The sequence below is a fragment of the Dermacentor silvarum genome, chromosome 11 (genome assembly GCF_013339745.2).
Source record: "Dermacentor silvarum isolate Dsil-2018 chromosome 11, BIME_Dsil_1.4, whole genome shotgun sequence".
NCBI classification, from domain to species: Eukaryota; Metazoa; Arthropoda; class Arachnida; order Ixodida; family Ixodidae; genus Dermacentor; species Dermacentor silvarum.
In genome coordinates, this window is record NC_051164.1 from 80,105,555 (window position 1) to 80,312,756 (window position 207,202).

Genomic DNA, 207,202 nt, shown 5'->3' on the forward strand with positions numbered 1-207,202 from the left:
GTGCTTATACATACTGATTATACATGTGATTATATAAACATCCCCTGAAGCACAAACACAGTTTTGCTAGATGTACTACTGGTTGTTCTTCCTGGGCTTAAAGTAATACACCTCAATACTCTACCGTTCGACAGGATATCTATCACACCTTTATGCATTTTAGCTGCAAAAGAAGATTCGCGACATTTATGTTTTAACCCTTTAAATTCCAGGTTCTTTCTTTCAATACTGTACACATTTTACTTTTTTTTTTTTTTAGTGACGGCATATTATTGCACATTATATCTAGATTAAAAAAGTACAATACATGTGCGATATACCCCTTATATATTGACCTGAAGAAACAAATGAAAGATATTTACTTTGAAAAGGTTACTTTCCCTCATCACATGTGTAAGGTTCGAGCGTAGTTATTTCAACATTAGACAATGAAGGCAACCAAGAACATAAAGGATATGTTCAAGTGCTTAAATTTGAATACAAGAGATGAACCTGGTTGACGAGTGCAGCACGTTTCCAGCAAGCAAAGCAGAACTGTGGCCGGGACAAATACAGCTTGCCTTTAGCAATATTGATACACACAGCTACAACAGTACAGTTCCTAAGTGCAGCAAAGTAAAGTGCCTTGTCATGAAGCTACAGTGAACTGCAGCAGGAGAGCTGTAATGAGAGTTGTGACGGCTAAATGTTCAAAACAAGTTCATTACTGCAGTGCATTGCTTTATACCAGCAATTGATCCACGTCCTTTTTTTTTTAAATGATTTAAGCATGGTTGTGTGCAGTCATTTACATTGGATACACACGGGGTTCTTCACAAACACCCTCCCCACAATTCTAGGGACTGCATTCGGGGGTTATATATGTGAAAAATGTGCTGCGATTTTTTTGCTTCAGCACAACGTAACATATGCCTGCGAGGTTGGCAAAATCAGAGTATGGGGAGCAGTTTAGGCAGAGAGCTCTCACTTTGGCAAGTTTCTGGCCTTTCTCCTCGTCAACGCCAATGCTGGTCGTGCAAAAGATTGGGACGACAACTTTGTCCAACGACTGCTTCAACCCATCAGCGTTCTTCCGCACGCTGCAAAAGAGGTCCAGGAGCATGACATTTTTCCTGCACATGCCACGGCACAACCGAAAAAAAGAAGAGTTCTTTTAAAAGGTTCAGGCAAAAGAAAGAGCAAGACGGTAGGGTTCGCGAATAACGAAACGAAAGGGGAATCCAGAGAACTGGCTAATTTACCAGTGGTGCAAGACATCATTGATCAAGTACACAATGTGTAGTTTCATGTCAAAAGGAGCGCCCGGCACGGTGACCCTGAGGGAAAGAGATGACACAACATTTAGAACATTGAGGTCATCGTAAATTGCAGAGAATGCAGCTAGCTTCTTTAAGCGGTAATATGCTAACATGCGGTGCACACGACAAAAGCAAAGTGCGCAACTCCTGGCATTTAAACACAATTTGCTCAGTGTGAAGTCATCAAGCAAGCTAGTAGTAACAGCAAGTAAACAGGCTACGACAACACAGAGACATAAATCCCTGAATGACGCCGCAGGAAAGTGCGGCACAGCCAAGGAAACAGAATGCAAGGTGGTCTTATCTTTGCTTACTTCTTGAGGAGATACTGGCATATTAGCTCATTACGTTGGGGGGTGGTTGAGTGAGAAAAAATCCAGCCCTTTCCTGCCTGTAAAATGAAGGACTCGTACTTTTGAGACAAAACATTACAAGAGAAATATTTTTTCAAGAGAACACACACAAAACATTTCCACAACTACAGAACAATCGGGTCGTTTCTTTACAAATCAGTATTTATCAATTTCTAAGTGCAGGTACATGTAGCGGTGATAAATTATGCAGTCGACTCGCGTTAATTCAGACTTCTAGAGGAATAAAGATTTCCGTTCAAAATAACAGAAGTTTCTAATTGTCCAAAGCTGAATATGCTCCAAAGCAGGAATCATCCATGAAAAGATACATGACCCAATGCCAGCAACCCGACCAATTGAATGACGTCATCTTGTGGTGGCACCTAACATGGCCGATGTGAGGCTCCTTAATGGCTTCCATCAAGATTCAGAAGTCTGAGAGTCAAACATGGGTACGTTTTTTGACTATTTGCCTTTTTCAAACATCTCCAGACCAGGCAAGCCAAAGACTTTGAACTCTATGAAAGCCTTGTCTGAATAAGGCACCATAAACATACATTGAAGACAATGAAGACTGACGAAAGTTTCAAGGTTGGCCAGAATTCCAATGTATTCAAGAGTGAATTGTCGCGAGTTGACTGTAGCACATGACTGCAGGGCAAGTGACCAGAGATTAAATATTAATATGTTTCCTCTTGTTTAAAGGAAGATAAACCTTTTAGATAGCTTGTCATCACTGCTTTTTTACTTCTTTAGAGAAAGGCACTGACTAGCCTTTCCATTATACAACTGTCAAATGGGCAATTGTGAACTCTTTTTAGATAAGGCGGTATGAGACTTCCTAAATGGGTTCTGACCCAAAGGAGTTGCGATCATGTGTTATAGTCTCTAAGAAGCTTTTAACAGGAGCTACTGAGGAGCCATCAGGTGCTTGTCAGGTTATTCAAAGCATAATAGGTTATGTATCATAAAATGATGGCTCAAAACAATAAAATGAAAGCAGAAATTCTAGAGCAAATTGGTAAAGTTTCACTAAAAGCTGCTGGCTAAAGAGCAAGGTCTTTGCCCATGTAGCATGGAACAGCAAAGCAACACCCTTCAAAAGCAACACCCTTCGAACACGTTGGTAAACTGGCTACAGCAACAAGCATACTTCCATTGCTTTACATTTTTGACAGCAGTGTGCAACTTGCACTTAACAGTTATAGAGAACAGGGTGTCCATTGACAACACTGCTGGCAAGGAGTACATTAAAATGTTAAATGTGGGAGAAGTGACCAAAGAAAAAAAAAGCCGGACCTTCACTCAAGATTATGCACAAGCCAGTAGAACTACTAAGAAAATGTTAGCACTGAAGCATTGCAAGCCCTCCTTACAAATTTCTACATCCCTATGCTAGGAACGTCCAGAAGACACATGCTCACCGAAATGGCATCCTTGGTGCAAGACTCAATGATAGGCTGAAGGATCTTATCCAATTCTGCAATCTCTATGTCGCAGCTCTTTGCCTGAGCCATCAGCTTGTCATCTTGGGCCTTTCGTATGGCCTCGTCTAACTGCACCTGAAAGACCAAACAATATCAGACATCAGATATCAGAAGTGTCAAAAGGACACTGCAACAATAATGAAAATTTTCCAGACGACAAAATATCGGAGAGCTTCAGCACAGTGAAGATGCACTGGCATAGATGAAAATAAAATGCTGGGGTTTAACGTCCCCTAATTGTGCAGTGGATTATGGGGGATGTCATAGTGGGCAGCTTCAGATTAATTTCCAACAACCGGGAGTCGAAGCCAAGACATCATGCTTAGCAGCGCAATGCCATCCATAGCCACTAATACACCAGTCACACGGAGTACTTTAGATCACAATTGTGCCAAACCAGAATCAAAATGCTTGACTGCAATTTGCTCCTTTCCACAGCTTGCATAAAGAAGCCAATTGCGATTGAGCTTGATCGCAATCGTAAGTGCCCCATGTGAGCGGAATATAAGCCACCATGGTGGGTTGTACTCTAATAGATCTACATTTAGTGTACTTCAGGAAGGTGTAGAAATGGGAAGGTGTAGAAAATGACAAGTCAAGCCCCTTGGATACCCTTAGTCTTCTGGCTCAAAGAGAAATGTATTAATGTTCCCGATGTGTAGTCACTGATCACAAGAACAAGGTTCACAGGAAGTGCGACTTCAAATGAACAACAGTGGCTAACAAGAAAGCCTCAGCCTGAAGCCAACTTTTCGACAGGGCTACTTGTCTTTGTCACTTGTCCTTGCGACGATGTCCCCTTGTTAAAACGTTGTCTCCGGGCGTCATTTCAATGTGACCCCCCAGCTTACCTTACATACATGATGCAGTGGCAATACAGTGTATCGCAACATTACTTGAGCGCTACTCGTATTAACGTCGACAGCCATCCCGAGATATTCTGCTGGAATTTATAGCTTCAGCATGTACCAACCGGCCCAAGTTATCACTCTCCTGCTCACCTGTTGCTGTTGCAAAAGGACCTGGTGTTGCGCGGCCAAGTTGACCTCGCTCTGTCGTATTTGCTCCTGGATCTCCTGCACCTGCTGCTGCAGCTGGGCAAGTGCCACATTGGATGTCGCCTGCCATGGCATGGGACCCGGCGGAGCACCCGCTGCCGTCGGTGGCACTTCCTCTTTCGGCTTCAACGCTTCAGCACGAGACACAGAACAGCAAAGGAGTTTGTTAAAAACATTCTGGGGCTTTGTGTGCCAAAACCACGATCTGATTATCACCCTATGAAGCCAATAGATAACGAAGCCAAGGAAAGCAAGGCTAAATTATTCGTAGTTTTAAATGAAGTGTAGAAATGATAAGCTAAAAGGAGACGAAAGTGGGCGAAAGAACAGCTTGCCGCCGATGGGAGACAGACCACCAAACCCCACATTATGCATGCATTGCACTACTAATTGTGCTACAGCACAGTCATTTCCACGTCCACATTCTTGGGTATTTATGTATGCGTACAAGATCTAACCTGGGGAGTGTTAGCCAGCGCCACCCAAGGCCCTGGTGGTGGATGTGCAACACTTTTTTGAACGAATGCTTTCCTTGGCTTCATTATCTGTTGACTTTATATGGCCGCGACTAACAAATATCAGTGCCCTCCCTTCCCCTTCTTCTCGATCTGATTATGAGGTACACTGCAGTGGGGGGGTCTCCGGATTAATTTTGACCACCCGGGGTTCTTTACCATACACCCAATGCACAGTAGATGAGCAGTTTTGCATTGCGCCTCCATCTGAGTGTGGGTGTCGTGGTCGAGGTCGAACCTGCGACCTTGAGCTCAGCAGCGCAACACTATAGCCATTGGGCTACCTACCACAGTGGGTGAAAATAGTTTGTCACCAGCTCTGACTATGCAGAAAACGATCACCCAAACACCTTAGACAAATGTTTTAGAAGTTGTATAAACTCTTCTGCATGCTTTCCCAGACCTGAAAAGACAACACTTGGAAAGTACGGAGGTCGGGAAACACATATGCCGGACGCGTTGACATCAACAATGTTATAACATTATGACACGGAGCAAAAACTTAGTGATGCTGTGCAGCTGTAAGACTAGGCATGACGGCGTTGCTCATTAAAAAAGTGTTTGACCTGGCGGCACTCACATTTGGAAGTCACAGCGGTCACCGTGATGGAGTGGAGATTATTTGAACCTACATTTAACGCAAGAAATGACAAGCGAAAAATGTCATGTGAGCACTCGTTTAAACTGGGGCAAGGGAGATAATGCTGCCTTTTGCATGACCTGTGAGGGAACTGAGAAATCTCTATAGACGCTGCTTGGTTCCAGGCATATCTCGCCAAGCACAGTTTACTTCTGCAAGTGAATCCTGGGAAAATGGCACCGTGCATTCCTCTGCTGTTGCTCAAGGACAGGCTCTTGCGCCACACTTCGTTGTGCCTATGTCTCACTTGAAGCTTTTCCTCAGGGGACGGAAAAGCCGTGGCAGGAACACTGAACAGGCTACCCTGGGAAGCATGACTGCAATCCTGAGCCCCGGCAGAGTGTAACAGTAGGGTTGAAGATTACTGTGCAGAAGACAAAGCTAACATTCAATAGCCTGGCGAGAGAATAAAAATTTGTTACTGGCAGTGAGCCTCTAGAATCCGTGCTAAAGTATGTTTATCTAGGCCAATCACTCCCAGGGGACCCTGAACACGAGAAGTAAGTCTATGGAAGAATAAAAATGGATTGGAGCTCATAAGGCGGACTTTACCAAGTCTGCCTTACCTAGTATGATCAGTAGCTTACTGATATCCTTGAAAAGAAAAGTGTCTAATAATTGCATTCTATCAGTACTCGCATATGCAGCAGAGACTTGGAGGTTAATAAAAAAGCTTGAGAAGTTAAAGGGAGATGCTACTCAGAAAAACCTTTTTTTTAAATATTTGTGACAGCTCAATGAACCTTTCATCATTTATACAGTTTGAGCTCCTCTTTTCAAATCTGCTTTTAGTTTTTTGACAGCTCATTTGGTTACATTTTTGCACACCATGCATTGGTAAGAACAATGCATTTTTGTGCAAGCTTAGGCGATAACAGTGAGCACAAAAAAAAAAAAAAACACTAAAAAATTGCTCGTTTCTCCAAATGAATAGTAGAATTCAATAAAGCAAAAAAAAAAAATATAGTGGAACATTTGTGTTTTGGTCTAGAAAAAAATTCCAACACTGAGTTTCAGTTTTACCATTCTCAACGAAGAAAGTTTTGAAATTATCTTACTGAATATGTTTCTGGAATGCCCTGAAAGTTGTTTCTTTGAATTGAGGACATGTTAAAGCATAAACATGCCAAATTTCATCATGATCAGACTAGATAAAGTGCACAAAAGTTTAGTGCACAAAAAAAATGCTCTAAAAATGCTACAAAATCAAGAACTGAGAAAAACCCGTTCAAAAGTTTAAAGGGCCAGTCACGACGCTAGACTTTGGCGGGAAAACCCCCCAATTACTTTTTCGTATTTTCAGCAAGAATGCGGCACTGCCGAAGTGGGTTCTGGGAGAAGAGGGTTAGGCCTACATACCCGCAAAAATTCAAGAGTAGGCAATGCCGCAGAGCAAAATACCACTTACATGAAACTCGGGTAAATTCGTACTTTGATGAACCACTGCGAGTGCTTTTTGCATTTTTTTACTAACTTCAAGTTGATTCTCAGCTTTGATTTTTTGATGACGATGATGTACAGTGTTTACTGGCGCAAGGGCCAGGTATGACCATATTGACTGGCAAAATTCCTGGTCCACGAACTCAAAATTTTATAAGTGTTATCTAAGATAACACAGCAGATACTTAGACAGGTATCACTAATGACAAAAAGCAAGAAATAAAACTATCAATTCATACAGGCTTTACAAGACAAAATTGCTCTTAGATCTGTCTCCAACATATTCTGGCGCTAGCACATATCTTATTAGAAAACATTATGCCCACTGAAAACTGAGAAGAAATAAAAAAAAAAAAGGCTACCACAAAATTAACCCCACAAAGCCCAAACACCATTCCGCATCAAAGACAATTAAAACAGCGTGTTCACATTTATTTCTGGCCATGAAGATATGTTTATTGGTACAAGGAAAACAATGAAATGTTATTGAGTAAAGATTAATTAGTACGGCAATTACTTAATTTGTAATTTATTTGCTGTACTATCACGACTGTAAACTTCCTCCAGCACATCAAAAACCCTAGTATTGGCTCTAGTTTAGGTCATTAGCACATAAATTTGAATTTTTAGGCATCAAATTCAGCGTATCAAAAATGATGTGTTGGGCTTTGTGGGGTTAAATTACAGAAGCCATATTTTCTGTAACCATTGCTTACCCTTTGTAGCCAAAAATATCACAACAGAAAATCAATTAAAATAAGAAATATTGCAAAAAAAAGTATGTTACAAAACTAAAGCCACATGTCAATTTTAGACTGGCAAACAAGATGGCTGAATGACTGGGGCTACAGGGTCACTGCTCACAGTTCCTACCTGCTCCTCAAACATGAAGAATGTTGGGTGAAAAATATCTCAAAGATGCTTACATGTCACCCGAGACATCAACCAGATGAGGGAGATCGGCAAACAACAATGATGACAACAAAATGTTGGAAGAACTTCAATGGCAACAAACACATCCACAAAAGCAAGAGAACTGGCACTTCTTCCTCTTCTTCACCCTATGTGTTCTAACAACTTCTTCTTCTTCTTTGTTCTCTGCATAGCAGATTGCAATTGCAAACCTTCATGTAGTGCCTTGTAAACCGTTCAACCTTTTAAGGACCCAAAGAAAAATGAAGAAAAAAAAAATCTTGCAAGAAATACAATAATGTTTATAAATTTGCGCAAACGGTTCAGATAACTTTATTCAAAAACTCATGTGAAAGATTTGCTTGGAAAAGGTCTCGTCCATTATAAATATATCCTTTACAAAGTAAGAAAAGGCAAATTCACTGCTTATATGCTACAGCCAGAGCATCTAGACTGTAGGACAACTATGTTTTTATGAATCCATAAATTAGCTTTTTTTTTTTATAAACAAATCTACGAACTACCTTGTCCGATATAACCAGCAACTTTTGAAGTACAGCATATTATGTGCAACAACCATAATAAGAAGAAAGCCTGTTGTTCATTTAATCGCTTTCTGCAGCTTTTTTTTGCCACGTGTCATTATTTTCATCAGGCGCTGAGCACTGGAGGAGCCCAAGATGTCTTCGAAGTTAGTCATTAAGCTGAACTACTTTTGATGAGCTGCACTCATCTTTTGTACATTAGGCAAGTAAGTATTCGATGAGCCAAGATAGTGTTCCCCACGAAAAGGGTTAAAATGCCATTTTTGCCAACTAAACAATCACAGTGACGGAAGGGGCACTTGGTCTTTTGAAACAGCTTTCAGAGCAGAATGACACAGTTTGGAGCAGAAAAATGTGCTGTTTAGAGCACGGAAACAATTCTTTGGAGAAGTAACTTTGGAGTAGTAACTCATCCGGTTTTCAAATTTGAATAACCGGTGACTCGAACAACTGGGATAACCATTTTCTTCTGCAAAACCGGTTTGATGTTGCTGCACTAGTGCAATCCACTGTTAAATGGAACAGGAATGTAATGCATATGTGAGTTTTCTCTCTTGCAAGTGTGCAAAGTCGTCCGGCTTTGAAGCAGACGACATGTGCTTGATAGAGCTGGCACCTTTTTGCACATATATGCAGTGCACAGACATAGCTTTAGCTGGCACTTGCAGCTCAAGCGCCAGCAAAGCAAAAGCCAATATTAGAATGTTCCCTCTAACAGTCGATCATACTGCAAATGCACAAACAACACAATAGCTTTCTCCCAGCAAGAAAACACATTACTGTGGTTATGTTCATTTGAATTCTGACAACTCAGCAAGTCAAGACAGCAGCTGCATCAGTGAAGTGATGCCCAACACATTAATTTTGACAAGCTAAAGCAGTGAGCTTGTGTGTGCAAAGCAGTACCTAAAGCAATGCCTGGTATTTAAGCAATGTGCATCTGTATGAAGACTCTTCGAAGTTCCTGGCAGGTCTTAGTGCAGTAAAGAAAAATCGTAAAAGTAACGCAAGGCACGCAAGCAAGAAAACTTGAAGGCCACACATTGCGCCTTGCTAGTATAGAAATAATAAAATACCAACTGGCTGTGTGAAATGAACCTAAAGAACTGCAGGTTCTTTTACTCACAGCTCTGTTGCGTGGCGACCTGGTGCTTGTAGTAGGCGTAGTACTCGCCGCCGAAGAGGAAGGAGAACTTGGGGTTGTCTTTCTGTTTCTGTTTCGTCATTTGCTCAAACTCAGGGCCATTTCGTGCGACAAACTGGGCCAGTTTGTCAATTATGTTGCGCAGCTCCTGGTCTGCAAACGAAACATGATGTGTTAGCGAGGATGTGCTAGGCACGATCCTCGGAGCTGAATGGAATCGGTTTATGGAGTCCGTTAATCGGCACCGTGTCAAACACCAGTACGCGGAAAGACTGCGCACTAACTACATGGCGTGAGTCCCCTGCTTTCTACTGTATTTACAACGCTAAGAACGAAGACAAACAGCAGCTGAAACGAACAAAACCGCAATGCCGACTGACCGTCGCGCAATTCTCGGCGGTCGTTAACGGTAAGTTTGCATGGCGCCCTGTAGCGGTTTCACGCCGGTAATTGTGGCGGTGAACTCGATAGCGCTGATATAAGACACAAGGCAACTACCGTTTCATAAGCGTCAGCGTGCGAAGAACACGTAGGGTCAAAACCGCACGGTGAGAGGGTTGTTACTCCAGTGCGAGCTACAACTGCGCGCGAAGCGGCCGCCACAGCCTGCAGCAGTCTTCTGCTACCGAACGCCACCGGACTAGCCCGCGCGTTTCTCAGGGCGCATCGAGATCGCACTGTGTAGTTAGCGAGTAACGAAGAGCACCGGTAGATGACCACAGCACAGACTTCAGAAATACTCTTGATGCGGCTTCTTCAACGAGAGGGATATCAACGATCGGCACATCGTGGGATGAAACGTGCAAGCCGTGCAAGCAGTACACGGCAAACAAGCAGGAACCGCTTCACGTTGCATCCGCTCAGAGTGCACGGTACGGGCAAAAGGCGTACTCGATTGCTTACCTGGAGGGGCAATGGGCATGTCCATCATGATTGGCATTAAAGGGCACTACGCGAATATTTACAGCTTTCACCGATCACATCGCACAAAAACACTCAACAACACGCAAACGCTGTGCTGCTATCTGGTGGCCATGCTTCGTAGTCGATTTAGCCAGCTTTAGCGGCAGAGGCGGCGAGAGCCGAGTTTTATTCAGGCATCAATTTAAACGTTAATGTGAACAAAATAAAATTGCTACCGGTTTTGCAGAAAGTTGCAACAAAGGCTTCCGCCACAAATGTCAACAGCAGTCAACAGCATCGATCGTCATCAGCAGTCGCCAACTCACTGATGATGACTGTAGTTTCGAGTTCGACGGTTGTACTCTTTTTGGGCTTCATTTTGGAGTGTAGTGCATGTAGTACAGTCAAATCCTGGCACGACACACTGAAAGTGGATAAATTTTATCAATTAACAATTTTTCTTTTTGTTCGTTTGAGGTTGCTATGTTTTGGCAGAGCAAATAATATTTTGCATATCTGTATACATGTTCTCTAGGCGAACGTCTCTTAAATAGGCCGACTCAATTGTGATGGCGGATTGTAGCTACAGTCAGGTTCGTACTGAATTAATTCAATGTACGTACGTGCGGTAGATGAGAATATGCATGGGCACGCATGCATTCCATCTACAGAACTGAAAACATCACTTTTGATTTTTATGGTGCCCTTACAATCTATAGAAGGGTGCCCATCGCAGGAAACTTTCATAGCACTCACCATCACGTACAGTAGGATCTCGTTATAACGAAGTCACATCCGACATAAAATAGCTTCGTTATATCCGACATTCGCTATAAGCATATTTTGTTACATGCTAATAAAATCTTCATTATAAAGACTAGCACACGGGGGCCCAAGTGGGGATAGACATTAATATCGAGCCCTGCTACACAAGACAACTAACGCAGGCTGTAATCTGAATTGAATTCTGGGATTTTACATGCCAAAACCACGATTTGATTATGAAGCACGCAGTAGCTGTGAACTCCGGATTAATTTTGACCCCCTGGGGTTCTGTATCATTCCCCCAATGCACAGTACAAGGTCGCTTTTGCATTTCGCCCCCATCTAAATGCGGCCGCCGCGGCCGGTATTTGATTTCGCGATCTCGTACTTAGCAGTGCAACACTATATAGGCGCTAAGCCACCACGGCGGGTACAGGCAATAATCTGATTACAATGATAATAATAAGGATAATACATTCAAACCTCGATATAACAAATTATTGGATATAACAAACTAAATTTGGAACATTTATTTGGAACAATATAAATGTAGTTCATTATATCGAATAATTTAATATATTGAGGTTTGAATGTATTATTCAGATGTATTTATTATTATTGATGTCCTAGTCATCAACATCATCATCATCAGATTACTGCCTGTATTAGTTGGCTGTGCAGGGATATTTATCCCTTTCCCTGCGTAGGCCCGTGGTGCCAGCCTTTATAATAAATATTCTCTCTCATTCACTAGCGCTCTCACAGATGATAATAAAGCAATTAATGTCTGTTCTGTTGCTGCCCAATCATCCATGTTGTATCTGATGCCATAAGCCTAGCACCGTCAGTTACCTGCGTTTTTCCCCTAAAAAACTTTTTTCATGATTTCATGCTTACCTCAATCAGCTTCGAATTTTCTCGAATTTTGCAACAAGGTGACGTATTACAGTCCAGATTGTTAAATATAACGCTCTGCACTAGCTGTTACTTGCCTGGTTTATGAATAATGAAAAAGAATTTACCTTTGTCTGTGCCTATTTTGATGCCCTCATCGCATTCCAAGCGATTAATGGAAACTAATCTCGAAAGTGCGCTCATTGCTGTTCTGCAGATGCTGGATGTGATGAGATAATGTCACAGACGCCATGTTTTGAACATTACTCACTGCGAGGGGCGCTGACGAAGGCAACTTTTTATCTTTTACTTGACAGACCAGGCAATTAACAGTGCCAATTAAGTACTATACTGAACAATGTGGACCATAAAATGCGATCTTGCTACGCAGCTATAGAGAAAGAACAAAGTAGCAGTAAGCTCAAACTCATTTTTCAAAATTTTTAAGGGCAAAACAATAGTCATGTCTGTATGGCCAGCATAGTGACAATGAAAGAGATCTGAATAAGCTTTCTATAGGATTAGTCCACCCAGGCATTTGACGTATTCCTGGTGTGTTAATTGAATGTGATCTTTGCTTGTCACGGGAAGAGAGAACGCACTCACTCAGTGACCTGTTCATCAATGGCTGAGCAACCTCCCAAACAAATTAATATCTTGCTATTTCTGACAATCTGACCGGAATAAAATATGAATGTTCTATAGTTTAGTCACTATGGGTGCGTTTAGGGACCAACTTATGTAGAAAGTGATTGAAATTAAAAAATCTAGGTCAAAAATCATTTAATGAAGTCGCATCCAACATGAAAATACCTTTGTTATATATATATGATATTCGTTGTAAACACACATTCATTGTGCACTGATATTAGAAAAATTTAGGGTGTAACGCACGAGTTTGGCTAGTTCATTTCTTCAAGATTTAATGTAGAGCCAAACTGAACGAAAGACAGAAGAAAAAAAACTGGACATGCAACGGATGAGTGCTTGCTCACTACACAACACCACACCCCCGTCGGTGTGCCACTGGCTGAGGCAGATATATAGAGACAACCGAGTACAAGTTGTATGGGAAGGTCGAAAAGGTAATGAAATGGTGGGAATTCACCAAGGATTGAAGCAAGAATGTCCTCTGTCTCCATTTTGCTTACGCTTTACGTTAAGGGAATAGAAAAACGACTGGAAAACAGCAAATTAGGGTTTGATTTATCGTACATGCGTCATGGACAAATGGTGCAACAGAAGGTCTCTGGACTGATGCATGCAGATGACATTGCACTGCTAGCTGACAATAAAAAAGATTTACAGATACTTGCAAATATCAACGCAGTGATAAATCTAAATTAGATATCTAATAAATAGCAACGCAGTGACAAATCTAGGCCTTAAGTTTAGCACAGAGAAATCGGGAATCATGATCTTTAATGAAGAGATGAGTAATTACGTGGTGTCAATTCAACAGCAAGTCATACCCATAGTCAAGCAATATAAGTACCTCGGCGTACACATAAAAGAAGGAAAGAATTACTCAAGCAACCACCAAGATAATCTGAAAATAAAGGGGAAGCGGAATGTGGCAATAATGAAACACAGAGCACTGTGGGGCCACAATAAGTATGAGGTGGTGCGTGGAATATGGAAAGGAGTAATGGTGCCTGCACTAACGTTCGCAAATGTCATTCTAATCTTAATATCGGATATCTTGTCGGGGATGGAAGTTAACCAAAGATCTTTAGGCCAGTTGGATTTGGGGGTCCACGGTAGAACCACAAATGAGGCAGTACAGGGTGACACGGGTTGAGCCTCTTTTTGAAATCGGAGAGGTACAAAGCAAAATTAATTTTGAAGAAAGACTCGGGAACATGGAAGAAAATAAATGGCCAGCTAAATTGCGCAAGTATCTGTGCCTGAAAAGCATGGACACAGAATGGAGGATGAGGTCAAGAAATTTGGCAACAAAGTACAGGGTAACTGAAAGTGTAAATAGTCAACCAGGAGTAACCAGAAAGAAAGTGAGAGAAACAGAAACAGTGAATTGAAACAAAAAAAGACCATTGAGATTTACAAGAATGACAAGAAAGAAATTAGAAAGAAAAATCTATACGATAACATATGAAGGAAAGTGCCTAGCTATTTGAGGCTCAAGCCGGTTGCCTAAGGACAAAAACATACCGGAGAAAATATTCAGCAAAAACCTGGAGACCACTCAGCACATCCTAATGGAATGCGAAGGAATTCACCCAGTGAGACCCACAGGTAACTTACACTTTCCAGAAGAGCTTGGATTTAAAATGGACGGAAGCATCAACCAGTCAGCAGTTGAGATAAGCAAGCAACATTTAGAGAATTGGTGGAAAAAAAGCAGGGAAGAGATTGATACAACAGGACTCGTTACAGCCATAGGTAGCGGTACAAGGTAGATATGAAGTTTTGAGGAAGAAGGAAAAGAAAGGAGATTAAGGAGATGTATACAAAAATGCTATAACATGTATAGTATACCCAATTAAATCAAGCAGACTAGGTGACTATTTGTCACCGCCCCGTTTCAAAGGGGTGCCACTAAATAATCCTCATCATCATCAGATAAGGACTCCAAGTTATCTAGGGACCTCAGTGGCAGTAGTCTTACACCATTTCCTCCTGAAACTTTTTTTCGTCTCAGGGTCATGCCATGTCATGTGCATTTGCCCCAGTTGATTTAACACTTTCTCTAGCACTAGAATTTATACCAATACAGCTAATGAGCTGCGAGCTATTGTTCCTCATGACAACGATAGTTGTCAATAGGATTCGTGAGGAAGAAAAACTCGCTGTATGAACTGATGACGAGTGGTCCTGTGTGTGTCTCCGTCTTTTCGTGCTGTTTAAACTTGCAATGTATCCAGTAGCTTGATTCTAGTTGCCCTTTTTAACACTAGGTGGCGGCACTTGTCAATGTTAGTGGCCTGAACATGTTAGTGCCCTTGGATATGCTACCACCTTATTATGGTGGCTAACTATATACTAACTCCCAAAGGCACTAATGTACGAGACGTTCAATTTCGGGTTTGCCAGACGTTCGTGTGCGTGAAAGAGGACAACCAGTTGCGAGAGAGAAAATGGGGGCTTTTGCTCCTTGAATATTTGCCAAGGCACTACTGAAGACAATGTTCTTTGCTCGTTTTGTATGCGTTTCTCCCTAGGCGACGCCTCGTGTGCGTTGATGGTGCCATCCGCAAATTTTGATCTTGTTGCTCCTTGGATGTTGCTGGCGTAGTGGAATGGTGTGGGCGGTTGTCATTTGCTCCGTGGTCTCCGGCGGAGGCAAATATGATATCGTGTTCCCCTCACTAATGTTAAGTCATAGATGGCTCTGATGTTATTGTGAGCAAGTTTTCTGTTGGCTGCCTGTGCCCCACATTTCTGGAAAAATCAATACCATTTTCACCTTTTCCTGCAGTACAAAAATAGTTAAAGGGCCACTAACATGAAACAGTAAGACTAGTAAAGCCTTCTTTCAAGACTATCCATAGAGCATAAAATAAAAGCCAGTTTGTCCACCATGTGTCCAAACTGCAGTGCAACGTCCGTATGTTCGATGTTTTTTCATGCATCTGCGCGGTGTTTGTGCAACAAACATTCTCAAAACTCATTAGGTTTGGTCAACGGTTTCTTGAGAATGCAATGAGATTGTTGGGACAAAATTGGATTGTTAAATTTTTCAAAGAAAATGCCATCAAATCCAGAAGTACATTAATCTTACGACAATGCACTGCCAGCCGTTCATCTGTGCAATTATTTTTTTCTCGCTTATCAAGCCACTGCTCATGTTAACACAACCTTTCAGTATTCGAATGTTATAATTTATCAATATACTTTGACTAATCTCATTTAGTCTATATTAGGCCTGACACAAATTTAATGTTTGTGGTATTGAAGGCAGAGAGACATCAAATTTTAATACCAGTACAGATGACTACTATGATTAGACAAGACAGCATCTACACTGGTCTTTTAATCTACTGATAGTGCATCACATCAGTTGCCAATTTTCTGAAAAATCACAAATTATTGAAGCTATCTGTAACGGTTTAAAGCAGAAATTTGGGCTAGTTGGTTGCAGCTGAACTTAGACATCATAACAAGCGCTGAAGGACGGGAACACAAAGAAGAGACAAGTAGACTGGACGGGCGCTAGACATCAACTGATGGTTTAATGACACTAATTAGCAGCATATATACCACCGCAGAAACATACAAAAAAACAAAAATCGGGCAGAATTATCAGCGAAAGGAAATCATGTTTTGTTGTAAATAAGTTTTTTCTTTTGCCTGCAAGGCCAGTGAAGGTGCGCTGACACATTTATTAGCTTCGGTACTGATACATAAGGCTTCAAAGATCTCCCTTGCTTGCGGTGTCGAAAAGCTGCACAGGAAACGTGTGCCCTCAAAGTCAGGCTTGCACGAGGCGGCAGTGCACCGCCGACAGTGATCTGCCAAATGTCCGCCCCCCACCAATGAGTTAACAGATGTTAATGTCATTAAACTTTCAGTTGATTTCTAGCACCCGTCCAGTCTACTCGTCCCTTCTTTGTGTTCCTGTCCTTCAGCGCTTGTTATGATGTCCAAGTTCAGTTATCTGTAACGAAACACTAAATTGGTGTTCCCTTTATAACAGACCATAGTGTACATTGTTTATGGAACTGTACATGGTACGGGCACACTGCAAATACTTAGTACGTCATTTCTATGCAGATCAATGGTTTTTACATTCACCTAATTTCCAATGGAGATCACTCTAGAAACACGTGAAGACAGAGGCGGACGATGTGCAGTTATTTAAACACTACGCCAAGGAAGTAACACAAATGAAGTTGCGTTCTTTGGGAATCCTAAAAGGCTCATTCACACTAGGCCGACAGGACACCGATTTTTGTCTGCGGACTGTCGGCGAGAGCAGTTCACAGGACGGAATTTCCAACAGTTGCCAACAGTCGGCAGACCAAAATCAATGTCGTGTTGGCCTAGTGTGAATAAGCCTTAATGACTCGCTGCTGTGCACAGACAAATAAAGACACAAGGCACATTTTATTTCGCGTTGGTCGAAATATTTTTTTTATTTTTCACAATTCTTCGTCTTTATCCTTATTTCAACACAAAGAGAAGCCAAACAAACAATAAACTTTGTACTTTTTTTTTCATTCCCACATGGGATGTGTGTACGTTCTGTAGAGTTGCGACAGTAGAACAATTTTGATCCGGAAGCACAGAAATTTTTTTCTCCCACAACGTACGAAACAAAGAAAAAAGAAAAACGGAGCTGACGACGAAGAAAAAAAAAATGCACAACACCACGTTTCCCCATCAATGTGACAGGACCGCAGTTTTCAATGACAATAGTACAGTGTACAGCGTGTGTGTATATATATATGATTGGAAACTTGTGTGTACATGCAGCAATGTTTACAACATTTTGTAAAACTGTGCAAGCAAGATCCGTCTTATTATCTTGTGTGTATATGTGTGTGTGCTTGTTGAACATCTCACAATCTATAAGAAGAAAGAAAAAACTAAGGTAATCAGTCACACACGCGCACAATCCTAGTGACACATGCAACGAAAACCTCGGTTTGACCACGCTTCAAATTTTGGCACTACAGCAGCATTCATCGCAATCAAAGGAACGAAGAACATTTTCTTCGAAAGAAAAACAAAACATTTTTAAGCTTATCACAGATACATGGACGACAATTTCCAGTAGTAACAGCGGTAGTCGGCACAGACTGGACAAGGTTTCGGGGTAAAGGGGAGGACAAGGAACAATGTTCCAAGTTCCCTCTAAAAAAACTGGAGGGAACTTGTGCGGATGCCAACGAAAGATGGAATCACATTAAAAATAAAAAAAAAGATTCAAGAGAGAGGGAACGGGCACACTAGAAATGGCATCAGGTTTGAGGAGAATAAAGCTCATTAAGGCATAAATCACGACAGCTTTCCAGGCATAAGTTCCGTTGAGAACAACAGCTGGATGAACCCGTTGAGGAAAAAAAGATTCCCAACACGAAGGCACCGCTTCTATAAACCTGGTAAGACTTGCAAAGCAAGGTAGGCAACGACTTTGGAAGGGGCATTCTAACGAAATCATTACCACGAGGGGGAAAAAAAAAACGAAAAGAATTTTGCTCCCCCCTTCACAACTATTATGTATATCTTTACAAAAATAATAAAAGTGGGAAAAAGAATAGAAAACCGGCGATTGAGAATGGTTTGCGATGACTCGAAGACTACCCGTCCTCGAAACAAAAATGAAACTGCAAGGGGAAAAAAAAAAAAAAAAAGGTGACGATGAGCAATGGAACATTCTGGTGACGCACATTCACATGACCTTCCTTGAGCGATGGGCGTAATGTGTTAATCTTTAGCCTTTTTCCTTCCCATTTTATTCTGCAAGAAATAAAAGAGATACTGCATAAATAAACAAAAAGTCCAAAGAGAGACATTCAAACAAAAGAAAAAGTCTGGGAAGTAGCAGTTATTGGTTTTCAGCTTACACGCGCGACTTGCACGCACCACCACTTACTTGTATAGACTAACGCACGTCAAAGAAGCGTGTAGACCAAAGAAATCAGGCACTGGAATTAGTTGGGTACACCGCGGTTTTACACAGGTACAACAGAATGACAGAACAATCACCGAGCAGAATAAAAAAAAAAGGGCCCCCGAAAGGGCAAGTAGATAGAATACCGTAGCGAAAAATGAACGATGCCTTTCAAACCCACAGTTAGGCTACGAGATAAAGGAAGAAAAACGCAGCCCAAGAGAGACTGCGTCGAGGCACACTATAGCATTACATATCACTTCTGACATCAAAGAAAATAAACTCTTTTTTTTGTTGTTTTTCTCTCAGAACAGCACTCGCAGGTTCCATAAAAACAGGGAGGTTGTGACGATGCAACAGCGAACCCCGTTCAAACTGTCCTGTGCACTGTTTTTTTTTTTTTAAAGAACAGCCAACGCCAAAGAAGGAGCCCTTCATCTGACGAGACAGTAGGTGGTTATACACACATGGCCTTTTTTTTTGTTTTTGTTTTTCTGAAGAACTCAAGAAGATCACTTGTTAAGTACACAGAGAAGCCTGCAAGTTTGCTGCATTGTCGCGCACAACCTTCCCCACCTTCACTCCTTATTTCTTAACGCCAGTATGCCAGAGACTCGAGAGACGGGTCCGTCTTGCGGTGGGCGGCAAAAGGTGGCGACGAGAATTGGGGGGAGGGAAAAGAGCCGGAAGGAACTCTAGAAACACCATGCACAACCTTTCTCCCGAGATTTCACTGCGGAACGGGCCACCAACAAGGCAGAGCTATTTGAACCTACACCTCGGATTCAAATGTTTTTTTCTGGTTTTTTTTTGTATTTTTTTTTCAGGTGACATTTTCACGAGGCGCATCGGAAAACTAAATCAACCAACACCACTTTTTCCAGGAGCCTTCCGCACTGCAGCTGAAGTTCCGAGCGCCATTAAGCACCTTTGCTCACGAGCATGAGAAGGGAGCAGGCCTGCCCAAAGCTTCCTGGAGATTTCCACAAGAGTGTGTTGAGGAAATGACGAAGACTTGATGTGAGACAGTACATAACTAGACAAGTTCTGGTCTTGAGGAAACAAAAAAGCTTGGTTCAAGCCTGTTACACTTCTTGCCGAGGAGCAACAACACTCCCCCATCACAACCGAGCCAGTTCACGGATCAATGTCCACACACAATCCCACGAGTGTTCTCATTACATAGCTTTAGCACTCAAACGTCAACCGCAGTCCAAACAAACCCTGGAAGGAGGTGCAGCTTCACACCGGCTCTTCTTCAAAGAGGTTGAGGTAGGGAAGGAACAGGGACACGGAGTTCTTGTTGACTGCTTCAGAGTCCAGGCCTTGGGAGAGGTGCTGGAGCCGGAGCGGTGAACAAGATAGACGGGAGAAAAAATAGGAGCTCACGGGAAGAAGGAAAACAGAAAAAGAAAAGGGGGGGGGAAGAGCGGAGGAAAGCAAAAGTCAGCCGGAAAGAGAGATGGACTCGACCGAGCTGCGCAGGCTCAAGGAACGGCCAGCACGACGGCGTTGGGCAAGCTTCGACTCCCCGGGAGGAGAGAGTCCAAAGCCGCCGGTTGGTGGAGATGGATCGGGGTGTCCAGTGAACGTGGCGGGCCGCAGCGTAGTTCCATGCTCCAAGCCATCTGGTGCTGAACCAGTCGCTTGACTGCGTTGGCGCTCTCGGCAAATGCGGCGAGGTCGCGGGCACTATTGTTCCTGCAAACCACAAATAATTTTAAAATATTAATGAACATACATGGCTGCACAAATCTTAAAAATTTGAGAGAGCAGGCAGGTATATGCAGTGCACTGCAATTACGACGCTCGCTCAAAGTGTCTCCAAGATTGCCCGCCCTGATTGGGTTATAGTGCACTGCAATTACGACGCTCGCTCAAAGTGTCTCCAAGATTGCCCGTCTGATTGGGTTATAAGACAAGTTGCCAACAATGCGAGAGAAGCCAAACTGCCAACCCTGAAGTCTGTTCCTCACCTGCGAATGATGGAAGGTGTGTGCAGGGCAGTGCTCGGCCCGCCGTGTGCCACCCAGGGGTGGGCCAGGACTTCCTCAGCCGTGTAACGCTGGCTGGCATCCTTGACAAGGAGATGGGAAATGATGTCCTTGGCCTCGTCCGAAATGCCGGCCCAGTCACGGTCGGGAAAGTCGTACCAGCCCTCCTGGATCGAAGTGAACAGCTGGTCCTGACAAGCCTGGCAGAACTCTCCACGCTCCCAGCCGCAGCTGCTGCCACAGCGTCCGTAAAACGGCGGGTAGCCGCACAGCAGGATGTAGACGATGACCCCCAGGCTCCAGAGGTCGCAGCGCTTGTCGTAAGTGTGCGCCTCTCCCACAAATGCCCCCACCACCTCGGGCGCCATGAACTCGGCCGAGCCCACGGGCGTCTGCAGCTCGGGCGTCGTGGGCGGTGTTGCCTCATTGCCTGGCAGCAACACCACACCAGAACCCAAGTCGAGGTCGCAGATCTTCACGGGCCAGATCTGGACAGTTAGAAGAGGCGAGAAGACCCGCTCGTCAAGATTTCAAAGCCATGGCACTCTACTCGTCAACCAGAAGGAGCTGAATTTTTTAACAATCAATTACAGTGACAGTTTCACTTTAGTCTAACGTAATAGCGAGCATGCGGCTTTGCAATAGCAAGACACGTACCATGTATATCACTACACATGACAACCACTGGCCACGAGGATGAAACTGAAGCGAAATCCACCAGCTTCATTATCTAACTATGGTATACCACACATCACAGCTAAAAACATTATTTTCGAGAATGTGACTATTGCATCCTTCACGGTAGTTCCGCCAAATAGAACACTACCATCAGAGCTATGGTAGTTCGTACCTTTACCTAACACAGCAACGGCCAAATTTCTACCCCTTTGTTCATGCTTTCTTTGTCATGATGCAGCCCGCGAATCTGCATCTCCTCTGCGGCACGGCACCCCTCACAAGTCAGAAAGTGTTCTCACCTGATCTGTGTCGAAGCACAGAATGTTCTCCGGCTTGAGGTCCCTGTGCGCAATGCCCTTGGAGTGCAGAAAGCGCAGAGCTTCGGCGATATCCCGCACCACGCGGCTCGCCTCATGCTCGGTGAACTGCACCCGCTGCTCGATGTGCCGCAGCAGGGGACCCCCGCGCATCTTCTCAAAAACAAGGTAGAACCTGAAATTTGGCAAGCGCTCAGCTTTAGCCGCAGTGTCCTTCGTGCGTCACAGGCATTGGGTATTAATCTTTACACTTCAGCTTGACAAGTTGCTCTAAATTAGTTGAACAAACAGTGTGTTCAAAGCCATTTAGTTTCATCCAAAAATGACTAGAGGGAAACTCGGTGCTAGTACTGACAGACAAACCTCGATATAAGCACACACTATTTGTTAAGTGCCGATATTGACCCTTACTAGATTTCATATTTAGTTCGTTATATCCGAAAATGCGAAATATCTGAACTCGTTATATCGAGGTTTAACTCTAGCTGCATGGCAATGATGGGCAGCACATCGTTTTTAACACAACATTGCATTACATGTGCAACAATTTTCAATGATTATGTACTTGCACAGGGACTTACTGCTTTTATGTGTTTAGAAAAGTAGGACTGATTGGAACTTCGAAAGATGACGCGTTTATATCGAATATTCATTACAATGGTACATCCCTTACACGCTAGTAATCTGCAATGGACACTTAAGATTTGTCACATCCGATAATTACGTTAGAATGGTGTTAGTTGCACCAAGATTACACTGCAATAGTATTAGCATTAATTCCATGCTCAAAACCAGTAAACAAATGCTTACAACATATAGGCACTGCCTGGTCTCTGCATTAGCTTGCATGCATTACCAACCATCAACCATGCATGGATACTGAATGAATACTTTTAGTAGACAGTGAAGGCAGTCACGTAACCAAGAAATATGCAGACCAGAACTTTGCTTAAAAGAGGAAGCTTTAAGTCGAGGGCTCCTATCTAAGTACACAGGAACAGAGAAATAGCCTTTCTTGGCAACCGCTGCACGAAACAACAGGTAGTGACTGCTGCACGTGAATTTTCGATTTAGGCCGTCAATTTCTATCGAATTTTTAATTGAAATTGTGGCAAATTGAATTTTCAGAAAATAAAGCTATCCAGTTTCTAACTGTGTAGCTCAGCAATAAAAAAAGAATATCACAATTCTGTAAACTGCACCTAATATTACATCTAAAGCGAACAAAATTGATGCATTATCCATGGCTCTCAAATATGACAATAATATGCGAGTAGGACTTTTACAAAACCCGTGTAAACATTGTAACAAATTGCAAGATATAAATTGATGCATCAAATTTGTCCGCTTTAGATGCTCGAATGGGCGCAGTTTACATAATTAATATTTGTTCTTGGTGCAGAGCTACGGATTTGTAAACTTCGTGCTTTCTTTTTAAACATCAATTTCTGCGACAAAAACATTAAATTCTGCTCTCTACAGTCACTAAAATTTAACTTCGATTAAATGCCGCAAATTTGATTCACCTAGTTCCAGAGGTTACCTCACAAGAGAATTTATATGTTTTACATGTATTTGAATAGGCAGCGTCGGAGTTGGCCCCGAGTTAACACCTACCGATTCTCATCTTCGAGGAACTCAATCAGCTGGACGATGTTCTTGTGGCCTGAACAGTGATGGAATGTCTCCACTTCCCTGAATACACGGGCCCGGCTGTGGCCAGGACCTTTCTCAATGATCTGGAAAAAAACAATAAGGGCGGTGCAATCAGTGAAAAGCACTCAAGCAGACCTCCACAGCAAACTGTCTGCAAACTGCCCATTCTCACGCGACAATGCACCTGCCTTGTATGGAGACCGGGTATCTATAAGTAACAACCCTGTCCCACGGGACAATGAAATTGTCCTTGTCAAGATTAAAGAACCACCCAAGGTATCGTATGCAAGTGGCAGAGCAGGTGTCATTTATAGTAGTGGCTCACTGCAAATCTAGGAGCAACTGCTTATCAGTGCATTCACAAATCTTTGTGGCGTACAACCGCATTATTGAATGCTACTTTTCACTCTGCTTCTGCAACAAGTATAGTGCAGCCTCAGTAGGCACAGTGCACATGTTTTTGCACACATGCGTGATCATAACAAATTTTGCACTTATAGCATGTTTTTGTAACAAAGCCATTTAAACCCAGAAGAATGAGGTTTATAACGTCAGCACTGGCCGATACACAGAGTGGCAGAGATGGAGGTCACGTGGGGATTACATCAACCAGACCGTTTTGGCCTGGGCGGTTCAAATTAAGGAGCAGCAGCGGGGACAAGTTTCCACGCAACAGTCACATACTGGCGCATGGAAAACAATGATAGACAAGTAGCACCGGCCAAACAGACATGGACTATCATCGCCCAGCGCTTGCCCCATTGCATTGTAGTCAGTGTCTCTGTTAGCACTGTGTGCGTTCCAAGATACTGAAGGTAAAGGGAAGGGCGTACGCACCTTGACGGCGTGCTCCTTGCCGGTGTACAGGCAGATGCAGGTCTGAACCGAGGCATAGGCACCCTCGCCAAGCACTTCCCCAGTGAGGGAGTACAAGTCGGAGAAGTTGCTGGCCGCCAGGCTCGAGCCCGTACGCTTCTTCTTCTTGCGCCGGCGCTGCTGTTGCCGCTGCTGTTGCTGCTGCTGCTGCTCGGCGCAGAGAGTATCCTCCTCCACCGAGAGGATGCTTGGCAGATCTTCTGCACATCAGAGGAAAAAAAACAGAGACGCGCAGTGGCTTAGACGACGACTGCTGCACTGACTGGCTTTAGCTCTACTCCAAGCATCTCTGAACTTTCCCACCTAAGGGGAACACGAAGCAATTTCACGCATGCCCTAGGGCAGGCCCTCCGAGGTGTGAATGCTGGTTTACCACACATCAAAACAACTACGCTAAGAAACAGTTCTACAATGTTTGCGAACAACCACAAATCAGGCTAGTGCAAGACTAGAATCCACTTTCCCATCTAGGCAGGAGAGCACATTATAGCTGATGTTGCTCAATTTTTCCATAAACAATGAGACAGTAGTGGCTTGATCATAGGCAATATTAAATGACAATGAAGGGCTGCTATATCGAAATTTACAATGCCAAGTGAGAGAGAAGGCAGAGGAGGGGGGGGGGGGGGGCACTATTGACATTGGACCCCTGTGAAGCACAAAACTGCCACTGGCTAAACAGACTCAAGGAAAGAAAAATAAGCAAAATGGCAGGCTTCATGAAACTATGCAGGCAACTGTTTCCAACTTCCAACTGTTTCCTGACCCAAGTCCACTATATGCATGCAACATTTTGGATGGTTTGCATTAATTCAAAGTGGTTTAACTGCACTGCATATGCTATGCAAGCTGGGCGAGTTTAATTAACGGTGCTCTGCAATACCTATCAGTGATCGAGGCACTGCATGCAGCTAGTGCTGTATCAATAGAGAAATATGCAAAAGATAGACCCAGAAAAGAAAAAAAAAAAAAGCGCCAAGAAACCCGATGCATCTTTTTTTTTTTTTTCACATTAAACATTTCACATTTTTTTCACATCACATTAAAGGTTAATGTTTGTACACCCCAGGTGTCCGACGTCCGTAAACACTACGACGACAAATAACCGCGCACGAAAGGGCGCGATGCAATGATTTCAGCGTTTGCAGCCAAAGCCCAACAGGCCCAGCAACGTGTCGGGTTTCGGATTCAGGTCAACGCTCCGAAAATAGTTCGCATGACGCAAGCCCTCGGAAAATTTTATCAGAGCGCGAAAGCAAACAGAACAATACACCGATGAAAATTACAAGCGCACACAGCTCGCGCCTGCAAGCTAATACAAACAGTAACAAAACGCACGACTGGCCCGTTGCTGGCACAATTGGCCAGCAATCTCACACAAAGCGACTGGCAAGCGTGTGCGTGCGTGTGCGCGCTCCGAGAACACGAACGCGACTTTCGTTACACCCTTCGCAGGCCCGTCTGGTTCGCTTCGAGAGAACAAAATCGCTGCGCAAGCAGTACAATCACGGCTACACACAACCGCCACTCACTTATTTGAACCATGTCGGGAGATCTTTTGTGCGTATGACTAGGATGATGTCGAGCAGGCTCGGCGGTGCGCTGGCCTCCTCGGGCGGTGGAGTTGGCAGCGGTGGCGGTGTGAGGCGACTAGTAGGAAGAGGTTGTCGAGAAGACCCGCTCGCTCGGGTAGTGGCGCGACGGCACGGAGACTCCGACGACGAAACCGAACGGCAACGGTGAGGGGGACGGTGGATGGAACGGCGACAGCGCTCAGTGGTCGCGACAGTTCGTGGTGGCCGTAGCAGCTACGGCTGCGAGTCGTGGTCGTGGCAGCAGCGCACCGAGCTGGAGGAGGAGAACCCACAGCCGCCGAAGAAGGCCCGCCGCAGCCACCGCTCCGGACGACGCGCCAGTGCTTCCCGGTGGTGCTCACACGACGCTCCGCGCTACTCATTCCAAAGACTGAGCCCCGAGCCCAGACTGCGTGCCAGCTAAATAGCCGGCAGTCAGCTGCCGCGCCACCGCCGGAAGCAGACGACGAAGACAACAACGAGGCAGCGGTGGAGAGCGCCGCCGCCGCAAGCACTCAGTTTCCTGCTGTGGGCCACGCCACGCGCCGAAGGACGCACGGGAGCAGACGACAAGACCACGCGACTCGCCGCCATTTTCTAGGTGCGGAATCGCACGACCGGCGCGCGTTCGCGGCATCCCATTGGTTGCGAATGGAGGAGAGAAACGCTGACGTCACCAAAAGACGCGCTTTTCCCCCTCTCCGCGCCTGTTGCGCGCCGTCGGCCGGCCGTAGGCCATTTGGAGGGCACGCACAAACCGGCCGGCCGCTCCTTCTTCCCGCATCACGTATATGCAGCTGCGAATGACTCACTCCACTGTTGTGATACGGCGCTAAAGGGAAGAAAAAAAGAAGGAAAGCGCGCGCGTGATCTGTGTACGAGTGCACGCAGGTATAACGAACATTTGCGGAGAGAGAAAAAAGAAGAAAAGACGATGAAAAGAAAGTTTGCCCGTCTCGTGACTCGGCGCAGGGGCTTGAGAGAGAAGAGAGATGGCGTGGCAAAAAAACTACAAGGGCATTGCGTCAACTCGTTCATTTCTCTCTTTTCGCCGCTCGCCCTATGCGTGCAACATACACATTCAGACTCTTTACAAATGAGTGTCCCGGACTGAGCTGCCTCAAATGCAGTAGATTCCAAGAAAGAGAAGGAAGGGGCAGAACGAGAAAAATGCCGTTCCTGATGGCATGATCGGAAAACGAAACGACGAGCGGTCACAAGATAGGCGAGCTCTGAATATTCCCTTTTGCGACCGGCGAAGGCAACCTACAAAAAACGATTGCCGTCTCGAAGGTTATGTTGCAATTCGTATCTCCTGGAAAACGTCCCTGGGGCGCACAGGTTTCGCTCTGATCTCGCTCCAGTAAATCCGCACGATATCGCGTGTTGAACCAATACGCCGAATCCCGCGCACACTGCATACTCAGGGGGAGGGGGGGAATCCATACGGGAAAGCCAATCGTGCTTTTGACTGCGAGCTTACTCTGGCGTTGGACGAAAGCACATGCGCACCGCGGCTAGCGATTGAGTAACAAAAACAACCGTTCGAAGTGAACAGTCTGGACCTCGAAATTTGCGCGAGATTGTTGCAAAACTGTGCAGTCGACGAGAGGGCCTCTTTAAATGCTTGGTTATGCTGCTCAGAACTCAGCGATTAAAAAAAAAAAATACGGGTTGGCGAATATACGAATCTAATATTACTAACTATTCGTATTCGAAAATTAACTATTCGATATTTTTCGAACATCGAAACTAACCAAATGTTTCGTAACAACCGACTAGTAAAGCAAGATTACTCTTTTGTTCCTCGTCTGCCAAGCAAATCATCGCAAAGTATTGCAAGTGAAACAACGACAGAAGTTTTCAAAGCAATGCAGAAACAAAATGGATACCCCATTGGAATGCTGTTGGGAATCCAACCCACGACTTCTTGCTCCGGTGGTGAACAACGCAATGCTGCTAACCTTGGCATCGCTTGCGTCTGTGGAGCTGCGCCTCATCTAGCACTAACACTAAGTGCTTCCAATTCTCTTTCCTACTGAACACTTCGAAACTTACGACACATATTCCACCATATTGTCGAAGTCTGCAATGACGGCGTTATGAGCCAATCGGAGAGGCCGTATAGCTCCCCTGCGGGCCAATCAGGGCTGAGAAGATGGCGAATTCGACAATATGGCGGAATTTGACAATGTCCACAACTCCTGCTGCTCACAGCACGACGCGTATACGACTGCTTATCATCTCTAATTTCGCCGTCGTCGTAAGCGACATTGCGGAGCGAACTCGCGCGCCAACGGTTCCTAAGAACTCTAGACAACGGAAACGCTGGAATGGCAGCTTTCAACAGACCCAAACGTGAAGGAGCGGGCACACCCCAAGCGTCTGGTTGTCGAGGTCTATTAAGAAAACAGTAGGAATTCCAGGAAACCTGCTGGAACTGTTTTTCCGTACAGCGCGCTGACGGTCCACAATTTCTTATCGAGCCCGATTAAAAGCGTCGGTCGCCGAATGCCGCAAAGCGTATGGTCGTATATATGGTCGACCCTTATCGTATGGTTGATTCGATTATCGTCGCGAAAGGGCCGCTCGTCTAGGAACACGCAATCATTTCGGCTTCACGTGCCTTTTATAACAGTGCATGTACACGTGACAAACGAATCGGTGACGCCAGTTCAGGGAGGCGATAAGGAAGGCGACTGTTGTTACGATGTCCTCCCGCTCTCTTTGCCGTGGCCTTTCTAATGACCATCGTTGCGCCAGCTTACATGTTTGCGTATACTGTATCGCAAACAGAGGAAGCGACATTAAAACATAGGCGTCGTGGCTTGGCACACGTTGGACATTTTCTTTCTTTCTCTAGTTTCGATTCTGGTCGGAACTAAGGCTTGGACTAAGCCCAGGACTTGGAACTGTTTCCTGCGCGAGTTTCCATTTTGTGTCCTCGCATAAAAGTCGACACCACATACAGAAGGCCGGTCGACACGGTTTCGGGCCCGTGCACTTACGGTGGCCTTCTGCATTGAAAGTACCGAATCTGAAGCAAAAACGGGTGGCCTTGAGAAGTCGCCAGAGTATTAAAGGTTTCTCGACAGTACGCCTGCTTTCTGGTGGACTTGGCTGTGCGTGCCAATGCAGCATAACTTGACGATCCTGTTTAGAGTAGCTTTAAAATGGCCGCCGCGGCTCGCTATGGTCAAAACAAAAGAGCCGCCCTTCAATCTCACAGGGATCGACGGGAAGGGGGGGGGGGGGGGGGGGAAGCCGTATCACCTTGCTCGGGGGAGCACGAGACATCGCTGACGCAACGGCGGCAGCGACGTCGAGACCGCGTGGAACACATTTTTTTCTGGCACCCCTCGCACTTCCTTTCTTTTTATCTTTCTTTCTTTTTTCCACTAGACGCGCCGTCGCCAACTCGACAAGAGTCAGCTGACCCGCGCGCTTCGGAAGCCTCTGCCGCCCCGCGGCGCGCCAGCAGAAAGGGCGAAGGGACGAGTGAACAGAAAGCCGTAGCGACTGTGGAAAGAGCCTCAGCCAGCCCCCCCGCCCGCCACACACACACACGCACGCACGCAAGACCAGAGAGTTTTGGCAACGCCCGTTTCCTGGAATTTCCCCTCTCTCGACAAAGAGGGACGAGTTGGGTACAACGCGGCCTGCCAGTTGGCCGCCGAGGCAACAGCAGGGTTGGTTGTGTTCGGCGTGTAATAGTGGAATTCAGGTCAGACCCTCGCTGGACAAACAGCTCACTCCCTTTATGACGTTTGAGCTGGACAGATTGCTCACTGCATAAAAGTTCGGCACTATCGACGTACGAAATAATAAAACTGCGTACGGACTTGAAAAGTGCTAACGCAGATAGCATTTACAGCGCACTACCGGCCTTCGTTGTTGGCGTCGACGCAAGGGATCTCGGGAAGTAGTGCGGTAACGCAGCAAGTTGGACTAATTTCATTATGACCTGGAAGTGCAATCCAACGCGGTGGTGCATCGATCGTAATTAATGCTATCAGATTGCAGCAGCTCATAGGGACCGTTACTAAAATGTTTTAACGCGACAGCGTTAAGGGCCCCGTGTCGCAGAAAATCCGGTGTCGGCGTCCTGTAAGCGATAATTGCCGCATGTCAAACCCGCACATATCGAATCTGAAAGGTATTCGATATATAAAATCAAAATATTATACAGAAAATTTCAAGGGGATTTTGCAGCTGTTCCACATACAAATAATTCTTTATATGTGGGTTCGATTGTATTTTATACGGCACTGAAGTTCTTATATTACGATTCTTATACATATAGGCCACTAAAGTTCTTATATATCCATCGAAATGCGGCCGCCGTGTCCGGGATTTGATTCCGCGACCTCGTGCTAAGCAGCCCAACACCATAGCCACTAAGCAACCACGTATAGGGTACCGGTAACGTCGACGATACTTCAGCTCTTCTCTTCAGTCACGGCCAATTACAAGTTAGCATTATGCACACACTCGAACGTACACGAGAATACAGAGACGCCGCGGAGATAGGTTTTGGTGCAGCATATGCCGCAAGGATCGTGCTCCTTGATGCAGTGTCATATGGAACAAGCTCAGGACCAAGGAGATGGCAGCAGACGGGTATAGATACGCTCCGAAAACTACGATCTCGCTGATGCTTATCACTGCGCTTTTGCCAACGTTGAGAAGAATGTTACTGGTGTAATTTCCCATTCACTCTACGTGGTTCGTTCAGATTAAAGCAAAGGAGCAGGAGTCCACTCGTGTTTCTAGAACCTGGAGGGCATATACTTATATAAAGCAACGAACTCAAGAGTTGGCGCACGTGAGACAGGCCTTCGTCCTGAACATAAACATGGACAGATTATAGGCCGCGACCGGGTGCAGCTGATTGATACGGTAGATGAGATTACGAGGAACAGGTGAAGCTGGGGCAGGTCGTGGAACGCTACAGATAACCGGTGATCTATTAAGAGTAACCGGACCGGTGCCAAGTGGAGGGAGGCGCGTAGAGGAGGGCAAAACAGTTAGGTGATGTGACGAGGTTAGTGAATTTTTGAGGCACAGGATGTATATAATTAGTTGATGCAAGACGGCGGTAATTGGAGATCGCTGTGTCCTATATAGTGGACATGCAATACGATTATGACGATGATCCATCCTGCCGAGCCAAAACAGAGTATACGGGTTATATATTGCGCATGCGCAGTATCGCTGAAGCTATACATTGCTGGACTTGCATGCGCTATTTCTCTCTCTCTACCCGATATATATATATATATATATATATATATATATTGTTACAGTGCGTCAAAGGTACTGGAGCGGCAGCATCAGCAGCAACAGCATTAGGAGAGCAGCGAGGAAGGACGACGTGTAGTATCGGCACCAACTTGCCCTACGGCTCTCTGCAATAAACGCCTTCTACACACCCCGTAAGGGCCGTAACAATATATAACTCACTGACGACTCAACGCCGAACAGTTGAAAAAAAAAAAAAAAAACTATATACGCTAAATCGGATACATGAATGAAGGCTCTTTATGAACACCTTGAACGAGGCCTCGTATGCGCTGGAACGACTTGGATGCAGTTCGGCTCCTACAGGCCTCGAACGAGACAGCTACAGCGCCGCTTTTCGCGCGCATTCGCACAAGAAGTGGCCGTATAATTTCGCGCGCAAATTATTACGCGTCCTCTATCCGTGCTGCTGCTGTTGATTCCTTGTGCAACGCGCACAATTAAACCCATTAATTATGCAACGCGCTATATATCCTGTGCGGGGAGGAAGAATGGGCACGACTTCTACGGATATTGACGCGTATATAGTATAGGCACTTGATTTTCCTTTCAGCGTATATGTATACCGGGAGAAAGCTATAACTTCATGTGACAGCCGACGTTAGTATCGGCACCGTGACAGTATTTTGTAACGACCCATTCCAATTACCCGTCCCTTTTCTTATCCGTCGCGTCGAGCCCAACGTTTATACATCTATAGTGGGGTACTACTTTAGAAGGCGGCGGCCTTTGCCCCCCAAATGCGGATTCACACGAGCCTCCACCAATGGGCGCGCACTCTAGACTGACGTCATGAGCCGGACGGACGGTGACCCCGCCGACAGAGAACATGGCAGCCCGCGCTTCGAACTGGTAGCCGAGTCGCGTCAGCGGGACTATTTCTTTAGTCGCGGAGCCAATGAGCTGCTGCGCTTCGGTCATTTGGGCGGGGCCTCTCCTGACTTCTTACGTTGTACCAGACTTTTTTTTTATATATATGTACACTAAATAAACGCTGGTTGCCCAGAAAGCCACACGAGCCCTTGTGTATACAGTACCCGAAAGTGACAAACTTGAGTGCCCGATGGACACGTTCCGCTTTGTCTACATTGCGTGTGACTGATCTAAACTCCAGTTTTCTTTCTATCTCTTTCCCTTGCACATCCCCCTAGCCACGCGCAGAGGGTATTGTGAAGTGGACAAAGTGCGTAGTTAACCTCATAAATACGAGAAGAGAAGCACGAAGTGTAGGACGGAAACAAGGAAGTCGATAGGATGATCGAGTGCTCACTACTTCGTGCCAAACTGTGCTTTAGTTACTTACTTTAATGGCTAGTTAATAATACAGGTAATAATGCGGTATAGTCTGCTTTGTACCAACACTCCATCCTACAGGACCGAAACATGCGCTTTCCCGTATACGATATAACGGGATGGACCGTTTCGCTACTCTTCATACTCCCTTCCTACCTCCTTAAATACAATCCCCCCCCCCCTCTCGGACAGGGTAGCAAACCGGAAAGAGAGAGAGAAGTCATAAGGGAAAGGCAGGGAGGTTAAACAGGCTGAGCCCGGTATAGGCTACCCTGCACTGGGGAAGGGGGATTGAAAGAGGAGAAGGAAGAGAGAAGTTCACACCATGCACAGTTTTACTACAGTCAAGCGTTCATCGCTGAGTTAGTCACAGGCGGTCATACAGACCGGTAGCCAAGCGGACTTTTCTTTCCTGGTTATAATCATCCTGCCTTTCGCCTGTTTCTAAGACTCTCGCTAGAACTCGCCGATGGAAAAATGACGAAAAGAGGGGAGAAATGAAATGGATCGTTGCAAAATTTGGCTCGCTATATGCGAAGCGTGGCGACCCGTCAGCTGCCCGCATTCCGTATTAAAAATAAAAATAAAAAAGGGTGGGCAGTAGTGATACGTGGCACTCCACGCTGCCAACATCGCTACTTCCCGGACTAAGTGACGTCACGCAAAGCGCCAGAGACCAGCAAAAAAGAATGACGTGTACGGCCCTGTTGACCAACGGGGCCGAGATGTGGCGGGGGAGCACGCGCCCGTGATTGTTACGCAACCTCAAAAGCGCGTGGTCGCTACGGGGCTTCTTGCGCCCGGGAGATCGATCGCTGGAATAAAAGAAGGGCGCTCGACGCATAAAGGCAAAGAAAGAGGCACGTGACGTTGATTGCCCCAGGAATATACACAACGCGAGAGACATCTGAAAAGGAGGAGGAAATGTACTCATTGTGACACGCGAGACAAATATGAAGAAAAAAAAAATCGATGCGGCTTATTGTGTCTGCGCCGCATGTGTAACAAAACGGGCCTGGCTGTAGAGGGCATACACTCGAATGACATCGCGACCTCCGTTGGCCCAGATTTGCAATATGCATGGAAACACAGAGCAGGCTGATCGCCGAAGCGAACGTGCACGTCTTTTCTTTTTTTTTTTTTTTTGAAAACTACAATGTAACGAAAAAGGAAAAGGTGGAACAAAGAGACGAGCGACTATTGCAACGCCACAAGCAAAGACATGTTGGTCAGCGCTCCTGGAAGGAGTGCAGCCGTTCAAGACTGTGACAAAGACAGATCAGCCACGTTAACGCCAGACGGTGTGTGGTCAGCGCAACGTAACTTCTCCGACGGGGGGTGATAAAAGTAGGACGCGCCACTCGAGTTCGGAATAACAGTTCTCCGAATTGGGAGAGCCCTGACTCACGCTACATACGCCTGTCAGAAGAAGAAGAAACAGAAAAGGACTCAAGGTGTGTCCCGTGACTCCAAGCGACGCAAACTCTTATCTACACTGTGGATCACGTAGTCACGATTACTTGCCTCCATTACTGACTGCATTCTAGCCACTAATGACTGCAATTGTGCGACTAGATTGGACAATTCTAGTTGAGCCGGTCTACTCGAGGAGGCGGACATTGCTTACAAAAAAAAAATGCATAATCGACGAATTAACAAACATTCACTAATTGAGTTTTGTAACTAATTACATTATGGTCCACATTACAATTTACTAATTCTAGCCGTGGAGTTCGCAAGGCGGATCCACTTGGAACGAATTCTCAGGATTACACCAGTTCAGAGATGTTAATTCCCGAACTTTGCGGAGAGATGCGCATTGGCGTTCCAGTTAGTACTTTTGTGCTTCAATGCACAAAACGGCGTTTTGTTAAGTAACTGGAACGCCAATGCATTTCTCCGCAAAGTTCGGCCTTGCGAACTCCACGGCTAGAGTTTGTAAATTGCAATATGGGCCATAAGGTAATTCATAAAAACTTTATTAGTGAATTCTTGTCAATCAGTCAATTACGCATGTCGTTTCTTTTTGCAAGTAATGTCCGCCTCTTCGAGTAGATCGGCTCATGAACTATAACTGTGCTATTTGCCACAGGCAAACTTTAAAATTTTTTTAAGTGTTCCATCCTTGCGTCTGCAGCGCGGATAATCGCTGATTTGGGCGTGCCTTGAGAAAGTCCTTGAAAAAAAAAAAAAAAAAAAAAAAACAGTACTCGGAGGTGTGAAGTTGAGAAGTGACCAACCTGACGCCTATATATGAACGAGGGCTCAGGAAAACACACTTTATAAGTCGAGTCATTTGCAGCATCTGCGTGAAACTGGTCTCAATATGCTAGTACGTAATTTCATTCCGACACTATGCCGCGTGGAAAGTGAACGAAAAGAAGACTGTGGTCAGTCTATAGAAAACGTGGCTTGAATAGCCGACACCGAGGCTTTAAGAAACTAAGTCTACAAAAGAACGACAAAAAAAAAAAAAAAAAGCGATCGGGCCGTCAAGCTCGGCTTCGCGTTTCCTACGTGGGACCAGCCGGGTGACGCGGGGCCTCCCCTGCGTCTTCTCTGGACCGAAATAACTTTATTTCACTCACTCGCTCGGCAGGTTTTACACTCCTGTAACACAAGAAGGCCAAAGCCTGCTGCGCATTTGGTAATACATGAAGTTACACAATAAGGGCTACACTTCTTGCAAGACGTAACGAGCGGCAACGGGAAGTACACGTGTGGCACCAAGGCGACCTCCTGAACGCCACATATGGGCACTTAACGTAGTACCCGAACTGTAGCATGCTAGTGCACGCACTAGGCCACACCTTCACTCAGCGAGATGGCTGCGACGTGACGTGTGCAATCACGCACGCACTAGGTACACCTTTAAGTAAGCCGGAACCGTGAAACATATTTCTTTTCAAAGCCATTGAATTACTTTGTTTAAAGGACCCTCCCCGAGAAATGTGACGTCAATCCGAGCCCCCCCCCCCCTTTTTTTTTTTTGCGGCCGGCAAGTAGGCTTCATATAGTGACGGCGCTGTTACAGAGGCCAAAGCAGAGCAGGGTCAGCAAGTGTCGTTCGAACTTTATTGGATCGCGCTCAAGAACTATTATTGGATCACTCGACGACGACAGGGATAAGAATAGGATACATATCGGAAGCCACTCGTACCTACAGCCAAAATTCTGGGATTTTGACGCGACAAAACCACGATACGATTACGAGGCACGCCGTATAGTCTACTATGCAAACAACGTTGGTAAAGAGTTATCGTTCTAAGTTCATCGAGCGATTCGCGCCAGCGTTCCTCCAATCTGCGCGCGAGCCTTTGCATCGGGACACTCTAGCGCTTGCATAACAAACTTGAGATAGCGCTCCGACAAGCCACTCCGATGTAAAGCACAAAAAAAATAATAATAATGATAAGCCAAACCGCCGAAAGAGGAGAACCGTGTCGTGGCAACGCCAGCCGAAGACCTCCCTTTCCCCTTCAAGCTATCCCCACACTCCACGACTGGACAATGGAACACAAAGCGACAGCAGAGAGGAGGGAACAGAGTGAGGGAGAGAGGGGTGGAGGGAAAGGGCTTCGGAAATCGGAGCGAGGCACGCAAGAGACGACAGGGTGCACGTGCTGAGACGCGCACGCGCACAAACAAGAATCGTACGATCCGTTCGGGGGAGGAGGGGGAGAGCAAACCGTCGACACAATAGCGCGCATGCGCGATAAATAGCTAACAGAAAGCGAGAGAGAGAGAGAGAGAGAAATGGAGAGTGAGCGGTGGAAGAGGTAACACCGACGACGGCTGCCCCCCGCGGTCCCGAAAATAGAGGTGGCCTGCCCGGCCCACGGGGCGAAACGCCACGACAGGAACCGACCGACCGACCCGACCCTCGACCTCGTCTCCCTCTCTCTCTCTACTTCACTTACCCTCGCTCACTTCACCTCGGAGGTGTTCCTACCGGGGCACACAAGAGAGAGATAGGGGGGGGGGGGGGGGGGTGTAGCACACACGCGCAACACCACCAGGCCCGGCAATTTTCCGGGTCCCGGCCGCGCGCAAACACACTGGGCCCGGGACAAACACCGCGCAACAATGGCCACAACCAAATAACACCTTTTCTACGAAGGGCTAAGCGTGTGTTTTTAGAGGGAGAGAAAGAGAGAGAGCGGTTCGGAAAAGCGGGCCAGTAAACAGATACGCGCCGCGCAATAGCCGTGGTACTTGTATAAAGAAGCGCCGTCACTCTACCACCGCGGGCGATAAAAGAATGGAGGAGGACGAAAGCGCGAGGAGATAACACCTGCGAGAGGAGGACGATAAGAAAGACAAGTTGACAGAGAGAGAGAATTGATGGGGGAGGGGGCGGTGAAGTGTGCCGCCCACGCCATCAACAGGCAGGAAGAAATTACAAGGAGCCCACCTTCGCCGCCCATCATATATATATATATACTACCCCCTATACTCCGAACCCTCTCATCTCTTCAGTCACGTGATGGCCGACCGCGCCTTCGTATCAGGCGAGCCTATACAGCCTACGTGAGGACAACACATCCGAGGAGAAAAGGACGGGTTTATCGCGCGCATATAACCATAGGGGGGCACCCTTGATAGCCGTCGAGTCCCTCTTCTTTGTTCGGTCGGGCGATAAAGAAAGAGAACCACAGAAAACAGCGCCCTTCCGAGCGATCCCGCTGCTATCTGAACCGGCGGCCCCTGAGGAGCTCGAGCGGATAATCCGGACAGGCGAAGGCGGCATAAATCGAACACAATATTTACGAGCCATATCACGTTCGCTCCATGCACTCTTAACTCCGAAAGACTTCATTGCCCGAACAATCAATATATTCTATCCCCCGGCCACTATTCGCACTACGTACGAGCGAACGCCTCCAATGTCTTCCTGAACAGTTGGCAGACAATTAAGGTGACAGGAGGAGGCCGAAATGTAACTCATGCAAACCGTATGTCCTCGCGGGCCGCTAAGCATTGTTTTTCTTCATTTTATATCCCCCCCCCCCCCCCTGCTTATCACAGATATACGAGAAAGGAACGGCTTAAGAAAGTGTATCCCCAGAAAAAGATGTACCAGCGCCAGAAAAATAAATACAAGGACCGATCGCGTCATCTGCGAATGTCACACACCCCCGACCTTCCTCCGAGGCCAATGAGCGGTTATCAGACGCCATCGTAGTTCTTCCCCCAGTCAGCGATTCAGAACGAACAATTCACAAGCGCAAACAGCAGTCACACGCATACGGTGCGAAGTGCCAGCATTTCATGACGTGGCCATTGGACTTCTCAGGTTCATTTTAGACGTTTCATACGTAAGTATATAAAATGTATGCAATACACAGGCGCCTCTGGAGGAAACGAACGTCAAAGACACGTCGCGATTTCCAGTGCAATCGTCATCATCGCCGATACAGTCTCGCCGAGCGAGACGATCGAGCGGCCGGGAAGAAGCTTGGCAGCATGGGCTCATTGGAAAAACACGCATCGACGTCATACACCTGTTCTCAAAAAACCTATTTTTTTTTTTTTCGATCAAGCTTCAAGGACGGGGTTCTCCCGAACCAACGTGCACCACATACCTCGGGCACTGCTGCTTGTTAATTTTCCCACTCGCCTTCTTCACGATCTCATTTCTCTTTCTAACTCTCTCTCCCCTTTTTCACTTATCCTTTTCTTTCTCTCCTTTTTCACTTTTCGTACAGCGCGGCTGTAAAGCGCGTTAGCGTACGTGCCCTGAACGCCGATGCCACCTGCAGCCTCACGTTTTAATACCGTGCAGCGCTGGTAAAAGCTATGTAAAGGCTCGTGTCCAACAGAACTCGCGTTACGAGCGCGTTTCGTTCTACGAACGTTCTACTTACTGCATGCCCGCCTATATAACGCATCGCAGTTTGGAAAACGACGCGGGAGAATTTCCCGAAGTGCGGCCGAATGCTTCTGTCATGAGCACGACATAACTGCGTTCTTGTCGCCGTATAACAAAGACGACACACTTATACGACCGTATAGTCGCTACCGGGGAAGCAAGAATCGCCAGGTTGTGTACAAAGCGAATTCCTGGCTACTATATATACAGGGTGTCCCAGCTATCACGCAGCGCGATTTAAAAAAAAAAGAAGAACGGCGTTACGCGAAGCAAACCTAGTGCGTATTGTTTCCAGTACAGCGGAGTAGCCGTCCGTAATTTTTTCGTTACTGAGATTTAATTAGCTAATTGTAATTAATTATCCAACTCGAGAAGCACAGTCCCAATTATCAAAGTATCAATGAGAAAATTGACATGAAAAACTCCCGATACAGCTTTCTGTTGCTCCAGTACGTGCTACATAAAAGTGTTTTCCAGAGCGTGAAAGAAGCCCGCGAATACACGCAAAGTGCCTCGAGCGACCAGTCGCGCCCCCACTCAGCTCACCGGCCTCCCCCCCAAAAGTGGTGTTGCCTCCGGGTTAACCACTTTCCTGCTACCTGCTGGTGGGGTAGCACTGGTGCACCTTAGAAGAGAGAGGAAAAAAAAAATAAGAGGAATAAACCAGGCGACGGAACTTTCACAACTTCATCGATCGGGATATACCGTCGACGATTGCATACATTTTGAGCGCGCTCTGCCACTGGCCTTTTAGCACCATGGTTCGATCACACAGCAACAGACGCCAACATCTGCAAATGCCGCGCACTGCATAGTATATACCGGCTGCCTGTTGCCAAGGCAGTATCTATATCTGCGGGGCAAAACATCACAGCGCTCGCCTCGGAAGCAGCAGCCTTGAACCATTGGAAGCAAAATGGTGGTGTAAACAGGCGCATACGTACGCGGCAGCGTATTAGAGAGAGAGAGATAGCAAAGGGAGGAAAGGCAGGGAGGTAAACCAGACGAACGTTCGGTTTGCTACCCTACATTGGGGGTAAGGGAAATGGAGGGAATAGAAAAAGAGGGAGAGAGTGAGCGCGTATTAGAGACGCGGGGATGAGGCAAGGAGCCGTTTTGTCAACGTTTTTCTCCCTTTTCTTCTTTTTTTTTTTGTTCTTTCTTTCTGATATCCAGATAGGCACGCATAGGGGCCTCGGCGGAGAGAGAGGAAATGTAAGGGCAGCTGTTTACCAACACCCGGGAAGCATGGGACGGTCAGACGCTGCTTCGTCGTCCTGCGAGGTCGGGGCCTCCGGGCAAACGCATTATTCATCGACCGCTTACGTGCTTACGTGAGGTGGGGGGGGGGGGGGGGGGGGATAACGACCCGCGTGTGTGTGTGTGTGTGTGTGTATGTTTGTGTGCCGTTTCTCTCATTTACGCGACCACCCTTTTATTTTTTATTTTTTTCTTCCCCCCACGAAGTCGATCACGGCGCCTCGAGTCACACTTAAAAGGCGTGCGTCCTTGGTGGATGCACGTCTGAGAAGAAACGCTGAACGGATAGTGGTACGAAGTTTAAGAAAAAAAGATTAGGAAAAGCGGAGAGGTGTCAAGGGGGGGGCAAACCTAATCACCGACGATGAAACAATACGCATAGAGCCTGCAGGCAGCGTTTTTTTTTTTTTTTTTTTCCTGCCACAAGAAGAGACGACAACGACAGGAGGTGCTTAGAGAGGCCAAAGGGGGTTTAAAAATATGCGAAATTGCGTTTACCAAAGTTAAAGACGCGCATGACCATGCTGGGTAAAGGAAAAAAAAAAAAAAAAAAAAAACAGCGCGGCCTCACTTTTAAAAGTGAAGGTTGACAACGAGGTTGACAGTTCAGTGGTCCCGCGTCGTTTACCATCGTTTACGCTCCGTGGATTCTTACGCCACGCGTCGCCGAAACTTAACGGCCGCGCAAAGGTTGAGTATATTCTGTCGCCCATCGGTGAGCTCCATCGCTTTAGAAAAGCAATGAAATTTATTCCAGTTGCCACACATTCGTTCTTGGCTTCGAATCACCGATAAAGTGAAACAATGAACAGGTAGAGAAGCGCATTTGTTTGTCTGAAGTCTTTTTGCACCATGAAACTTACGAGGATAATTCGATACAAAAAAAAAAAAAAAAGAAAACTTGAGGTAGGGTGTCAAGTTCGACGCTCGACCGAGCACGGAGCTTATACACAAAGTCCCGTTTCCCGCGTCGTATATAAACAGCGAATCAGCCCGCGCGCGTCACGCGTATACTTTCACCGCCATCATGACTCCCTTGACGACTTGATTTTCCAACCGCTCGTACGATAGCTATAGAGACAAACATCGCAGAATCCACAAGTACAGCCGCTGCGCGATTGGTTTACCCGATTTTCCGTATCTGCCTTCATTGCATTGTATCGCTTTCGCTCGGCGTCCTGCCTCCGCGGCAGGACGCCGGGCGAACAGAGGGTGAAAAAAATAAAATAAATCGAGGACGCTTAAGCTACAGCGGAACGCGATAGCATTCAAAGATCCCTGGCTGCTTATCAGGCTTTCGTTCTCGTATATTCAAATTACAGTCCCACGCTGTCACGTCTGTATATAGGTTGTGGTTAAGTCGTACTTTACGATTTTTCTGACGGATTTTACTTTGAGAAATTCAATTTCTGTTCACTAACGCCTAGCGCCACGTGGAGGGCCTGCCCGGTTGGGTTGGTACGGGTATAGTGCTTAGAATATACTTACGTATATTCTAGGCACTATAGTACGGGATGGTGTGGTTCGGCAGGATTATTTCCGCCAACGACGCCGGCACTTACGCCGACGCCGGATTTACTGCGACACGGGGCCCTTAACGCTATCGCGTTAAAAAAATGCGCTCGACCCCTTCCGTATAGCGCCGTCTTCCGAAAGCCGATTAACGCCCGCCAAGCACGAGCCCACTTAGAAACAAAAAAACCGCGAAAGAAAGAACCGACAATGCGTTCGGCCGTCCGAGAGACACCACCTGACATGCGTCCCATCCAGGCGCCCACGTACCAAACCCGCAATAGGCGCGGCCAATACGAATAATACGAAATAATACGGCCAATACGAAACCACACGGACACGTCACAAGCACGCCACTGTCGACAACACCGCGCGCACACACCCACCAGGAAAGCGCAACGGCAAGCGGATGTTGTGGAGAGGAAACGCAATGTGTGTCAACGGCTACGCGGTAAGATTATACCACGTCCGAGTCGCACACACGCCCCCTCCCCTCTCGCCGTCGTACGCGTAGTCCACCACCATGCATCGGCAGCGAAACACTTGCTGCGGTGCGCTCGCCAAGGCTTTTCGTATCCCCCTTCCCCTTCATCACCCCCTCAACCCCCTTCCACTTTTTCTGAAGCACCGGGCCGCAGCCGAGCCCAGCCAAGCGGAGACCGGCGCCAGTCACCTGCCTGCCTGCCCGCCGCGGAAGAAGTGACAAGCGCGCGAACCAGTTTTCTATCTCGCGAAGCCGTTCTCTGGCCTTTTCGCTTCTCTCCGTTGGCTCTCGCCTCTTGGCTCGGACAGACAGTTGAGAGGCCGCGCCAGTCGAAGTGAACGCGAAGTAGCGAAGTAAACATTGTGACCGCGCTGCAGCCATAGAGAAAGGAATTCTGCAGCATGCAGTGAGAGCCATTCGAGTTGTCGAATAAACCAATCCTTTCACTTTTTCGTTTTTTTCTCTTTCGGGAGGCAGGCTTAGCCCAGAGCCTCGCCTTCCAAGCATCACTAAATGTGTGTACGTGTGTGTGTGTGTGTGGGGGGGGGGGGGGGGGGAAGCAGCTCGCCGCCTCCCCGCTATCGGATCACAAGCGATACGGACGACAAAGATATTCTCGCGGGGTTCCGAGAACCTGCGAGAGAGTGGAGAAGAGGGCGAGGTTCACTTATATATAAGGTACGGTACGGCTCCACGAGGGGCACGCCCGTCCGCTCACACATCTGCCACGGTGGGATGCATACACAACGAAGCCACTACGCAGCAGGATCCGCTATAACGAATGAGCGACCCCATTAGAGAATCCAGTCGATATGAATGCAGAGGACCACTGTATACCACTGCGGCTGAGAACCAGATTCCGATCGCTCGATTCCCGGATACAAGTGAAAACGGCCGCGTACTTCGAAATTCGTTTCGCATACTTGTCGCCAGAAGTGATCCGATGACATTCAATGCTGCGCCATATCCTTATCGATCAATGAGGCGCCCGGGAATGCCTGTCGAGTAGAAAAAGCAGAGCCCTGCGACCACCGAGTATGAAAAAGCCTGTGCGGGCGATGGTTCAAAACGATTATGCATCTATCTGCGTTTATCGCCTTCAGCACGCGCCGGTTTCCTAAGCGATAGCGGAAGCGAACGCGACGAAAAAGATTTGCAGGCGGGAGAGCTTCCCGTCGAATTCGAACCCCTTGTTGCGCCGTCACCGGCAGGGCTGACAAGAGAGCAGATATATGTGTAACGTCGTGTCCCAGACAAATATACCCGCGTACACGCAAAGAAATGAAAAATGATATTGCCTTCTGCACCGCTTGACTACTCTGTGGATGTATACCTTCGACACAGCCCCCCCCCCCCCCCCCCCCCCCCTCGGTTAGTCTACAACTTCAGACATTCGCAAGCGAAAGCGGGTTAGTTTCACTTGGTTCACCACACAGCAGGGACCGTCGTGACACCAAGCAGGGACCTTCGCTTTGGCGAGGAGTGGCCACGAAACGTACGATACGCAAGAGATATCAAGAAGGGACAAGTTCAACGCCTGGGAGGAGCTACTGTATTCAAATTTAACGGGACACTAACGTGCAAGGTACAGGCCCCGGAAAACCCGTCGACGTGGTACAAATAACGGCATGGGAGCCCCTGCATGCTTATGGGACATTTATATCTGTTCTCAGGAAGCGGTCAAAAGTGCGAAGAATTTTTATTGTATTATTATTATTATTATTATTATTATTATTATTATTATTATTATTATTATTTTTAGTGGGCAGACGGTCGCGGGAGGAACTTCTATCGGATCAACAACGGCGGATCAATTATCACGCGCGGAACCTGCGCGAATTGCCTTATCGGTATCATGCAACGGTATCAGAAACAAAGATGAAAAGAGCAACAGCACAGCCAGATACACGTGACACAGGCTTACAGCTGAACGATCTGAATTAGTGCGTAAACACAGAATGTAAACATTTTTACCTTCGTCTCGGCGTGGGAATGACGTTGCTTATCTGATGAAAGGGAAGGGCAACTGATAAGATTGCATGTAAGCGTGCGAAAGAGCCCGGACAGGAAACAACATCGACTCGGTCACCGATGTTTTACTCAAAATTCCTTCTCGTTTCAGTCAGTGACCGGATGTTTTGAATCGTTGTTTTCCCGAACACGCGATGTATTCTTCCATGCGTCACGCGGAAGAAGACCCGAACTTTACAACAAAGTTTATTTTGCTTCCGTGTTTACGTTGCAAACTTGTGCCCGTTGCTAGCTGCCCGATATGGCTACGGGTACAAACCACTACGTGGTCCAAACTGTGTCGCTGTTATGCATCGCAACTTATTATCATAAGGCATGACGAAGCTAAATGAGCCTTAAATATTACTTTAATGTTACCTTTAATGGCTTCGCTAGCCTCTACATTGGGTCTACTGGCTAAATGCAAGGTTTCACCTGCTGTGCCTCTACTTTCCGGCTTCTGGAAATCGTTCGAACGCGACCTCAGAGATCGGAAAACACGCGCGGAGGCTCATTGCACGTCGCCAGATCTCAGAGGCCGCGTTCTAAAAAAAAAAAAAAAAATCATCCGGGCGACGAGTGAACAGCACAGATGAGGCAGAGCGCCGCCGCAAAAATGAATACTTCGACGCTGCATGTTTTAGGCGCTATTTAAGTAGCTTCCAAACGTACGCTTGAAGAAAGCAATATGCGGATGGATGCGGCGAAATACCGTAAAGCAGGCTTTCCCACAAGCACCTAGTCTGACCTAACCACGACGGCGGACCTCGGGTTAGAAAGAATCGTTAATTCAAGGTGCCAACATGCGGGCTGTGCTGGCACCATTCCCTGCTGCCTACTCTTCCCCTCGCACCATCCCAAGCTTCGGAAACGCGCGTCTCGGGAGGTTTAACAGGGCTTACTGGCTGGAACGCGGCCGAGTTAGCTGCGTGCGAAAGCCTGGGAATTTCGCGTATCCTCTATTTGCGCCGGCAAACCGACTCGGACGGAGCATCCCTCCGGCGGCGTTGCGCGGGGCGATGGCCACGAGGCGCCTCGCAGGAGCAGCAAGCGCGCGGAGAAGGCGTCCTTGACACCTTTTCTCTCTCTCCTCTTCTCTCTCTCTCTCAATTGCGCGCGCACACACACTACAAAAAAAAAAAAAAAAAAAAAAAAAAAAAAGATAAACAGATGACAAGAGACGGAAGGACAGAAGAGAGCAGAAACACTATCGAGGAGGATGCAAAGGACGAAGGGGAAGAGGACCTCTCCAACACCTCTCGCCTCTTTCGTCAAGTATGCACATAGTATGCACGCGCGATGCACATGATCCGCTGCGCATGTGCGCATGCGCCCTCGGAGAGGGCTAAAAGGGACGTGCTGCGAAGCTCTGCCTGCTAGAAAGAAACCCACACGATGTCAGGCTGAGGCGCTCAAGTGTAGAGAGTGAGAGACAAGGGTAGAGGATGAAGTGAGACGCGGTGAAGAGCTCTTGGTCGTCGACGACTGGCTAATACGTAGAGACAGAGAGCCTCTCTCCTTTTGTTTTCATGCACGCCTCGCTCCTCCGTCCCGTCGACGCGTGGATTTAATTGCACCGCGAGAAAAGGAACCGCGCGGCCGAGGCGACGGTTCGCCCGGAACAATGCGAACGAGGCCATTTTTAGACCGTGTATAGCGCGATTCGCTCGCGCGCGCGTGTTTTTCTATAACCACTGTAAACAATGCGCGCGTCGTGGGACGGACAATGGTTTCGCCGCGCTGGTCCTGCCTTAAAGATGCTTAATTCTGGTCCGTTCTTTCTTACCATGGGCTTGCGGTAGAGAAGCAGTTGAAGAAAAGATGAAGAGCAATTGGAGACAAAGATATGTAGGCTCGCATGCTCACACACATGTTCAGCAAGACTTCTTCATAGAGGTCCTGTGGCTTTATAAGAACACAAGAACAGCCTCGTGACACGCAACGCACGGTGTTCGGTTGTCAGAACGCTGACAACCGAACACCCTAGGTCTTATAATTGTATATTGCACCTCGTTATTTAAATTGCCTGGGACACGCGGTGTGACGACGTTAACATCGCGTGGTGGATTGGATGTTCATGATATATGTACTGGATTTTCGTGCCGTGTCGCGGTATTGGAAACGCACTCCCAAACGGTTTGCATGTCCTCGTTTGCGGCGACACAGCCGTCTAGATAAAATCGGTGTCAATTTTCTCGAACCGTTCGCTGAAATAGTGTTACATAAACCACTTCCATACAGTTTCGTGCATCTGGCTTCGTATAAGAGATGAATATATTTTACGTAATTGTTTCGAATTTCGAAAAAAAAAACCTGATCGAAGTCGATGTGCAATATAAATTACATAATGCACAAAGAGTCTCAGGAAGACACAGAAGAGCTGACATTTTCAGCTTCCATGAAACTAGATATATGTATGCATCAGGAGACACTCGCTAACAATATAGACAGCTTTTCGGTAAACGGGTTCGTGAAAGCCAGCAGCGCACTGAGATGAACAAAAGCGAACAGCAAAGGAGAGATGAATTACAAAACGTGCGAGTTGGTACGTGTTTATGCTGAAATTGCAGCGCGGGAACGTATATTATATATATATATATATATATAGAGAGAGAGAGAGAGAGAGAAGTACAGACATTGGCGAATTCCATGGCAAGAGCGCCGTGTCACGTGGCACATAATTTCTGTCCTCGTCTATACTTTTCGCGATGAGATCACCACAGCGGAGGAGAGCGAACGCAAGAAAACCACGGGATTAGCACGCATTTATCGCGGTTCGAAGAAGCCCCCCCCCCCCCCCCAAAAAAAAAAAAAAAAAAAAAGTGTATAGAAAGCCAAGCCAGTTCTCGTTCTTGCGCATGCAGTCAGGAAATTTGCTACGCAAGCTCGGGACTTCACAGACAGTGCGCGTCAAGACGGAGAGAGTCGCATGCACGCAGCAATGCATACGAATACGCTTGCAGAGCACGCACTCCATGTTAGCGGCAGCGTTATCAAAGCTGCATGCAGCGCGGAAGGACATGCACTCCCCTCCCCTCCTTTTCACCCCCTCTCCGCTATAGTGTACTTTCCGCCGTCTCGCTGAAACGAAGGATGCTCGCTACGCATACTGCCGCATTTTCCCGAACTTAAGAGGTGCACTCCCCGGTGACCTATAACCAGTAAGCGACCACCTGTTCTCAGGAAAAAAAAAAAAAAAAAAGAGCACCACTCCGACTCCAAAAGTTCGGCGCTCCACGCTCCCACACCACGTGACCAAGTCATATAAGCGTTAGCCTATAGAACTTGGCTAACGCCAAGTCCTATAGTCTTCGTCCACTGCAGGACGAAGACCTCTCCTTCAGCGATCTCTAGTATAGGCCGTGTGCAAATCCACGCGCCCTAGTGAAGCGGCTTCTACCCGATCGAGTAACAGGAACAGATCTCGAAGGTTATGCTCTCGCCGGCTCCGTGCGCCGAGAGCAATCGCAGGAGCCGGAAACACGTCATAGGCGCCATGTTGTGGACGTCACCCATTACACACTGTCTTGCTCCATCGTACGTGCCTGCAGGTTTTTCTCGTCTCATCGCACCACCTAAATTTTCTGCCATCCTCGACAGTGTTGACGGCGCGCGTTCCGTTACTATCAACAGAAAACGGGAAATTTCCACTACGCATTGCATATGAGCCGCTCCAATTTCACCTTGTTATAAACTAGGACATCAGCTACACCCTCTAATCCCTGTCTAATTGGCGCCACTGTGCTCTTGTATCGTAACGTGACACCCATATTTTCCCGTTTCATCGCTCGGTGCGCGGTCCTTCTCTAGCTTCATCGTCACCCTCAAAGTCTCAGCCCCGTAAGTTAACGCTGACAGAATGAGGTCAGATTGCGCACTGTTCAACGATATCGGTAATCTGCTGTTCATGACGAGAATACAACATCATACGCTCCAAGCAACTTTTTTTTCCCGCTGCTTATTTTATTACTCCTAAATACGAGCAGAACCACACACCGCTTCGACATATACAGGTACAGTGAAATCTCGATATAACGAACCTCGATTTAACGAAATCCGCGTTGTAACGAACTATCTTTATTTCCCGATCTTATAGTTCCGTCGAAGTAACGAAGTTTTTCGCTGCAAACACAACTTCGTTATATCGATGTTCGACTGCATAGCTATATAGTTCCCAGAAAATCACGGTACACATCCGTCGGTTCTCGCGCGAAACCGACAATATCGTTCGCGAAGGTTTTCCCTCGTTGCAAAAAACACGCGAGGAGGATGAGAGAGTGAGTGAGGGGCACACCGGTGAAAGGACGCACCCCAAATGCCGAAAAAAAAGAAGGGGGGGGGGAGGAGAAATGCCCGCTCGCATGCGCACTTTATCAGCGAGCGAGATACGAGAGTCGCGGCGACCACTGGTGACCTCAGAGATCCGCACACGAAGGTCAACGGCAATGAACGCCGGCCTCCGTACAGCGGTGAGGCCACGGCGCGCTGGTCGTCTTCCCGAGCACGCTCGAGATCCAAGCGACGGCGGTGCCGAGGCCAACGGGGGGGCCCGCTAGCTGCTTCCAAACGCCGGGGGCGGAAGTGCGAAACAAAACGCCCGTTATTTACAGCCTCGAAGGGCGTGTATAATAAGCCCCCGTTTTGCAAGTATACAGTATAACGTACGCAGCGGAGGCGCGTAAGGGTGTGAAAAAAGACGGTCGAAAGCATGTGCACCGCAAAGACACAAACAACAAAGGAAGCTATACAGAGACAGTGGAATAAGTGTTTCCGAAACAGGGATCACGGGGCACCTACCGCCGTCGCAATAAACAAGCCGGAAAAGAATCCAGAGAAGCCGAAATACAATTCCAAACCAACTGCGCGGCAGCATCTCATATAGGTCACTCAGCATCTCCATCATCCGTCCGTCGTCCGTCTATCTATCTATCTATCTATCTATCTATCTATCTATCTATCTATCTATCTATCTATCTATCTATCTATCTATCTATCTATCTATCTATCTATCTATCTATCTATAGATACGACGGGAAGCAAGTCGAACCCGGAGGAGGCGTGAGCACCAGCGCCGGCGACGCAACGTACGACATGCAAATTAACACGTCGTCGTCGCCTGGGTCGACGGCCCCCGCCGGTTTCAGCCGGTTCGCCTCACTCTCCATCTCTCACACGCTTTCTCGCGAACAAGCAGCAGCAGCAGCTATAGGTGAAAACCGCCACTCGTATCAGCGAGGCACATATATAGTTTATACAGTCTTTGCATACGTACGCGCGGGCATACATAATGCCACAAGCCCGCAAGGGAACACGAAGCAGTTCGCGTATGTATACATGTATATAAGGACACCGCGCGACTAAGCAAGGCGGTCCCGCATGGCGCGCGACAGGGGTGTGGACAGGGAGACGACGTTATCTGCGCACGCACGCTCGAGAACACACACACACACATGCGCGCACGCCTCTGGGCCACGGAAAACAGACAGAGAAGGAGAGAGGTGGTGTAGGAGGAGGAGCAGGGCTACACTTTTTTTTTTTTTTTTTTTTTTTTTGCTTGATCGCTTTCGAGTGCCATCGGAGAGGTGGGTGGAATAAGCGGTGCCTTTCGCGCGGGACAAAAGGACAAGGCGACGCGTAAACAGCGAAAGTTCTATTAATAGGACACGTGGACCACAGACGGCGGCGCTGGCTGCGTTCGAGAAAGCTGCTCGCATTACGCGAATTTCGAATGCGACACGGCTATATAGCGCCACCCCCCCCCCCCCCCCTCCCCCAAATCGGACTGATGTCCCTTTCTCGAGTGTCGTCGTTTTGACCATTGCCAAGTCGACGTCAGTCAGAAGGCTGCGACGGTGAAGAGAGCTTGGCGGAGGAGCGGAGGTCAGATCTATACTATAAACTCCTCGGGAAAGTACAAACGCGAAGAACGCGCAGTACTATATATAAGCAACCCCGAAGTGTTCGGTGCATAGATATAGGCACGAGGTCGCGGGTTCGAATCCCGGCCACGGCCGCCGCATTTTGGTGTGGGCGAAATGCGAGAACACCCGTGTACTTAGATTTAGGTGAACGTTAAAGAACCCCAGGTGTTCCAAATTACTTCGGAGTCCCATCACTACGGCATGCCTCGTAATCAGATCGTGGTTTTGGTACGCAAAACCCCATACTTTTTTTTCTGTATTTTTTATTTTTTTTTTTAAACACTGGCGCGATGCCAAATCTGAAAGCCCCACTTCTCGGCATGCCCATGCATACACCGGCAACGCCGCACCATCTTTTTTTTTTTTTTTTTTGGGTGGGGGGGGGGGGGGGGTGGTCTAGGTAATGAAATTTTGTGTATATGTTAAAGAACTATGAAATGTCAACGAGGGTCAACGTCGCTAGAACCTACATCGCGTGTTACGCAAGAGCGGCGCATAGCGACGGAGGCCGCGATAAGCGGGTTCATTTCACCCCGCATATCGCTTCAGGCGCCATATCATATACGGAGATGAAGCAGAAAAAAAAGAAGAAGAAAACGAGAAAACAAAAGAAAATGTATTTTGCCGCTCATCCAACCGGTCGGTCCGATAGCCGAAGTAGTAAATGAGTACACTGCACGTAGGCAAGGCTACAGGGTTTTCAAGCAACAGAGAGGTATACACGTATACAGGATTATGAAGTGATGAGTTGGTCGAACAAGGGATGCATCCATGCTTACAAGTTCCCTTGTAAGAGCGATTGCGCCAGCGACATTGGACATGTTCGAATACTGTTGACCACAAGGATATACATACAGTTTGAGTAAAGTTGTGACAGAAAAGTGGGAAGCGTGAAACAATTGAGGTCACGCTTCGGTGCACTGATTTGGCGCTGAGCCGTGCTCCCTCAAGGGCTACCCTCAAGGGATACCGCCCATGTATAGGGCTTCAAGTGGGCACCAATTAGATTTCAGCTCAAGGATGCCTTCGCATGTCAAGCCCCCTTTCTGCCGGGAATGTCGCCTAGATTACACACACACACACACACACACACACACACACACACACACACACACACACACACACACACACACACACACACACACACACACACACACACACACACACACACACCACACACACACACACACACACACACACACACACACACACACACACCTGCTAGATGTGAAATGCGGCCGCTTGTACGCTCACATTTCGAGTGAAACTCTCGGGAAAAGAAAAAAAAAAAAAACCTAGCAGGCGCGAACAGCCAGTTGCGATCGATATACGCGGAGTCACGCGTGCTGCCGCTAAATGCGACGCCAGTGAAATTTTATAAAATGCTTTAGATTCCTCGGAGCAGGTTTGGAAACCGGAGTGTATACGCTGAATAGATACCTCATTTCTGCAAGAGATGTAACTGATAGGCAACTTTTTTTTTTTCTTTCTCTCACTGCCGCCTGTTCGAACGTGAATGCCTTCCGTCAGAAACTCCGTGTTGCACGTCCACCTCATACGCGTTTAACGCAGTAACTCAGTTTTTTTTTTTTTTTTTTTTTTGAATTCGATTCAATCGACGCAAATAGTGACCGCTTCAAAAGCAGCGCACACGCAGTTTTTCTCTCCGAAGTTAAGTGCAGCAGCAACTTCCACACACGACCGGGCACCTCTCCTCGGAGTATTCGTCATAACGAGTACCGCGCGGCAATAACAACTCGGCGCAAACGCTCTTCTATCTCCGTCTCAACTACAAAGTCTCTTTCGAGAATCGCTCAGGGGCGTGAATTAATCACGCTTCGGAAAGGGAACCTTTCGCTCGCGCCTCGCGCGCGACTGGTCAGAAGGGCGCTTTTGGTGACGAAAGCACGATTCGGACCAATCACGCGAGGACAAGCGAACGGTTCGCTTTCCCGAACCGTGATAAATAAGATCATACCCCAGCTTGCAAAGATTCATGCTCTTCAAGCCCCGTTCCTTGTGTCAGGTCGCAGCGTGAACTTTTCAAAAGAAATACACGCGTATACGTCACGTCTGGCTGCGCGACAGCGACCCGCCCTAACGGCTTACAAGAGAGAGAGCGCCTTTAAAGAGCCGTTTTCACTACTCAATTTTTTAAAATTAAGTTCGCATTGCTGCATATTGAAAACGTTCGGAAGTTTCTGTCATTACACTGCACATTATGAAGCAGCGTTTATTAGAAGCACGAACGATCCACGATATAGGAACAAATAAGCCATTTGGTTCGCATACTCTGGACTCCTCAGTGAGTGCGATTGATAGTTCTCTTTTGTGTGTACGCAGGTGCACTTGGACATCTGTCTATCATGAAGACCAACCGACTATGTCCGACTCGCCATCTCGTCGAATGAGAGTGGTTTAACCGGAAAAGTCTGGCTTTACCAGCAATTTATATTGCGCGCTCCATCCAAGACGTGACTTATCGTTTTCTTGTCTACTATAAAGCTGTTACCACTGGGGTGAACTTTATCGCAATTTTGCCCCCAATATTAAGTTTTTGGCCGCGGAAAGCTGACGATTTGAAATGTTATACTAAAAAAAAAAAATCTCGTTTACGAATAACGACAATCCGATTCGAAGGCCTTGATCGAATCGGACGATATTCGATTCGTTATTCGAAAGTTTCGAATATTCGCACACCCTTACGAAAATGTTGTCGGGACCTTACGGCGACGCCGCTTTGTGTAGTACATAAGTGCACGCCGGTGTAAGCGGGACTGGCGAGACGGCGAGGAAGGTTCGAGAACGCGCGAACTTTCCACAGACGGCCAGAGAGAGGATGATGGCGGTGCAGCGAGAAGGTGAGAGAGAGAGGGGTCGATACCCTCTCCCACTACCCTCTGCCTCTCGCCGTGCCGTTGCAGTTGGCGCGCTTGCCAGGGAACTTTCGCGAACATTCGATCGAAAAACTACATAGGTTCGCGTTCTCTCCTAACATGATGCAGGGGAGAAGGGACGCCATACGAAGGAAACGAAAGCCTAAAGGAAGGCCCGATATACGGTTAAAAAAAATAAAAAAATGTGTGAGCGTTTTAAATCCTCGCTTTCCGGCGAGCTCTGTGCGCGCAGCGAAATACATGAGGTGAAAGAGGAGGCACTTGCGGAGCAAAACAAACGTGTCCGGTCGTTGAACTTTATATTCGGTTGCTCGTTTTTTCGTCGTTTCTTTGTCTTTGTGCGACGTTTCGTTGATGCTGCTATGCGTATACTACGGGGCCAATGGAGAGCACGCCCGCGTGACACTATAGACTTGTGATTGATTCTAGAGTGTGTCAGCGCTAATAAAATGCTCGGCTTCGTTTGTTTGTTTGTTTTTCCCCTTAAATGTCCTCGTTTCTCGTACCTCACGTATACGTCGTTCCCACCAGCCCAATGTTGTGTCATTTTTTTTTGTTATATTGATCATTCCAAGCTGTTTTATTACCGATGTTCACTTCGTGATATACGTCCCCTTCGCGCTGCTCAGAGCACGAGGTCGCGGGTAGGATTCCCAACCACATGCGGACTCATTCCGATGGCGAGGGGGGGGGGGGGGGATGCAAAAAAAAAAATACAATAAACGCTTGCGTACCATGGCTTGGGTGTAAAAGAGCCCCGGGTGGTCAAAATTAATCATCTCGCCCCCCCCCCCCCCCTACCCCTACAGCGTCTATCCCTTCTGCAATGGGAAAGCCACTGGGGGTAAAATAAATAAATAAATAAATAAATAAATAAATAAATAAATAAATAAATAATAAATAAATAAATAAATAAATAAATAAATACGACATTCAGATGCCGCGGAAAAGCTGGCGACAAATACTTCCAACATTTCCAATACCACACGAAATCAATCAGCATCAATCAGCATTTCAGCAACACGTTTCGAGGCCAATCGGATTTACAGAGTTACGGCCCGGGAGCGTTTTCGCTTAAAAGACCTGGCTCAAAGAAAGAAAGAAAGAAAGAAAGAAAGAAAGAAAGAAAGAAAGAAAGAAAGAAAGAAAGAAAGAAAGAAAGAAAAAATTCAGGGAAGCAAATAAATCAGCACCTGCCGGTGAAGCAAGGAAGGCTTTATGCGTGCTGAATGGCGTCCGGTCACCGAACCTTCGCGAACGCTCGACTTCCCGGCTCCCCGACAGCAAGAACGAAAATGATTGGGGAGAGGGAGGTTCAGTTCGATCGAAAATTTTTCAGCGTTAGGCCTACAGGTCGCGCACGAAGTATATAGGGCAAGAAACGCGTTCTGTAACACAAAAAGGGCCCGAATTTTCGCCAAGCGAGCCTCAGATGCTGAACCCTTTATATCGGTGTTCACAGCAGCGGAGAAAAAAAATATCGGGGGTAAACAGGAAAGCGAGTGAGAAAGAGAGATGTCGGACGTGTAAACACGCTCGAAATTTTGCCAAGTCAGCCCGGCCAACTCTAGATCGGTTTCCCTGACGCCTATACCCCTCCATATCTATCCATTTATTAAATTTATTTCTTGCTGCCCCTGCCCCAAAGGGATGGCTTGATATATTATACAATATATCTTAGCATTTACCGCCTGCCGAGAATGCGCAGTTGGTTGGTAGGGATACCGATAAAGGCAAAACGGTAACGCTATGCTAAAATACTACTGCACTATCTTCGACTGACGTTGACTTCTCCATATTCTTATTCATCTGTTTACAAAACAGCCAGTCTCCTTTCGTGTTTGCGATAACTTAGCAGGAAGGCAGTTGCAGATGCGATGGCGTCACAAGTAAACGATGCGATACGTGTTACGAAAGCCTATATAAGAATGTCCAAAGTTTGTAAACATACAGGAAGCACAAAAGTATTAAAGTAATAAACAATTGAAGCAATACATTTTGAAACTTTGAAAGTGCACTGGCACATAGTAATTAGAGAGACATTCGTCTAAAAGAACAGATCAAAATAACACTTAAGATTGGGAGGCTAAATTATAGGAACAGGTCATTATGTGACAAATCAAAGTGACTCATCGGTCAAATAGGAACTTCGAATACAATGGGCCGCTTGTATCGCGACCTTCATTATTGTCTGTGGCGATGAATAACACGCCAGGCCAGGCCATTAACAAACACGCCTACACCAATGTTTTCGCAGTATAACCCCCCCCCCCCCCCCCTAAAAACAAACAAGCAACATAGGAAGCCGAGCTGACGGCATTAGAATAATTTTTAAAGAAGTTGTGTGTATGTACACACACACACACACACACACACACACACACACACACACACACACACACACACCACACACACACACACACACACACACACACACACACACACATATATATATATATATATATATATATATATATGCGGAGTGCGTATAACACAAAAAAAGCATGGCTGAAAATTCCATGCTCCCCGAAGAGTATACATGCATAACTTTTGAGAACGGCGCATAAAGTACGTCCTTTACTGTCGTGCAATGTCACAGCCCTGTTATACATGCTACAATTGAGGCTACTAATATGACAATGCCAAGAACGCCGATGATTCACTGAAATCACGCGAGGAAGCGCCTCTGCAAAAATAATAACGATAAAGACTGCGATATTTTATACCCGCTTTGCACAAACGTCGCACGTATAGACGAGTTCTCGGAAACCGTAAGCTCGACCCTGCAGGTTTTTCTTTCCTTTTTTTTTTCGGTCGCTTCTGCCTCCGCCCCTTCACACAATACGGTCACCTATTTGAAAAGCATCACGTGCTATGTACTTCCACATCGCGCCACTTCGGGGACGCCTGCCGAGCGTACGCCGTGTGAGTCACCCCGAAATACCGCACGCCAGCTGCAGCCGAGTGGGGCGAACGCGCACAGCTGCGGACTTGCTGCTGCGCAAACGAGAGAGCACGGGAACCTGGGAGAGAGGGCACGAAAGGGCCCGGGGGAGGGGGACAGTATATATCACAGGAAACACTAGATATGCGTCAGTTTATAGTTTACTGCTTTTTGAAACGGCTCTGTATGTATGGGATAATTATGGCGATATAGCGTGGCGATCAAAACAGCGTATAGAGGTATGGACGACAAACTCCGCGGGTCGAAAAATCCAGCCGGTGGCATAGTTTTTCAGAGCCACACTTGGGGACAATTTCGCCGCGGAGCTTACACACGCACTCGCCGTTGAAACAAAACTGTCGCTCAGTCGGGCGTTCTATATTAGGTCAAATTTCAGTCTACAGGTGACGCTAAAGCCCGAGTGTGGCTGGAGTTAGGGTATAACCGTATATAAGCCCCGTACAGTAACTCTATACGCGGTTATATAGAGATCACTACAAAGTCGAACCTACACACTGGCGGAATTTTGGGGGGTTCTGACTTCTGACGCCCACAGAAATAACCGCTACGGCGATATACCGTTTAGCACAGCTTAAGTTGTATGTATATATATATACATACAAGCTTCAACACGCCACGCCAATGATGAATCAATCAGAGTCGACATTCACTGCCAAAGGAAATGAACTCCAAAACTGTAGTCCAAGCAACGAATCGTTTCATATATGGCTGTCATTATTGTAAAGGAGGTCGCCCTTCGGTTTCCAGCTGACCATGGGACCTCCTTAGCTGTACATGTGTGTTTATGAAGAATATTTTGCTCTTACTGACGAACAAAATATAACTCTTAGAAAAAAGAAACAATGCTAGCGAGTCGGTGAAGAGAAGGAACAAGGCACCCGAGAGATGAGCGCACACTATCAGGAAAATGACAAACAGGAACGCATAACGTACCACGCACGTACAGGCGAACGCCAAATCGTTATGCTAATATAAAAAAGGATTGCAGCCGTATACGCTAATCTCGATCGTCAAGCGATTTTACGTGTTTACGCGTTACGGATGGAGAGCGATGTACGATACAGTTAGGTTAAAAAGATTTAAATAAAGAAAAGGGCGGGGGGGGGGGGGGGGGGGGGAATGCCGGACAGCCTTGGCATACGTACACTGCACGTGGTGATCGAAGGTCACCCGACTCAGCCGAAGCGCGCAACCTGTACTGTAACTACGCGCTTACTTCGACACGGCTGCGGCAAAAACAGAGGAATCCATCAGCGTCAGGAAAAAAAGAACAAGGCAACCTTATAACGCGCGCTGCGCAGAACGGGAGGCATAGCTATAGCTTCGCTCAAAAAGCGCACGCAAACGTCAACGACTTTCATCCCGGACGGCTTCACGCTCTACAAGACCGGAAAAGAACAGAGAGAGAGAGAGAGAGAGAGAGAACGCTCACCTCTCGGAATTATTGTCATCGTAGACACGAGTATAAGCTGCCGCGACAGAGGCTTCTGCCAAAGATTTTTCGCACAGCTGCGCCAACTGCACCAAAACTGAACCCGCCCTACTTTTTTTTTCTTTCTTTTTTTATATTCTCTCTCTTCACTGTCTTTGCAACTCCTATTTCCCCCACGCCAGTGCGGGGTAGCAAACCGGAAGGCCTCATTTTGGTTTCTGTTTATTTCTTTTTTGCCCTCTTCCAAGTCCCACGGAGACCGGAAGGTGAAAATTTGTAGTGATCAGTCTTTTTCGTCTTTGTCTACCCCCCCCCCCCCCCCCCCCCCCCCCACTTTTTCCTTCTTAATCTTCAGGTGTCAGCGAATGCATAGCTAAACAGTTTTACAGTTCCGTTATCCATCACTTTCTTATACTCTTCCTTCTGGAGCTTTACGTGCCAAAACCAGTTCTGAATATGAGGCACGCCGTATTGGAGGGCTCCGAATTAATTTTGACCACCTGGGTTTCTTTAACGATCACTACAACGCAAGCACACGGGCGTTATTGCATTTCGCCTCCATCGAAATGCGGCCGCCGCGGCCGGGATTCGATCCCGCGATCCTTTCTTATACTCTACCCACAATAGGCCAACGGTTACATACCTGCCCGACTCTGCCTTTTTAATCTCAACTATATATAGAGCGTCACTTAGCCTCTGATTCATAATGCCCCATTTGTGTAAATGTTCCGCCAATAGTCCTATTTTCCGTTTCTCCTTGGCTGCGCCTGCTGGAATACAATCGCTGTAATCGTTCTCCGGAGCATATGCCGCGAGGATCAATTACGGCGGCAGTCGCAAGAGCCACTTCATCCTACTTCTCTGTACAGTGCTGGAATTATTGCCACTTTCTCGTTAACCTACAATAGCTACAATAGCTATTGCCTTAACCAATAGCCTTAACTACAATAGCTAATTCTATTTATCCACGCGCCTTAAACAACGTAAATAGTGCCTGTTTACGTCTGTGTGTGTGTATATACACACACAGAAACGACACAGAAACAACAATGGTGAGATAAGACGCCTACAGATCTGCACGTAGATTAAGTTGCTCGCACAGCGACGCACTGCACTGTATACACTCGAACCTCGAAACGGGATATAACGAAATAATGGATATAACGAAGTAAATGACATTCCCCTTGAAATCGCCATAGAGACTCATGCATTTAAAACCTCGTTTTAACGGAGTGAAATTGTTATACCAATGGATATAACGAACTAAATTCATCTCCGAAACCAAATATATTTCTGGGGTTTTACGTGCCAAAACCAATTCTGATTATGAGGCACGCCGTAGTGGAAGGCTCCGGATTAATTTTGACTACCTGGGGTTCTTTAACGTAAATTAAATTAAATTATGGGGTTTTACGTGCCAAAACCAGTTCTGATTATGAGGCACGCCGTAGTGGGGGACTCCGGAAATTTGGACCACCTGGGTTCTTTAACGTGCACCTAAATCTAAGTACACGGGTGTTTTCGCATTTCGCCCCCATCGAAATGCGGCCGCCGTGGCCGGGATTCGATCCCGCGACCTCGTGCTCAGCAGCTCAACACCATAGCCACTGAGCAACCACGGCGGGTTTCTTTAACGTCCGAAACCCAAAATGAACACTGCGTGCAATAAACATCCTGAAATGGGAACAAAGCAAAATAACTGACTAGGGCATCACTGATTGCGCGCTCGCAAGCGCACGTGGCATTTGGCGCGACTCGGGCTGTTCCAGCGACTGCCGATGCAGCGTTGCTTAACACAAGACCGACTTAACATTTCAGTCACAATTCTCGTATTGATTGACGTCGCAATGCATCGAAACCAATAGGGAAGTCTCTGACTCGGCATTCGTCACGACAGTTGCGAATACAGACTGTTGCGAATACAGACTGCGCACAGCCCAAGTTTAACAGGCCTTCGTCGAGAGAGTTGCGACTGCGAGTATGTACGCCACGCGAACTGACGAACACGGTCCAACGCCTAACGGGAGCTGGTGTTCTCGTTAGCTTTGTCGCGGTCAGTACATAATACGCGCGCCCAGAATGTCTCGATACTCCTCCAGTCTTGTCGTTGATATTCACGACAGCTGCTACGCATCTCTCATGACCCGTATATACTCGCACATACTCGTACGCGCTTCGGCGCGCCGACACGTGCGCAATGACGTCAACGAGCACGCGCAGTGCGCTCCACTGCTCGCGTTCTACAGAGCCACGGGCGCGCAGAACAAAAGGCGGCGAGGTCCGCGTGCTGCGTGAAGCTGGAAGACGCGGGCGTCAATCCACGCTCCATCGGCCACGAGCCTCATCCCGCCACGAACATTCCTCGCACGACAAGCGTGCATAAACCTCGCAACGGCTGCACGGCAAGACAAAATAAAGCGTCGCCAAGCGGAGAACCGGTACTACTACTATACTACTGCCGGTGCTGCTGCTGCTGTTGTTGCCATACAACTGCAGTGCGAGAGGAGGGGGGGGGGGGGGGGGGGGGCAGGAAATAGAAAGGCACGCGAGCTATGGCCGCGGCGGGCGTTGTGATCGGGAACACGTACGCCGGAATGGCAGCAGGAAATGTTGAAACGGCAAAGAAAAATAAAATTTCACTGGCGGCGCGGCGCGGCTGTGGAGCGAGTGAACCATGAGCGCGCGCCTTTCCGAACGCGCGACATTTGTCACAACTGCCAAAGCGCGCTGACTCCCCGCCGTTTTCCTTTTATGCATTCATTTCTCTCTCTCTTTCTTTCGTTTCCTGACCCCGTATAAGGTCGCTTTTTTTTTTTTTCGAGACCTCCTCGCTGAATCTCATTTTCACCGAATTAAGCATGCAATTAACGATGCCGTCAGGACTTGGAGCAGAAAAGAAGAAGAGAAATCTGCAAAGAAAGCAGCACAGGGGACCCAGGACTCGGCAGTAAGCTGAGAAAGTGCGCCGTTATAGCGAAATAACGGTTAAACAGAACGAGAAGCCACCTCACCATCACCGAAGGCCGTCCGAGCTATCTGAGCAATTCCGAAAGCTACGCACGAAACGTCCCTATACACCCACTCATTTCGTCGCATTCAAATGGCGCTTCGTTCTGTCTCCGTGCATAAAAAGATGACGACGCATTCAACTATCCGCGTATACGTATCGCATCGTAAAAACTTTTTTTTTTTTCGAGCGTTCCTGGCGAATCAACCCACATGCGTTGACCCGAGTATACGCATGACTGATAACTGCACCTCATTTTGCTTCTTTCCTACGGGTTTCCGCGCGTTAACAGGCCGCGTCGAGATGCACACTGCGAGCGGTTATATGCCTGCTGCGATAAGCGAGCTCTAAATGCAAGCAGCGCTGTTGCCAAGCGTAAGTTGTCGCTCGTTCTATATACTCAACGTTCCACGTTGTCAGCGCAGTGCTTGGCCCTGCCAGGGGCAAAAGTCAATGCTTGAGTACACACCGAAAGCCCTGTCGCCACTGCGAATAGGTCTATAAAGACCACTAGTCGACAGGTTAAACCCAACGCGAGACTTCCTTAATCCCGTAACTCAGTGCACTGTCCTCATTTTGTCATCCCCTTTGTCGCATCACACACACACACACACACACACACACACACACACACACACACACACACACACACACACACACACACACACACACACACACACACACACACACCTCCAGGAAGCACACCTGTACGTTGTTTGCGTACTAACTCCTGGCCCTTGCGCCACTAAACAATACACATACATTCATTTGTGTACTAACTGACCAGACCCTACGCTTTGAGACTTCAAAGGCAGTTTCACCTCGCGCACCATATGGAAACAATGCCACAACCTCCTGCATACGTTTCTCGTTCGAGCCTGCAAAAACAAGTCAGTGCGCCCCCCATTGGGCCTGACGCTTCCGCTGTAGGCTCGCGTTCACCCAGGGGCAAGCGAACCACAAATCGCTCAGCTGTTGCCAGCGACAATGTCACGGGCCCCCAGAAGGATGCGTTGACCAGCCAAGGGGCTTCAGTGCGTGGACGGCAGTAAAAAAAATTACGCGGGCGTTGTTCGCGCTTTTCGTGCTGACACTTGTTTCGACATGCACCCCAACTCCCAGTGAGCAACGACCGGTCGAAGAAGCCGGGCGAACTAGAGAGGGGTTTCTCGAAAGCAACGGGCAGGAGGTGCTGCTCCCCTCACGAAGGTGCACCGTGGTCATAATACAGGGTTCAACGCAAAGCGCATTGACGCTCGCTCCTTTAACGCGACAGCGTTAGGCGCCCCGTGTAAGCCCCGTGAAACCCCGGCGTAAGCGCCGGCGCCGTTGGCGGAAATAATCATGCCGAATCACATCATGACGAACCACCCCGACCGGGGAGGGCCTTCGCGTGGCGCAAGGCGATAGTGAACAAATATGCTATTGCGTTCCACTCTTAAAGGCGAAGCTTAAGCGTCCTCCATACTTTTTCATACTTTTATTGGTGCGCGCATAGCAACAACCGGGTAGCAACCCCCCCCCCCCCCCCCATCCCCCCGCGAGGAGGCCTGGCTCCCCGCAATCCAAAGCTTTGCGAGAAAATGCGTAGTTGGCCGCGACGCTGCAGGCCCTGCCTACAGAGGATGCTCTAGGCGCGGAAAAAAAAAAAAAAAAGAGTACCGCGTTCCAAAAAAACAGCGGCGTGCCCGGTCGTAGAGCGAGAAAAACAGAACGCACTAACGAAGGGGGGAGACAGAGAAAACGGAACGACGGCAGCGCGGGATCTACCGCGAACAAAACAGCATCGCGCCTTGTCCTCCTCCAGTCTCCCAACGATCTTTTAGTTGTCTTAGCGGGCCGTCGCTCGGGGAAACGGCGGAAAAACAGGCGAAAAACGCAAGCAGCTGAGGCGCGCACCGCTGTGTTGTATGTACCGAAGAAGCCTCGGAAGAGCGCGTGCGCGCGCGCGCACACACACACACACACACACACGCGAGAGCGAAACGGGCGACTGCGTTGGCACGGACAAATAAGTCGGTAGCCACGATGTTTTTTTTTTTTTCTTCCTTTTTTTTTTCCAAGGCAGCCGCATACAGCGCAGAATGAAGTCGCGCACGTGACAAAACAAACGGGCATATGTGCCCCGCACCGGCCAGAGGGCGCTGCGACTTGTTTATCTCACTAGCGATAAACAAATCATGGTGTAAAAAAAAAAAGATTTAAGAAAACACGGACGAAATTGATACGACCGGATCCGTTACAGGCACAGCTAGCGGTACAACGTAAATAGATAGGCTGTGAGAAAGAGAAAACAAAATGTAAGTCGAAACCGGATATATCGAATCTGAAGGGATCACACTAAGTTCGATATATAGGTAATCCGATATATAAAATAAAAATTTAGTACAAAAGTTTTCAAGGGGGTTTTACTGCTGTTCGTTATACACAATAATTCGTTATATCCAAGTTCGATTGTGTACAAAAGTGCCAGAATGAAAAGCATGTAGAGCATACCTGATTAACTCAATCAGGCTAGGTGACTATTTGTCGCCGCCCCGTTTCAAAGGGAATGCCAATAAATCATCATCATCGTCATCAGCACACCAGTGTCGCCGACACCAGCCGCTAGGGCTGCGATGGAAAAATGAAACGACATCCCGAACGCCGAAGAGGCGCCCCCGCGTTTCGTCCCGATACGGGCACTTTCGATCGCGATCGAGCCCGATTCGCGATCGCATTTCGTGATCGCGCGATTGGCTCCCTTCCTCATCAGTCTGCGCAAAGAAGCTAATCGCGGTCGAGAAAGTCGATCGCGATCGAGCAATTCGATACCGATCGGCGGCCCATTGCGCAAGCTGCGGAAGGGAGACAATCGCGGTCCGGAAAGTCGAGCCCGATCGGGATCGATCGCGATCGAAAGTGCCCCTGTGACAACGCGGTATTAATAATGCGCGCCGATCGTATACATAGTTTAACATATTTGTCGATCGTCGGCCACTCTTGCCTCACGATAAGCGTTCCGAAGTTCCATCGCAAACGCGAGTCGCGATTTTCCCAATTCCAACGCACGCAGATACGGATGGTCGGTCGCAAATTATAGGTGCCGCAGGACGTGAAAGGAGCGTTGCATGTGCAGGCATATATCTCAAGTAATGTTTAAATGCATTAATTTATTTTAATTTAATTATATTATAGGATTTTACGTGCCAAAACCACCATCTGAATATGAGGCACGCCGTAGTGGGGGAACTCCGGATTAATTTGGACCACCTGGGGTTCTTTAGCGTACACCTAAATCTAAGTATACAGGTGTCTTTGTAAAGTAATGTTTGCTTCGCGCCGTTCTTGCTCGTGTCGTGGAAACAAACAAAAAAGAAATCTTAAAAAGTTGGAAGGGAATTTAACCTCTAGTTGAAGTCGATCAAAGGCAACGTCTTCCTGCAGAGAGATTTGGGGGTGATAATGGGGTATAGGGTCAACCTTCGCGTGAGGGTATAAGAAGAGCGTCGGAGCGCTCAATTTTTCTTGACTGCACTACTTTCGTGATCGGCGCACATTATCAGACCACACTATCTTCGGGATCGGCCCACATTTTTAGACTTCACTATATCTTCAAGATCGGCCAGCGAAAAAGGGTCCTGTATACCTGATACGGAAAAGTGGGGGGACTCGCTAAGGAAGCAATTGTCTCCGAAAGGTATACTCCCCTGAGCAAGAGTACGTAGGCGTACGGACCATGAGACTCGGCGATAAAGCCGATCCTCTCCGCCCACTCGAAATCGACTGCAGTCTAAACTTGGCCCTGCGAACTTTCCAGTGCACTCATCAATTGCGGCTTGTGCATCAGAGTTTCTTTTTTTTTTATTATCATGTTTCTTTGTCGGCGAGCCTGCGGTCCGTGAACTTTCCCTCGAGCCTGTATCGCTGATATTCGAGACTCTATGAAGTGCTGAGATCGGGGCTTCTTCGCGTAGTTACTGCGCGGCGCAGAGTAAGTCTGGCGAGGAACCGCGCAACACAGTCAACGAAGCAGTCGAAAATCGCAGTAGACCTTCAAAGGCCTGGCTGGCACCGCGATTCCGCCCGCAGCTATGTAGAGAAACTACAAAGTAATTTACGCAAGCGACAATGCGCTTATATCGAAGCCTGCAGCCGCATCGCGATGTAAAAAAACAGGCTACTTAACTCTCCCTACCTCCGCATCCCCCCCTCTCTCACCATCGTAAATTCTGCCCCGCTTTCGATTACGTAACACGAACAGCGCGCTTACGCAATTGTGGCGGCACGCGATAGGGCAGGAAAGGATGCGTGCTTGCAAACATGAAAGCGACATCCGTTGACAATAACACCTACCTCGCCACACACACACACACACACACACACACACACACACACACACACACACACACACACACACACACACACACACACACACACACACACCTTCTAGAGGAACGCAAGCACAGCAGAATGGAGGACACGGCCTCGAAAAATACCCCCGCGCCTGCTTGCTTGTTTACAACGTGGACCAGACTCGAAGTATATACGCGAAGGTGAGCATAAACGAATCGATATAGTACACGCCATGCAGAGACGAAACGAAAAAAAAAAAAAAAACTAAGAGAACGAAGAAATTCGGGAATAGGGAGCAGCGACGGGCAACGGACTGCAAGCGGCGATCGATGTTCTGGAGAGAAGGATGTGCTGGGCGAAGAGGAGGGACGGTGATGGCAAGCGATCAATCTGGTCACACGGCCAACCCATCGATCCGTGACGCACATGAGCGAACAAGGAGGCAGGCAGAAAAAAGGAAAAAAAAAAGAAACAAAAGAAGGCGATGAGCAGCGAAAGAAAAAAAAAGAAAGAAAGAAAGAAAGAAAGAGAGATAGAAAGAAAGAAGAAGAAAGAAAGAAAGGGATAAAGCGAAGAAAGCAAGGAAAGTTGACCGCCGGGAGGCACCACGCTTTCGCAATTCGGGAGACGTTGAAAGAAAGGGTCGCACGCGCTGCTGACGGTGAACGTATACGGATGAGCTTCCGCGAGAAAATAGAAACAGCGATTCCAATCAGACAACGCGCTCTGTCGCAGTTGGGCGGAATGCGCGGTGTGTGTCAATCAGTCGAACGGCGGCGCGGGCTTAATTGAGTGGCACGTTGATTGGCAAGCCACGTTGCGTGGCACACTGCAGTCACCCCGGAGCTCAAGGCGTTACGTGTGTTCTATGCCGGAAATAGCCGGCGTGCTCTCGTTCAGGGTGTTATACCAACGGGACCGCCAGAGCCTTTACGACGGTTTTCAATTATTTGATTCGATGGGGATGGCCGGCCCGGTTTTCTGTCCCGCTTAAACCGTATACGTTCTATATAGCATTGACTGAAACCCGACTAGAACACAATGCACGTCAATCGCCCTTCCTCCCAAAATTCTTTTTCCCTTTTCAGATTAAAAAGAAAATCGAGAAACTACGCGAGATACAATATACGCGAAACACCGACTAAGGAAAATTCGAAGAAAATAAATTCCAGGAGCGGTATGTGCGGGGCACTCGTTGTAGACCTGCGATTACGGCTCCGTGGTATCGGCATTGTATTAGGTGTCCCCTGCAGACAGTCACGCAAGCAACAGTTCTCGCCGACGGAACGGAATTTTGGATTTCTCCACTGGGCCCACCAGTATATTCACCGGCGGCGCGCTTTTGCGCGTCCACGTTGTATATACGCGGCGTTATTTCTTGCCCCTGCTATAGTACATATAACAACCGGGACGCACGAACAACTATCCGGCACGTAAAACATATAACACACACCACTATACAGTCACCCTCGGCGCCGCGCGCGCCTTCTGCGAGCAACACCAATGGAGGCCACTCAAGAGGGCGCCGCCGTCGTCGTAACCGTCTATACGTAAGTTCACGGCCGGTTCCTCATCGCCTCGAGCGAGGGCGTGTGTCTTTAATGACGACTACGGAGCCGAGACACCGGGAAAGAAATAGCCAAGGTCTAGTGCGGCTACCCCACCGAGCAGGTGGTAGAAAAAAAAAAAAAAAAAAAAAAAAAAAAAGGCCTGCAACGAGCCAGGAAACGATAGCAAGTATAAGGGGGCAGGGAGAGGCTGTAGCGGATGACCCTGCTACGATCCAGATTTACCAGGAAGATTGGTCGATTACCCCCCCCCCCCCCCTCGCGTGAGAAATAACCCGATGGCCTGCAGGGGGGGGGGGGGGGGGGGTAATAAGCGCGATTATCGGCGCGCGCTAAGTTAGCCGAAGGGGGACGGGGGGTTGCCCTACGCGAGCGAACGCAGCGGTAGAGGGGGAGCTGCGGATCCGACCTGCTCCTCAGGCGCGGCAGGCGGTGCGAGCTAACGAAACTTGAAGACCCCCGCAAGTATGCGGTATAACGTGAGCGTCGAGAAGAAAGACACAAACGCCGCTAGGTATAACAACCACGAGATGTCGATATAGAAACAGCCGGGAGGGCAGAGACGGGCACGGGTCGGCTTATGTATAGAAACGTATACAGTATTCGTCGAAAGTTTTAAAGTCGCGGTGCGTGTGATCATGATTTCTATTGGCGTCCCCTTCGAAACGGGTCACTTGTAGCGTGCTTGAGCAAATAAGCTTGAGCACGCTTGAGCTATCCGTATATATAGTACTGTGTACAGTTGGACTCCGTAACGACTGTATACAGTTCGACCTGTAACAACTCCGGCTCCATCAGTATCTTCCCTGCTTTTTTTTTTTCCCCACATATACTTAGAACGCCTCTTGCTTATCTACACTGGTTACCAGTTAAGGCTTCGACCCGTTTCGAATCCAAGCGCTTCTGGAAGTAGGACGTTCCCTACCGTTCTTGCTGGGTGAATATCTTGGCATGATGATGATGATGATTTATTGGCATCCCCTTTGAAACGGGGGAGGTGACAAATAGTCACCTAGCCTGCTTGATTTAATCAGGTATGCTATCCATGTTTTTATGTGGCATTTTTGTATACATCTGCCTAATCTCCCCCCCCCCCCCGTCAGGATTGGACCTGCCCTGGCGCCGCCTACCGGGCCCACCGCGAACCTTTTATTCCAAGCGTAACAGGCTATAAGAGTATAATGACGTTCGTGACTCGATCTTCAGCGCAACGTACAGCAACAGTGCCTGACGACTGAAAAAATTAAAGCCCGCGCTGATACGGCTTCGAAACGGTTGGCAGAGCACGCGCACTTAGTACAGCCGACGGCAAAAATTTCGGGAACAAGGAGATCGCCAGAAAGTTACATTTCCTCGCGACTTCCGTTCTCACCCAGAGAACATGTATACGGCTGTCCGTAGAAAATCTGAAATTTGTACGAACTGCCGAGCTTTCAATGATGATGCAGTGTTACATTTCTTTTAGATTTTATTTTTTCGACGCGGTGTCATTCCTTTTATATAGTTTTTTTATTCTTTTAACCGGATTTCACGATCCGGAAACGTTAGTAGTTCTATGTACCAAAGGGCAGGCTATATATAGCTACCGCTCTCGGGTATTGAATTAACGGCAGTATCATGTGTCACGAAGCACGCCGCACACAGAAGCCGTAATTCTCGATCGATAATTATCCCGGGAATGTTTCGATTTCGCCCGACGAAACACGCATTGCGGCGTTTCTAATTTGAGCATCCGAGATACGCGACGTGAAGAAGAAAAAAAAAAAAAGAAACAAAGAAAAAGAAAATGAAACCGCGTACATGGGAGGAGGCGAAGTTCCGTTCTTCTCGCTTTCATCGTTTTCGCTAGCTTAGACAAAACACGCACGTACTGTGTTATAATGCCACATTCCCGACCGCGATCGACGAAGGGATTGGGGCCCCGGTTTAATTACTCGCCAAAACGCCACGGGCTATATATACGCCCTCGATGTCTCAAAACACACCAAAGCTTCACCGTAGAGCAACGGCATTTCACCGCTTAACTTCGGTAAGCCTTACCCCGACATAACGAACCGATACACTCGATAGAGGTTGCTGCTGGCGGGCGATTTCCCAAGGCTCTCTCAAGGAAGGCCGTGCCGCGTTTGCGACATCGCGACACCCGCTTCTAAGATCGGAGCGACTGTCACACAAGCAGGGCTCTTAAAGGGACTGACAACTGATATTTATGGACCCAGTTTTTTTTATGGCACAACGAGAAGCTCACCCTCGGTAGTGTTTACACCTGCAGCGGTTATTTACAAAAGTGCGTGGATTTGTTGTAAGCAGAAATTTTCGGTCTGAGCAGCCTCTAAAAAAATAAGGGTCCCTCCTCCAGCAACGCTGAGAAATGATAGCGTTGACGATAGCCCGCCTCGCAAATTGTGAAAGCCGCCCATCGTCCTGCTTTCACTGGAGGAAGTGCAACTATAGAGGCTAGCAGGGTTCTGTAGTGCAACTGTGGTTAACCACCTATATTGTCACCTTTCCAGCCACTTGTAAAGGTAAATAGACTGGTACAATAAGTCTGCGTTGCTGTGCAGACCTTTCTTATAGCTGCACCGCGTTTTTTACCAAGTACATGCCCACGTCATGGCTGGCCGGCCCCCGTCGTCGTGATTCAGTCGATAGACGAGCCAAGCCAAGTCATCAAAAACAAAGGCGATGGCAGCGCCACTTTTCTACTCACTACAAACGAAGGCTTATCTGCACATTGTAAGTTAGAAAAAAACTTACAGTAGAAAGAATGTTACTGCATTTCAATATTGATAAAAAGACCAGGAACAGCATACACTGTAGAAGGTCACGTGGTAGACCTCTTAAATATGTTCATGTTTTTGCCGCATGGGGCGCCAAAGGTCATTTTTCACGACTTTTAGTGAAGAATTAAAAATATAAATCCACGTTTAATGAGAAAACAGGACCCGTTCTAGCCAATACGATAGACGATATTTCCATCCGCGGGGTTATCTCAATTCATGTTCTGAGCGGTTGTCTGTCCCTTAAAAGAGGACGCGCGCGAACACTCAGAAGTCGAATCGTTTCCGAAAAAAAAAAAAACGCGCGAGCGAGTCAGTGGCACACATTTATTTTCCAGCTACAAAAAAAAAAAAAAAAAGTACAACCTAGGCAAACACATGCACACCAAAGAAGAGAGTTAGTTGCGTGGGTTGTAAGAAAGTTTTGTTTCCACGAGGCGCCAGAGAGACAAGTCTGACTGCTCCTGGAAATATCCGAACATAAACACGATCGCGCCAGAAAAGTAAGCCTGCGGTTGACGAAAAAAAAAATGTTAAAAAATGCTCAAAACAAAACATCAGCCACGCTCTCTGAAGCCACGTAAAGAAAAAAAGATAATAACAATCATAAACAAAAAGAAAGCCAGACCAGCCGGAGAGGATCGCCGTGTGAGACGAACCCAGCCGCTCCGCCTCCTTCTCACCCAAGGACGCCCGAGCCTGCTCCCCCCCTGTTTACAGACGCAACGCGACCACGTGACCCACCACGGCGCCAAGGTGACCTTCGGAGCCGCCGCCGCCACCGCCGCCGCACACGTGACGTCACGCGGCCCGCCGGCCGGCTTTTCAAGTGCGACGGGCCAATCGGACGGCGAGTAGCGATCGCGTGGTGGTGCCTCTCTCGCCGCCAGAGCATACGCGTTCCCGAGCCGGCAGCCTCGTCAGGCAACAGCGTTGACAACGAAGTGACAACAGTGGCTTTGTTTCGGCAGATATGCAAAACGAGACGCATTGCTCAGCTGAGGGCGCGCATGCGTGTCTGCGCGCGAGCGCTCTCAAAGCGGAACGCAATTGACGATGGCGCTTGTCTCTTTAGTATTATTTTTTTTTCGGGCTATTTCGGGCGGCGATTACGATCTCGGGTCCATTTGGCAAACAGCCGATGGAAAATCGATAGCCGCTCCCACCTTTTCTGTGATGAGGAGAAAAGAATGGGCCCGCCCGAATGGGAGCCCCGCTTGATGAAGGGAGCTGCTTAGTTTAGAAAGTCGATCCCGACGCGTGGCTGGGTGCATGCCATCTCGCTCGATCGCCCCTTCACGCCCGAAAGTAGTTTATTTATTTGTTTCTTTTGCTTCTTCCCAAAAGCTTGTGTATTCGTGCACGTAATATGAAAGAGAGTACAATAAACATACAAAAAGAAGAATAATAAAAATTCCCGACATTTAACGTAAGCGTCAAGACTTCTTGTCTGGCTACTTTTTGGTCTTTCTGGACATTCGTGGGAACTTCAACAGACACTTATCGCAAAAAAAAAAAAAAAAAAAACGCATGCCAGATCGTAATCCTATCCTGCACAGCCTTCTCCGTTCGCGTTTTAACAGCGAACACGTATTCGTTGCGTCACGAAACGACTAGAAGCCCAACTGCAGTGCTCCGCAGCGTTATATGAAGCCGCTGCAAACAATGAAAGACCGAATGAGTGAAAGAATGTTCGCGCCCTCGTTTCGTACGATGGGTGTCCCTAAACGCGTCGATCCTATAGGAACAATCGAGGCGAGACGACCTCCAGACACGTCAGCGGTCGACAGCGCGCGCGAAAGCACCACGCTATACGCCGTAAGATCACGTCGCATAATACGACTGCTCTTATAATACGAGGGGCAATTTCCGGGCGGCGAAATTTCCGAATCGCGTAATCTCAATTTTAGTCCAAATAGATGAAACTTCGTAAACATTAACTAGAAATGAAGATATGAAGTAGAAATAGAAAACTTTTATCCGTATGTAACAAAAGTGAAAAAAAGTCGTGACCACAAGGTTTTAGCTCATATAGGACAAAAATACAAATATATTTCTATGCACAAACTCCCCAGTACTGTGGGAATCGGAATATGACACGAGACGCAAACTTTGGATGCCGAAACCCCCGGGCAAGAGAATGGATGAAGATGACATGTTATAAGCGGGGTTACACGGTACTCCCCTCCTCTGCACAACACAGCGCCGGCGATCCTGATCAGCCAGGAACGCGCGACTTCCTCCGCCGCCGTTTCCTTTATTGTTTTCACCCCCCCCCCCCACCCCATATCCACCCCACCACCCCTTGTCACGCGCTGAAACCCTCGTCACAGTCGGCTGACAACAGGAACCGTTGGTGCATGCGCCTCAATGATGCGGAGAGTGGCCGGTAGGGGGCGGCAGCAGGAGGGGGGGGGGGCATCAAAGTTCCGTTATTACGCCTTTGTTTCGCCTCGTATACTTTAGTTTTTTTCTTCTCCCGCGCGATGTTTCAGACCGACACGCGCCACTGCAGCGGTGGCGGTTACCGCGTCGCCCGAGCGGAACCAATAGCTGGTCCCTTCGATAACCCTCCACACCGCACTACGTGCTTTCTGTTGTCGTTTTACTCTTTATCTCTTTTTTCTTTTTTTCGCAGCAAGAGGACCGGTGGTGCATAGTATAAGGCGTGTACTGCATTCTTCATTGTCGCAAGGAAATCAGCGCGTCCGCCAAGGACGCAACGCATGCCGAAAAAAAAAACAAACAAACAAACAAACACACAAGAATAGCCGCGCACAGTGCTCCAAAGTCAGGTGACACTCCCCTTGAAACGAAACAAAAGAAACGGCGCTTCGATTACCGGATGCCACCCGCCACGCAGTGCGCAATTAACAGTGATGCCGCCCGAGTCCAAGGACTTCGAGCCGACACCTGAGGCTACTAAAAGCAAAGTGTCGGCTCTTTAAATAAAGTATTTCTTCTGCTTCTTCCCTGGGCCGTCTTGTAATCCCACATTCCCCAATTATACGCCGGTAAATCAGAAAATAGGCTCACGGCCACCTGCTATATACGAGTGTAAACAGCGCAAGCCATCGACAAAAACGATGTATAACTCAACGCAAAGGCAGGCTCAAAAACCCCCAGAGCACATGCACACGCACGCGTGTGTCAGTGCGTTAGCGAGTGACGAGTGAGTCGTGCTCAGCGCACTCAAAAATGCGCATATATATACAAACGCGTCTTTATATATTTATAGATATAATCATAAGGCAAAAAAAAAAAAAGGAGGGGCGGGGTGATGCTACACATACGAGAGGATCACCAAGACCATCGCATGGTTAATGCGATTGCGCGCCAAACGAGTCTGAAAGCGCTGCGTAAGAGAGATATATGCCTGCAGCAAGCTGCATATATTCGATCAAGTTCGGTTTGGTACGCGCTCCATAACCGCCGTCTCTTTGTATGGAATAAAATCAAGCGCGTGAGAGAGAGAGAGAGAAAAAAAAACATTTAAGTATAACAGCATACATACACTTCCTCGAGCCTAGTCCTTCCACACTAGCGCACATCGGCGTTGAAAGCCATCACAGACATATGTGTCAACGTCCCCGCGCAAAAAAAAAAAAAAAAAAAAATAAATAAATAAATAAAAATAAAGAGAGAGAGAGAGAGAGAGAGAGAGAGAGAGAGAGAGAGAGAGAGAGAGAGAGAGAGACGGACCGAAGGAAAGTGCCTTTGTCGAGATCCTTATCATACCAAACGCCAGCGTGAACGAAAGACGTGACGAAAAAACGAAGTATACACGCCAACGCGATTCCGTCGTCTCCCGACAATGCCAACTTGGCCGGGAGGCGTTCTAGATGATACTGCGCTCCGCACGCTGTAGTCAACTTTTTTTTTTTTTTTTTCATCGCCATGTCGGTGCACTGTGTGTACTCGGCAGTTTTATTTCGTTTAGCCCATGTTGGAGAAACGCGTCGCACTGCAGGACTGCGCCGCTGTGTTTTTTGCGCGCGCCGTGTGTAGTGCCGTATAGGTCCTTTACATTACAAAGAATGCCGCGCCGCTTCCTTTGTCCGAGAGAGCACGGCACAATAAAAGGCGCAATGCGCGCCATCGACCTTGCTGTTCTGCTTTGTCGACGCGGGCTCAGTGCCCTGTCCTCATTTACCACCCACTTTGTCGCGTCTCTCTCTCTCTCTCTCACACACACACACACACACACACACACACACACACACACACACACACACACACACACACACACACACACACACACACACACACACACACACACACACACACACACACTTCCCGCGAGGCGCTATTCTGCAGTGTCTCGGGACACAACCGAATGACGAACAAAACATGCAGAGCTGCGTCTGGGAAAACGCAGCGTGCTCTTACACAACCCGCCGCGTTTGTTTCCTTTCTTGTCTTGTCGGGCCTTTGACCGAGACTAAACGCTCCGATTGACAATTTTCGAATCGATTCGGAGCGCGCTGCGCCGAGAACGGACAAGCAAGGAGGACGCAGCCACGCGAGCAAGTACAGAGGCGCACAAGCAAGACATATACAGAGGAGTTTGGAGTCGATGTTCCCGCCGACTGCGAACGAGAGCACGAAGCAAGCGAAATGAGGACAAGAAGAAGAAGAGAGAGAGAGAGAGAAATCTAGCAGAGAACTCGCTTCGCCATCTGACAGACAAGAGGCATCAAATACAAACACTCGGTGCGAACGGCCATGGAGCACTCGCCCGACAATGTACACGAAAACGAAGAAAGAACTAAAAAAAAAAAAAAAATGCACAGAGAAAAGAATGTGGACTGTGGGGTTGGGGAGGAGCTAAGCAGCCGTAGCGCAGTTATACTTCGAAAGAGCTTCAACAACCTTGGAAGGAACGTCGGGAATAAAACGCACCGTCTCGGAAGGCATTGCAACGTGATCAACACTGCATGCCTTAGAAAGCACTATATTTACTGCTGTATGCATACAGACCTGGACGATTTCTGAAGCAAGCGTATACCACTCAGAAACAGTGTTTGGTAGAGACGTGTGGATGCGAAAAGTGCCGCGATGCGATGAAAGGTTGCGGATGTATGAATTCCGATAGTAGCAATTCCGCTAAATAATAAATCATAACTAGTGAAGATACAGCAACCCCGCCGCGGTAGATTACTGGTTGTGACGTTGCGCTGCTGATTATGCGAGTTCTGCGGATTCGATCCTCGCCGCATTAATGCCGATGGGGGCGCGGCACGTAAAGACGCCCGTGTGTACCGCGCATTATGCGTACGTTAACTAACTCCAGGTGGTCAAAATTAGTCGCGACCCCCCCCCCCCCCCCCCCCACACACACACACACACACACTATAAGGCGTGCCTCCTAATAAGATCATGGTGTCGGTCGGCACGCAAGACCCCAGAATTAGGGATACGAGAGACGCCGATCGACAACCCGACACGCCACTGAATCGACAGACACCGATGCGACGGGAAATGATCATAAAGATTGTGATGGCTTTTTGTACACTACAGACGACTCTTGTGCCGCGCAGGATCCACGGAAAAGTACGGACTGCGGAAGAAACACAGCTGCAGCTCGGTTACAGCATTCGTCGGGATTCCACGTGGCGCGCACACAGATCGTACTCGTACTCGCCCACATAGCTATTTACGTGTTCTGTAATCTCGCTGAATGCACACCACGAGACCGCGGCAGAACATAAACGCTCCTCTCCTCTGACGAGATGACACGCCCTGTACATATATGTACGCACCATCGCACGCATAAGTAATGATAATAAAAATAAATGCGCTAACTGCAGTACAAATAGGCGCCGGTACGAGTGCAGCCACGTTCGGCATCACATGGATCGAGACCTCAACACACGCGGCTAGCGTGTGTTGAGCATACCTGCATAACAAACCAAGCATCAAATGCTCAGGCAAAGTCAGTCGATGCGTCTACGCGCGGCTAGCGAGGAAAGGGCTGCAGAGAGAGAGAGAGGGAAGGATATACGCTGACGCAGCGGGAGACGCGCGACCGAAAAGAAAGAAAGAGACGCGACACAGTGGTCCCACCTTCCCCTCGTGTCTCTCGCTTCTTTGCTTTTGTTTTCTATTCAATGCCGGCCTTGCGAACAGCGCCCTGTTGCCAAGGGAAGCTCGGCGTACAGGGGCAGCCCCGCACATACACAGTGCACACGCCTCAACGCGTGGCCGCGGGGCTGTGCAATATGGGCAAGAGATGCTCCGAGGCTGGCTGGAAAGTGAGCGCAGCTCCCGACACTGCAACACGGGGAACTGTAGCGAAAGACAACTGTATGGAGAAAGAAAGAAAGAAAGAAAGAAAGAAAGAAAGAAAGAAAGAAAGAAAGAAAGACACCATCGGTTGGCTGCTTCGGAGAGGTACACTTCGTTTTAAAAATCCCAACCAGCACTGCTGTCTGTACCTGCTCTACACTATACTGCAAGGCGCGTCACTGCAGTATACACAGACAGACAGACAAAGAAAGAAAGAAAGAAAGAAAGAAAGAAAGAAAGAAAGAAAGAAAGGAGGACCCGTCTGTTACTACTTTTGTTCCGGAGGGGAACACTGTTTTAAAACTTCCAACAAACCAGCACTGCTGTTTCTAACGGCTACTGCAAGGCGCGTCGCAGCGCGCAGTACACCTACCGCAATATTTCGTTCACGGCACGCGGTTTCCGCCGTGCATCCTCTTCCTTCGCCACTCCGTCTTAGCAGGAGCAGACAGAACAGTGCCTGTTTTTTTTCTTTCTTTTTTTCTTTTCTTTTTTTTTTTTTAAGAAGCGCTTCCCCGTCCGCTTCTTGGCCTTGCTTCCGAAAATTCGCAGACTCGTAAAGCCAAGTAACAAAATACGGAACGGTGCGCGCCGTGGGGGGTGTGCGCGCTGTGCAAAGCAAGAAGAAGCAGCGCGAAGAGAGGAACGGGTTGCAAACGCGGACGCAACACCTCGCAAACGGACCCGCGGCACTGCAAGACGGGCCCGTGCGCGGGCTTCATTCTTGGAAACGCAGTGACGAAAAAGAACGCACTGTCGAACTGGCTCCTTTCAACATACCCTCGCCAGCTAGCCGACCTCCTCGCGTCCTCAGCGCAGAGGAAGAAGAGCGTCATGCAGTCTCATCGCAGTGAAACACCCGTCTCGTGCCTCGAGTTCTGGCGCGCCGCGAGCGAAAATGTCGCCGAGCCCGGCGCTGTCATCGACGTCATTAAGGTGTGCGTACGTGATCTACGACTGAAAACGTGGCGGCAATGTCTCGGCGTTGCCGGCGGGGGTTATTCCGGCATTCCCGGCCGCCACTGCCCTGGAGGGCGGCAGTTATATTAACGATTCATTTCAAGAATGCATTCTTCTCGCTGACAACAACGGAAGCGCACGCGGTGACGCTTATAATCTTTCCGTCCAGCACGAATACCGAAGCATCAGGACCTGTGTCTCTGCGTTTATAGTTTCCGTTATAGACGGGTGGCGTTGGAAGCTCCTTACAGCTAGGGTCGCACAATGACTGCACCGCGCAAGGAATACGAGTAGCGTTCCTCTGCTTAGACCGTTTGCACGCCTTCTCATCCAATATGGCAAATTCGACGTGTCGTAAATACACTTCCTTACTTTGCTTTCGACTGCTTTCAAACTCGGCTTGATGATCGCCAGAATAATAATAATAATAATAATAATAATAATAATAATAATAATAATAATAATAATAATAATAATAATAATAATAATAATAATAAAACCCTCCATACCGGAAACTCCACCAAACGAAACGACGTTTATTACGATAAGCGGCGGAACCAAGCGCCGCGCAGTCCTATATCTGGCGCGAGTTCGAGGAAGCCAGAAACGCCGAGACTTAACTGGGTCTTCATTTCTACACTTCAGGGCTTTCTTCGTCATTTAACGACGAACAGTTCTAGTACGAATGCCCACCATTCAATATTTAAAGTTTGAAAGATAAGTCTGGAAGCTGTATCGGACCAGGTAATCCAAGTTGGCAGCACAGCGACAGCTATAGATACGAGCTATACAGAAGCTTGCTCTTGTGCAGACATCGAACGGGAAACTGCAGAAAGCGCGCACAACCCGACGCAAGACAGGCACGCACCACTTGTTTGAATTAAGCAGGGCGCGGCTTTATAGAGGTATAGTTCTGATCCCAATTAAAGCCTGTGACGTCATCCGTGACGTCTGCGTCTGTGACGTCACAGAGAAACTGGGGGGAAAGCTTCGAGGCGTCAACGTGGCGCCGGACGACGAAGTCCGGAAGAAAACTGGACCTGCTCGAGCAAAGCTCAAAAAAAAAAAAAAAAAAAACACGAAACGAAAACGCGCCTGTTTCGACTATAGAATGCATGAAATATGCCGTCCTCTCGCAGTGTTTCCCCATTTAGAAGAGACGACCAGACAGTTTTTTTGTTCGTCTTTGCCTTAACCTGCACCACGAACCAGACTAACACTCCCCCCCCCCCCCCCCCCAAAAAAAAAAAAAAAAAAAGGAAAGCTATACCTTCGCCACCGTAAATATATACGCATCACTCAAACGCACGTGCTCCACAATCCTGTTTGGTCTTTCTCTCTTTTTTTTTTTTTTTAATCCTCCGGTGTATTTCGTTCGCGCCGTTTCCCAACTCCTAGCCAGCACCCGTTATGACTCTTTTTTTTTTTTTTTTTTTTTTTACTCACGCCACTAACTCATTCCGGACACGCCCCGCGCTCCTCTTTCTACCGTGTTTTTCTTGGCCAGGAATAAAAGAGCGAGCTAGCGTGCGCGACGAAAAAAAAAAAAAAACGCGGAAAAAGAAAACCGAAGAACGCAGTCGCAGTATGGGTTCTTCCCGTATAGACCAGATTATTTTAGCCTCGAACGCAGACTGCGGGCGCGCTCCTATACTCTCGACACCAAGCGCCACCACTCGGCGTGGACTGCGGGAATCGACGGACTAGCGTGTGTTTTTCTCTGTGCGTGGCGCTTGTTTGTGTCGTTGCTTGTTTGTGTTGTAGCTACTCACGGTTTGAGTGAGTAGCAACGATGTACAAAAGCTACTCGTCAGGGCGGCATTGTGCAGTCGTCGGCTGCACGAACAATCAACGCAAGCGCAAGCTTCTGATGAATGAAATCTGCGCCGACCATCAGTGCAACCGAGGTACGTGTGGGTGCGGTGTGTACTCATTGCACAGATTTCCGGCTGCACCTGAAAAGTGTCGGGAATGGGAAATTGCCCTCAACCGCAAGGACTTCAAGCCAAGCAAGCTTGCACGTGTAAGTGTTGTCCTACTTGTAACTATGGGCACAAAGCTAATATCCACCGCGCCACTTATGCCGTTCCGTTGCGCGTTTCATCGTTTATTACAGGTCTGTTCCGTTCACTTTGTTGACGGCAAACCTACTGCCCTAAATCCGTGCCCAATGCTTGGCCTCGGCTACGCAAAAAAGGTGAGCGCGTCTTGCAAACTTGCTTTCTTGAGGTGGAAGTGGTTGTTCAGAAATCGTAAGGAATCCGAATTGCATTTGTGTGAGATACCTGTTTGGGCTCGCGCTTACCCGTGAATGTTCTTGGTGTGCATAAAAACGCCTCGTACGAAGTGCTGGAAGACGTAGCCGCACATAGCGAGGAATTGTTAACCGTTGGCGCAAAGCTGTCTTGCCATTTTGCCATTCCCATTGGTGTACCATTACATGCATGATCATTAGGGAGTCAGAACGCGGCGGTAAACGGCGTCAGACGCGAATATTGGGTACGCCGTGAACTCGCTGTTAACGCCGGTGGTCAGCAAGAGGTGGGCGCGTCAAGCATTCATATTTACGCATTCGAGCTCCATGCATATCACTTTGCCCCAAAAGCAAGTTTAAGTGAGTGTGACACCGCTTGCGCTACGACGTACGCGCGCATACACACTTTGCACAGATTGTTCTAGTGCGCTATATTTGTAAAATAGTTACAGACGTGCTGTTGTTCAAAATGTGTGGTTAAAATTAACACGCCGCAACTTTCTTGAAGAAATAATGCAGAGATGGGATACTCAGTAAATGTCAAAGGCGCGGGCTCGTTCCTATGTTTTCGATCTACGCAGTTCACGTGAACTGTCCGCATGCGTGTACGCAGGTGACACGTGGAAGGAGGCCAATCCTGAGAACCCTCCAGCCAACTTCAGTGGCTGCGTCAGTGCAGCTTATGGACAGTCAGGTAATATGTTCCCGATTTGTCTTCATCCAAATAGTCGAACTGTCCCTGTGAAAGATCATTCAACTACGCTAAATGTGGTGTAAATAGCAATTTTCATGGCATGATAGAAAATGCGTTGTTTAGTACAGGCTTGAGAGCATTAACACATTATATCTCTTCTGACATTGCATTTTGTACTTTGTCTTTGTTACACGCAGGCCACACACCGTGATGTCCCAGCAGTGATAGTCGCACCAGCTCCATCTCCGCTGAGTTCAACGGGGTACACAGGAGAACAGATGCAGCAAAATTCAGCACACCCAGACGAATGCGAGATCAGTGTCCTTGACCTCAGCTGCCGTGGCAATGCTTCGATTCAGGAAGAACGAGACTATGAAAAGTGTCACAAGAGTTGCCAAGCAGAAACACAGGTTTGCAGTGTGGGAGTTCAGTGGGAAGACCCGTATTCCATCACACAGGTTGAACATTCATATGCAGCTACAGAAACTAATTTTCAATGCTCAGGAACACAAACCATACCAAGACCAGTTTTTGAGGGCCTTTCTGAGGCAACTTGTAACTTTTATACAGGGCTTGGACTAGATGGCTTTTGGAAATTAGTGACAACAGTGGCTCAATGTGGTCAGGTTTGCGGAAGCATGACCATTGGTGACCAGCTCCTGTTAACACTCATGCGACTTCGCTTAGGACTTTTGTATTTTGACTTGGCCCTGAGATTTGGTACATCTGTGGCACGAACAGGGCAAATATTTCGCAAAATGATCGGCATTTTGGACGGCATTATGAGAAATGTTGTTGCATGGCTGCCAATTGAAACAATTTTGGCAACAATGCCAAGACAGTTTGCAGAAAGTCAGTATGCTGACACTACCTGTATCATTGACTGCACTGAGGTGCACATGCAGCGGCCTAAGAAACTTTATCCTAGAGGGCAGACATACAGCGCCTACAAGGGCTGCAACACTGCTAAGTTCCTCGTCGCGGTTGCGCCAAGTGGATTCATAATGTTTGTATCAAACGCATATGGTGGACGGGCTTCAGATAAGTTCATTATTGAAGAGTCTGGATTCGTAGACAACTTGTCTGAAGGCCATGTAATCATGGCTGACAGGGGCTTTAGTCTAAGCAATTCTATGAAGGAAAAGGGGGTGAAGCTCAACATGCCAGCCTTCTCAAGAGGCAAGCTTCAGTTTACCGAAGGAGAAGCAACAGCATCAAGAAGGATCTCGCACTTGAGAATCCACGTTGAACGTGCAATCAATCGAATTAAAGTGTACCGAATTCTCAAGTATTCATTGCCTATACATCACAAGAAGTTGATGAACAGCATTATTCTTGTGTGTGCGGGCTTGTGCAACCTGAAAGGGCCACTTATAGCAGACCCAAAAGTTGAAAAAGACGAGGAAGCGGAAAGTGAGAATGAACTAGACCACACCTAGAGCAATATTACAGTGTGACGTGCAAAAGGGCAAGCATGTAGACACTTCCGGTGCCGTGAAACGAGACTGGATGGACTGGTCCAATATTCTACCCATTTTGTTGCATTGCACTGTCATATGTTAAACATTGCACACATTTGGTGATTGAGATGCATAACAAAACCTCTGGAACTTTCTTTCTGCAGCCTCAAGCGTACTCCCATGAATGCTTGAGGTAACATTTGTATGCTTTCAGACATAGTAGTTATGCATCCCTTGCTGCAGTGATATTTGCTTACATCAACAAATTTGTTTAAACCAGGATGTGATTACAGTGTATGCTTTATTGAAAAAACATTGCCAAAATAAAATTATTTCAATTTTTCACAGCGCATATTTTCAGTTTATTTCGCGAGTACAGCATCCTTGTATTCAGATATGTCTAAGCTGTTGCTGTGAACAGCATTAACAAGCCTTGGCAAATACTGCCTGAAGTAGAATTCTGACAGCCTTGAAATGTGAAGGCAAACAAAGTCTGCATCAAAGGGCACTTCAACTAAGACAGAATTCATGGCTGACCAGACATAAAAATAGCAGTGTGTACGCTCTGTGCAAAACATAATGAACTGCACCTGGTAGTAGTAGCCATTTTTTCCTTTTTTATCCAGGTAGTAAGCTCCGTTCGAGTCTTTTTTGAGATCATATTTGTTGGAGTCTACAAGCTGCAGGCAATCATCTACGATTGGGCACTTAATTTCTAATATGCTCTGTGTCCCAACTAAGCCATCTGGGCTTGCCGAAAGAAATGGGTGTGTGGCGCTAACAACTGTGCCACAACGTTCAACATGGACACCGTTTTGATTTTCAAACATCCGTCTGGCAACAGGCTCAAACCTTTGCCCATGACTTGTTGCCTTGTTGCCCCTAAACTGACTGAAAAGGCATGACTTGACGAAATTATCTGGCGGAGTGTCTTTTTTCCTTGGAACTTTCGACACATTGGAAGCGGTGAGACGCAACTTACGGCTAGCTTCCCAAAGCTTTCCAGTCTGCTGGCGTGTGAGCTCCATGAGTCTTAACCTAACGGGTTCTTTAATGTTTACCCATTTGCTGTAGAAGTCTGAGCATGTCTCGCACACCAACAGGTCGTCTTCGTCCTCATGTGAACCATGAGTGAGCTTGGGCACGGTTTCCGTAAGATTATTTTTAGCATGCACACTAGTGGAGATTTTTGCAGTTACAGCCTGGTGGAGGAGACTCCCTTTTATGTCAAGAAGGGGTGCTATTGTGGACTGCTGCATCTCTCCCACATATTGCTCGTGAGTCTCATATCGCTTTGTAGTAAGCTTCTTCCCTTCATGCTGCAGGTCGTTGAATTCCTTTCGTAGCCTAAAGTCCATGGCATCTATCTGTGCTGGTGTAACATTCCTCTTCGTGCCCTGGTTCCACTTTGCACTCCTGTCAGTGCAGCTCTCCCCGGTCAGACCTTTTCGGCTGGCGAATTCGATCTTCCATAGTACTGCCCCTTGTCGTACGAGAAAAGAGGGGGAAAAAACAAGTTGTCAATTAAAAGCAACCTGTGGCGACGATGAATACACTACTCCATGTGCAAATAAGTCTGTATTGGTGGGGCCCAGGACAGAGAACACACACTATGCTGACTGGTGGCGTGGTGGTATAGAACTAGTTATTGAATGTCAACGTTGATACTCATAACTTTAAATCATGTGATACTCAATAAACAATTATGACATCTACATACATGAGAAGACAAAACAATCCTTGAAACAGAACTCAAGACCTACGATACTTTCGCACTCATTTCTGCACAATCTTCTTTTCGTTTCTCAATGTATTAGACAAAGATATATGATATATCCAGCATAACACATCAGGTTTAGCAATGACGTTGCATGCCGCATATGCAGATTATAAACGATATAAATAAATAACTATAAAATAAATATAAGTATAATAATTAAAATAAATCTGCAGCTAGCATAGGTCATATTACTCTCAATGGTGGCTACGATGCAAGAAAAACTAATTGTTAACAATAAGCTGCAGCTGTGTGGCAAGCGTTTAAGTAATTTTAAGGAACAGCGGTCAGTGCAAGTAAAACTAATGACTGCACTTACCTACGTGGCTGCACACGGTCGTCAATCCGACCTTGCAGGAGCACGACCCGGTCCAGATACGGCAATCATTTCCTATGCAAACCCATGTTTCATATGGCCGGTCAGAGTCAGCTTGCGAAGGAGAGACTTTCCCTTTTATGAAGCATGTCCCTTTGTCAGCCTGGCAAACGAGGAGCTGACCCACTTTACCGCTTATTACGTAGTTATATGAGTCTAAGCTCTTGATGGCTTGGACGTCCTCCAGGTCGCAGGCTTTTGTTTTCAGCAGATAATACGTAATGTGGTTTTCCTGCAGGGAGGGCCAGAGTTTCATATCGTCTTTCCATTCGTTGGCCGCGAGGGAAAGAGGATGCGGCAGAACACGGTCGCCTACGGTGAGGAAGCAAAAAATAAATAAATAAATAAAACGTTAATTGCAATATCGTCATACATGAAAGCACACAGAACAAAGCTCTGGCGGCAAACTTCATTGGGTGAGTTTGTGCCTCTAAATCAATTAACAGGATGACATTGATAGCAGACAGAGCAATGCATGGTCATTGGGTGAAGAATGGCTTCCCTATCGGCCGCACTCATCTTAGCAGCGAACTTTTGCGATAAGGCTCTTAAAGTACCGTAACGCATCTCCAACATCCTACACGCTAAATAAATATCTAGTATTTGAAGAGTTATTATGCCACACAACAAAAGTCGTAATTTATCTCGCGTGCTTTCCTTGCGTTATATCGCCCCGTGCCTGGTACTTCCAAGTCACGAGTGGCATGGGCTCTATCGGCGCGTTTAGCATTTTGGATAGGAATGTGGCGAGCGCCGAGCTTTAAAAATTCCGCTCGGCGTTACACTCCTTTACACATCGGATTATACATTACCAAATGAGAGGCTTTCGCTACATGTAAAACCCCATATGGCGCATACCCGCATATCCCGGACTTCGATATGGAGGTATGCGCCACACGTGATCGGGTATATGCATTTCCATGAAGCCAGGTGACATTTTTGCCATCCGCAGCGACGGCGGGTTTTCGAAAAAGCCATTGTCAACACTTTAAAGGACACCTCCGCATAAGACACATAAAAGTTTCGTCTTAAAACTGCTGGGGATTTACGTGCCAGAACAACGATGTGATTATGATGCACGCCGTAGTGGACGGTTCCGAAAATTTCGACCACCTGTGGTTCCTTAACGTGCACTGACATCGCACAGTACACGGGCTTCTATCATTTCGCCTCCATTTAAATGCGACTGCCGCGGCCGGGATAGAATCCGCGTATTTCGCGTCAGCAGCCGAACACCGTAACCACGGCTCCAACGCGGCGGCGCCGAGCAATGAGTTTTCAAGAAATGAAACGCTAGGAAACCAGATCATGATTATTGTTACGGTAGATGGGCTCCCCAAGTATTTTTTTTTTCAAGCAAGCGTGCTTTGGTCACGTATCGCGTAGCCAACGAGGCTATTAGAGGAGCTTTCAGAGGCGGTTCAAAAGAAAACAAACAGTGCTTCGCGGCAATATTGTTAGCTTCATCGCATCCATCACTCTGTAACTTTACACGAGGTGTGAAACGCATTTCTAAAACCGCTACCCTGTTTGGATAAGTTTGTCGAGGTAGGAATGAAATCTAGTCTTACACCTTGTGAGTTTTACTTTTGTAAACAACTAAAGCTTCGCCACAACACCGTGTCATGTCACTGCAAAGGCTCTGACAGCGCACAGCGACGTTACATGCAGCTGTAGCATGCTTATTGGCCCTAATTATCTAGCACCATGGCTGCCACTTGCCAGAACACTCAATCTAACCAAATATATCGTTTTACGACGCGCGAAAACCAATGCATACGTCTTCCGCAAACGAAAATGCGTCGCCCTCATTGCGACAGTGATACCGCGAAACTTTACAAAAGTCAAGCGTGTCCTCCATCCGACGCGTGTTCTACTACGTTCGTCATGCGTACAAAATGCAGAAGTGAAATGAGCATGCACTTACCAATTTTAAGCGTCAACGGTCCGCTTGAAGAGGAATTCATTGCCACCGCTCCTGCTTCCGCCAGTGCAGCGATTCGCGTTGCCCGCAGTCCACAGCCAGAGCTCGCATCGCGGCGCCACCGTCGCGAGAAAATGGCGGCGCCCTAGAACGGCTGCGAATTCAAGTCTATAGCCTATAATATGTGCCAGTGTGGCGCAACACGACGGTAACATTTTCGCGCTCGTCGACAGCCTGCGCACATTTCTCGAGACACCGGCGTGTAGCAGTAATACCGTGTATAGATTCGCGTATATAGCCGTGCCATTTCCAACGCAGAAACAAGCACGTTGCCTGGCGTATCTAACAGAACTTGCGCCACCAATGCAACACACCGGCGCGTAGCAGTAATACCGTATAGATTCGCGAATAGCCGCGCCATTTCCAACGGAGGAAAAAAAAAAAAAAATAAGCACGTTGCCTGGGGTACCTAACCCAACTTCCGCCGCCAATGCAACACTGTTGAATCGTTGATGTAATATGAGACTGCAGCAGCGCGAACTAAAACATATACGCAGAGAAAGAGAAACAAGGTGACAATCGCTATAAGCTTTTGTGTCCGTGTGTCTCTTTCTTTGTGTATATGTTTTAGTTCGCGCCACTATATAACATCATGATGCAAAACCAACTGGTCCAATCTTTCACCTTACTAAGTTGAGCAACGAAGATTGGGGCTTTTCTTCTTTTCTTTTTATTCCCGCGTGCCGATTTCCAACAGCCCTAACTGCCCCCTTTCCCAATCGCCAGAGGCGACAGCGTCACGTGACATAGCGATGACGTCAGTACAAGGCAGACTCCTGAAGACCCCAGGCCCGCTAAAAACCATGCAAAACCCACAGAAGCACAACACAGGAAAAAGATATGTAAGTACAATGTAGAAATATGGCTCTAACAATGTAACTTAGCCACTATACACTGGCCCTACAATGGCCCTATATGCATGGATCTACAGTGCACTACAACGGGATTTTGCGCTCCCGTGATGCTGACCCAGCTTGAAAGGGAATCTTTGAAGGGCTGCCAACTTCCTGCGAAAAAAAAAAAAAAAAAAAGCTTCTAAAGCCCCCAATGGCATGCTTGAATAGCATGTGGTGCTTCTTTAGAATGACCCCATTAGAATTACAGCGAGAAGTCCTCATAACCCACTGACCGACTGACCGCTTGGCTATAGTGTATGCGCGCGAAAATATTCTCGCTCTGGAATCGCACCACCCGATTGTTCGTTTCCTTAAGATTTGGGGCGCAATTGGAAACAAGGATTCTGGGGGCGTCTGATTACGCGGATAAGAAAGACTTGAAAAAAAAAAAAGGCAGTACTTTTCCAGAAATTACTTATGTAATGATCTTGGGCGCGGTTATTACACGCATGCGGCTATTACAAGAGTCGATACGGTATACAGCGAAGCTGCGAACGCCAGCAATTGCCATTCCGACGACTACATATACTCCCTAGGCTTGCTTTCTCGTGTGTCAGCGGCTTTCGGTCGGCGAGGAATGCATAAGCGAGCAAGCGATCGAGAGCGAGCCCTTTAATTTTTTTTTTCCCACGCCACGTTCTTCGATATATGCAGGTGATGCGTAGACGCCACGTTTATTATTATTTCTTAATACCAACTACGTATTTCGCGTTCACGTGCACCGAAAAGAAGAACATTTTCGCGAAGTGCGTGTGGCGAGCAATATATACACCGCGAAGCATAAACGAAGGGTTCCCATATACATCACAATACCCGGTTTACGGACAATGACGAAGTCCAGAATCTTGCCTTCCACGCTCGAATAACGGAAGCACATGCGTCGATATACGACATCTGCGCAGAAACCGCATCCACGCGGTGGGTTACGCAGTTCTTGTTGCCGAGGTGACACCCAAGCGGTTTGCGTACGCACAAACCCCAAACACTGCTTGGGTCTTTCGCTGCGGGACCAGATCGGTACGCCAGCTGACCGCAGTCAGCAGGTTTTCGGATTAACACGACGACAGTGTCCTTTCGTAAGCCGTCTTGAATAAATATTACGTATATACTGTCACGTTGTACTGACCGGAACGTAATGGAACTTGAATAAGGGGGAGATATATATCCTTTGTGCCGGCGATTGTATGCCGCATGAAAGAGAGACTGCGAATGGGCGCTGTTAGGCAACATCCGTATACATGAGTACACACTATATCGTGTTGCTATCTTCAGACACAAACAAACAAATAAAGAATTGCTACGGAGCTCTGCCATCCAGAGCTCAGAACTGTCACGACAAACTTGGGCTGTCCAGAGAGCCCACGATGCGGCGGTTAGGCTCGGCCTACCCGTCCCCACGTGGGAGCGGCCCGCAGCTCTGCCCTAGGGCAGGGCTTCTCAGGACCTATTTAATAAAGTTCTTTGTCTGTCTGTCTGTCTACGGATCACTTGAAAGAACCACGCCGTATAAACCTCAACGAAGGAATTATAAGTCACCTGACGGTCGTGAAATCACCGCTTCCGATTGGGAAACGGAACGAGCTAATAGACACACGGCAACTTAAAAATACACCACCGCGCCATGTCCCCGGCAAGGTCAATAACGAAAACTTGCGTATACGAAAACATCGAGGCCACTATTAAGGCATGTGACATTATATTATACACACGCGTCCTATCGCACGCCGCGAGCACAAATGACGCAAAGAAAACACTCGCGCTATATACACGGAGCGAGTAATACTCTCAGAATTCCCGAAGAGAGCATACAACGAAACCGTATTACAACGAGCGCGCCGCATTTTGCGGCCGACTGCGAGCGTGTAAACGTACAGAAAAAAAATTAAAAGAAAATAAAACGCGGCCAACTCGTGCCTGCAGAGCCCGGCTAGCGCAACGGTATGCGTGCACGCATAATATACGGACCGCGTTTACACTTACACCATCAAGACCATCGCACACGTATACACGCACACTGACGCAACTTCGGGCGCCGGAAACTGCAGCTGCCGCCGCCGCGCAAGCTTATATTTCGACATACCGAAAACGCGGCCGCTCGTTAGAGAAAGAAGAGGAAAAGATAAAATAAGAAATGCGATACTAACGAGGAGCTTCGCGCAGCATGGCAGAAGATTCCGCGGCTACTTCCCCCTGCGCAATAAGAAAGCGCGCACATAAAGAAAAAAAAAAAAAAGAAAAAAAAAAGAAAGAAGAGTACAAGACATCCTTTCTCCCTTTATTGCGTTTTGCAACACATTGAGCCGCTGATATTGAGCAATCAGTGTAGCGTCGCGTTTCTGAAGGGAAATAATGAAGACGTTTACCAACACAGACCTGCAGCGCTGACGGAAGCCGTCACAGCAAGCCCTGACCACACTTCCACATCAAAGGAAACCAACTTGTTCTCGTTTGCTTCTGGACATGGGGAGCATAGATTGGCACGAAGAAAACGGTGAAATGATAACTGAGTAAAAAATTTGTATGGTAATCAATTATTAATTGGCTTCCCGAACTATATATCTGCAACTGAAAACTCCATCCACCTTATCGAAAACGATAGTTCGGGCTCTATATTAGCGCCTAAAACGGAACTGTTATGTATCAAGGTGGGCGTATCAAAAAGTGAAACCTTGGGGGCTTTAGCTCCGTTCGGTTTTGTCAGTAGGCGGCGATAACAACTACTATAGAGGCGAAATTCGCGAGAAGACTGCATCGACGCATGGCTTCGTTTTGCAAAACATTGACACTGCACTCTTAAAAATAAACTTAGTAAATAGCTAGTAAATGCACGTTTTTACTAGGTTACTGTGTATTTTACTACCTTCTGACTAGTTCTGTACAAGCCCGTGGTTAGTAAAGCTAGTAAGTGCTGCCTTTACTAACCAGAAATGCTTCTTAGTAGTTTTTACTAAGTAACTACTAAGCAACTACTAACTTGTCTGGCCTTGGCCTATTTTGCTGTGATTGTAACAGTCTTATGCGAAATTGAGATTAACTGTAGTGTTGTTCGTTATGTTGGATTAACAGTTATATGCGACGTCATATCACACATATGTACAGACAGTAGGCTTTAGACATTTGAGCACATAGCTTTGATTATTTAACCAAATACATAGGTGCTCACCGGTGCCACATGTGCTCCCTCAAACTAGGCCTATAAATACTGGTGAAGTTGCTCATTTAGTAAGTGTTGCGTAGCACCTTGGTCGTTCTCTATATGTTTTCCTGCTATTCGTTGCTTGTTGGACATATGTAGTTTATTCTTACCCGGAGGCGGTGCGGCTTCATGTCCTTGGCAAATTTACATTACGTATATGTATGTGCCACCAATTAATGCCTTAATATATAGCAATAGGACGCGGTTCCTTTCATGTATATTTATTATTTTACTTTTTTATGCTTTTACAATACCATCGACTTCATAGGACAATGCAAGCGGCACTTATAAATCGAATAGGTCCCATTGTATTGTTGGTAATTATATTTCAATTGTGTTAGTAACTACACTACCGAGGTAGTATTTAGTTACTACTAAGTTAGTGCTTTTTACTAACTTCAGCAGGTAGTGAAAAGTACTAACCATCATTTTACTACCTGCACTTACTAAGAAGGTAGTGCTTTTTGGGACTAGTAACGTGTTAGTATTTACAGTGAATATGACGACCTTTTTTTTTAAGAGTGTGTAGTAATCACTACCTTTACAACAGTTACTAGTATACACTCTGTTATTAAATTAAAACGTGCTGTTTAGAGTCCTGGAACCGCACAGATGGTTATCAGGGACGCCTTTTTACTCCGGATTAATGTTTGAGCACCACGCGCGCACCCAAAGCAGGTTACATGGAGCGTTTCTGCATTCCGCACCCATCGAAATGCAATTGTTAACACGACAGTGACTACAATCGCCACCGTCGTTCGTATATTGGATCGCGCGATTTGCTTGGGTACTGACGTCACGCGGTGCACCTTCATCACACTCTTCACTCTTTCGAGCCAAGGTTTTTCCGGCGCCGACAGTAACCTTCCGCGTCCGCACTTCAGTGCAACAAGATGAAGACATTAGTGACGTCACTAGAGGTCCTTAACCCCCGCATCAAAGCGTGCACTTCTTCAAGGCCGCTGCCGCCCCTCTCCTTTTTCTTTCTTTCACGCAATGACGTCAAGCGCTCATCATCGCAAGAATAAAGTAGGGCGGCGCCACCCTCGCAACGCGCACGGTTATAACCGGCGCGCCCTCTTTCGCAAGCGAGTGAAACGCTCGAGAAGTTCGCAACGAAGACAGATCGTCGCCGTATATATACGTTCGTCCCCTTCGTCTTCTTTGACGTAGTTTCCCCGACTCCGCCAGCCGCAGTCCGTGCCCGATGCTTTGCCGAGATACGATTAGAAGAAGCGACAAAGGAACTCCCTATCTGGCCCCATCTTATACTGTGTCCTCGATGGTGCGGGATCATTAAGCGCGGGATTATCCACGAATAAGTCGTGTTTTCAGCTAACTTTATTACCATCGGGGGCCCCGCAGGAACGTGAGCTCTTGTTACGTAGTTTTTCGTGTTCGATCCGTGTTCTATACGAGCCCGGTAAGTTTCGACTGAAATGTGGGACCAATTTCTCACCTGCGCGTTTGTTTCTACGTATGCCTTTCTCTCACTGCCATAACATAACTATTCTAACCATTCACCGACCAACGCGGGAGACATCTCGGGCGAGACCGGTGAAAGACAAAAGGAGCCGTCGAAACCAAACCCGGCAGCGACGCCACTCTTCCTACCTATAACCGCGCAAAATTAGTCCAATCTCTCACCCGGGCTGTCACCTCAGATTTCACGCAAAGCGAAACTTCGAAGCCGTAACGTGACGCCACGTTATGTAAAACCGCACCAAATGTTAGACAGCGAAACACCAAGCTCGCCGTATCGCGCCCATAGTTTCGCGTTGTCTTCGAACGAACGAACATCAATCGATGCGCCACCGTCGGAATACACGAAAGAGTACGGGTAACCGAATGAAAGAAGTGAAAGAATAGAGAGCGAGGAGGGTGGTAGAGCTAAAGGAACACTATCGACGTGCTCCGCCTACACACCCGTACACATAGAAGAAAAAGAAAGAAAGAAAGAAAGAAAGAAAGAAAGAAAGGAAGAAAGAAAGAAAGAAAGAAAGAAAGCATCAAGTGATCGGCATAGCGAATTCCCTCCCTAACCCCACCTCGACTGTCTTACGCAACAAGCGCTGTCGCCACGCGCCCGTGATACCGCTACACACCGGCCGGTCTTGGAACGCTGAGTGCCGCAGTTCCCCAGAGGGGGGCGCTTCGATCGCTCCTTTGCTAAACCCTGCACAGGCCTTCCCCTTCTCTCTCTCTCTCTCCTTTCCCGTCCTTCTGCTATTCCTCCTCTCTCCCTACAGTGCACACGCATGGCAACAAATGCCAGGCATCCGAAACGTGGCGTCCTAACCATATTCTCTCTCTCTCTATCTCTCTCCTTTCCCGTCCTTCTGCTATTCCTCCTCTCTCCCTACAGTGCACACGCATGGCAACAAACGCCAGGCATCCGAAACGTGGCGTTCTAACCATATTTATAATTACACTCTGCCCTCTCTTTCGATCTCACCCTCTTTACTCCGTTCAACTTGTCTCGTGTTATGCTGAGAGGTGCGACAGTTTTCGAAAATTTTGATTACTGACACAAATACCTCCATTCGAAAAGTTTTCGAATACTCCGCATTGACGCGACGGTGACCGAGCAGCGCATCTGAAACGAAGAACCTCGAACAGTGGACCCGAAAAAAAAAAGAAAAAAAAAAAAGCCAGCCTGTTTAATCGTTTGCATCACAGTCTACAAGAAACGCTTGAAAAAGAAACGCAGAAACTACTGCAATCACTATGCGATTCCGTTCTGCGATTGCTCGATTCGTATAACGCTTCGATGCCGCCCATTATTCAATTGTACGACAAGTAAAAAAAGAAAAAAAAAAATGAAATCGCTATTCGCACACCCAACGAAGCTTCGCACAAATCCCTGCCCTTCTCCGACGTGTTTCCCCAAACACGGCGGTGTCTCACTCTCGACCTCTCTCTCTTTCTCTCGTTGCCTCTCTCCAAACTAGACTCATGCTCCCAGAGGCAACGGAAGCCTGGCGATGTGGCGCAACGACCAGACCGGGCTCGGCCGCTCAAGCGCATGATGAAGGGGCGGCGGCAAGCGGCTATTCCAGCGCAAGTAAAACAAGAAGAGGAAGAAATCTAAAGGTTGAAAAAAAAATTAACAAAGAAATACGCGTTAGCGGCGGGAGCACGCGTGATCGTTCGATACACTGTTTCCATGCGCTCTCAGCCAAGACCCACGTCGAAGAGGGCGAGGCAGTAGAGGGGGAAGACGAATGAGGAGGAGGAGGACCGAGCGCAAAGTGTGTCGCAATTCCAACGACGGCCGGATTCGCAGGCTTTCCTAGCCGGCACCGGTGCATTGCGGCGAAACTGCAGGGCCCACCGCGTGGGCTGTGCGCTCGGGTTGCGCAACCGACTGTGTGTGTGTGTGTGCTCCGCCCTCCATTGTAAACGAGGAAAGGCTACTTTTGTAGCCATGCCCTTGTCACTCGCCCCCTGTATCCAAACCCGACCCGAGGCCTAAAGCGAAGTTACTGCAGAAGTTGCGAAACGGCGGAAACGCCGCAATGATAAACGAGTGGACGATGGCGTGACGTTCATTTCTTTCTTTTCTTTTTTGTAAGCTTTCATCGCGTGTCGCTAAATCATTCCGGGGTGTGTGTGTGCGTGTGGGGGAGGAGGGGGGGGGGGCAGGGGGCGATAAAAAGAAATGATGAGCGGGCGCGTTTCTTTTCTGTGTTCGGTAGCGGCGACATCAAGCGAAATTGGGAAACGCGCCCTCATTAAACGAGGGACGCGTATGCGGATAATGTCAAGGTGACCCCCAACGACAGTGCAAGCGTTCAATGTGCGACTGGTGTGTGTATACACTATTGAGCGTTTTTTTTTAATTTTTCTTTCCGTGCGCTGCACTTAAACCATCGCAATAGTGCCGCAGGCCAGCGGGGAACATTTGCCGCTTAAAGCAGCGTACGATACATGCAGGGGAGGTAACGCCATGGTGCCAGCCGTGACGACGACAATCCAGGGGTGTAGCCCAGCGTGAGCGTTCGGCACCGAAGACCTCAACGTCGGCTGGAATAAATTTGATCCGCAAAGACCGCCGGGCAACAGGTTCAACGAACTATGTCGCGTTTCGATTACTCCACAGCGCCTGCACGTCGACGCAAGGCCACCCCGGTATGAACATGACGCTTATTATGAAACCTTTGCCGCACACGGATAATGCGGAAAATTCTTCGCATCCCGGAAATTGCTGGCAGAAAAAAGAGAAGCATATACAAAAGAAGGCCATCAAGGAGCAGCAGAACATCCGGCAGGCAATCTCGCCTCCCAAGGTAACGCTAACGCGGCCAGTAACGTCGAGCACGCCGTCCAATAAATGTCACGCCTACGAGCGACAGGCTTTATTAAACAATTCCAGCCACAAGCTGACGAGAACCGTCAGCTTGTGGCAGAAGCCAACTGACAGATTGGAATAGCAGGCGGTTTCCTGGGTGCCGTCTTCCCTGTAGATCAAAGCGGCGACGCAGTGAAGCCCCTCCACACGACCGGTCTGGTATGCGAACGGCGCCGTGTTCAACGCTGATATCCTCCCTGTGGACAAACTATATCTATAGAGAAGCATAACAGGTATTAGAATACTTCGGGCTAGATTTATCGCCTAACCAAACCACCTGCCAGCTTGGATCGCACCGGCTAATACCGGCGGAGCATGCACTTGTCATGGATTAGCTATGGAGTGTGCGGGTAGTTGGCAGACAGGAGGCCAGCTGCTAGCGATAGCGGTAAGCTGCAGCGGTATGCTAAACCTCTCTAATGATCAGATTAAGCACAGGTCATGTGTATCTATCCAGGCGTGAATGACATAAGACCGTATACAAGCTTTCTGACAGGAACGACACTTTCTGGACCAGTGTCAAGCAAGTTGAAACTATCAAGTTAGAGAGCAAGAGAGAGAAAGAGTAAACAAGACTGGCAGATGAAAAAAAAAATGAAATGAAAGAATGTTAGACAAACCCGTTCATTGTGGCGAAGAAACTGAGGAACGTGAAATGCATCTATCATGTATCGGCGCAGTTCAAGCTGCATTGATGCTGTGCACCGTCGAGTCGCCGCATTAACTATGCTATATAACAATTGTGTGCATTCCCTTTAATTAACGCAGTCTGCTCGGTAGATTACGGTCAGGAACGTTATGGAGCGCCCGTGAAGCACTCAAAACTAAGTGCGACTGCAGGGAACGACGAAAGCACGTGAAAGATAACGTCGTCCGTCAGGCAAACATTATCGCTCGGCACTCGACCAAACCTTTCGGGAACGCTCAACGCTTCTGTAAAAAAATAGCTTTACGGAATCCGAAACTATAGCATTTCCAAACGGCGATGCTATCTGCAACACGCAGATCCGTCGTCGAGGGCAGGTTATCTATAAACCGAGGCGCGCGTAAGAAGACCGCATGCAAAGGTACGCCCGGCGGAAATGCAAATTTAAAGACGTGGCACGATTCCTAAACCTTGAGCGTTCCGCCACATATATATACTATAATGCATGTCTGCCTTTCTCATCCACTACTACACACTTCTCCAACAGAAACACAGTTCTCCAATCACATTTACAGGCTCCTTGAATCACACTGCTTCGAAACACACCCTTCGCAACGCAACAGCCGCTACCACGCCCGTGATTACAGCGTGCTTATCGTCTACGCATAACCCTTAAAAGGCCCGTAACCCGTTACCCGTAACCCATAAAAAAGGAAATAAAATAAACCGCGAAGTGCGTTTTTAATCTGCCAGGTGGCACTGCGCATGGTGTGAGCGGCGCTTAGCGCAGACGCATTCCAAAATTTGCATCCGCCCACACTGAAAAGAAAAAAATAATACAGCGGCGCCTGGCGGCGTGTCATGTCCTCGCCGCGAACCAAACGCCTTTAAGGTAGATGCATCGCGTGCAGCGCATAACTTGGCAAGGAGGCGTAATTTAGTCGTCGCGGCCAAGTCCTTCGCTACCCGTGGACTACAAAAAACGCGGTGGCAACGACAGAGCAACAATAACGGGACTGCAAAGGCCTTAAACGCAGTCGTCTCTCCTACGCAGAATGTACCTGGCAGTCGAAAACGGTAGACTTATGCATGGTTTAAACAGATTTCTACGCATTACAACATTCTTTGTTTCGGCAAGTTTCGGTACGCTCAGAAATACTGCGAGGGTCTAGCTCAGACCGTTTCAACACTGGTGGCAGTGGTGGATTCAAATACACGACTTTATCGCACAGATCCTAGAGCGAAGGTAAAGCCTTTGACACTGAGCTGTTTTTTTTTTTTGAGCCGGGAGTATTGTTAATACGTAACCGTAGTGTTTCTTATTCTACGTCGTCTTGTCTCTGCTCGGGACCTTTTCGATGATCGACCTAAATCAACTCTTGGCCGTGGGCTAGCGCTACAGCTCCGGGGCTCAGCAACCTCTTCCAGGAAAGCTATCTATTTTGCTGCTATCAAGATATGTCCCATATACCGGGGATTTAGGCCCTCAGCCCTTTCGTTCATATTCTTGTTCGCATGGCGGCTAATAAACAACTTTTACAGTCACGTCACATCACTGAACACCCTTCATGTAATAACATGAAATCACTTTTAACAAACATTGCGATGACGCTATTTGGCCACACCTGGCCCTTGCGGGAATAAATAACATAAACCAATAAATTAAACTTTAGGGCATTTCCGCTTTTGATGAAACACCGCTAACCAACGACGTCCAATTCCTGTTTCGATGCATTCGTTATAACAAGGCTTTGTTGTATCTCTCTGGCCGATGTTCATTCAATGTCAGCGCATATTCGCAGCAGCAACGGCGGCCTTAAAATGCTGCTGTGGGGCGGGGGGCACAGAGACATCTAGGAAGTCTATTTTTCTTTTTCCTTTCCATAGCCTCGGCAAGACTTGACACCGTATTCTCTGCTGCTGGTTTTTAATATATTGTACCTGCTATTACAAGCAAATATATCGAACCTGCTAATTTGACACCTATTAAGAAGGGAAAGCATGAGTAATAAACACTCGAGACACTGCGAGAATTCAGACGAGTATGTGTCAATTACGCATGCGCTTCTTTCTCCGAGTCTAATTCGGTATAATCTTCTTCTTTCAGGGGCTTTACGTGCCAAAACCAGTTCTGATTATGAGGCACGCCGTAGTGGAGGGCTCCGGATTAATTCTCACCACCTGGGGTTCTTTAACGTGCACTAAAACGCAAGCACACGGGCGTTTTTGCATTTCGCCTCCATCAAAATGCGGCCGGCAGTTCGGTATAAAGCAATATGTATTACACCCTGCAAACCCGGTGAAGTCGGTTACAATCGCGAGGTACAGAGTCAGTGCCGAGGATCTTCCACCAAGCGGCGGAGTGTCCTTTAACGGAAAAGCGGCCGCTGCTGCCAAAAATCGAAACCACGAATTCGCGCGGAGCAGGCCACCGAATAGCGCCCCGAATAGCGCGCGCAGTGTAAACAAACAATTCTGTGCAATATACAGAGACTGTGCGGCGGACCTTCCCGTACACAGGACGTGGACGCCATCATGTGAAAGCGCTCAAAAACCGGATGTGAACAAGAGTGAAGGAGCCAGGTATATAGACGCGCGTTCCTTTCAAAATATTTTCCATCCATTCAATGTGTTCTCGCTGCGCTGGGGCAAGCGGGCATAATGATTCATTCTTGTCAGGCGATGCGCGCGGTATTTCGAGCACGCATCGAAAGCACCGGCGGCGGAGAATGCGTGCTCGTATACACGCCGGCGCAGTCAAATAAATGGCCCGTGACCTCGAGACTCCGTTGTTTGTACGCGCACGCTGGCTCGAGGCCCTGTAAAACATTTTTCTTAGCTTTTTTTAATTCTTTTTTTTTTTTCGAACAGGAAGAACATTGCGCGCGCGGACCGATAGCCGCGTCTAAATCGGCGCGCAATATTCCTACAGACACCGCCTTCAGATTTTCTCTCTGATGAATTCAAATCCACGTGGTTGCAAATTCTCCCTCTCTCCCCTTTTTCTCTCTCTCTCTCTCTCTCGTTCAAAAGTAATCAACGCAATACGACCCAGGTGAGCGAGCACATCGCGTGCTGGGTTACGCTATCGCCGCAGTTTTGCGCAATTGTAGGCTGTTAGGCGTTTAATTGTACACTGCACTCGCAATCTTCATGACCTGCAATATATCCGACAGCAAACCTCGCTTGCTAGCGCAGTTCTGGACAAAGGTCACGCTGGGACTGGCTCTGAAACTTTACATGGGTGTCATCAGGTGCTATATACGGTGGTATATGGGACTGGCTCTGACACAGACTGGCTCCGCTATGGTGGTATACGGGTACTGCAACGCGCTGATCGAGGGGCCGACCTTCGATGTGTGATATAGGTGACGCCAAAGAGATGGCGGCCATGACGCGTTTCATGTTCTCGAAATATTGCCTACACTGCACCTTCAGTATATCCCCATAAGACCCTTTGTACAATACACTGCACTTTGCTTTCAACCTTTTTTTTTTTTTTCTAAATTCACTCGGAAGCGATTACGCAAAATATTCACTCTGGGTATGAAGTACTGTTCATATCTAACTGTTAAGAAGTGGTTTACTCCCATTCTTGTCACCCGTTTACGAGAAATTTAACACTGAATTGAGCTATACCTTTTTGTCGTCCGAGACGGCCGAAAGCCACCCATGCCGTGGTATACCTATATGTATATAAGCTCAAAACGAACTCCGAGATTCGCGCCGCACTACCCGTCGTCGCGAGTCCCAGAGGTCATGCGAGGAGGCAACTGCCCCCTTTTGTCTCGAGGGCACGGCGTGTCGCTGCCCCCTCTGCTATACACTTAACGGCATCGCGGAGCGCGTTCCATCACGTAGGCGGGCGAGCCAGCCCGCTTGCCAACCAGCCCGACAGGCGCCTCGGCACCCGTTTAAAGGAGCGGATGACCTCGGCGCGTAAAGGCCGCGCATTTTCAAAGCAGGCGGCGCGCGCAGCCGCAAAACGATGTACGGCCGCAAACGAAACGCACCTCCCGCGCCTTTCCGATTCCGCTCCCAGCACCTGCCGCTGCCAAAACCACAGATGGCCTCCTCGCTCAAACCCACTCGCGTCCAGCTGATTTTTCTCTTCCCCGCAAACAGGCAGCGTCCTTCTGTCACCTCGTCGCACTCCGCGGGGATGCCAGACTGTTGTTGTCTCGCGCGCACAAAAGGAACGCCCGCGTTTCGTTATAAGAGCTCGGGGACAGCGGCGAAGCGTGATAGCAGGGACTTCCGCGTTAGGCCTAACGAGCGGCTACTACACAGGGTGTCAACTGTTTAACTGCGCTGGCGTTTCTGTTGAGTACCTCCGTGCCCACTTTTCGGAACATGGCCATTCGGCCTAGAACCTGCATCAATGTAGCAGACCCTGCATGCTGTACACTGATACGAAACCAACGCATGTATTTCGCGGGCACTATAGTAAGCACAATGCAACTGCATGGAAAGATATCGAACGCGGTAGTTAAATCCGACAGCGTGTCCTTGCGCCGAAACCTTTTACCAAGTTTCCTGATTTTGGTCATCTGGCCTCGATGCTGTACCAACGTAACGAGCCGACCCTTCGTCAGTGGAGTTCACTTATATACGTAGCCATTTTTACTATGGACCTCTATAGTATAGGCCGAATGCAATAGTTTAGAAAAACGGTAAATGCGATGATTAAATGCGACAACATTTCTTTTTGCATACCCCCACCCACATTACCCCGCCATTCTATAGCTATATCTGACGTCGATGCAGTGCCACTACACCTAACGTAAGCAGTGGCTGTCATGTTGAGTGACGATGGCACACTCATTGTGTTCCGAGTGGCACGAGGGGAACACGTTCGTATGACGTGATCGTTGTACGTCATCAAATGCGCTATAGAAACTAGGAAGTATACGCAATTGTTTCAAATGCCAGGGAGAACACCGATGCTGTTACGATACAGTATAGACGCTAAAGAGACAGGCCACCGCACACTTCCACCTTGGTCTCTCGCGGTTATGCTGACAGTCGAACCTCGATATAACGAACACGGATATGATGAATCATCGGATACAACTAAGTAAATCTAAACTGTTTCTCGGCGATATCATCATGCAACGAATACATCTTCATATATTGCGACCATCGGATATAACGAAGGTATTTTCGTGCCGGATGAGACTTAATTCGTTATGACGATGTTTAGTTTCTTCTGCCCTTGTTTCTTTCCACACAATTATCCAACCTAGAAAACAAATGGTTCACCCATTTCAGGAAGGCCTCTTGTCGACACAGACCAAACAGCAACGACTAGAGTTGTAACTGATTCCGTATTCGCGAAAGTCGTGCATAGTGATTGGGAAGATGCGTATCGTACAATAGCGTGTACCATCTCCCATACGCAATCATGGGCAGCGAAGTTGAGATACTATGTATAAAAGGCGAGACACTACTGCGTTTCTTGTCAACTCAGGTCTAATCACACTTTATTTATTCCAAAGTACAGTGTGGAAATAGATGCCAAAGCAAGAAGCAGCTTGACTAGGCGCTATAGCAGCCGTGATGAGGCAGTTCCCCCAACATATCGTCATCAACATACAAAGGAATCTATAGAGCAAAGGCTCAGTATAAACGATAACAAAGGGTACGGTATTTAACAAAGTCTTGCGTTGATTGTACAATATTCACCACACGCAATGATTTTATTAAAGGAAACAATTCGACGACATATATTATATATATATATATATATATATATATATATATATATATACCAACAAACTCGGGGTGCTCGGAACAAATATCAGCAATATGGAAACACATCAAAGATTGGTCAAAAAAAAAAAAAGAATTGGGACACGAGCAAGGCGCTGCCGTTATTGACTCAACTTGCAACGATCTGCGTCGACAGATAAACCGCGACGCGGCGTATATTGAACGCGTCGGCGCGAATCTCACAGCCACCGCATCGATTTTCGGCGCAGGGCGGGCATCCTCCGTTCAGGCGGCATCCCGCGGACAACGACTTCGGAAGCATGGCAAGCGACGTCGAACCCCGCCAGCCTGAGCGCCGCGTATACACCAAAGAGGAGCCAGAAAGCACGAAGACTCCCACAAAGTAAAGATGGCCGCGAACACCGACAGACGGAGGAGACCGCCAAGGCAGCTAGACGTCAAGCGAAGGCAGAGGTGGGAAGAGACACGGAAAAAATATATATACATACAAATACAGGAAGAAGGAAGGACAGGGGCGACAGCCTTTGGCGTCCTTCAGGAGCGAGGCACCCAACGGCAGGCCGCTGGCACGCCAACAACGCAGCAATCACGCCTTGGCCGTACAGCCAACGGCGCAGATGACGACGGCCAGCCAGGGTCCCTTCCAAGTATACTTCCAACTAGGCGAGGAGGTACACCCCATTCCCATGTATATGGCCATATATAGGTCGCCGTCAATGTTTCACTAATGGTTCGCGAATCGTGGCTTTTCAATCTATAGCCGTACCTCACCTCCCATAAGCGCCGAAAGCTGCGTGTCGCGTCGACCAACCGAGGGGGAAAAAAAGAGAGAGAGAGAGAGAGACAACCATAACTGGAAACTGACCGTCTCTGGTCTTACTCTATTCGCTCCCCGCACGACACCAACTGAATAAAAGCTTCGTTGAAGGATTAGATAGAGCACAATGGGCGAGCCCTTGCACTCCATTTCCTGGAACAGTCAGCCAGCGCTCGTTGCCGATTGGCCGACACAAGCGCCGTATAGCCTTCGCTATGCTCCACTGCACGGAATTAGTGAGACGCAGCAAACGGTTGGTTAATACTAATCAAAAATAATATAGTTTCCAAACGCGATGATAATCCTTCCCGTTGGCTTTAGTTATGCTATCGATCGTTAGCTGGCGTTTATGTATTTTTTTTGGTCCACTGTCGGTTCGAGATTCGGCATGGAGGTATATAGTTAGTGCTTACTTTGTTTCAAACCCGCCCGCCAATCGTATCTGCGTCGGAGTGGAATACTTGGAAAAGCCAAAGACGTATATGGAAGAAGCCCGGACTCCGCTTCAGTTTCAACTAACGCTTAAAAAAGAAGTGCACGCAGAAACTCCTCTGGGAATTTTCTAAGTATGGGCAAGCACTGTGCCACTTGCTCATCTCCACGCAGCCCGGTGTCATTATCAATATTACGAAACTTGATCCGACCAGTAATAAACCATCATCAAACCTTTTCGGTCGGTGCAACCGGAATCGATTCGATTCTTATCATCCCTTATCTGTCCTTATCAACCTCATCAGACATGATCCGACCCTTATAAACTCTTATCTGTCCTTATCAACTCTTATCGGACTTGATCCGACCCTTATCAACCCTTATCGGTGCTTATTAGGCTTATCAGAATTGCTCCGGCCATTAGAAGCCCTTATCACTCTTCAGCTACTTATCCATCCGCGTCGAATCATTATCAAAAGTGATGAGACCTACACAACCCCTCATCACTCTTTACCCTTATCAACTCACTGACTGCTTATCTGCGTTGCGCGACGTCAAGCGCATGAGCCCTCGGAGATCGGTGGCATTTCGGTCGGTGAAGGAACGCCCCAACGGAAGGCGAATGCCGCGACCACCGCAACGCATCGGGAATGTGGCGTGTTTGGCACGCAACACCGTTTTTTTTACAGCTATACAATATATTTATATTGTTATACCCGTATATATGCCACCGATCTCCGAGGGCTCATGCGCTTGATGTCGCGCAACGCAGATAAGCAGTCAGTGAGTTGATAAGGGTAAAGAGTGACGAGGGGTTGTGTAGGTCTCATCACTTTTGATAATGGTTCGACGCGGATGGATAAGCAGCTGAAGAGTGATACGGGCTTCCTCCCGTATATGTATATTGACATGATAAATATTTATAAAAATGTTTGTTAATTCTCAACTCGAAATTTCGAGTACCAACGCACGGTGTCGAATCAAAGTGCATGTTTCGAAAATTCGGTATTCGTTTTCTTCGAATATTAGACGGCAACGCAATATATACTTTAGGACTTTTGTATAGTATATGCATGTCATGGAAAGAGGCAAGGCCCACGTGTTTACCAAATGGCGAGCGTTGGTTCCTGTATTTAAGCTCGCATTTTTCGAATATATACAGTGCGACTCAAATACCGCGTCACGCCGCCTAGCTGATGTAGGTGAACAACGATGAGGGACTGGGGGCTTCTTCACCATGCATCTTGTCTCGAGCTGCTCGCAGCTTCTTCACCACGTGCAGAAAAAGACATTCAGTTGCCAGACAGCGGCCGCGTCGTCATTTTACATTGTCCGCCATCTTCTGCGCCGTTTCCAGTGTCTACTAAATTTTTTTATACATTATTTCTCTTTTCGAAGAGCTCCGCAAGGTATTGGTCCAAATTTGGAGGAGGCCTCGTCTTTGGACATCTCACGCTATACTGGTACCGTTACACAGGGCGCTGCGTTCGCTGGCCATCTGTCTCTGCGCAAGGGCCAGCGAACGCAGCGCCCTCTGCACGCCTCCGCGGCGCACTTCTCGAAGCGGCGGCGGCGGGCGCTATTTTCGGGGCCACTTCGTTTCGAAGAGTCGCGCCACCCGCCCGCGCTGTCTCTGCTGTCACTCCCCCCCCGCCCCTCCGCTTCGGGTATCTGTCAGCCGTCCCCTTTCTGCTGCTGTTGCTGCTCCAACCACGCCCATACACACGCGGAGGGGGATTTTCCAGAAGCCACTTTTCCGCGACGCGAGCGAACAATGGCGTAGTACGTATTAAACACTCGTGATACGAAGTAATCGAAACGAAAAATAACTTCGTTATAAAGAGTATTTCGTTATAAAAAGTTACTCGTCAACAGCCCCTCCGGCTGTTGACGAGTAACGCGGGGTTACAACAGCGCATGAACTCGTAAAACGTATAACGAAACAAAGCCACAGCCAATAGCGGCGACACGACAGGGGGCGGGGTATTGCTCATGCTCGGTGTCTGTCGGTTATTATCACGTGACGCAGTTAGTAGGAAGTGCTTAGCAATCTGCCTGAGGTGGAGCGCTGCGAAGATCGCTCCACCACGTGTTGGCAGCACCTTGGGACTAAGAGGTGTCCGGTGAGAGCTACTGCACATCGAATAAAGCGATTTCGTTATATCGAGATATTGTTGCATATAATCGCTGCATATTATCGCTGACGTGCGCTTTGAGCAACAGCACAGCAAGTCGTCGTAACTGGTGCAGGGGCAACGTTGGGCAAGCAACGCTTTCCTGTTATACGGGTATCATGATAACGCGTACGACAAAACTCTTTCCAGATAATTCGCACATTGATTGCTGTGCAACAACCATCCACTTGGTCGCTTTTGTCTTGGCATTACCTCTTTCTCAATGGTCGGAATCGCAATGATGATAATGACAGTGATCTATAGGAGGAAATTACGTTTAATTCTGCAACCCTTGCACAGCGACGCGTCCAATGAAGTGACGCTGAAATGCTTAATAATTTGGGTTTATTACTTTTTTTCGTATTCAAGACAGACTGGACATAAAGTTTATTCGTGCGTCCAAAAAAAAAAAAAGTCCCACGAACACGAAACATGCGTCTTGGAAGTCAAGGCAAGTGTATTGCTCACACACAAACATACTCCACTATAGCGAATGCCAGGTGTGTATATTTGCCTATAGCTTCCTTCGTTGTCTCCCAAACTTCCCTGAGGGCGTTTGCCCAAATATGTATTTCGGAACCGTTACAAGCGCAAGTGCCTACAGCATTGGTAAAACATTTTTCCGTCGGCGTAAACCTTTTAAACTATTCTACCACTAACTCAAAGAGACTAAAAAAAATATATAAAAAAAAGATCAGTTACGAGCTGTGGTCAGGCATGGAACACGTTCGTATACACAAAGTATGACACGGGTTAACTTGCGACAAAGGAAATCTAAAAGCCTACGAACGCAATTAGCTTGCCTCGTACCCGAGCCAAATGTTTTCACGTCATCTTCCGACACTGCCAGCAGAAATCAGCTGCGTTCGTAAAACACGTCCACGCTCTCGTCGTGACGACGCTGCACAGACGGAGATATAGAATGTTGGCAACCCCTGTGTTGTTTCCAGCTAGGTACCTAGACTAATTGTTCCGCTCCTTAATGGGTAAAGCAGTATATAGCTTTGTCGTATATATAGCTTTGCGGTGTTCAGGGGTCCCTCTCGGAATGATCCAGTCGTTTAGTGTAACGACTTAGCTTTTCCACGACAAGAACAGCTCCCGTTCTTAGCCTAGCAAGGCAGATTCTTCGCAGTGAGGATAGGCCAGGACCTATGTCCATTGCAGATGGTATGCTGTGGCTGGCAATGCACCTGTGTCGCAACAGTTACACAGGTAGCTAGGGTCCAGCTTTGCAGAGACGAAAGCGAAATAAACGACGTTTAACTACGTGCTCTGACGCTAATATACGACTGAAAAAAAAAAGAAAAAAAAAGGCGGAATAACAGGGCCGCTACTTCGGCAGAGAGGGCTGCTGCGCAAATACAGTGCGAAGAGCAGGAACCATGGTACCCCGATGATGAACCGGAATAGGTCACGCCGAAGGAGCCTGCTTGCTGCTGCTGCTGTTTCCGCTCCGGGCGTCGGACCGACAAGAGCGAACGGCGCATAAATATCCGACAACTGCGACGACGTGCCTTGGCAAGGCGCCAAGCATAACTCGTATAAAGCTATGTATATACGCGGCATGGCTCCGTGCCCCGCGCACCGATAGATTCGCTCGACAATAAACTATAGAGCAGTGCGGAAAGCTATAGCCTTGCAGCGCGTGTGTGTTTTTTCGTCTCTGAACATCAATTACTTCAACAAGCTATCATAGAAAGGAAAGAAAGAAGTGAACTCTAGCAGAACAATAAACGTCGCCGTTATGAATCACGAACAATACAACCCCTCTGATTGGCCGCACCAAAGTCAGCTGATTCCCGAGTCGAGTCTCCTAGGGAAGACGAAGGGATTAAAAGCGGAGACCGTGGTGCAGTGCAGGTGGTGCTGACGTGACCTGATAAGTCTCAGACGTTGAATATGCTCCTGATGGAGTGGGCTTCCGCACCAGGGGCCAGTGTACATGATGTAAAGTAAACCTTTTCCTTCATTTCCTACTATCGGATGTATATTCATCGATGGGCTTGGTGGATTCGTGGCCCAAATGCCACCTCGAGCCATTGCGAAATCACACTCGGGTAGCAATAAATTAACTGCGCACATTGCGGCATCCAGGGTGCTTCCGTAAAATACATCTTCATCGAATGCCAGCTATCTGACCGACATCGGGAGACACTTCGGGATCGTCTTGACGTCTTTGATATCATACAGGGGCCACATATCGCTAAGGAAACGCCTCGGACCCTGGGGTTCTGACCCTTTTAACATAGAGAGAAGCTGTAAAAACGTTGCGCTATTTTCTCGCGGACAGTGTACCTCATTAATTCATTGTGAATAGTGCTAATGCGTGACGTAATTGTATTACGCATTCACGTCATGACGACTTTTTCGTGTCATTAACATTTTTCGTGTGCGCATTAGTGTGACGCTCTGCTCTTTTCCATCTCAATTTAGTGTCAACGTTTAGGCGTTAGAGTCTATTTATACGCTTCGCTGTGAACAGAACTATTTCAGCATGAGTATAGACTCGCGCTTGTCGCGGGATATGCGCTGACTCTGCATTACGCACGATTTGTATAGATTTGCAACTTTATGTAACGTTCTTAGTATGTCTAGTGCGTTTCTTTTACTCTAAGCCCTTTCTTCTTTCCCTTTCTTTCTCTTTCTTCTCTCTCTCTCTCTTTACTCTAAGCGATTGTGGAAGCTTTCGAATACAGTCGATCGAACCCGCGGATATATAGAATTTGGAGGGGATCACAAAAGAGTTCGATATATAGGTAGATATTTCTATATATAAAATAAAAATTGTATGCAAACATTTTCAAGGGGGTTTTGCTGCTGTTCGTTTACACAATAACTCGTTATATGTGGTTTCGATATATCCGGGTTTGACTGTATTTATATTTTTCTGTACGTATTCGTTCGTTTGGTGGTGTTTTTTTTTTTTTTTTCTGCGCTACTGTTTTGGTATAGCGGGCTCATCGGTAGTCAAACGTCACATGATGACGCAGTTAACAAAACAAAATAGTCGCTTAATCACACTCAGAAACCCGTAAGGTGTGTTAAAAATAGGTTTTTTTTTTTTTTTCTCATGGCACACGTCTTATACCGAATCCATGCGCACTGATTGAAGATAAACAAGCTACAGTTTACACGTAAGTAAGTGACGCGCGTACGAAGCGAACGCAAATAGACAGTGCGAAATGTCAAAACATTTTCCGCCTACGCTTCCTGTTCTTCGAAATAAACATCTTTTACGTCTGACTTCCAAGAATCGGCTAGTCACCGAGGAATGTAAACAGTGCGACGCAGTCTGCAACTGCTGCCACCAAAAGCGTCAGTTTAACCTTACAATCTTAGCATCAGATTAGGCACAACATCTTTAGAAAGCAAAGGCGAACGCGTCTGAACTATATGGGACACGGCGGTTTGGCCAACGATGCAAAATTCGCACGCTAAACCTGGTCAAAATCGAATTCGAGAGCTCTCAACGCTATGGTGGCGTGATCAAACCTTCCGAGAAAGTCCTAATGCAGAACAGAGCTTGGCGATAGCTAACAGAGGTGCGCAAATAGCAATTTTTGAGACCGAATCGAAAAGTGCCAAAAGCGAATCGAATATCGAATACATTTGGAACGAGTTCCCGAATGAGTACAGCCGATTTCAACATTAATATAAAACGATGCTCACATTCTAGTACATTCACAACGTTAGCAAGCTTCTGTCATTACAACCCACACCATTAAAGGGAAAATGAGATCTACCCAATCGATTGCTACGATTGGGTGGATGTCTCATTTTCCCTTTAATTACTTCTGTCCGCCTAGCGGGTTTCCGTTCAACTATTACGTCAAACCCCCATCATGATACGTTGTTTACTGGAGCACAAATAAAGCATTATGTATGAACAAATAAGCAGTTTGTTGGTGCACAATGTCTATGCGTGTACTCATCGGTAGGTGCGATTGAGCGGGTTAGCCGGAAATGTTTACGGCGCGCTCCACTATTACATACAACTGCTCGTGTTTTATGCATATACCATGGCCGCCGGGATTCAATTTATCGTGCTTTGGCGCCGATTCCACGTTTGATCACGCAGAAAGAAATCAGAAAAAAAAATCACGCTTGGCGATTTAACATGTTCGAAAACTATTCGATTAATATCAGGTGTTTACGAAGAGCGACTATTCAATTCGATGACCGCATCAAATTGGACAATACTCGATTCGTTAGTCGAGAAAGCTCGGAATATTCGCACAACCCTTCGGCGCTCCAGCTCACAAGTCGGTTGCAGCGCTGCCTAAGGCGCGAGGCGTACACAGGCAAGTACCCTTGCGCAGCGGGATATAGTTCCGGGGGTATAACTCCGATTATTGGGCGGGATTTGAAAGGTTCTTTTTTTTTTTGCTTGATACACGATACGTTACAGCGATACGTGGCACGGTAAAACCTTTGTGCGTGCGCGTGGTATAACCCCGAATTAGTGCGGCAGTGACCAGACGACGCGGCGCGGATGAACACATCTCAAGGGCGCGTTCGGCCTTACTATTGGCTAAGCAGTCCTCCAGCTCCCACAGTATACTGCAAACGACTTGTGAGATGGAGACATCTAGTAGTTGAACTCGCGGCGGGCGCTGCAACTGACGTATGGGAGCGCCCAAGAACGGGACGTCGTGTCTGAGGGCCATGGAAGCGAGTGAGCGCGAGAGGCGACGAATTTAGCAGCGCTGTAAGCGCACTCCGCAGTTTCTCCCCTGCAAGGTCACAAACGTGTGTGGAAAAATAGGAAGGCCCATGCCTGCGCGGCGGTCCGGAATAGCCGGCCAATCCGCGCGGTTCTCCCTCTTGCATTAAAAATATACAAGAACGAAGTTGAGAAGATGCTTCGAAACAAGCTGAGCCGCGAGCGACGGTGAAGTGAACGATGACGGGCGTAAAGTTAAGCAGCAGAATGATTGATCGACGAAAGGTTCAGCGTCTCAGACGTACACCGGGGGGACGCAGCGTATATTGGTGAACACTTGCGACTATACGTGCGGTGCCTCCATTTTAAACGCACTGTACACAGAAACCCCACGTCACATTGAATTGATAACGCTTTCCTTTTCGTTAATTTCACAATCACAGGTTTGTTGTTCCAGAAGAGAAATTGAAGGCTAAATAAACTTCCGTTTTTTGAATTTCGCGCTGAAACCTCAGCTTCATTCAGTACGTCAGTGTGACGCCATGATTTCAAAGCACCTTCTCGTATTTGTGCCATTGCGGTGCTGTAAATGTCTTCGAAACTCTCCAACTTAAGTATCCGGCTGCAATGTAGACCGTCTTTACCTATAAACAATTCACTATACCCTAGCAGACGCTGTCAAAAACCAATGACGTCACGGCGCTCTAGTGCGGGAACTTCAAAGCAGCGGCGCCACCAGTCTCGTTTTCGAGTCATTCCTCACTTGCCCAGCGTCCAAGAGCAGCGGTAAGCGCATTTTCCCCTTGTGGTTTTAAGGGGGTAAAAAACACCGGTATCTGTAGTTTGAGACACCGAGAGCAAAAGAAGTTCACCTTCGCCGCGACGTCACAGAAACGCAATTGGCTGGCGCTCTTATACTAATTTCGAGCTAGACAGCGGTGCATCTGACACTGCATTCTCAGGTTTACCTTCGACTAGAGTTTTAGCTGCGTCACACTATGGTACGTTGCCGCCTACGCCGCTGTTAGCTTCTGCTGCATCGCCGGTGCCGCTTACCGGATGGCTGGATGCTATGAGCGTCCATTCTGAAACGGGGTGTTGGGTTGCGCCACCAAGCTCTTGTTCTTACTTTGACTAATGCCCTACCCATATTTTAGGGAAAAAATAACACACACACACACACAAACAAAATTCCGAGCATCAAACTTCCTGAACCACTACTGGGAGGAACTTTTGTCTTCGTACGCCTCCGTTTGTTTGTGGTCGCCCTACTTTTCAGCCACCAAACCTCCAATCATCTCTCACTAATCTCTACTACGGACATGTTTACTTCCCCCCCCCCCCCCCCCCATGCTATTCCTGAACCTATAGTGTACTAGACAATGTATTCTCGTACACTCTACCTGAACCCAAGGGCTTCAAAGGAGGCCAGAGGAGAACACTAAAGCCCCCTGAGGGTCCTTAGAGAACCCTAGAGTTACTGCATAGAGTTCGCTCCCTCGGGAGCGAACCCAGATGGCGCGCGCCATCTATGAGCCGCCAGCGCCGAGACGAATTTCGAGCCACTCGCCTCCCCTCAACCTTCCCTCTCTCTTCCGACCGTCACGCGGTCAAAGACCTCTTCGCTCCTGCGGCGTCGCGTCGTGAGCGAGCGAGCCCAACGATGCCGGCCGACGCAACGAGCGCACGAAACCGACGCCAGCGCCAACGACGAGGACAGCGAAGAGAAGCCGGGAAGGAGAGGGGGGGAGGCACTAGGAAACGGAACGCAGCCACACAAAAGGCGGCGCGCCACACAAGGGAAGCTCTGCGAACGAAACCCCCGCAACAACGAAAAAGAAGCGAAACGGACCAACACACACGGCGAGCGATCGCCCGCGCTCACGAACGAAGCACACGCAAACGGCGAAGCCGCGCTGCGCAACCTGCATCAGCGAGGCCCGCGGGTGAAAGAGAAAGCGCAAAGTAGCGCGCACAGCGCTTACGCAATCGACATCATTGCCGCTGCTGCTGTTGTACGCGGAGGCCAAGAGGGGCACAGCAGATCTCGGAGATGAAAAGAGGCACGCGCCCAATGCTGCAGTAGTCGCAACGCAGTGTTTGGCAAACTGGGTTACACAGGTGGCGCGAAGACATTTCTCGAATCGACGTGAATGTTACGACGCATCTCTTGATACTTCGTTGGTGCTCTCGCTTACAGAGAACTCCGCTGTCTGCCAGGCGCTGCCAGTCGAGCCCTCTGCGGCTTTGGAAGGGGGTTACTTCTGTATGTTTGTCTCTTCGAAAGGTAATAAAGGCGTCTTTAACTAGGACAACCGAGGAGAGGACACACACACCCGGTAACTCGGTTCGTATGTGTGTGTGTGTGTGTGTGTTGTGCGTTTGCCGGCCTCTGCTGCCCTCGATACCTCACCGTGTTGCAAGGAATGAACTATGCTATAGTCAGTGTTCCAACGAGAAAGCCAAGGGTGGAGGGGGAGGAGGAGGCAAGCCCTCGGCGGTGAAGAACACCGAGAAAGAAGGTAAAGGAGACTGGGCTAAGAGAAAAAAAAAAAAAAAAAAAATACCGCACCCCAACGATGACGGTGCAGGAAACGCGGGGTGCGCGCTCGACCCAAGAGCTTCCCGGGAGCAGCAAGAGGTGTGGTACAGGGGTGCGAGAGGCATATAAACTTCGCGAAAAGCAGCAAAGAACACAAGGGTTCGGCAAGACGAGAGCACCACTAAATCCAAGAAAAATCAAGACAGGAACAGAGAGAGAGGGGCCGGGGAACCGCCCACGGGAAAAAGTGTGTCGCGACAGGTTTGTGTGGCGGGGCGGCGGCGGCTGGGGAGAGGGCGGTGAGTGAGAGGGGGAGGGGGTAACATGGCAGCAACGCTGGTGGACGGCCCGCCGCCGGATGGGAGGGGGGGAGGGGGGGGGGGTCACGGGGGCTGCAACATTAAAAAAAAAAAAAAAAAAAAAGAATTACCGCAACGGTCGGGCGACCGAGAATAAGAACGTCACGTCCAGGCGTCCTCCGGCCTCGAGGACATGGGTCGGGAGACAAAGAGCTCGCTGTAGACAGCTATATTGTTAAAGAGCTCGCTGTAGACAGCTATATTGTTTTTTTTAATTAAATGCTTCCTCCTCGCTGCCGTTGCATCCTGCAGACAACGCAATGGCGAACGCATGAACCACAACACAAGGAGAGCGGCAGCTGTTTCTCTATGAAGCTTGGGGAACTGTCGGAAAAGCGTCGACGGAAATCTTACAGATTGCTGGTCTGGAGCTCCACAGAATCGCTGCATCTAACTCGGGCAACTGGGACCGAGTCTATCGCTGTTCGCGGTCGCATACGATGCTTCCGTACGCAACAGCACGCTTCGCGGCGAGAAGTTCGCTTGCTCCCAATTAGTAAGTAACTGCCGAAGCTGGAAGAACGCTGATCGCCCTTCCATAATAGCGTTTCGTCCCTCGTCCCAGCGGCCGGACACTCGACGAAGCCATCCAGTAGAGAGAGCCAGTACTGTAGACGACCTAGGGCGCCTCGATGCCAGCGCCGCTGGCCATCGAGGCACCCTAAGACGACACTCTAATGCTAGTGTCGCTTTCATGGCCATAGGTCGTCATTTGGGACGCTGGCTGCAATGCGAAACAGAACAAGTGGACAGGCGGGGCCGACGTAGATCGTGTCACAAGACAACAGAGTCTTTGATAGCGTGTTAAGAACGAGCTCTGCCGTAGCGAACAGCCTCTTCGAAAGTGTACGGGTTAATTTGCGTGCAGCATTACGTAAGCCAGGAGTGCGGAGAGAGACGGAGAGAGACGCTCGCTTTTTACCTGTGGGTAGAACAGGATTGCCTTAAACTAAGAGTCGCGCTACGACGACTAGTCTTCCATCCATAACGTCGTCGTCGCTAACTGCGGCATGCCAAACTGAGACTGCTACAAGCCACGCTCAATTCTCCGTGAGCGTGTGTGTTGTGCGTCGCCCTAACCTAGCGAATAGACTGCACACAGCAGGCGGCATTGTATCCAAACCGTCAAACCGTCAGAGTCCGTTCCTGTAGCGAACATTCTCGTGTCAACTTTATTGATATTTCCTTTTTTTTTTTTTTTTTGTCTCGCACGTTCTTGCAAAGGTCACGTGACGTCGCGGATCTCGAGTCGGGGGCCGCCTCATTCGCCGGCTCCGGTTGACCGCAAGGCTGAACTTGACAGCAGGACGTTGACACAGTACCACCTACCACACGCTATCACACCAAACATCAGCACAGATATCGTTCGCAGCAGGTTAAGCTACGGTTGTTCGATTCCTTCTTCCTGCACACAATTTCAAAATGAAAGCATGTATTTCTTTCGTTAGTTCCCTTTCGTGAACCTCCTCCCACGTTGCTGCGGGGTTTCGCAGAACTGATCTGCCACATTCAATGCCCGTGTGCTTCGAGTCGTCTATTAATTCGGCCTCGCTCTGCGATCTGCTAGCCGCCTGATTAACTAAGATTTGTAGAGCGACCACCCCGTGAAGTGCAGCGGTTGGTGCGTTCGACCGTCGGACCCAGGACAAATCTTCCTTCAACTACAAAGCATTATTTCTGAGAAACCCCTATGGGTTCATTTTTGAATAGCTTTTTGCAGCGACCGTGTGGATGACATTTTCTTTTCTTTTTTCAAATTTTTCGCTTTAGGAAACGAACCCCCGCGATAAGGAATGACACGGCCTCTCGGCAGTTGACTCGGAACGAAGCGAAGGTCCTCGAAAAGGAAGAGAAAAATAAAAGAGACAAGAAGAAGTAGAAGAAGAGAATGCTCAGGCCGCTTCGGCACCTGGCGAGGTTCGGGAATCCTGCCGCCCTTGGCACTTCGAAGCCGCAGGGCTGTCGAAGGCTGCCGCACGGCGCGGCGTGGCAGCAGTGTCCACGCTCGCCCGTGCCGACTCTCACTGCGAAGGCAAGCCCGTCGCCCGAGAGAGCAATGTACACCACTACGAGAGAGTGCACGGATCAAAGCGAGCGAAACAATTAAGAGGTGAGTACGACACAAGACAACTGCGACGCATGCGGGTCGGATACGTCTAAGCTTTTGTGAGGAGTAGCGGTGATTCCTAGGAGAACCGCTGATTCCTAGGCGACCAATCTCACTGGCCACGCAAGCGCCCACAGCAGCCTAATTAAAGCAACACTACCGAGGAACAATTGATCAGTTGACACCGACAACGCGTATCCTTTGAAAAATCTACTTACATTACTTTGGCTGAAGAAAGCTTATTAAAAAAAAAAAAAAAGGAGGAGAACGTCTTTTTTTACTTATAATTGCCCAAAACACGCGGTGCCTATGACGTCAGCTTGGCGTCGCAGATTACAATGCACATTCCCGAATTGCGATCCTCTTGTGTTGGGTAAAGGTCTCGAAAGTTGTCAGATTGAGTATTGTAAGTGCTCTCAAATACAATGAAATTTTTACATACTGAATAAACTGTTTCTAGGTTGTACTGTGCCAGACGCTGTTACAAAACTGACATCACGGGAAGCCGGTGTGTGAATTTCAGTAATCCTACGCCGGCATTAATAGCGACATATTGGCCCTTTCATGTGTCTAATCTAAATATTGCTATCTGGTGAGTTCATATGTTTAATGCCACACACTTTCACGTTTGCGTGGTATCTGCGTTCGGCCCTCATGTCGACACTTTTTTTTGTTTTTCCCCTCGAAAAGTAGACAGAACATTTAAGTTACAAGCCCTCGACCGGTGCGAGCGATTCTGTGCGCGACTGCGTCGAGCGACGAAACGATCCATCGCGCGAACAGGTCGCTCGTTTCTGTTGCTTGCTCGCTCGCTCGGTTCTGGAAATCTAGAATTCGTCTCTCGTCGCCCGGAAGTGCTATTAGCGACTAGCCAATAGCGCGAAGCCGGCACAGGATGTACTATCACGCTCAATATGAGTTGCAACACGTGAGTCCGTTTTTTCTTTTCTTTTATTTTTTGTGCGCGCGCACACACACGCCCCCCCCCCCCCCCCACACACACACACACACACACACAAATAATAAATAAAGAAGAAAAAAAAACTCCTACACAAAAAAGTTGCTGAACCACGTTCCGATTACTGGTAGGCCCCTGTTTACAAGAAAAATGACACTTCTCACCTTTATTAGTGAAAGAACCGACGGGTGTATGCCGTATAACGAATTCGTAATAAAAAGCTGGAGATCACACTATAGGGACAATACAAAATTCGGTATATCGAATTCGTAACACCGCCGTTGGTATGCACCATAACTAAAATTATTCAGCATTTACCGAGGTAGTGTTATGTCCTACAGTGCATTCTTCCTTTAGGATAATTTATATTTACCCACTTCTATGGACATACGTAGTGTCGTAGGGTGTGTATGAGGGGTGGCTGCGTATACCCCCTCACTCTTGCCAAAGACACGATGCTCAGCTCAGCTTCGCAGTAAGCAAAGAACAAAGACTAGGTGCGTTTCGCCTTTTTAAGAGTTAAGGTGCCAACAATCATTTCCAAGACGCCAAACACATTAAGACAGCAGCTGACACATTAGCGATTACGAGAAACTAACCTCCCACTCGCAAAACAGAGCCAGCTGAAGCAGATGTGAAACAGACGTGCGGCGCAGCACCACCTAAAGTGCACGGCCGCTTAACCTGACGTAAACAGATCAACGTCAACCACGAGCGGTTTATTTCTCGACACCGGCGCCGCACAAGTTTCACACAAGGCAGGAACCCAAGAATTCTGATCGTCGGACAGCACGAACCGCAATTCACACTTGACACTGCCGGCACGGTTGCCGAGAAAACGCCCCACAGGCCGAACAAAGGAAACCAAACTCCGCCGACAGAAACAGCGCCGTGCGAACGGGGCGGAAGGGGGGAAGCATGTTGTATACAACCTCCGAAATCACAGCTGACTCCTTTCTAACCACACGGCCACCGGCACAAAGATGCCGTACTGTTACCAGAGGCACCCAGAGCGCGCCGCTTTTTAACGATCGTCTTTGTTGCTAGGAGCCCCACCTCCGCGGGCCGCCAGACGGGAGCGTCCCTCCTCCTCTCCCAACAAACCAAAACAAACCGGCGCGGCGGCGTAGGCAGGGCTGCACGCGGGGTCCGCTGACTTCGTTACACTGTCGTCGTGGCATACATACACACACGCACACACGCACGCACACGCAGATCGCTTGTGTTTCGGCCTTGTCAGTCTGTTGTACAGCTGACCAAATCGCACACACACACGCACGCACGCACTCACTCCAGATCCTGCAAGAAGCGGCGGCACACGAGACAGCAGGCCGCTCCAGCAAAACCAATCGATGCACTACGTCGTCGTCTTCGTCGACTGGCCCAATTTTCGGGGGGCGGGCAGGCAGGTGCGACGCGCGTCGTTTCATCGCGCGCGCGCGCGAACTTTCTCGGCACTGCGGATTGGCAATCTAAAAAGGAACCGCGACGGCGTGGCATGCGTGCACTCACCGATCGCCAGGAAGTCGGAGCACGGCGTGCCGACGGGGGTGTCGTCAAGGATCAACACGTCGGTCGGCGCTGCAGCGTCTCCGCCGCCGCTGCTGCTGGCGTTGCGGCGACGGCCCGCGGCGACGGTCCGGCCGCTGTCGTCGCCCAGGGCCTGACCCGCGGCGTCGCCCGAAGCGTCGACCGCCATGGCACACTCGAGGAAGACCTCCTGTTTCATGGTGCGGCAACAACGGCAGCGACGGCGTCGTCAACGTGCGAGCGAAGAGCGGACGGCGACTCGGCTTGGCGCTACTAAGCCTAACCGCGGAGGCTGCTGCTGCCTCGTCGTTGTTGACGTTACGGCTGTTAAACCCGAATTGTGACGTTTCGCTCATCAAAGCACCCAGACCCTTCCCTTCCCGAAAAAAGCCAGATCCGGAGGCCAAATTTGTGGAAAATTTTGGAGTGCGGGGCAAAAAGGGACAGATTGTGAGAAACGAAGAAGAATGAGAAGAAGAAGGCAGCTTAAAAACCAAGCCCTCCTGAGGCCGTTAAAGCGAGCCCCGGCGAGCACAGCTCGAAGCTGTAGCCCCACGAAAAAAACGCAACCCCTCGGAACCTTACACCCCTTACATTGGCAACGCACTCGCGGACCGCCGGCGGACCCGCTTATATACCCCGGGCGGCCTGGCCAATCGCGGCGGACCGCCGCAGTCACGTGGCAACGCGCCGACACAATACGCGGCTCGTTCCCGTTATCCGAAGACCCCCCCGCTCACGGAGCGCGGCGCGTCGGGTACTACGGACGGCGGCGGCGAACGGCAGTGCCTTCTTTCTATGCGGGTTTGTCGCTCCCGTTTGTTTGTTATTTGCATTCTTTATCGGCCCGCGCGCGCTTTCAAGAGAGGCCCGTCGGGCACGGCCGGCAGCGCACACAAAAAGAGCCTCCGGGAAATGAAACAATGGCCCGGCCACCGAACGAGATTAAGCTAGGCATGCGCGGGTTTGGGAAGGCTTCGCTCGCTCGCTCCTCTTTATTTTTTCGTTGCCCCCAGTTCTTTATGTACTCCTTTTTTTGCGCATGTCAAAGACACAGACCGGCAAAAGTCTCGCTGTGAATGGGAAGCAGCGGCGGATGGCGCCAGCCTGTGTGGTACGTGCCACCGAAACAATGATAGTACGAAAAAAAAAAAAATAGAGAGAAGCCTCGAACGCTCGAATTCCCGACCGTTGCTTCGAGCACCGACCGAGACGACGTTTAAATGACAATGGGACGGCCGATGTTTCTTACAGGCAGGGGCGTCAGCGTCCCCAAACGGGCGGGCATAATTCAATTCGCACGGGGGGTAAGCGTCAAAACATCGCGATCAATCGGGACCTTCCTTCGACGCAGTCAAACGCGCGCGAAAGCAAACCGAAGACACGCCGGATCCCACGAGGACCAGACAAAAATTACTTCACTGAAGACGTCGGGGGAATGTCCCGCCGCGCGTCCGCTGCTGGCTGACGAATTATTTTAGGTGCGCAGGCTATATACAATTCTACACACGGCCGTTAAAGGTTCCAGCCTCAACTGCAGCGAGTTCGCTACAGCTGTGCTATAGAGCGCAATCGTAAATATCAGCTAAGAGACGACTGGATCACAGAGTCCGGCATAGCCATGCATCTGGAACGATACTCTCGATAATTATGCTGGAAGATGAAAATGGACGAGAGAATGAGAGAGAGAAAAAGTAATGATAACTTAGATAATTAAGAAGTAAAAGATAAACTCGAAAGTGATAATGCTTCCCACAATTGACGGTAATTGCGCGATAGCAATGTGCGTCTTATCATTCAATATCGACATCTGCATAACTTCCATTACATGATCATGTACGAGTTATGTCATTGTTTCAGTTTATTCAGACATACATTGCCTGGGTTGAAAGGACGAAAGGCAGATGAACTCTGCCTGACTTAGGTCCCTCCACCTATACATTTGCTCAGAAGCAGTGAGAATAATAATAATTAAAAAAAACAAAGGCTTTTTACATTAGAACATAACAAAAATAGTTCAAAAGCAGAAGTAACATCGCGAACAGGTATCTTAAATTGTGTCACAGAATCACACAATAATGCCACAGCAATAACCTTTAACAAGACCAAAAAGATGCATAAAAACGAATATATATATATATATATATATATATATATATATATATATATAACAGGCAACATATTAAAAAGTACAAGATGACGCAAGCGCTATACAGAATGTAACAACTATTTGTAGCAATGTATAACCTCTAGAGCATATAGCAAAGTACAAAGATAACATAACAACAAAAAGTATTTAAATCAAAAGCTTATATAGGGCACAGTACCAGAGACTAAGTATACATTTAAAATTTTTCCTTTTATCTGAGTACAGAACTACATTGTTCAATAAGTTCGTGGATATAACTACTGTCGTGGGGAATGCTAGGTATTAGGTATAAACAACGTTTGGTTTCCGGGCCGTAAATGTTTCCGAATAACGGTATTCTAAATCGCTCGTCTCGGAGATCATAGGGAGCTTTAGTAGGGTAGCAATGGGTCATATAACTGCCCACGTCATTTCCGAATATGCTAGCGAATATATAAGGCGAGTAAAGAGTCGAGCAATGAGCTGATCCCGAAATCACTGCAAGGAGACAGAAATATGGAATTCGTACTGACAGAGCATATACTCGTATATTTATTTCTCTGCATCTAGTTGAGTGCTGGAAGATGATTATGCGCCTGAAGATAAAAAGCCGGCAGATCCCACGCCCTGTGGGAATCGAAGCTATGCAAAGCAGTGTGCGGGGAGCTTACCAAGTTAACGAAACGACCATGAGAGCACCAAGACGTAGGCGGCTGCTTCATGACCTTCATGACACGCGTGTCATGAATATTCACGTCACGACCTATCATTTATGTCCCAACCCATTTCAGTGGTTTCTGAGTGTTAATCTCCTTGCGCTGAGTCATTGTCATTTTTGCTGAGTCATGCTCATGACTATGACTTATACTATCATCCTTTAGTGTTTTTCACTTAGTACCCACATCAGCCAGAACACATTTCAGTGATTTTATTGCGATAGCAATTATATGGACACTCCAAAGCGGATTTCTGCCGTTGGCGTGCCGTCGCCGTGAGGTTCCGCATGACGTCAACGGCGATGAAATCGTCGCCGCGCTCCGGACGCTGTATGTGCGAGTGAAAGGGCGCAAGGGGCGCGCGCTTTCACGAGGAGCGAACGCACGTCGGAGAGCAAACGCGCGTTCTGCGCCGTGCTCCCTGAAGGGCTGCTGAATTAAGCGTCTCTTTCCTCCTTTACAATCACCATATATAGAGAGCAAACGCGACTTCTTCCGTAGCGCGAAAGGCCGTGGGGGGACGGGAGTGAGGGAGTCAACTCCCCAGATTTTCGGCTCCAAAAATACCTAGGGACTTTAGGAGGGAGGGGAGGCGACGTTTACCTGCGGCACCAAATGCGTATTTATATAAAAACGTTGCGAGGCGAGAAGGTGGGTAAGATTTCCGACGGTGCTCGACGAGTGTCCCATTCTGATCTCGTCGAAAGCCTCCGAGCCGCCCCCAGAGGCACCGACAAGTCACCAACGCCGCGCGCGTTCGGTGCGAACGCGGGCAAAACGCCGACTGCGTCGACAACCGTTTTGCGCGTTGCTGGTGCAGCGGCATGTCCAAGTTTACACAGCTGATAAAACTACTATCCTTACTCCGTATAGCTCTCTACTAATTTGCTATCGCAATTGATGCTTCGCCTTTCGGGTCAAACTGCGACAAATTTTTGGGGTGTTAATCGTTTTTTTTTTCCGAGTGGAGCCTTGGACTAGGGGCCCCAACCACGGGACCTCATATTTTGCTTTATATTAGACTTAATTAATGAATTAATTAACTCCTCAAATATTATAATTAGGTAAGAAGTGTCAATGAGAAAATTGTAGAGCAGCATGAAAAATTCCCGATATAGCTTTTTGTTGCTCAATACGTGCTACCTAAAAGTGTTTTTCCGAGCGTGAAAGAAGCCCGCGAATACACGCAAAGTGCCTCGAGCGGCCACTCGCGAGGCAATTTTGCGTCTATTCGCAGGCTTCTTTCACGCTCGGAAAAACACTTACATGCAGCACGTATTGAGCAACAGAAAGCTGTACCGAGAGTTTTTCATGCTGCTCTACAATTTTCTCATTGACACTTTTCCCCTAATTATATTATGGTAAGTAGAATAATCAATGAAGACTAATTAATTAATTAGGCGGAATGCAAAAAATAATCCTAGTATCTCCAAGCGACGACAATCAACACTACCTTGGTTCTGTCCAGCTACGTGGCATTTGCACAATTTAAATCGATGATAGTTGGGACACACTGTATATTAACGACCTACCTTCTTCGTTGACGTCTCACATTCACTTGTTCGCCGGTGACTAGTGCAATATAGCTTTAAATAACTATTTTAACGACGACGCTAGTGATCTTCAACATAACTTGGACAATGCGATTCTTTGGTGCAACACATGGCTAAGGGAACTCAATATTAATATATGTAAATTTATGCGGGTAAACAGGAACATCGATGCACTAATTCCTAATTACTATCATCATCATCCGCCTATAATTATGTCCACTGCAGGACGAAGGCCTCTTCCTGCGATCTCCAATTACCCCTGTCTTGCGCTAGCTCATTCCAACTTGCGCCTGCGAATTTCCTAACTTCATCATCCACCTGGTTTTCTGCCGTCCTCGACTGCGCTTCCCTTCTCTTGGTATCCATTCTGTAACCCTAATGGTCCACCGGTTATCCATCCTACGCATTACATGGCCTGCCCAGCTCCACTTTTGCCGCTTAATGTCAACTAGAATATCGGCTACCTCCGTTTTTTTCTCTGATCCACACCGCTCTCTTTCTGTATCTTAACGTTAGGCCTAACATTTTTCGTTCCATCGCTCTTTGTACGGTCCTTAACTTGTTCTCGAGCTCCTTTGTTAACCTCCAAGTTTCTGCCCTATATGTTAGCACCGGGAGAATGCAATGATTGTACACTTTTCTTTTCGACGACATTGGTAATATCCCAGTCAGGATTTGGTAATGCCTGCAATATGCACTCCCCCAGCCCAATTATATTCTTCTATAAATTTCTTTCTCATGATCAGGGTCACCTCTGAGTAATTGACCTAGATAAACGTACTCCTTTACATACTCTAGAGGCTGACTGGCGATCCTGAATTCTTGTTCCCTTGCCAGGCTATTGAACATTATCTTTGTCTTCTGCATATTCATCTTCAACCCAATTCTTACACTTTCTCGATTAAGGTCGTCAATCATTTGTTGTAATTCGTCTCCATTGTTGCTGAATAGGACAATGTCATCTGCAAACCGAAGGTTGCTGAGATATTCGCCGTTGATCCTCACTCCTAAGCCTTCCCAGTCTAAGAGCTTGCGTAATACTTCTAAGCATGCAGTGAATAGCATTAGAGAGATTGTGTCTCCTTGCCTGCCCCTTTCTTGATAGGCAACTTTCTACTTTTCTTGTGTAGAACCAATGTTGCTGTGCAATCCTTGTAGATATTTGTCAAGATATTCACGTATGCCTCCTGTACTCCTTGATTACGCAATGCCTCTGTGACTGCTAGTATCTCTACTGAATCAAATGTTTTTCCATAATCTATGAAAGCCATCTAGAGATGTTAATTGTACTCCGCAGATTTCTCAATTACCTGATTTATGACATAGATATGGTCCATCGTAGAATATCCCTTCCTGAAGCCAGCCTGTTCTCTTGGTTGATTGAAGTGTTGCCCTGATTCCATTGGAAATTATCTTGTTGAATATTTTATACAGTACAGAAAGCAAGCTAATGCCCCGGGCCTACAATTTTTCAATTCTCCATTTACTTCTTATGGATTAGTGTAATGTTGGCATTCTTCCAGCTCTCTGGTACACTTGAAGTTGTGAGGCATGGCGTATAAAGAACCGCAAGCTTTTCAAGCATGATATCTCCTCCATCTTTGATTAAATCGACTGTTATTCCGTCATCTCCAGCAGCTTTTCCCTGGTCATGTCTTGCAAGGCCCTTCTAACTTCATCGCTAGTTACAGAATGAGCCTCTGTATCCTGTTCATCACTACTTCGAATAAAAGTAGCTTGGCTGTTCTGGGAATTGTACAGGTTAGTATAGAATTCTTCCACTGCTTTTACTATGTCATCGAAATTGCCGATGATATTACCCTGCTTGTCTTTCAGTGCATACATTTTGCTTTGTCCTACGCTTGTTTTCTTCTCATTGATTTCATGCTGCGTCCATATTTTACTGCTTCTTCAATCTTTTCCACGTTATAATTTTGGATATCCCTTACTTTCTTCTTGTTGATGAGTTTCGACAGTTCAGCGAATTCTATCTGATCTTTCGAGTTTACACTTCATGTCTGCCAGTATATATAGCCACGATAATGTGGGCCTCGAAACGGCCAAGCGAGCAGCTGTAGTGTTTTCAGAATTACGACTCACAGGCTCGCACATATGAGATCGGCCTCTCTGAAAGGAACATGAAACCTAAATCCACACGAAACTGTTAACTTAGAATATTGAAAAAACAACGTTCATGGCATAATTTTTCAAAATTAGAATACCATTCCATGAGCGCTGAAGCGACTTCGCACACTGCCGGCGTCCGCGGCCAAAAAGTAGTGCGTTAGTTACAGTACGCAAGAAAAATGTACGTGCGCGTGCTTCATGACAAAATTAGCTTCGTGCGAAAGAATTGTGGCGGGACAACAATTTATTACATGTGAGCATGACCCGTAGCAGCATACGTAACACCGAAAATTGCGTAGTCATACATTTTTTCGACCGCACTACTTGCTCCGCGTCCAAGCAATGTCTCTCGGCTGTGAAACGGAGCCATATCGCTGATCTGGCAAACGAATCCTCACGCTCGGAGCCAGCAATATGCTCCTAAATCAGTATGTTGGATGGAGCATGATGTTAATGCAATATCCGAAGCAACGACGTGATCAAAACAGAACTGCGCGATAACAATTCAATTCACATCGCTCAGTAAGAAGCTTTATCACAGTACGTACTTACGTCCTACCGTATTTCTTGGACAAGGATATCCGTACACAGATTCATAAAAGAGTTGCTTGCACCACAGTCTAACTTAGTGGCAGCACAGCACCGTGACGAAGTCGGAATATGGCATTCATGTGCGGCTATCACGGACGTTGTCGCTCGCGTCACTTTACACATTGCGTTCCATATTTACTGCTCCTCAACCTTTTCCACGTTATAATTCGGATATCCCTTACTTTCTTCTTGTTGATCAGTTTTCGACAGTCAGCAAATTCTATCTGATCTTTCGAGTTTTACGCTTTCATTGTTTTGCCGTTTCTTTACTAGGTCCTTTGTTACTTGGGAGAGCTTACCTACTGGTTGCCTTGGTGCCTTACCTACCGCTTGAATCGCTGCTTTTGAGATCAACCCAGTTACGGTTTTATTCATTACCTCTATGTTGTCTTTATCTTCATGTTCTAAAGCTGCATATTTGTTTGCGGGCACCAGCCTGAATTGGTCTGTTTTTACCCTTACTGCGTCTAGGTTGGCCTGTTTCTTCATGGCTAACTTTATTCTTTCTCTCTTCAAATTGAGAGAAATCCTAGACCTCACTAGCCTATGGCCACTGCACTTTACCCTATCTAACACTTCTACATCCTGCACTATGCTGGGATCGGCAGAGAGTACGAAATCTATTTCATTCCTTGTTTTTCCATTAGGGCTTTTCAGGTTCACTTCCTGTTGCTGCGCTTCCTGAAGAAGGTATTCCTATTCGGAACCTATTCCTTTCCGCGAATTCTACCAACATCTCTAGCGTTCCTAGAATCGATGCCGTAGTTGCCATTGCTTGCTTGCCAGCCTGCTTTTTCCCAACATTTGCATTGAAGTCGCCCATGACTACAGTGTACTAGTTTGCACCTTTCTCATTCCTAATTCAACATCTTCGTAAAACTGTTCTATTTCATCATCGTGACTGAAGGTTGGGCGTATGCCTGTACAACCTTCATTCTATACCTCCTATTCAGCTTTATTAAGACGACTGCTACTATATCTCCTTAATGCTGTAGAATTCATCAATGTTGCCCGCTATGTCCTTATGTACTAGAAATCCCACTCCGAATCCTCTCCCATCTGGAAGACCTGTGTAGCAGAGGACGTGGCCTGGAAGACCTGTGTAGCAGAGGACGTCAGCACTGTATAAGCCTCACCAGTTCTTCTGACCTCACTAAGGCCAATAATATCCCAGGCAATACCTGATAATTCTTCAAATAGCCCTGCTAAGCTAGCCTGACTCGATAGGGTGCGCGTGTTCAACGTTGCCACGTTCAGCTTCCAGTGGCGGCCTGTCCGGACCCAGAGATTCTTAGCACCCTCTGCCGCGTCGCAGGTCTGACCGCCGCCTTGGTCAGGTGCTCCGCAGCCGCTGGGGACTGAGGGCCATGGGTAAATTGCAGGAGTGAGTAGGGAGGTAGCGGCCGAATACTGCACCAGGGAGGCCAATTCCTGTTCTGGTGAGGGAGTGACACTGTTGAAGCTTAGTGGGCCTTCCTAATTTGGTTGCACCTTGACTAGTATATAGCCCCACTAGCTCCCGGCGATATATTTCTTTTTTGCCGGTGTCAGGCGCCACTCCATGCCTGAAATCAGTTTAGTGGTTCTCTAATAAGAGCCTTTATGCATTTCACATGTACTTTAGTAGCTGACAACGGCGTAAAGCCTGTTTTTATTGATCACATTCAGAACACTGCAAGAAGAATATTTTTGTAATCGCAGCGGGTTCCCTATGTTACGTGACTAATGTCTTTACGGTGCACACTACAGATAGATAGATAGATAGATAGATAGATAGATAGATAGATAGATAGATAGATAGATAGAGCGAGAGAGAGAGAGAGAGATAGTAACAGTCAAATTAAGCTCTGTCGTATCGTTGAATATCTTTGGTATTATAATTGTAAAGCTAGCTTTCCTGCGAGGCAGCTTGCCCAACTAAAGGCAGCATACTTATTTATGCAAACAGTGTGTACAAGCACAGTTAACTTGTGTACTGACAGAAAAATGTAGACGCGGCTCTGGTGCAGTAATCATGTGAAAGAGACAAGCCCCAGCATGTGCAGCTAGCACTCGGTCTTCATTTGAACAATGACCATTATACTTGAGCACATTTGCAGTGCAGAGAAGTACGTTTGCGAATTGCGAAATGGGCTTATTGTCTGAGAAGAAAAAAGTACGCAAGGACACATTGACAGTTGACATGCGTGTTTTTTTTTTCCAGACAATTACGCTACCAAACATGCATCATTAGTCTACCAAGACGTTCTTGTGATAATTTTGGTTCTAGTGCAGAATGATCAGGAGCAGAGTGTCATGGCCACAAACCGAACTCCACCTGGACACTGGCCCTTGTGAAAATGAACAGCGAAAGCTGCAAGAATCCCAAGCTATAGAACTAGAAGCTAGTCCTAGCTCCCTCTGGAACCTGTTCTAAATTCTAGTTCTAAGTGCTAGTTCTAAATTCCTCTGGAACCTGTTATCTCGCACAAATACATAAGTGGTCACGTAACTGCGAATCCAATCTGGACAGTTCACATTGAGTAGATAATCATAAAGCTAATAGCATGCTTGGTTACTGACGTTACAATTTTTTCAAAGCGCTGTAACATGTACTAGTTTACAAGTGATTAGTGCGGTGAAAGTTGGAATGCGCCGCAGCTTGTGCGTGACTAATACCATGAAAACTACTTTGTCGTTCGAGCTTGTTCAAAATAATTCAGTCCGATTCATATTTTCAAATTATTACCGTGCCGCTATAGCATCACATCAACGAAGGATAAACTATCCCTTCCGTCTCGTAGAACAATAGCACGTTTGACCCTGTTTCACCATCCTTCTTGGTAATTGTATTACCATCCTTCTTTCTCTTCGCAGTGACTTCAATTTCTCAGCCTCATGTCGCGCGGCATCGATCATATATCCATAAAGCCGGAATTCAAACAGGCAACACTTTCAGTCAGTCTTTCCCCTCCCCCACAAGATCATCGCAGCAATGGAACCGCCTTCCCACGGTGACATTGCCGCCATTGTGGATAGCAAACTCTTTCGCAAGGTATCGTATAATTAGTAATTATCGACATGTTATTTCATTTATTTACCATGCTTGCGCACTATTGAAGAAGACATAGCTAACGTAAATTGTAATTTTAACATCTTATTAGAGCTATATATAGAGCTATATATAGAGCTAGTTGGTACTGATTCACGGCTAAAGAACAAAAACGCGCAAAATAAAACCAGAACAAGAAAGACGACACAGCACGAACGTTTACTGCCAAGAAAATGCATTTATTCTGCGTGTACAAATATATGTATTCCCAAGAAACCGGGAGGGAGGAAGAGGGAGGGAGGGGGGAAGCCCCTCATCTTCTTAATTACTCGTAAACGGTACCTGCAAACTTAACATTTTGCAAGTACCGCGTACTCGCAAACCGTACAAGCAAGACATTACCTAACATTGTAAAATTAGGAATTAGTAACATATTACACTGTTTACTTCTCGTATTTCATTGTCATGCTTCCCACTTTACCTAAACTCCCCTCTGTGATGCCCTCGGGCCTTGTGGGTAATAAATAAATAAATAAATAAATAAATAAATAAATAAATAAATAAATAAATAAATAAATAAATAAATAAATAGCTCTACCGGGCAAGGTATATGTGCTCGAACAACTTCGCTCGTTTATTGCAACGTACACATTTACCGTCTTCGTTGCAACGCGCTTGCAAGGGCGGCATGCAGTCGCCGATCGCCGTCGCTGCACCAGTCGTCTTTCAAACGAGATCGAGCGCGCGCCAAGCGCGGCCGGCGGCGCGGTGGAAGACGCTAAATGCGACGCTATCACGTGTTGCGCCGGGTGCGCTGGCGTCAATATTGTTACGTAATGCGTGCTCTGCAGGCGGCGGCGCGTGCGACGCCCGTCCCTGTTGGCGGCGGCGCCAGTTCCTCCGAGAAGGGCGCGCGGACGACGACTAATTCCGTTTGAATTATCAGCTGTTATCAGCGCGATATAGTACTCTGCAGACACGGTCGCGTTATCTATACGCACCACACTTTTCTGTTTGCACTATACGCAAGAGCATATAGTGAGGCATCCTGGCTCTCTCGCTATCACGAACATCATTTACTTAGGACGCAATGTAGTCCTTGTTTATACCCGTAAACAGTTGACCGCAGACTCGAGTACACGTTGTCAAAATACCTGACGTCACGGAGAGATGGCGCGGAAACATCGTGGAGGCGTGGCCAGGTGTCCCAATTTGGCGCCTTTTCTCCGCCACGTTCAGAATGTCCGTCTTGCTATATGCAGAACACTTACTGTATAGTCAATTTCTAGTGTTCATTTAATCATTAATGTAATTCCAATGTTTGCATACATGTGCACGAGCGTTTTTGCATATATAGCCTCTATCGGAACGCGGTTAGCGCAGCCGCGCGAATCGAACCCGCGTCTTCGGGCACAGCATGCAGTTGAGCCACTGCGAGCACAGCCAGTGGGCAGCCGCGGCAGTTGCAACCGATGAAGCAATATCAGCAGTAATTTCAAAAACAGAGGCAGGGCGGGCGCCAATACCTTGTATTTTGTTGCCTTCAGTTTTTTTTTTCAAGGGGATTTGCCAAAGATCGATGGTACACAAACTGTATACCATTGCAAAATTGTTCGTTAACCAACGGCTGTAGTCTTCTGGCACAGTCGGCGCGTCAGAAGTTCACTGTGCGCTGGTTCCACGCAAACGTTGAAATTCCAAACTCTATGTGTCTGCACCAGGTAAAACTGTATAGCAACACAATGTTGGCCGTACAGGCTGGAAATCCCGATACCAGGCTGTATGCTCAGGCTGCGGAAATATTCTTTGTTCTCAGATCAAGCGCCCCGTGAACCTTTGACGTTAAACTTGAGCTTGGCCTCCTTCCACGAGCATTTTGTGCCTTACAGTCAAGTCTCGAAGAAACGTTTCCTCGTGGGGCTGCCACCTCTGACATCCACCCAAGTATTTATCGCGCACCTAAATGGGTTCTTTAAGGTGCACCTAAATTTAAGTACACGAGCATTTTGCATTATGTCCCCACCGAAATGCGGCCGCCGGCAGGTACCGAACCTGCGACCGCGTGTTCAGCCGCAGAACGGCATAGCTATTGCACCACCATGGCGGGCTGTTGGTGAGGTCTAGCTGCGATTATATAAGAGCTCTCTATGTGACTAATAAATATGCTCACTTATTAAAACTGTCTCCTTAATGCTGCGGACTATACACGTACACATCATGGAGATCGGTCCGCGAGTCGATGTTCCATTCGGAACCACTGTTCCCTCCGTATAAAGGACTGATAGCTGCTACCTTCCAAAGGGCGGGAAATGACCCCTCGACTGGAAGTCGTTAAAAAAGATGAGTGACAACAGGACCAGTGTTTTCAGCCCGTACTTTGAGGAATGCTGGGTGGACACCATGAACCTAGCCCGCGAGTCTCTCGAATGGGGTGTAGATTCTGAAAATACCCTCATGCAGAAGTCTTTAGCAAGAGATACCTGCACCGCCTCTAGTACAGGTGGTGCCGCAGCTGTGGCACCAGTCTCGTTCTGATCGACACACTCTGGTTGAAGAGCACAGTGTTCAGTGGGGAGTGGACTCGGCAAATGAGGCCCTAAAAATGGTTGGGAAATAGGTTGTGCAGCTATGTCAAACACTGCAGTAGGAAGAGCCTTAATGTGGGAATATGAGGGCCCATGTTTCCGAAGGCGACAATAGCGGGCCCAGAATAGTTTTGGTTATTTGAAACCTCGCCTGCAAGGCCGTGCAATAGTTGCTGCGGGAGATACAAAAAAGGTATTCCAGGCCTTTCGCGCCAGGAAGATGCGGCGTGCTTTGTTGAAAAGTCGTTCTTCCGAGTTTGATTAGGTTTACTACAGTTTCTTTGTCATCCAAGGGGGTCTGCGACGTTTATACTTCCTTTACGGGAACACACTCCATGCTACATAGCAAGCGTCATGTCGAGCCACGGATCGTAGGCTGCATCAGGTGTGTGGACCAAGTAAAGAGCTAAGTGGACGACATGGTTTAGGTGAGTGAAGTCGATTTGTACGAAAAGGTGGGAGAGTTCTGGCTCGATAGACTCGTTTGTTTACGAATCAACGGGTGGAACTGGTGACAGCACAGTGGTCACAGTCGGATAGGCTGGGAGCAATAATGTAAGCTTGGACACGAATGGCAATGCTGGTGAGAACCAGTTCAAGGGACTACGTGGTAACATTTCAAGAGCTGTAGGAGGGCATAGCACAGAGCCAGACAAAAAAAAAAGTTTCACATGACGTCACGGACGCAGCTTCTCAGCGTGATGGTTCTCCAATATGGCTCCTCGGATGGCGTTAGTGTATCATGTTCACTGCAGCGGGTAACCTAGCTGCTTCACTGGAAGAAGGAAAACTTAGGAGAGGCCTCTTCCCTATAGAGGCTGTGTTGGAGTACGTTGCAGCCGCGCGAGACGCCAACGAACGCAGCTGCTCACCTAGGATGACGTCAGTGCAAGAATAAGAAGTGGTTTCCAAATCCACGTCTCACAGGGTGGCGTCCTCTTGATTTAAAATGCGCATCTTAAAGGAAATACTTTTGCTGGCCGAATGCGGCGGAAGCGACACACACACACACACACACACACACACACACACACACACACACACACACACACACACACACACACACACACATATATATATATATATATATATATATATATATATATATATATGCTCTAGGTAGCTGAAGTAGGCAAATAATGCTAACAACGTTAAAACCACTCGTAACAGTCTACGCTCGTATCGGTCCCTGCCTCGAGACTAAACGAATATTCGAAAATTTCGAATAATGATCGAAATACAGAGTACAATTCGAATCGAATTACAGCGAGGCCTATTCGATTCGCATTCGGAATTTCGAAAAACGACAACACCCCCACTTGTTTACATCAGTGGTAGACTCGGATAGAGCAGGCTCATCAGGCTGGGACCAGCTCACGTGGCTGTTGAAATCGACAAAGAAGACCACAGAGAACTTGCTGCAGCCTAGTTCTGGAGACATTTTGCAAGAACCGGCACGGGTAATTCCGGCGTGCAGGTGGGCAGCGTAGACGTAGCATAAGGGAAGTTTACCGAGTCTGAAGAACACGTCGACAATATACTTCCAGCTCTTTACGAACGGATCAAAATCTTTCTTTCAAGAGACAACAGTTGGCTGGAGTCGATGCAGTTGATTTGGCTCTAGATGGGGAAGCGGTCAACCACCATGCGACGCGCAAACTCAAGGCTGGATTCGGGACTACGGCCCTACCTAGCTCCTCGTGCACTACTGCTGGTGGCGAAGTTTAATTCACTGCTACGAAAGCTTGCTTGGAGAGCCCTAAAAATCGCAGTTCCGCCCGAAAGGCGAAGCAACAATTGCGAAAGCAAATTTACTAGTAGAGAGCTATACGGAGTAAGGATAGTAGTTTTATCGGCTGCATAAACTTGGACACATTTACTTACTACCTAAATTAACAAGCATGGTGTCAGCGCGCACAAGCTAGCATGAATAGATCACACTCGATGACCGCAGACTACTGTCAAAAAGCTGGCGTGAGCAAGCGCGGCGGCAGAAGCGACCGAAGGTTCGTGCAGTCTATCGCTTCAACGGAAACTTAGCGGCGAATGCACAGCGCATACAACGTTAAGTGCCGTGTGGAAATCGCTTTCAAGATACGGTGTGCGCGACAGCCCTCAGCCGCGCAAAGTACAAGTACACAGTTGCTTTCAGAGTAGAAGCCGCGCCCCCTCCTTCTCGCGCTGCCTTCCCGCTTTCCTCCTTTCGCGTGGGAGATTGAGTCGCCAGTTCCCCTTGCGCCCGATCGCAAGATACGCATTTGGTGCTGCAGCTAAACGTCGCCTCCTCTTCCTCCCTCCATCCCCTAGGGCCTTTCGCACGACAGAACACGTCGCGTTTGCTCCGCAGTGCGTTAGCTCTCCTTAAAGCGCGCGTCCCTCGCGCGCTTTCATTCGCACATACAGCATACAGCATTTTATCGCCGTTGGACTTTGTACGGAACCTCACGGCGACGACGACGGCAGAAATGCGCTTGGTGTGTCCATATAATTGCTATTGCAATAAAACGTAGCAGACGAAAACCACGCCTCCAGGCGTTACTGCACATGCGCAGGTTTCCTTAAATGCGCGGCAACACACTCGCGTGTTTAGTTATTAGTTCACCTACATTCACTCAGAGGGCAATACAGTAAGGGGGTAGTTGAGCATTTATACGCCAGTATATTGCGCGTGAAAGAATATCAAAAGTACTACAAGGCAATGGCTATACAGAAATCCTCATAAGAGACATTTACAGACACACATACAAACGAACAGCCAAGTACAGACACGAATACGAAAGACGAAGACTGACAAATACAAAAGAACAGTCAAGTATACGCATGAAGTGAACAATGAGAATATTGCTACTACTCGCACAAGGTTTCTTCTTTTCTGACGTTTTACATGCCAAAGTCAGTTCTGATTATGAGGCACGCCGTAGTGGAGGGCTCCGGATTAATTTTGACCACCTGGGGTGCTTTAACGTGCACTACAACGCAAGCGCACGGGCGTTTTTGCATTTCGCCTCCATCGAAATGTGGGCGCGCCGGAGCCGGGATTCGAATACGCGACCTCGTGCTTAGCAGCGGAATCATACAAGGTTTTGCAGATCTGTGAATACTTCATCGTCACAGGCGAACGTTTATACCCAAAAATGTTAGAAGTAATATTGCATGCGTGATAGAATATGTAATATAAAAAAGTACAAGGCACTAGCCGTACAGAAATCCTTATATAACACAAATTTACAAGCACAAATACAATTACAGATATGAACACAAAAGACACAAAGACAGAGACAAATACAAATAACAGACAAGTACACATATGAACGAAACAATGAGCACATTGCTATACAACTGATACACGGTTTCGCGAAAAATTCGTCGCCACAGGCAACTTAAATTTGACACCACGGGGGAGTGCAAGTGTCTTGAATGTAAGCATACGAGATGGAATGTCTTCTTACCTTAAGCACATATGATCAAATCGGCTTGAGGTATACGTGGACGACTTAACGTAAGCGCCTTTATCCAGTACAGTGCGATCGAGGCACACGCCTCTTGAAAAAGTCGCAGTTCTGTCCAAAAGGCGGAGCATCGACTGCGATGGCAAATTAGCAGACAGCTATACGAAGTCAGGATATTAGTTTTATCGGCCGCATAAACTTCAAACCGTCTGCTTACTAACAAAATTAACAAGCACGGTGTCACGCGCTGACAGGTAAACATGGACACTCCTCACTCGATGACCGTGGAAACTCGCTGTCAAAACGCTGGAGTGAGGAAGCTGCGTCCAGTAAGTCGCTTACTCCTGTGGACCGTCACGAAACATTCAGCTTCGACCATTCGTGTGCTGTCGGTGTAGTCGCTGTCACCCATGCTTTGGCGCATTGATTCAAGTGTGCGCCCATTCACATATTCTTAATACGTTGGCGATAGAGAGGGCGTAATATTGCGTGCGAGTTGAGGTAGATGTGTGTGTAGACAACGTGCGCTAAACTTGCTTTGCCAAGAATTACGCGGCGCTACTGCCATTGTTTAACGAGCGGTACTCACTCTTGCCGACGTTCCGGGGTTGAAGTCTTTTATTTGGAGATCAGCGATACAACGCTGGTGGATGAGTGAATTTTTATCAACGAGTAAAGTCGTGTATCGAGAAGGGCCGGCAAAAACCCAGTTGCAAAAACCCAGTTGCAAAAACCCAGTTGCAAAAACCCAGTTGCATTTCCGACATCTGATCGCACAGAAACAGAGCAGAAGCGATAATGGTTTCGCTGAGGCATCGTGCGGCGCGCCACCGAAAGCGCCATCTCGTTTCTCGAGAACAAACTGCTCCGCGAAAAGGTTCAACACGGAACATCACGCCGGCGTCGATGGCGGAAGTGCGCCTGGAGTGTCCGTATAATTGCGATCGCAATAAAAACGAGTCTCACGCCTTAAAAACTACTCCGGCTTATTGGATTAGATTTAACTGTACAACATTCACTATCCTTGGGCGCCTAGATCTACTCTTGGGCACAGCGACGGGAACGTTAGCGCTGCCATTCAAGAGTTTCGTTTAGGATAAATGAGATTTTAAACTAGAAATTTAAAATTTTAAGCTTCTTTTTCTTGCAACCAAATTTAATCTGAAATGTTTTATTTTTATGGTTCTGATGTAATTATTATACTCCATGAAATCAGTCTCTTCGATCTCTATGTTTCTATTCCGATTTACCTATTATAAAATTTTGTCTCTACTCACGGACTACTTTCTGTGGCAATGAAGGGAAAGCTATACGGAGGCGGAGCTTCTGCACGTGTGTTACTGCGCCAAGTAGTCCGGCAGCGTTTGACAGCGCTTTTAGTTCCTTGGAACAGATACTGAATCAGCGCAGCTTCCACGGGCGAAAAAGTAGAAAAATTAGTCAAATTTGGTGGCAGCCTAATAATGGAAGTTTCGAATACCAATAGAATATTTGGCAGTAACTATTCGTATTCGAAGAGTAACTATTCGGTACTTTCTAATATTAAGAAATTACCAAATATTTGGCAACGACTGACTGGTAAAGTCGTTATTGTTCTCTGTTGTCTAAATAAAGCATCGCAAATCCTAAGAGAAACAACGACCAAAGTTTCTGAATCGATGCGGCGGAAGCGTTGGTGACAACCTGTGATTAACGTTTGTATTCTGGCATTTAGTGTTTTTGGCACTCTATGATGTACCAACTTTATATTTTACGCTACAATCTGCGTTGCTTTGCTTTCAACGGGCCCTTTTAGATGTGTATAAGGCACAAAAGTCCAAGTCTTTTTAGGTCCGAAGTAAAGTCCCTAGATTTTCTGCCCAAAGAAAGCAAAAAAAAAAAAAAAATTACACCATCTTCCCGTAGGGGAACCCTGAGTAGTATGCGAAGCAGCCATGGGGTCGACTCAAGGTAGTTTTATCAGCTGTATAAACTTGGACATGCAGCAGCACCAGCAACGCGCGGAACTGTTGTCGACGCCGCCGGCGTTTTGCCCGCGTTCTCACCGAACGCGCGCGGCGTTGGTGACTGTTGCCGGTGCCTCTGGGGCGCCTACCGTCGCGCCTCTAACCTAAGCTGCTTCGCATTATCGCGCGCGGAGCCTCAGGTGTTGCCATTCATTGCGAAATCCGGAGATGAGCGTCGGAGAGAAGGAATGCCGAGAGGAAATGAGACAAGGAGAGGAGGGGAAGGAGGATGCGCATGCGCAGTAGGGGTGTGGACGCCGCACGGCGTATGGATGGAGGGAGGGAGGCAGGGAGGGAGTGACATAGCCCCGACCATAAGCTGCTTCGCATCTAATATCTAGGGACTTTAGTCCGAAGCATCTTATGCGCCCGGGCTGTCGGAGTCTCTAAAGTCCCTAGACATTTTTTGGAGGAAATCTAAGGACATTAGGCGTCTCCTGTTGCAGTAACGGTAAGCAAGCGGCCCGTGCTCGCCCTCGGCACGCTCTCGTGCCACTGCTCCCGCGTTCGTCGTTGTCTTTCACAGCTGCCTCTATACCGCTATAGTGCCTAGAATATACTGGCCAGTATATTTTAGGCACTATAATACCACCGCGAATCTGGTTGTCGTAGCCATCTTTGTTTATTTAGACAGTGTTGCCAGCACAAGTAGCGGATTCTGGAGTTGCTAATGAAGGATGCTGCAGGCCGTTATTCTGGCTATGCCGCGGTGACATACACCAGTGACTCGCGTGCAAACCCTTATCACGCGGGACTAATCGTCGTGAGGGCTGATGTTGCAGCACACTGTAAAAACAGTTGCGCCCTTTTGGGCGTATTTTTGCCACAGAACAATGATCGTCATCTGACTTGCGTGGCTTTCCTTTCTTTAACGCTGTGCATCCGGCACTTCTAGGTCACGAACGACAAGAGCGTTATCAGCGTGACACAGCGTTCTCGACAGGAAAGTAGGAAGTGCAGAGTTTTCAACATAGGAAACGCAAGCAAGACAGATGACGATTATCGTTGTGTGGCAAAAATGCACCCCAAAGGGTGCAGCTGTTCTTAGAGTGCATAGCGGACGACTGGGCGATCGTGCGTCAAAACGTCGCACTATCCTGCTCTCACTTGACCACATACTGTGTCGTGATGTCACGACAAAGTATCTTCCTGGGAAACGAAACCGAAACTGGCTATAGAAAATCAGTTATACTAAATTATTCACCGCACTTTGAGCTTGTCACTATTTTTTAATATGATTTATAGGTCTAGGACTCTCATTTAACGCAAAAAATGAGTATTCGGAAATATTATGTCAGAAGCCTAGTGTTGGTCACCACCGTCTACGCGACCGTTATTTTTTTGCAAAGTGAAAAAAAAAAAAAAAAAGTGTAAAAAAGAACAGTGTAAGCTCTCGCATACTGCTTTATGCGCTACGTCTGAAATCGGCAAAGTACCACTATCTGCGAACAAACTTTCTCTGCAGACTATATGTAAACGTTTTCGGTTTTTCGGAATGAGCTGATACTTGTTTTCGTTCTGCACGTAGAAAAGCTGGAAATGCTCTTTAGAATCAGTAAATTTTTACCTAGTAGCTATTCTTGTACGCCGACACAAATTTTGTGAGGCTTGTGCGCAGTTTGAAACAAAACAGCGCTCGGAGCCGGCGTCGACAGCTTTCGCTCGGCGCAACGGGGCGCAACCGCATGGCACGCAACCTGTGGGAGAAACGCCGCTTCGTTGTACCTGTACACCAGCTCCCAGGAAAGTTGTGCGCAGTTTGCTAAACGACGTCGCGAGCGGTAGTTTCAACAACGACGAAGGCAGCAAATACCTTGATATGAAATAAAAACACGTATTCAAGACCTAACGTGTGTAAACACGATAGGCTACAGTGCTGCCAGTTGACAGCGGCTTGGGAGTTTCCGCAATGTTACAAATAACGCTAGAAGAAAAAGTGCATGCAACGTTAACCGCTTGCATATCGCTTATAATGACAAGCACCGAGCTAATGGGGCAAGGAGATCGCAATAACCTTGTTTGCGCCGTTTACGCCCCAAGAAGTGGGGTGCTGACCATAGGATGCGGAACGCCGAGTAGTGCTCAGGAAAGGGCTTATTTCAAGGAAAATGAATGATTCTAAAGCTAAGCGATCATGCACTTCAACTAATTTTGCGTTAAATATTAATATGCAGTACACGTCATAGAGTGACAAGCCGCAAATACTTTCACGTACCTCATCTAAATCACCGCAATCCATGCTTCCCGTGCCGACCGACCGGCAACATTCCGAAAGTCCTCGCTGCCGAAGATAGACCACCTGGCGAGCACTCGTAACAGCACATAGTGTGCCTCTCTACGAGCTCACCAGGTGACAGCAGCTTATGGGCTGTGAACGCTAAAATACAATGCCTCTACATAAATATCACGTCCCAAAGCCACAAAAACTATATTAACTGAACATAAACTAAAAAAAATGCAGGTTGTGCAATAAAAATGAAGAAAAACTTGTATGCTTGGCGGCCAATCAACTTATATATTTTTTTGTACGGCTATGCGGCCTTGAGACCGCATGGCGCGAAAGTCGCCGTTATTCGCGCGAAAACGACCTGTCCTGCTGGCACTCATACGGCTCGTACTCTCGTGAACCGGCGGGCGCAGGCGGCGTCAATGGAGACGTGATAATCGTCTTATGCGTCCTGGACCCGAGGTATGTTCTGTTGGCAGTGGACAGGTTCACTACATCACGCGACGCCAGTCACTAATAAGAATATGATAATTTCTTGCAACCGCGGGACAGGCGTAGCAGTACTCGTGACGCGGGGCACATAGTTTCGGAACCGCAGGACCACTTTGTGTGCGCACGTCGCGCCCGTGAAGTCACTTTCTGGGTGTTCATAATGACCTCATGTCTCAGGAAATGTTGCTGCAGACTTATAGTCGCTACCTGCTGCCGCTGCCCTACACGCCTTATTGCACGTGCAGCCTAGTACCGCGTTTGAGGCTGCGGACTCAACGCCGGCGTTCTTTACGTTCTGGATATGATACGGTGCTCAAATCGACGCGCGCGGCTTATACGTATAAAACAGCGCTTGAACGCGCACCGTTTTGAAAAGAAAGGCGATAACGAACAGGTAATGCGCTGGCGGCAGCTGCCAGATACGAGGTTGTTCACACAATAGCGCGCGTCTCGGAAGGAAAAGTTGAGTAGCGGTAGTGGAGCAACACCACCTAGAACGCTGGAGGCGGACGGGCGGGGGAGATTATCAAATAGCTGAGGTTACGGCCACATGACATGATCAGTGAACTCGAACTTGCAGGGTTTCAGCTAAAATTCAAGGTTTATATTTGAGCGTGTCACAGGAAGGCCAGTTTTATGTTCGCGAGTAGAGTGAGCTACTGCTCACAAGTAAATAGATATGAAGTTTTCAACACTTACGACTCAGGGTGTTGTAAGCGAGCCAGGTATTTGGTTTTGAAGCATCATAACTCTAAACATTAAAACATTATTAACTAAAACATTATTGTAACCAAAGTTCGCTTTCAATACCGCCAGATCAGTGAAAGCATGATAGGCTTTGTGAATGTATCGATGGAAGTCTGTATGACGTTTAAAGAGCAGTGAAAATTTAACTAATGTATTGATATGACTGTCTTGCAGAACCACGATAATACATTTATGATATTGAACAGCACCTACAACTGCTTGTAATGTCAGCCTTTGATATTTGTGTTTTATTTCTAAGCATTGACAACATGGGAAGCCCTGTACAGATTTTGCTAGAAGTCTGCTTTTCTAAGAACACTACGACATACACTTTGAACCTTTGCGCAGACTACCGGCATAGCTGTGATGTAGCATCTATATCTGTCTCTTGACAGCACTCTTGATTTGATTGTACTTCACAAGTGCAGCCGTACAAACTGCATACCTACCAACACTCACTAGTTCTCCGAGAAGTTGATGAATTTAGGCTTGTTCTACGATATTGTGAGTCTTGCTTTATGAAAGATTCTGTTCGTGAAAAAAGTATCGCTTGTCAGACTACGGCCACACCCTTGGTAGTCTTCTAATGATGGACACCAGAGGTGTGCTTGCTCCAAGTGAGTTCATCTAGACATGTTAGAGCAGGCAAAATTGGCAACAGTTAAATTGCTGAAAAAGCTGCTACAATCTAAAAACAATGTATTGCTTGTTAGTCTTTACTGAAACATGTTCGCTGCTGCTTGTGTGCTTAGTTCTAAAGGTATAAATAATGAAGTGTGTATGTATTGCACAGAAAGTGCATGCGCTGGGCAAAAAAAAAAAAGAATAATAATAAAAAAAATATATATGTTATGTGCTGCAATGCAAGGGAGTAGATAAAATACACCAAATATCCACGATGTGAATGAGTGGGCGAAGCACTGGGGGATCATTCGGGTAACCGTGAAACCCCTGTACATTGCCCACTCGAACATGCAAATGAGTGACAACACATGTGTACAGTATATACAGTGTTGTTTTATTGGTCGTATATGGTATTGAGGTGCAGACTTCGTTTTCCCTTCATTAAGACTGCCTTGTGATCAGTGCAGCAGCACGGCGACGCCGGCAAGCGGACCCAGAGGCGGCGAGAGCGTGGGAAGCGGCGGCAAAACAACGGAAGCGTTCTCTACCTGAGGTTGGTGGTGCTGATTCTCGGATCAAGCGCGAACCCTCAGCTCCAAGTCCGCTTGCCGGTGTTGCCGTACTGCTGCAGCTGTGTGAGCCCTCAGCACGGCGACGCCGGCAAGCGGGCCCAGAGGCGGCGTGAGCGTGGGAAGCGGCAGCAAAACGCTGGAAGTGTTCTCTAGGTTGGTAGCGCCGATGCTCGGATCAAGCGCGAGCTGCGCGAGCCCTCACCTCCGGGTCCACTTGCCGGCGTTGCCGTACTGCTGTAGCTTTGCGAGCCCTCAGCTCTGGGTCCGCTTGCCGGCGTTGCCGTTTTGCTGCAGCTTCCCTTGCCCTATACTTCGGGTCCGCTTGTTGTCTGCATCGCCTTGCTGCAGCAGCTTTGCGAGCCTTCGACTCCGCTTGCAGTTGAGCCGCCACTCTCGCCTTTTCATCCATAGCGGGCGTGCCGTTATCAGAAGGGACCATTATCATCTATGGCTGAAGAGAGAAAGCGCGCGTCGGGAACGAGCGCTTATATAGCCCTTGTGCACCGCAGCGCCCCTAGCGGACGCCATGCAAACCAGAGCTACGGACGACGAGGGAAGGACAAGGCTCGGCCTTAAGGTTCTTCGCTCCTAAAACTGTGAAGAAAGAAAAAGCTGAAGAAGAGGTCGCAGTGAAGCAGCATAGCAGTTAGCCAAGCACCACTGTTAAGTGAACAAAGAATAAGAGTATTATAAGCAATAGTAGTAATTAGTTGCTTCTTTATATCATTAAGTGAAAAGGAGGATTAGTAAATTCCTGCTGATTGCACTGCAACTCTGCCATTATAACTTGCATGTATTGAATGGGGGCCAGTAAAGTGAGACGGGCGGTTATGGACAGGGAGTGAAGATAGGATACTGGATATATATTAGACAGCGATAGCACACTATACACCTGTGTACAGTTGACAACTAATACTCCTCTCACATGTGAAAACTTAATGTAATTAGTAGATAATGCCATTCGATACATAAATCAAGGCTGCAATATTGTAGCAATGTCTTTTCCAATGGTGTTTCTTTTCCTGATTTTTGCTCTTGATCAGTGTTCAGAGCAACACTCCGCCCACATTATCAACAGGATCAGCTGGCCTCGAAGGTTAGATGGTAAAGAGTAGCATAGAATCAAATGGAAGGTATCGCTACAAAACCGTGGCCCAGATTCTAGCAGTGCTACACGGCAAAAAGATAACATCATTCAATAAGGTTGCAGTGACGCTCTGTGTAAAAGAACAAAATGCAAAAAAATGTTATGGGTATTCGTGAAACTTTCCGGAGTCTTTTCATTAAAATTAATTTTACAGGCTTATGGGAATAATCTTAAATGCCTGGTCACGTTTATCTAAGTAATCAAGCTGGTATTTATCCAGACGAAGTCAAGGCAAGGGTAGATTAGATACGAATTCTCTAAAGGGCCCTCACGAGGCCACATAGCAAATTTTGTGGTTATATGCTAGAAGTTATTACCTGCGCTGTAGGGAGCGTTCTACCGTAAGAATTTTTCAAATTGGTTCGTTTATAGCCGAGATATATATATTTCAGTGCCGTGGACCCACGATTTCAGGAGGCGAGTGCCATTGCCAACATAAGACACTATCTCCACTTGTCCCGTCTAGCCTCCACAACCGAAATTCTTTCCCTGCGTTCTCCCTTCAAGTGTTGTGCTTGAAGATCGCACGATGCTTGCGTTACGGGCCCCGCATTCTTTTTTTTTTTTTCTTACTTTTTTTGCTAGGTGCCGCACTTCCGCTGACGGTCTGTTGCACGAGCTGTTGCGTTTGTCTCGCTTTGCATAGCGCATTATTTTGTGTGCTGTGCGTGAGAACACGTAACTAGGGGTATAAGTTAGTGCTGCACGAACACTGAGGCAGACGCAAGCGGATCACAGAGCATGATCATGCGCTGGAACACTGTAGAAAATGACAGTTGTCAGCGCACGGTGACTGCACGACATGGGAACAAGCAGATGAAACGAAAGTACATCTCTTTTGCTAGGTTGCGAAGTAAAACAAGAACGCGCAGACATTCGCGTTTTATTATTTCTCTAAACTTAAGTTGTATACTGAAGCAGCCGATAAACAAATAACTGATGTTGCCTTGAATAATTCTCGAAGTCCTTTGTCACTGAGAGGGACGTCACAGCACGGCGATGTACGTAGCGCACGTGCGATAGAGAAATCACTCTCTGGCTAGGAGCGCGGCACCCTTGAGGAGATGGGCAAACAATGTTTGGTTTGAAATTTGAGCTCTTTCCGTGGTGTGTAGCGATGTAATAATTGGCAGATGTGCTAGCGCGCATTGTATGCACTACGCTTGTCAGCTCAAAATTGCCAGACCTGGTGAGGGGCCCTTTAAGTAGTAAACAGCAACATGGCTGCCGCACTGGAACCAGCGTGAACATGTGGACACTCTCTCTCATTTGACAGAGGTCGGCAGAAAAAGAGGATACTTGCTCATATCCTCTCATCAGCACTCACTCGTATACATCCCTCACACTTGCTGTTAGTCACTCGTGTTCATAGGTGTCCACTGACTTTCGTTTGTACTCGTTCCTGTTCATACTGACATCCGTTCAAACTCACCGGTGCCCACTCACATTCGTACTCACTTCCATTCACAACTTTCACACTCACTAAGACTATCTCATGCTTGTGCAATTGGCGTGGAGTAAGAGTCAGCGAAATCGTGAGTATGGCGCGCCTATGGTTTCTGATAGGTTAAAACTCATGGTAGATCTTGTTTGTATTGAAAGATAATGCACACCTGTTTGGCAATTAAGCAAATTTAATTTGATGTTGTGCTATTTTTGTTGCTCTACCCTTTCGTCCCATTGTACTTTTTGGAGGAAGGAGAGTGCGCATGAAATTCTAAAACACATCGAATGAGTTGAACTCATTCGATCTCAAACATTGCTTTAGTTGAATGAGTATAAATATTCCCATTATATTCTAAGTATATTCCTGGATAAGTGTTTCTTCGTGTATCAAGTCACTTCATATGTGAGCTGCATTTTGTCCTTTTTTCTCCACTTTTGTTTTATTTTCTTCTTACAAATTGTATAGTCTACCTTTTTTCAGCTTGCAGAGAAATCTGTTAAGCATTAGTGTGTGCAATCACATTGTTGCTTCTGTTGTGCTGCATGTTTTTTTTGTGTGTTATATACGTTTTCTGACACGTTTTAAGGAGCCTTTAATGGCTCATACTGGCGGCATCCGATTGTCCGTCCGTCCGTGCCCTGGAACGGTGCCAGCTGTGGCCTCTCCCCCTCACACTCTCTCAGCAATCACGTGATGGCACAGTAGCGCACAGCAACAGTTGTGCCGCCACAGCTGTGGCCTCTCCTTACACTCTCTCAGCAATCCATTCCACTGAGAGTGTCATGCTTAGAAAAAAAAAGACATGGGGCATAGTCAGTCCAATGGCCACAGCCTTTCGCCGAACACACTTTGGAATTTACAAAGTGCCCTTCAATTTTTCCTTTTAGCTATGTGCTCTGGGACCTCCTCCTGTATATTCTTGTATGCATGTGTTCCTTGCGATTCAAGTGAACTGAAATGTTCAACAGGAACCCGTGGGTTCTGAGAGATGCCATGGCGGAGGGTTTCGGATTTATTTTTGACAACCTGAGGTTCTTTCATCCTTTGACTGCCACTCCAGAGTATACCAGTTTTGTCTTTTCAGTGCATTCTCTGCTTCTCAAGAGGCAACTCACGCAAAAATTAATGTTGCATGCCTGTTGTACCATCTACAGAGGGGTTGTAAAAACACCTAAAATATTCTGAATTATCTGGAAATTAATTTCAAGTGGATACGCTTGACAAGCTCACCGGCTACAGTTCGTAAATTGCAATATGCGTTGTAAAGTAATTAACTAAGAAGTTAATTAGTGATTGTTTGTTAATTAGTAGAATTTGTGTTTCAATTTCTTGTGCTACTAATGTCTGCGTCATCGAATGACCCAGCTCAATGATAAGAATTATGCTACCTGCCACAGGCGATTTCTAAAAATTTTGTAAAACTTAAATATGAACACCCTGTGGTGTGTGTGTGTGTGTGCGTGCGTGCGTGTGCGCACGCACTTACATGTGCACACACAACAGGTTTTGTGTGTGCTGTATCAAGTGCCAACAAATGGGCTGGTACAAACACTGTATGCTGACAGTCAAAGTAGTTTGGGTAAGTGTACCTCTGTTCTGCATAATAAAACAAAATTAATTTCTGCATAAACCTTTAACTTATGTATGCTCATAGGTATCTCTAAAGCATGGCAATCATTTAATGGAATAGTGTTTTATATTCAGCGGATACTTTGAATGACTTGATTGTCTGTGATTTAGCCATTCAGTATATATACCCATACTTGGCTAATCCCCTAGGGTGGGTATGTGCCGCTGCAAGTCAAGTACGGAGTCTTTAAATGTAGCTAGATATTGGTCGTACTGTCATGCACCTGTCATCGCGGTATTTCCCTCTACAAGCATCATCTTTGTCCCCATGACATCACTGCGTAGACGTCTGACAATGTGCATGCACATGACTTGGTGTGTTGAATTTTGCCAGGGCTTGCGAGTGGTGTGGTGCATAAACACAAAAAATTGCATGAGATTAAAGTTGAGACCTGTGGAGTTGACAAGCATAAATATTGCTTGAGCTTACGCATTGCATAGGATGAAATTTAACACAATTGTGCGCATTGCTGTTCGTTGTATAGGATTTAATACAGCTTGACTATAGATTCACTTCACATACATTCCAACCTGTGCATTGGACCTGCATAATTTTTTTTAATTATTCCTTCTGGGTCATAGGCATTATTCGAAGTGTTAATTTCACGTGCACTCCGGCATTGGCTAAAGACAATGCAGAGACTGGTATGTGCACACCTCGGGAATGCAGAGAACAGGCGTTCAGGCAAGTGTGTTGGGTTTTAGCTGAAGTCTATTGCAAGTGCAGCAGGCATTTCCTCCTCCTCGATGTGGCTGAGTAACACTGAAAAGAAAAAGGGCATCATAATGGTAACCAGAACTGCTAACGATGCAGCGGCTTTGTTACTACAGTGAACTCTCACTTGAGGGAACTTCAAGGGACCCATGGAATAGCTCACTAAACTGAATATTCACTAGAATATGGAACTGCATAGGACTTGGTAGACATCGAGTCAAAAGTGTGAAGTGCAATTTATGGTGTTGTGGTTTATGTAGCGTAACAGTTACGTTGCTGCACATCATTAAAAAAAATTTTTTTTTCATTTTCACTGGCACTTTTAAAGGGCAAGAAGTAACAAATCTGTCCAGAGAGTCTATTTTTGTGCACTTCCTCAGGCACAGCTTGTTGCTGAGACAAGAGTTTGAGTCTTGAAACTTTCCAAGGCATCCTACTGTCTCAGCTGGACTTGAATCTGCCTCGTTGCACTCTCCTTCTTCGGGACGAACATTGGAAAGAATTTCCAGATCTGATAGTTCAGCACAGGTAACGAACTCACTGTCACACGTAGTCTTCAAACGAAGTGTTGCACGGCATGGCAGGAAAGGGACACCTTTAATATAGCTCTGCAGCGCTGCAGAGTGCAAAATTTCGTTGAACCGGTTGAAACAATAAGCTCGGGTCCACTGATCAAGTTCGTTCAACTGAAACATTCGCTGTTCAGGAATTCCTTTAACTGAAAGATTTTTGCATAGAATGCATAGGAAAACTGCCGGGGATTTTCTAAAAGTTTGTTATTCTGAAACATTCGTTAAATCGACGTTCGTACAACTGAGAGTTTACTATAATTGGTCCTGAAGTCTGTACAGTCTCCATGCAATCTTTTAGTTTGGTCTTCTGCAAGGAAGGCATAGAGGCTCAACTACGCTCATAACAGTAAATAATGATTTAAGCTTCATTAAAATTCTTAGATTAGTTGTATTTGAGCTGAAAGGTGACTTTAGAGTCATGCTTAAAGGTTGAAAATAACCACCCTATGCTTGTCTCGCCAATTCTACGCAGTGTAGTGAAAGCTGAGGAATGCATGGTTGCGCTAACAGGAAAACAAGGACTTAGAAAGAAAAGTAGGAAACGATAGGTCGCAGACCATCTGAAACAAAGCTGCAGACCATGTCGGCCAGCCAGAATAGTCAACCAGAAGATAACATAAACCAACTCAACTTATCTCACTTTGTCATAAAAAATTTGCTGATGTGAAACTCTGATCCAAGTCCTGCTTTGTAGAATGGTCTCTGCCACAATGCAAGGGTGTGTTGCTAACACCAGTGCCTCAATTGTATTGTGCAGGTTGCGATGTCTGATGGACCATGTCGACTGTCAGTGACCTGCCTTAGCAGGGGCTGCAATCCCTCGACTCCTTTGCTTCGGCGCCTATTTGACCTGCCCACCACGGTCCTCAAAGATGACATCCTGGGCTCAATTGACGATGGTGTCTATTACGAGGATGCCACATCCAGCTACCACGTGGAGGTCACACCTTCGAGAAGTGTTGCTTCCACGCTAGAAGACATCATAAACCACTGGAAAGACCCCAAAGAGATCAAGCTCTTGTGTGGTACAGTTCCTGGATGGTGGCTGTCATGGCCCCAGCTAGTCGACTCAACCACGAATGAACATGACGACCTGAAATTTGCAAGCTTCTCTCTCGGCTCTTTTGTGGGCATGGGAACGTATGTTGAACACTACTGTTCATCGCCAAGGGAGCTTAAGGAACCAGTAAAAGCAAGGACCAAACTAGCTAACCAGCATCCGGCATCTTCGTCTTCCAACAAGAAACAGCCGTATCGCATAACACAGTGCATGGCCCACTTTGCCCACTATCGCCAAAGGCTGTACATCTACTTTGTTGATGTCAAGGAGCCACTGGTCAAGCAGGAGCAGAATGGTGAGACACATGCTCGCCACCGCTTCATAATTGAGTACTCTTCCGTGAGGCACGTAGTTGTGTGCAAGAACCCTGATGGTGGAAGCAACGACTTGCTGGTGTACTTGCACCTTGTCCACCCGCCCCTTCTCTACAGGGTTCACGAGACCCACCGGCCAGAAAACCAGGACCATGACGACGAGTGCGACCCGCGCAAGCCAAAATACGTGGAGCAGCACTGCATTAGTGAACGAACGAGGTGGGTCCGCACGGTGGACTTTGGCAAGCACAAGACAAAGTGTGACAGTAAGACATTAGGCTTCTGTCGTGTCATGGCTCTCTCATTTTCATCATCATGTCACCGCGTCCTGGAAGCGCTGTCCTGCCTGGGTACACTGAGCACAACTACGAGTCTATATTACGGTGCGGTAGATCTAAAGGCGAGGAACAGCAAGGGGATTGGGGAAGCAGACAAGGAGCTGCATGTCGAGGACCTGTCATTTGGCTGCGGATTTGCTCTGGCTGCCGTTTGGAGATCGTCAGCCCAGGTAGGAACAACCGTTATTGGCCATGGCGGCGAGTAAGGCTGTATAAAAACCATTCCCTGGTGCTGGCTTGTGGGAATGGTAGAAACTGTTGTACTGTTTCTATGTCAGTTCTATCAACTACAGCATTTTTAACCCTTTGCGGTCCGAAACCTTTACCCACTTTCCGGCGTTTCCGGTCCGAAACTATTTTGCCAGTTTGTGGCGCCGCTAACAAAACCACCAACTGTGGAAGAAAAACTCACAGGATATTTATTTTTTCTCTTGCATTCTGCAGGCAACTCCTCTAACGATATTTGAGCAGCGTGTGATACCGCTCGAAGCATTCTCCTGGGTGCAGGCCTGTGTTGTTACTGCAGGTTTTGCAGAAAAACAGTTTCTCTCCTGCCTCCGTTTGTTTTTCGATCGCTACAAGTGGCACAGTGCTTGCTGCTTCGGCCTGGGAGCCTGTAGATGAAATGGCTCCTTCCATCTAGCGTTTCCTCGCACTCCTTCCGCGCAGACGGGCCTCGCTTTTTGGCTCTAGCCCTCACGTCACCCACCAGCTGTAGGATCAGGTTGTGGCTGTACTGCAGGTGTCGCTGTTCTTTCTCACCGTGATTCTGCAGTTGTGTGCACCTCAAAATAAAGCTATTGACAATGTAAACCCCTAGAAGCTTTCACTAAATGCACCACCGTAAAACGCACGCGGTGAAATTGTGGTCATGCTTCTCAGCGAACTGCGCGAACGTGCGGTTGCGCGCGCAAGTGAGAACGCTCTGGTATCCAGAAGCCGTGCTGCACCCTAGTGCAAAAAGAAGTAAACTTCAACAAAGTTTATTTATCCCTCACGAGATGGCATAACATGTATACAAAGAATGCGCACGAATAGCAGTGAGAAAAACCGCGAAATTTAACCTCCGAATACCCTTGTCGGGCGGTGCCCGACAGCGGATCGCTACGGCTGTGTTCCGTTGTCGGGCCCTGCCCGACAACGGACCGCAAGGGGTTAAGTTATTGGTGCTTAGGCCTGTCACTGTATTGAGTAGCCTCCTCTTTTATGTCAATTTATATTCTATCTACTCTGGCATGTCTAAATTGTCACCCGAGAGTGTCGCGAGAAGTTGTGAGTGCATCTGATCCGGATTTATCACACTGTATTGAGTACACTCCCTTTTTTTATGGTAGTTGCATTTCTGGAACTCTGACACTTCTAAATTGTCTCACCTGTAAATTTTGCAAAAAGTGCATCGGCCTTGGACTTGTCACGCTCTGTTGAGCTGCCTCCGCTTTTTGTGAAAAATTTACCTGCCATGCAAGCCCTGTGCCTGGGAAGAAAGATGATTGTGTGTTCCAACAAATGCTTGCACTGGCATAATATAAATTGTAAAGGCATTGATGCTGTGCTCTGGGCAGGTGTCACAGAGGCCTTCGTAACTTAACTGAGGTCACTTCTAGGATTATGCATGTTGTGATGACTGTGCAGGTGGCTGATGAGTTGCTGATAAGTGGGTCCAAGACACAGGTTACAGAAGCATTAAAACGGATGGACCTGGAGGACCCTGCAGCCTTGGAAGAGGCACTGTATGCATTGCAGCAGTCGCTTGACAAGGGCCGATTTGTCTCCTTCCAGGTCAGATGACAATGTACATACTACATGGTGTAACACCTTGATTTAATGAACCAGCCCGGATCAGGCAAAATTAGGAGCTTTACTGTTAAAAGGCATTCCAACAAACGTAACATGTTAAAACTGTGAAGTATTCTGTGCTGTTCAAATCAAAATGTGTTTTTTGCAGCCAGCTGAATCCTGGGTTGGGATAATACGATTCTTTTGCATTGTCATTCCTTGTTGCACTTAGTGGTCAGAGCGGTGCTCCGCCCATGTAATGAACAGGATGAGCTAGTCGTGAATGGTGAATAGGAGTGGCAAACATTTAGTGGAAGGAATTACTGTATTATAATTAACTAGTAGCAAATAATTAACATGTGGGCTAATGCTGGTCAGTTAAAAACTTTCTCCCACCTTCGGCGGCTGTGATGGAAGCCATGTTGCCAAATCACTGAGTACAAGCAGGTTTGTTATCTCTTGGTTTGTTAAGCAGGTTTGTTATCTCTTGCTTTTTTAAGCGCTCTTTCTTGTCACTTCTCTTACTTCCCATGTAGATTGTTGTGCTACTAACCAAATATGAAACTAATTACTGCATGCTATGTGAAGAGGCTTGTCTTGATTTAAATTAGAGATACACAAATTTAGGTCCCCCCCCCCCCCCCCTTTCTTTTTGTATTTAGAAGCAGAGCAACATTGTTTTACAGCAAGCAAATACTTTCAGGAACAACGCTTGTCAATTTCAAGTGTTCGAAATGGCCTAAGACGTGTCCAGCAGTTGGCAGCAGTCCATTTGTTGCAGAGTGCTCCGAAATGTGTATTTTGGTGCTCCAAACTGCTCCAAAATTACCATTTTGCTGCTCCAAAAATTGCTCCAAATCTCGGTTCTTACCCCTACAAATGAAGCCTCTGCTGTGGGGATGGTAACTCACCTTCTCATAGTTTTGCCTCTCAACTTTTCATTTGCTTTGTTCTTCACTGTTACTTCACGTTTTTTTTTTATCTTCATTGTTAATTTTTGATAACTACAGCAATAACTTTTTTTGATAACTTCCCCCCCCCCCCCCCCCGTCCCCCCTGCTCCACGTCATGAAACCAACGGGGGGGTCATGTCACCAAGGTAAACGTTGACGATCAGTTCACATTAAGAAAGTTTATTTTCTGAAGTGGCAAGGCCCCTACAACTGCTTGCCAGCAGTGGTGAAGCCCTGCGACAACTGGAGTCTGCTTACAGCTCAAATGCTCTTAATGTATTTGTTAATCCAATTGGAAAATGAAAGCCAGTTTCTGGCTAGAATGGTTACTTATGGCTGAGTATTGATACCATAATCTTTCATGAATTTGTCAAGACTTTCAGGTTTTATTCTAAAACCAGTGGCATAAAGATACAGGTGAAACAGGGCGTCAAATAAGAAAAGAGCGCCAATGTGGCGTTAAGTACTGACGTGGTGTCCACATGTCTTCTCTCTAGGAAGTATGCAGCGAGAAGGGGAGAGCACCATTGGGGGGGGGGGGGTTAGCGAAAGCGAGAAACCACTCTTGCTTTCGACCTCAGAGTACAAGGGTGATGCAGAAAGCAATGCATCCAAGGTGACACCTTTGTGTTTGACAAATAGCACCGATACAAGTATCGGTGGAAACCTTGCAGTGTCAGCTACAAATAGTGGCATCATTTTTCAACATAACTGCCATTACGAGCAACACTTGCGCCAACGCAAAACAAGGTTTTTCATGCCGTCAGAATTGTGGTGGCTGCTGGCGACACCATTGCCGAACTACTGCTTCTGCCTTCGCGTTACAACTGTAGCGTTGGTCCTTACGGTGATCCTTAAGTTTGGGGAAGGGCCAAAAGTCGCAGGGCGCATGATCCGGACTATAGGCAGGACGAGGCAGGATGGCCGTGAACCTCGGGCGCTGCAGTGCTTCCCGAGTTTTGTGGCTTAGGTGCGGACGAGCATTGTCGTGGTGCAGAATTGCCTGTTTATCTTTGCAAGTGCGTTGCAATCTCCGCAGTCGCTTTAGGGTGTCGAGGTAGCAGTCAGAGTTTATTGTCTGACTGTTTTGCAGAAATTCAGTATGCATGACACCACCCCAATCCCAGAAGAGGGTCAACAACAGTTTGCCAGCAGATGGGACGACTTAGAATTTTTTCGTCGGAGGAGAGGACGTGTGGCAGTACCCCATCAACTGACGCTTCGTTTCCATATTTTAATAGTGTGTCCATGACTCGTTGCCAGTAACAATTCTGCGAAGAATCACTTTCCTCGGTTACCATAGTACCCAATGAGCGCAAATCTTCATGTAACGCAGGAGGTCCTTAATGATGTGGTTCACTGAACCAATGGAAATAGCGAGTGTTGTTGCGATCTCTTGTTGCTTGATCCTGACTGCCCCGAATCAACTTGTCCGCCTGATGTTGATGATCCTTATCAGAGGCCGTTGCGGGCCGTCCACTTCGGTGCTGATCCTGGAGAGTTGATGCAGCTGGATTTTGGTCTTTCACAGTACTTGCTGACCTCCGTACAGTGCTGATGTCAACACAGGCATCCCCGTAAACTGCAGTCAGATGGCAATTAATGTTGATGGGCGTACAACCTTCCACAGTCAGAAATTCAATGACAGCCTGCTTTTGCAACCGGATGTCACCACTTGAAGCCATGGATTGCTCGTTTACTCTAGAACAAGAAGAGATAGGAAGGGGAGGCACCTGACATTCTATAGCTCAATCAGTGCATTAATGATGAAGAGTTCGAAATGTTTGCAGTACTATTGGCAAAGTAGTGGGCTTGGAGGCATTACTTTCTGAATCGCCCTCGTAGTTTAGGGTGGTCCTCTAAAAGCCAACGCCGCCTCCTGCTTTGACGCCACACAGCAGTGCTACTCTGAAAGCACGCTGCTGTGGCATCTAAGAATGGTGACCATGCCAAGCATGGCTGAATGCTGCAATATAGAGCTGCCACCACTTTATCAAATGTTTATAAACAGTTGAATCTGACCAGTAGCTTGAAGTCTATACACAGTTAGGCTAAGCTGTTTGGCTCATCCATGTGTTACAGTGGAATCTTGTTGGTACGATTCTGCTTAATACGTTTTTCGGGATAATACATTTCTTTTTTTCTTTTCCCGATAATACGATTTGGTTTGATGATACGCTTTATTTTTTTTGGTTCCTGTGAAGATCGCATCGCCGAGATTCCACTGTATACCAATCTCGCATCTTCTACTACCTTTTTTCAAACATGTGTCGCCTGAGTTTTCTTGCGACAGTTGCAATGAGTAGTCTAAATTATCTTGCATACTTGAAATCAGCGGAGTAGACAAGAGCAGCAGGAAGAGAAGGACACAGGACGAGCGATGTTTAATTAAACTTCAGTTAGACGGCGCTAGTCCTGTGTCCTTCTCCAGCTTCACTTGCTGGCCAGGGCTCATCTTGTGTCCATCTCTTCATGTTGCCATCGTCTTCTGTATGCATCCATTTGAACTAGCCCAACCTCCTACTACCTTACCGAGATTATCTTAACCGCCTCTGCCCTGGTTGCCATTTGCTGCCGCTTGCAGGTGGGCCTGGAGGCAATGTACGAACGGTACAAGTTGATGCGCCAGCGGTCCGGCGAACTGACCGGTGGTGTACTGGGGCAGGAGCTCCCAGAGCATGTGTGCCTGGTGCGGCGAGCGGTGCTGACGCCCACGCGTCTTCTGCCATTGCCTCCGCAACCAATCAGCACAAGTCGCATCCTCCAACACTTCGAGCCCGAGCACGCACTTCGCTTGCTGATACGTGATGAGGACGGCTCCAAGATGTCATTCTCACTGGGCATTCAGCGTGCACATTTTCTGTTCACCTACACACGGCCCAGGCTGCTCGACGGCTTCACTATTGCCGGCCGCAAGTGAGTCTCCCTGGGCGTGCTCAAGTTATGATTGAGTTTGCAACCCTTTCCTGCATCGATTTTACGCAGCTCCCTGACCATTCAGAATGATGTCAACAAAAAAATGTGCAGCTTGCACTTGCGCACCTGTCGGGTCAGCCTTGCCCGTTTCAGATTTGCGCTACCTTTTTCGGTACAACTCTGTTGCTAATTTTGAGGTTGCATTAAAACGAATGTAGAAGCCACCAAAACACAACGGGGTAGAAACCCCAAAATAAGTGAAAGCAGCATGACTATAACTTGGAGCTTTTTATTTCTTCACTTGGAGCTGTTTATTTCTTCAAATTTGCCCATTAACCCATTAAGGCTTAAAAAAATTCAAGAACTCTCAGCTGCAATTTTGTTCCTTTATTTGTAAAAGGTTGAGCTTCAAAGGTTCCCTGCTTGTTGGCTTGGAACCTTTGAAATCTGTGGGTAATGCCTGAGGATTCTTGGAATAGGAAGTGCCTTTATCTCACGTCATCAATGAAAACAGTGTCGTGACTGATAACTTAATTGGGGATGCAAGAGGGACTCCCATGAATTGCCACACTTGCATATGCATGTCGGGCCTGGGCAATTCGACATGCATTTCAGTATTGATGACACTGTGTCATTTAGAGTGCAGCAAAAAAAAAAAAAAAAAGGAATCGGTGTGTTACGATTCTTAACGGAGCGCGTCAGGAACAGTCTGAAAGATGTCTCTGCGATGTGATGCCACTTTGTGATGACAAAAGAAGGCCAAGAAAAGCACATATTATCTCTTTATTTTACTCGTTGCACTTGCAAACCTATGAATAACACAATGTAGCTTACATTAAGCGCATAGGAAAGCTTGAATACGTTTTCTTATGGGCAGATAACCTTCCCATTAAGTTTCCCAGCTTCCTGCTCAGCCGCCATTTTGTTTGTACAGAAAAATAGCCTGCACCATTTTTTACTTGGTTGTGGTCTTCATGGAGCTGTTCTTATTTTTGACGGCTTTGTCAGAATTGGAATGAAACTTCAATGGCTGTTGTCAGATAATATAATATAATTAATATAATAAATGCCACACACTCTTTCTGTCAGAGGTTTAGTACTATTCACCAATAATGTAAGCAGGACATAAGCGAATCTAGAGCTAGTTAGTGCAGAAATTAAAAATGTGAGCACCACATGTTTATGATCCGCACTGTAGATTCTTGTTAGATTTCATTGGACATAACCGACTATACATGTATATATAGCTTCATGCATGAAATGCTTTACGCCGCATGGCAAACTTTTTAATAAAAAAAAAAGCATCTTGTTGTTCGTCATTGGTGAAAAACCATGTCCATCCCCACAAAAGAAATTCATTGCAGGTTCATGTTCTTGGCATCATCCACGAGTCAGCTACGCAGCCACGGTGCATGGTTCTACTCGGTCGATTCACAAGGCCGTTCAGCAGATGATGTGAGGAGCGCGCTGGGTGACTTGTCCCGTCTACGTGTGCCTTCCAAGTACATGGCGCGGTTGGGGCTAGCATTCTCTCAGTCGCTGGGCAGGATCCATGTCCCCCGTGAGTGCACCGACGTCGAGCCGGATATAGAGTGCAAAGGCCCGCGCAAGAATCTGGACTATGTCTTCTCGGACGGTGTCGGACGCATTTCTACGGCTCTTCTCACCAGGGTGAGTTTGCAAGTGGTCACGTGTGTGAGCTAAAGGGGCGCTAAAGAAAAATTATTTGAGCTGTATTAGTAAATTGCCTTTCTACAATACCGAAAAAGTTCTCTTACTGTGAGAAGAGGATTGGTAAACAAGAAAAGGTGCAATAACTAGACAAGTAGTGACACCACCTTGACATTTCTGCCACCTTGACGTCTCTAGTCGTGAGATTCTCGGTGACATCTGGGATCGTTCTGGTAAGAGCTCAATTTTCTACATAAAGAAGCATGTCACTGCCACAGTCCGGTCTCTTGAGTGAACAGATGAACCTGGATGTAGCAAATGCAGATGTAACAGTGGGAAATATTGAGCGCCGCCACATCGTTAAAAACAAAGACGTTTCGGCCCCGCTATGGGGGCCTTGTTCACAATGAAGGAAACTTAAAGTGAAGGTTGTTTACATACGTTTCTTGATGTGACGTAAGCATCGGGTGTATGTCGGGGCAGATTGCTTGAATTGCGATTAAGCGTGTGTGTTGTCGTTTAAATATGAAGGGATTCCAGGTAAAGCCTTGCCATCTTGTTCTTTTTCTTTTCAGTCGGTGCCATGGCCCGTGGTCACTGCTTGCTCAGCCAGCATGCTTGTTGCCACTTGCTTGTTGCTGACATCATAGTTATGCTCCTTTAATCTTTTTAATCCTAATATGATGAAGTCAATCTAAAAGTTCGTTCGGCATGCTTAATTTCAGTGAGTATTCTATTGCTGTAGCGAAACTGAAAATGCAAGATCTGACAGAATATTGGCTATAGCAAAGCATTTGTTCTCTTGGCAGCTCTAGGTATGTATTCTTGCAGAAAAAATGTCAAATACAATAGCCTTCGGTTCATTCGACTCTGGTTATTTCAATTTATTGGTTAATTTGATCTTAAACGAAAATCCCGGCCAACACCCATGCATTTTCTATGGGCCCAAAAATTTTGTGAGTTCGATCCTGAAATTGGTCTTCATCAGATAATTATAACTTAATCAGTCAGCATGCATGTGCCTGACCCCTGTGGTAACCTCAATAGCGACCCCTTTAGTGTCTTGATGGAGCTTAGTGGACAGTGAATGCGTTGCATCTCCAATCAAGAATGCCTATTTTCCGCCTGCACTAGGAGCATTTTCAACCATTAGCCACGGCGCACAATGTGTGATTACGGTACATACCCCATTCTAATTTGTGCCTTTTTCCCCCCAGAAAATTGGGGCAAGATTGCCTGCTGGAAACCAAAGCCCCTTTGCGGGGTTTGTAGGCTTTACGGCATAATACAGTTGTACTGCGGCAAAGCTGACTTCAAAAATAACGTGCGGCAAAGTTGACTTCAGGAAACGGGCTGTCAATGTGCAACACATATTAGACCCTTGCCCATTTTTCTTGCTAGAAGATTGAGTATGCATTTGATTTCTACTTTGTTTAGGAGCTTTAATGCAATTTATAGGTTAGTTTTCTACTTTGAACACATAGAAAGTGGGTGTGCGTTTGATTCGGAGATGTGCTGGAATAGGGCTGTTACTGTGAATTTAATCAGCAGAGTGCTGTGGCGTTTTTTCTGCATCTTGTTTAATTCGATCAATTTCGTCAACCCCGTCAGGGTTGAATGAACGGAAGTTGACTGTATTTGGCAAGAACCTGAAATGACACATTTTGGATATATGTGCTTCCTAGACAATGATTTTGGCTTGGCTGGCCTGCAGTGGAAGCCAATGTGCCAATCCTATGTGATCTGTGTGTTAACAGTGGAAAACATGTTTGGAAATTAGCATTGTTCATGGGGGTACATACTGGGATGTCTCCATGGGATGAGCTGCCGATCCAATCAGAATTTTTTTTTCCCTGCTGATACCAGAGTGTGCAATTTAACAGGGTGTCTGCGATCAGGAAAGACCTAGAATACTTGTTTTTGGAAATTTAGGGGAAAACGAGAATTCCGGGTGAAAAAATGGGCAGCTCTCATCATGGTTGCTTTGAATCGGGGAAGTGAGTACTAACGTAGTTATGGCAAAGCTAATGGTATGCCAGAAGGAAGCAGTTTTCATATGAACATATGCAATCTGCAAATAATGGTGTCTTTAGCTGGCTCATATCGGGGAAAATCTGGAAATTGGAAAGTGCCAACGTACACACCCAGACTTATAACGAATATCAGCTTAACATATTTGCGTGTTGGATGCAAATTTATTGTGAGGTAGTTTTCACTGTTTGATAAACATTGCTTGCTTTATTGCAAACACAGCTGATGGAAAGCGAAAATGCAGGTCCACAGAGTTCTTCCGCAAGAGGGCCAACCAAGCGCCATTCAGATTCGGTACGGTGGTTGCAAAGGAATGCTGGTCGAAGATCCAACACTGGAAGGCGAGCGTATAATCTTCAGAAAAAGCATGTTCAAGCATCCTTCTGACAGCGAGGACCTCTTTATTCTGAAGACCAGCAGGCCGCGTAAGACTATTTTCTACTAGCCACAGATCACTGTATGGATAGAAGTGTGCAGATATTTAAGAGCTTGGAATAAAGAATAAAATCGAATGGGCACTATTCGTAATGAATATTTTTTTATCCTTTGGAGGGTCAGAAACCTAAATACACGGCGTCGCGAACAAGTCCCAAATGGCCGATGCTGTATATTTTCAACGCCCTCTGTATTTTTGAAAAACGTGCTAATTTTTAAACTGTCTGTAGCTCAGCAAATAAGTGCTGCCACCCTGTGTGGATACGAACATTTTTTTTTTTTTGCTCCATACTGTCCTGGTTTAAATTCCCCGGCTTCTTTATGTCGGCATGTCAACAAGCGCTTGCACGTCTGCGCGTGCGGCAGTTAGTTTTGCTTTTGTCTCACGGGCTGTTTCCGTTTGTTACGCTCACAAAAACTGATGTTTTGAATGGTTTCGAATCTCTGAGAGGGTCACCGCTAGAAGCTCGCTCGTTTGTTGCTCACAGTGGTGCGATTACACCTGTTCATAGGTAGGCGCTGGTATATACAGATGATGCTGCCGTATACGAGCGATGCTGTCATGCCTGTTTCTTTTCATGACCCACAAAAATGATTGCCCCTCGTTGGCGATACGACGAAGGGTTACTGCAAGTTTCTGACTGGTTTGGTTTTTCTGATGGGCGCACAATCATAGTTTCCTGGTGTGCACTGAGATGCACAGTTCGATTATGCTATGTACGTGCGTGCCGGTTGCTCCTCTGCAAGTGAGTCAAGTGGCGATTCCTTTGATGCAGACTTCTTACTGCCCAAGTGCCGAGTCGAAGTAAAGTCGAACCCGAACATATCAAACCCAGATATAACGAATTATTGTATATATGGAACAACTGTAAAATCCCCTTGAAAATTTTTATATAAGATTTTTGTTTATACATATATCGAATTACCTATATATCGAACTTTTTTGTGATCCCCTCGGATTCTATATATCAGGGTTCGACTGTATATCTGTTCCAGTGTATCTACTTTTTTATTCTTCTTATAAGTATTTTTGCAGACCCATCTGTATTCACGAATAAACCATTAATGCTTACCTAGGGAAAATATTTTTTTGTCACTTTATGGTCTCTAAAACAAATTGTGGTAAACACTTTTTGAAATAGGTCACTCTGAAAATAATAAATCTGCAAAAAAAAGAAAAAAATCTGCTCTGGGGGTTAGCATATGGCAGAAAAGAATGGCCCTCGAAGGGTTAAATAGCTTTCAAATATTTCAGAACGTCAACTGTGTGCTATCAAAATAAAATTGGAGCAAAGGTACAATAAGGTGCGGTTGCTATACGATGCCTGTCATCCCGACAGGCATCGTATAGCATAACTGCCAACTTTCCCGATTTGACTGGGAGGCTCCTGAATTCCGACCAATCCTTCCATTTGTATAGACACAGCTATAAATCTCCTGAAAAGCTGCCCCAACCTCGCCGAAAAAGGAGATATAAAAGGTAATGAATAATTTTGGTTCTGAGCAGCGAAGTCTTCGATTGAGGTAGGCGGGGGGGGCCTCCTCCTTTCGGGAGGCTGTGGGCCCTGGCAACCTTTCGAGGCCTGTCTACCAGCGCTCGTCCTTGGGGTTCGAGGAAAGAAAAAGAAACAACACAAGTTTGCACTACAGTTGCATTCTAAGTGCCAGTATGGGCTAGGTCAGTAGCCGAAGTACGAGCGTAGATTTAGATTCAAGCCGTTTGTGTGTAGGCAGTGTAGGCCTAACTTGTTCATTTCAGGTCAAAACATGCATTGAGGAGGGTTCATAAGGCAAAGGTCTGATAAGTGTTGTATAAAGGACGGTTGCTGAAGTCAGCTTCGCTGCTATACAGCAATGTTATGTGGTGAAGCATATTAAATCTGGAAAGGGGCCGTTGTCGTGGATCATAGTACGTGTTCCTTAATTATACATGTGGGCATGCACCCTCTCCGGTCACAATGCGAGTGCCAAGACTGTACTTGCAGCCATTCAGAGCTGTTTTTGACGTGGCGATTTGAATCCTGCTTTTGCCCACCTTGTGCACACCATACAAGACTGTAACGGGGCCTAGTACGAGTGCCCGTTTTCATAAACTGCATGGTGCTTAAAGGGGCACATAAGAGACATTTTTAGTGTATTGGCAACATTTCTTTCTACAAAGAAAAAAAAAACAAGGAAAATAAATGGCTTGTAAACCAGAGCAGTCGCAAAAAAACAAGACTGGTGGTGATGGCTCTTTGAAGCTCCTGCACCAGCTCACTGTGATGTCACGGATTTTGTTGACGTCTTCTCTAAAGGCTGAACACAGCAGGTTTTGAGAACTTTTGCTGCGCCAACACGGTGCAAATATGAGAAAATACTTTGACATCCGTGACATCACACTGACATGTGAATGCTGGGATTTCGGTGCGAAAATAATGGAAGTGGAACTTCAGCCTTTTCTTCTGTTTTAATGATCAATCCATTACTGTGAAGTTAACAAAAATAGCTTAGTGTTTCGTTTTAGGCAACTAGACGAGGACAGAAAGTGATAGCGTTAGGTAACACCTAGACTGTGCTGTGTACGTTACCTTTCTGTCTATGTCTAATCGTGCTGCGCATTTGAGTCGCGACTCCAAACTAAGAACTAGCCTGTCAACAATAGAAAAAAAAAGTCACTTATTGCTTATCTATAAAGAAAGGCTACATGAGGAAGGAGCTGGAGTGTCTGCTGAGCAAGATTTGAGAACGCGCAGAAATGGGCCAAGTGTGAGAACACTTTGAAATCTATGGCATCACACTAACATCGACGTTGTGGCTTGGCCGAGAAATTCAAGAAAAGGAATTCTCGTCTTCATCTTTGCTGTCAGTAACCCATACCTGCCAAGTCTCCGGATTAGCCGGGAGACTCCCGGATTTGGACCATTTCTTGTAAAAAAAAAAAAAGTGTGTTTTGGCACTGGCAGGCATACTATTCAGTACGGACAATTTTTTCTTTCCGACAGAGGCGTAAGTTTTAGTTGCGGGGCGAAAGCTTATATACAGTGGTTGTGCAATATATGTAAGCGCCAACTAAAAGTGCGTCTGGGTTTTGACACAGTAAATTATTCAAAGATATCCATGTTCTGTTGTGACGTAGTGTGAAAGTACTGAGGCTTCTGACCTCTCAGACAAAGGATCGAGTCCCGATGGTGGAAATGTTTTATTGCACTTCTTTCATATTTTGGTTATTGCAATAAAATGTTCTCAGTTGCTTTTTTTATTAAAGCAAAATATATAGGCTAGCCAGGCTACGTGTTTTTATCGCTCTAGGTCTGCTTTTTGCACCATTACCCAGTGCCTTCCAGTGTGCCGTGCCAGTCCAGGGCTACAGCATCCAAAGCGCGACACTGGACGCTTGGTTTTGCAATAGGGACGACGTGTGCAAGTCACCTAATCAGCCATTTTTTTCAGAAGTGGTTACAAGATCGTTTGATACCAGATAGGCCAAATCCGTCTGAAATCAGCAAAGACCTTGTGCCTAAAGCATGACGCTAGCACTTGCGAGACAACCGAGACACAGTTGAAAACCAGTAGCAAGGACGGTGCTCACGTTCGGCATGCTTTGGCATTACGCACGCTGAACGGCCAGCCGGTTGTACGGTTGACAGGAAAATCTCCCGGAAATTGCAGTTGTGTCCCGTTTCTATCCGCGTCCAGCCCTTTGTCAGGCCACATTGGCAAATAGAATCCAACCCAATCCAATCCAGTTGGAAGTTCATCGCGCAAAATATTGTTAAGAAAGTAGTAGGGAAACCCTATACATGTGCTATTTTGTTAACTGCAGAGCCGCTCCTTACGCTGACAGGGTTGTTGGGTGCCCTACTGGCCCTAGTCTCGTTAAGCTAGCCAGCGAGTTCCACCTTCCGCAACTAGCAACATTAGACTCTTCATTGTTCTCCTCGGCGTCGGCTGCTCTGGCATTGCGTAGGCCCACGGTCAGTCATGGCTTTAAAAGCACGGAGCGCTAGCGCAAAAAGTATCTTCAAGTATTTTTAATGTAGTGCTCAGCCGAAGTAACGTTAGGTATTTTGTTGATACCACAGAGCCATGCAGAGTGCGAGCGGCAATTTAACGTCGAGAAAAATACCATACCATACCTGCCAGTTCAAGTCTTGAACTTGGCAGGTATGGTAACCAAAATTTTCCCTTTCCAATCAATGTAAATGGAGTTAAGAGAGAATACTTTACCAGTCTACACTGATTTAATTTTTGGCAAAGAAGGCTGCAAGTTCTTTCATAGCATGGCCAATGCCTTGCTTGTGGGCTCTGATTCTCGCCGTTGCTCAGCCGACACTTCAGCACATGGCCCTTTATTTTAGTCAGGTCTTTTTGTTAACCAGTTTGTTATGAACTGGAAAAGCTACTTCCTTCATGAGACCGCATGAGCACATGCTCACATTAGCACCTCCATGTATACGAGCTAAGAGTCCATTTCTTTAACTGGTTGAGATAGAAGTGGCATTTGCTTTCCCGTTCACTTTTCATCCTATATTGCCGTGTCATCTGGTGGCATTTAAAGTTTACTATGCATTCATGTTTCGTTGTAGGTTACCATGCAGCGGTGCAGTTCATTTAAAATGTCAATTTTTTTCAAGAACTGCTGGAAAAAAAAATTACACTCCTGACATGTAGTGTGGTCTGCATTCTGTATCTAGCTTTGTTTAAGTGACTCCAGCCAAATAAGGGAATTTATTAGCCCGACGTTTGGAGCCAATTTAGCTCCTTCAGGGGGTATTCTTTCGAGGTGGCAGTGTGGAGCTTTTTAAAGGTCCTTTAAAAGGTCCGAAACGTCTGGCCTTATTTGGTTGTAGTTACTCTCTGTCTTAATCAATTTTCACAACCAGACAGGTAATTCTGTCGAAATGGTTAGCTTCAAATCTAGCTTTGTTCCACCAAAATATACAAGGTTACCGTTTGACATTTAATTTTGGAAAGGATGATAGCCATTGCCTACGGGAGGGGCCACAGGGCTTTGGGAGGTTAAACTGCACAAAGTTGTAGCTTTTGGTGTCTCTTCAAACAAAGTGGTCCAGACAAAAGCAGAGGCACACCGGAGGATGAAGATTTGGAAGTGATCAACAGTGGTTAAATGAGGGATGTCGCTATAGCCAGCGCTCCAACAAGGGAACTTGTCTTTGTCAAGGCCCTGATGACAAGTCGCCTTATTGGAATGCTGGCTCCAGAGTGACTTCCCTTGTTCGACCACTGCTAAATAGTCGGTGCAGTGGAAACTCGTAGTGAAGTTGTCAGGACAGGAAAAAAATGTCACAGTTTCGCCCTAAGGGCGAAGCAATGAATGCGATAGCAATACAGCAATGTCATATGAAGTAAGGTGAGCGGCTTTGGTAGCAATATGAATTGTAGTAAACATGAGCTGATTAAGTAAGCAGGTGTGCTGCGGCGTAAGTAGACCGACATGAAGAGAGACTCGATGACCACGAGAAGGCGCGTGTGAAACGGTGGTGTTGATGAGAAGCGCTTCTCCTGGGCAGTGCGTGCGAAGGGACACACCTGTAGTGCTGCACTGCTGATCCGGGCAGCATTGCATGTGTAGCGTGCGTTGGAAAATGTGGCCCGACTATTACTAACTGAATGAACAAGCGTGGTGTGAGCGCGCACAAACAAACATGAATGGATCACACTGAATGACTGCAGACAACGACTGACAAAACGCTGGCAGCGAGCGCATACGCCGCCGCGGGCCAAGGTACGTGCGGTCTATCGCTTCAACGGAAACTGAGTGGCGAATGCACGGCGCATAAAGGTCAGAGCCGTGTGGAGATAAGAGATGGTGCGGGCGAGCGAGCGACGAGCGCGGTTGTTGGCAGAGTAGAAGTGCGCCCCCCCCCCCCCCCCCCCCCCCGCGCTCCCTCCGGCGCTGGCTTCCCACTTCCTTGCTTGCGCGTGGGTGATTGAGTGCGTTCGCTCTCCGTGATAGCGCGCGTCCCCGCACGCTTCCGCTCGGGCATACGGCGTGCGGCGAAGATTTTATCTATAGGGAACCTCACGGCGACGGCGACGGCAGAAATCCGGTTGAAGTGTCCATATAATTGCTATCGCAATAAAATATATTCCGTGTATGAGTACCTTTCCTATAGCCATTAGTTCGCAATTTTGCCTTTCAGTAACCATGATGGAATTTCATTTAGCACGGTTCGTTGAGTCTCGTTCAAAAAAGCTACGTTTTCTATATTAAAACATAGATTATGCGTATTTGGCCATGTCCTTGCTTTTCATTGTCTGAGCATTGACTTCGTAAAGGAACTTCTGGTTAAAAAGGAACAGAACCGAACCTTTCAATTTGGCATGGACAGTTGGTTGGCACAATCCGGCATGGTCATTTGTATGGAAGCACTAGACAGCCTCACAGAGACGGTGTTGCCCGAGACTGCACAACACTTATTGTGCAAGAAGCAAACGAGGGAAAAAAAAAAAAAGGTGGGACCACTGTCATTACATGTGTAGATGCTGTCACCGTTTGACTAGCACTCTGTAATAGGAAAGCACGGTGACCACCCTGATAAGAATTCAAGGTAGCTAGTGAACATACAATTGTTGCAGTTTACTGACTGTCTCACGGAACCTCTGTCAGTGCTGCGATTGCTTACTTCGTCATTGTTAGTGCCTTCTTTTTCTGTTTATTGTTTTTGGTTTCTTCAGGCACCACTATTCATGTCGTTTCGGACGTAGTAAATAAACTTATTTCTTCACTTTACCTGTATTATCTTCACTGTAACCGCTAGTTCACTATACGCGGGTTCACCGTGACGAGGTTCTACTGTAGATAATTTCTTGCATACTGGCTGTCTTGCAGGTTCCGTGAAGCTCAACCGCCCCATGATCACTATCCTGAGCCAGAAGAAGACGCGTGGTAATCTGCGCAGCATCGAGGACTCTGTCTTCCTCAGGATGCAGCAGGACTGTCTGGCCCCCTACATTGACAGCCTCTTTGAGGACACTGCAGCTGCACGTCTGCTGCACGAAGAGTGCGCGCTGCGGCTGCCCTACAAGGACCTTGCGAAAGCGGGGCTGGATCTGCATGCCGAGCCCTTCTTCCGTTCCCTCCTCTGGACCTTGCACCAGCGGTCTCTCCGTAAGTGCAGCCCACCTTGCTGCTACCAAATTTTCTGTTGTATGAGTCATACTCCCTCTACTTTTAGCAACTTTCAAAAGAAAAAATGTTGGTTTAAGACCCCCCTATTTGAACTTGGTTGGCATATGAAATACGATTATGCATGTTTGTAAGTTTATTGCGAAGTCTTGTTTTTACCCATTTCGGGGGCACCAAATTTCTATAAGCTCTTTACTAGCTGCACATTTCAGGAGTATAAAACTAACCAATTGCTCCTCTTCGCACTTCCCTGCCCGCAGGAGAAGCAGCAGTGTTTGGGTTGGCTAGTACAGTCGAATGTGTATAATGAAACACCCGTATTACGTCCCAGAAGATTGCGTGTCATTCATGTGTACTGCGAACGTCTCTACAATGAAGACCATTACAACGAAATTGTCTGTACAGCAAAGTAATTTATGCAATCCGATGGTTGACTTGTTACTTTACAACAAATTATTTTCTGCCCTCCACCGATTCTACTTAGCTGTGCGCTGCGCTAGCGCAAACAGCAGCGCTAGCAACACACTTGATGACCATGGCAATGTGTGTGAGTGTTAGTTTTGCTGCCGTGTTTCAGGAATTACCGAACTTGTACGCTGTTTGTTGCAACACAGCAGCGGCTGACGAATACCTCACAGCCGATGACAGCGTGATTATGTTATCGTAACTGATGACCTAACGTCTTCAAAGCCTTCTTAGGTGGAAAAGAAGTGAATGTCAATGAAGGCAACAGTGATGAAGAAGCTGTAGCGGGCCAAATATATTGACGGTAAGGGAGGCGATAGCTGCATTCAACGATCTGCAGATGTATGTCACATCGCTCCTACATTTTGTCCCAGAGGATGCCGTGAACCACGGTGTAATGAGGTCGGCTGCAGCCGCTCATGCCGCCGGACAAAGTGTGCACAGAATGTAGTGTCTTTTCTCACTGAGTCTCTCTTGAATTCATGTTAAAGGTTTTCCCTCGTTGAACGTGATTAGCTTCTCTATTGTGAGCGATACAGTGTGCAATATTTTCAACAAAGTGACCTGTATGACGAAGGATTTTGGAGGTCCCAAGCACTTCGTTATGAAGGAGTTTGACTGTATCAAATTAAGGAGGAAGAAATTCTCTTTCCAACGGTAGTAGTCCCAAACAACTTGGATATTAAAAAATAATTTAAAATCTTTTGTAGATAGAAAAGAAAAATTTATGTATTGTCATCTTGCACAGGAAAAGTTAAAAAGTTTCAGGGTATGAACTTTCAATGCAGTGGACCAGTGAAATACTCCAGCAAATATCAGCTTTCTGCGCAAAGAATTTCTTGAGATATAAAAGAAATTGGTAACCCTAGTGACTAGCCCTGGCGCGATGCGGAGGTTGACTTCTGGCTGTCTTTTTATGTGCAACGTGCATTGTCACTTTAGTGGCTTCAGCAAGCTTACGTTTGCGCTCCTTGAATTACTCTATTCACTCGAAAATAGGTCGAGCATGGATATCGGTCAACCCCTATACAGTATAGACAACTTATAACGTAACCGCTTATAGTGCAGGACCGGATATAGTGCGGTCTTTTCAGACTTCCTTTAATTGTCCCATAGCACTCCAAGTATACACGTATCGCTTATAGTGCAGTTGCGGGAAACGAAATACCTGTTACAGTGCGGCTGCCTGGGAGTACGGAAGCCATCGGAGACAGCTTCCCACTGCGCTGTAGCCGCAGCTTGCAAGGTCAACACGTGACTAGAAAGTAGAGGCAGCGTAAAATAGAAAGAAGGGTTCACTGCCATTTTCTACGCGTGGCTACGGTAGCATGGCTGAGCCGTCGGCACGTACACGCATGTTCCGGCGCAACGCAGAATCGGCGACCTTGCCATTTGAGAGAGGTTTCTTTTTTTTTTTTTTTTTTTGTTCGCACGCGACATTGAGGGGTCTCTCCTAAGCTTCTACTCTACTGGCGGTGCCGGAGCAATGCCGGTCGGAGGCACCGCCGCGTGATTTGGTTCGAAGTAACGAGATTCGACTGTAAATTGAATGCAAACGTTCTAGCCGCATTCCTCGACTGTCGCATACGCGTGGCGGCTCGGCGCACATGTTTTGCATATGTGCGGGCCTTGAAAATTGTTGCTTTGGTTATAGTGCGGTACCGCTTATAGTGCGGATATTCGCGACTCCGGCGACTTACGTTATAAGCGCTCTACACTGTATATTGTGCTCTTCGAGAAATGAAAAGAAATTATTCTAATATAGGTCGACCCATATCTTTCAAGAAACGGAAAAATTGGAATGTAACGCTCCTTTATTTACAATACTCTCGGCTCGGTCACTCGCTAATCACTGCCACAAGCCACGTCCTCGTCAGAACTATCAGGAAAGTTGTCTTCCACATGAAGCCTCAGTTCTTTCTAGTGAGCGTCATGCCTTCTGTTTGCTGGGCTGTGGAAGGCACGACGTCGCCCGTTGCACGCAAAAAGTTGTTACCGCTGCTTCCTCCAACCCCTGATCAGCTTTTCATTCACGACGAAATTGCGCTGAGAGTTGTTAGTTCTCGGCAAAAAGTACCACTTTACACTTAAAGTCAGCGGTGTAGCTCTGCCGACGTGACATCGTTGCGTAGTCGCGCAACAGGAAATGCGAACTGTCATGTTGAAATGATTGCACAATGGTGACGCAGAGGGAAAAACAACCAAACCAATAACGAAGTGTGTTCGTTTAACCAGAAACATTGTTGTGACTCATTAATTGTGCTTCCGCTTTTGTTGATTTTTAAATGCTGCAAATTTCCTATTTTCATTATTTGTGCTTTGCGCGACTGCGTCTTCGACGTATGCTATCGACGTATGCTGTTGGTTTGCGGCGTTGGCCCTTCGCAGGCTGTGGCGTCGGTGCTGTTAACCACAGTGGAACTCTATTAGCCTGGTACTTTTGCTAGCTTTGATCATGAATATAGGACGATTGCCAATTATGGGTAACATTTCCGGAAAAAAGAAAAAAAAATAAGGTTGATCTATATTCGAATAAATACAGTAGGCCTGGGTCAGCAGCTTTTTCAAGCTGAGCATTTTGGCGGAAAGTTCTGACGTGCCCACACTGTGTGGCACACGTTGAGCTGGTCGGCACCAAGCGGCCCGAGACACGTTTTATTTCTATTGTGTAATGTTTTATAGGGGCCCTAACCAGGTCTGGCCATATTGAGCTGAGAAGCGCAATTCATAAAATGCGCATTAACGATCGTGTCTGCAACGTATTGCACCGCTGCCCACCGTGAAAAGAGCTGAAATTTCAAACCAAACACTGTGCAACCTTCTCAGCGTTGCTGCGCTCACAGCTAGATGAGCCGACGTCATTTGCACAAATGTGCCTATGTAAATTGCAGTTCTATGACGTCAATACAGAGACACGTGGATTATTCGAGGCAACATAAGTTATTTGTTCGATTAATTACTTCATTAGACGATTTAAAGTTCAAAGAAATAAGAAAATCTACAAACTGAATGTCTGCGTGTCTATTTTACTCAGTGCCGTAGCCCTCTAGGGACATACCTCTTTTTCGTCTGTTTGTTCCCAGCATCATGCATTTGCGCATGAAGAAAATGAAACTAAATGCCATTTTCTACTGGTTTGCAGTGCGCGTCCTGCTCTTTGATCCGCCTGCTTCTGCCTCAGTGTTCGTGACTGTGGCACTGACTTATACTGCTAATTGGGTGTTCTCGTGCAGAGCGAGCAAAATTGTGCACTGCGCAAAAAGAGACAAACGCAGGAGCTTACCTGTGAGAACGTCGCCAGAAGTGCACCACTCGGCAAAAACACGAAAGAAAAACGGTACCCGTGACATACCCCTCATGCGATCCTGCGGCTCCGTTATGGGAGAATGCAGGGAGTGAATTTTGCTTGTGGAGGCTAGATGGTGGCAAATGGAGAGAGTGTTTATGTTGGCAGTGACTCTCGCCTTCTGAAATCATGGGTTCGTGGCACTTGAGATAATTTAATCTCTGCTAATAATGAACGAATTTGAAAAATTCTTGTGGTAGAACACTGCGTAGGCGAACGTAACATTTTCAGTGCATAACCAAAATTTGCTATGCGGCCTATGCTATGGCGACAGGAAACCAAAACTAAAATTGGCCAGTGGGAGACGCCGGAATACGGCGCCTACGATGCCACCAGAGTGAAACATGATGCTCACTTTCTGCCGCCTGCAGCAGGGAATGGCACCATGTTGCAATTATTGCCTATCAAACGCTTCGAACAGCACTATGCCCCATTCACTGTGATACAGATAGGTGAAGATGCCAATCACAGTAGGGTTGGTGGCCATAGCTGTGAATGTGGCGTGCGGTGACCCTGGAAGAGATTTGCTGGTACCGTAGTAAGAAACTGTGTGGGCCGGTGTTTTCAAAGGTGACGGGCAGGTGAGTATTGCGGATAATTTGCTGCGACGGGTGGCTCCTGCTCTCGATAACGTACGCCTCGCAACTTTACTTGTTTACATGGGATTTTGTGGCAGGAAAAAATGTCATACGATCGCAGTTGGGCAATGTATTAAACGTTGGGGCCAAAAGATTGTAATTTCCGGGAACGTATGAATCAGTAAAAAAAGAAGTGTAACTAGTTGTATTGGGTCGTTTCTTCTATTCTCGATCGAAAACATTGGCCCCGAGAAATTGTTCGTAACGAGATAATGTCCTGAAAACCCGTGTTTTTCCACTGAAGCTGCTATGAACCCTGTTAAGATGAGTTCTGAGACGCACTTGGAAAGGCACCATGACCAGGGTATTGAACTGAAACTGAATCAGTGGCGAGCTTTCCACAACAGCTTGTGACCCAATTCACATCAGCTAATGACAAACTTTTGTGACACATTATACGATGGGATCTTGTGCCCGACGCTGTTCATAGACGCACATTGCTCTCTTGTAGTTTTGAGCATCATTATTCTAGAGCATCGTTATTGGGCATAATACACATATTGTGTATTACGGTACAGCATATTAAATCGAAGCAGATCTGTCATTTGGAATGCACACAAGACATTGGCTGTCAATTTTTGTTTTATGCTTGATGGTGCAAATTCTTCTGGGGAAGTTGTAATTTATTGCCCGTCTTATGTCTGGTATAAACTTTTTTCTCGCTAGCCCACCAACTTTTATGTAGTTGTTTACAAAAGTTTCTTGCCTACCGAACGAAAAGTCGCTTTATACACTGTGCGTGATACTCCATCTACGGGGAGGCGAGGTTAATTGGTGGCTGCTGTCTGTTGGCCTTGTCTTTCCTTGCTTTTGGGCAGCATTTAATGATTTTGCAGGAATAAACTACACCAGATGTCTCGACATAGCTGCATCACTGTGCAAAGTGTTCTAAAACAGCCAATTTTTCTGCTCCAAAAGGCTGATGTGGCTGCTCCTAAAGTGCTCCAGAACTTTTTTTCCTGATCCAAATTGCTTCAAATCCTGAATTGTCTGTACCACCACTGCCTTCAGCAAGTGAAATTGTGGGAAGTATGCTGCCCACGCACAGTGCAAGCTTATGTCGGCACGGCCTTGATTGTTGTCAACCATTCTTATTTCCTGCAGAGCAGCTTCGAGAAAAGGCGAGCATTGCTGTGCCTCCTGAATATGGCCGCACCATGTTTGGTGTCATGGACGAGACCGGCACTTTGCAGTATGGCCAAGTGTTTGTCCAGTACTCTCAGGACCTGGCGCACTATACGCCTGAGGATAAGTACGTTGTCCTCGAAGGTACGGCTATGGCACAATGCCCTCCTCATGTTGTTTCAGTGTAACAATTTATTGCTGAACTTGTGTTTGCAGTTTTGAAGGGACCCCAAAGTGAAACGCTAATCAGTTTCAACTGTAACACCGATTTAAACTGTAAAAGGTTTGATCCCCAGAAAAACAGGAAGGACAAAGTTGCATTCTAGAATTTTCGCTCCAGAACACTATCTCGGTACATGAGTGTGACGTTGCAGATTTTAAAGTATTTTTTTGTATTTGAACCATTGTGATTCAGTAAAGGTTCTCGAAACTTGCCAAGCTAGTCTTCTGTTTAGAATGCAGCGTAGCCAATCTTTAGCCATAAAATTTAACTACAGTTCCACGAAAAGTTCCACGATAGTTCCACGAAAAGTGGTCGTTTCATTAGTAGTCCATTATGTATGGATTCGCCCTTAAAGGCGCTCAAAAATTAACCGCACTGGAGCTGGCGTCAGCAGCTACAATTCTGCAACACTTTGGTCCGAAAACCAGATTTTCAGTGCCATTTTTGTATCGGTGCATTCCTGCACCTAGCAGCAAACTTCCATCTAAAGAACGAAATGCGGTGTTGTGTAGTTTCTCAAAGTGGCGCCCGGTTCCGGTCCCTTTCATTTCGAAACTGCAAGCGCATCCGCCATTCTTTATTCGAGAGCTTCTGATATGTTTCACTACCAGCGGGACATGACTGTATTCTGCACACGAGAGTGAAGCTTTCTAGTTGGCCGGAAACGTAAACTTCGGATACTACGGTGGCATGCCGCCATTCTGCGAAGGTCTCATGCATCATGGTCTTGGCATTATGGAATTACGACTGGAGCGAATGCATGTTGTAGATTATGCAACCGCTAACACTTGACATAGGGGAACACAGTGCACATCAAGGCACCAGCCACCTCGAGTTGCCCTTTGCACTGCCGCAGATTGCCTCCAGATAAGGCGCGGAGCCATGCGCAGCTACGACAAGGGTAGGAGAGATGTGTGCATTAGGGGGAGAGGGCGAATAGGTGCGCGTCTGCAATTTCATCCTTCCCACCACCCTTGCGCTGAAGGAATCCACAGCTTGCGTGTTTTGCTGAGTGCTCCGCCGCCTCTGCAAGTTGTTTACCAACATGATAAATGGCGCAGGGGTGTTCTATATACCGCATCCCAGCATGCGCATTTCGACGGCGTTTTTGCCGCTATAACTTTGCATGCTTGTACATAAGTTTTGCTTCAGCCGACATTTTGTTTTACAGCGAAGCTGTTAGTCTCTGGTTGGTCAGCATTTTTCATGTCTGGTGTCCGTGGGCAAAAATGTGGGCTGATTCCAGAGGTATTGCAAAGGTGAAGCAGGCTTGAAGCACTTGGTGAAGTGAAAAGTGCATACATTCTTTGGAATCACGCATACAACATACAGAACAGCATATGTTTCAATGAAAAAGTGGGGAGCGACGTCACTAGTCTTTTGTATATAAAAGAACCAGCCTAGCAACTGATTTCGTTGTTGCAGCGCCACTATGGGCGGCGACGTGCTGTCAAGATTACGATTACTCCCATTAAATTACAGTTACTACCATTACTACCAATTACTACCCGGGATGGCGAGTCAATTTTTTTTCTAGATTTAATGAGCCATACACGCTTCAACTACATGTTTGAAATTGCTGGAAATGTTGTTAAATTGAAACCGTGTCACGAGATTACTTTGTTGTATTTGAAAAAAAAAAATAAAAAAATACATGGTTTTCAATAGAAATAAGGTCGGGAAATTAAAACAATGTTACATCGCAAATTTCGTTAAATCGAGATTGTTATAGTGAGGTTTTACTATACTCCTTTAAAGAATATTTTTATTGCAGTTGGATGAACAGTTGGACCTAAACAGCTGCGGTCAAAATTGGCATTAGGGAGTATCGTAATCATTGGTGAAATTTTTCTTTGGATGATACTGCTTGGACCTGGTTCGAGAACAGAGACCATAGCGACGTGGGACCGATTTCGTGAGAAGTTCTTGAAGATCTTCACAAATGTCGTATACAAAGAAAGGGTAGAAGTTCTCTTGGAAACTTGAGTACAACTACCGCACGAGAACATCTTTATATACACGGAGGAGATGACTCCGCCGTCGCTGCCCCGCACCTCCACCAGATGTCAGGTAGTGACGGGGAAGAATACAGTAGCAAAACTGTGAATGACGAAGCGAACTCTTTATTGGATGAACTTGTGCCCACAAGAGCAAGTGACACTCGCAGCACAAGGATAGCGGCGAGTGCAGTCTGTGATCGTCAAAATCTGATCAGTGGGTCAAGCGTGTTGGCTTTTATACACGACTCGGCAAAGGTTCCAGCGTAATTGCTGGTGCCTGCATGCCTTCCAGAAAGTACTTCACAATTCGTGTCACGCAAACAATCGGATTACACAAGGTTCGGTGACAACAGAAAAAGGATAGAACTATCGATAATATTGGAGAAACTTCCGATACATGCAGGCGCATCCTACGCCTACAGATTACGTTTCACATTTGTTAGCCAGTGAAAAGTGGTCACCAGAGAAAGCATTCCGGTGTTGCCCACCAACTTGATTTCGTTTTAGGTTGCTTTCGGCGTCTTAAAACACTACACAATAGAAAAATCGCATGTCGTTATTCAAATCTAACTCGAGGGTCGATTTCAGGCAATCAAAGTCGTAAAAAAACTCGTTACAATCAAGTAAATACGGTATTGCAAATGAGTATTCTAGAAAATAAGGTCGAAAATTTACCATAGTTATCTCTGGACTTGGGCTAGGGTAGTTTAATACATCTTGAAAATCTAGCATTTGCAAGATAATTACTTGTTAGTAGTCTACGTAAACCATTACTGGTCATCTGAACAAAACTAATAAAACTTTGAGCTAGTGGATTGCCCATCATGACATGTAGGTTCCCTTGGCATAGGAAATAGCTCTGTCCTTTTCCAAACTCTGTGCAGGCAGTGTGATAGTGACCAAAAACCCTTGCGTCCATGCCGGCGACATCCGGAAGCTGCAAGCTGTAGATGTGGCTGCACTGCACCACATTCGTGACTGCGTAGTTTTTCCTTCTCTTGGCAGACGGCCCCACCCCAACGAGATGGCTGGTGAGTAGTGCGGTTCAGCTTGCATTTACATGTCCCTTTCAGTTACAAATTTTGCTGGACCGTCGGCGTACCGTATAGACTCATGTAAGGGCTGCACCTGTGTATGGGCTGCACCCCAACTTGGCAGGCCAAAATATGTAAAATTTCCAAAGAAGCGATCGCATTCGGCGTTCGTGCATTGGTGAATTTTCGCACTCTGCGTACTACCGCAGGTATCTACAAGGTGGCAAGAGCCGGAATGTGCGTAAGTCGCTGGCTGCACCGGCACCATTTTGACTAAAAGGTGTGGTCCGACGTAAGGTTACACCTCATGAAAATTGTGAAAAAAAAGAAAGAAATAAAAGTGCGGTCCTTAGGTGAGTTTGCATGGTAAGTGTTAGTCATTCCGAGCTGCAGGAGACTGTAGTGAAAGATACTCAAGGTGGTAGTATGCTGCTGCTTGTATTTTCTAGTGAATCCTTATTTATTTTATTTTGTTTACAATACTGCCGCTCTCGATCGAGAGCATAACAGGTGGGCATATTGAGAGTACATTGTAGAGTAAAAGTGAGACGAAAGAAAAAAAATGTATCTATACATATATATGCCTAGGAATGTACAATTGCTGACATGCATATTTACTCGTGTGATTTGCAACAATGTATACAGCAACATACAAGACGGAAAAAAGTTTCACTGAGTAGTATTCGTATACACTTAATTTGAACATGAAACAAGAAAGCGTACCAAAAAAATTAACACGCAGAAAAGAAAGGCAATCAAGTGATTAAAATATCTATATATATCCTTTACGATGAGACAGTCAGCCTGTTCAATTGCGTAAACATGCTGTTTGTCAATTTAAAGTTAGTGCCTCTATTTTGGTGCGGAACTCAGAGAGAGTGTTAGTGCTTGTTATGTTGCGATCTAATTGGTTCCATTTTCGTATTGTAGACGGGAAAAATGAGTGTTTAAATGCGTCGACCTTGTGAGAATATTCCACCAATGTATGCAGATGCTTATGTCGGCTTTCACGTGACTGTGAATAAGCGACATATTTGGAATGGTCAATTTTATAAGTATTATGAAGAATTTGAAAAAGAAATATTAATCGGGACTGTATCGCTCTAGTTTCTAATGTCTGAAGGCCAGAGGCAACCAACAGGTTAGTAGGGGAATCCGTACATTTATATTTGTTGTGAATAAACCTCACAGCCTTACGTTGGACAGTTTCTAGTTTTTTAATGTTAGTCTTCGAATGCGGAAACCATACTGTATTAGCATACTCTAAAATAGGTCTCTCGAAGGTCGTGTAGGCTAGGAGTTTGGTGGACAGAGGTGATAGTTTTAGGCATCGTTTAAGGTAGAACAGTTTGCGCAGCGCTTTGGTAGTGATGCTTGTTATGTGAGTGTCCAATTTCAGATCAGATGTTAATGTAATACCTAGATATTTGTGTTCTATTACTTTTGCAAGGGGTTGGTTATTAATAAGGTACGTGTAGCAAGAGGGTTCTTTCTTTCTTGAGGCGGTCATGGTCACAGATTTTTTTACGTTTACTGACATCTGCCAATTATTGCACCAATCTGCCAGCACACTAAGACATCTGTTAAGTAGGAGGTGATCATTGTGACTGTTAATTTCTCTGTAAATAATGCAGTCGTCAGCAAATAACTTTATACTGCACTCTATGTTACTGGTCATGTCATTAATAAATATTAAGAATAAGACTGGCCCAAGCACAGATCCCTGCGGAACTCCGGTTGTTACTGGTACATATTTAGATGGCATGTTTTCTATTACTACGAATTGGGATCTGTCTAATAAAATGTCTTTAATCCAGGTGGTTATTGCCCCTTTTCCAAGCACAGTTTCTAGTTTCGCTATTAGTTTTATGTGGCAGACAGAATCAAATGCTTTAGCTAGGTCAAGTAATATCAAATCAATTTGACTGTGGTTATTGATAGCACACGCAAGGTCATGAACTAATTCAGTGAGCTGAGTAATGGTTGACAAACCGCTACGAAAACCGTGTTGATTAGGTGATAAGTAGTTTATTCTCTCTAGGAAATTAGTGATATGTTTCAGAATTATATGCTCGAGCAACTTACAGGATGTACTTGTTAATGATATTGTCCTGAAATTAGACGGCGTGTCTGTGTCTCCTGATTTGTGGATTGGAATTACTTTAGAGACTTTCCAATCGTCTGGTAATTTGGAAGTTAAAATTGATTTGCGAAATATCAGGCCGAGGTACGCGCTACATAATTCTGCATATCTTTTGAGGAAAATATTAGGAATGTCATCAGGGCCATTAGCCTTTTTGGGATCTAGTTTTAGTAGGAGGTTAAAAATTCCGGCATCAGTGATGTCTATGGGATCAATACTCGCATTAGTAGTCGTTCCTAGCGGAGGTAGCAAGCCGTTATCTTCCTTAAACACTGAATGAAAAAAATTGTTAAATTCATTTGCTCTAGCGGATTATCATTACAGAATAATTAAATCTCTATTTATTGTGCTGTCAGTCGTCTTGTACAATAACAGTTGCGTCATTGGCTCACAATACACGCACAGATTACTGCTGCAAGCATTGCCATAGGGTTCAGTGTCTTCGATTTAAGCAGAAAAAGAGAGAGTACGTCGAAATTTTTATTCTTCGTGGTGTGAGGCTGAAAACTTCGTAGAAATATGCAGGGTGCGTACAGGTCCTTGAAATCCTTGAAAACCCTTGCGTTTTCAAGGCCCTTGAAAGTGCTGGAATTTTTTTCCTTCCATGAAAATCCTTGAATTTCGTGAGCACTGCACTCTGATATTGACATTGCGACCTCCTTTCTGTGGTAAATCGGCGTTGATCTGACAAACTGAAACAATACGCCAGCGCGAGCACACATGGTTCGTTTTGCAGAACTGCACGGAAAAATAAGAGGCCTCACCACGTACGTCAAACTGCGAACGGAGCGAGAGACCCGTGCCGCGCTTCGGTGCTGGCTTGGGGCTGGCAGTGTTTACGCTGCTTTTCTCACCCTATTGTTCGTTTCACTCCTCACCCATTGGTTTGCTTTGTCTCACTTTCACTCTAGCGCGTGAGGTGAAGCTAAAGAGAGTGGAGCAACTTTACCACTGATGCTCAGTGCCTTTGGATGGAGGTTTTGTTATATATTATTTATGATAATATAAGTGCAATAACATTACCGTATTTTCCGGTCTATAAATCGCACCTTTGTATAAGACGCACCCCCCCCCCTCAAAACGTCAGTTTATCAAAAAAAGGAAAGAATGTTATATAACTCACACTGGTGTATAAGACGCACCTGTTCTTTCTGTAAGCACTTTAAAAAAGCTACAGTGATGTTTCGCTCCGTGAACGTGCATCACGCGCAAGCGTATCATCATGGGTGCCATGTATTTCTACTCCAGGCGCATTTTTGCCGTTGTGCTTGTCGCGATGTTCCGTATAAAGTCCAAAGACGATAACATCGTCCCTGTGCGCCTTAGGCTGTATGTGCGAGTGAAAGCGTGTGACAGTGAGCCGAATCGCGCACAAGGGAGGAAAGCAGAAAGTCAGCCCGGGAGGGGGGGGGGGGGGGCTGCCTGTACCCTCGTTGCAACTGCGTAGTTTGCACAGTGGTGCATGCCTGTATCTTGACAGCGACCTGCAGATGCGACGACTTCGGGGTCGATCGACTCGCGGTCGGCCTACCGCTGCTTGCCTTGCGGCTCCATCCTTCTCGCATGGCGCTCGGGAACATGATCACGAGAGCCCAGCCCCTCGATAGCATGCACAGAACCCGTAGCAATGAAGTCAACCAGCGCACTTCCCGTGGCCATAACATTGGATCCGATTTTGAAGGCAGTTTTTCCGAAAAAAAAAACTTACATAGGTCGCACCGTTCTATAAGACCCACCGACGAAAAATTCAGGAATAAAACGCGTCTTATGCACAGGAAAATACGCTATGCTGAATGTTTTGGAAATGTTTGATGAACCAACCCAGCTAATACTGCAGAAGCCTGAGCATCTGTTGTGAGTATTCGTTGTGTTAACTTTTAATATTGCGGACTTGAGAAATGATCAAGACAAGACATGCTTTACACAATTGCAATATACATCTATTTGTTATAATATAATGGATGTGTAGCAAGTCTACACTGAATGGTTTGGAAATGTTCGGTAAACTTGCCCAGTTAATACTGGAGAAGTCAGAGTAGCTGTTGTGAGCATTCATAGTGTTTTGTGAACTTTTTTTGGTATTGTTGAGAACTCGCAAGAAGATCAAGGCTTGACATTATTAACATCATTGGGATATACATTTATTTCTTTTTATTTTAGTGCAATAGCCCTATGCTGATTATTTTGAATATTTGTGATGAACTGTACCCAGTCTATACTGAAAAAATTTCAGCCGCTGTTGTAAGCGTTCATTTTGTGTTGTGATCTTGAGAAGTTATCAAGGCTAGACTTGTTTTATTATAATTGTGATATACATTTATTCATTGTAAGTGCAATAAAACTAGTCATTTTCGGAAATGTTAAAGTAAAGAAACCCTACTTCAGATGCCGCTTTGAGTCCTTGAAAAACCTGTGACAGGTCCTGGAAAGTCCTGAAATATCCTTGAATTTTTGCCTTGGAAACCTGTACGAACCCTGATATGTAATTTTACGTGCTTACTTTAATACGAGGTCCATTTTTATCTAGTTTGGTTCTAATATTATGCATTTCCAATTAGTTTTGAGAAATGTTTGCAATAAATCAGGTTGCGCATGCTTTTCTTCACTTAAGTAAAAAAATAATAAAATGCCCCCCTTCCCTTGTTTAACAGGGTCTGACCTAGACGGAGATGAGTACTCTGTCATCTGGTACCCGCCACTCGTCTTCCACAAGAATGATGAACCAATGGACTTCTATGATGAAGAAGCTGCAGAGAATGAGGGCCCTGTTCAGGTTGGCTTCCATTGTTAGCTTCTGCAGTTGCACACATTTCAGTTTGTGCAACAGGAGATGCATTTTGTAATGGTTTCATTTTCCATTCTTTTTTAATTTGTCATATGCTGTGCTGAGTGGCTGACCTTGGCAGTGTATTTGTGAATGTAACCTCAGTACAGCCAAAGAAAGAAAAAGTTTAAGAATGTGAAGGTACTACCGGTAGGTTTCACTACCGTGAAAGGTACGTTTTAAAGGTACATTTTAAAGGTACGTTTTAAAGGTACGTTTGAAGAGATCGCGGTATCGAATCATAGCCGCGGCGGCCACATTTCGATAGAGGTAAAATGCAAAGTTGCCCTGCGTGCTTGCGTTGTAGTGCATGTTAAAGAACCCCAGGTGATCATAATTAATCTGGAGCCCTCCACTACGGGCATGCCTCATAACCAGAACTGGTTTTGGCACGTAAAACCCCAGAAAGAAGAAAAACAACCTCTTAACAGATTCTTGGCCAAAGTTAAATCTATACACGAACCGGTGTTGAGTACAGTGGAATCTCGTTGGCACGATTTGGTTGGATAATACATTGGATGGTACGATTTTCGGATGGGGGATACGCTTTATTTTCCGGTTCCCGTGAAAATTGTGTTAACGATATAACTGTAGTCGAGTGACACCGATTGGTGTGGCACTTCAAACCAAACTCTTCTTGCATAAACTGGGTGAACCATTTCTTGTCTGGTTTTGAAATTGTAGAGCAACATGAAAAACACCCGATACAACTTTCTGTTGCTCAGTGCGTGCTACATAAGTGGTTTTCCGAGCGTGAAAGAAGCCCGCCAATACAGTAGAATCTCGTTACAACGAACTTCGCAGGACTGCTGAATTTAATTTGTTAATTCGAATTATCGTAGTACTGAAAAACCAATATTTTCATGTCAGTAATGTAACACAACAACGAAAATTACGTGCCTTTGCAGCAGACGCACATGTTCGTATGTACATAATAAATGAAAACGCTGGGCACAGTTTAACTACAATTCATTGCTTGAAGAAGTCTGTAATCTTCTGGCAAGTAGACAACAAGCGCTACAGGACGAACGCCTCCACATCCTTGACCTTCCTCTGAACGTCATCGGGGACATCCTTTCAGTGCCCGAGGAATGATTGCATTTTTTCTAGAAAAACTAAAACATCCGAGCCGGAAACGGTCTCTTCCTCTTCGTGTGTTGATCCAGTGTCGGCATTGCATTTTTTCTAGAAAAACTAAAACATCCGAGCCGGAAACGGTCTCTTCCTCTTCGTGTGTTGATCCAGTGTCGGCATTGTTTTCGTCACTACAATCTTCTTGCTCACGCACTTTATTCACAATGTCTTCGTTGGTGAGCTCGGCGGATGTAGACGCCGCGCTGTCGTTGTCAACTGAATCATCGAAAGTCGCCGTGGTGTCTAAGGGGAGCTTCTCAGTAAGCTCATTCCACAGTTCTGGGTTGAGCTCCTCTTGTGTCCATGCAGTCTTGTGACGTAGGTGAAGCCTTTAAAATAAGGCCTGCCTTCAGCAGTTGCTGATCGTGCTTGCCTTGACGTTCCACCACGACCCTGTAAGCATTCCTGCAGCTTGACTCACGTTGACCTGTGTGGGCAGCTTCAGTCGAATATTGATCAGGAGGCGCTGCACAAGACGCTTCCGAGATTCGACCTTCACACATCTGATGATGCCCTGGCTCCAAAGGTTGGAGCAAAGAAGTACAATTCGGGGGCGTAAATCCAAGTTGCACATTTATGATATGTGCCGAGCAATTGTCAACGATGAGAAGGATTTTTCTGTCTTCCTTCTTCATTGTGTCGTCGAGCTGCAGCAGCCACTGAGTGAACAATTCTCGCGTCATCCACACGCATTTTTTGTTGGCTCGGTAGTCGCAAGGCAACAAGACCTTTTTCAAGCAGCGCGGCTTAGCAGACTTGCCAACAACTAGCGGCTTGAGTTTTTCGGTGCCCGTGAAGTCGCAGCAGAACAGAACTGAAATGCGGAGACGTGATTTCTTTCCGCCCTTACGCCTGTCACCTTTGAAGTTCATTGTTTTATCGGGCAGCAACTGATAAAAGAATGCCGTTTCGTCGCCGTTGAACACATCGTCTGGAGAGAAAGACTCGATGATCTCCGTTTCTCCAGGCAACTGCACTCTTGGCATCTGCTGCCTTTTCTTCGCCAGAAGCAACCTGCCACGCAATGCCATTTCTTTGCCTGAAGCGGTAAAGCCATCTGGCACTTGCATCGAAACCGGAGATGTCCAAGGCGGCCGTGAACTGTCTTGAATAATTTGGCCTGGTAAGGGCACATCATTTTGTCTGGCATCCTTAAACCATGTGAGGACAGCGTCGTCGATGTTCTGGTAGTTGCCAAGCCGCAAGTGTTTTCTTGAGGGAGCCAGCTGTGACTCTTGATGCAATGTCGTGATCTTTTCCCGGTCCTTGAGCATCGTTGCCATTGTTAATGGTGGGATATCATGCTCCCTGCACAGGTTGACTTGCTTTCTTCCAACATTCAGCTGCGTCAAAATGTCCACTTTTTCTTTGAGCAAAAACTGGCATCTCTTCTTTTTAATGCTGGGGCCAGGAGAACTCGATTGTCAGCAAAGCGAACGCACAACGCAGTCACAGCACCGATAACTTCGCAGCTCCTGCCGATCGCTATCAATGTGGTGACGCTAGGCCTATGACGTAGTAGGAGTCCGAACATGACCATACGCGATGCTCACGTCTGATGCCGATGCTGCTGGGGCTGTACCCGTTCAAACGGGTTCCCCAGTGCATGGCTGCTGCTGCGGATGATGATGATAGGTGTAAGCCTCGAATAACGTACGTTATTCTGAATTATTTGGTAATCTGAAATTTGTAGTACTGAAAGTTTTTTTACATTGAAAATATAGGCATTTTGGTGAGGATTAAAAAAAATTGGAAATCTCAAAAGTTCATTAATGTGGTGTTCGTAGTAACGAGATTTTACTGTACACTGCAAAATTGCTGTACGACTGGCTGCTCGAGGCACTTAGCGCGTATTCGGGGGCTTCTTTCATGCTCGGAAAAGCACTTTTATATAAAGTAGCACGTATTGAGCAACAAAAAGCTGTATCGGGAGTTTTTCATGTTACTCTACAATTTTCTCATTGAAACATTTCATCTAATTATATTTAAGAAGCTTATTAATTATGACTAATTATCTAATTAGGCAGAATGCAAAAAATATATCTACAGGTGGCGGCAAACAGCACTACCTTGGTTCTGTCCAGCTATGTGGCATTTGCATATCTGTAAATCTTGGTGCATGATAGTTGGGACACCCTGTATACACAGTGGATATCACAATTCTGTCTTTCATTTGTACGGCACAGACATTCCCACAGTCCGTTGGCATTGTTCTCTGGTGAGTCAAGGGTGTACGGTTGCACAGTTCAATCGCGATAATTCGAACTCGAAGGGGCCTGAAAATTAGTTTGAATTAAAAGGACTTATTCTTGAAGTATTCGTGCACCATAGCACCATGTACAAACGGTGCGAGACGTGAAAAATCGCGGCGCGCAAGCACACAGCGAGCGAGGACCACGGAACTGCCCACGCCGGCCAACGCTCGCTTCCCGATAATGGCAGAAAACGAAACTTAAGGGAACGGGCTCAGTGGGCGCTGGGCCAGCTGGAGCGGCGACGCCGACACGGAGCCCGGCGATCGTCGAAAATGGGGGAGGGGGAGGGGGGGGGCAGGGAAGCGGATTTGGCCTCGGCAACTCCGCCGCTTTGGTGGTTCTCCTCTGAACTCTCTGAACCCTCTGAACTCCCTCGTAGCTCCTTCACCTTCGACTGTCTCTGTGCGCGCCCGCCCTGCCGGCGCCGCCACTCCCGCCGGCCCAGCGCCAGCTTAGCCCATTCCCTTAAGCTTCATTTTCTACCGTTATCGGGAAGCGAGCGTTGGCCGGCGTGGGCAGTTTCGTTGGTCGGACTAGGCCTCCGCCGCTGCTTTCCTCTGCGCCGCAGCGTTCAAGGTCAACACTGTGACCAGAAAATAGGGGGAGCAGCATGGAGGAAGGAAATCCAGGAGAGGCCCCGGCCAGCACGGACGTATTGGAGAAAGTGTGGCGGAAGTCACATGCTGTTTTTCGCAAAGGAGCACTGGGACGGGTACCCCAAATGTCAATGTTGCCATAGCAACGGCACTCCTGAAGCTTTCGCTGCTGCTCTCGGTCTCTGAAAAGTGAGATAAGATTTTTCCACCAGTGTCTTTCTCGCAGCACCTTTTGTTTGCGAGAAAAGCTGACTTTGGAGTGTGGTCTGTAAGCTTGAAAGTAGTGTTTTGGGTCAGTGAGTGTGAGTGTCAGCCAGCAACATACACATTCAAGCAATCACGGCACGAGTCTTCGTCATCTTCTTCGTCTGCTTCAGTAAAACTGCTACAGAAGTTTCGTAGGCTTTGTTTTGACGCGCGTTGGCAGCAGACACTTGCGGTGGCTTGTAACAATGCAAGTTCAAAGTTCGTGCCCATCTGCTCCGGAGAGCTGCCGAACTCCTGATCGGAGGCGCAAATGGACATGGCACACAAACATGGCCGCACTTCCGGCTTGAAAAATGTGACGTCAGGGCCTCTTCTGTTTTGTTTCTTTGCTCCATGGGGAGCAGAAAGGAGAAGGGTCCACTGCCATTTTCTTCGTGTGGCTGAGACGTCGGCACGTACATGCGTGTTCCGGCGCGACACGCAGAAATGACTCATTTGAGAGAAGGTGAAATTTCCGCCGTAGTTTTTTCTTCTTTTTTCTACATCGCGCGTGGCGTTATGGGGTCCCTCCTAAGCTTTTGCTCTGTGGCGGGGCCGGAGCAGTGCTGGCTGGAGGCGCCGCTTGATTTGGCGCGCTGCTGAGAGCATTGTCGGAGCGCGATATGTTCGAATTAACCGTTGCAAATGCTTGCGCGTTCGAATTACCAGCCGTTTTTGCCCATTGGAAAACACATAACTTTGAAGAGACCACAGCGTCAGTTCGAATAAACTGGAAGTTCGAATTAAGCATGTTCGAATTAACGAGATTTGACTGTACTATCGAGCAAAAAATTTTATCGACCAAGGGATCTGACGAGAAGCTGAATATCACCGCAGCCTCAAAACGCAGCCTGGTATTACCATTTCAAGTCTCTACTGGTATAAGGGAACAACATTGTGATATACGTTTTTACTGGCTACTTTTAAAGGCTGCTCAGATATTTAGCATTTTCTGAGATCCCGTGGTTCGTAAACTTTTTTGGTCGATAGTACATAAGTGTTGCCCTTTGCGTATATGGCAATGCCTCCTGCTCGAGAGTCCGTGTGCTGTTCGCAAATGATTTCAGTATACCCTTTGACTTGAAACAATGCATCTTGATTGATTTATTTAATTTATTATTATATAGTCTAACCTGTTCATAACGAACTCGATAGTTCTGCGAAAATTGGTCGTTACATCACTACATCACTACAGCTTAGGCCACTTATAATGTAACCGTTTATAGTGCAAAACTGGCTACAACGCATCCTTTTCTGACTCCCATTTACCTTCCCATAGAACTCCATGTGTATGCATATACTGCTTACATTATAGCCGCGCGCGACAGAATACTGCTTATAATGCGGTTTCCATGGGAAAATCGTGCCGACAAGGTCAAATTGCCACTAGCACGTCCGAAATAGCTCTGAAAGCCTGCCAGTACATTTATTAGGCATATCAATGTTCGTACTGTGGTAGGAGACTGTATAATTGAGAAATACATAGTGTCCCGTGACAGTTGCCCCTTCCCACTCTTAGTATGCTTCACTGCAATACGTGTGCTTCACTGTGTATCACTGTTGTATTTAAGAAAAGCTGACTTTCGGAATCCGGCATTATGCAACGGGCCGTGCTCTCCGAGCTTTCAAGATACTGGCGAGGATTACAAAGGCGGAGTCGGTGCCATTGCTATCAGCGGCAAATTGTTTCAATGAAAAACACGGCACTGAACAAAGAGAAACTTGGTAGCGAACGTCGAAGTAGCTAGGCCTAGCGTTGCTGCGGTGGTGGCTGCGGCTGCCAGCGGATCTGCGTGCGAGAGAGCCAGTTTGAGGAGGCGATATAATCAAAATTGTGGCAGTGTTGGCTATGATTAATGCCGTTTTGGACCTGCGGTCCGGAAAATTGGACGGTGATGGTTTTTTGTGTCCGAAATTTCAGACGTTCTTAAACATTGACTCGATGGGATATGTGGCGGCGGCGCGAAGGCGTCCAAATTATTGGGTATGTCTGAAAAATCGGTCGTTGACTGTAAAGCGCGTGTTTGAGTGAGAATTACCGTATTTACCCATATGAGGGCCGCACCCCGTACTTGGCAGCCCAAAATTCTGAAAAAATTTTCTAATGGAGAAGCAACCGCGTTCGGTGCCCCAATGCTGCGTGCGGCAGTCACCGAATTTTCGCGTGCTGTGTGCTTTTGCATGCCGCTACTAGATGGCGAGAGCTGGGGTGTGCACAAGATTCGTGGTGCGCACAAGTCGCTTTGGCCCTTACACAAGTATATACAGTAACTTGTTATTTTGGCTGGTAAGTCTATAGCCACTCATCTGCCATTGTCTGTTAATTAGTGCATACCTGATCCACGTTACCCGCCAAACAATGTATTAATGAGGTTATATACTTAATGATATTGAGGTTTAACTGTATAAAACGTCACCTATAGTGTCCAGGTGAGGTTCGTTCCTGGCGATCTTCTATGGCAAAACTTGTGTTTCTGTGTGGCTGCCTTTGCGAGATCTGCCTGAAGGACAGAGACCTTGCAGTCAAGAACTGTGACATTAAGGACATGCAGTGTATCTTTAGATCAGCGCGGGGCAGCAACGAAATGCTTTGGAGAAAGCGAGAGTGTGCTGAAATTTAACTGAAGCTGTCTACAGTGCCAGTGCTGCTGCCATTGTCCTTAAGCTTTTGATCAGATTCATCAGAATTGGTAGAAATGCGACACTTTCCTGCAGTAGGGGCAAGCGCTGTTAATGCCATCTTGGGAGCTAGAAGTGCTTGTTACCCCGACTATGCCCAGACTCGAAAGGTGCTTTATAAATTGCTGTGCGGCAGAAAAATGAAACTGAAACACAAAACCGAAGAAAGTGTCAATATAACCCACTAAACTTGCTTTCATTCAGAGAGCGCTCGAAGAGCGGCAAAATATGAATTGCAGCCATTGATAGTGGGTTATTGATGGGAATACGCATAAGCAGGTAAATGTTAATAGGTGATGCTGTACTTCAGTGACTAATCTCTGATGTATTTGAGTGAAGTGTCATCTCTACTTCAGCTATATGTGGTGGTCTGTTGCAGGTGGAACACATGGTTGACTTTGTGTGCAAGTACATTCAGCACGATGTCGTTGGTCTTATCAGCAATGCACATCTTGCCTGGGCCGACTGGCTGCGCGATGGCGTAAAGTCAAACATGTGCAAAACTCTGGCTCGCAAAGTGTCGCGTGCCGTTGACTTTGCCAAACTGGGACGGCCCGAGAGCCTCTTGATGAGTGAGAAGCCGGCTGCTTATCCGGATTTCATGCAGAAGCACAGTGAGAAGGACACGTACCTCTCCCGGAATGTGCTCGGCAAACTTTACCGCAAGCTGGGTGGAATGGTTTTGGACAGCGTGGGACCCGTGGCTGATGTGCAGCCCGACTCTCGGCTAATCATTGAGGGTCACGAGGAGCACATGGAAGCGGCAGGGCAAGCGCTGGCAAAGTACCGGCTGCGGATTCGATCGCTTCTGGCTACATATGGCATTGCATCGGAGATCGAGGCACTCTCTGGCGCTGTGATGACCATGGATCCTCGGATCTCGGAGAAGCACGACCATACAGACGTGGCTGTGGTTGTGGAATGCCAGGTAAAGGTCATGAGCTCTGCTCTCCATTTGCTATGATTTGACGCCTGAGGCATGAAAGGTGGGATGAATGCCATTAAGTTAAACTAGGAACAGGCTCACACCTAATGTGCCTGCCTTAGGTGTAATGTAGTATGAATAAAAATTTTATTTGTGTCTGGAAGATAACCATTTGTATAAATTCTAGGGATCTTTATGTTTATGAATTCATCTATGAGGCTTGTACAAGGTGAAGAAGAGAAGCAAGTGCATACTTTGTTCTAACGTGTATGCCGCTGTCCTATACTCATTGTGGGGACCGACATATTTACTGGCATGCTTCATTATTTGTCTTAGTACTGCAGTGTATTGCCCTTAAATTGCAGATCTGACAAGCTGGTTCTACCTATCGACTGATAAATTTTGGGACCTTTAGTTTTTCATTGAGTTAGTGCACCCACTAGACTGAACTAGCAGTCATTCAAACGCCACTTAATTCCTTTGCTGTTAATACATTAGACATTCTTTTGAGTAGCACCCTGCTTTAGATAAATTTGGGCCAACTGCATTTCACTGCATTGAAGAAACTTCACACTTAATTAAATTAAATTGTGGGTTTTTACGTGGCAAAACCACGATATGATTATGAGGCGCGCTGTAGGGGAGGACTCTTGATTATTTTCGACCACCTGGGGTTCTTAAACGTGCACCCAGTGCAAGGTACACAGGCGTTTAAACGTCGCATTTCATAACACCAGAATATCGTGCAGAAGTATGCATCTCTCTAGCTCTTTGAAGCAATTGTAGAAGGTGGGAAACATTGTATGTGGGCGTTACATTGTTAAAGTGGCAAGCAGCCAGAACGTGTAATCAGACGAAAGGATTACACATCGTATTCATAGAAACAGTGTGATGTTATAAGAATAAAAGAACGAAATTGGTGTTCCTGAACGAATTAAAAATCTAACACACACCCGATTTTTTAGTAAGAACGTGCAGCATGTGACGAATTCTGGAACTAAGAAAAACGACGAAAACAGCTAATTTTACCTTCACAGTATGGAAATATATTTTATCGACGTATGCCCGCTGTCCTAACTTTCAGACAACACATTAAAGGGGTCCTAACCAACCTTTGGGCTTGGTGAAAAAACGTAGTCTGCGGAAAGCATACGCTGCTGTTAACATTGTCGGGATATGGGGGATGCCCACTGCTCTCTGCCTCGACACACCGAACCCCGCGGTTGGTGCGTGCCTGCGCAGCAACCGCGGTCCTGTGCAAGCTCGAGGAAACAATAGACGACAACCACGTGTACACTCGGAAAGCATTTATCACGACTGCAACTAACACTTCGAGCAGGCCAGCTAGCTCTAGTTGACATTGCTGAGGGTTCCCTCGAAGAGAATAATACACTAGGTAGAGAAGGGCTTCCGACTTACCAACTGGGGAATACGGGCGGCCACGGGGATTGCCGTGGCAAGAACGCGGTTGACTAACCACGTGCGGGAATACGGGAGCGGCGACGGTGACTTCCGCTATCGCCGCTTGCTGGGGACCAAAGAGGCCCGGGCGATGTCAGCGGGATCTCACGTGACCCACCCGGTGGCGCGGATAGCGCTTGCGATTCCCATGCACCGCCCGCGGAAGGAAAGTTTCCCCTCTCCCAACTCTCCCTGGCTTGCATGCGTCTGACGCGACGTTCGCTGCGCGTGCAGGCGGTCATGCAACCCGAGGATTCCCACAACATCTCAGCCAAGTTTTGCAGTCGTGTGTGGCATGTGCACCTCGCAAATGGAGCACGAAGTTACCTTTCTCTCAAACGCTCTCAATTCAACAGAAGCCTACTCCTCACTCTTTTCTGAACGCTGTATTACAAAATAAAGCATCGAGAAAACTGCTGCCATTGGCCAACAGCTGACATCAAGAAGTGCGTTTGGATTAGTGCGTTTGTTCCTACGGTTACTGTGTTTGTTTATTGACGAAGATTAATAAACAAGCTGAAGTAAGCGAAAATCTGCTATCGAATTATGATAATTACATACTTCCGAAAGAAGCCGACTATCATCTGCTCATGCTTGGCCGCGGACACACGCGTAGGAATAAAAGTTTGGCCACCCTGCTTATCGGTGTCGTAGCCGTCGGGTCTCGCTAATTTCGACTAGTTTTTGACCACCGCACTTGCCTCGAACCACGCGAAACTTAAGGTCGGACCACACGCACGCTTGCCAGCACGCGCCGAGTCCTGGCCGCTCCTTGTTAGGCACCTTGGCTGACTTATTGAAAGTGCTTCAAAATACGCAATTTGGATCTGGCTACTATCCGTCGGTCAAGCTGGTAGAGTATAAAGCCAGTCTGGGGGGGGGGCACCACGGTCAGACTGCAGCATATGAGCGCGAGCATGCACTCAAGCCCTGTCGTGAACAAAGCAAATGCTGCGCATACGCACAACAGTTGCATGTAGCTGCGGTGTGCTACGTAGCGTAGAGACTGCAGCCGCCGCAGGGTGTGGCGACGAGTCCAGTGGCTAATTTCGCTGTGGCTTGCTAAAGACAACCACATCTAGCTTAGGTTTGGCGCGTCGTAGGTTTCAAAATCGGAAGTAGTGGCATCTACGTTGACATCCACAATCAAATTTGATGTGTGCACCATGGTGATGTTCAGTAGGTGGAGCGTTGTGGGCACGCCCCGCTCCACTATAGCCTTCGCAGTGCAAATCATTGAAGAAGGAGCAGAAGCACCGCGAAGGTTGTGTTTGATTGCCAATGACTCCGTTTCTGCTAAACGCATCAAAGTACTTTTTGTGGCAGTGTTTCTGTAATAGCCTATTTTAACTTCAAATGCATTTCTCCACGTCGATAAAAAGTGGTTCAGGGCCCCTTTAACACTTGCAGACAGGATGGCAGCCCATGTGCACACTAACCATTTTATTACTTCATCTTGCGATACATGTATACCCCCAAAACATGTGACGTGACTTGTTGCTGCTAGCTTGGCATTTGGAATAACTTATCCTTAGAATGAGCGTTTGCAATGAAAGACTGAAAGGCAGACGTCAACTAGGGTGGAATTAACAGACGTCTTCTCTATGTGCTTTAATACACGATGAAGGGCACTGTGCTTTTCATTAGAATTGTTTCAGTGTGCATTCTGAACATCACTGATAGCAAAAGAGGCTGCTGTAGGCTAACAATTGATTACTAATAACATTGTAAATGAGAGCAAGAAAACATTTTTGCGAGACCAAATTTAAATTATTGCAAGTGGCGACCACGTATTTGCTGTACATTTTATTTCTGACTATAGTGAGGTGGCATTTCTGTGGCAAAAGGGCGCTGTTGCTGGATGCGTAGCTTGCGATTGTATATGAAATTGAGGCATGTGGGCAAGTGATAAAAAAATTGGGGCAGAACTCCCCACTGGGAACCTGTCCTAATGTGCTTAGCACTCTTTGGAATCATTACTTATGAGTCTTATGAACTCTTCTTGAGACCAAGACTGCTGTATATAAGAGATAAGCAGCTCTAAAGAATACCACGCACACTGTGACGATCTCCCCAGTAAACTCTTTTTTACCTCCAAACTTGTGCTTGACAAATAAAGAAATCATGTTGTGCTTTTTTTTTTTTTCTTGCATAATATGCTCGCCAACGTGCTCGCCTGTGTTCCTTCTTGTCCTCTTCAGAAGCTTCTCACAGTTGTTGAAGACGCAATTCTCTCACTGCTTGCGTTTTCCGCATGCGCGTTGCCTGCGCAAGCGTTCCCCTACGTTTTAACTGGGCCTCCGTAAAGGCAGAGTTTCATGTACGTTTCTTCGCTGCCTTCTGACGTCTCCGTTCCTCGTCACTGAGCAGTTTCTTAAGGCGCAGTATAGTCTCAGAATTTTCATATTCGAAGTAATACAAGCAATGAATTCATGCAGAAATTATTTTCTGGCCTATGATGCGACGCAGGTGTCCCGATGTGAGTGTGCCGGTAACATGTTGGAAAATTTTAATTATTTGGGCCATAGAGTTTCATTAAATAATTGCTGGAAGGAACTCGGGCACTGTGATAGGTAAGCCACCATGATGGTTAGTGCACGGATTTGTCTGATATTCATGCTTGTGGCTTCAGACATTATTGTGACATTGTTTATTATGCTTTATCTACCTTCATTGTCCTAAATTTGGAAGCAATCTAAACTTGTATGAAGGCAGAAGACCCTATGAACATGCATAATCTGTATTAATTGCAGTGGTTCAGCATGTCGAAGTGGCCTAATCGCCGAGTGTGGCAACGATTTTGCTTACAATCTGCGAAAAATTCACATGGGCCGCTTGTCGATGCATGCGTCTGTGGCGTAATGGTTTCAATATCGGGCTTCCATACTAGATGTGCTGTGTTTGAATCGTGCCGTCAGAATGGTGTTTATTTAATATTTACAACACGGTACTTTGTTTAAAATTATGAGCTCACAAAGCCACGAAGCCGTTTGAAGCCAGAAGGACTAAGTTTAGGCAAATCCATGTACTAACCATCATTTGCATGCTGGCTGAATCACCCTGCTTGCAGTTGCCATCGACACTGGCGCATGAGTTCCTCTAGTAATTATTGTATGAAACTCGGTGATTTGGGCTTTGGGTGGATGTGTGTCGGCACCTGCCGACTTTCTGACAAAATATTGCGTCAGAGGTTGGTGTGCCCACAAGTGGGTGGCGCTAAGCGTACAGAAATTTTTGTGGTCACACGAATTCTATTCAAGCGTAGGTGGGTGCTACGGGTTATTTGGGACACGAAATGGAAGGACGAATGGAATGGAGCGGAAAGTGACCTCTGGTTACCTAGCCAGAGAGTACGGTGCATTAAAATTTTGGCAGAATTTCATGCACAATGGAAGTCCAAGTTATGCAAGAGCATTTGCATGACGTATGCACACACACGCACACTTTATTCAACCTCCATTTTATCCTTGTTCACTTCCTGTGTTATGCCCAAGACATCTATCACGGGACAGTGTGTACTGAAGTGTGTAATACATACATTTCTGTGCCCCTTGTCAACTTGTAGCAGGGTGCCGAGGATAGTTAATCCCTTACCGTGCTGCAGGACTGAGTTCGATTCCTCACTGGGGGACTAATTCGTCTTTTTTCCCTCGATCATTGTTTCAAGGCCAGGCAGATTTTAACCCAGTTGGTCTAAAATTGGTGGGGGTAATCGAAAAATGCTCTCGCATTAAAAGCTTCAATGTTTTTCGCAGGTGAAGCACATAATGGCGCGCACGCGTGCCGACTTTCTTGAAGGCATCTGCAGTGACTACAAAGAGGCAAAGTGTCGTGCATCTGCCTGGTATCGTTGCGCCTACGAACAAGGTGCGCAGGCTGAAGGCTTTGCCTGGTGTGTGGCAGAGGAGCTTTGCAACATTCTGCAGTGCGCAGCTCCAACCAAAGGACCCGCACGGGGAAGCATACGAGACCGTGTGACCCATGCGCTGACTCCACGGAGTGACCAAGTGGACATTCCATTTCAGACTGCCCTTTTGAACAATGCCCTTAAGCTTCTGATTCGCTGGCTCAAGAGCAACAAAGAAATGCTTTGGGACACCGACAAGGCAGCTGCACCACCCTATGTGAAACACGTGACACGCGTGCTGCAGAAAACCCTGGAGCAGCTCGAAAAGAACTTCGGCCTCGCGCGAGTCCAAAAGCAGCCTAGCGTGGTGCTTGTTAATGTCCTGAAGAACTTAGTACTCTGTGCACAGTCTAAAAGTGGAAAGCCTGAGTGTGCTTTGGCTGACCTGGCTGATCGGACGCTCCACAGGCTTCTCTATCCTGGCAAGGTGAAAGACGATCTTCCTTTAGAGTCCGTGACACCCGTGGGGCCGACGCGGACACAGGTTGTGCTTCTGCCGATGCGGGATGATGACGACTTCTTTCTGGCGATCGTGCGGCAGCAAGAGCGGTTCAAGAGCCTGTTGCTACACTGGATGCAGCTCGAGAAGGTGCAAGTTATGACCTGGCAGGATGCCCGTGACGATTGGTTCTTCAAGCTCATGGTCACCGGAAGCCCTTGGGCCCTTGATAGGCTAAAGCAAACGATAATCCATGAAGGATTCCATGAGGAGCTGAAGAGAATCCTCTTGGACCAAGAGGATATTGTTGAAGAGAAGCAGTGTTGAACTGTTCGTTAATGAATTTCACGACAGGGCTGGTTTTTACAGTGGAGGTACAATGAGTTGTGTGGAGCTATAGGGTGGTGTGCATAGCCGGTAAAGGAGTGCCTTTAGTATGGAAGATATACCTTCTAATCTAAAGTTAATAATTTATGAGTTATTTCCATAAAAAGTTCAAGAGAAACCTCTTGCACAAAGCGGATATCATAAAGTGAAGCTTTGTTGAGCTGTTGAATTTTGCAGTGCGGCCGTGGTTTGATGAAGGGGAGGTACAGCGGTTCTATTGTGTAGAGCTATAGTAGTGTGTGCGTAGCTAGTAAAGGGGTGCATTCAGTATGGGAGTTGCAAGTTCTCTTGTGAAGTTAACCATTTGTTGTTTGTCAAACCAACACAAACATGGCATACAGCAAGGTTTAGTTTCATGTGGTGGAGGCAGGCAAGTGAAAGAAATGTCAATTGCTTGGCCTTGTTTAATTTTATAGAGGCATGCTACTTGTTATCAAATCTGGTGTGCGTTAAAATTCGGTAAATACTGTATTATAGTTGCACAAGTGTAGATTTTATGCTTATTGTTAGTGCCAGTTGGAAAAAGAATATTTGAAACCACACTCCTCCAGGTGTTTTTGTTTGAATTATACATATTTGTTTTTAAATCACCTTTGGCAGGTCGCACAGTTCGGATGCTTCAGCTGGATTAGTCCAAGAGGTGGACATTACTTGCACAATAAGTTGAAATGCACATTCAACTAATTAACAGTTCCACTAATTAAATTAACTAATTTAAGACACTTTATTTAGTATATTTTTAATTTTTTTATTTTGCAAATGTCTGCCTCTTGGAGCAATCCAGTTTAAGGAATAGAATTGTGCAATCTGCCGCAGGAAAGTAAAAAAAAAAGGAAATTTTGTATAGTCTTCTGTATAGAATTCTGTAAATTCTGTAGGAAATTCTGTATACAGTTTTCTTCTTTAACTCTTTCCTTACTGCCAGAAAAGTTCTCATTTTCGGTGCTTTTATGTTCTAACATTTAGTTCAAGACATATTCGCTGCAACATATACCATGATATATAAATTTTAGCCTAATCGTTGCGGTTTTCATGGAAATAAAGTAAACATATTGCTTTTTTGAGGATTCTTTCTTTATTGATGTATTTAGGACCATATAAGAATTGTCCTAGGGGGCACAGCTAAAGGCAGAACATTGCCTGACTCACATTGAAATTTCACACATGGCAATGTGTGAAATTTCAAAGCACCACCTCAAAATGCATAAATGAAAAGAATAATTTACGATTTATACTGAAAGTACAGGGAGTAATGGAAAAAAGGGGTCTGAAATATATGCGCCTTGCTCCTGGTTTCCAACTTCTCCAAGTTAGGCCATGCGAAAAATATTTGCACCTTCGGGAGCCTGAAAATTAGCCATAGTGATGCCCGTACTATTCGAGGAAAGGCTGTGGCAGCTCCTGTGTCTTCACTGCTGCTGTCATTTAAAAATTATGTAGCCAAGTCAATCGAAGCGCAGATTTCGCATCGTTTGATTGGCAAATTGCTGGGAGCACTGGCGGCCAGTTTCGACGATACCTCCCAATTAATATCTTTTTTGGACTCCATTGTGCCGTAAATTGCCACATCTCAGCCTATCGCCAAAGCATGGCAATGCTCTTGGAAGAGTTCCAATGGAAATGTTTAATGTTTTGGAAAGCTGTCGATAAAATTAATGTATATATATATATTTTTTTTTGGGGGGGGGGGCTTGGTAAGGAAAGAGTTAACCTGTGCTGAGCTCAACTGCCAAAGTGACTTGAGCTCTGTGCGAAAGTCAACCTATATATGTTTTTGGGGTACCACACATGTGTTGCCAGGTGCAATTCTGAGCATAGCAGAAGTTATTCTGGCCACATTATTCTGGTACTTGTGCTTAATGGCCTGTTCTGCGGAGATGTGCGCAGCGCAGGTAATTTCCATAAGGATGGTGTTGCAATAGTGAAACATTCTACGTGTCTAAAGCTTTAATTGCCTTGTGCAATTATTTCTCGCTGTGATGGTAATATTTTCAATGCGAGTTGTCAAAAGCCTCCTCTTGCATTATAGCTGTCCTAGGGCAGTATTTTGTAGCGATGCCTTATGACTTATTCTATACTAGTCTTATCATCCACCTCTCATGGCTGGCTGATCCCGTTGATAACACGAGCGGACTGTGGCTCTGACCACTGACAAAGCGCGATAAGCGCGAAACGGCATTAGCATCGGAAATGCATCGCTACAAAATGCCGGCCCTAATGTGGTATATACTTCTGGCGACAGTATCCAATTTTCCTCTTGTGACACTATGCTCTATCTCAGAAAATAATACACAGAAGTGTCTCGACAATTATTTTTCTAAGTCATGACTTGTGATATATATAGGCAATAGGAAAATCTTTATGAAGCTTCATATGTTTATGCAACGTTACTGCAATGTATGTTTGAATGTATGTTTTTGAATCTTGTGCAAGGCACTCTTTTTAAAACTGCAAACTTCACTACAGTTCGTTAAGTCAGAAACGAGTTTCCACTTGCTCATGCTGTTTTCATATGTGCTCGTTCGATTTTCAACACTGCCATTTGGTGTACAATAGGACTGCTACTCTACGCGTAGTCACGAAATATATCCATGCAAAGCCTAGTGCAGCTTTTCTGGTTATTTTCTTGTATTCCCTGCTGCAAGCAGCTCTTATGGAGGCAAGGAATTGTGGGTTGAAATCATTCGTTGAGTCAACCATAAGTGCAACACTGACTCTTGTGTTTATAAACACTCTTGTCAATTGAAGCTCCTCTGCATCTCTGCTTCAGTAATGCTCCGTGTAGGGTAGCAAACTGGACTTGCGTCTTGTTGACCTCCCTAACTTCCTTCTTTTCCTCCTCCTCCTCCTCCATAATGCTCCTTGGTGAACCGTTAGCTCCATTTCATTATCATGCATCTCTAACATGTGCACTTGAAAGCACTAGTTCTGAGAGGTGTTGCTTGAGCAGCACGTACGAGGAATTACGAAGTACTACCAAGCATCATTATTTAAGGGAGGAAAACCTTGTCGAGGCCTATGATTAGTCATAATTTGGTGCACAAGGGAGCCCTCACCCATCAGAGATATTGCCAAGCTGAACCATGGCAACATGACATAAGTTTGCTGGTATGAATGATTTTCTCTTATATTTTTCTATGAGAAAAGAGGCAAGCCTCCACGAGTTGTACAAGGGATCATATTAAAAAAAGCTATATTTACATGTGCAACGTACGTGCTGGAGCCGTTATCACTTATGGGTGAATTCAGAGCATTGTGGCATTGGAGAGCTTGATTACCTGAGCTGCATAAGTTTATTTTTAGTTGCAGTGTTAAAGTGTCGGGTGCAGGAGGTGCCAAATGCGTCAACGATTTGTCAAATGAAACAGGTTTTGTTTCTCACTGAACTTTTATTTTGCTTTATTGTGTATTATTTTTGCAGCTGTATCTTTTTTTGTGTTGCTGTGGTCATGTTGCCGCTGGTTACGAAGAGTCTAGCTACTTAAGATCTGGGTTCTTGTCTTAATGCAACGTTTCCTATGTCTCACGTTTTTTGTTGACTGATGTATGGCATTTCATCTCACCTGTGTCGTAAGGCATGGACAAGCCTTTGTAGTGCTGTTTTTACAAAGCAGTAAAGTATGTTGCTGTTTTCCTCTGCAAATGTTTCACATCATTGTGCTGCATGACTTACACTAATGAAGGGAAAGGCAGATGGAAGATGGAGGCCTGAAGAGTGGGGGGAAGAGTGAAGAAGGGAAGCCTCAGCCAGCCAAGATTTTTAACAAGTGGAGCCAGAGGACACCCACTGGTGTTAACTCACTGCTGATTAGTGATACTACTAGCCTCCCGAAGCTCACCATTTGCTCTCCGTTAAGTCTAACTTGGTGATACCTTTGCTGTAGTGGTGGGAAAATATTTGAACCTATGAATACGAATCTCATGTGACACACTTAACTATTCGTATTTGAAAATAACCATTCAGTATTCTTGAATGTAGGAAACAAATAAAATACGTAATTAGCAAAAACCGACTGTTGTGCTGTTCGCCATCTGCTGAACAAAGCAAGGCAAATTATATGAAGTGAAGCTATGCCAAACGTTTTCTAAGTAATGCAGAAACAATGGGTCTGCAAGCTTTGTTTTTCAGTTTTTCAGTTTCGAAAGCTTGCTTTCAACCGAGCTCTAAAGACGTTGAGAGGCTATTCGTGCAGTTCTTTTACTGACAGTGATCTTGTGTTTAAAACTGATCCTGATTGTCTCTGATAGCTGCCTATTTTTAACTAGTCGATACAAGGGGGTATCTAATTATACCAAATTTAAATATTCCTGACAAATATATGTGTCCATGTTTGACTATTCCATACTATTTGTATTCGATTCATATTTGAAAAGTTGATATTTGCCCACCTCGACTTCGTTGCAGTCTCATTGGCTGTTAAAAATTATCGCACTAATTTCTAAAATATAACGCTGCTGTTATACGAAAAAAAGTAATCGGGATAGTGTTTTAATTACTTTTGTCCACCTGGAGCTGGACTATCTGAAGAGGTGGACATTTCAAGAGAAGCCGAAAATGCATAGAATGCAAAATTTCACAATTTGTTGGATAATTGGTGTACATTTGACGTAGCAATTTGACTTATGTAGCCTGCGAGTTCGGGAAGCTTGTTTACTTAGCATGAATTCTGAGGATGATGCGTATTTCCAGATTAGTGTTTCTAAAGTGTACGGCGAAATGAAATGGTGTTCGTTACGATTGTATTGCGCGTATATACGTAGTAATACATGACAAAAGTACCCTAAGGCAAATGCAGGGTGAGACGATTCAAGCCTCCGCCAGTATGGTGGCGCCATCTAGGTAAGATGCCTGCTAACGCAGCGTCCGCAGGCGCAGACGACGATATGAGATTCAGACGAGGCGCGCAATCAACGTGCTGCCGAGCCTCCGCCAGTATGGTGGCGCCATCTAGTTAAGGTGCCTGCAAACGCGGTGCGCCCGGCATGTAAGTTGTAGTTGTAAGGCGTGATCGGGCTCAGCAGGCTGCTGTGGAGAGAGCATTACAAGCCGCAGCTCGCCGTCGACGCCGGGCGGACAGTTCAGATCGTTCTCGCCAAAACGAGGCGAACAGACTGCCGCGAAGACCCTGTTGTGCGTGGTGCCCAAATTGGAGCTACTCTTGAGCCGCTCCACCAGCTTACGCTGTGACTGTGCTGCGTGTGCCGCGCAGACCTGTGACATTTTTTTCGCATTGCCGGCGGTAGCGGTTACGCGGCGGCGGACAACATCGCGAACGAAACGGCTGTTGGAATGAGCCCATAACAGCTTACGCTGTAACAAACAAATGGGAAAACCATCTACGACTTACCACGTATCCAAATTGGCTCAGAAGGTTTGACTTACTCTGCATTCCCTCTAGCGTACTTCTAAATTGTGCTGATTTAATGCTATGCTCCATCTGAGCAGGTGGCCGTATATATGTGACATACCCTTGCATAATACGTTGAAGAGAAAATGAATCTATCGCTAAAGGTGATCCGCGCAACCAGTTTCTAAGGTGCGGTCCTCTCCACGTGCATGCGGAAAGAACCATATCCGACGCTTTCCAATATCAGCTGAAGTAGACTGCAGAATGACCAATATCTAACCTGATGCAGCGGTCTTTTTAGAAATTAAGAAATCCGAAAAGAAAGCCTTATCCTAGCGAAAACTCACGCGAACTATCTAAAGCAAGTCGCAATCAAAACTACACTGAGGCTTTTTATCTTCCGCCTACATATCCGCAAAAAAAAAAAGAAAAAGAAAACACTGACGCTATCCTTTCTCGAGCATTCAGCTGTCACGTTTTCTTGAAAGCAAACATCAAATTAACTCAAAATTATCTGCCTCCACCACGATCAGAAGAGGCCAACAATGCCCTCTGCCTAACGGAACTTTCCCGAAACTCAAAGTTGTTCCAAAGTATCCTCAAAGAAAATAATAATGAACGCAACTTACAAAACGTGCCTCGACAGAAAAGCACTTCTGTCAAAGAAATCATGACGCGTCATTGACTCGCGGAATAGCGCAGGTCATCAACTTGCGCGTGACCTTGCAAACTAGCCGAAATGCGCTGCGCGTTTTTTTTTTTTATCGTGACTCGTCATTTTGTCTTGCCTGCTCGTCAAAGCTTCCCTTACACCGATTCCCACAGTGCATGGGATCGACATTACTTTTTTTTTTTTTTTTCTCTGTTGCGTGCTGTTGTGTGCTGGTTCCAGCCGTAAAGGACACTGGACGTTTCAGTTCCGTCATGGCAAAGGAAGCAGATGGCAGGCTCAAGTGAACGGGGAAAATAGGGAGACAACCGAACAATATATGCGAGGTAAGATGTCGGTCTAGTGCCGACGTTATCTCATTTATTTGAACTTTGTTTCCGATAAACGAAACGAATTCCAGCATGCCGGCCGTCGCTGACGAAACGCCCGTGAGCGTGACATTTGCCTTACTGCTTTAGATGTCGACTTCTTCAAACCCGCCGGGGTGGCTCAGTCGGCTAAGGCGTTGCGCTGCTGAGCACGAGGTCGCGTGATCGAATCCCGGACCCGGCGGCCGCATTTCGATGGAGGCGAAATGCAAAAACGCCCGTGTGCTTGCGTTGTAGTGCACGTTAAAGAACCCCAGGTGGTCAAAATTATTCCGGAGCCCTCCACTACGGCGTGCCTCATAATCAGAACTGATTTTGGCACGTAAAACCCCAGAAAGAAGAAGTAGAATTCGTCGAATAAGGAAAGACCAACGGCGTGGCTATAGCTGGAGACCGTGCCTACATCACGGAATCAAGCACGTCAGAACGAATACAAAGTAGAACGCATCTCACGCATAATTTCTCTAGAGGGCGATGCCACGCCACTACTCATTTGGTTGTTGAAGGTGGGAAGGATTTTGATCGCAGCGTAAGACCAAAAATTGCGCCGATTTCGCGGTAACGAAAGTACGCCTATTAGCTATAGACCGAAATTTATGTGTCTTATTCCATGAGCGTGTCGCATATTTTATCTCGGGCGTGTCTATAGCTTCGCATTGGCGTGTGCAGGGTGCAGCTACAGAGGGGGCCGGGTGTCGCATAAGCCACCCCCTCCTACCCTCTTGCCCAACGCACTTATGCCTTTCTCCTGTTGTGTGGCCCCACACATTTGAACACCCTTTGAAACCGGATTCGACGGAAATGTCGGCATTGTTGTCTCAGTAATTGTGTTAAAGCGTGAATATTTGCTGAGCCCGCACACCCGTGAAGTTTATAAAAACACTATCGTGCAGCCCCACCATTCTGATGACACTGCTGTACCGACCAGGCGCTGCACCGGCCGCCGTGGCAACGTCACATTTAAAGCCTCGCACAAGCTGGGAACAAGGAAGCGATAGAAGCGATGAGCAGGCACCTGGCTCTTCTTGCCGCGCATGCGCAGTGGACACCTATACCGAACCCAACGGTGAACGTTAGACGGCGCTGCCTTGCTCCGCTGAGCCCCGGCGGCGCGTTCTTTATATACAAGGCTGCTTACCGCTGTGCATTATCGAAGAACAAGGCTTTACTGAGCAAATGAAAACCCACGGGTATATTTCACAACAGGGTGGAGTGTCGATGCCGCAGAAGTATGATAATGAATAATCATTAGCTGTGCTTTGACGCGCTGGCCTCGGCGCAAAATTGTGGATCGTCTTACACCGTCTCACAATTGACTTATTGTAAGATTACGTATATTTCGCGCCTCCTATTTTCTCAGGCTCTGTCTGTACGCCGCAGAAGCTGTGTCTGAATATATCCTGCGGTAAATCAAACGTACAGATGCTTAACATTTAATCATGTTGCAGGAACGAGGCGTAGACTTTGCTACAAACGAAATAATTGATTTAAAAAATGAGCTCGTGTAACCAACATAGCAAATGAGCCACGGCAACTCACGCGTTTTGACAACGACAAGCACTCAAATGCTGTGAAACTAAACCTTGCGAGATGGTGTGTTCGCAACACAATGCGCACCCAGCGGACGCGCCTAAGTGTGCACCTGAGCACGTGCAGATAACCTCCAAACATGAGTGGTAACGTCAGTTTCTGTCAGATTCTGGTTTATACGAACGAAATGCTGCGAGTCTGAAATCACACGTATTTTCATTGTTCTCAGCTGCAAGTGTACTAATTCGTTTAAATGCTACATGACACTGTCGAACGTTGCATGCGGGGGCAGCTACAACTGAATGAAGCACAGTAGAAACAGCAAATATACAATAAATCAGATAACTCAAAACTGAACAAACCAAAAAGAACAAACATGCTGTGAGAAAAAAAGTCACAGGCCTGCGCCGCACACGCAGCACAGTCACAGCGTAAGCTGGTGGAGCGGCGCAAGAGTAGCTCTAATGTGGTTCCACGCACACCAGGGTCTTCGCGACAGTCTCTTCGCCTCGTTTTGACTAGAACGATCTGAACTGCCAGCCCGGCGTCGACGGCGAGCTGCGGCTTGTAATGCTCTCTGCACAGCAGTCTGCTGAGCCCGATGATGCCTTGCCGCGCAGTCCTGTGACGTTTGGAGGCACCTTAACTAGATGGCGCCACCATACTGGCGGAGACTGGGGATCGCGTTTTTTAAGGGCGAAGCGCCTAGGGTCGAGGCTTGTCCGTGCGCACGGCCAACGTTGGCCGCGCCGTAGCCATAGCAACCAGGAGGGCGGAGGAGGGTGGCGCGGTGCATGCGCACGCGGTCTCCTCGCCAGCTCCTAGCTCACTTCCTGACCTCCGCTTCTCTTCGCGGCGCGCTCCCTCAATGCCCACGCACAAGACGTCGAACGAGATCCCATACTAACGAAAGCAGACGTCCTTTGCTTTACCGAAACGTGGAACGCGAGACCGCACATCAATGGATTCTTCTCCGTCGTCTGCACAGAAGAAGCAGAGCGTTCGGCGGGTGGTGTTGGGATGTACGTGAAATTGCCAGAGACCGCGGTGGATCTCGACCTACCAATAACGAGCCAATCTCACAAAGGCGAACACGCTGCAATAAAACTATCAACGGACATCGACGACACAGACGCTCTTTTTGCTGCCAGCTAGTTTCGGTTTCAAGGAGCCTGCCAAAGGGAACTAATTGTTCGCGTAGCTCCCACATGAACTCCGCTATTCAAAGTTTGATCGTTGGGATAGGTAGTGTGGAGGATGGGCCCCAAGGTACTCATTTGCTGTAGCCACCTATTGTTGATAATTAGAAAGTTAATTACCGTAACTTCGCTAACTACGTACGTAAGTGCGGAAATTGCTCTGTATCTAGAGGCCACCAATCCGTACACTCGGATGCTAAACATAACGTGACCAAGCTAAAAAAAGAAAAAAAAAACACACCCTGTATAGTTTCCACCAGCGCAGTTGAATTTTCGCCTCTTCCCAGGACGTTCAATCTCTAGAAGTCGCGAAAGCGCACATTCAGAAGAGACGATGAGCAGGTAACTGGGCAGTACCATTATTTCGGACACTCAAATTCTGCGATAGTTTAAAACGAGCCATCTCGCCAGCGCTGATGCAACTGCCCTGCCTGACTGGCTCAAAACGCCGACGTGGCGTAGTTCGACAGCATCCACAACAGCAACCACGGAACTGTAATCGAAAGTTTGGACTGACACAGCTATAGGCGATAGGAACTGCGGCGCTTCGTATAAAATAAAAGGACACAGACGGCTGATGCTTTCGGAGCGGGCCGGAAGCGTTTCACACGGTCGCATTAATTCGTCTTGTTTTAGAGCGAAGCTTCCTTTGCCTCTTCTCCGCCGTTTGACGCTCGTCGCCATTTTCTCGCTGGATATATTTGGGGATATAAATAGAGAACTAGAGTATAGAGTATGTGCTGGATGCTGCCTTGTCGAATACGCAACTTGGGCCACTCTGGGTACGTGTCCGAATAAACAATTTGTTACTGTCTGCTGTTTGGCCGATAGTAGACAACTTGGGTCGCTGGTTGTATATGAAACACTGGGAATGTGCCCGAACATACAACTCGACGCTATCGGTTCGTGCAACTCGTTATGTGCCGCCGGGTAAAGGCCCCAGAATGTATGTGCCATATTGTGAAGCAAGGGGTAGTAAGCCTTAAATGTGTTTAGATATGTGTCGTACTTCTCTGTGCATGCACATTTCATCAACACTCTTCATGAATCGTGCATCCTGCATCGCCTTTGTTAGAACTTGTGAAACAGACACCTAAAATGTACTGGCGACCAGGCTGCGCCGGTGTCATCCGCTGCTGCTGCTAACTCGCTAACTCAAAGAAGCTTTGCGTCATCTACATTGCAACATTGCGTTGGATATCTGCGTGTTTCTTCGTCGTCTTCGTGGTTAGGGGTTAAAGCGTCAAACTAATATATTACTTTTACCGTACGTTCATCACCATTCTCGTGGCCGACTGGCTAAACATGCTGGTCTTCGTGGGGGTGGGAGGCGGCCAGGCTCTGCCTTTGCGGGAGATTCGCACGTTTCTCACGTTAAGGAGTTGATCTGCCGCCGGGTGGTACTGCTAGTGCCTGTCCGGCCTTCCTCGATTGGGAGAGCTACGGGCAGGTCGCGGGGCCTTGCATAAGCGCAGAGGCACGGTTTCGGAATCCCGGGATACGTAGGGCTCCCGGCAGTCCCATTTTTTAGCGGCTGGTCTTTCGATCACGTCGCAGTGACTATATATACACAGAAACTACCGGTGTCGCGATGGACCGGTTAAAATTCCGCTCTTCAAGAGAATGGCAGGGCGCGAACGTTTTTCCTGTTCAATTGTTGTTCAGTCTATTGCATCCCTTCCTTTTGGACATTGCTAAGGGTAGGCTGTTACGGAAGTTCCGGAATCTTGGAATAGGAGTACGCTAGCCAATGTTCCGGATTTTGCAGTAACTGTCGTTAAATGGCTTTGTTCCCTAACTTGACTCAGTGCGTATATAAAGTTTCTTCTGGCGAGACTTGAAGACCGGTATACGCTTAGAATTGCAGGCTGCATTATGTACATATTTGAATTATGTCTGTGCTACATTTTCTTTAGTGTGTTGAAGCTTGATTTATTTATTTAGGCTTCCGTTTGAAACGTGCCAGTTGAAACAATTTTCTCGGGTGTAATCTACACCCAGACCTTTGAATACAACAGGGCACATTCATTCGGCAAGCACCTTTTCAGAGGTCCACTCACTGAAAAACCTCTCGCTGTAGTCACTTTGGTGTGTATCGCGACGCACTACAGATCATGTGACAAAATCATCCAATAGCACCCCCCTTACCCAAACTCTCATCCTTCCAACCATTTCTTTCCGCTGAGTGGTTGACTACCGCAAAAACCCTTCGTCACATACGGTCGAGGAATGCTAATTAAGGGTAGGCGACGCCGTTCAACTGAATGGCTGCTACAGAACTTCCAGAATCTCGGAATAGGAGTACGCTAACCAACGTTCCGGATTTTGCAGAAACTGTTTGTTAAATGGCTTTGTTCCCTAACTTGACTCAGTAGGTATATCCATTTTGTTCTGGCGAGCCTTGGAGACTGGTATACGCTTACAATTGTAGGCTGCATTATTTACATATTTGAATTATATCTGTACTACAACTTCTTTAGTGTGTCGAAGCTTGTTTTGTTTTTTTAGACTTCTGTTTGAAACATGTCAATTGAGATTGTATTTCCTCGGGTGTAAGCTACGCCCAGACCTTACTATACAACAGGGCGCATTCATTAGGCAAGCTCAGACGAACACCCTTCTTACTTCTGCTCCTTCTGAGAGGTCCACTCGCTTAAAAAGCTCTCGCTGTAATCACTGTGGTGCCTATCGCAACGCACCACAGATCATCATCAATGTCATCCAAAAGCAGCACCCTAACCCAAACCTTCATCCTTGCCACTTATTCGTTCCGTTGAGTGGTTGACCACCGGAAAAGCCGTGCGCAACATACGGTTCTTTGCGGACTTTATTGGCCTATGTATAGCGCTGAAGCACGCCACAAGCGACGCCCTGAACGCCCTGAACTGATGGTGAGAGAGAGAGAGAGAGAGAAAGAAAAGGTAATGATACGAAATGCAGAGAGAGCGGTCTGAGGTACAGTCATGGACAAATGAAACCGAAACAAGAAATTATATTGTAGGACACCTTTGGCAAGTATTAACTCAACAGCGTGATTTCACACCTCTACTTATACGGTTGCCAAAGATGGTATAAGCTCCACAATAGGCGTAGAAACCGTAATCATGATAATACATCTTTCACATACTGCCGAAGTAAAAAAAAAAAAACAATAACAAAAGAATGCACTCGAGCTAGCCCTAGGTTGTTCATATTTAAGTTGTACATTCCTCTAGCCGCGTCTATACTCTGCGCTGGGAGAAGGGGAAGAGGGAAATAAAGAGAGAAGAAAGAGGCGCATGATGGGTGGCGATGTATAACGTTAAAGAAACCCAGGTGGCCAAATTCATCCAGAATCCTCCATTACGGCGTGCCTCATAATGACATCGCCCTTTTGGCAGCCATAACCATATAACATCAGTAGTCTTTCTTTTTTCATTTTTTTTCCAGGAGACGCCGAAATACGCTGCACGTTTTTTATCGTGACTCGTCGCTTTGTCTTTCCGGCTCGTCAAATCTTCGCTTACACCGATTCCCAGAGTGCACGGGAATCTTTGATTTGAAAACAAAAATCGCCTGCTCGTTCTCCCGTAATCGAGAGTAGATGTAAGCATGGAATGGCTTCCGGCAAAGCAGACTGGTGCCGCGATGCAGGCCTAAAAGCTGTCTTGGCCAAACAACCATCCGCGCCGCGCCGGACGTACGCTGCCGGCCTGGTCACGCAGCGTGGCGGCGCAGAACCCGCGCCGCGGAACTCACGGACCGCTGGTGTTGAAAAGAGCACAGGCAACCCTGTCTCAGCGCCAAAAGATGACAATTAATTTTTTGATGCCCTGTATCTGCCTTTTGAACAATCATTGGGAATGACAAATAAACGTTCAGCGTACTAGAAGTTATAGCTTCAGTGATATTATGAACAAACATTAGGAACAACTTGGAAGCAATATTTTGTGTAACTTGTTTGGGCAGTAACTAGCGTATTTAACTAGCGTGTTTACTGCTATATCACTATGTCGCGTTAGTACTCCGGTTGAGGATCCGGTTGAGTTATGTAAATTGCTTCTGTTTTATGTATGTCAAATATTCTATGTATTTTCTGTGTGTTTTCTATGTACCTGCCCCCCTTACTCAGTGCCTCAGTTGAGGCCTGTGAGGTATCTTTAAATAAATAAATAAATAAATAAATAAATAAATAAATAAATAAATAAATAAATAAATAAATAAATAAAACGTAGTCCTGTACAAAGGGTTAGGGGCCAGAGACCGCATTTTGTTAACTTTTCACGGGTTGCCCGGATGATCTCGTTTTGTTCTCGCAACGATGCCCGGATAACGGCTCTGGCTTTTGCCTCAAGGTGACATGAAGGTCGTCTACAACGGTAGCTAAAAGCATTTCAGGCTTAACAAAACACTCATGAGCCATTCCACTCTGTGAAGGTGCATGACCAGCGAAGCTGTTTAGCGCACGACACGTAGGTGACACAATTCTGAACAAAGGTAAGAACATGTTTATTGTTCTGATCGGCGATCATCGTGACGATAAGTACACACACATATTCGCGTATCACCTCTTCTATTAAATCTGTCCGTAACGCAAGATGGCCAAAGCCCCTTAAGCAATGGCTCATACCCCCGTGAACGCGGCCTCCCCATTACGACGACAGAAACGTGAAATTCTCCGCTGGAATGATGAGCGGCAACGGAGCCAGAAGGCGACGACGACGAACGCGCGAGCAGTGGCACGAGCGCGTTCGCGCGGTTGCGCTGAGGGGCGCCAACCCTTTCCCTTGGTCGCCTTATCAGGCGTACACTACGTCACGCACTACGTCATACATTCACAGAGATACATCGTTTTAGACACAGGTTACCGTTAAACCGAGCTCCGACGCGAGCGGCGATATCCGTTTGCTTTTGTTGTTGGCTATTTCACTCTCACTTTTTAGGGGCGAGTTTTTCCGCGCGGACGCCATAAAATCCAGGATCCTAGCAATAGACAGCTGCCTTTCCTCTGCCTTTCGTCTGGGGTGGAGATGGAAGACCAGCGAAGCTGTACTATGGTGGGAATTATGTATTTAAGATGTGATGGTGTAATTGGTTATTTGAACTATTACAGAAGCAATATATATGATCCGGTGGTTTTCATTTATTTAGTGACCACAGGGACCATGGCCTTATGGTCGCTACGGTACACCGCCGTAGGGTGTACGGCAAAGGTTGGCACGTTCTTCATAAACACGTCACCAACGCCGCGCGCGTTCGGTGCGAACGCGGGCAAAACGCCGCCGCCGTCGACAACAGTTGTGCGCGTTGTGTGTATGACCGCGCACAAGCGCGCGTCCCTCGCCCGCGCGCGCTTTCACTCGCACATACAGCATACGGCCAATGAGAGTTTTGTTCTATTGCCGGACGCGACGATCGAAAGGTGAGCCCTTAACAGATTCGCTGTAAAACGCTGTGAGAAACAAGGTACGCGCTTAGGCAAGAACCCGAATACAACGTATGTACCCAACAAAGCGTCAGGAACATACGAAAAGCTGTGCAAAAAGTTGATAGTATCTCTAGCTATAGACCTAGGCGAATATCTTCGAGTGACAGATCAGCGCATTATTGTGGCGTGGCGCCAGGCATAAAAAAAGGTGAGCTAGGCTGCTTTGAAAGAAAGTGAGATTGCTTAGTGTGATAGTGCTAGAAAGCGCATTTTATTCGTTTATGGACGTGATTATAGAAAAATTTTGGCATTTTCTTGGTTCGAAGATAGGGCACTTAAGACAAGGGAAGACGAGAAATATGATACACCTCAGTGGAAAGTGTGAAAGAGCAACATGCAGTAAAGCTGTCTTGCCTTCGCAAGACTGAACTTTCTGAGGTACGGAAGAGGAAGCCCTGGCCTCTTCCAGACGAGGGACGAAGGTACAGGCCAGGACAATTCACAGGTCGCGTCTTTCCGTATGCTGCTTAAGACTAGGAACGCAATATCTAGAAACTTCCAGCCATTTAACCAGAATCCCCATGATTACGATGTGCCACTTTCAGAAACGAAAAAAAAAAAAAAAGGGCATTCACAACAAGAGCTTTGGCGCCTCTGCTGTGAAGTGCACCAAAACATCGTCACACGAAATCTACGTTATTTTGAAGGTTATTTTTGCAGCCGAATACCGCACATCCGTAGCCCGTTGGCTTTCAGCCGTCTGATATCGCAGCAATCACAGATGGAACACGTTAGGATCGTACTAATTCGCAATCGCACCTCTATCGTTCCAAGCTGCTGCTGGGAGAAACGGCAATTCGCACATACAATTGTGAGGAGGAGAGCAGCGCTGGCTCGAAGCCACGTTCTTCCTATTCTCTCTCTCTCTCTCTCTCTGTATATACAGGATGTTCATTTTTAAGTTTTAAGGAATTTTTAGAAATCCTCTGTGGCAGGTAGCATAATTCTTATCATTGAGCTGGGTTTTGCTATGAGGCGGACATTAGTATCACGAGAAATCGAAACGCATATTTAACTAAGTAACAAAAATTCACTAATGAACTCCTTAGTTAATTACTTTGCGACACATATTGCAATTTACAAATTGTAGCCGGTGAGCTTCTTAGGCGTATCCGCTTGGAATGAATTTCCAGAATATATAAATTATAAAGGCACTTTGCGTGTATTCGCGGGCTCCTTTCACGCTCGAAAAAAAAAAAAAAAACACTTTTATGTAGTGCGTACTGAGTAACAGAAAGCTGTATCGGGAGTTTTTCAAGTTGCTCTACAATTTTCTCATTGACACTTTGACAATTAGGACAGTACTTATCAGGTTAGATAATTAATTACAATTAGTTAATTAAATCACAGTAACGAAAAAATTACTGGTGGCTACTACACTGTACCGAAAACAATACGCACTAGGTTTGCTTTTTAAATCGTGCTGCCTGATAGCTGGGACATATATACATAGCAAGATTATATGTGCGCCGAAGGCAAGCACCAGCGAAGATGTTTATATAAAGCCTGCATGACCCCCAATGCAGTGCCAGTAAGTTCCCCTGTTTTCTGCGTCACAAATATTCATTCCTACATAAAAGCTGAACATATAATGTCGGTTCGTAGGTACCTCTAAACCATACCGACCTCTTCTCAAATTCCGCATTTTATACAACCCATCATTTGATTTACACGAATTTCTTAGGTTTAGCCTTTCGATATGTGCTACCGGGTAATGAATTATTAACGAAGTTACGTTAAGGATGTTCTGTTATTGATCGTAGGTGGCGAGAGCCTAATGAGCGGCTTGAAGCTCGTCCTCGACATTATGTAGGCGGGTGGTTGAATTTACGATAAACAAGCCTTTGTAAGAGCTAGGCGAACAAACTGTTTCACATTCGAAGACTCGCTGAAAGCGAAACTGACTTTGAAAGAAGGGTCTCGATGGCCTTTCGGGCCTTCTCTTTATTTTCTCGCGACATCTCGAGTGTTTGCGAGAGTGAGCTGCGCCCATCTGACTTGCAAACAGCCGTGGTAAGAGCCGCCGCTTTAGGGACTGCTGCCTCAAATGTGTTCCATATGCGTCGACATGTGCGCCTTCCGCCCGCGTCGACGCCCGAGTCTAAATGAACAGCAGGCGCGCAGTGAACCAAACTCCACAGAAACATGCACTGTCGAGCCATTTGGGCGTACTTATGGGGTGTACGAACATTCCAAGTTTCGAATACGAGTCGAGTATTACACACTGACTATTCGTATTTGAAAGGGAACCATTTGAGATTGTCGAATATTTGAAGCTGACCAATTTTTTTTCGCAACAACTGACTGGTAAAGTCTTGTTGCGGTTCCCCATCTGCTAAACAAACTGTCCAAATTTGTCGGAAGTGAAACAACAACAATACATTTCGAAGGAATGCAGAAACAAAATGCAAGTTTTGTTTTCGATTGAATATTTGGGCAGTCTACTCAAGCAAAATATGTAATTTTTTATACGCTACGACCAGGCACGCCCTTCTTGCAACTGTCCCTTTTACACGGGTTTGCTGCACACACGTCCTTGAGCAGTTTATTTTTATATCACCACTTCTGATCTTCTTTTGGTAATAATTCATGCAGCGTCATTGTAAATCTCAATTTAATATATTAGCCATTCATTCTTGGAAGGCTTGTTTGTAACCAGGCTCTAACGATATGGAGAGGATATTGGCGCAGCCTTTAATTGTGCTTAGTAATGTCGGAATAACATATATTTTTTAAACTAATGATCGAGTGCAGCCGTGGAAGCTAATTTAGCAGAAATAAATGTTCCTGCTGGAAATACGTATATGTCTGCGGTTGACTATTCGGTACTTACTGTTCGTATCCGAAAATTTCGGCAATCGTCCGTATAGTCTGCAAAGGCGACGTTACACTACATGAGAAAATGGTGTCGACGAACCCTGTACTGTGTGCTGAACGTTTGACGAGAAGGGCTCGCACACCCGCTCGCACACGTAAGAAATTGCGGAGGTCCATTCCACAGGCGCGTGGATGATTATTATCTCCGCGCGACGTGCTAGATGCGACATCGATATCTAAAGGGAGTAAGGGCCCTTACATAAAAAAGAAGGGGTTAAACGTGGGTAAAGTGGGTAAACTGGCATCGTAAGCACAGTTAGAAGCATCTACAGAAGCTCGAAGGAAGGGCCGCAATTTCCGTTGAGTAGGTCATGGCTGCTTGAACACCTAAGACCAACGTAAAAGAAAAATGTGTTGCTAGAATAAAAGCTGCACAGTCCGTATTCATGCGGCAGTTTCCAATCGACACATCTCGGACAGTCACGGGGACCATCACCGCAATGCCCTCGATCTTGACTGTTGTGAAGCC

General features: G+C 46.7%; 4 protein-coding genes and 2 long non-coding RNA genes across 20 annotated transcripts in view; 2 read left to right on the plus strand and 4 right to left on the minus strand.

The window, feature by feature from the left end:
* Positions 1–10,452, minus strand: part of LOC119433045 (calcium homeostasis endoplasmic reticulum protein) — an 80,993-nt gene extending 70,541 nt beyond the window's left edge. For 6 of the 13 annotated variants that reach the window (XM_049658887.1, XM_049658886.1, XM_049658885.1 and 3 more), the window contains exons 1-7: positions 10,296–10,452; positions 9,375–9,545; positions 4,140–4,327; positions 3,076–3,213; positions 1,613–1,689; positions 1,242–1,316; positions 968–1,112 (exon numbers count right to left, since the gene is read on the minus strand). In XM_049658887.1, coding sequence (XP_049514844.1) covers positions 968–1,112; positions 1,242–1,316; positions 1,613–1,689; positions 3,076–3,213; positions 4,140–4,327; positions 9,375–9,545; positions 10,296–10,332 — 831 coding nt within the window. In that variant the 5' untranslated portion in view covers positions 10,333–10,452. The remainder of the gene's footprint in view (positions 1–967; positions 1,113–1,241; positions 1,317–1,612; positions 1,690–3,075; positions 3,214–4,139; positions 4,328–9,374; positions 9,546–10,295) is intronic. The other 7 variants (XM_049658891.1, XM_049658889.1, XM_049658890.1 and 4 more) reach the window with 4 other exon arrangements.
* A 6,567-nt stretch (positions 10,453–17,019) lies between these two features.
* LOC119433771 (MAP kinase-interacting serine/threonine-protein kinase 1-like) lies at positions 17,020–134,903 on the minus strand. The gene is given in 8 exon segments (XM_037701019.2): positions 17,020–20,136; positions 20,139–20,232; positions 20,508–21,013; positions 21,503–21,695; positions 23,138–23,259; positions 24,014–24,252; positions 114,446–114,653; positions 134,865–134,903. Coding segments are annotated over 8 exon segments (1,545 nt in total). The 5' UTR covers positions 134,889–134,903; the 3' UTR covers positions 17,020–19,977.
* Positions 55,756–60,168, minus strand: LOC125941494 (uncharacterized). Its single transcript, XR_007464378.1, has 3 exons — positions 58,190–60,168; positions 57,504–57,939; positions 55,756–57,472 (listed from the first exon to the last, which is right to left on the minus strand). It is a non-coding gene; the product is annotated as an uncharacterized LOC125941494 (long non-coding RNA).
* Positions 77,116–78,763, plus strand: LOC125941493 (uncharacterized). Of its 2 annotated transcripts, none has more exons than XR_007464377.1 (3): positions 77,116–77,534; positions 77,628–78,459; positions 78,657–78,763. It is a non-coding gene; the product is annotated as an uncharacterized LOC125941493 (long non-coding RNA). The 2 variants fall into 2 exon arrangements; XR_007464376.1 differs by lacking the exon at positions 78,657–78,763 and having other exon boundaries at positions 77,628–77,708; positions 78,379–78,471.
* Positions 78,722–84,171, minus strand: LOC125941490 (uncharacterized). The gene is made up of 3 exons (XM_049658896.1): positions 84,000–84,171; positions 82,016–82,384; positions 78,722–81,402 (listed from the first exon to the last, which is right to left on the minus strand). The coding sequence occupies exons 1-3, from the start codon at positions 84,037–84,039 to the stop codon at positions 80,282–80,284; spliced, it is 1,530 nt and encodes a 509-aa protein (XP_049514853.1). The 5' UTR covers positions 84,040–84,171; the 3' UTR covers positions 78,722–80,281.
* A 314-nt stretch (positions 134,904–135,217) lies between the features above and the next one.
* Positions 135,218–193,252, plus strand: LOC119433454 (uncharacterized). 2 transcript variants are annotated; one of them, XM_049659369.1, is made up of 13 exons: positions 135,236–135,338; positions 137,207–137,292; positions 143,579–144,703; positions 146,166–146,312; positions 149,847–150,178; positions 151,543–151,849; positions 154,125–154,305; positions 161,151–161,429; positions 167,001–167,165; positions 170,129–170,275; positions 175,073–175,194; positions 182,535–183,083; positions 188,297–193,252. In XM_049659369.1, the coding sequence occupies exons 3-13, from the start codon at positions 143,585–143,587 to the stop codon at positions 189,212–189,214; spliced, it is 4,266 nt and encodes a 1,421-aa protein (XP_049515326.1). In that variant the 5' UTR covers positions 135,236–135,338; positions 137,207–137,292; positions 143,579–143,584; the 3' UTR covers positions 189,215–193,252. The 2 variants fall into 2 exon arrangements, with proteins under 2 accessions (XP_037556588.1, XP_049515326.1); XM_037700660.2 differs by lacking the exon at positions 137,207–137,292 and having other exon boundaries at positions 135,218–135,338.
* The last annotated feature ends 13,950 nt before the right edge of the window (positions 193,253–207,202 follow it).

Excerpts from the sequence above, each read along its gene's own strand:
- LOC125941490 (XM_049658896.1), bottom strand. The coding sequence starts at position 84,039 with ATGAATTCCTCTTCAAGCGGACCGTTGACGCTTAAAATTG. Across the intron at positions 82,385-83,999 it reads ACCGTTGACGCTTAAAATTG|GCGACCGTGTTCTGCCGCAT; the intron begins GTAAGTGCATGC and ends TCCTCACCGTAG. Across the intron at positions 81,403-82,015 it reads GACCGTGTGCAGCCACGTAG|GGGCAGTACTATGGAAGATC; the intron begins GTAAGTGCAGTC and ends TCGTACGACAAG.
- LOC119433454 (XM_037700660.2), top strand. Across the intron at positions 150,179-151,542 it reads TTCACTATTGCCGGCCGCAA|GTTCATGTTCTTGGCATCAT; the intron begins GTGAGTCTCCCT and ends AATTCATTGCAG. Across the intron at positions 183,084-188,296 it reads CTGTGGTTGTGGAATGCCAG|GTGAAGCACATAATGGCGCG; the intron begins GTAAAGGTCATG and ends TGTTTTTCGCAG.